General features: G+C 52.3%; 2 protein-coding genes across 8 annotated transcripts in view; both read left to right on the top strand.

Annotated features, from left to right (window-relative positions):
• The first annotated feature begins 34,488 nt into the window (after positions 1-34,488).
• On the top strand, positions 34,489-193,164 carry pacsin3 (protein kinase C and casein kinase substrate in neurons 3). 7 transcript variants are annotated; one of them, XM_087996838.1, is made up of 12 exons: positions 34,489-34,643; positions 113,063-113,104; positions 114,724-114,787; positions 128,694-128,782; positions 138,514-138,670; positions 153,025-153,260; positions 154,052-154,207; positions 159,098-159,273; positions 160,421-160,541; positions 170,959-171,086; positions 173,279-173,439; positions 192,430-193,164. In XM_087996838.1, the coding sequence occupies exons 4-12, from the start codon at positions 128,738-128,740 to the stop codon at positions 192,543-192,545; spliced, it is 1,296 nt and encodes a 431-aa protein (XP_087852964.1). In that variant the 5' UTR covers positions 34,489-34,643; positions 113,063-113,104; positions 114,724-114,787; positions 128,694-128,737; the 3' UTR covers positions 192,546-193,164. The 7 variants fall into 7 exon arrangements, with proteins under 7 accessions (XP_087852964.1, XP_087852965.1, XP_087852962.1 ...); XM_087996839.1 differs by lacking the exon at positions 34,489-34,643 and adding an exon at positions 49,562-49,719 and having other exon boundaries at positions 113,066-113,104; XM_087996836.1 differs by lacking the exon at positions 34,489-34,643 and adding an exon at positions 49,587-49,719.
• A 17,418-nt stretch (positions 193,165-210,582) lies between these two features.
• Positions 210,583-260,729, top strand: part of LOC122558007 (ARF GTPase activating protein 2) — a 63,319-nt gene continuing 13,172 nt past the window's right edge. Inside the window, 12 exon segments of the mRNA XM_087996209.1 lie at positions 210,583-210,670; positions 212,361-212,479; positions 217,999-218,071; positions 232,495-232,626; positions 233,114-233,194; positions 233,277-233,388; positions 236,155-236,211; positions 240,533-240,585; positions 249,959-250,077; positions 251,809-251,940; positions 254,859-254,984; positions 259,118-259,406. Of these exon segments, the coding sequence (XP_087852335.1) occupies positions 210,599-210,670; positions 212,361-212,479; positions 217,999-218,071; positions 232,495-232,626; positions 233,114-233,194; positions 233,277-233,388; positions 236,155-236,211; positions 240,533-240,585; positions 249,959-250,077; positions 251,809-251,940; positions 254,859-254,984; positions 259,118-259,406 (1,365 nt within the window). The 5' untranslated portion in view covers positions 210,583-210,598.

A 260,729-nucleotide genomic window follows, 5' to 3' on the forward strand; every position in this document is an offset into this window, starting at 1 on the left:
TCAGTCTCTCTGTCTCTTATTCATTATTGTTCCCTCAGTCAGTCTCATCAAATCTTGGTGTCTCTGTCTCAATATCTTTCTTTCCTTGTCTTTATCTCTTTGTGTCTTTGCTATTTTCTGTCTTGCTATTGTAAAACGTACTTTTAGTTTTTGGACTTTTGATTCAATAAAGAGAAAAGATAGCGTTTCAAACCAAGAAAACTTCAACAGAAGATGTTGCAGTTTAAAAAAGGTACTGGAACCTTTTTTCCCTCTCTGCCTTCCGCAAGGACCGTTCCCTTCGACAGTCCTTGGTTTGTGCCACTTTCCCCCCCACCCCCGAACCCCCAGGTACCTTCCCCTCCAACCGGAAAAGATGCAAAACCTGCCAGTACACCACCCGCCTCACCTCCATCCACAGCCCCAAACAGTCCTTCCAGGTGAGACAGAGGTTCACTTGCCTCTCTTCCTACCTAGTTTACTGCATCAGGTGCTCCCAATGTAATCTTGTCTACATCGGGGAGACCGAATGTAACATAGGGAACGGCTCACCAAGCATCTCAGCCGGGCCCTCAGGGTCCAACCGAACCTCCCAGTCATTGCCTATTTCAATTCCCCTTCCCACTCCCTTTCTGACATGACCATCCTTGGCCTCCTCCATTGCTAAAATGACCACAGCACAAATTGGAGGAACAGCACCTCATCTTCCACCTGGGTAGCCTACAGCCTAGAGGGCTCAACATTGAGTGCTTCAATTTCAGCCTCCTGCCTGTCTATTTTGGATTCCAGCATTTACAGTTCTTTTTTACTCTGACCAGATATCCGAATCTAATCTCATCCCATTTGCCAGCACTTGGCCCACATCCTCCAAATCCTTCCTATTCATATACCCATCCTAATCCTTGTAATGCTGCAACTGTACTAGCCTCCACCACTTCCTCTGGCAGCTCATTCCATATATGCACCACCCTCTGTGTGAAAAATTTGCCCCTTAGGTCCCTTTTATACCTTTCCCCTCTCATCTGCTTGAATTTGTAAATATAAGTTATAATGCGTTCCAGTGCCTTTTTTTAAACTGCAACATCTTCTGTTGAAGTTTTCTTGGTTTGAAACGCTATCTTTTCTCTTTATTGAATCAAAAGTCCAAAAACTAAAAGTACGTTTTACAATAGCAAGACAGAAAATAGCAAAGACACAAAGAGGTAAAGACAAGGAAAGAAAGATATTGAGACAGAGACACCAAGATTTGATGAGACTGACTGAGGGAACAATAATGAATAAGAGACAGAGAGACTGATAGGAGGGGCTCAAGGCAGTGCAACAAAAAGTGATAGTTGGAGACAGACAAAGGTAAAGAGAGAAACTGAGATAGAGAGGATGAAAGGGGCAGAGAACGATAAGTGAGCAGCATGAGAGTGCAAAAAACATAGGTAAGGATAGTGGGATGGGGGTAAAGAGCGCTTAACAGAGAGGAGGTAAGAAGGATCAAAAGGCAGTCAGGGAGATGGTGAGTTAGAGAAAGAAAGAGTGAGAACCCAAAAAAGTCAGAGCATGAATCAGGAGCAGGAGAAAGCCATTTGTCCCTTCAAACTTGAAGCTCCATTCATGTCTGATCTGGTTATGGACGTAACTCCACTTTGCTATCTCTCCTTCAGAATCTTGACATGATTGTAGATTAAAGATTTGTCTAACTCAGCCTTTGCAGCTCCTTAGGGAAGAAAGTTCTCTTGAGAGGAAGAAATTCTACCCAAATTCATTTTGAATAGAAGACTATTTGTTTAACTGTGCTGTCTCCTTCCAGATCCCCCCCACTGATGATTGTCTCAGCATCTCCTCTCATTGTACTTTTCCTCTCTGACCAGCCCTTCAGAATCTTAATGCTTCAATAAGATTTCCCCTTAATCTTTTAAACTCAAAGGAGTATGTACCCAAACTATTCAACCTCTATTCAAAAGACAAATTATTTCATCCCAGGAATCAAGCTACTGAACATTCTCTGAACTATTTCCAACGCAAGTATACCTCCTCAAGTAAGACCATCAAAACTAATTATTTGATGGATCTGCATACTGCGATTCATGCTGTACTACCCATTCAGTGGTTCTCTTCCCCATTTCTATTATTTCTGCCAACCCCACTTTCTCACAACTTTTACTCAATTTATCAAATTTTGCAAATGCACTTAACCTAGCTACATTCCTTGGCATATTCTTTTATCTCCAATTTGTATCTTTTTATCATCAGCAAATTTGGCTACAATGTTGTCTGTCTCTTCATCTAGGCCATTCATGTGGATCATAAATAGTTGAAGCCCCATAATTAATTGCTGTGGCACTCCAACAGTTCATTTTGGTAACCTAAAAATAATAACGTATATCTCAATTGTTTCCTGTTAATTAGCCGATCCTGTATCAACAATAGTATATCACTTATCCACATCATACACTTTTGTACAGTAACTTCTATACTATAGACAATCAAATGTCTTTTGGAAATCCAAATTCCCCTGTAACCAACCTCTTTATTACATCCTCAGAAAATGCTGCTAAATTTCGCTGCTAAATTGGGCAGCACTATGGCATAGTGGGTGGGCAGCACGGTGGCACAGTGGTTAGCACTGCTGCCTCACAGCGCCAGAGACACGGGTTCAATCCCTGCCTCAGGCGACTGACTGTGTGGAGTTTGCACATTCTCCCCGTGTCTGCGTGGGTTTCCTCCGGGTGCTCCGGTTTCCTCCCACAGTCCAAAAATGTGCAGGTCAGGTGAATTGGCCATGCTAAATTGTCCGTAGTGTTAGGTGAAGGGGTGAAATGTAAGGGAATGGGTCTGGAATAGTTGTGCTTCGGTGGGTCGGTGTAGACTTGTTGGGCCAAAGGGCCTGTTTCCACACTGTAAGCCTAATTCCTACAGAGAGATAGCCAGAAAGCTACTGTCCAGAATCAGTTTTCAGAAGACCAAGTGGTGGTGTCACTGAAGCATGCACCAATATTGAGGTGAGGGAGGATTGGCTGAGTTGTGTGAGCCAAAATGGAGGACAAACAGAGCCCCGTGGAAGGTGTGGGCACCAAATGCCAGTAGCACTGATGTTAGAGTTTTGTGACCCATTTCTAATCAAGATATCTGTGGCATATTTCAGTCTGCAGTTAATTTGTGGGTTCCAGGTGGTAACTGATGCCCTCTTCAATATGGACAGCCAATATATCCACTTTTGCATTGAATGGAAGAGGCAAGGTGAAAGAATCACTGGGTGAAGGATGTTGTTGACTGAACACATGTGGCTGCTGAAGTTGTGACGGTCCAGCCAGGGGAACTCCATGTGACAGGAAGGGATTTCACCCACACAGTGTCATGTGGAGCTCGGAATACTACAAACAGATGCTGAGGTCTTTACGCAACATGTTGCATGCAGCCACAGTGCCTTGTAGCAGCCTCCTGGCTGCTAAAACACAGGTAGATCGCTCACTAGGCCAAATAGCAAGGGATGCTGGGTACATTGGCCAAGTAAAACTCTGAAATCCATACACCTGAAACGGTGCAAACAAAGCAGCCTGGTACTATTGCAATTAGCATAATATAAAAGGCAATAGTTATCCTGGACAGACAAACCCCCAAAAACTTATCTACTAAACGAAGGAGGACACAGAGAGAAAATCACCGAATCCTGTTCCAGAAAGAAACTAACAGTAGCATGCCATCTAAATGATTGACTCTGTTTCAAGTTATTAAGTGCATCTTCCTGATTGGCCAGAACTATAGAAAGTTCCAGAAAACCATCTAAAAGGTATTAAAAACAGGATTCACCTGCAGACCTCGCTCCTGGAATCTTGGAACTGCTCTTGAATCGTCGGAGACGTTCCGAGGACACCAGCAGGGCAGGAGACAGAGGCCAGCTGACCATCCAGAGAGAGAGAGAGGAAGAAGGCAGAAACAGAGCCAGAGACAGAGCAACTGCATAGATTTACAAGAGACTCGGTAAATATTGTAAATGTCAGGGAACAAACAGGATTAGGGATAATATATTTAGTATTAAAGGTTATTGTAACTCTGTTCCTAATAAAATTGGCACTGTTTAACATTGGTACCGGCTTGTGTTCATTTTAATTTGACCTGCTTTGGTATTGTGGGACACCTGGGCAAATTCACTCATAACATTCTGGTCGAAGTTGTTAAGCTTATTTCGCAAGGAACCAGACAACATTTTGGCGTCCCTTGTGCCTATCAGGGTCCTCCGAAATCGAACCCACCAGTCTGGTATCCTAAGAATTCGGGTTGAGCCATTATTAAGAGGGTAAATTGCCCCACATGACAGCCAGGAATCAAGTGAGTAACTGAGGAGAGAGGCAGCCAACCAGACATTGGCCCATCAGCCAGGTGTTCTACAGCGAGCAAAGTACAAGCTGGAAAGAGTGGCAGGGTATAGAGAGATTCTCAGGAAGTCAGCCTGTAGAAACGTTAGAGATATTATGGAGTCCTCAAAAACCAAGGGAGCTTTTACTTTAACTCTCTGTTGTGCCTATGCCAGGAGTGTCTGATGGGGAGATGTATTCTAATTTATTTTCAGGTCCATTGAGTAGAAGAAATTTTCCTCTTGAATCTTAAATCCTTGTTGTCCATGTCCTGGAAGGGTTTGATAGGTATGGAGCTGATGGAATTTGATTTTTAGTTTACTTTGAGTTTGAATGAATAGAGGAAAGTTTACTTGTACTTTGATCCCTTGTTTTCCCTTCCCCAGGAGTGTTTGGTGGGAACAGAGCTGAAGGAAAGTCATCCGTCATATAGAGTCAAAGGAACGTTATTTTAGAGTCAAAACAGTTGAGGAAATTTTACTTTTCTGTTTAAAAGGAGTAGAAACATTGGCTGCTGTTGACACTCCTACATACTCTATCAAAACGAAAGTAGGAGTATACTTCAGAGGGAAATCAGGAGGGCAAAACGGGGACATGAGATAGCTTTGGCAAATAGAGTTAAGGAGAATCCAAAGGGTTTTTACAAATATCTTAAGGACAAAAGGGCAACTATAGAGAGAATAGGGCCCCTCAAAGATCAGCAAGGTGGCCTTTGTGTGGAGCCACAGAAAATGGGGGAGACACTAAATGAATATTTTGCATCAGTATTTACTGTGGAAAAGGATATGGAAGATATAGACTGTAGGGAAATAGATGGTGACATCTTGCAAAATGTCCAGATTACAGAGGAGGAAGTGCTGGATGTCTTGAAACGGTTAAAGGTGGATAAATCCCCAACGCCTGATCAGGTGTATCCCAGAACTCTGTGGGAAGCTAGAGAAGTGATTGCTGGGCCTCTTGCTGAGATATTTGTATCATCGATAGTCACAGGTGAGGTGCCGGAAGACTGGAGGTTGGCTATCGTGGTGCCACTGTTTAAAAAGGGTGGTACAGACAAGCCAGGGAACTATAGACCGGTGAGCCTGACGTCGGTGGTGAGCAAGTTGTTGGAGAGAATCCTGAGGGACAGGATGTACATGTATTTGGAAAGGCAAGGACTGATTCGGGATAGTTAACATGGCTTCGTGCATGGGAAATCATGTCTCACAAACCTGATTGAGTTTTTTGAAGAAGTAACAAAGAAGATTGATGAGGGCAGAGCAGTAGATGTGATCTATATGGATTTCAGTAAGGCGTTCGACAAGGTTCCCCATGGGAGACTGATTAGCAAGGTTAGATCTCATGGAATACAGGGAGAACTCGCCATTTGGATACAGAACTGGCTCAAAGGGAGAAGACAGAGGTTGGTGGTGGAGGGTTGTTTTTCAGACTGGAGGCCTGTGACCAGTGGAGTGCCACAAGGATCGGTGCTGGGTCCTCTACTGTTTGTCATTTACATAAATGATTTGGATGCGAGCATAAGAGGTACAGTTAGTAAGTTTGCAGATGACACCAAAATTGGAGGTGTAGTGCACAGTGAAGATGGTTACCTCAGATTACAACAGGATCTGGACCAGATGGGCCAATGGGCTGAGAAGTGGCAGATGGAGTTTAATTCAGATAAATGTGAGGTGCTGCATTTTGGGAAAGCAAATCTTAGCAGAATTTATACACTTAATGGTAAGGTCCTAGGGAGTGTTGCTGAACAAAGAGACCTTGGAGTGCAGGTTCGTAGCTCCTTGAAAGTGGAGTCGCAGGCAGATAGGATAGTGAATAAGGCGTTTGGTATGCTTTCCTTTATTGGTCAGAGTATTGAGTACAGGAGTTGGGAGGTCATTAGATTAGATTAGATTACTTACAGTGTGGAAACAGGCCCTTCGGCCCAACAAGTCCACACCGACCCGCCGAAGCGTAACCCACCCAGACCCATTCTCCTACATTTACCCCTTCACCTAACACTACAGGCAATTTATCATGGCCAATTCACCTAACCCCTGCACATTTTTGGATTGTGGGAGGAAACCGGAGCACCCGGAGGAAACCCACGCAGACACGGGGAGAATGTGCAAACTCCACACAGAGAGTCGCCTGAGGCGGGAATTGAACCCGGGTCTCTGGCGCTGTGAAGCAGCAGTGCTAACCACTGTGCTACCGTGCCGTCATGTTGCAGCTGTACAGGACATTGGTTAGGCGACTGTTGGAATATTGCGTGCAATTCTGGTCTCCTTCCTATCGGAAAGATGTTGTGAAACTTGAAAAGGTTCAGAAAAGATTTACAAGGATGTTGCCAGGGTTGGAGGATTTGAGCTACAGGGAGAGGCTGAACAGGCTGGGGCTGTTTTCCCTGGAGCATCTGAGGCTGAGGGATGACCTTATAGAGGTTTACAAAATTATGAGGGGCATGGATAGGATAAATAGACAAAGTCTTTTCCCTGGGGTGGGGGAGTCCAGAACTAGAGGGCATAGGTTTAGGGTGAGAGGAGAAAGATATGAAAGAGACCTAAGGGGCAACATTTTCACACAGAGGGTGGTACGTGTATGGAATGAGCTGCCAGACGATGTGGTGGAGGCTGGTACAATTGCAACATTTAAAAGGCATCTGGATGGGTATATGAATAGGAAGGGTTTGGAGTGATATGGGCCGGGTGCTGGCAGGTGGGACTAGACTGGGTTGGGATATCTGGTCGGCATGGACGGGTTGGACCGAAGGGTCTGCTTCCGTGCTGTACATCTCTATGGCTCTATGATTCTATGACTGCTCGGTGTTTTAAAGAGGTTGGGCCAGGGACCCAGGAATAGATGGTAATACACAGGTGTGGGAAACTATACAGTCAGGCTGCAAGAAGGAGTTCAAGACCTATCTTTGGTTAGTGTTCGAAGGAGTCACTGTGCGCTAGTTCTACACATTTAAGACGTTGTGAGGCTGCAACAAGACTTTAGCTGAAGTCTTACCCCAACTACAGCCACTTACCATAACTAAATAACATGGAAGAGAAATCCACAGCAATAGTATGCTTGCTCACAAAGTGGGGCACGTGTCAACTTGTCTGACATGGGAGGACACTCTCAGACAATACCATTTTAAAATAGGTACAGAATTCAGGAGCAGCCCAGCCTGGCCCTGAAATATGGGTAAAAAATATAAGGCAAGAAACATAACAAATTCGGAAAAAAGGCTACTAAAGCAATAACACTAGCATGCAGCCGAGAAGATTCCTACCACTGACAAGCTGAGATTAGATTGCTGTGGGAGCTATTAGAAATCACGACTAATGAATTAATACTGACATGTCTATGTGGGTTTCCTCCGGGTGCTCTGGTTTCCTCCCACAATCCAAAGGTGTGCAGGTCAGGTGAATTGGCCGTGCTAAATTGTCCACAGTGTTTGGTGATGTGTAGTCATGATTTGGAGACACCACTGGGGTGTACAAAGTTAAAAAATCATACAACACCAGGTTATAGTCCAACAGGTTTATTTGGAAGCACTAGCTTTTGGAGCGACGCTCCTTCATCAGGTGGTTGTGAACAGTGCTCCGAAAGCTAGTGCTTCCAAATAAACCTGTTGGATTATAACCTGGTGTTGTATGATTTTTAACAGGGATGTGTAGGGTGAGTGCATTAGTCAGGGGTTAAATGTAGGGGAATGTGTCTGGATGGGTTTCTCTTTGGCAGGTTGGTGTGGACTTGTGGGGCCGAAGGGCCTGTTTCCACACTGTAGGGATTCTATGATTCTATGAACTGGAAAATCTAAAACTTGTAGTTAAAGAGCAGAATACAGGAAAACCTGATCCATATGGGAGAGTTCCAGTTACAATTTGAAAGAGTCCCTTCTAGTGAGAGGAAGGCCACTGGGGACCAAGAGGCAGCCTCAGTGTACATTGACAGGTTGGAACAACAACGTAGGGAGCTCCAAACAGCCGCACAGGTTCTCCAAGGCTGAAGTGGAGAGCAATGCACATCAGGCCCTAATATGGAACATTCAAAGAGCCAGGAACATATACAATCTCTAGCGAACCAGATCACTGTCCAGAATGCAATAATGTGTGCCTTGGGGAGTCTTACCTCCCCAGGAAGCTAACAAGAGCCCCGACACTGACATATCTGCACCTAATCCACCTCTACCCCACAGACGGGAACCCCCTGCTGTATTTCTCCCAGGTGACAGAGCCTTCAACCTTACCCCTGATTTACAGCCGAAACCAAAGCCCATACACGTCAGCGCGGGTCCAGACTTCTTATAGCCCTCCCTCAACCTGGAGGAATGAAGGAAGGGGCAGGAATATACCCAGGAGTCCCAGACAGACTCTCCCTCCATACGCCCATTGTCCACAGAAGAAGGGAACTCCCACAAACCCAATCTGTGCTACTATGGTGGCTGAATTGACCACTTCATCAGGGCTGCCAGGCACCTAAGATTCCAATCAGGCAACGGGGAGTCTGGAAAAAGGGGCCAACTCCCCAGGTCCCATCCTGGCAGCAATAGCTGGAATGAAAACAGGCTGTGGCTTATACATTGAGGATGATGGTGGCAACTCTGTAATGGAAATAGCTTTAAAGTTCCCCAACCACATGAGTGTCCGAGCTGCAATCCACATACAGGGCACATTTAATCTATTGCCCCTTTTTGTTTTCTACAAAAATGGGGGGGGGGGGTGCGTAAGAAAATGTGAGAATTGGACAACTTGACAATTTTAAAATGTTAAGTAGAACAGAATGTCAGATATTAGACAAAGATATTCTCAGAAGTTACCATTGTTCTCTTTTTCGGAAACCCACCAGAACAGCTACCCCAAGAACAGAGATGCAACTTATTGTGCATTACGTATAAATCCTATAATGACTGTATCCAAAAATATAGCATGGGCACAAGGGAAAACAATGTACCAGGATACTTGTGGTATCATCCACCAGATGCCATGGAATGTGTAGACAGGACCTTCTGAATCCACCCTTTGAAACCAGGGTTTTCGGGTGTAAGATTCAGTTCATGGTATACAGGAAACTCAGTTGGAGTTTCCTGTTGTGTTTTATGAATGTGGGGGTCACTGACGACTGGCGGGAAGATGCATGGCAGTGGGATGCCTAGTACATAAATATCTAATCAATACCAATCATAATAGATGTATCAGTTATCGGAGTAATGTCGTTCCCCATTAGAAAGAATATGTTCCCACCTGACTTGCAGAACAATGGGGCAAGGGACAGGGAAATATGAGGGAAAACCCAGACCAGCAGTTAATAGACAGAAGGGAGCTCCCTAATGATCTAACCACAGCATATGGGGTAGGAGTGTCACTAATCAATACCAATTTGGCTAATTTGGATAATAAACTCAGGATCCTGAATCAACAAGTCAAACAAACCTGAGACGTCATGATTTGGAGGAGCCGGTGTTGGACTGGGATGGACAAAGTTAAAAATCACACAATGCCAGGTTATCGTCCAACAGGTTTATTTGGAAGCACTAGCTTTCAGAGCGCTGCTCCTTCATCAGGTGGTTGTAGAGCAGGACCATAAGACACAGACATTTTAGCAAAAGGTGTCATGCAGCTGAAATATAGTAAACAAACTTAAATTAAGTCTTTCACCTTTTAGAGTGGTTTTGTTAGTTTCAGTTCATTAATATGTAAATCCCAGAACTCCTTTCAAGTCACATTCTCAAGCTAACGTCAGGTTTTCTGACAAAATGTGTCATCTCAGCTCAGACATTGCATTAAAGGTGTGAGGTTAAAGTCAGTCTGTCAATCCTGAGTCAGACTGGTTCTATTTCTAAAGTGGAATTTACAGAATCTTACATGGATTGAATGTAAATTATGCATTTTTTGAGCAAAATAAAACATAATTCTGCAAATACAGATTCATCCCATAAATTTATATGTGTGTGCATGCAGGAGAGGTAGAGTGAGTGTGTGCAAATGGGTGTAAGTGCATATAAGACATTGTGTGTGTGAGTGTGATGGGGTATAAGTCTGTGGGGGGGGTGGGGGTGTGCATGTGTGGGTTTGAGTGTGGGGGGTGCATGTGTGTGCATGTGAGAGAGAGCCTGTGTATGAGAGAGAGTCTCTGTGTGTGAGTGTGTGTGTGCGCGTGTGTGTAGTGTAGTGGGGTCACCTGTCATGTGACATGAATCCAAGGTCCCGCTGGAAGCCATCCCCATGGGTACCGAACTTGGCTATCAGTCTCTGCTCAGCCACGTTGCATTGTTGCTTGTCCTGAAGTCTGCTTTGCAGGATGGTCGCCCGTGGGTCCGAGGCCAAGTGTCCCGGACTGCTGAAGTGTTCTCCGTCTGGGAGGGAACACTCCTGCCTGGTGATTATTGTGCAGTGTCTATTCATCCAGTGTAGTGTCGACTCAATCTTGCCAATGTAAAACAAAGAACAAAGAATACTACAGCACAGGAACAGGTCCTTTGACTCTCCAAGCCTGTGCTGATCCAGATCCTCTATCTAAACCTGCTGCCTATTTTCTAGAGATCTGTATCCCTCTGCTCCTCGACCATTCATGCATCTGTCTAGATACGTCCCAAATGACACTATCGTTCCCACCCCTACCACCTCCACTGGCAACGCGTTCCAGACACCCACCACCCTCTGTGTGAAGAACTTTCCACGCAGATCTCCCTTAAACTTTTCCCCTCTCACTTTGAATTTGTGACTCCTAGTAATTGAGCCCTCCACTCTGGGAAAAAGCTTCTTACTATTCATCCTGTCCATATCTCTCATGCTTTTGGAGACCTCAATCAGGTCCTTTCCAATGAAAATAATCCTAATCTACTCAACCTCTCCTCATAGCTAGCACCCTCCATACCAGCAACATCCTGGTGAACCTCCTCTGCACCCTCTCCAAAGCATCCACATCCTTTTGGTAATATGGCAACCGGAAATATACGCAGTATTCCAAATGTGGCCAAACCAGTGTCCTATACAACTATAACATGACCTGCCAACTCTTCTGATGAAGGAAAGCATGCCATATACCTTATTGGCCACACTACTGACCTGCGTTGCCACCTTCAGCGAACAACGGACCTGAACACCCAGATCTCTCTGTACATCAATTTTCCCCAGGATGTTTCTATTTACTATATAGTTCGCTCTTGAATTGGATCTTCCAAAATGCATCACCTCGCATTTGTCCAGATTGAACTCCATCTGCTATTTAGATTAGATTACTTTAGATTACTTTACAGTGTGGAAACAGGCCCTTCGGCCCAACAAGTCCACACCGACCCGCCGAAGCGTAACCCACCCATACCCCTACATTTACCCCTTACCTAACACTACAGGCAATTTAGCAGGGCCAATTCACCTGACCTGCACATCTTTGGACTGTGGGAGGAAACCGGAGCACCCGGAGGAAACCCACGCAGACACGGGGAGAACGTGCAAACTCCACACAGTCAGTCGCCTGAGGCGGGAATTGAACCCGAGTCTCTGGCGCTGCGAGGCAGCAGTGCTAACCACTGTGCCACCGTGCCGCCCAACTCTCCAATCTATCTATATTCTGCTGTATTCTCTGACAGTCACCTTCACTATCCGCTTGTCCACCAATCTTAGTGTCATCTGCAAACTTGTGAATGAGGCAACCTACACCTTCCTCCAAATCATTTATGTATATCACAAACAACAGTGGTGCAAGCATGGATCCCTGTGGAACACCATTGGTCACAGGTCTCCATTTTGAGAAACTCCCTTCCACTACCAGTCTCTGTCTCCTGTTGCCCAAACAGTTCTCTATCCATCTAGCTAGAACGTTATGACATCGAATTATGACATCACTTCCGCCCCCATCGCCACACGGACCGCAGCCACTGCTGACCATACCACCTCCGCGATCGTCGTCCAGACAACCGCCTCCACGATTGCTGGGAAGATGACCACCTCCCCAACCACTGCCACTTGATTCAACGCCTCTGACACAGTCACGATATCTACTCTGCACGTCACTTTCGTCCTTGCAGTTACCACCGCCACAGCCACTTCTGCACCGAAAGACGTCAACGCACCTGGACACGGATGACCACATCGCCTACACCACTGCCGCCACCAATGACGTCACTTGCCGGAAACCAGTCCGTAACGTCACCGCCGTCTCGTGTGACATCACGTCTGCCCCCGTGGACACTGCTGTATGACCCGTTCCCGCCCCCATTGTTCATGTCACTTCCGTTGGTGACATCACTTCTGATCCTATAATCACGCTCACTCAAGTGACCGTCTCCATCCCCACACCCGGCTCCAGCCCCACTCCACATCCTAGCTGCCAGCCCTGCCATGTCTTTACTATTCCCTTAGACCTCCCCCTCACTGAAGATAAACGTTCAGTCCTCAGCAAAGGCCTCACCTTTGTCCCTCTACACTCCTGGATTAATGAGTTCAACACATGCTACGACCTTGAACATTTCTTCCACAGCCTCTGCCTCCGGACCCACTTTTTCAATCAGGACTCCCGCCCACCCAGCGAAGACCCCTTCTCTCGCCTCCAACACACCCCATCCACCTGGATAGCCCGTACTGGCCTGTCACCCACTCTTGATCTCTATATTTCTAACTGCCACCGTGACATCGACTGCCTCAACCTGTCCACCCCCCTCACCTACTCCAAATTCCCACCCTCACAACATGTAGCCCCCCACCCCCTCCGCTCCAACCCTAACCTCACCAACAAACCAGCAGACAAGGAGGGTGCAGTGATAGTTTGGCGCACTGACCTCTACACACACTGAAGCCAGGTGCCAACTCACAGGCACCTCCTCCTACCGCCCCCTCGACCATGACCTCAACTCCCATCACCAAACCATCATCTCCCAGACTATCCACAACCTCATCACCTCTAGGGAATCATCCAACCACAGCCTCCAACCTCATCATCCGTAACCCCGCACTGCCTGATTCTACCTCCTACCCAAGATTCAAACCTGACTTCCCCAGTTGACCCATTGTCTCAGCCTTCCCCTATCCCACTGAACTCATCTCAACCGTCCTGTTCTCCCTTAGTCCAGGAACTCCCCACCTGCGTTCAGGACACCTCCTCCAAGACTTGTGTTTCCCCAGCCCTCAATGCTTCATCTTCACCGTGGACATCCAGTCTCTGTACACATCCATCCGCCATTACAAAGATCTCCAAGCCCTCTGTTTCTTCCTCTCACGCCGTCCCAACCAGTATCCTTCCACCAACACCCTCATCTGCCTGGCTGAACTGGTTCTCACCCTTAACAACCTCTACTTCCAATCCTCCCACTTCCTCCAAACCAAACGTGTAGCCATGGGCACCCGCATGGGACCCAGCTACGCCTGCCTCTTTGTCGGGTATGTGGAACAGTCCATCTTCTGCAGCTACACCGGCACTATCCCCACCTGTTCCTCCGCTACATCAATGACTGTATCAGCGCCACCTCGTGGTCCCACGAGGAGGTTGAACAGATCATCAACTTCACTAGCACCTTCCACCCCGACCTCAAATCCCACCTGGACCATTTCGGACATCTCCCTCTCCTTCCTGGATCTCTCCACTTCCATCTCCCGCGACTGACTAACCACAGAAACCTACTACAATCTCACCGACTCCCACAGCTACCTAGACTACACCTCCTCCCACCTGACCTCCTGTAAAAACGCCATCTCTTACTCCCAATTCCTCCGCCTCCACCGCATCTGTTCCCAGGATGACCAATTCTACCTTAGAAAATCCCAGATGGCCTCCTTTCTCCAAGATCACAATTTCCCTTCCCACGTGGTCCCTCCAGTGCATCTCCTCCACTTCCCGCACCTCCGCCCTCGACTCCCACCCCTCCCAACACAACAAAGGACAGAACCCCAGGTCCTCACCTTCCTCCCCACCAACCTTCGTATACATTGCATCATCCTCTGCCACTTCCGCCACCTACGAAAGGACCCCATCATGAGATATATATTTCTCTCCCCACCCCCATCAGTGTTCCAGACAGACATTCCCTCTGCAACTCCCTCATCGGATCCATGTCCCCCACCAGCCCACACCCCACTCCTGGCACCTTCCCCTGCCACTGCAGGAAGTGCCAAACCTGCGTTCATATCTCGCCCCTCACCTCAGCCCAAGACCCCAAAGGATCCTTCCACATCTGACAGAAATTTTCCTGTAATTCCACCAATGTCATCTACTGTAACCGTTGCACCCGATGTGGTCTCCTCTATATCGGGGAGACAGAACGCCAACTTGCGGATCATTTCAGAGAACATCTCAGGGACACCCGCACCCACCAACCCCAGCACCCTGGGGCTGAACACTTCAACTCCCCCTCCCACTCCACCAAGGACATGCAGGTTCTGGGTCTCCTCCACCACCAAACCATTCCCACCCAACGCCTAGAAGAAGAACGCCTCATCTTCCGCCTTTGGACCCTGCAACCACACAAGATTAATGTGGATTTCACCAATTTCCTCATTTTCCCTCCCCCCACATTCATCTTAGTCCCAAGCCTCCAACTCAGCACGGCCCTCCTGAACTGCCTATCAGTTTTCCCATCTATCTGCTCCACCTTCCTCTCTGACTTATCATCTTCTCCCCCACCTTCATCTACTTTCTCAGCTACCTTTCCCCCAACCCCAACCCCCCTCCCATTTATCTCTCAGCACCCCACCCCGGCCCACAAATCTCATTCCTCATGAAGGGCTGATGAGGAATAATTGATTGTCCTGCTCCTTGGATGCTGCCTGCCTGCTGTGCTTTTCTGGCACCACACTCTTGACATCTAGCTCGTATACCTGGACCCCATGCGACTTCACTTTCTTCATCAGCCTACCATGGGGAACCTTATCAAACGCCTTATTAATGTCCATGTATGTGACAACTACATCCCTTCCCTCATCAATCAACTTTGTCATCTCTTCAAAAAATTCTGTTAAGTTTGTAAGACATGACCTTCCCTGTGCAAAACCATGTTGCCTATCACTGATAAGCCCATTTTCTTCCAAAGGGAATAGATCCTATCGCTCAGTATCTTCTCCAGTAGCTTCCCTACCATTGATGTCAGACTCACCGGTCTAGAATGACCTGGATTATCCCTACTACCCTTCTTAAACAAGGTGCCAAAATTAGTAATTCTCCAGTCCTCTGGGACCTCCCCGTGTTCAAGGATGCTGCAAGGGCCGCAGCTATTTCCTCTCTCGCTTCCCTCAGTAACCTAAGATCGATTCCATCCAGACCTGGGGACGTGTCCACCTTAATGCCTTTTAGAATACCCAGCACTTCCTCCTTTCTTATGCTGACTTAACCTAGGCCAATCAAAGATCTATCCCTCATCTGTCATGTCCCTCTCCTCGGTGAATACCGATGCAAAGTACTCATTAAGAATCTCACTCATTTTCTCTAACTCCATGCGTATCTTTCCTCCTTTGTCCTTGAGTGGGCCAACCCTTTCCTTAGTTAACCACTTGCTCCTTTCTATGAATAAAAGGCTCACTGAGGATATCTCACGACCCCTTTTAGCCCTCTTAATTCCTCTCTTCAGATTGGTCTTACACTCCTGATATTTTCCCAAAGCTTTGTCTGTCATCAGTCACCTAGGCCTTATGTACGCATCCTTTTTCCTCTTAGCTAGTCTCACAATTTCACTTGTCATCCATGGTTCCTAATCTTGCCCTTTCTATCTCTCATTTTCACAGGAACATATCTCTCCTGAACTTTAATCAACCTCTCTTTAAAAGCCTTCCACATATGAAACGTGGATTTACCCTCAAATAGCTGCTCCCAATCCACATTCCTCAGGTCCTGCTGAATTTTGCTATAGTTGGCCTTCCCCCAATTTAGCACTCTTCCTTTAGGACCACTCTCATCTTTGTCCATGAGTATTCTAAAACTTATGGAATTGTGATCACTGTTCCCAAAGTAATCCCCGACTGAAACTTCAACCACCTGGCCGGGCTCATTCCCCAACACCAGGTCCAGTATGGCCCCTTCCTGAGTTGGATGATTTACACACTGCTCCAGAAACCCCTCCTGGATGCTCCTTACAAATTCTGCTCCATCTAAACCTCTAACACTAAGTGAATCCCAGTCAATGTTGGGAAATTTAAAATCTCCCATCACCACCACCTTGTTGCTCCTACATCTTTCCATAACCTGTTTACATATTTGTACCTCTATCTCACACTCGCTGTTGGGGGCCTGTAGTACAGACCCACATTGTTACCAACACCCTTCCTATTTCTGAGTTCTGCCCATATTGCCTCACTGCTCAAGTCTTCCACAGTGCCCTCCTTCAGCACAGCTGTGATATCCTCTCTGACCAGCAATGCAATGCTTCCAACCCTTTTACCTTCCTCACTATCCCGCCTGAAGCATCTATGTCCTGGGATATTTACTTGCCAATCATGCCCTTCCCTCAATCAAGTCTCAGTAATAGTGATAGCATTATACTCCCAGGTAGTAATCCAAGCCCAATTTCATATGCCTTACCTACGACACCTCTTGAATTAAAACTAATGTACCATGCCTAAGCATTGGCGAGACAGAGCAGGCACTCCTACAAACTACATATTACCACACTCAAACTTGGCCGGGCTCCACGTGGTGATGCTGTCTTCTTTTTCCGATGGTCTTGGAGATGTCTTCTGTTTTGGTGGTTATTCTCGAGTTGCTGCTCGAGTTACGCTCATGAGGGTGGTGTCGCAGCAATTCTTATACTCCAACGTCTTCACGCCCTTTTGGGATGGTCTTGTGTACCTTCCAATGGATCAATCAGGTTCGCTGATGGCAAGATGGTCCTTAGGTGTCCATTACTGGAGGTGCCGGGTGCACATAGGTTCCTCCAAATAAGGGTGGGAGGCACCTCTGTGTCTGGTACATACCTCAATCTTTCTGATTGTCCCGAAGGCAACATTCCATTGACCCATTCAAACTCAAATCCAGGTGTGTATTGTCGGGTCTGCAGCTACCAGGTTTGTTTGCAAACTGTCTGTGGGAAGTTGCAGCCTGCCTGGATTCTGCAGCATATTGACTTCGTTTCCCAGCATTCTTTAGTCCTTGTCCAATTTATCAAATTCTTCATAAAATTACCACTTTGAGCAGCCTGTCTGGCCACACCCAACTCCTACACTCAATACTCTGACCAATAAAGGAAAGCATACCAAATGCCTTCTTCACTGTCCTATCTACCTGTGACTCCACTTTCAAGGAGCTATGAACCTGCACTCCAAGGTCTCTTTGTTCAGCAACACTCCTGAGGACCTTACCATTAAGTCTTGCTCTGATTTCGCTTTCACATTTATCTAAATTAAACACCATCTGCCACTCCTCAGCCAATGGCCCATCTGATCAAAATCCTGTTGTACTCTGAGGTAACCTTCTTCACTGTGCACTACACCTTCAATTTTGATGTAATCTGCAAACTTACTAACAAACCTCCTTTATTCACATCCAAATCATTTATATAAACGATGAAAAGTAGCGGACCCAGCACCGATCCTTGTGGCACTCCACTGGTCACAGGCCTCCAGTCTGAAAAACAACCCTCCACCACCACCCTCTGTCTTCTACCTTTGAGCCAATTGAGTATCCAAATGGCTAGTTCTCCCTGTATTTCGTGAGATCTAACCTTTTTTAAATTGTCTTTTTACAAATCTTTTACAGAATATCTATGTACAAAAAAGAATAATATCAAAATACAGAATGATAGAGGGAGTACAACAAAGTCATATCGTGACACTGTTAGTAATGAACTACCTACTATTCTGCCAGAACAAACATATCTACTTAACTTAAACTAAATTACAAACAAATTAAACAACAATGAAATGAAACTGAATTCAGATGAACTTAAATTAAATTATATCACACGACTTTATTCTATTTCACTCATCACACCTCCACTGAGGCTGCCATCCCTGGGAGCACCAGTTATTGTACCCGTATTCTTTTCCCCCAGCCTCCCTCCCCCAGGGCCCCATGGGTGTCCAGACTGATTCTCACGGCTATACCATGGCCCTAATTAATATTAATGAGAAGTCTGCGTCAATATAATTTAGAAAGAGCCGCCATGTCTTGTAAAATTGCTCTGTTTTGTGGTGCACCATATTTGTGAGGTAGTCTTGGGGGAGATCCTCCATCACCAGCCTATGCCACCCCGTAAGACCTGGGACTTTTTCCAATGTCCAGTTCATTAAAATGTTCTTCCTCATACAGTGGGTAAGAATGTGACACGATCATTTCCCATGTTCCCCCAGAGAGGGCAAATTTGGCCACCCCAGAAGAAGAAATACTGGATCCACTTTAACTTCGATCTCCAGGATGTCCTTTAGCTCCCTTACTATAGCACTCCAGTATCTCTGGATCTTACAGCATGACCAGTAGCAGTGTGTAAGAGTGCCTAACCTAATTTAATATTTGAGACACACTGGTGACACTTCTCTCTTGAACTTAGCTAGCCTCTCTGGTGCCACATAAGCCCTGTGTAAAATCTTCAATTGCATGGCCTGCGCTTTGCTACATACTAAAATTTTCCCTACATTTTCCCATGTATCTTCCCATACCTCCTCTCTTAGCTCACAATTCCACATCCTACAGAGTCCCTCCATGTCTCCTAAAGCCTGTCTCTAAATGATACAAAGTACTGACCAAAAGAGTGCCCGCACACCAGAGCACTCTTTTCTCCACGCCTGACTTGTACCACTGAGACATGAGAGTGGTTTTCCTCTGAATATAATCCCTTATCTGAAAGTACCAGAAAAGGTCCCTTTTAGACAATCCATATTTCTGACTTAGCTGGCTAAATGACATCAAGAGCTCCCCATCGAGTAAATCTCCCAGACAGGAGATTCCCTTATTCTCCCAAGACTTAAAGCCGGAGCCCATTGCCCCAGGTTTAAGTCCTTGGGCTCCCACCAACAGGGTAAACAGCGGGGCCTTAGACCAATTGCCCTCATCTTGCTTCATTATCCTCCGGGCTTTCACCATATTTAAAATGTTTGGGCTCTTACACTGCTCGGTCATGGATATCATCTTATCCATAAATAATAGATTAACTAGGGGACATCACTGCGAAGCTTCAACATCAAGCTAAATCTGCACCGAATCCCCCCGTACCTAGTCACTAACATATTTTAACAGGGCGCTTATTTGATATCTCTTCAAGTTCGGAAGATCCACTCCTCCCTCACCCCGCGAAAGCTACAATTTGGTAAATTTAATTAAGGGGGGTGCCTGAGACACCAAATAAAAGATCCTAGCCAACCATCGAGCCTCAGTAATACTCAACTGGGTAGCAACAATGGGAGCATTCTCATGGGGTACAACAGGTGAGGAAGAACATTCAGTTTACTCAGGGCTACTCGGCCTAATCACGATAACGGAAATCCCTCCCACCACTGCGAATCCTGCTTTATCCTCTCCAGTAATTGTACATAGTTAGCTTTATACAGCTGGTGGAAGGCAGGGGTAATAGAAATTCCCACATACAAAAAACCCTTTAGACGACCATCTGAACGAGAACTGCATTCCATCCTTCAGATCAGACACCTCCACTAATCCCCCCCCACGGGCACAGCTTCCGATTTTGTGAAGTTGATCCCATAACCCGAAAAGCTGCCAAATAAATTAATTGTTTGAATCAATTGAGGAACGGACTCCTCTGGATTGGCCAAGAACAAAAGGACTTCATCAGCATATAGAGTGATCCTATGCTCCCCCAATCCCACCTTTGGCGCCACTATTTCAGGATCCCTCCTGATAGCTTTGGTTAACGGCTCAATCGCCAAGGTAAATAACACGGTGAGAGAGGACACCCCTGTCAACTACCTCTCCCAATGTTAAAATTATCTGACTTAGCACCATTTGTGATGACTACTACTTAGAATCATTATACAACACCACCACACATCTGGCAAAGGAACCCCCCCCCACCAGACCAAAGTGCTCGAGGACCCCAAACAGATATGGCCATTCTATCCGATCAAATGCCGTTTCTGCGTCTGGGGAGACCACCAAACCCGGGATCAATCATAACTGCACCATGTTCAGTACCCTCCTGATATTGTTAGAGGAGCTACGGCCCTTCACAAAACCCGTCTGGTTTATTTTTATTATATGGGGCAGGACCTTTTCCAACCTCAGAGCTGGCATCTTGGGTAGAATTTTAAAATCTACATTCAACAGTGAAACGGGTCTGTATGAAGCACATTGTTCGGGCTCTTTCCCGTTCTTTAAAATGAGGGCGATATTAGCCTCCCTAAGAGAGGGTGGCAGACAATCCTGTGCATATGAATACCTGTACATCCCCAGAAGTGGCTCCACCAATACATTTATGAATTTCTTATAGAATTCACTTGGGAATCCATCTGACCCCAGTGCTTTGCAACCCTGGAGATGCTTTATTGCTTCCTGCAGCTCTTGCATCGTCATAGGCGCATTTAACAAGGAAACCTGTTCCGCGTTTATACTGGGGAGGCCCAGGTTCTCAAAAAAGGACTGCATTCTCGCTGTACTGTGTTTACCTCCCTCCGACCAATATAGCTCTGTGAAGTATTCCCTAAATCTAAGATTGATCTTCTTCAACTCACAGCTAACTGTGCCAGCCTTCTCTCTAACAGACATAATAGATTGGAAAGCATTTTTCTTTCTAGCCAGATATCTACGTGGCTTATCTCCAAATTCAAACAATCTTTGTTTCGCAAAGAGACCTTTTGTTTGCCACCTGTGTGTGCAATGAGTTGAGAGCAGCCCGGAGGGCTGTGACCTGCTGCAGCTTGACCAGTGAAGGCCTATTATAATATGTTTCCTCAGCTATCTACAGCCGGGCCTTCAGTATCTGTTGCTGCTCCTCCCTCTGCCTCCTTCTAGTCATTGAATATGAAATAATCAGGCCTCGTAAATATGCTTTAGTGGCCTCCCAAAGTATTGCCCGATTACTGGCCATACCTGAGTTGATATCCCAGAAAGCCCTGAACTCTCTGGTCCATGTGCCATGTGTCCATTCCACCACCCTTGATTTTAACATCTAAATACACTGGCGCATGATCCGAGACAGCTATATTCCCAATTTTGCAATTGTCCAAACAATCCAATGGCATAAAAAAAAAACGCCAATTCGCGTACGGCACTTGTGTGGGTTGGAATAGAGGTAAAGTCTCTTCCATTAGGGTGGAGGTGCCTCCACTCATCCACTAGGCCCAACTCCTCACACATGAACACTAACTGCTTAGACTGTGCGGGTGGCACCCTGTCTACCTCAGGATCGATTAGGCGACTAAAATCCCTCCTATGATTGTGCGGTACACTCCAAGACACATTAATTTAGCGACTACATCAACTAGAAATTTAAAAGGGTGTGCTGGGGGCCAATACACATTCAGGACTCTTTATAGATTACATTACATTACAGTGTGGAAACAGGCCCTTCGGCCCAACAAGTCCCCAATGTTTACCCATTACCTAACACTACGGGCAATTTAGCATGGCCAATTCACCTGACTTGCACTTCTTTTGGATTGTGGGAGGAAACCGGAGCACCCGGAGGAAACCCACGCAGACACGGGGAGAATGTGCAAACTCCACACAGTCAGTCGCCTGAGGCAGGAATTGAACCCGGGTCTCAGGCGCTGTGAGGCAGCAGTGCTAACCACTGGGCCACCATGCCGCCCCAATGGACTCTTCTCCATGTATTAGAGCTTTAGGAATGATGAACCATCCATGTTCACCCTTAATTTGCTCAGTTGCCTGGAATGGGAGGTTCCATCTTACCAGTATACTCTTAGAGCTAAAGGAGGAGAGGAATACCCTGTCATAACCCCCCTGCTTCAGTTTCAGATGCTCCTTATCAGCTAAATGTGTCTCCTGCAGCAGGGCAATGTCCAACCTTTCTTTCCTAAGGCTTGACAGCCCCTTCTTTCTTTTAATGGGGGAATGGCTCCCTTTTACATTCCAGGTGCATCACCTGAACGAATCACTAGCCATGGTCATCCTGGACAGTCCATGGTTTCCCAAGAGGAGGACGTTTATCTGAGGTGTGGCGAGCAACAAAGACATTAAACTCTATAAAGTCTAAAAACTACGCCTAAAAAACCTACTTCAACTCAAAAACTAACCACTATATTTAACTTAAGCAAACTCCCAAATAACTTCCAATTCACTAGAGATCTCTCCCCTTGCCCATAGGGGGCACTCCTCCCAATCCTTGCTACCATCCCAACTCCCTCGAGCTGAGGCCATGCCCTCACCCCAAGCAATTCCAGATGAAGAAAACCTGGGATTTACATTCTGAGAGTTAACAATGGATGCCCATTCCCCCCACCTCCGTCCACACAATAAAACCACAGGTATAGCCACCCCCAATACAAAAACAAAACGACAGCAGTTAAAAGAAAAGCCCCAACTGACTGATATACAAAATAATTCTGGGCTTTACATCAAGGCAGTATGTATAAAGCCAATAACCACAAGAAAGGGGAGAGAGGAGAAAAGAAGGGGCAACAAAATATTTTTTAAAACCCATACCTTTGTCCGTAACGATGCCCCCTCCCCTACTCCCCACCCCAACCCAAGTTCTTTACTTCAGAGAATTCACAAAGTCCTTCGCCTTTTCTGCAGAATCAAAATTATACACCGTATAATTTTGGGGGAACTAGGGGAAGGGGAACTAGGGAGAGAATAGGTCCCCTCAAAGATCAGCAAGGCAGCCTTTGTGTGGAGCTGTAGGAGATTGGGGAGATACTAAACGAGTATTTTACGTCAGTGTTTACTGAGGAGAAGAACATGGAAGATATAGAATGTGGGGAAATAGATGGTGACATCTTGGAAAATGTCCATATTACAGAGGTGTTGGTGCTGGATGTCTTGAAATGCGTAAAAGTGGATAAATGCCCAGGACCAGATCAGGTGTACCCGAGAACTCTGTGGGAAGCTAGGGAAGTGTTTACTGGGCCCGTTGCTGAGATATTTATATAATCGATAGTCTCAGGTGAGGTGCCGGAAGACTGGAGGTTGGCTAATGTGGTGCCACTATTTAAGAAAGGTTGTAAGGAAATGCCAGGCAAAAACAAAAACACAGGTACAGGCGAATGTTGAGAATTTGTGAGTCCATTCAGAATTCCAACAATAGTAAGGTAGAAACTGTTGCGAAACCGGCTGGTGCATGTGTTCAGGTTTCTGTACCTTCTCCCCGATGGACAAGTGATATGGCATCTGACATGGATCTGTTGGTCCAATAGGCAAATTGGAGTGGGTGCATGAGCCTTCTTAGACACAGGGATGATGTTGGCCCTGTTGAAACAGGCAGGGACAGTGGCCTGCTGCGGGGAGGGGTTGAAGATGTGTGAGAAGACCTCTGCCAGTTGATCTGAGCATGCTCTGAGTGCACGGCCTGGTACACCGTCTGGTCCCATCACTTTCCTTGGATTCACACGAAGAAAAACTGATTTGACCTCTGGTGCAGTGACTGTTGGGATAGGTTCGTCAGGACATGTCGGAATAGGTGTTACCTCTCCACCGAAATTCTGCTCAAAGCGAGCATAGAAGACGTTGAGACGATCTGGGCGGGATGTGTCATCGTCTGCTATCTTGCACAGTCTCTTTTTAGAACCTGTGATGTCATTCAGTCCTTACCATCGTCACCAGGTGTGTCTGTCTGGGTCTCTAGTTTGGATCGGTATTGATCCTTGCGTGTCTGAATGGCTCTGTGAAGGTGATACTAGGATTCCTTATAGCTGAATGGGTCTCCTGATCTGAAGGTCTCACACCCAGAATGGGACTATTTGACGCCGCCCTTTTGGTGCCGATCATTTGGCCCCGTCATTTTGGCTCTAAACTGCAGACGCTGGAGATCAGAATCAAGATTAGAGTGGTGCTGGAAAAGCACAGCAGGTCAGGTAGCATCCAAGGAACAGGAAAATCGACGTTTTGGCCAAAAATCCCTTCATCAGGAATAAGGCCTGGCCCTCAGTTGAGGCATAGCTGGCACCACTCCATTCCAGCACCACTCTAATCTTGATTCTGATCTCCAGCGTCTGCAGTTTAGAGCCAAAATGACGGGGCCAAATGATCGGCACCAAAAGGGCGGCTCTAAACTGTTTTGGCGCTCATTATTTTGGCGTTGAGCTGTTTTGGCGCCAATTCAGAATAAAAAAAAACCTTGCAGAGCCCGTAAGAAATTAGTTTTTATTGCATTGTAAGAAATAAATCTAATTCTTTTTTATTCATTATTTTTAACCTATTCATTGTAAAGACGAATTTCTACATTTTGCTACACTTATCAAACACATATAGATAACCATCGTGTGAAAATTTTGGTTTGTCTCTCTTGCTTAGAATGTTTCCAGCCATTGATGGGCTTGTATGGGCTCTACAAGAAAATAGAAAGAAAATTGTATTACAGCTTTCCAATGTGAAGACAGAACAGCTTAAGTATCATCAAGGCAGTAGATGACTATTAACAATTGTTGAATGAGAAAATGATTACAAAACAACATTTAAATCTACAGCGGGTCATTACAGCTTTGACTATCAACTCTTGCTAGTTGAGAAAATTACATCGGGTCATTAGTCATCCTCTCTTCTTTAACCAAACAAGACTTTTTTAATTCTGAATTGGCGCCAAAACAGCTCAGCGCCAAAGTAATGAGCGCCAAAACAGTTTCGTGCCAAAACGGCAGGGCCAAATGATCGGCGCCAAAACATACCCGACCCCTCACACCTGGTTTTTAGCAGGTTCTGTATGTCCTGATTCATCCAGGGTTTCCTGTTGGGGAACACCCGGATTAACTTCCTCGGTTATGCAGTCCTCCAGACACTTGCTGATAAAGTCTGTGACGGTGGTGGTGTACTCGATCAAGGTACCTGCGGACTGTTTGAACATGATCCAATCGGCCTATTCCAGACAGCATTGGAGATGATCCTTTGCATCCTCCGACCTGCACTGTACCTGTATCCGGGAGGGGGGCCTTCTGCTGAACTTTTGCTTGTAAACCGGGAGAAGAAACATGGCATTGTGGTCGGAGTATCCGAAATGAGGACAGGGGATGGAGCGGTAGGCATCTTTCACAGTGGTGAAGCAGTAGTCTAAAATGTTCGGACCCCTGGTGGGGCAGGTACTGTTCTAGTGGTACTTTGGTGACACGTCCACATCCCGCACCTCCGCCCTCCACCCCTCCAACTGTAACAAGGACAGAACGCCCTTGGTGCTCACCTTCCGCCCTACAAACCTTCGCATAAACCAAATCATCCGCCGACATTTCCGCCACCTCCAAACGGACCCCACCACCAGGGATATATTTCCCTCCCCACCCGTTTCCGCCTTCCGCAAAGACCGTTCCCTCCGTGACTACCTGGTCAGGTCTACGCCCCCCCTACAACCCACCCTCCCAACCTGGCACTTTCCCCTGCCACCGCAGGAACTGCAAAACCTGCGCCCACACCTCCTCCCTCACCTCCATCCAAGGCCCTAAAGGAGCCTTCCACATCCATCAAAGTTTTACCTGCACATCTACTAATATCATTTATTGTATCCGTTGCTCCCGATGCAGTCTCCTCTACATTGGGGAGATTGGGTGCCTCCTAACAGAGCGCTTTAGGGAATATTTCCGAGACACCCGCACCAATCAACCACACCGCCCCGTGGCCAACATTTCATCTCCCCCTCCCACTCTACCGAGGACATGGAGATCCTGGGCCTCCTTCACCGCCGCTCCCTCATCACCAGACGCCTGGAGGAAGAACGTCTCATCTTCCGCCTCGGAACACTTCAACCCCAGGGCATCAATGTGGACTTCAACAGCTTCCTCATTTCCCTTCCCCCACCTCATCCTAGTTTCAAACTTCCAGCTCAGCACTGTCCCCATGACTTGTCCGGACTTGTCCGACCTGCCTAGCTCCTTTTCCACCTATCCACTCCACCCTCTCCTCCCTGACCTATCACCTTCATCTCCTCCCCCACTCACCCATTGTACTCTATGCTACTTTCTCCCCACCCCCACCCTCCCCTAGCTTATCTCTCCACGCTTCAGGCTCACTGCCTTTATTCCTGATGAAGGGCTTTTGCCCGAAACGTCAATTTCGCTGCTCGTTGGATGCTGCCTGAATTGCTGTGCTCTTCCAGCACCACTGATCCAGAATCTGGTTTCCAGCATCTGCAGTCATTGTTTTTACCTCCTTGTTTGAAGTCGCCAGTCGCAATAAACAGGGCCTTGGGGTGTTCCATCTCCAGGGTGTTAGGAGTGGAGTACAGCACATCCAGAGCTTCCTCAACCTTTGCTTGTTGCGGTGTGTATACAGCAGTTACTATAGCAGCGGTAAATTCCCGTGGTAGAAGGGGCGGCATTTGATGGTGTGGAGTTCAAGGTTTTGGGGAAGCAATGGCTGCCCAGGTTTGCAGTGTCTGTACACCACAAGTTGTTGATGAGTAAAATTAGGGCGCATGGTATTGGGGGCAAAGTACTAACTTGGATTGAAAGTTGGTTGGCTGATAGGAAACAAAGTGTAGTGATAAACGGCTCCATTTCGGAATGGCAGGCAGTGACCAGTGGGGTACCGCAGGGATCATTGCTGGGACCGCAGCTTTTTACAATATATGTTAATGATATAGAAGACGGTATTAGTAATAACATTAGCAAATTTGCTGATGATACTAAGCTGGGTGGCAGGGTGAAATGTGAGGAGGATGTTAGGAGATTACAGGGTGACCTGGACAGGTTAGGTGAGTGGTCAGAATGCATGGCAGATGCAGTTTAATGTGGATAAATGTATGGTTATCCACTTTGGTGGCAAAAACAGGAAGGCAGATTACTAAGTAAATGGAATCAATTTAGGTAAAGGGGCAGTACAGAGAGATCTGGGTGTTCTTGTACACCAGTCAATGAACACAGGTACAGCAGGTAGTGAAGAAGGCTAATAGTATGCTGGCCTTCATAACAAGAGGGATTGAGTATAGAAGCAAAGAGGTTCTTCTGCAGCTGTACAGGGCCCTGGTGAGACCACACCTCGAGTACTGTGTGCAGTTCTGGTCTCCAAATTTGAGGAAAGACATTCTGGCTATTGAGGGAGTGCAGCGAGGTCAATTCCTGGAATGGCAGGATTACCTTACACTGAAAGAGTGGAGCGACTGGGCTCATATACCCTTGAGTTTAGAAGACTGAGAGGGGATCTGATTGAGATATAAGATTATTAAAGGATGGACACTCTGGAGGCAGGAAACATGTTTCAGCTGATGGGTGAGTGCCGAACCAGAGGACACAGCTTAAAAATACGGGGTAGACCATTTAGGACAGAGATGAGGAGAAACCTCTTCACCCAGAGAGTGGTGGCTGTGTGGAATGCTCTCCCCCAGAGGGCAGTGGAGGCCCAGTCTCTGGATTCATTTAAGAAAGTGTTGGATAGAGCTCTCAAGGATAGTGGAATCAAGGGTTATGGAGATAAGGTAGGAACAGGATACTGATTAAGGATGAGCTGAAAATGTGTTGCTGGAAAAGCGCAGCAGGTCAGGCAGCATCCAAGGAGCAGGAGAATCGACGTTTCGGGCATGAGTGTGAAGGGCTCATGCCCGAAACGTCGATTCTCCTGCTCCTTGGATGCTGCCTGACCTGCTGCGCTTTTCCAGCAACACATTTTCAGCTCTGATCTCCAGCATCTGCAGTCCCCACTTTCTCCTACTGATTAAGGATGATCAACCATGATCATATTGAATGGTGGTGCAGGCTCGAAGGGCAGAATGGCCTACTCCTGCACCTATTGTCTATTGTCTAAAAAGCAAACCCCTCCACTCTTTGTCTTACCCGAGGACACTGTACGATGGGTAGAAAAACCCTCCGCCTGAAGTTCGCAGTCGGGAATGGATGGGTTGAACCAGGTTTCCGTGAAGCAGAGTTCGCAGCAGTCCCACAGTTCACACTGGAAGCTGATCTGTGATCTGAGTTCGTCCATCTTGTTCTCCAGAGATTGTATATTGGCTATGAGTAAGCTAGGAAGGGGGGGGTCTTGAAACCACGTAGTCTCAGTCTTACTAGCAGGCCGGCACACTTACCCGCTTCCTCACAGGTTTCTTACATTTGAGTGGTCCAGTGGTCTGGTGGAGTGGATTGTGACTGTTTCCAGTTAAGTGATCCTTCCTAGGACCTTAGTGTATTTTTGCAGAGGATCTGCTTAGGATTCAGGTCGATAGGATAGTGAAGAAGGCGTTTGGTATACTTTCCTTTATTGGTCAGAGCATTGAGTACAGGAGTTGGGAGGTCATGTTGCGGCTGTACAGGACATTGTTGAGGCCAGTTTTGGAATATTGCATGCGATTCTGGTCTCCTTCCGATCAGAAGGATGTTGTGAAACTTGAAAAGTTTCAGAAAAGATTTACAAGAATGTTGCCAGGATTGGAGGATTTGAGCTATAGGGAGTGGCTGAAATGGCTGTTTTCCCTGGATCGAGGTTTATAAAATCATGAGGGTCATGGATAGGATAAATACACAAGGTCTTTTCCCTGTGGTGGGTGAGTCCAATGCTACAGGGCATAGGTTTAGGGTGAGAGGGGAAAGATATAAAAGGGACCTAAGGGACAATGTTTTCACACAGAGGATGGTGCATGTATGGAATAAGCTGCCAGAGGAAGTGGTGAAGGCTGGTATAATTATAGCATTTAAAAGGCATCTGGGTGGGTATATAAATAGGAAGGGTATAGAGGGATATGGGCCAAGTGCTGGCAAATGGGACTCGATTAGGTTGGGATATCTGGCTGGCATGGACGGTTGGGCCAAAGGATCTGTTTCCGTGCTGTACATGTCTATGACTCTAAGTAGACTTTGATCCGCTGGAAATTTGACGCTGGAGAAATAGCAGTGAGGAACAAGGAACTGGCTGAGGAACTGAACTGACCAGACATAGGTTTATAAAATCATGACTATCCAGGTGCAAGTTCCCTCCATTATTCCTGATCAGCCCTCCCCTCACTCTGGCCATCCTCTTATTCCTCACATCAATGTAGAACACCTTACAGTTTTCCTTAATCCTACCCACGAAAGCTTTTTCATGTCCCCTGCTAGCTCTCCTAAATCCATTCTTCAGTTCCTTCCTGGCTACCTTGTAACCCTCTAGAGCCCTGTCTGATCTTTGCTTCCTTCTTCCTCTTGACTAGATGTTCCACATCCCTTGTAACCCAAGGTTCCTTCCCCCCATCATCCCTTCCTTGCCTCAGAGGGACAAACCTATCCAGCAATATCAGCAAGTGCTCTCTAAACAATCTCCACATTTCTGTCATGCTTTTCCCTGTGACCATCTGCTCCCAGTTTCGGCGTCCCAGTTCCTGCCTAATAGCTTTGCAAATCTCCCTCCCTTAATTAAATACTTTCCCATACCGTCTGCTCCTATCCCTCTCCATGATTATAGTAAAGGTCAGGGAGTTGCGATCACTATCACTGAAATGCTCTCCCACTGAGAGATCTGACACCTGGCATGATTCATTGCCAAGCACCAAATCTAATATGGCCTCCCCTCTAGTCAGCTTATCTACAAACTTTATTGAGTTCTTTGAGATGGTGGCCAAACAGGTGGATGAGGGTAAAGCGGTTGATGTGGTATAAAGGGATTTCAGTAAGGCATTTGATAAGGTTCCCCATGGTAGGCTATTGCACAAAATGCAGAGGCATGGGATTGAGGGTGATTTAATGGTTTGGATCAGAAATTGGCTCGCTGAAAGAAGTCAGAGTATAGTGGGTTTTTTTTTAGATTACTTACAGTGTGGAAACAGGCCCTTCAGCCCAACAGGTCCACACCAATCCTCCAAAGAACAACCCACCCAGACCCATTCCCCTATATTTACCCCTTCACCTAACACCACGGGCAATTTAGCATGACCAATTCACCTAACCTGCACATCTTTAGACTGTGGGAGGAAACCGGAGGAAACCCACACAGACACGGGGAGAATGTGCAAACTCCACACAGACAGTTGCCCGAGGCTGGATTTGAACCCGGGTCTCTGGCGCTGTGAGGCAGCAGTGCTAACCACTGTGCCACCGTGCCACTCATTGATGGGAAATATTCATCCTGGAGTTCAGTTACTCGTGGTGGACCGCAAGGATCTGTTTTAGGGCCACTGCTGTTTGCCATTTTTATAAATGACCTAGATGACAGCATAGAAGGATGGTTTAGTAAATTTGTGGGTGACTCTAAGACCAGTGAAGTTGTGGATAGTGCTGAAGAATGTTGTCGGTTACAGAAGGACATAGATAAGCTGCAGAGCTGGCTGAGAGGTGGCAAATGGAGTTTAATGTGGAAAAGTGTGAGATGATTCACTTTGGAAGGAGCAACAGGAATAAACAGTACTGGGCTAATGGGAAGATTCTTGCTAGATGAGCAGAGAGATCTTAGTGTCCATGTGCATAGATCCCTGAAAGTTGCCACCCAGGTTGAAAGGGTTGTTAAGAAAGCATTTATTGGCAGTGGGATTGAGTTCAGAGCCATGAGGTCATGCTGCAGCTGTACAAAACTCTGGTGCGACTGCACTTGGAGTATTGCGTACAGTTCTGGTCACCACATTATAGGAAGAATGTAGAAGCTTTGGAAAGGGTTTGGAGGAGATTTACTAGGATGTTGCCTGGAATGGAGGGAAGGTCTTATGAGGAAAGTCTGAGGGAAGCTGTTTTCGTTAGAGAGAAGAAGGTTGAGAAGTGACTTAATTGAGACAAATAAAATAATCAGAGGGTTAGATAGGTTGGACAGTGAGAGCCTTTTTCCTCGGATGGTGATGGCTAGCACGAGGGGACATAGCTTTAAATTGTGGGGTGATAGATATAGGACAGATGTCAGAAATATTTTCTTTACTCAGAGAGTAGTAGGGGCATTGAATGCACTGTCTGCAACAGTAGTGGACTCGCTAACTTTAAGGGCATTTAAATGGTCATCGGATAAACATATGGATGAGAATGGAATAGTGTAGGTTAGATAGGCTTCAGGTTGGTTCCACAGGTCGGTGCAACATCAAGGGCTGAAGGGCCTGTACTGCGTTGTAATGTTCTATGTTCTACATATTGCATCAGGAACCCTTCCTGGACACACCTGACAAAATTGCTCCATCCAAACTATTTGAACGAAGGAAGTTCCAATCAATATTAGGGAAGTTAAAGTCACCCATGACAATAATCCTGCAACTTTCCAAAATCTGCTCCTCTGTGTCTCTGTTGCTATTGGGGCCCTCTGTAGAAAACTCCCAATAAAGTGACTGCTCCTTTCCTGTTTCTGACTTCCACCCACACTGACTCTGTAGGCAAACCCTCCTCGATGACCTCCATTTCTGCAGCTGTGATACTATCCCTGATTATCAATGCCTCTCCCCCACCTCTTTTACCTCCCTCACTATTCCTTCTGAAACATCTAAATCCTGGAACATCCAACAACCATTCCTGTCCCTGTGATTTCCAAGTCTCCATAATGGCCACAACATCATAATTCCAAGTGCTGATCCATGCTCTGAGTTTGTCATCCTTATTCCTGATATTTCTTGCATTAAAATAGACTTCAATCTATCACGCTGACTGCACCTTTGCCCTATCAAGGGCCTATCCACCCTCACAGACTGTCTGCACGCTGTATCTGGCTGTTCACTAACTACTGCATTATCTGGTTCCACACCCCTCTGCCCCTCTGCCAGTCTAGTTTAAACCCTCCCAAACAGCAAACCTCCCACCCAGGATATTGATGCCCCTCCAGTTAAGGTGCAACCCATCCTTCTTGTACAGGTCCCACCTTCCCCAGAAGGTATCCCAATGATCCACATAACTGAAGCCCTCCCTCCTACACCAACTCTGCAGCCACGTGTTCATCTGCACTCGCTCTCTATTCCTAGCATTACTAGCCTGTGGCACCTGTAGCAATCCTGAGATTATTACTCTGCTCATCCTGCCTTCTAGCTTCTAACCTTACTCCCAATATTCTCTTTTCAGGTCCTCCTCCCTATCCCACCCTCTGTCGTTGGTACTGATGTGTCCCACGGCCTCTGGCTGCCCTCCCTCCCCCTTAAGAATCCTGTAGACTCAATCCGAGACATTCCTGACCCTGGCACCCGGGAGGCAACACACCATTCAGGAGTCTTGCTCGTGACCCCAGAATCTCCAGTCTGTTCCTCTCACCACTGAATCTCCAATCACTATCGCGCTCCTATTCTCCCCCCATTCCCTTCTGTATCATAGAGCCAGGCTCAGTGCCAGAAACCTGGTCGCTGTTGTTTTCTCCTGATAGGGCTACTGTCTGGACTGCAAGGTGCCGCACAGGAGGCTACTGAGTAACATAAGGGCCCATGGTGTCAGAGGCAAGGTGCTAGCCTGGATAGAAGCCTGGCTGTCTCACAGAAAGCAGAGAGTGGGGATAAAAGGGGTCTTCTCAAGGTGACAAGTGGTGTTCCACAAGGCTCAGTGTTGGGATCACAACTTTTTATTTTATTAAATGACAATCTAGATGAAGGAACTGAGGGCATTTTGGCTAAGTGTGCAGATGACGCAAAGATAGGTAGAGGGGCAGGTAGCATTGAGGAGGAGAGTTGAGGCTGCAGGAGAATTTGGACAGATAAGGAGAGTGGGCAAAGAAGTGGCAGATGGAATACAATGTGGGAAAGTGTGAGGTCCTGCACTTTGGTCGGAAGAATAGAGGCATGGACTATTTTCTAAATGGGAAGAAAATTCAGAAATCTGAAGTAAAAAGAGACTTGAGAATTCTAGTCCATGATTCTCTCGAGGTAAACTTGCAGGTTAAGTCAGTAGGTAGGAAGGCAAATGCAATGATGGCATTTATTTTGCAAGGACTTGAGTATTAAAAATAGAGATGTATTCCTTAGGCTCTTTTAGGCTCTGGTAAGACTATATTTGGAGTATTAGGTGCAGTTTTGGGCCCCATGTCTCAGGAAGGATGTACTGGCCCTGGAGTGTGTTCGGAGGAGATTCAGTAGCATGGTCCCAGGAATGAAAAGTTTAACATATGAGGAACGTTTACTCGATGGCGTTAGAAGGATAAGGGGGGTAATCTCATTGAAATTTACCGAATACTGAATTGCCTGGAGAGATTAGATGTTAGGAAGTTGTTTACAATGGTAGGAGAGACCACGTCCCGAGGGCATAGCCTTAGAATAAAGGAGTTAAGGAGAAACATCTTCAGCTAGAGTGGTGAATCTATGGAATTCATTGCCACAGTCTATTTAAGACTGAGATAGATAGGTTCTTCAGTATCAAAGGGATCAGGGATAACGGGGAATGGGGTTGAGAAATTTATCAGCAATGATTGAATGGCAGAGCAGCCTCGATAGGATGAATAGCCTAATTTCTGTTCCTATGTCTTATGTTGCTCCTGATAAAGTGTGAATTCAGTTGGATATAAAGGCACTCACTCTCTGGGTTTAACGGTGAGAAAGGTTTCAGTGGGACATAGGCATTCACTCTCCGAGTTATACAGCATGAGGGGGTTCAGAAGGGCACAGAGACTCAGCTTCTGGGTTACACCAGTGTGTGTGTTCAACAGAATGATAGACACCCACTCTCTTGATTGTATAGTTTGAAGGATTTCAGTGGGACACAGAGACACTGACTCTCTGTGTTAAACACTGTGAATCAGTTCAATGGGACTCAGGCACTCACTCTCTGGGTTGTCCAGTGTGTAAGTGTTCAGGTGGACTGAGAGACAGTCGCTGCCTGGGTTGTACTGTTTGAAGGGGATCAGTGGGACTCTGTCACCCACCCTCTGGGTTACACGTTGCAGTGAGACTGAGTGACACTGACTCTCTGGGGTTTTGTTTTGTGAGTGGATTCAGTGGAACACACAGATACCGTGTCTGGAATACACAGTGTGATGGCATTCAGTGAGCCACACAGACACTGTCACTTTGGGGTCTACAGTCTAAAGGGACTGACAGACACTTTCCGGGTTTAATAATGTGATTGGGTTCGGGGTGGAGACACTCACTCTCTCGGTCATTCAGTGTCAAGGGGTTCAGCGGTGGAATTGACCTCTGGGTTACAGTGGGACTGCAGGACATTCACTCTCTGTGGTATGTATATAGTTTGAAGGAGGCCAGGGGGCAGCGACGGGCTCTGGGTTTGTCCAGTGCGAACGGGTTTAGTGGGACTGAGAGGCACACCCTCTGAGTTATTAAGTGTTGCTGATCGAGTCCAGTCGCGTCCGACCGGGAGCGCGGCCGCTGTGCTCTCCCATTCACAGTGAGCCTGGAGTGGAGTGGGTCAGGGGCCGGAGTGGAGTGGACTGCACTGTGAACCGGACTGGAGTCGACCTGCCTGGCCTGGACTGGGCTGGGCTGGGCTGAGCTGAGCTGAGCAGAGCTGAAGGCCGGAGCCGGTGAGTGCGCTCCAAGACTGTGAGTTGGGGGCGGCAGGCTGCGGCTGTGTGTGTGTGTGGGGGTGACGGGGCTAGAACGGAGAGTGAGGGCTGGAGGTCTTGGCCGGCGGGAAGGTCAAAGTCTAGAGGTGGGTCACACTGAGGGACTGGGGTAAAAGAGTGGCTTTGTTCGAGGAGCCAGGGGAAAGTGAAGGTGCAACAATGAACATGGTGGGAGGGTGAAGGGCAATCCGGTGTACAGTCAGGGTAAGGAGAAATAGGATGCACAGTGAGGGTGACTGAGGTTGTCAGTTTTGTTTTTAGTCCTTCACGGGATGAGGGCATGGTTGGCTGGGCAGCACTTATTGCCCATCCGTGATTGCCGAGAGAGTCTGTGGGTTTGGAGGCCAGACCAGGTAATGATGGTAGGCCACTTTCCCCAAAGGGCATTAGTGGACCAGATGGGTTTTTCTCACAATCGACAATGGTATCATAGTGGTCATTAGATTCTCAATTCCAGATATTTATGAATTTGAGCCTTTGGTCTTCAGAGCATTTTCTTGTGAGCAACAGAAAGTGACCGGTGAAGGGGAAATGAGGACACACAGTGAAGGTGAGGCTGACTGAGTTTGCACAGAGAGGGGGACTGAGCTCGCCCTAAAATGGTAAATCTTAGCAGAGTTTAAGCACCTTCTCTACCTCTATACTTAGTGTTATCTGCAAACTGTCATTTTCAATGGAATTATATTCTGCCCTTCCTGACATCCTATCAAAGTGAATGACTTCTCATTTTCCCCTTCAGTCATGAATTTTAGTCATCCTCCATTTAGACTTTCGCCCATTAACTTATACTATCCATATCCCGTTGTAGACTTCTTATATCATCTGTAGACCTTGCCTGCCTATGTACACTTATATCATCAACAATTTTAGCTTGAAAACATTTGGTCCCTTTTTCGAAACTGGGAATATAGATTGAAAAAAGACTCACACTGATTTCTGCAATACTGCACTGGTTCCAATTTTGTCGTTCTGAAAATTATCCATTTACCCTGACTCTGATCCTGTAAGTTAGCTAGTTCTCTATTCATGCTGATACATCACCCCCCATGAGTATTACATATTAGCCATTTACCTCGCATCTAATGGAATGCCTTTTGGAAATCCAGATACACAACATCTACAGGTTCCACTTAAACCACCTCACTTATCAAAGAACACTAATAAATTTGTCAAACACTAAATCCCTTTCATAAAACAGTATGGGCCCTGCCTGATTTGAATTAGGATTTTTAAAGTTTACTGGTGCAATCTCCTTCCATGAATTTTAGCACTTTCCTAATGTTGGAGATTTGGCTGACCAATTGACAGTTTTCTGCTTTCTGTCTCATTCCTTTCTTTAATAGGCGTGTCACAGTTCAGGTTTGTCAAACTGTTAGAAGCTGTCTAGAATCTAGGGAATTTCAGAAGGTTCTGACCAATGCATTGTCTATGTCTGCAGCCACTTCTTTTAAGCTATATCTTTTCTTCTCTTATCCTTAAACTATCAAAATGGCGACAAATGAAAGATTTTCATTTTGTTTTATTGTATTTCATTGTATACAGCAAATAAATCATTCATTCATAAGACGTGAGGGTTTTGTGCTTAGGTGCATGAAAAATATGAAACCGGGTAGACTGAAATTGGAGGGTATGGTATTGTGGGGATCACAGAGATCACAGAGAAGTTTTGTTTTAGAAGACCCTCTGAACAGCATCCCAGCCAGAACCTCCCCCCCCCCCCCCCGGCTCGATCCCTGTTACCCTGAATTCCCATGGCTAATTCACCTAACCTAGTTAAAAATCACACAACACCAGGTTATAGTCCAAAAGATTTATTTGGAAGTACTAGCTTTCAGAGCACTTCATCAGGCAGCGAGCCGGGCAGGATTATAAGACACAGAATTTATAGCATAAAATCATAGTGTCATGCAACTGAAACACAATATTGAACAAACCTAGATTGCTGTTAAGTCTTTCATCCTTTAGAATGGGTTGCAGCTTTTGATGCATTAATATGTAAAGTGCAGAACTTCTTTCAAGTCACATCCCTGAGAAAACTTAAAATTTATAAAAAAAAGCGACATCTGTGTTCCAACCTTGATTCTTACTGGTTCTATTTCCAAAGTAGGAATTTGTAAAATGTCATATGTATTGACTGCCTGCAGATTGTGTGTTTTTTGAGCAAAATAGAATGTATCTGCAAATACAATTCTGCAATTTGGGGAAGAAAATAAATTGGGAGACGGAAAGGGCATGTAAGAAAGACACTGTTACCAAATCATGGGAGACTTCAATCTGCCAGTGGGCTAGGAAAGCCAAGTTGGTGGCAGATCCCAGGAAAAGGAATTTGTGGATGAGATGGTCTTTGGTGCAGCTTTGGGTGTAGCCCAGCAGGGAACAGGCCGTTTGATATGTAATGAGGCAGACTTGATTGGGGAGCTTAAGGTAAAGGGACCCCTTGGGGACAATGACTATAATATAATGGAATTCACCCTGCAGTCTGAGATGGAGAAACTGGAATCAGATGTAACATTATTACAATTAAGCAAAGATAACTACTAATCCACATGGGAGGAGCTGGACAGAGCTGGTTGGCAGGGAAGCCAAGCAGGGAAGATGGCAGAGCAGCAATGACAGGAGTTTCTGGGGGACATTGTGGCACATACACAAGGCTGAGAGTTTTGTGGATAGCATGTTAAAAGAGGTGGTCACACTGCAACTCAAGGGACTAGGGGAAAGAAGACAAAGGGAGACCACCAGACAGAGTACGCAGGTTGTGCAGGAGTCCCCTGGGATCCCACTCATGAACCAGTATTCCATTTTGCAAGCTGTAGATTACCCACAGTGTGGAAACAGGCCATTTGGACCGACAAGTCCACACCGACCCTCCAAAGAATAACCCACCCCGACCCATTTCTCGACATTTACCCTTGACTAACACTATGGGCGATTTAGCATGGCCAATTCACCTAACCTGCACACCTTTGTGACTGTGGGAGGAAACCGGAGCACCTGGAGGAAACCCACGCAGACACGGGGAGAATGTGCAAACTCCACACAGTCAGTCGCCCCGAGGCTAGAATTGGACCTGGGTCCCTAGCGCTGTGAGGCAGCAGTGCTAACCACTGAGCCACCGTGATGCGGGTGCTGGTGCTTCAGAGGAATGCTGTCAGAGCCAAGCTTCTGGCACCACAAGCAGCTTGACTGTACGGGGTCGGGGGAGAAGAAAGGAAGAGCAGCATTGATAGAGGATTCTTGGGGAGTAGACAGGTGTTTCTGTGGCAAAGATATGACTTCAGGATACTGTGTTGCTTTCCTGGTGCCAGAGTCCACGGTGTCTCTGAATGGCATCCTGTAAGGGATGGGTGATGAGTGAGAGGTCATGGGGCATGTTGGTGCCAGTGATACGGACAAAGTGAGGAATGAGGTCTTGCATCAAGAATTCAGGGAGTTAGGCAGTCGATTAAAAAGCAGGACCTCAATGGTTGTAATCTCTCTTGTGCTCTCAAGTGCTAAACAGGGAAATAGGACAAATTAATGCTTGGCTTAAGAGTTGGTACAAGCGGGAGGGTTTTAGATGACTTGGGGGAAAGGTGGGATGTGTACAAATGGGATGGTCTGCACCTGAACCACATTGAAGTCAACATCCTTGCCGGTAGGTTTGCTAGTGCTGTTTGGAGGAGTTTAAACCAGTTTGGCTGGGAGATGGGGACCAAGAATATGGATGTAACAGAGACACAATGCTCCAGCAAAGGAAGCAAGTCACAGTGAGTTCAGCTATGTTGAGTGTTGAAAAAGTAAGGCAAGGCTGGATGGTCTTTAATGCTAAGAGTTTAATAGGTAAGCCTGATGAGTTAATGGCGTAGATTGACACATGAAAATATGATATTGTTGCCATCACAGAAACACGGTTGAGGGAGGGGCTGGACTGGTAACTCAACCTTCCGAGGTATAGGATATTTAGGCAAGACAGTGGAGGGGATAGCAAGGATGATGATCAATTACTGCAAGAAGGAGCAATAATATCTTGGAAGGGTCCTCAAACCAGATTTTGTGGGTAGAATTCAGGAATGTTAAGAGGGTAGCTACTTTACTGGGTGTGTATTACAGGCCCCCAAACAGGCAGCAGGAAATACAGGAGCAAAAATGTAACCCTTTCACAGAGCTGTATTAGAGTTATATACAAGGGGATTTCAACTTTCCCAGCATAAATTGGGATAGTCATAGTGTTAAGAGAGGATGGATTTCTTGAAATGTATCCAGGGGAGTTTTTTGTATCAATAAGTTAAAGGGCCAACAAGGGACAGTGCAATGCTGGATCTGGATCGTGGGAAAGAAGCTGGACAAGTGTTCAATGTGGCATTGTGGGAACATCTAGATGGTAGCCACCACAGCATGGTCAAATTTGTTCTGGACAAGGGAAAAGGTGGCCTGCAATAGGTGACTTTGGATGGGGGAAGGCAGATTTTATTAAAATACAAGAGAACCTGGTAGCAGTAGACTCAGAACTTTGTGGGTACGTCTACATTAGAGAGTACAGGTCCAACAAATACCCTTTTAAAGCGAAATGTAGGAACAATAGTTTCAGAGAACCCTAGATGTGCAGGACAATGCCGGACTGGATGAGGAGGAAGAGTGGGGCTTTTAGCAAGTCCAAAGGGAGAATTTCGGCTGCAGCCTTCGAGGAAGTACAGGAAGGAATTAGACAAGCAAAAAGGGGCATGGAAAAGGACTTGCGACCAGGATTAGTGAGAATCCTGAGATGTTTTGTAAATACGTTTTTAAGGAAAGAATAGGACACATTAGGGACCATGGGGGCAACCTGTGTGTGAAGTCACAGGATATTGGAAAGGTGTTGAATGAATATTTCCCTTTGGTCTTCACTCTGGAAAAGGAGAACATCGGTACAGAATTCAGGAAAAGGGACTGTGAGGAACTTGTTCAATTTGACACAGAAAATGGGGAGGTATTGGAGGCTCTGTTGGGTTTAAAAACAGACAAAACCCCTGGCCCAGATGAATTGCATCCCAGACTGCTGTGGGAGGTGAGGCAGGAAATTGTAGGGCCTCTGACAGAAAATGTTAATTCCTCTCTGGCCTAAGTTCCAGAAGACTGGATGACAACTAATGTGATTTCATTTTTTTGAGAGGGGTGGTAGAGATGAACCAGGAAATTACAGACTGGAGAGTCTCACGTCAGTGGTAGGGAAAATAAAGGAGAAAATTCTGAATTAGTAATTAATTACCTACTTGGAAAGGCCTGGGATGATTAGGGATAGTCAGCATGGCTTTGTCAGAGGGAGGTCGTGCCTAACAAATTTGTTAGAATACTTTGAAAATGTGATGAAGTATGTGGATGAGGGAAGTTCATGTTGATGTAATATAAATGGATTTTAACAAAGCTTTTGACAGGGTCCCACATGGGAAGGCGAAAGCACATGGAATTGAGGGAAACATGGCGAGATGGATCAGAAACTGGCTTAGTAATAGGACACAAAGGGTCATGGGAGAAAGGTGTTTGAGTGACTGGAGGCCAGTGTCCAACTGTGTACCACAGGATCAGTTCTGGATCCCTTAATGTTTGTTATATGCATGACTGATATTGATGAAAATGTGGGGGTAATGTGAATCAAATTTGCAGACACTGCCAAGATTGGTAGAGTGGCTCATAGTGAAGAAGGTGGTAGTAGGTTTAAGGAAGATAGAGATGGGTTGGTCAGAAGGGCAGATTATATTTGACCTTGGTAAGTCTCAGGTCTTGCACTTTGGAAGAAGAAACAAGATGAGGGTGTATTTAACGAATGGCAGCTCAGAGGAACAGAGGGATCCTGAGGTAATTATTCACAGATCCCTGAAGTCAGCAGAGCATGTGAATAGTATAATTAAGAAGGCACTTGCTTTCATCAGTCGTGGCATAATGTTGGAGTTGCATCTAACATTGGTCAGACTGCAGTTGGAGTTGTGAGTGCACCTGTACTGGTCACCTTACTACAGGAAGGATGTGACAGTGCTAGCGAGGGTACAGAGGAGGTTCACCAGGATGTTGCCTGGGATGGAGAAATTGAGCTATCAGGAGAGACTAGATAGGCTTAGGGTGTTTTCTTCAGAGCAGAGAAGACCAAGGTTGGACCTGATTTAAGGTGTATAAGACTGAGGGGGGACCTGATTGAGGTATGTAAGACTGAGAGGTATGGATGGGTGAATAGAGAGCAGCTGTTCCCCTTGGTTGAGGGATTAATTATGAGAGGGTTTAGCTGCAAATCTGCAAATTTGATAAGGGGCAGGAGATTCAGAGGGGATTTGGGGAAAAAAAGTTTTCAGTCAGTGGGTGTTGGGAATCTGGAATGCACTGTCTGGGAAGATAGTGGAGGCTGGAAACCTTACAGCCTTAAAAAAAATATCATAGCATTCAAGGATATGGGACAATTACAAGAAATTGGGACTAGCACACTTTTAGTAATAGTTATGTTGGTGCAGACTCGATGGGCCAAAGGGCCAAGTATAAATCTATGTGGATGTCTCTGGCTGGACGAGCATCTTGAAATCCTCTTGGGAAGGTGGTGCTGAGCAGCTTTTTGTTGTGGGGTGTAGGGGCACCCACAATAGTGTGAGGGATGGACTCCTAGAAATTATACCCAGTGATAATGACATTGGAGTCAGGTGGTGTATGATGTGAAAGGGAATTTGCAGATGACGGTGTTCCTTGTGACTGCTGTCTATGCCTTTCCAGTTGGTAGAGGTTGTGGATTTGGGAGGGACTGTCAAATGAACCTTGGTGCACCACTCCTGTGGTACACAGCTTCCCACTGTGCACCGGTGGTTATGGGATTGGACACATAAAATGATGGGTAGGATGTCTGACAAATTTGATTGAGTTCTTTGACAAGGTAATGCTGTGGAGGATGCTGCATATTTGAACTTTGAGAAAGCTTTTGATATTATGTCACATTATTTAGCAAATTGGAAGTGTTTGGGATTGATAGGTATGTGGCAGCATGGATTAGAAGTTGGCTAAAAGGGGTATAAGACCATAAGACATAGGAGCGGAAGTAAGGCCATTCGGTCCATCGAGACCACTCCGCCATTCAATCATGGCTGATGGGCATTTCAACTCCACTTACCCGCGTTCTCCCCGTAGCCCTTAATTCCTTGTGACATCAAGAATTTATCAATCTCTGCCTTGAAGACATTTAACGTCCCGGACTCCACTGCACTCTGCGGCAATGAATTCCACAGGCCCACCACTCTCTGGCTGAAGAAATGTCTCCGCATTTCTGTTCTGAATTTACCCCCTCTAATTCTAAGGCTGTGTCCACGGGTCCTAGTCTCCTCGCCTAATGGAAGCAATTTCCTAGCGTCCACCCTCTCCAAGCCATGTATTATCTTGTAAGTTTCTATTAGATCTCCCCTTAATCTTCTAAACTCCAATGAATACAATCCCAGGATCCTCAGCCGTTCCTCATATGTTAGACCTACCATTCCAGGGATCATCCGTGTGAATCTCCGTTGGACACGTTCCAGTGCCAGTATGTCCTTCCTGAGGTGTGGGGACCAAAACTGGACACAATACTCCAAATGGGGCCTAACCAGAGCTTTATAAAGTCTCAGTAGCACAACGGTGCTTTTATATTCCAACCCTCTTGAGATAAATGACAACATTGCATTCGCTTTCTTAACCACGGATTCAACCTGCATGTTTACCTTTAGAGAATCCTCGACGAGCACTCCCAGATCCCTTTGTACTTTGGCTTTATGAATTTTCTCACCGTTTAGAAAGTAGTCCATGCTTGTATTCTTTTTTCCAAAGTGCAAGACCTCGCATTTGCTCATATTGATCTTCATTTGCCCTTTCGTGGACCACTCTTCCAAACTGTCTAGATCCTTCTGCAGCCTCCCCACTTCCTCATTACGACCTGCCTGTCCACCTAACTTCGTATCATCGGCAAACTTCGCTAGAATGCCCCAGTCCCTTCATCCAGATCATTAATATATAATGTGAACAGCTGCGGCCCCAACACTGAACCCTGTGGAACACCGCTTGTCACTGGCTGCCATTCCAAAAAAGAACCTTTTATCCCAACTCTCTGCCTTCTGTCAGACAGCCAATCCTCAATCCATGCCAGTAGCTCACCTTGAACACCATGGCCCTCACCTTGCTCAGCAGCCTCCTGTGTGGCACCTGATCAAAGGCCTTTTGGAAGTCTGTTTAGACCACATCCACTGGGTTTCCCTGGTCTGGATGGGCATTTCTCAGATTTGACACGTTGAAAATGATGTTCTCCAGGGATGTGTTGTGACCCTTGCTTTTTATGATTTATAAAAATTATTTATATAGTTGTTGAGGGCAAAATCTCTAAATTCATAGATGATACGAAGCTAAGGAGAATAGTGAATTGTGAGGCTAATTGTGACTTCAGAGGGAAGTTGACAAGTTGGCCAAATGTGCTGACACCTGGCAGATGAAATTCAATGCAGAAAAATGTGAGGTACTGCATTTTGGTAGAAGGAACGCAGAGAGACAATATAGGTTTAATGATCCAACTTCGAGGGGAATACAGGAGCAGAGCGACCTTAGGGGTTCATGTACATGATTCTCCAAAGGTGGCCAGTCAAGTTGAAAAAGTTGTTTAAAAGCTCGGCAGAACTGCGGTCGCTGTAAATCAGAGACAAAAAACAGAAGTTGCTGGAAAAGCTCAGCAAGTCTGGCAGCATCTGTGTAGAGAAATCAGAGTTAATGTTTTGGGTCGAGTGACACTTCCTCATAACAGAAAAGGTTATTAAAGCTTATAGAATGCTTGGGTTTAGAAGTTTAAAAGCAGGGAAGTGATGCCAAACCACATTTAGCATTTTATGATAAGACCTGGGTATCTTATTTAAGGAAGGATGTTCAAAGGAGACTTACTATCGTGATACCAGGAATAAGGAATTTTATATACAAGGAAAGATTAGGAAAATTATTCTGTTTCGAGCCGAGAAGATTAAGATGTGACCTTACTGAGGTGTTCAAAATTATGATTGGGTAAAGAAGAATATTTTGTTTCCTACCAGTTGGTATGTCAGTAGTGAAGGATCACAGTTTCAAGATTGTTAGCAAGAGAGCTAGGAATGAGGTACAGAACTGACTCAAAGACACAGGGTGGTGGTGGAGGGTTGTTTTTCAGACTGGAGGCCTGTGACCAGTGGAGTGCCACAAGGATCGGTGCTGGGTCCTCTACTTTTCGTCATTTACATAAATGATTTGGATGTGAGCATAAGAGGTACCGTTAGTAAGTTTGCAGATGACACCAAGATCGGAGATGTAGTGGTCAGTGAAGAAGAGTACAATGGGATCTTAATGGGCAGCACAGTGGTTAGCACTGCTGCCTCACAGCGCCAGAGAGCTGGGTTCAATTCCCGCCTCAGGCAACTGTCTGTGTGGAGTTTGCACATTCTCCCCCTGTCAGCGTGGGTTTCCTCCGGGTGCTCCGGTTTCCTCCCACAGTCCAAAGATGTTGTTGTGGTTCTGTTCACCGAGCTGGGAATTTGAGTTGCAAACGTTTCGTCCCCTGTCTAGGTGACATCCTCAGTGCTTGGGGGCCTCCTTTGAAGCGCTTCTGTGATGTTTCCTCCGGCATTTGTAGTGGTTTGAACTTGCAGGAACCGGAGTTGTTCATATGTGGCGCTTAGGCGATTGGCACAGGATTCCCATTTCCTGGCTTGTCTTAGCGTCTCTCGCCCGTAGGTGTTCAAAGTTTGTGAGAAGATTTGTAGCTCGGGTGCTCGTTGTTGTGGTTCTGATCGCCGAGCTGGGCGAACAGAACCACAACAATGAGCACCCGAGCGACAAATCTTCTCACAAACTTTGAAGTCCAAAGATGTGCAGGTCAGGTGAATTGGCCATGCTAAATTACCCGTAGTGTAAGGGATAAATGTAGGGGAATGGGTCTGGGTGGGTTGCTCTTCGGAGGGTCGGTGTGAACTTGTTTCCACACTGTAAGCAATCTAATCTTAATCAAATAGGCTGAGAAGTGGCAGATGGAGTTTAATTCAGATAGCTCCTTGAAAGTGAAGTCGTAGGTAGATAGGATAGTGAAGAAGGCGTTTGGTATGCTTTCCTTTATTGGTCAGAGGATTGAGTACAAGAGTTGGGAGATCATGTTGCGACTGTACAGGACATGTGGATGAGGGTAGAGCAGTGGATGTAGTGTACATGGATTTTAGTAAGGCATTTGATAAGGTTCCCCATGGTAGGCTTATGCGGAAAGTCAGGAGGCATGGGATAGTGCGAAATTTGGCCAGTTGGATAGAGAACTGGCTAACCGGTCGAAGTCAGAAGTAGATGGTAAATATTCAGCCTGGAGCCCAGTTACAAGTGGAGTTCCACAGGGATCAGTTCTGGGTCCTCTGCTGTTTGTAATTTTTATTAATGACTTGGAAGAGGGAGTCGAAGGGTGGGTCAGTAAATTTGCAGATGATACGAAGATTGGTGGAGTTGTGGATAGTGAGGAGGGCTGTTGTCAGCTGCAAAGGGACTTAGATATGATGCAGAGCTGGGCTGAGGAGTGGCAGATGGAGTTCAACCCTGCCAAGTGTGAGGTTGTCCATTTTGGAAGGACAAATAAGAATGCAGAATACAGGGTTAACGGTAGGGTTCTTAGTAAGGTGGAGGAGCAGAGGGATCTTGAGGTCTATGTTCAGGTGGATAGAGCTTGTAAGAAGGCCTATGGTGTATTAGCGTTCATTAGCAGAGGGATTGAATTCAAGAGTCGTGAGGTGATGTTGCAGCTGTACAGGACCTTGGTAAGGCCACATTTGGAGTACTGTGTGCAGTTCTGGTCGCCTCACTTTAGGAAAGATGTGGAAGCTTTGGAGAGGGTGCAGAGGAGATTTACCAGGATGTTGCCTAGAATGCAGAATAGGTCATACGAGGATAGGTTGAGTGCTAGGCCTTTTCTCATTGGAACGGTGAAGGATGAGGGGTGACTTGATAGAGGTTTATAAGATGATCAGAGGAATAGATAGAGTAGACAGTCAGAAACTTTTTCCCCCGAGTACAACAGAGTGTTACAAGGGGACATAAATTTAAGGTGAAGGGTGGAAGGTATAGGGGGGATGTCAGGGGTAGATTCTTTACCCAGAGAGTGGTGGGGGCATGGAATGCGCTGCCTGTGGGAGTGGCAGAGTCAGAATCATTGGTGACCTTTAAGCGGCAATTGGATAGGTACATGGATGGGTGCTTAAGCTAGGACAAATGTTCGGCACAACATCGTAGGCCGAAGGGCCTGTTCTGTGCTGTATTGTTCTATGTTCTATGTTTATGACATTGGTTAGGCCACTGTTGGAATATTGCATGCAATTCTGGTCTCCTTCAATTCGGAAATATGTTGTAAAACTTGAAAGGGTTCAGAAAAGATTTACAAGGATGTTGCCAGGGTTGGAGGATTTGAGCTGAACAGGGAGAGGCTGAACAGGCTCGGGCAGTTTTCCTTGGAGCGTCGGAGGCTGAAGGGTGACCTTATAGAGGTTTATAAAATCATTAGGGGAATCAATAGGATAAATAGACAAAGTCTTTTCCCTGGGGGTGGGGGAGTCCAGAACTAGAGGGCATAGGTTTAGGGTGGAGGGAATAGATATAAGAGAAACCTAAGGGTGATACACGTATGGAATGAGCTGCCAGAGGAAGTGGTGGAGGCTGGTACAATTGCAGCATTTAAGAGGCATTTGGATGGGTATATGAATAGGAAGGGTTTGGAGGGATATGGGCCGGGTGCTGGCAGGTGGGACTAGATTGGGTTGGGATATCTGGTCGGCATGGACGGGTTGGTCCGAAGGGTTTATTTCCGTGCTGTACATCTCTATGATTCTACTCGGAATTGTTCGGATTTGGAAGGTGCTGGTTGGGAGAGCAGTGGAGGTGTATTCCATAGGTGGTTTGAAAATGGTGAAGTTAGAGAGCTGTGGAGATCGGGCTGCAGAGTGGGTTGCTCTTTCAAGAGCTGGTGCAGGCACGATGTGCCGAATGGTCTCCTTCTGTCCTGTAAAATTCCATAACTGTGTGATACCCACCAAGCGAGCTGCTTTGTTCTGGATGGTGTCAAGGTTTTTGGAGCTGCACTCATCTCGGGGAGTTTTCTCTCACACTCCTGACATGTGCCTTGTAGACGGTGCACAGGCTTTGGGGAGTAAGGAGGTGAGTTACCTGTTGCAGTTACCCAATCTCTGAACTGGTCTTGTAGCCACATGATTAAATGGGTGGTTGTTGGGAGGGGGGGTGTAACTGGCTGGGTTGGATTTGTCTTGTTTTTTTGTGTGCAGGGCATACCTGGACAATTTCCCACATGTTGTAACTGTACTGGAACAGCGAGGGGAGCGATAAGTTCTGGAGCACAAGTCTATTGCTAGAGTGTTGTCGGGGCCCAAACTGTTTGCACTGTCCAGCGCCTGCAAACATTTCTTGATATCACGTACAGCTAATCAAATTGGGCTGAGGTCTGCCATCTGTGACGCTTGTGTCATTGAATGGAGCTGAGATGAATCATCCACTTGGCACTTCTGGCTCAAGATTACTGTGAACGCTTCAGCCTTGTCTTTTTAACTATTTGCTGGGCTCTTCGAATTGAATTGAATTGAATTTATTGTCGTCATGTGTACCGAGGTACAGTGAAAAGCTTTGCCTTGCGAGCAATACAGGGCAGATCACAGGGTTAAATAGCACAGATAAATAAATAATAAGTAACCAGCGGCAAAAACAAAAACACAGGTACAGGCGAATGTTGAGAATTTGTGAGCCCATTCAGTATTCTAACAGCAGTAGGGTAGAAACTGTTGCGAAACCGGCTGGTGCGTGTTCAGGCTTCTGTACCTTCTCCCCGATGGTAGAGGTTGTAGAAAAACATTGCCAGGGTGGGATGGATCTTTGAGAATGCTGGCGGCCTTTCCTTGACAGTGGGCCTGGTAGATGGATTCTATAGATGGGAGGTTGGCCTTTGTGATTGTCTGAGCAGAGTTCACCATTCTCTGTAACCGTCTCCGATCTTGAATGGTACAGTTGCCATACCAGATAGTGATACATTCAGACAGAATGCTCTAGATGGCACACCTATAAAAGTTGGCACAGGTATTCGCCATCATGCCAAATTTCCTCAGCTGCCTGAGGATGAAGAGACGTTGTTGGGCCTTTGTAACCAGTGCGTCCACATGAAGAATCCAAGAAAGCTTGTTGTGGAAGACCACTCCCAGGAGCTTGACATTCTCCACTCGTCCCACCTCTGTGCTGTTAATGTGTTGGGGGAGCATGAGTAACATCCCGGTGAAAGTCAATAATGAGGTCCTTGGTTTTGCCGGCATTGAGAGCTAGGTTGTTCTCAGTGCACCATTTTTCCAGGTCTTCCACCTCCCGTCTGTTTCGTCGCCATCTGAGATTCGATTGACTATGGTGGTGTCAGCAACGAACTTGCAAATGGCATTAGTCTGGTATTTGGAGACACAGTCATGGGTATACAGTGAGTACAGTAGGGGGCTAAGTACACACCCCTGGGGGGCTCCAGTGTTGAGTGTTAGTGAGGATGAAATATTGTCCCCAATCTTCAATGATTGTGGCCTGTGGGTCAGGAAACTGAGGATCCAGTTGCAGAGAGTGGGGCTTAGTCCGAGATCACTAAGCTCAGTAATCAGTCTCGAGGGGATAGGAGTGTTGAAGGCTGAACTGTAGTCAATGAGTAGGATTCTTACATAGCTGTTCTTGGTGTCAAGATGTTCTAGGGAGGAGTGAAGGACAAGTGATATGGCATCTGACGTGGATCTGTTGGTCTGAAAGGCAAATTGGAGTGGGTCAAGAGTACTGGGGAGGCTGGAGTTGATTAATGCCATGATCAGCCTTTCAAAGCACTTCATGACCACCGAAGTTAGGGCCATTGAGACATGCTGCATGAGGCACAGAGATGATGTTGGCCGTCTTGAAACAGGCAGGGACAGTGGCCTGCTGCAAGGAGAGGTTGAAGATGTCCATCATTCATTTTCCGTCATTGAGGATGGGGACATCTGTGGAGCCTCCTCCTCCAGTTTAATTGTCCAGCACCAGTCATGACTGGATGTGGCAGGACTGCAGAGCTTAGATCTGATCTGTTGGTTGTGGGATTGCTTAGCTCTGTCAGTCACTTGCTGTTTATACTGTGTGGCATGTAAGCAGTCCTGTTTGGTGGTTTCTTCAGGTTGACACCTCATTTTTAGGTATGCCTTATGTTGTTTTTGGCGTGCCCTCCTGCATTCTCCATTGAACCAGGGTTGATCTCTGGCTTCATGGTAATGATTGAGTGGTGGATATGCCAAGGCATGGGGGTTGCAGATCGTTTGAAGACCAACCCTGCTGCTGTTAAATTTTTGTCAAGATTATTGTTCCTTCTGTGCTGAACTTGTGCGTGGTCAGTAGAGCTGTCCCAGATCCTATTCCTTTCCTGTGGAAACACAGCAGTCTGGAAGAGTCTGTGGAAACAGAAATAAGGTTACTGTTTAAATTTCAGTACGTCTTTTCTTTGACTTCTGCTGCGCCTCTCTGTCTCTCCCGATGGGCTGCCAAACCTGCTGAGGTTTTACACCACTTCAAGTTAATATTTCAGATCTCCATATCCGCGATATTTTGCTTTCGTTGCATTCCCGTTCTTCCTGCGATGTCAAATGCCCTTGAATAATTGGGACCCCACCATGTCTCTGTATTGCAGACACGTCTCTGTATTGGTTATTATGTCATCCTCGTTGGTTTGTTAGCGTGCTGTCAGTTCATCTGTCGTCTTAGGAGCACGGCATGCCTTCGGATAATGAGCCCTTCAGTTCTGTGTCTTTCCCATTTTTTGCTTTCCCCCCCCCTATACTGACCTTTTCGCCAGTGAATGCTGGTGCGTGCACGCTCTGCCCCTGGCTGTTGTGCTCTGTTAATCATTAGCCATGCTGCTGCCCACTTGTCACATTCCAGCGAGAGCCCGGTTTTAATGTTCTCGCGTTTCGTCAGCACCACCGGCTGCTTTTCTTCCCTGTGACGACTGGATCCTCCCCCACCCCAGACCCCACTCTCCAGGTTTCTTGTGAGTAACTCGCCTTTCCTTGCAGACCTCTGCTGCTTCTCCTGCCTGTCACTCATTGGAGCATGGAGCTTTCCAGTGAGTCGGGCTGAGAGAGAGAGAGAGGGGGCCGGGCTGTGGGGAACAAGTGCTCCTTTATGCGCAGTGCCTCGGGGAAGAGTGTGACAGACAGGCGGCTTTGCAGACTGTTTGTGTGCTGCAGAGTACGCTCGCTGCTTCCTGACGCTGCTCAGCAGAAGGGGCTGCTGCCAGGGTGAGTGGGTCGAGAGGGGTGCCTGGCTGTGTTATCAGGTTGGGGGTGGGGGTGGAAATTGGAGTGGGGGGGGGGGGGGTGGGAACTGGAGTGGGGGGGGGGGTGGGAACTGGAGTGGGGGGGGGGGGGTGGGAACTGGAGTGGGGGGGGGGGGGGTGGGAACTGGAGTTGGGAGGGGGGGGTGGGAACTGGAGTTGGGAGAGTTGCAGCGGTGAAGTAGTGATGGTGTCACCCTGACTGCTGTGACTGCCGGATTACTGAAGGTGCAGGTGCTCAGGAGGCGCAACACGTACAGGTCGAGATTGTTTCCCGGTTCTTTTTGTCACGTTGTACGGAGTGAGATTGCAAATGGTTGTGCGGGGGTTTGTTGGCGGGATGCTGTTTTGGGAATTCTGAGACTCACGCACCTTGACTGGGAACGCTCGTGGTCTGCCCTCTGTGCACATTCCCACATCCTTTCTTCATGTCTTCCTGCCCCTTTGCCTCTCTTATTGGTCTCTGAATCAACCGGGAGATGAGTCACTGTACAGCTGAGCAGCCTGGAAAGGGGACCAGTCTCCTCCACACAGCCACCACATTTACACTCTCCTATTCGCCTCCTCCACACCCTGCACCTCCCATCTCTAATCCTCTTTCCTCCCCAGCTCACGCTTCTGTGATCCTGTTGTGCTGTTGCTCCCCACCCCCTCCCCAGTGTCAGCTGATGGGACCCAGGTAACCCTGAACATCAGTATAGCTGTTGCGAGCTGGGCACAGGGTGACTGAAGCAGTTTGAAAGCTGCAGCTTGGATGCCTGTGTTCATGATGACAGCAGTGCCCACACACTGAATTACAACACAGCGAGGGCTGATTGTACGTGGAAACTGGCTGTGGGAGTGCATGCTTCTGCTCGGTAATTTAGGCCTTGCATTTGAGAGCCGGAGAGATGGGACATGAATAGGGAATTCCGATCTGCAGTACGACAGTCACTGGTCTCCCTGTGGCTTCAATCAGGACAGGATTAATCCTGCCTGTTGTGATTGAGTGTAGAGGAGAGTAGTTCAGTGACTTTTTGTGTTGGTGGGTAGGTCAGTGGGAGTGTTGGGGTGGACCATGCTTGCGCCGGTTGTGTGAATGCATGTGAAAGGGAGTACGTATATGTGCACGTGTGGGTACATGTCCTTGTGTGCAGGACACGAGGTGTGCGTGTGGGAGGGTGTGTGCAAGTGTGTGTAGGACATAAAATGTTTCTGTATGTCCTGGGTTGGCTGGGTATTTACAAACATGGACAGAAAAGGAGGAGTGTGTGTATATATGTGTGGATATGCAGGGCAGGAGGTGTGTTTTTGTATGTACGCAGGGCAGGAGGTGCGTGTGTGTGACTACAGGGCAGGAGGTGCGTGTGTGTGTACGCAGGGCAAAGGGTGTGTGTGTACGCAGGGCAAGGGGTGTGTGTGTGTACGCAGGGCAAGGGGTGTGTGTGTGTACGCAGGGCAAGGGGTGTGTGTGTGTACGCAGGGCAAGGGGTGTGTGTGTGTACGCAGGGCAAGGGGTGTGTGTGTGTACGCAGGGCAAGGGGTGTTTGTGTGTACGCACGCAGGGCAAGGGGTGTTTGTGTGTACGCACGCAGGGCAAGGGGTGTTTGTGTGTACGCACGCAGGGCAAGGGGTGTTTGTGTGTACGCACGCAGGGCAAGGGGTGTTTGTGTGTACGCAGGGCAAGGGGTGTTTGTGTGTACGCAGGGCAAGGGGTGTTTGTGTGTACGCAGGGCAAGGGGTGTGTGTGTGTACGCAGGGCAAGGGGTGTGTGTGTGTACGCAGGGCAAGGGGTGTGTGTGTGTACGCAGGGCAAGGGGTGTGTGTGTGTACGCAGGGCAAGGGGTGTGTGTGTGTACGCAGGGCAAGGGGTGTGTGTGTGTACGCAGGGCAAGGGGTGTGTGTGTGTACGCAGGGCAAGGGGTGTGTGTGTGTACGCAGGGCAAGGGGTGTGTGTGTACGCAGGGCAAGGGGTGTGTGTGTACGCAGGGCAAGGGGTGTGTGTGTACGCACGCAGGGCAAGAGGTGTTTGTGTGTACGCACGCAGGGCAAGGGATGTTTGTGTGTACGCACGCAGGGCAAGGGGTGTTTGTGTGTACGCAGGGCAAGGGGTGTTTGTGTGTACGCAGGGCAAGGGGTGTTTGTGTGTACGCACGCAGGGCAAGGGGTGTTTGTGTGTACGCAGGGCAAGGGGTGTGTGTGTGTACGCAGGGCAAGGGGTGTGTGTGTGTACGCAGGGCAAGGGGTGTGTGTGTGTACGCAGGGCAAGGGGTGTGTGTGTACGCAGGGCAAGGGGTGTGTGTGTACGCACGCAGGGCAAGAGGTGTTTGTGTGTACGCACGCAGGGCAAGGGATGTTTGTGTGTACGCACGCAGGGCAAGGGGTGTTTGTGTGTACGCACGCAGGGCAAGGGGTGTTTGTGTGTACGCAGGGCAAGGGGTGTTTGTGTGTACGCAGGGCAAGGGGTGTTTGTGTGTACGCAGGGCAAGGGGTGTTTGTGTGTACGCACGCAGGGCAAGGGGTGTTTGTGTGTACGCAGGGCAAGGGGTGTTTGTGTGTACGCACGCAGGGCAAGGGGTGTGTGTGTGTACGCAGGGCAAGGGGTGTGTGTGTGTACGCAGGGCAAGGGGTGTGTGTGTGTACGCAGGGCAAGGGGTGTGTGTGTGTACGCAGGGCAAGGGGTGTGTGTGTACGCAGGGCAAGGGGTGTGTGCGTACGCACGCAGGGCAAGAGGTGTTTGTGTGTACGCACGCAGGGCAAGGGATGTTTGTGTGTACGCACGCAGGGCAAGGGGTGTTTGTGTGTACGCAGGGCAAGGGGTGTTTGTGTGTACGCAGGGCAAGGGGTGTTTGTGTGTACGCAGGGCAAGGGGTGTTTGTGTGTACGCAGGGCAAGGGGTGTGTGTGTGTACGCACGCAGGGCAAGGGGTGTTTGTGTGTACGCAGGGCAAGGGGTGTGTGTGTGTACGCAGGGCAAGGGGTGTGTGTGTGTACGCAGGGCAAGGGGTGTGTGTGTGTACGCAGGGCAAGGGGTGTGTGTGTACGCAGGGCAAGGGGTGTGTGTGTACGCACGCAGGGCAAGAGGTGTTTGTGTGTACGCACGCAGGGCAAGGGATGTTTGTGTGTACGCACGCAGGGCAAGGGATGTTTGTGTGTACGCACGCAGGGCAAGGGGTGTTTGTGTGTACGCACGCAGGGCAAGGGGTGTTTGTGTGTACGCAGGGCAAGGGGTGTTTGTGTGTACGCACGCAGGGCAAGGGGTGTTTGTGTGTACGCAGGGCAAGGGGTGTTTGTGTGTACGCACGCAGGGCAAGGGGTGTGTGTGTGTACGCAGGGCAAGGGGTGTGTGTGTGTACGCAGGGCAAGGGGTGTGTGTGTGTACGCAGGGCAAGGGGTGTGTGTGTGTACGCAGGGCAAGGGGTGTGTGTGTGTATGCAGGGCAAGGGGTGTGTGTACGCACGCACGCAGGGCAAGGGGTGTTTGTGTGTACGCACGCAGGGCAAGGGGTGTTTGTGTGTACGCACGCAGGGCAAGGGGTGTTTGTGTGTACGCACGCAGGGCAAGGGGTGTTTGTGTGTACGCACGCAGGGCAAGGGGTGTTTGTGTGTACGCACGCAGGGCAAGGGGTGTTTGTGTGTACGCACGCAGGGCAAGGGGTGTTTGTGTGTACGCAGGGCAAGGGGTGTTTGTGTGTACGCACGCAGGGCAAGGGGTGTTTGTGTGTACGCAGGGCAAGGGGGTGTGTGTGTGTGTGTGTACGCAGGGCAAGGGGTGTGTGTGTGTGTGTGTACGCAGGGCAAGGGGGGGTGTGTGTGTGTGTGTACGCAGGGCAAGGGGTGTGTGTGTGTACGCAGGGCAAGGGGTGTGTGTGTGTACGCAGGGCAAGGGGTGTGTGTGTGTACGCAGGGCAAGGGGTGTGTGTGTGTACGCAGGGCAAGGGGTGTGTGAGTGTACGCAGGGCAAGGGGTGTGTGAGTGTACGCAGGGCAAGGGGTGTGTGTGTGTACGCAGGGCAAGGGGTGTGTGTACGCACGCAGGGCAAGGGGTGTTTGTGTGTACGCACGCAGGGCAAGGGGTGTTTGTGTGTACGCAGGGCAAGGGGTGTTTGTGTGTACGCAGGGCAAGGGATGTGTGTGTACGCAGGGCAAGGGGGGGGGTGTGTACGCAGGGCAGGGGGGGGTGTGTACGCAGGGCAAGGGGTGTGTGTGTGTGTGTGTGTGTATACGCAGGGCAAGGGGGGTGTGTGTGTGTACGCAGGGCAAGGGGTGTGTGTGTGTGTACGCAGGGCAAGGGGTGTGTGTGTGTGTACGCAGGGCAAGGGGTGTGTGTGTGTGTACGCAGGGCAAGGGGTGTGTGTGTGTGTACGCAGGGCAAGGGGTGTGTGTGTGTGTACGCAGGGCAAGGGGTGTGTGTGTGTGTACGCAGGGCAAGGGGTGTGTGTGTGTGTACGCAGGGCAAGGGGTGTGTGTGTGTGTACGCAGGGCAAGGGGTGTGTGTGTGTGTACGCAGGGCAAGGGGTGTGTGTGTGTGTACGCAGGGCAAGGGGTGTGTGTGTGTGTACGCAGGGCAAGGGGTGTGTGTGTGTGTACGCAGGGCAAGGGGTGTGTGTGTGTGTACGCAGGGCAAGGGGTGTGTGTGTGTGTACGCAGGGCAAGGGGTGTGTGTGTGTGTACGCAGGGCAAGGGGTGTGTGTGTGTGTACGCAGGGCAAGGGGTGTGTGTGTGTGTGTACGCAGGGCAAGGGGTGTGTGTGTGTGTACGCAGGGCAAGGGGTGTGTGTGTGTGTACGCAGGGCAAGGGGTGTGTGTGTGTGTACGCAGGGCAAGGGGTGTGTGTGTGTGTGTACGCAGGGCAAGGGGTGTGTGTGTGTGTACGCAGGGCAAGGGGTGTGTGTGTGTGTACGCAGGGCAAGGGGTGTGTGTGTGTGTACGCAGGGCAAGGGGTGTGTGTGTGTGTGTACGCAGGGCAAGGGGTGTGTGTGTGTACGCAGGGCAAGGGGTGTGTGTGTGTACGCAGGGCAAGGGGTGTGTGTGTGTACGCAGGGCAAGGGGTGTGTGTGTGTACGCAGGGCAAGGGGTGTGTGTGTGTACGCAGGGCAAGGGGTGTGTGTGTGTACGCAGGGCAGGAGGGGTGTGTGTGTACGCAGGGCAGGAGGGGTGTGTGTGTACGCAGGGCAGGAGGGGTGTGTGTGTACGCAGGGCAGGAGGGGTGTGTGTGTACGCAGGGCAGGAGGGGTGTGTGTGTACGCAGGGCAAGGGGTGTGTGTGTGTGTACGCAGGGCAAGGGGTGTGTGTGTGTGTACGCAGGGCAAGGGGTGTGTGTGTGTGTACGCAGGGCAAGGGGTGTGTGTGTGTGTACGCAGGGCAAGGGGTGTGTGTGTGTGTACGCAGGGCAAGGGGTGTGTGTGTGTGTGTACGCAGGGCAAGGGGTGTGTGTGTGTGTACGCAGGGCAAGGGGTGTGTGTGTGTGTACGCAGGGCAAGGGGTGTGTGTGTGTGTGTACGCAGGGCAAGGGGTGTGTGTGTGTGTACGCAGGGCAAGGGGTGTGTGTGTGTGTGTACGCAGGGCAAGGGGTGTGTGTGTGTGTACGCAGGGCAAGGGGTGTGTGTGTGTGTACGCAGGGCAAGGGGTGTGTGTGTGTGTACGCAGGGCAAGGGGTGTGTGTGTGTACGCAGGGCAAGGTGTGTGTGTGTGTACGCAGGGCAAGGGGTGTGTGTGTGTACGCAGGGCAAGGGGTGTGTGTGTACGCAGGGCAAGGGGTGTGTGTGTGTACGCAGGGCAAGGGGTGTGTGTGTGTGTACGCAGGGCAAGGGGTGTGTGTGTGTGTACGCAGGGCAAGGGGTGTGTGTGTGTGTACGCAGGGCAAGGGGTGTGTGTGTGTACGCAGGGCAAGGGGTGTATGTGTATGGAGGGCAGGAGGGGGGTATACACAGGGCAGGAGTTGCGTGTATGCAGGGCAGGAGAGGTATGTGTGTGTGTGTGTGTGTGCAAGGCTGGAGGGGGATGTGTGTGTGTGTGAGCGTGCAAGGCTGGAGGGGGATGTGTGTGTGAGCGTGCAGGGCAGGAGGGGTGTGTGTGTGTGTGCAGGGCAGGAGGGGTGTGGGTGTGTGTGTGCAGGGCAGGAGGGGTGTGTGTGTGTGTGCAGGGCAGGAGGGGTGTGTGTGTGTGTGTGTGTGTGTAGGGCAGGAGGGGTGTGTGTGTGTGTGTGCAGGGCAGGAGGGGTGTGTGTGTGTGTGTGCAGGGCAGGAGGGGTGTGTGTGTGTGTGTGCAGGGCAGGAGGGGTGTGTGTGTGTGTGTGCAGGGCAGGAGGGGTGTGTGTGTGTGTGTGCAGGGCAGGAGGGGTGTGTGTGTGTGTGTGCAGGGCAGGAGGGGTGTGTGTGTGTGTGTGCAGGGCAGGAGGGGTGTGGGTGTGTGTGTGCAGGGCAGGAGGGGTGTGGGTGTGTGTGTGCAGGGCAGGAGGGGTGTGGGTGTGTGTGTGCAGGGCAGGAGGGGTGTGGGTGTGTGCAGGGCAGGAGGGGTGTGGGTGTGTGTGTGCAGGGCAGGAGGGGTGTGGGTGTGTGTGTGCAGGGCAGGAGGGGTGTGGGTGTGTGTGTGCAGGGCAGGAGGGGTGTGGGTGTGTGTGTGCAGGGCAGGAGGGGTGTGGGTGTGTGTGTGCAGGGCAGGACGGGTGTGGGTGTGTGTGTGCAGGGCAGGACGGGTGTGGGTGTGTGTGTGCAGGGCAGGACGGGTGTGGGTGTGTGTGTGCAGGGCAGGACGGGTGTGGGTGTGTGTGTGCAGGGCAGGACGGGTGTGGGTGTGTGTGTGCAGGGCAGGACGGGTGTGGGTGTGTGTGTGCAGGGCAGGAGGGGTGTGGGTGTGTGTGTGCAGGGCAGGAGGGGTGTGGGTGTGTGTGTGCAGGGCAGGAGGGGTGTGGGTGTGTGTGTGCAGGGCAGGAGGGGTGTGGGTGTGTGTGCGCAGGGCAGGCGGGGTGTGTGTGTGTGCAGGGCAGGAGGGGTGTGTGTGTGTGCAGGGCAGGAGGGGTGTGTGTGTGTGTGTGCGCAGGGCAGGAAGGTTGTACGTGTGTGTGTGTGCGCAGGGCAGGAGGGGTGCGTGTGGGTGGGTGTGTGTGCGCGCAGGGCAGGAAGGTTGTACGTGTGTGTGTGTGCGCAGGGCAGGAGGGGTGCGTGTGGGTGGGTGTGTGTGCGCGCAGGGCAGGAGGGGTGTGTGTGGGTGTGTGATCGTGCAGGGCAGGGGGGTCGGTGTGTGTGAGCGTGCAGGGGAGGAGGGGGGTGTGCGTGTGTGTGTGAGCGTACAGGGCAGGAGGGGGGTGTGCGTGTGTGTGTGAGCGTGCAGGGCAGGAGGGGGGTGTGCATGTGTGCACGTGCAGGGCAGGAGGGGGATGTGTGTGTATGCAGTGCAGGAGGGGTGTGTGTGTGTGTGTGTGCAGGGCAGGAGGGGTGTGTGTGTGTGTGCAGGGCAGGAGGGGTGTGTGTGTGTGTGCAGGGCAGGAGGGGTGTGTGTGTGTGTGCAGGGCAGGAGGGGTGTGTGTGTGTGTGTGCAGGGCAGGAGGGGTGTGTGTGGGTGTGTGAGCGTGCAGGGCAGGGGGGTCGGTGTGTGGGAGTGTGCGTGTGTGAGTGTACAGGGCAGGAGGGGGGTGTGCGTGTGTGAGTGTACAGGACAGGAGGGGTGTGTGTGTTTGGTCAGGGCAGGAGGGAGTGTGTGTGTGCAGGGCAGGAGGGGTGTGTGTGTGTGTGTGTGTGTGTGCAGGGGAGGAGGGGTGTGTGTGTGTGTGTGTGTGTGCAGGGCAGGAGGGGGGTGTGTGTGTGTGTGTGTGCAGGGCAGGAGGGGTGTGTGTGTGTGTGTGCAGGGCAGGAGGGGTGTGTGTGTGCAGGGCAGGAGGGGTGTGTGTGTGCAGGGCAGGAGGGGGGTGTGCATGTGTGCACGTGCAGGGAAGGAGGGGGATGTGTGTGTGTGTGCAGGGCAGGAGGGGTGTGTGTGTGTGTGTGCAGGGCAGGAGGGGTGTGTGTGTGTGCAGTGCAGGAGGGGTGTGTGTGTGTGTGTGTGCAGGGCAGGAGGGGTGTGTGTGTGTGTGTGTGCAGGGCAGGAGGGGTGTGTGTGTGTGTGTGCAGGGCAGGAGGGGTGTGTGTGTGTGTGTGTGCAGGGCAGGAGGGGTGTGTGTGTGTGTGTGTGCAGGGCAGGAGGGGTGTGTGTGTGTGTGTGTGTGTGCAGGGCAGGAGGGGTGTGTGTGTGTGTGTGTGTGTGCAGGGCAGGAGGGGTGTGTGTGTGTGTGTGTGCAGGGCAGGAGGGGTGTGTGTGTGTGTGTGTGCAGGGCAGGAGGGGTGTGTGTGTGTGTGTGCAGGGCAGGAGGGGTGTGTGTGTGTGTGCAGGGCAGGAGGGGTGTGTGTGTGTGCAGGGCAGGAGGGGTGTGTGTGTGTGTGTGTGTGTGCAGGGCAGGAGGGGTGTGTGTGTGTGTGTGTGTGCAGGGCAGGAGGGTGTGTGTGTTTGTGTGTGTGTGCAGGGCAGGAGGGGTGTGTGTGTGTGAGTGTACAGGACAGGAGGGGTGTGTGTGAGCGTGCAGGGCAGGAGGGGTGTGTGTGAGCGTGCAGGGCAGGAGGGGTGTGTGCGTGTGTGAGTGTACAGGACAGGAGGGGTGTGTGTGAGCGTGCAGGGCAGGAGGGGTGTGTGCGTGTGTGTGTGAGCGTACAGGGCAGGAGGGGGGTGTGCGTGTGTGTGTGTGTGAGCGTGCAGGGCAGGAGGGGGGTGTGCATGTGTGCACGTGCAGGGAAGGAGGGGGATGTGTGTGTGTGTGCAGGGCAGGAGGGGTGTGTGTGTGTGTGTGCAGGGCAGGAGGGGTGTGTGTGTGTGCAGTGCAGGAGGGGTGTGTGTGTGTGTGTGCAGGGCAGGAGGGGTGTGTGTGTGTGTGTGCAGGGCAGGAGGGGTGTGTGTGTGTGTGCAGGGCAGGAGGGGTGTGTGTGTGTGTGTGCAGGGCAGGAGGGGTGTGTGTGTGTGTGTGTGCAGGGCAGGAGGGGTGTGTGTGTGTGTGTGTGTGTGTGTGCAGGGCAGGAGGGGTGTGTGTGTGTGCAGGGCAGGAGGGGGGTGTGTGTGTGTGTGTGCAGGGCAGGAGGGGTGTGTGTGTGTGTGTGTGCAGGGCAGGAGGGGTGTGTGTGTGTGTGTGTGCAGGGCAGGAGGGGTGTGTGTGTGTGTGTGCAGGGCAGGAGTGGTGTGTGTGTGTGTGTGTGCAGGGCAGGAGGGGTGTGTGTGTGTGTGTGTGCAGGGCAGGAGGGGTGTGTGTGTGTGTGTGCAGGGCAGGAGGGGTGTGTGTGTGTGTGTGTGCAGGGCAGGAGGGGTGTGTGTGTGTGTGTGTGTGCAGGGCAGGAGGGGTGTGTGTGTGTGTGTGTGCAGTGCAGGAGGGGTGTGTGTGTGTGTGTGCAGGGCAGGAGGGGTGTGTGTGTGTGTGCGTGCAGGGCAGGTGGGGTGTGTGTGTGCGTGCAGGGCAGGAGGGGTGTGTGTGTGCGTGCAGGGCAGGAGGGGTGTGTGTGTGTGCAGGGCAGGAGGGGTGTGTGTGTGTGTGCAGGGCAGGAGGGGTGTGTGTGTGTGCAGGGCAGGAGGGGTGTGTGTGTGTGTGTGTGTGTGCAGGGCAGGAGGGGTGTGTGTGTGTGTGTGTGTGCAGGGCAGGAGGGTGTGTGTGTTTGTGTGTGTGTGCAGGGCAGGAGGGGTGTGTGTGTGTGAGTGTACAGGACAGGAGGGGTGTGTGTGAGCGTGCAGGGCAGGAGGGGTGTGTGTGAGCGTGCAGGGCAGGAGGGGTGTGTGCGTGTGTGAGTGTACAGGACAGGAGGGGTGTGTGTGAGCGTGCAGGGCAGGAGGGGTGTGTGCGTGTGTGTGTGAGCGTACAGGGCAGGAGGGGGGTGTGCGTGTGTGTGTGTGTGAGCGTGCAGGGCAGGAGGGGGGTGTGCATGTGTGCACGTGCAGGGAAGGAGGGGGATGTGTGTGTGTGTGCAGGGCAGGAGGGGTGTGTGTGTGTGTGTGCAGGGCAGGAGGGGTGTGTGTGTGTGCAGTGCAGGAGGGGTGTGTGTGTGTGTGTGCAGGGCAGGAGGGGTGTGTGTGTGTGTGTGCAGGGCAGGAGGGGTGTGTGTGTGTGTGCAGGGCAGGAGGGGTGTGTGTGTGTGTGTGCAGGGCAGGAGGGGTGTGTGTGTGTGTGTGTGCAGGGCAGGAGGGGTGTGTGTGTGTGTGTGTGTGTGTGTGCAGGGCAGGAGGGGTGTGTGTGTGTGCAGGGCAGGAGGGGTGTGTGTGTGTGTGTGCAGGGCAGGAGGGGTGTGTGTGTGTGTGTGTGCAGGGCAGGAGGGGTGTGTGTGTGTGTGTGTGCAGGGCAGGAGGGGTGTGTGTGTGTGTGTGCAGGGCAGGAGGGGTGTGTGTGTGTGTGTGTGCAGGGCAGGAGGGGTGTGTGTGTGTGTGTGTGCAGGGCAGGAGGGGTGTGTGTGTGTGTGTGTGCAGGGCAGGAGGGGTGTGTGTGTGTGTGTGTGCAGGGCAGGAGGGGTGTGTGTGTGTGTGTGTGCAGGGCAGGAGGGGTGTGTGTGTGTGTGTGTGCAGTGCAGGAGGGGTGTGTGTGTGTGTGTGCAGGGCAGGAGGGGTGTGTGTGTGTGTGCGTGCAGGGCAGGTGGGGTGTGTGTGTGCGTGCAGGGCAGGAGGGGTGTGTGTGTGCGTGCAGGGCAGGAGGGGTGTGTGTGTGTGCAGGGCAGGAGGGGTGTGTGTGTGTGCAGGGCAGGAGGGGTGTGTGTGTGTGTGCAGGGCAGGAGGGGTGTGTGTGTGTGTGCAGGGCAGGAGGGGTGTGTGTGTGTGTGCAGGGCAGGAGGGGTGTGTGTGTGCGTGCAGGGCAGGAGGGGTGTGTGTGTGCGTGCAGGGCAGGAGGGGTGTGTGTGTGTGCAGGGCAGGAGGGGTGTGTGTGTGTGCAGGGCAGGAGGGGTGTGTGTGTGTGTGTGCGTGCAGGGCAGGAGGGGTGTGTGTGTGTGTGTGCAGGGCAGGAGGGGTGTGTGTGTGTGTGTGCAGGGCAGGAGGGGTGTGTGTGTGTGTGTGCAGGGCAGGAGGGGTGTGTGTGTGTGCAGGGCAGGAGGGGTGTGTGTGTGTGCAGGGCAGGAGGGGTGTGTGTGTGTGTGCAGGGCAGGAGGGGTGTGTGTGTGTGCAGGGCAGGAGGGGTGTGTGTGTGTGTGCAGGGCAGGAGGGGTGTGTGTGTGTGTGCAGGGCAGGAGGGGTGTGTGTGTGTGTGCAGGGCAGGAGGGGTGTGTGTGTGTGTGTGCAGGGCAGGAGGGGTGTGTGTGTGTGTGCAGGGCAGGAGGGGTGTGTGTGTGTGTGCAGGGCAGGAGGGGTGTGTGTGTGTGTGCAGGGCAGGAGGGGTGTGTGTGTGTGTGCAGGGCAGGAGGGGTGTGTGTGTGTGCAGGGCAGGAGGGGTGTGTGCGTGTGCAGGGCAGGAGGGGTGTGTGCGTGTGCAGGGCAGGAGGGGTGTGTGCGTGTGCAGGGCAGGAGGGGTGTGTGTGGGTGTGTGAGCGTGCAGGGCAGGGGTGTGTGTGTGTGATCGTGCAGGGGAGGAGGGGGGTGTGCGTGTGTGAGTGTGCAGGGCAGGAGGGGTGTGTGTGTGTGTGTGCAGGGCAGGAGGGGTGTGTGTGTGTGTGTGTGCAGGGCAGGAGGGGTGTGTGTGTGTGTGTGTGCAGGGCAGGAGGGGTGTGTGCGTGTGTGTGCAGGGCAGGAGGGGTGTGTGTGTGTGTGTGCAGGGCAGGAGGGGTGTGTGTGTGCGTGTGCAGGGCAGGAGGGGTGTGTGCGTGTGCAGGGCAGGAGGGGTGTGTGCGTGTGCAGGGCAGGAGGGGTGTGTGTGTGTGTGCAGGGCAGGAGGGGTGTGTGTGGGTGTGTGAGCGTGCAGGGCAGGGGTGTGTGTGTGTGATCGTGCAGGGGAGGAGGGGGGTGTGCGTGTGTGAGTGTGCAGGGTAGGAGGGGTGTGTGTGTGTGTGTGCAGGGCAGGAGGGGTGTGTGTGTGTGCAGGGCAGGAGGGGTGTGTGTGTGTGTGCAGGGCAGGAGGGGTGTGTGTGGGTGTGTGAGCGTGCAGGGCAGGGGTGTGTGTGTGTGATCGTGCAGGGGAGGAGGGGGGTGTGCGTGTGTGAGTGTGCAGGGTAGGAGGGGTGTGTGTGTGTGTGTGCAGGGCAGGAGGGGTGTGTGTGTGTGTGTGTGCAGGGCAGGAGGGGTGTGTGTGTGTGTGTGTGCAGGCCAGGAGGGGTGTGTGTGGGTGTGTGAGCGTGCAGGGCAGGGGTGTGTGTGTGTGTGTGAGCGTGCAGGGGAGGAGGGGGGTGTGCGTGTGTGAGTGTGCAGGGCAGGAGGGGTGTGTGTGTGTGTGTGTAGGGCAGGAGGGGTGTGTGCGTGTGTGTGCAGGGCAGGAGGGGTGTGTGTGTGTGTGTGCAGGGCAGGAGGGGTGTGTGTGTGCGTGTGCAGGGCAGGAGGGGTGTGTGCGTGTGCAGGGCAGGAGTGGTGTGTGCGTGTGCAGGGCAGGAGGGGTGTGTGTGTGTGTGCAGGGCAGGAGGGGTGTGTGTGGGTGTGTGAGCGTGCAGGGCAGGGGTGTGTGTGTGTGATCGTGCAGGGGAGGAGGGGGGTGTGCGTGTGTGAGTGTGCAGGGCAGGAGGGGTGTGTGTGTGTGTGTGCAGGGCAGGAGGGGTGTGTGTGTGTGTGTGTGCAGGGCAGGAGGGGTGTGTGTGTGTGTGTGCAGGGCAGGAGGGGTGTGTGTGTGTGTGTGCAGGGCAGGAGGGGTGTGTGTGTGTGCAGGGCAGGAGGGGTGTGTGTGTGTGTGCAGGGCAGGAGGGGTGTGTGTGTGTGTGTGTGCAGGGCAGGAGGGGTGTGTGTGTGTGTGTGTGTGCAGGGCAGGAGGGGTGTGTGTGTGTGTGTGTGCAGGGCAGGAGGGGTGTGTGTGTGTGTGTGAGCGTGCAGGGGAGGAGGGGGGTGTGCGTGTGTGAGTGTGCAGGGCAGGAGGGGTGTGTGTGTGTGTGCAGGGCAGGAGGGGTGTGTGTGTGTGTGTGCAGGGCAGGAGGGGTGTGTGTGTGTGTGTGTGTGTGCAGGGCAGGAGGGGTGTGTGCGTGTGCAGGGCAGGAGGGGTGTGTGCGTGTGCAGGGCAGGAGGGGTGTGTGCGTGTGCAGGGCAGGAGGGGTGTGTGCGTGTGCAGGGCAGGAGGGGTGTGTGCGTGTGCAGGGCAGGAGGGATGTGTGTGTGTGCAGGGCAGGAGGGGTGTGTGTGTGTGCGCAGGGCAGGAGGGGTGTGTGTGTGTGTGTGCAGGGCAGGAGGGGTGTGTGTGTGTGCAGTGCAGGAGGGGTGTGTGTGTGGGCAGGAGGGGTGTGTGTGTGTGCAGGGCAGGAGGGGGGTGTGTGTGTGTGTGCAGGGCAGGAGGGGTGTGTGTGTGTGTGCAGGGCAGGAGGGGTGTGTGTGTGTGTGCAGGGCAGGAGGGGTGTGTGTGGGTGTGTGAGCGTGCAGGGCAGGGGTGTGTGTGTGTGTGTGTGAGCGTGCAGGGGAGGAGGGGGGTGTGCGTGTGTGAGTGTGCAGGGCAGGAGGGGTGTGTGTGTGTGTGTGCAGGGCAGGAGGGGTGTGTGTGTGTGTGTGTGCAGGGCAGGAGGGGTGTGTGTGTGTGCAGGGCAGGAGGGGTGTGTGTGTGTGCAGGGCAGGAGGGGTGTGTGCGTGTGCAGGGCAGGAGGGGTGTGTGTGTGTGCAGGGCAGGAGGGATGTGTGTGTGTGCAGGGCAGGAGGGGTGTGTGTGTGTGTGTGCAGGGCAGGAGGGGTGTGTGTGTGTGTGCAGGGCAGGAGGGGTGTGTGTGTGTGTGCAGGGCAGGAGGGGTGTGTGTGGGTGTGTGAGCGTGCAGGGCAGGGGTGTGTGTGTGTGATCGTGCAGGGGAGGAGGGTGGTGTGCGTGTGTGAGTGTGCAGGGCAGGAGGGGTGTGTGTGTGTGTGTGCAGGGCAGGAGGGGTGTGTGTGTGTGTGTGTGTGCAGGGCAGGAGGGGTGTGTGTGTGTGTGTGCAGGGCAGGAGGGGTGTGTGCGTGTGTGTGCAGGGCAGGAGGGGTGTGTGTGTGTGTGTGTGCAGGGCAGGAGGGGTGTGTGTGTGTGCAGGGCAGGAGGGGTGTGTGTGTGTGCAGGGCAGGAGGGGTGTGTGTGTGTGCAGGGCAGGAGGGGTGTGTGTGTGTGCAGGGCAGGAGGGATGTGTGTGTGTGCAGGGCAGGAGGGGTGTGTGTGTGTGTGTGCAGGGCAGGAGGGGTGTGTGTGTGTGTGCAGGGCAGGAGGGGTGTGTGTGTGTGCAGGGCAGGAGGGGTGTGTGTGGGTGTGTGAGCGTGCAGGGCAGGGGTGTGTGTGTGTGATCGTGCAGGGGAGGAGGGGGGTGTGCGTGTGTGAGTGTGCAGGGCAGGAGGGGTGTGTGTGTGTGTGTGCAGGGCAGGAGGGGTGTGTGTGTGTGTGTGTGTGCAGGGCAGGAGGGGTGTGTGTGTGTGTGTGCAGGGCAGGAGGGGTGTGTGTGTGTGTGTGCAGGGCAGGAGGGGTGTGTGCGTGTGTGTGCAGGGCAGGAGGGGTGTGTGCGTGTGTGTGCAGGGCAGGAGGGGTGTGTGCGTGTGTGTGCAGGGCAGGAGGGGTGTGTGCGTGTGTGTGCAGGGCAGGAGGGGTGTGTGTGTGTGTGTGCAGGGCAGGAGGGGTGTTGTGTGTGTGCAGGGCAGGAGGGGTGTGTGTGTGTGTGTGCAGGGCAGGAGGGGTGTGTGTGCAGGGCAGGAGGGGTGTGTGTGTGTGTGTGCAGGGCAGGAGGGGTGTGTGTGTGTGTGTGCAGGGCAGGAGGGGTGTGTGTGTGTGTGTGCAGGGCAGGAGGGGTGTGTGTGTGTGTGTGTGCAGGGCAGGAGGGGTGTGTGTGTGTGTGTGTGCAGGGCAGGAGGGGTGTGTGTGTGTGTGTGTGCAGGGCAGGAGGGGTGTGTGTGTGTGTGTGTGCAGGGCAGGAGGGGTGTGTGTGTGTGTGTGTGCAGGGCAGGAGGGGTGTGTGTGTGTGTGTGTGTGCAGGGCAGGAGGGGTGTGTGTGTGTGTGTGTGCAGGGCAGGAGGGGTGTGTGTGTGTGTGTGTGCAGGGCAGGAGGGGTGTGTGTGTGTGTGTGCAGGGCAGGAGGGGTGTGTGTGTGTGTGTGTGCAGGGCAGGAGGGGTGTGTGTGTGTGTGTGTGTGCAGGGCAGGAGGTGTGTGTGTGTGTGTGTGCAGGGCAGGAGGTGTGTGTGCAGGGCAGGAGGTGTGTGTGCAGGGCAGGAGGTGTGTGTGTGTGTGCAGGGCAGGAGGGGTGTGTGTGTGTGTGTGCAGGGCAGGAGGGGTGTGTGTGGGTGTGTGAGCGTGCAGGGCAGGGGTGTGTGTGTGTGCAGGGCAGGAGGGGTGTGTGTGTGTGTGTGCAGGGCAGGAGGGGTGTGTGTGGGTGTGTGAGCGTGCAGGGCAGGGGTGTGTGTGTGTGCAGGGCAGGAGGGGTGTGTGTGTGTGTGTGCAGGGCAGGAGGGGTGTGTGTGTGTGTGCGTGCAGGGGAGGAGGGGGGTGTGCGTGTGTGAGTGTACAGGGCAGGAGGGGGGTGTGCGTGTGTGAGTGTACAGGGCAGGAGGGGTGTGTGTGTGTGTGCAGGGCAGGAGGGGTGTGTGTGTGTGTGTGTGCAGGGCAGGAGGGGTGTGTGTGTGTGTGTGTGCAGGGCAGGAGGGGTGTGTGTGTGTGTGTGTGCAGGGCAGGAGGGGTGTGTGTGTGTGTGTGCAGGGGAGGAGGGGTGTGTGCGTGTGTGTGTGAGCGTACAGGGCAGGAGGGGGGTGTGCGTGTGTGCAGGGCAGGAGGGGGATGTGTGTGTGTGCAGTGCAGGAGGGGTGTGTGTGTGTGCAGTGCAGGAGGGGTGTGTGTGTGCAGGGCAGGAGGGGTGTGTGTGTGTGTGTGCAGGGCAGGAGGGGTGTGTGTGTGTGTGTGTGTGCAGGGCAGGAGGGGTGTTGTGTGTGTGTGTGTGCAGGGCAGGAGGGGTGTGTGTGTGTGTGTGCAGGGCAGGAGGGGTGTGTGTGTGTGTGTGCAGGGCAGGAGGGGTGTGTGTGTGTGTGCAGGGCAGGAGGGGTGTGTGTGGGTGTGTGAGCGTGCAGGGGAGGAGGGGAGTGTGCGTGTGTGAGTGTACAGGGCAGGAGGGGGGTGTGCGTGTGTGAGTGTACAGGGCAGGAGGGGTGTGTGTGTGTGTACAGGGCAGGAGGGGTGTGTGTGTGTGTGCAGGGCAGGAGGGGTGTGTGTGTGTGTGCAGTGCAGGAGGGATGTGTGTGTGTGTGTGTGTGCAGGGCAGGAGGGGTGTGTGTGTGTGTGCAGGGCAGGAGGGGTGTGTGTGTGTGTGTGCAGGGGAGGAGGGGTGTGTGCGTGTGTGTGTGAGCGTACAGGGCAGGAGGGGGTTGTGCGTGTGTGCAGGGCAGGAGGGGGATGTGTGTGTGTGCAGGGCAGGAGGGGGATGTGTGTGTGCAGGGCAGGAGGGGGATGTGTGTGTGTGCAGTGCAGGAGGGGTGTGTGTGTGTGCAGGGCAGGAGGGGTGTGTGTGTGTGCAGGGCAGGAGGGGTGTGTGTGTGTGCAGGGCAGGAGGGGTGTGTGTGTGTGCAGGGCAGGAGGGGTGTGTGTGTGTGTGTGCAGGGCAGGAGGGGTGTGTGTGTGTGTGCAGGGCAGGAGGGGTGTGTGTGGGTGTGTGAGCGTGCAGGGCAGGGGTGTGTGTGTGTGTGTGAGCGTGCAGGGGAGGAGGGGGGTGTGCGTGTGTGAGTGTGCAGGGCAGGAGGGGTGTGTGTGTGTGCAGGGCAGGAGGGGTGTGTGTGTGTGCAGGGCAGGAGGGGTGTGTGCGTGTGTGTGCAGGGCAGGAGGGCTGTGTGTGTGTGCAGGGCAGGAGGGGTGTGTGTGTGTGTGTGCAGGGCAGGAGGGGTGTGTGCGTGTGTGTGCAGGGCAGGAGGGGTGTGTGCGTGTGTGTGCAGGGCAGGACGGGTGTGTGTGTGTGTGTGCAGGGCAGGAGGGGTGTGTGTGTGTGTGTGCAGGGCAGGAGGGGTGTGTGTGTGTGTGTGCAGGGCAGGAGGTGTGTGTGCAGGGCAGGAGGGGTGTGTGTGTGTGTGTGTGCAGGGCAGGAGGGGTGTGTGTGTGTGTGTGTGCAGGGCAGGAGGGGTGTGTGTGTGTGTGCAGGGCAGGAGGGGTGTGTGTGTGTGTGTGCAGGGCAGGAGGTGTGTGTGCAGGGCAGGAGGGGTGTGTGTGTGTGTGTGCAGGGCAGGAGGGGTGTTGTGTGTGTGTGTGTGCAGGGCAGGAGGGGTGTGTGTGTGTGTGTGCAGGGCAGGAGGGGTGTGTGTGTGTGTGTGCAGGGCAGGAGGGGTGTGTATGTGTGCAGGGCAGGAGGGGTGTGTGTGTGTGTGTGCAGGGCAGGAGGGGTGTTGTGTGTGTGTGTGTGCAGGGCAGGAGGGGTGTGTGTGTGTGTGTGCAGGGCAGGAGGGGTGTTGTGTGTGTGTGTGTGTGCAGGGCAGGAGGGGTGTGTGTGTGTGTGTGTGTGCAGGGCAGGAGGGGTGTGTGTGTGTGTGTGCAGGGCAGGAGGGGTGTTGTGTGTGTGTGTGCAGGGCAGGAGGGGTGTGTGTGTGTGTGTGCAGGGCAGGAGGGGTGTTGTGTGTGTGTGTGTGTGCAGGGCAGGAGGGGTGTGTGTGTGTGTGTGCAGGGCAGGAGGGGTGTGTGTGTGTGTGTGCAGGGCAGGAGGGGTGTGTGTGTGTGTGTGTGCAGGGCAGGAGGGGTGTGTGTGTGTGTGCAGGGCAGGAGGGGTGTGTGTGTGTGTGTGCAGGGCAGGAGGGGTGTGTGTGTGTGTGTGCAGGGCAGGAGGGGTGTGTGTGTGTGTGTGCAGGGCAGGAGGGGTGTGTGTGTGTGTGTGCAGGGCAGGAGGGGTGTGTGTGTGTGCAGGGCAGGAGGGGTGTGTGTGTGTGTGTGCAGGGCAGGAGGGGTGTGTGTGTGTGCAGGGCAGGAGGGGTGTGTGTGTGTGTGTGCAGGGCAGGAGGGGTGTGTGTGTGTGTGTGCAGGGCAGGAGGGGTGTGTGTGTGTGTGCAGGGCAGTGTGCAGTGCAGGAGGGATGTGTGTGTGTGTGTGTGTGCAGGGCAGGAGGGGTGTGTGTGTGTGTGTGCAGGGCAGGAGGGGTGTGTGTGTGTGTGCAGGGCAGGAGGTGTGTGTGCAGGGCAGGAGGGGTGTGTGTGTGTGCAGTGCAGGAGGGATGTGTGTGTGTGTGTGTGTGCAGGGCAGGAGGGGTGTGTGTGTGTGTGTGCAGGGCAGGAGGGGTGTGTGTGTGTGTGTGCAGGGCAGGAGGGGTGTGTGTGTGTGTGTGCAGGGCAGGAGGGGTGTGTGTGTGTGTGTGCAGGGCAGGAGGGGTGTGTGTGTGTGTGTGCAGGGCAGGAGGGGTGTGTGTGTGTGTGCAGGGCAGGAGGGGTGTGTGTGTGTGTGTGAGCGTGCAGGGCAGGGGTGTGTGTCTGTGTGTGTGAGCGTGCAGGGGAGGAGGGGGGTGTGCGTGTGTGTGTGTGCAGGGCAGGAGGGGTGTGTGTGTGTGTGCAGGGCAGGAGGGGTGTGTGTGTGTGTGCAGGGCAGGAGGGGTGTGTGTGTGTGCAGGGCAGGAGGGGTGTGTGTGTGTGCAGTGCAGGAGGGATGTGTGTGTGTGTGTGTGTGCAGGGCAGGAGGGATGTGTGTGTGTGTGTGTGTGCAGGGCAGGAGGGGTGTGTGTGTGTGTGTGCAGGGCAGGAGGGGTGTGTGTGTGTGTGTGCAGGGCAGGAGGGGTGTGTGTGTGTGTGCAGGGCAGGAGGGGTGTGTGTGGGTGTGTGAGCGTGCAGGGCAGGGGTGTGTGTGTGTGTGTGAGCGTGCAGGGGAGGAGGGGGGTGTGCGTGTGTGAGTGTGCAGGGCAGGAGGGGTGTGTGCGTGTGCAGGGGAGGAGGGGAGTGTGCGTGTGTGAGTGTACAGGGCAGGAGGGGGGTGTGCGTGTCTGAGTGTACAGGGCAGGAGGGGTGTGTGTGTGTGTGCAGGGCAGGAGGGGTGTGTGTGTGTGTGTGTGTGTGTGTGTGCAGGGCAGGAGGGGTGTGTGTGTGTGTGCAGGGCAGGAGGGGTGTGTGTGGGCGTGCAGGGGAGGAGGGGAGTGTGCGTGTGTGAGTGTACAGGGCAGGAGGGGTGTGTGTGTGTGTGCAGGGCAGGAGGGGTGTGTGTGTGTGCAGTGCAGGAGGGATGTGTGTGTGTGTGTGTGTGCAGGGCAGGAGGGGTGTGTGTGTGTGCAGGGCAGGAGGGGTGTGTGTGTGTGCAGGGCAGGAGGGGTGTGTGTGTGTGTGCAGGGCAGGAGGGGTGTGTGTGTGTGTGTGTGTGCAGGGGAGGAGTGGTGTGTGCGTGTGTGTGTGAGCGTACAGGGCAGGAGGGGGGTGTGCGTGTGTGAGTGTGCAGGGCAGGAGGGGTGTGTGCGTGTGTGTGCAGGGCAGGAGGGGTGTGTGCGTGTGTGTGCAGGGCAGGAGGGGTGTGTGCGTGTGTGTGCAGGGCAGGAGGGGTGTGTGCGTGTGTGTGCAGGGCAGGAGGGGTGTGTGTGTGTGTGTGCAGGGCAGGACGGGTGTGTGTGTGCAGGGCAGGACGGGTGTGTGTGTGCAGGGCAGGAGGGGTGTGTGTGTGTGTGCAGGGCAGGAGGGGTGTGTGTGTGTGCAGTGCAGGAGGGATGTGTGTGTGTGTGTGTGTGTGCAGGGCAGGAGGGGTGTGTGTGTGTGCAGGGCAGGAGGGGTGTGTGTGTGTGCAGGGCAGGAGGGGTGTGTGTGTGTGCAGGGCAGGAGGGGTGTGTGTGTGTGTGTGCAGGGCAGGAGGGGTGTGTGTGTGTGCAGGGCAGGAGGGGTGTGTGTGTGTGCAGGGCAGGAGGGGTGTGTGTGTGTGCAGGGCAGGAGGGGTGTGTGTGTGTGTGTGTGCAGGGCAGGAGGGGTGTGTGTGTGTTTGCAGGGCAGCAGGGGTGTGTGTGGGTGTGTGAGCGTGCAGGGCAGGGGTGTGTGTGTGTGTGTGAGCGTGCAGGGGAGGAGGGGGGTGTGCGTGTGTGAGTGTGCAGGGCAGGAGGTGTGCGTGTGTGAGTGTGCAGGGCAGGAGGGGTGTGTGCGTGTGTGTGCAGGGCAGGAGGGGTGTGTGCGTGTGTGTGCAGGGCAGGAGGGGTGTGTGTGTGTGTGTGCAGGGCAGGACGGGTGTGTGTGTGCAGGGCAGGAGGGGTGTGTGTGTGTGTGTGCAGGGCAGGAGGGGTGTGTGTGTGTGCAGGGCAGGAGGGGTGTGTGTGTGTGTGCAGGGCAGGAGGGGTGTGTGTGTGCAGGGCAGGAGGGGTGTGTGTGTGTGTGTGTGCAGGGCAGGACGGGTGTGTGTGTGCAGGGCAGGAGGGGTGTGTGTGTGTGTGTGCAGGGCAGGAGGGGTGTGTGTGTGTGTGTGTGCAGGGCAGGAGGGGTGTTGTGTGTGTGTGTGTGCAGGGCATGAGGGGTGTGTGTGTGTGTGTGTGCAGGGCAGGAGGGGTGTGTGTGTGTGTGTGCAGGGCAGGAGGGGTGTGTGTGTGTGTGCAGGGCAGGAGGGGTGTGTGTGTGTGTGCAGGGCAGGAGGGGTGTGTGTGGGTGTGCAGGGCAGGAGGGGTGTGTGTGTGTGTGCAGGGCAGGAGGGGTGTGTGTGTGTGTGCAGGGCAGGAGGGGTGTGTGTGTGTGTGTGTGTGTGCAGGGGAGGAGGGGTGTGTGCGTGTGTGTGTGAGCGTACAGGGCAGGAGGGGGGTGTGTGTGTGTGCAGGGCAGGAGGGGGATGTGTGTGTGTGCAGGGCAGGAGGGGTGTGTGTGTGTGCAGGGCAGGAGGGGTGTGTGTGTGTGCAGGGCAGGAGGGGTGTGTGTGTGTGCAGGGCAGGAGGGGTGTGTGTGTGTGCAGGGCAGGAGGGGTGTGTGTGTGTGCAGGGCAGGAGGGGTGTGTGTGTGTGCAGGGCAGGAGGGGTGTGTGTGTGTGCAGGGCAGGAGGGGTGTGTGTGTGTGTGTGCAGGGCAGGAGGGGTGTGTGTGTGTGTGCAGGGCAGGAGGGGTGTGTGTGGGTGTGTGAGCGTGCAGGGGAGGAGGGGGGTGTGCGTGTGTGTGTGCAGGGCAGGAGGGGTGTGTGTGTGTGTGTGCAGGGCAGGAGGGGTGTGTGTGTGTGTGTGTGTGTGCAGGGCAGGAGGGGTGTGTGCGTGTGTGTGCAGGGCAGGAGGGGTGTGTGCGTGTGTGTGCAGGGCAGGAGGGGTGTGTGCGAGTGTGTGCAGGGCAGGAGGGGTGTGTGCGTGTGTGTGCAGGGCAGGAGGGGTGTGTGCGTGTGTGTGCAGGGCAGGAGGGGTGTGTGTGTGTGTGCAGGGCAGGAGGGGTGTGTGTGCAGGGCAGGAGGGGTGTGTGTGCAGGGCAGGAGGGGTGTGTGTGTGTGTGCAGGGCAGGAGGGGTGTGTGTGTGTGCAGGGCAGGACGGGTGTGTGTGTGTGTGTGTGCAGGGCAGGAGGGGTGTGTGTGTGTGTGTGCAGGGCAGGAGGGGTGTGTGTGTGTGTGCAGGGCAGGAGGGGTGTGTGTGCAGGGCAGGAGGGGTGTGTGTGCAGGGCAGGAGGGGTGTGTGTGTGTGTGCAGGGCAGGAGGGGTGTGTGTGTGTGTGTGCAGGGCAGGAGGGGTGTGTGTGTGTGTGTGTGCAGGGCAGGAGGGGTGTGTGTGTGTGTGCAGGGCAGGAGGGGTGTGTGTGTGTGTGCAGGGCAGGAGGGGTGTGTGTGTGTGCAGGGCAGGAGGGGTGTGTGTGTGTGTGTGCAGGGCAGGAGGGGTGTGTGTGGGTGTGTGAGCACGCAGGGCAGGGGTGTGTGTGTGTGTGTGTGAGCGTGCAGGGGAGGAGGGGGGTGTGCGTGTGTGAGCGTGCAGGGGAGGAGGGGGGTGTGCGTGTGTGAGTGTGCAGGGCAGGAGGGGGGTGTGTGTGTGTGTGTGCAGGGCAGGAGGGGTGTGTGTGTGTGCAGGGCAGGAGTGGTGTGTGCGTGTGTGTGCAGGGCAGGAGGGGTGTGTGCGTGTGTGTGCAGGGCAGGAGGGGTGTGTGCGTGTGTGTGCAGGGCAGGACGGGTGTGTGCGTGTGTGTGCAGGGCAGGACGGGTGTGTGTGTGTGTGCAGGGCAGGACAGGTGTGTGTGTGTGCAGGGCAGGAGGGGTGTGTGTGTGTGCAGGGCAGGAGGGGTGTGTGTGTGTGTGTGCAGGGCAGGAGGGGTGTGTGTGTGTGTGTGTGTGCAGGGCAGGAGGGGTGTTGTGTGTGTGTGTGTGTGTGCAGGGCAGGAGGGGTGTGTGTGTGTGCAGGGCAGGAGGGGTGTGTGTGTGTGCAGGGCAGGAGGGGTGTGTGTGTGTGCAGGGCAGGAGGGGTGTGTGTGTGTGCAGGGCAGGAGGGGTGTGTGTGTGCAGGGCAGGAGGGGTGTGTGTGTGTGCAGGGCAGGAGGGGTGTGTGTGTGTGTGTGTGCAGGGCAGGAGGGGTGTGTGTGTGTGTGTGCAGGGCAGGAGGGGTGTGTGTGTGTGTGTGTGCAGGGCAGGAGGGGTGTGTGTGTGTGTGTGTGCAGGGCAGGAGGGGTGTGTGTGTGTGTGTGTGTGCAGGGCAGGAGGGGTGTGTGTGTGTGTGTGTGCAGGGCAGGGGTGTGTGTGTGTGTGTGAGCGTGCAGGGAAGGAGGGGAGTGTGCGTGTGTGAGTGTACAGGGCAGGAGGGGTGTGTGCGTGTGTGAGTGTACAGGGCAGGAGGGGTGTGTGTGTGTGTGCAGGGCAGGAGGGGTGTGTGTGTGTGTGTGTGTGCAGGGCAGGAGGGGTGTGTGTGTGTGTGTGTGTGCAGGGCAGGAGGGGTGTGTGTGTGTGTGTGTGCTGGGCAGGAGGGGTGTGTGTGTGTGTGTGCGCAGGGCAGGAGGGGTGTGTGTGTGTGTGTGTGTGCAGGGCAGGAGGGGTGTGTGTGTGTGTGTGCAGGGCAGGAGGGGTGTGTGTGTGTGTGTGTGCAGGGCAGGAGGGGTGTGTGTGTGTGTGTGTGCTGGGCAGGAGGGGTGTGTGTGTGTGTGTGCAGGGCAGGAGGGGTGTGTGTGTGTGTGTGTGTGCAGGGCAGGAGGGGTGTGTGTGTGTGTGTGTGTGCTGGGCAGGAGGGGTGTGTGTGTGTGTGCAGGGCAGGAGGGGTGTGTGTGTGTGTGTGTGTGTGTGTGTGTGTAGGGCAGGAGGGGTGTGTGTGTGTGTGTGTGCAGGGCAGGAGGGGTGTGTGTGTGTGTGTGTGCAGGGCAGGAGGGGTGTGTGTGTGTGTGTGTGCTGGGCAGGAGGGGTGTGTGTGTGTGTGTGCTGGGCAGGAGGGGTGTGTGTGTGTGTGTGCTGGGCAGGAGGGGTGTGTGTGTGTGTGCTGGGCAGGAGGGGTGTGTGTGTGTGTGTGCTGGGCAGGAGGGGTGTGTGTGTGTGTGTGCTGGGCAGGAGGGGTGTGTGTGTGTGTGTGCTGGGCAGGAGGGGTGTGTGTGTGCTGGGCAGGAGGGGTGTGTGTGTGTGTGTGCTGGGCAGGAGGGGTGTGTGTGTGTGTGTGCTGGGCAGGAGGGGTGTGTGTGTGTGTGTGCTGGGCAGGAGGGGTGTGTGTGTGTGTGTGCTGGGCAGGAGGGGTGTGTGTGTGTGTGTGCTGGGCAGGAGGGGTGTGTGTGTGTGCAGGGCAGGAGGGGTGTGTGTGTGTGCAGGGCAGGAGGGGTGTGTGTGTGTGCAGGGCAGGAGGGGTGTGTGTGTGTGCAGGGCAGGAGGGGTGTGTGTGTGTGTGTGCAGGGCTGGAGGGGTGTGTGCAGGGCAGGAGGTGTGTGTGTGTGTGCAGGGCAGGAGGGGTGTGTGTGTGTGTGTGTGCAGGGCAGGAGGGGTGTGTGTGTGTGTGTGCAGGGCTGGAGGGGTGTGTGTGTGTGTGCAGGGCAGGAGGGGTGTGTGTGGGTGTGTGAGCGTGCAGGGGAGGAGGGGAGTGTGCGTGTGTGAGTGTACAGGGCAGGAGGGGGGTGTGCGTGTGTGAGTGTACAGGGCAGGAGGGGTGTGTGTGTGTGTGCAGTGCAGGAGGGATGTGTGTGTGTGTGTGTGTGCAGGGCAGGAGGGGTGTGTGTGTGTGCAGGGCAGGAGGTGTGTGTGTGTGTGCAGGGCAGGAGGGGTGTGTGTGTGTGCAGGGCAGGAGGGGTATGTGGGTGTGTGTGTGCGCAGGGCAGGAAGGTTGTACGTGTGTGTGTGTGCGCAGGGCAGGAGGGGTGCGTGTGGGTGGGTGTGTGTGCGCGCAGGGCAGGAGGGGTGTGTGTGGGTGTGTGAGCGTGCAGGGCAGGGGGGTCGGTGTGTGTGAGCGTGCAGGGGAGGAGGGGGGTGTGCGTGTGAGAGTGTACAGGGGAGGAGGGGGGTGTGCGTGTGTGAGTGCACAGGACAGGAGGGGTGTATGTGAGCGTGCAGGACAGGAGGGGTGTGTGCGTGTGTGTGTGAGCGTACAGGGCAGGAGGGGGGTGTGCGTGTGTGTGTGAGCGTGCAGGGCAGGAGGGGGGTGTGCATGTGTGCAGGGCAGGAGGGGGATGTGTGTGTGTGCAGTGCAGGAGGGGTGTGTGTGTGTGCAGTGCAGGAGGGGTGTGTGTGTGTGCAGTGCAGGAGGGGTGTGTGTGTGTGTGTGCAGGGCAGGAGGGGTGTGTGTGTGTGTGTGTGCAGGGCAGGAGGGGTGTGTGTGTGTGTGTGCAGGGCAGGAGGGGTGTGTGTGTGTGTGCAGGGCAGGAGGGGTGTGTGTGTGTGTGTGCAGGGCAGGAGGGGTGTGTGTGTGTGTGCAGGGCAGGAGGGGTGTGTGTGTGTGTGCAGGGCAGGAGGGGTGTGTGTGTGTGTGCAGGGCAGGAGGGGGGTGTGTGTGTGTGCAGGGCAGGAGGGGTGTGTGTGTGTGTGCAGGGCAGGAGGGGTGTGTGTGTGTGTGCAGGGCAGGAGGGGTGTGTGTGTGTGTGTGCAGGGCAGGAGGGGTGTGTGTGTGTGTGCAGGGCAGGAGGGGTGTGTGTGTGTGTGCAGGGCAGGAGGGGTGTGTGTGTGTGTGTGCAGGGCAGGAGGGGTGTGTGTGTGTGTGTGTGCAGGGCAGGAGGGGTGTGTGTGTGTGTGCAGGGCAGGAGGGGTGTGTGTGGGTGTGCAGGGCAGGAGGGGTGTGTGTGTGTGTGCAGGGCAGGAGGGGTGTGTGTGGGTGTGCAGGGCAGGAGGGGTGTGTGTGGGTGTGTGAGCGTGCAGGGCAGGGGGGTCGGTGTGCGTGTGTGAGCATGCAGGGCAGGAGGGGGGTGTGCGTGTGTGTGTGAGCGTGCAGGGCAGGAGGGGTGTGTGTGTGTGTGCAGGGCAGGAGGGGTGTGTGTGGGTGTGTGAGCGTGCAGGGCAGGGGTGTGTGTGTGTGTGTGTGAGCGTGCAGGGGAGGAGGGGGGTGTGCGTGTGTGAGTGTGCAGGGCAGGAGGGGTGTGTGTGTGTGTGTGCAGGGCAGGAGGGGTGTGTGTGTGTGTGTGCAGGGCAGGAGGGGTGTGTGTGTGTGTGTGTGCAGGGCAGGAGGGGTGTGTGTGTGTGTGTGTGCAGGGCAGGAGGGGTGTGTGTGTGTGCAGGGCAGGAGGGGTGTGTGTGTGTGTGTGCAGGGCAGGAGGGGTGTGTGTGTGTGTGCAGGGCAGGAGGGGTGTTGTGTGTGTGTGTGTGCAGGGCAGGAGGGGTGTGTGTGGGTGTGTGAGCGTGCAGGGCAGGGGTGTGTGTGTGTGTGTGATCGTGCAGGGGAGGAGGGGGGTGTGCGTGTGTGAGTGTGCAGGGCAGGAGGGGTGTGTGTGTGTGTGTGCAGGGCAGGAGGGGTGTGTGTGTGTGTGTGCAGGGCAGGAGGGGTGTGTGTGTGTGTGCAGGGCAGGAGGGGTGTGTGTGTGTGCAGGGCAGGAGGGGTGTGTGTGTGTGCAGGGCAGGAGGGGTGTGTGTGTGCAGGGCAGGAGGGGTGTGTGTGTGTGTGTGCAGGGCAGGAGGGGTGTGTGTGTGTGTGTGCAGGGCAGGAGGGGTGTGTGTGTGCAGGGCAGGAGGGGTGTGTGTGTGTGTGTGCAGGGCAGGAGGGGTGTGTGTGTGCAGGGCAGGAGGGGTGTGTGTGTGTGTGTGCAGGGCAGGAGGGGTGTTGTGTGTGTGTGTGTGCAGGGCAGGAGGGGTGTGTGTGTGTGTGTGCAGGGCAGGAGGGGTGTGTGTGTGTGTGCAGGGCAGGAGGGGTGTTGTGTGTGTGCAGGGCAGGAGGGGTGTGTGTGTGTGTGTGTGCCGGGCAGGAGGGGTGTGTGTGTGTGTGTGTGTGCAGGGCAGGAGGGGTGTGTGTGTGAGCGTACAGGGCAGGAGGGGGGTGTGTGTGTGTGTGTGCAGGGCAGGAGGGGTGTGTGTGTGTGTGTGCAGGGCAGGAGGGGTGTGTGTGTGTGTGTGTGCAGGGCAGGAGGGGTGTGTGTGTGTGCAGGGCAGGAGGGGTGTGTGTGTGTGCAGGGCAGGAGGGGTGTGTGTGTGTGTGTGCAGGGCAGGAGGGGTGTGTGTGTGTGTGTGTGTGCAGGGCAGGAGGGGTGTGTGTGTGTGTGCAGGGCAGGAGGGGTGTGTGTGTGTGTGTGTGTGCAGGGCAGGAGGGGTGTGTGTGTGTGTGTGCAGGGCAGGAGGGGTGTGTGTGTGTGTGTGCAGGGCAGGAGGGGTGTGTGTGTGTGTGCAGGGCAGGAGGGGTGTGTGTGTGTGCAGGGCAGGAGGGGTGTGTATGTGTGCAGGGCAGGAGGGGTGTGTGTGTGTGCAGGGCAGGAGGGGTGTGTGTGTGTGTGTGCAGGGCAGGAGGGGTGTGTGTGTGTGTGTGCAGGGCAGGAGGGGTGTGTGTGTGCAGGGCAGGAGGGGTGTGTGTGTGTGTGTGCAGGGCAGGAGGGGTGTGTGTGTGCAGGGCAGGAGGGGTGTGTGTGTGTGTGTGCAGGGCAGGAGGGGTGTTGTGTGTGTGTGTGTGCAGGGCAGGAGGGGTGTGTGTGTGTGTGTGCAGGGCAGGAGGGGTGTGTGTGTGTGTGCAGGGCAGGAGGGGTGTTGTGTGTGTGCAGGGCAGGAGGGGTGTGTGTGTGTGTGTGCAGGGCAGGAGGGGTGTGTGTGTGTGTGTGCAGGGCAGGAGGGGTGTGTGTGTGTGTGTGTGCAGGGCAGGAGGGGTGTGTGTGTGTGTGTGTGTGTGCAGGGCAGGAGGGGTGTGTGTGTGTGTGTGTGAGCGTACAGGGCAGGAGGGGGGTGTGTGTGTGTGTGTGCAGGGCAGGAGGGGTGTGTGTGTGTGTGTGCAGGGCAGGAGGGGTGTGTGTGTGTGTGTGTGCAGGGCAGGAGGGGTGTGTGTGTGTGCAGGGCAGGAGGGGTGTGTGTGTGTGCAGGGCAGGAGGGGTGTGTGTGTGTGTGTGCAGGGCAGGAGGGGTGTGTGTGTGTGTGTGTGTGCAGGGCAGGAGGGGTGTGTGTGTGTGCAGGGCAGGAGGGGTGTGTGTGTGTGTGCAGGGCAGGAGGGGTGTGTGTGTGTGTGTGTGTGCAGGGCAGGAGGGGTGTGTGTGTGTGTGTGCAGGGCAGGAGGGGTGTGTGTGTGTGTGTGCAGGGCTGGAGGGGTGTGTGTGTGTGTGTGCAGGGCAGGAGGGGTGTTGTGTGTGTGCAGGGCAGGAGGGGTGTTGTGTGTGTGCAGGGCAGGAGGGGTGTGTGTGTGTGTGTGCAGGGCAGGAGGGGTGTGTGTGTGTGTGTGTGTGCAGGGCAGGAGGGGTGTGTGTGTGCAGGGCAGGAGGGGTGTGTGTGTGTGTGTGCAGGGCAGGAGGGGTGTGTGTGTGTGTGTGTGTGCAGGGCAGGAGGGGTGTGTGTGTGTGTGTGCAGGGCAGGAGGGGTGTGTGTGTGTGTGTGCAGGGCAGGAGGGGTGTGTGTGTGTGTGTGTGCAGGGCAGGAGGGGTGTGTGTGTGTGTGTGCAGGGCAGGAGGTGTGTGTGCAGGGCAGGAGGTGTGTGTGGGTGTGTGAGCGTGCAGGGGAGGAGGGGGGTGTGCGTGTGTGAGTGTACAGGGCAGGAGGGGGGTGTGCGTGTGTGAGTGTACAGGGCAGGAGGGGTGTGTGTGTGTGTGCAGGGCAGGAGGGGTGTGTGTGTGTGTGCAGGGCAGGAGGGGTGTGTGTGTGTGTGCAGGGCAGGAGGGGTGTGTGTGTGTGCAGGGCAGGAGGGGTGTGTGTGTGTGTGTGCAGGGCAGGAGGGGTGTGTGTGTGTGTGTGCAGGGCAGGAGGGGTGTGTGTGTGTGTGCAGGGCAGGAGGGGTGTGTGTGGGTGTGTGAGCGTGCAGGGGAGGAGGGGGGTGTGCGTGTGTGTGTGCAGGGCAGGAGGGGTGTGTGTGTGTGTGTGTGCAGGGCAGGAGGTGTGTGTGCAGGGCAGGAGGGGTGTGTGTGGGTGTGTGAGCGTGCAGGGCAGGAGGGGTGTGTGTGTGTGTGTGTGTGCAGGGCAGGAGGGGTGTGTGCGTGTGTGTGCAGGGCAGGAGGGGTGTGTGTGTGTGTGTGCAGGGCAGGAGGGGTGTGTGTGTGTGTGCAGGGCAGGAGGGGTGTGTGTGCAGGGCAGGAGGGGTGTGTGTGCAGGGCAGGAGGGGTGTGTGTGTGTGTGCAGGGCAGGAGGGGTGTGTGTGTGTGCAGGGCAGGACGGGTGTGTGTGTGTGTGTGTGCAGGGCAGGAGGGGTGTGTGTGTGTGTGTGCAGGGCAGGAGGGGTGTGTGTGTGTGTGCAGGGCAGGAGGGGTGTGTGTGCAGGGCAGGAGGGGTGTGTGTGCAGGGCAGGAGGGGTGTGTGTGCAGGGCAGGAGGGGTGTGTGTGTGTGTGCAGGGCAGGAGGGGTGTGTGTGTGTGTGTGTGCAGGGCAGGAGGGGTGTGTGTGTGTGTGCAGGGCAGGAGGGGTGTGTGTGTGTGCAGGGCAGGAGGGGTGTGTGTGTGTGTGTGCAGGGCAGGAGGGGTGTGTGTGGGTGTGTGAGCGTGCAGGGCAGGGGTGTGTGTGTGTGTGTGTGAGCGTGCAGGGGAGGAGGGGGGTGTGCGTGTGTGAGCGTGCAGGGGAGGAGGGGGGTGTGCGTGTGTGAGTGTGCAGGGCAGGAGGGGTGTGTGTGTGTGTGTGTGCAGGGCAGGAGGGGTGTGTGTGTGTGTGTGTGCAGGGCAGGAGGGGTGTGTGTGTGTGTGCAGGGCAGGAGTGGTGTGTGCGTGTGTGTGCAGGGCAGGAGGGGTGTGAGCGTGTGTGTTGAGGGCAGGAGGGGTGTGTGCGTGTGTGTGCAGGGCAGGAGGGGTGTGTGTGTGTGTGCAGGGCAGGACGGGTGTGTGTGTGTGCAGGGCAGGAGGGGTGTGTGTGTGTGTGTGCAGGGCAGGAGGGGTGTGTGTGTGTGCAGGGCAGGAGGGGTGTGTGTGTGTGTGTGCAGGGCAGGAGGGGTGTGTGTGTGTGTGTGCAGGGCAGGAGGGGTGTGTGTGTGTGTGTGCAGGGCAGGAGGGGTGTGTGTGTGTGTGTGTGCAGGGCAGGAGGGGTGTGTGTGTGTGCAGGGCAGGAGGGGTGTGTGTGTGTGTGTGCAGGGCAGGAGGGGTGTGTGTGTGTGCAGGGCAGGAGGGGTGTGTGTGTGTGTGTGCAGGGCAGGAGGGGTGTGTGTGTGTGTGTGTGCAGGGCAGGAGGGGTGTGTGTGTGTGTGTGTGCAGGGCAGGAGGGGTGTGTGTGTGTGTGCAGGGCAGGAGGGGTGTGTGTGTGTGTGTGCAGGGCAGGAGGGGTGTGTGTGTGTGTGTGCAGGGCAGGAGGGGTGTGTGTGTGTGTGTGTGTGCAGGGCAGGAGGGGTGTGTGTGTGTGTGTGTGTGCTGGGCAGGAGGGGTGTGTGTGTGTGTGTGTGTGCGCAGGGCAGGAGGGGTGTGTGTGTGTGTGTGTGCAGGGCAGGAGGGGTGTGTGTGTGTGTGTGTGCTGGGCAGGAGGGGTGTGTGTGTGTGTGTGCAGGGCAGGAGGGGTGTGTGTGTGTGTGTGTGCTGGGCAGGAGGGGTGTGTGTGTGTGTGTGCAGGGCAGGAGGGGTGTGTGTGTGTGTGTGTGTGCAGGGCAGGAGGGGTGTGTGTGTGTGTGTGTGTGCTGGGCAGGAGGGGTGTGTGTGTGTGTGCAGGGCAGGAGGGGTGTGTGTGTGTGTGTGCAGGGCAGGAGGGGTGTGTGTGTGTGTGTGTGTGCAGGGCAGGAGGGGTGTGTGTGTGTGTGTGTGTGCTGGGCAGGAGGGGTGTGTGTGTGTGTGCAGGGCAGGAGGGGTGTGTGTGTGTGTGTGCAGGGCAGGAGGGGTGTGTGTGTGCTGGGCAGGAGGGGTGTGTGTGTGTGTGTGCTGGGCAGGAGGGGTGTGTGTGTGTGTGTGCTGGGCAGGAGGGGTGTGTGTGTGTGTGTGCTGGGCAGGAGGGTGTGTGTGTGTGTGTGTGTGCAGGGCAGGAGGGGTGTGTGTGTGTGCAGGGCAGGAGGGGTGTGTGTGTGTGCAGGGCAGGAGGGGTGTGTGTGTGTGTGTGTGCAGGGCAGGAGGGGTGTGTGCAGGGCAGGAGGGGTGTGTGTGTGTGCAGGGCAGGAGGGGTGTGTGTGTGTGTGTGTGTGCAGGGCAGGAGGGGTGTGTGTGTGTGTGCAGGGCTGGAGGGGTGTGTGTGTGTGTGCAGGGCAGGAGGGGTGTGTGTGTGTGTGTGCAGGGCAGGAGGGGTGTGTGTGTGTGTGTGTGCAGGGCAGGAGGGGTGTGTGTGTGTGTGTGTGTGCAGGGCAGGAGGGGTGTGTGTGTGTGTGTGTGCAGGGCAGGAGGGGTGTGTGTGTGTGTGTGCAGGGCAGGAGGGGTGTGTGTGTGTGTGTGTGCAGGGCAGGAGGGGTGTGTGTGTGTGTGTGTGCAGGGCAGGAGGGGTGTGTGTGTGTGTGTGTGTGCAGGGCAGGAGGGGTGTGTGTGTGTGTGTGTGCAGGGCAGGAGGGGTGTGTGTGTGTGTGTGTGTGCTGGGCAGGAGGGGTGTGTGTGTGTGTGTGCAGGGCAGGAGGGGTGTGTGTGTGTGTGTGTGCAGGGCAGGAGGGGTGTGTGTGTGTGTGTGTGCAGGGCAGGAGGGGTGTGTGTGTGTGTGTGTGCAGGGCAGGAGGGGTGTGTGTGTGTGTGTGTGTGCAGGGCAGGAGGGGTGTGTGTGTGTGTGTGTGTGCAGGGCAGGAGGGGTGTGTGTGTGTGTGCAGGGCAGGAGGGGTGTGTGTGTGTGTGTGTGTGCAGGGCAGGAGGGGTGTGTGTGTGTGTGTGTGTGTGCAGGGCAGGAGGGGTGTGTGTGTGTGTGTGTGTGCTGGGCAGGAGGGGTGTGTGTGTGTGCGCAGGGCAGGAGGGGTGTGTGTGTGTGTGTGTGCGCAGGGCAGGAGGGGTGTGTGTGTGTGTGTGTGCGCAGGGCAGGAGGGGTGTGTGTGTGTGTGTGTGTGCAGGGCAGGAGGGGTGTGTGTGTGTGTGTGCAGGGCAGGAGGGGTGTGTGTGTGTGTGTGTGTGCAGGGCAGGAGGGGTGTGTGTGTGTGTGTGTGCAGGGCAGGAGGGGTGTGTGTGTGTGTGTGTGTGCAGGGCAGGAGGGGTGTGTGTGTGTGTGTGTGCTGGGCAGGAGGGGTGTGTGTGTGTGTGCAGGGCAGGAGGGGTGTGTGTGTGTGTGTGCAGGGCAGGAGGGGTGTGTGTGTGTGTGTGTGTGTGCAGGGCAGGAGGGGTGTGTGTGTGTGTGTGCAGGGCAGGAGGGGTGTGTGTGTGTGTGTGTGTGTGTGCAGGGCAGGAGGGGTGTGTGTGTGTGTGTGTGCAGGGCAGGAGGGGTGTGTGTGTGTGTGTGTGCTGGGCAGGAGGGGTGTGTGTGTGTGTGTGCTGGGCAGGAGGGGTGTGTGTGTGTGTGTGCTGGGCAGGAGGGGTGTGTGTGTGCTGGGCAGGAGGGGTGTGTGTGTGTGTGTGCTGGGCAGGAGGGGTGTGTGTGTGTGTGTGCTGGGCAGGAGGGGTGTGTGTGTGTGTGTGCAGGGCAGGAGGGGTGTGTGTGTGTGCAGGGCAGGAGGGGTGTGTGTGTGTGTGTGCAGGGCAGGAGGGGTGTGTGTGTGTGTGTGCAGGGCAGGAGGGGTGTGTGTGTGTGCAGGGCAGGAGGGGTGTGTGTGTGTGCAGGGCAGGAGGGGTGTGTGTGTGTGTGTGTGCAGGGCAGGAGGGGTGTGTGTGTGTGCAGGGCAGGAGGGGTGTGTGTGTGTGCAGGGCAGGAGGGGTGTGTGTGTGTGTGTGTGCAGGGCAGGAGGGGTGTGTGTGTGTGTGCAGGGCTGGAGGGGTGTGTGTGTGTGTGCAGGGCAGGAGGGGTGTGTGTGGGTGTGTGAGCGTGCAGGGGAGGAGGGGAGTGTGCGTGTGTGAGTGTACAGGGCAGGAGGGGGGTGTGCGTGTGTGAGTGTACAGGGCAGGAGGGGTGTGTGTGTGTGTGCAGTGCAGGAGGGATGTGTGTGTGTGTGTGTGTGCAGGGCAGGAGGGGTGTGTGTGTGTGCAGGGCAGGAGGGGTGTGTGTGTGTGCAGGGCAGGAGGGGTATGTGGGTGTGTGTGTGCGCAGGGCAGGAAGGTTGTACGTGTGTGTGTGTGCGCAGGGCAGGAGGGGTGCGTGTGGGTGGGTGTGTGTGCGCGCAGGGCAGGAGGGGTGTGTGTGGGTGTGTGAGCGTGCAGGGCAGGGGGGTCGGTGTGTGTGAGCGTGCAGGGGAGGAGGGGGGTGTGCGTGTGAGAGTGTACAGGGGAGGAGGGGGGTGTGCGTGTGTGAGTGCACAGGACAGGAGGGGTGTATGTGAGCGTGCAGGACAGGAGGGGTGTGTGCGTGTGTGTGTGAGCGTACAGGGCAGGAGGGGGGTGTGCGTGTGTGTGTGAGCGTGCAGGGCAGGACTGGGGGTGTGCATGTGTGCAGGGCAGGAGGGGGATGTGTGTGTGTGCAGTGCAGGAGGGGTGTGTGTGTGTGCAGTGCAGGAGGGGTGTGTGTGTGTGCAGTGCAGGAGGGGTGTGTGTGTGTGCAGTGCAGGAGGGGTGTGTGTGTGTGCAGTGCAGGAGGGGTGTGTGTGTGTGCAGTGCAGGAGGGGTGTGTGTGTGTGCAGTGCAGGAGGGGTGTGTGTGTGTGTGTGCAGGGCAGGAGGGGTGTGTGTGTGTGTGTGCAGGGCAGGAGGGGTGTGTGTGTGTGTGTGCAGGGCAGGAGGGGTGTGTGTGTGTGTGCAGGGCAGGAGGGGTGTGTGTGTGTGTGCAGGGCAGGAGGGGTGTGTGTGTGTGTGTGTGTGCAGGGCAGGAGGGGTGTGTGTGTGTGCAGGGCAGGAGGGGTGTGTGTGTGTGTGCAGGGCAGGAGGGGTGTGTGTGTGTGTGTGCAGGGCAGGAGGGGTGTGTGTGTGTGTGTGTGTGTGTGTGCAGGGCAGGAGGGGTGTGTGTGTGTGTGTGCAGGGCAGGAGGGGTGTGTGTGTGTGTGTGCAGGGCAGGAGGGGTGTGTGTGTGTGTGCAGGGCAGGAGGGGTGTGTGTGTGTGTGTGCAGGGCAGGAGGGGTGTGTGTGTGTGTGCAGGGCAGGAGGGGTGTGTGTGTGTGTGTGTGTGTGCAGGGCAGGAGGGGTGTGTGTGTGTGCAGGGCAGGAGGGGTGTGTGTGTGTGTGTGCAGGGCAGGAGGGGTGTGTGTGTGTGTGCAGGGCAGGAGGGGTGTGTGTGTGTGTGCAGGGCAGGAGGGGTGTGTGTGTGTGTGTGTGCAGGGCAGGAGGGGTGTGTGTGTGTGTGCAGGGCAGGAGGGGTGTGTGTGTGTGTGCAGGGCAGGAGGGGTGTGTGTGTGTGTGTGCAGGGCAGGAGGGGTGTGTGTGGGTGTGCAGGGCAGGAGGGGTGTGTGTGGGTGTGTGAGCGTGCAGGGCAGGGGGGTCGGTGTGCGTGTGTGAGTGTACAGGGCATGAGGGGGGTGTGCGTGTGTGAGTGTACAGGACAGGAGGGGTGTGTGTGAGCATGCAGGGCAGGAGGGGGGTGTGTGAGCGTGCAGGGCAGGAGGGGTGTGTGTGTGTGTGCAGGGCAGGAGGGGTGTGTGTGGGTGTGTGAGCGTGCAGGGCAGGGGTGTGTGTGTGTGTGTGAGCGTGCAGGGGAGGAGGGGGGTGTGCGTGTGTGTGTGTGCAGGGCAGGAGGGGTGTGTGTGTGTGTGTGCAGGGCAGGAGGGGTGTGTGTGTGTGTGTGCAGGGCAGGAGGGGTGTGTGTGTGTGTGTGTGCAGGGCAGGAGGGGTGTGTGTGTGTGTGCAGGGCAGGAGGGGTGTGTGTGTGTGTGCAGGGCAGGAGGGGTGTGTGTGTGTGTGCAGGGCAGGAGGGGTGTGTGTGGGTGTGTGAGCGTGCAGGGCAGGGGTGTGTGTGTGTGTGTGATCGTGCAGGGGAGGAGGGGGGTGTGCGTGTGTGAGTGTGCAGGGCAGGAGGGGTGTGTGTGTGTGTGTGTGCAGGGCAGGAGGGGTGTGTGTGTGTGTGTGTGAGCGTACAGGGCAGGAGGGGGGTGTGTGTGTGTGTGTGCAGGGCAGGAGGGGTGTGTGTGTGTGTGTGCAGGGCAGGAGGGGTGTGTGTGTGTGTGCAGGGCAGGAGGGGTGTGTGTGTGTGCAGGGCAGGAGGGGTGTGTGTGTGTGCAGGGCAGGAGGGGTGTGTGTGTGTGCAGGGCAGGAGGGGTGTGTGTGTGTGTGTGCAGGGCAGGAGGGGTGTGTGTGTGTGTGCAGGGCAGGAGGGGTGTTGTGTGTGTGCAGGGCAGGAGGGGTGTTGTGTGTGTGCAGGGCAGGAGGGGTGTTGTGTGTGTGCAGGGCAGGAGGGGTGTTGTGTGTGTGCAGGGCAGGAGGGGTGTGTGTGTGTGTGTGCAGGGCAGGAGGGGTGTGTGTGTGTGCAGGGCAGGAGGGGTGTGTGTGTGTGTGTGCAGGGCAGGAGGGGTGTGTGTGTGTGTGTGTGTGTGCAGGGCAGGAGGGGTGTGTGTGTGTGTGTGCAGGGCAGGAGGTGTGTGTGCAGGGCAGGAGGTGTGTGTGCAGGGCAGGAGGGGTGTGTGTGGGTGTGTCAGCGTGCAGGGGAGGAGGGGGGTGTGCGTGTGTGAGTGTACAGGGCAGGAGGGGGGTGTGCGTGTGTGAGTGTACAGGGCAGGAGGGGTGTGTGTGTGTGTGCAGGGCAGGAGGGGTGTGTGTGTGTGTGTGCAGGGCAGGAGGGGTGTGTGTGTGTGTGTGTGCAGGGCAGGAGGGGTGTGTGTGTGTGTGTGTGCAGGGGAGGAGGGGTGTGTGCGTGTGTGTGTGAGCGTACAGGGCAGGAGGGGGGTGTGCGTGTGTGCAGGGCAGGAGGGGGATGTGTGTGTGTGCAGTGCAGGAGGGGTGTGTGTGTGTGCAGTGCAGGAGGGGTGTGTGTGTGTGCAGGGCAGGAGGGGTGTGTGTGTGTGCAGGGCAGGAGGGGTGTGTGTGTGTGTGTGCAGGGCAGGAGGGGTGTGTGTGTGTGTGCAGGGCAGGAGGGGTGTGTGTGGGTGTGTGAGCGTGCAGGGCAGGGGTGTGTGTGTGTGTGTGAGCGTGCAGGGGAGGAGGGGGGTGTGCGTGTGTGAGTGTGCAGGGCAGGAGGGGTGTGTGTGTGTGTGTGTGTGCAGGGCAGGAGGGGTGTGTGTGTGTGCAGGGCAGGAGGGGTGTGTGTGTGTGTGCAGTGCAGGAGGGGTGTGTGTGTGTGCAGTGCAGGAGGGGTGTGTGTGTGTGCAGGGCAGGAGGGGTGTGTGTGTGTGCAGGGCAGGAGGGGTGTGTGTGTGTGCAGGGCAGGAGGGGTGTGTGTGTGTGCAGGGCAGGAGGGGTGTGTGTGTGTGTGTGCAGGGCAGGAGGGGTGTGTGTGTGTGTGTGCAGGGCAGGAGGGGTGTGTGTGTGTGTGCAGGGCAGGAGGGGTGTGTGTGGGTGTGTGAGCGTGCAGGGCAGGGGTGTGTGTGTGTGTGTGTGAGCGTGCAGGGGAGGAGGGGGGTGTGCGTGTGTGTGCAGGGCAGGAGGGGTGTGTGTGGGTGTGTGAGCGTGCAGGGCAGGGGTGTGTGTGTGTGTGTGTGAGCGTGCAGGGGAGGAGGGGGGTGTGCGTGTGTGAGTGTGCAGGGCAGGAGGGGTGTGTGTGTGTGTGTGCAGGGCAGGAGGGGTGTGTGTGTGTGTGTGTGTGCAGGGCAGGAGGGGTGTGTGTGTGTGCAGGGCAGGAGGGGTGTGTGTGTGTGTGTGTGCAGGGCAGGAGGGGTGTGTGTGTGTGTGTGTGCAGGGCAGGAGGGGTGTGTGTGTGTGTGTGCAGGGCAGGAGGGGTGTGTGTGTGTGCAGGGCAGGAGGGGTGTGTGTGTGTGCAGGGCAGGAGGGGTGTGTGTGTGTGCAGGGCAGGAGGGGTGTGTGTGTGTGCAGGGCAGGAGGGGTGTGTGTGTGTGCAGGGCAGGAGGGGTGTGTGTGTGTGCAGGGCAGGAGGGGTGTGTGTGTGTGTGTGCAGGGCAGGAGGGGTGTGTGCGTGTGTGTGCAGGGCAGGAGGGGTGTGTGCGTGTGTGTGCAGGGCAGGAGGGGTGTGTGCGTGTGTGTGCAGGGCAGGAGGGGTGTGTGCGTGTGTGTGCAGGGCAGGAGGGGTGTGTGCGTGTGTGTGCAGGGCAGGAGGGGTGTGTGTGTGTCTGTGTGCAGGGCAGGAGGGGTGTGTGTGTGTGTGCAGGGCAGGACGGGTGTGTGTGTGCAGGGCAGGAGGGGGGTGTGTGTGTGTGTGTGTGTGCAGGGCAGGAGGGGTGTGTGTGTGTGTGTGCAGGGCAGGAGGGGTGTTGTGTGTGTGTGTGTGCAGGGCAGGAGGGGTGTGTGTGTGTGTGTGCAGGGCAGGAGGGGTGTGTGTGTGTGTGCAGGGCAGGAGAGGTGTGTGTGGGTGTGTGAGCGTGCAGGGGAGGAGGGGAGTGTGCGTGTGTGAGTGTACAGGGCAGGAGGGGAGTGTGCGTGTGTGAGTGTACAGGGCAGGAGGGGGGTGTGCGTGTGTGAGTGTACAGGGCACGAGGGGTGTGTGTGTGTGTACAGGGCAGGAGGGGTGTGTGTGTGTGTGCAGGGCAGGAGGGGTGTGTGTGTGTGTGCAGGGCAGGAGGGGTGTGTGTGTGTGCAGGGCAGGAGGGGTGTGTGTGTGTGTGTGCAGGGGAGGAGGGGTGTGTGCGTGTGTGTGTGAGCGTACAGGGCAGGAGGGGTGTGTGTGTGTGCAGGGCAGGAGGGGTGTGTGTGTGTGTGTGCAGGGGAGGAGGGGTGTGTGCGTGTGTGTGTGAGCGTGCAGGGCAGGAGTGGTGTGTGTGGGTGTGTGAGCGTGCAGGGCAGGGGTGTGTGTGTGTGTGCAGGGCAGGAGGGGTGTGTGTGTGTGTGCAGGGCAGGAGGGGTGTGTGTGGGTGTGTGAGCGTGCAGGGCAGGGGTGTGTGTGTGTGTGTGAGCGTGCAGGGGAGGAGGGGGGTGTGCGTGTGTGAGTGTGCAGGGCAGGAGGGGTGTGTGTGTGTGTGCAGGGCAGGAGGGGTGTGTGTGTGTGTGCAGGGCAGGAGGGGTGTGTGTGGGTGTGTGAGCGTGCAGGGCAGGGGTGTGTGTGTGTGTGTGTGAGCGTGCAGGGGAGGAGGGGGGTGTGCGTGTGTGAGTGTGCAGGGCAGGAGGGGTGTGTGTGTGTGTGTGCAGGGCAGGAGGGGTGTGTGTGTGTGCAGGGCAGGAGGGGTGTGTGTGTGTGCAGGGCAGGAGGGGTGTGTGCGTGTGTGTGCAGGGCAGGAGGGGTGTGTGTGTGTGTGTGTGCAGGGCAGGAGGGGTGTGTGTGTGTGTGCAGGGCAGGACGGGTGTGTGTGTGCAGGGCAGGAGGGGGGTGTGTGTGTGTGTGTGTGTGCAGGGCAGGAGGGGTGTGTGTGTGTGTGTGCAGGGCAGGAGGGGTGTTGTGTGTGTGTGTGTGCAGGGCAGGAGGGGTGTGTGTGTGTGTGTGCAGGGCAGGAGGGGTGTGTGTGTGTGTGCAGGGCAGGAGGGGTGTGTGTGGGTGTGTGCAGGGGAGGAGGGGTGTGTGCGTGTGTGAGTGTACAGGGCAGGAGGGGAGTGTGCGTGTGTGAGTGTACAGGGCAGGAGGGGGGTGTGCGTGTGTGAGTGTACAGGGCACGAGGGGTGTGTGTGTGTGTACAGGGCAGGAGGGGTGTGTGTGTGTGTGCAGGGCAGGAGGGGTGTGTGTGTGTGTGCAGGGCAGGAGGGGTGTGTGTGTGTGCAGGGCAGGAGGGGTGTGTGTGTGTGTGTGCAGGGGAGGAGGGGTGTGTGCGTGTGTGTGTGAGCGTACAGGGCAGGAGGGGTGTGTGTGTGTGCAGGGCAGGAGGGGTGTGTGTGTGTGTGTGCAGGGGAGGAGGGGTGTGTGCGTGTGTGTGTGAGCGTGCAGGGCAGGAGTGGTGTGTGTGGGTGTGTGAGCGTGCAGGGCAGGGGTGTGTGTGTGTGTGCAGGGCAGGAGGGGTGTGTGTGTGTGTGCAGGGCAGGAGGGGTGTGTGTGGGTGTGTGAGCGTGCAGGGCAGGGGTGTGTGTGTGTGTGTGAGCGTGCAGGGGAGGAGGGGGGTGTGCGTGTGTGAGTGTGCAGGGCAGGAGGGGTGTGTGTGTGTGTGCAGGGCAGGAGGGGTGTGTGTGTGTGTGCAGGGCAGGAGGGGTGTGTGTGGGTGTGTGAGCGTGCAGGGCAGGGGTGTGTGTGTGTGTGTGTGAGCGTGCAGGGGAGGAGGGGGGTGTGCGTGTGTGAGTGTGCAGGGCAGGAGGGGTGTGTGTGTGTGTGTGCAGGGCAGGAGGGGTGTGTGTGTGTGCAGGGCAGGAGGGGTGTGTGTGTGTGCAGGGCAGGAGGGGTGTGTGCGTGTGTGTGCAGGGCAGGAGGGGTGTGTGTGTGTGTGTGCAGGGCAGGAGGGGTGTTGTGTGTGTGTGCAGGGCAGGAGGTGTGTGTGTGTGTGCAGGGCAGGAGGGGTGTTGTGTGTGTGTGTGCAGGGCAGGAGGGGTGTGTGTGTGTGTGCAGGGCAGGAGGGGTGTGTGTGTGTGTGTGCAGGGCAGGAGGGGTGTGTGTGTGTGTGTGCAGGGCAGGAGGGGTGTGTGTGTGTGTGTGCAGGGCAGGAGGGGTGTTGTGTGTGTGTGTGCAGGGCAGGAGGGGTGTGTGTGTGTGTGTGCAGGGCAGGAGGGGTGTGTGTGTGTGTGTGCAGGGCAGGAGGGGTGTGTGTGTGTGTGTGCAGGGCAGGAGGGGTGTGTGTGTGTGTGTGCAGGGCAGGAGGGGTGTGTGTGTGTGTGTGCAGGGCAGGAGGGGTGTGTGTGTGTGTGTGCAGGGCAGGAGGGGTGTGTGTGTGTGTGTGCAGGGCAGGAGGGGTGTGTGTGTGTGTGTGCAGGGCAGGAGGGGTGTGTGTGTGTGTGTGCAGGGCAGGAGGGGTGTGTGTGTGTGTGTGCAGGGCAGGAGGGGTGTGTGTGTGTGTGTGCAGGGCAGGAGGGGTGTGTGTGTGTGTGTGCAGGGCAGGAGGGGTGTGTGTGTGTGTGTGCAGGGCAGGAGGGGTGTGTGTGTGTGTGTGCAGGGCAGGAGGGGTGTGTGTGTGTGTGTGCAGGGCAGGAGGGGTGTGTGTGTGTGTGTGCAGGGCAGGAGGGGTGTGTGTGTGTGTGTGCAGGGCAGGAGGGGTGTGTGTGTGTGTGCAGGGCAGGAGGGGTGTGTGTGTGTGTGTGCAGGGCAGGAGGGGTGTGTGTGTGTGTGTGCAGGGCAGGAGGGGTGTTGTGTGTGTGTGTGTGCAGGGCAGGAGGGGTGTTGTGTGTGTGTGTGTGCAGGGCAGGAGGGGTGTGTGTGTGCAGGGCAGGAGGGGTGTGTGTGTGTGTGTGTGTGCAGGGCAGGAGGGGTGTGTGTGTGTGTGTGCAGGGCAGGAGGGGTGTGTGTGTGTGCAGGGCAGGAGGGGTGTGTGTGTGTGTGTGCAGGGCAGGAGGGGTGTGTGTGTGTGTGTGCAGGGCAGGAGGGGTGTGTGTGTGTGTGTGCAGGGCAGGAGGGGTGTGTGTGTGTGCAGGGCAGGAGGGGTGTGTGTGTGTGTGTGCAGGGCAGGAGGGGTGTGTGTGTGTGTGTGCAGGGCAGGAGGGGTGTGTGTGTGTGTGCAGGGCAGGAGGGGTGTGTGTGTGTGCAGGGCAGGAGGGGTGTGTGTGTGTGTGTGCAGGGCAGGAGGTGTGTGTGCAGGGCAGGAGGGGTGTGTGTGTGTGTGTGCAGGGCAGGAGGGGTGTGTGTGGGTGTGTGAGCGTGCAGGGCAGGGGTGTGTGTGTGTGTGTGAGCGTGCAGGGGAGGAGGGGGGTGTGCGTGTGTGAGTGTACAGGGCAGGAGGGGGGTGTGCGTGTGTGAGTGTACAGGGCAGGAGGGGTGTGTGTGTGTGCAGGGCAGGAGGGGTGTGTGTGTGTGTGTGCAGGGCAGGAGGGGTGTGTGTGTGTGTGTGCAGGGCAGGAGGGGTGTGTGTGTGTGTGCAGGGCAGGAGGGGTGTGTGTGTGTGTGCAGGGCAGGAGGGGTGTGTGTGTGTGTGCAGGGCAGGAGGGGTGTGTGTGTGTGTGCAGGGCAGGAGGGGTGTGTGTGTGTGTGCAGGGCAGGAGGGGTGTGTGTGGGCGTGCAGGGGAGGAGGGGAGTGTGCGTGTGTGAGTGTACAGGGCAGGAGGGGGGTGTGCGTGTGTGAGTGTACAGGGCAGGAGGGGTGTGTGTGTGTGTGCAGGGCAGGAGGGGTGTGTGTGTGTGTGTGCAGGGCAGGAGGGGTGTGTGTGTGTGTGTGCAGGGCAGGAGGGGTGTGTGTGTGTGTGTGCAGGGCAGGAGGGGTGTGTGTGTGTGCAGGGCAGGAGGGGTGTGTGTGTGTGTGTGCAGGGCAGGAGGGGTGTGTGTGTGTGTGCAGGACAGGAGGGGTGTGTGTGGGTGTGTGAGCGTGCAGGGCAGGGGTGTGTGTGTGTGTGTGAGCGTGCAGGGGAGGAGGGGGGTGTGCGTGTGTGAGTGTGCAGGGCAGAAGGGGTGTGTGTGTGTGTGCAGGGCAGGAGGGGTGTGTGTGTGTGTGTGCAGGGCAGGAGGGGTGTGTGTGTGTGTGTGCAGGGCAGGAGGGGTGTGTGTGGGTGTGTGAGCGTGCAGGGCAGGGGTGTGTGTGTGTGTGTGAGCGTGCAGGGGAGGAGGGGAGTGTGCGTGTGTGAGTGTACAGGGCAGGAGGGGTGTGTGCGTGTGTGAGTGTACAGGGCAGGAGGGGTGTGTGTGTGTGTGTGTGTGTGCAGGGCAGGAGGGGTGTGTGTGTGTGTGCAGGGCAGGAGGGGTGTGTGTGTGTGTGCAGGGCAGGAGGGGTGTGTGTGGGCGTGCAGGGGAGGAGGGGAGTGTGCGTGTGTGAGTGTACATGGCAGGAGGGGGGTGTGCGTGTGTGAGTGTACAGGGCAGGAGGGGTGTGTGTGTGTGTGCAGGGCAGGAGGGGTGTGTGTGTGTGCAGGGCAGGAGGGGTGTGTGTGTGTGCAGGGCAGGAGGGGTGTGTGTGTGTGTGCAGGGCAGGAGGGGTGTGTGTGTGTGTGTGTGCAGGGGAGGAGGGGTGTGTGCGTGTGTGTGTGAGCGTACAGGGCAGGAGGGGGGTGTGCGTGTGTGCAGGGCAGGAGGGGGATGTGTGTGTGTGCAGTGCAGGAGGGGTGTGTGTGTGTGCAGGGCAGGAGGGGTGTGTGTGTGTGCAGGGCAGGAGGGGTGTGTGTGTGTGTGTGTGCAGGGCAGGAGGGGTGTGTGTGTGTGTGCAGGGCAGCAGGTGTGTGTGTGGGTGTGTGAGCGTGCAGGGCAGGGGTGTGTGTGTGTGTGTGAGCGTGCAGGGGAGGAGGGGGGTGTGCGTGTGTGAGTGTGCAGGGCAGGAGGGGTGTGTGCGTGTGTGTGCAGGGCAGGAGGGGTGTGTGTGTGTGTGTGCAGGGCAGGAGGGGTGTGTGTGTGTGTGTGCAGGGCAGGAGGGGTGTGTGTGGGTGTGTGAGCGTGCAGGGCAGGGGTGTGTGTGTGTGTGTGAGCGTGCAGGGGAGGAGGGGAGTGTGCGTGTGTGAGTGTACAGGGCAGGAGGGGTGTGTGCGTGTGTGAGTGTACAGGGCAGGAGGGGTGTGTGTGTGTGTGCAGGGCAGGAGGGGTGTGTGTGTGTGTGTGTGTGCAGGGCAGGAGGGGTGTGTGTGTGTGTGCAGGGCAGGAGGGGTGTGTGTGTGTGTGCAGGGCAGGAGGGGTGTGTGTGGGCGTGCAGGGGAGGAGGGGAGTGTGCGTGTGTGAGTGTACATGGCAGGAGGGGGGTGTGCGTGTGTGAGTGTACAGGGCAGGAGGGGTGTGTGTGTGTGCAGGGCAGGAGGGGTGTGTGTGTGTGCAGTGCAGGAGGGATGTGTGTGTGTGTGTGTGTGCAGGGCAGGAGGGGTGTGTGTGTGTGTGTGCAGGGCAGGAGGGGTGTGTGTGTGTGTGTGTGCAGGGGAGGAGGGGTGTGTGCGTGTGTGTGTGAGCGTACAGGGCAGGAGGGGGGTGTGTGTGTGTGCAGTGCAGGAGGGGTGTGTGTGTGTGCAGGGCAGGAGGGGGATGTGTGTGTGTGCAGTGCAGGAGGGGTGTGTGTGTGTGCAGGGCAGGAGGGGTGTGTGTGTGTGCAGGGCAGGAGGGGTGTGTGTGTGTGCAGGGCAGGAGGGGTGTGTGTGTGTGCAGGGCAGGAGGGGTGTGTGTGTGTGCAGGGCAGGACGGGTGTGTGTGTGCAGGGCAGGAGGGGTGTGTGTGTGTGCAGGGCAGGAGGGGTGTGTGTGTGTGTGCAGGGCAGGAGGGGTGTGTGCGTGTGTGTGCAGGGCAGGAGGGGTGTGTGTGTGCAGGGCAGGAGGGGTGTGTGTGTGCAGGGCAGGACGGGTGTGTGTGTGTGTGTGCAGGGCAGGAGGGGTGTGTGTGTGTGTGTGCAGGGCAGGAGGGGTGTGTGTGTGTGTGTGCAGGGCAGGAGGGGTGTGTGTGTGTGTGTGTGCAGGGCAGGAGGGGTGTGTGTGTGTGTGCAGGGCAGGAGGGGTGTGTGTGTGTGTGTGCAGGGCAGGAGGGGTGTGTGTGTGTGTGCAGGGCAGGAGGGGTGTGTGTGGGTGTGCAGGGCAGGAGGGGTGTGTGTGGGTGTGTGAGCGTGCAGGGGAGGAGGGGAGTGTGCGTGTGTGCAGGGCAGGAGGGGTGTGTGTGTGTGTGCAGGGCAGGAGGGGTGTGTGTGTGTGTGTGTGCAGGGGAGGAGGGGTGTGTGTGTGTGTGTGCAGGGCAGGAGGGGTGTGTGTGTGTGTGCAGGGCAGGAGGGGTGTGAGTGGGTGTGTGAGCGTGCAGGGCAGGAGGGGGGTGTGCGTGTGTGCAGGGCAGGAGGGGGATGTGTGTGTGTGCAGGGCAGGAGGGGTGTGTGTGTGTGTGTGCAGGGCAGGAGGGGTGTGTGTGTGTGCAGGGCAGGAGGGGTGTGTGTGTGTGTGTGCAGGGCAGGAGGGGTGTGTGTGTGTGTGCAGGGCAGGAGGGGTGTGAGTGGGTGTGTGAGCGTGCAGGGCAGGGGTGTGTGTGTGTGTGTGTGAGCGTGCAGGGGAGGAGGGGGGTGTGCGTGTGTGTGTGCAGGGCAGGAGGGGTGTGTGTGTGTGTGTGGGCAGGAGGGGTGTGTGTGTGTGTGTGCAGGGCAGGAGGGGTGTGTGTGTGTGTGTGTGCAGGGCAGGAGGGGTGTGTGTGTGTGCAGGGCAGGAGGGGTGTGTGTGTGTGCAGGGCAGGAGGGGTGTGTGCGTGTGTGTGCAGGGCAGGAGGGGTGTGTGCGTGTGTGTGCAGGGCAGGAGGGGTGTGTGCGTGTGTGTGCAGGGCAGGAGGGGTGTGTGCGTGTGTGTGCAGGGCAGGAGGGGTGTGTGCGTGTGTGTGCAGGGCAGGAGGGGTGTGTGCGTGTGTGTGCAGGGCAGGAGGGGTGTGTGCGTGTGTGTGCAGGGCAGGAGGGGTGTGTGCGTGTGTGTGCAGGGCAGGACGGGTGTGTGCGTGTGTGTGCAGGGCAGGAGGGGTGTGTGTGTGTGTGTGTGTGCAGGGCAGGAGGGGTGTGTGTGTGTGTGTGTGCAGGGCAGGAGGGGTGTGTGTGTGTGTGTGTGCAGGGCAGGAGGGGTGTGTGTGCAGGGCAGGAGGGGTGTGTGTGTGTGTGCAGGGCAGGAGGGGTGTGTGTGTGTGTGTGTGCAGGGCAGGAGGGGTGTGTGTGTGTGTGCAGGGCAGGAGGGGTGTGTGTGTGTGCAGGGCAGGAGGGGTGTGTGTGTGTGTGTGCAGGGCAGGAGGGGTGTGTGTGGGTGTGTGTGCGTGCAGGGCAGGGGTGTGTGTGTGTGTGTGAGCGTGCAGGGGAGGAGGGGGGTGTGCGTGTGTGAGTGTGCAGGGCAGGAGGGGTGTGTGTGTGTGTGTGCAGGGCAGGAGGGGTGTGTGTGTGTGTGCAGGGCAGGAGGGGTGTGTGTGTGTGCAGGGCAGGAGGGGTGTGTGCGTGTGTGTGCAGGGCAGGAGGGGTGTGTGCGTGTGTGTGCAGGGCAGGAGGGGTGTGTGCGTGTGTGTGCAGGGCAGGACGGGTGTGTGTGTGTGTGTGCAGGGCAGGACGGGTGTGTGTGTGTGTGTGTGCAGGGCAGGAGGGGTGTGTGTGTGTGCAGGGCAGGAGGGGTGTGTGTGTGTGTGTGTGTGCAGGGCAGGAGGGGTGTGTGTGTGTGTGTGTGTCCGGGCAGGAGGGGTGTGTGTGTGTGTGTGTGTGCAGGGCAGGAGGGGTGTGTGTGTGTGTGTGTGCAGGGCAGGAGGGGTGTGTGTGTGTGTGTGTGCAGGGCAGGAGGGGTGTGTGTGTGTGTGCAGGGCAGGAGGGGTGTGTGTGTGTGTGTGCAGGGCAGGAGGGGTGTGTGTGTGTGTGTGTGTGCAGGGCAGGAGGGGTGTGTGTGTGTGTGTGTGTGCAGGGCAGGAGGGGTGTGTGCGTGTGTGCAGGGCAGGAGGGGTGTGTGTGTGTGTGTGTGTGTGCAGGGCAGGAGGGGTGTGTGTGTGTGTGTGTGCAGGGCAGGAGGGGTGTGTGTGTGTGTGCAGGGCAGGAGGGGTGTGTGTGTGTGTGCAGGGCAGGAGGGGTGTGTGTGTGTGTGTGCAGGGCAGGAGGGGTGTGTGTGTGTGTGTGTGCAGGGCAGGAGGGGTGTGTGTGTGTGTGTGTGTGCAGGGCAGGAGGGGTGTGTGTGTGTGTGTGTGTGCAGGGCAGGAGGGGTGTGTGTGTGTGCAGGGCAGGAGGGGTGTGTGTGTGTGCAGGGCAGGAGGGGTGTGTGTGTGTGTGTGTGCAGGGCAGGAGGGGTGTGTGTGTGTGTGTGTGTGCAGGGCAGGAGGGGTGTGTGTGTGTGTGTGTGCAGGGCAGGAGGGGTGTGTGTGTGTGTGTGTGCAGGGCAGGAGGGGTGTGTGTGTGTGTGCAGGGCAGGAGGGGTGTGTGTGTGTGTGTGTGCAGGGCAGGAGGGGTGTGTGTGTGTGTGTGTGCAGGGCAGGAGGGGTGTGTGTGTGTGTGTGTGTGCAGGGCAGGAGGGGTGTGTGCGTGTGTGCAGGGCAGGAGGGGTGTGTGTGTGTGTGTGTGTGTGCAGGGCAGGAGGGGTGTGTGTGTGTGTGTGTGCAGGGCAGGAGGGGTGTGTGTGTGTGTGTGTGCAGGGCAGGAGGGGTGTGTGTGTGTGTGCAGGGCAGGAGGGGTGTGTGTGTGTGTGTGCAGGGCAGGAGGGGTGTGTGTGTGCAGGGCAGGAGGGGTGTGTGTGTGTGTGTGTGCAGGGCAGGAGGGGTGTGTGTGTGTGTGTGTGCTGGGCAGGAGGGGTGTGTGTGTGTGTGTGTGTGTGCGCAGGGCAGGAGGGGTGTGTGTGTGTGTGTGTGCAGGGCAGGAGGGGTGTGTGTGTGTGTGTGTGCAGGGCAGGAGGGGTGTGTGTGTGTGCAGGGCAGGAGGGGTGTGTGTGTGTGTGTGTGCAGGGCAGGAGGGGTGTGTGTGTGTGTGTGTGTGCAGGGCAGGAGGGGTGTGTGTGTGTGTGTGTGTGTGCAGGGCAGGAGGGGTGTGTGTGTGTGTGTGTGTGCAGGGCAGGAGGGGTGTGTGTGTGTGTGTGTGTGCAGGGCAGGAGGGGTGTGTGTGTGTGTGTGTGCAGGGCAGGAGGGGTGTTGTGTGTGTGTGTGTGTGCAGGGCAGGAGGGGTGTGTGTGTGTGCAGGGCAGGAGGGGTGTGTGTGTGTGTGTGTGCAGGGCAGGAGGGGTGTGTGTGTGTGCAGGGCAGGAGGGGTGTGTGTGTGTGTGTGTGCAGGGCAGGAGGGGTGTGTGTGTGTGTGTGTGCAGGGCAGGAGGGGTGTGTGTGTGTGTGTGTGCAGGGCAGGAGGGGTGTGTGTGTGTGTGTGTGCAGGGCAGGAGGGGTGTGTGTGTGTGTGTGTGCAGGGCAGGAGGGGTGTGTGTGTGTGTGTGTGCAGGGCAGGAGGGGTGTGTGTGTGTGTGTGCTGGGCAGGAGGGGTGTGTGTGTGTGTGTGTGTGCGCAGGGCAGGAGGGGTGTGTGTGTGTGTGTGTGCAGGGCAGGAGGGGTGTGTGTGTGTGTGTGCTGGGCAGGAGGGGTGTGTGTGTGTGTGTGTGCAGGGCAGGAGGGGTGTGTGTGTGTGTGTGTGTGTGCTGGGCAGGAGGGGTGTGTGTGTGTGTGTGTGCTGGGCAGGAGGGGTGTGTGTGTGTGTGTGTGCTGGGCAGGAGGGGTGTGTGTGTGTGTGTGTGCAGGGCAGGAGGGGTGTGTGTGTGTGTGTGTGTGTGCAGGGCAGGAGGGGTGTGTGTGTGTGTGTGTGTGCTGGGCAGGAGGGGTGTGTGTGTGTGTGTGTGCAGGGCAGGAGGGGTGTGTGTGTGTGTGTGCTGGGCAGGAGGGGTGTGTGTGTGTGTGTGTGCAGGGCAGGAGGGGTGTGTGTGTGTGTGTGTGCAGGGCAGGAGGGGTGTGTGTGTGTGTGTGTGCAGGGCAGGAGGGGTGTGTGTGTGTGTGTGCTGGGCAGGAGGGGTGTGTGTGTGTGTGTGTGTGCGCAGGGCAGGAGGGGTGTGTGTGTGTGTGTGTGCAGGGCAGGAGGGGTGTGTGTGTGTGTGTGCTGGGCAGGAGGGGTGTGTGTGTGTGTGTGTGCAGGGCAGGAGGGGTGTGTGTGTGTGTGTGTGTGTGCTGGGCAGGAGGGGTGTGTGTGTGTGTGTGTGCTGGGCAGGAGGGGTGTGTGTGTGTGTGTGTGCTGGGCAGGAGGGGTGTGTGTGTGTGTGTGTGCAGGGCAGGAGGGGTGTGTGTGTGTGTGTGTGTGTGCAGGGCAGGAGGGGTGTGTGTGTGTGTGTGTGTGCTGGGCAGGAGGGGTGTGTGTGTGCTGGGCAGGAGGGGTGTGTGTGTGTGTGTGCAGGGCAGGAGGGGTGTGTGTGTGTGTGTGCAGGGCAGGAGGGGTGTGTGTGTGTGTGTGCAGGGCAGGAGGGGTGTGTGTGTGTGTGTGCAGGGCAGGAGGGGTGTGTGTGTGTGTGTGTGCAGGGCAGGAGGGGTGTGTGTGTGTGTGTGTGTGCAGGGCAGGAGGGGTGTGTGTGTGTGTGTGTGCAGGGCAGGAGGGGTGTGTGTGTGTGTGTGTGTGCAGGGCAGGAGGGGTGTGTGTGTGTGTGTGTGTGCTGGGCAGGAGGGGTGTGTGTGTGCTGGGCAGGAGGGGTGTGTGTGTGTGTGTGCAGGGCAGGAGGGGTGTGTGTGTGTGTGTGTGCAGGGCAGGAGGGGTGTGTGTGTGTGTGTGCAGGGCAGGAGGGGTGTGTGTGTGTGTGTGCAGGGCAGGAGGGGTGTGTGTGTGTGCAGGGCAGGAGGGGTGTGTGTGTGTGCAGGGCAGGAGGGGTGTGTGTGTGTGTGTGCAGGGCAGGAGGGGTGTGTGCAGGGCAGGAGGGGTGTGTGTGTGTGCAGGGCAGGAGGGGTGTGTGTGTGTGTGTGTGTGCAGGGCAGGAGGGGTGTGTGTGTGTGTGCAGGGCTGGAGGGGTGTGTGTGTGTGTGCAGGGCAGGAGGGGTGTGTGTGGGTGTGTGAGCGTGCAGGGGAGGAGGGGAGTGTGCGTGTGTGAGTGTACAGGGCAGGAGGGGGGTGTGCGTGTGTGAGTGTACAGGGCAGGAGGGGTGTGTGTGAGTGTATAGGGCAGGAGGGGTGTGTGTGTGTGTGCAGTGCAGGAGGGATGTGTGTGTGTGTGTGTGTGCAGGGCAGGAGGGGTGTGTGTGTGTGTGTGTGCAGGGCAGAAGGGGTGTGTGTGTGTGCAGGGCAGGAGGGGTGTGTGTGTGTGCAGGGCAGGAGGGGTATGTGGGTGTGTGTGTGCGCTGGGCAGGAAGGTTGTACGTGTGTGTGTGTGCGCAGGGCAGGAGGGGTGCGTGTGGGTGGGTGTGTGTGCGCGCAGGGCAGGAGGGGTGTGTGTGGGTGTGTGAGCGTGCAGGGCAGGGGGGTCGGTGTGTGTGAGCGTGCAGGGGAGGAGGGGGGTGTGCGTGTGTGTGTGAGCGTACAGGGCAGGAGGGGGGTGTGCGTGTGTGTGTGAGCGTGCAGGGCAGGAGGGGGGTGTGCATGTGTGCACGTGCAGGGCAGGAGGGGGATGTGTGTGTGTGTGCAGTGCAGGAGGGGTGTGTGTGTGTGCAGTGCAGGAGGGGTGTGTGTGTGTGCAGTGCAGGAGGGGTGTGTGTGTGTGCAGTGCAGGAGGGGTGTGTGTGTGTGTGTGCAGGGCAGGAGGGGTGTGTGTGTGTGTGTGCAGGGCAGGAGGGGTGTGTGTGTGTGTGCAGGGCAGGAGGGGTGTGTGTGTGTGTGCAGGGCAGGAGGGGTGTGTGTGTGTGTGCAGGGCAGGAGGGGTGTGTGTGTGTGTGCAGGGCAGGAGGGGTGTGTGTGTGTGTGCAGGGCAGGAGGGGGGTGTGTGTGTGTGCAGGGCAGGAGGGGGGTGTGTGTGTGTGCAGGGCAGGAGGGGGGTGTGTGTGTGTGCAGGGCAGGAGGGGTGTGTGTGTGTGTGCAGGGCAGGAGGGGTGTGTGTGTGTGTGTAGGGCAGGAGGGGTGTGTGTGTGTGTGCAGGGCAGGAGGGGTGTGTGTGGGTGTGCAGGGCAGGAGGGGTGTGTGTGCGTGTGTGAGTGTACAGGGCAGGAGGGGGGTGTGCGTGTGTGAGTGTACAGGACAGGAGGGGTGTGTGTGAGCATGCAGGGCAGGAGGGGGGTGTGCGTGTGTGTGTGAGCGTGCAGGGCAGGAGGGGTGTGTGTGTGTATGCAGTGCAGGAGGGGTGTGTGTGTGTGTGTGCAGGGCAGGAGGGGTGTGTGTGGGTGTGTGAGCGTGCAGGGCAGGGGTGTGTGTGGGTGTGTGAGCGTGCAGGGCAGGGGGGTCGGTGTGTGGGAGTGTGCGTGTGTGAGTGTACAGGGCAGGAGGGGGGTGTGCGTGTGTGAGTGTGTGTGTGCAGGGCAGGAGGGGTGTGTGTGTGTGTGCAGGGCAGGAGGGGTGTGTGTGTGTGTGTGCAGGGCAGGAGGGGTGTGTGTGTGTGTGTGTGCAGGGCAGGAGGGGTGTGTGTGTGTGTGTGTGCAGGGCAGGAGGGGTGTGTGTGTGCAGGGCAGGAGGGGTGTGTGTGTGTGTGTGTGCAGGGCAGGAGGGGTGTGTGTGTGTGTGTGTGCAGGGCAGGAGGGGTGTGTGTGTGTGTGTGTGCAGGGCAGGAGGGGTGTGTGTGTGTGTGTGTGCAGGGCAGGAGGGGTGTGTGTGCAGGGCAGGAGGGGTGTGTGCACGCGCAGGAAAGGAGGGGAGTGTGTGCGCGCGCTGGGCAATAGGCGGCGTGTGTGCAGAGTATGCAGAATGAGTGTGTGTTTGTGTGTGTTTACGTGCGCGCAGGGCAGGAGGCTCCTATCTGTGGTTGTCGGCCTGGAGGATCCTGTCTGTGGGTTGGTATGTGTGTTTGTGGCCGTCAGGTTACTCATGGGTGTGGGAACCTCCCACTGTTTAACATGTATTGTCCTCCCTTCGCTGATGAGTCTGTACTCCTCTGTGTTGAATAACACTTGCAGGGAATGCTGTGTGTGGCAAGGACAGAAAATGTACTCTGCATTGAGGGTTTCAGTGTCTCCCACCAAGAGTGGTTTGCAAGCAGCAATACTGACGGAGCTGGTTGGGTCCACAAAGATATTGCTGCTGGATTGGGTCTGCAGCAAGGGGTGAGTCAGGCAAGACGCTAAAACAGCATTGACCTCACCCTCCATGACAGATTGAGACTCCACTGCACTTGTGGAGACAAAGTCCCACCTTCCCATTGAGAATGCCCTCCATTGCAATGTGTAGCACTGTCACTGCCCTAAATGGAACAGACATTGAATAGATCTCGCAGTTCAACTCTGGACATTTATTATGGATTCGGAGATGCCGGTGTTGGACTGGGGTGTACAAAGTTACAAATCACACAACACCAGGTTATCGTCCAACAGGTTTAATTGGAAGCACTAGCTTTCGGAGCGTCACTCAACCACCTGATGAAGGAGAGACGCTCCGAAAGCTAGTGCTTCCAATTAAACCTGTTGGACTATAACCTGGTGTTGTGTGATTGTTTTAACTTTGGACATCTATTAGGTTATCAACAGCAGCAGATTCATGCACGATGATAATCTGCAATCCCGTGGTTCACCAGATCCCTCACTCATCCAAGGGGTCAACCCTGGGTTCGATGGAGAGTGAGAGAGTACAAGCCAGGAGCGACAGCTGGAAGTTCAAACAATGAGGTGTCATCCTGGTGAAGTTACCAAACGGGTCTACTTCCACGCCAAACAGCATATGCAGAAAGTGATCGATGAAGCTAACAAATCCCACAACCAACAGATCAGATCTAAGCTCTGCAGTCCTACCACATCCTGCTGTGAATGGTGGTGGACAATTAAACAACTCCACAAATAACCTTTTCATCAATGTCCACCCAGATGTAAACATAGTTCTTAGGATGAAAGCGATCAAAGGGTATGGGGAGACAGTAGGGCTGGGAGTCCACTGGATGATCAGCCGTGATCGCACTGAATGTAGAGCAGCTCAAAGGGCCTATTCCTGCTCCTCCCTTCTATATCAAATCAGTGTTAAAGGTAAGGCTGAAGCATTCAGAGCGAACTTCCGTCAGAAATGCCAAGTGGATTATCTACCTTGGCCTCCTCCAGTGGCCCCCTGGGTCACAGATACCAATCTCCAGCCATGGGATTGAAGAAATGATTAGCGTTCCTGGATACTGTAAAGGCTGTTGCTCCTGGCAACATTCCAGCAATAAAGAACAAAGTACAGCATAGGAACAGACCCTTCGGCCCTCCAAGCCTGTGCTGATCATCATGCCCTAACTAAACTAAAAAGCAAATCTTCTGCCCTCATTCAGTTTGTATCCCTCTATTCCCTCCCTATTCATGTAACCATCCAGGTGCCTCTTAAATGTCGTCAATGTGCCCGTTTCCTCCACCTCTTTAGACAGTGTGTTCCCGGCTCCTATCACTCCCTGTGTGAAAAACTTCCCTCGCACATCTCCCTTAAACTTTCCCCCTCTCACCTTGAACCTGTGTCCCCGTGTAATTGAAACTTCAGCCCTGGGAAAAAGCCTCTGACTGTCCACCCTATCCATGCCTCTTATAATTGTGTAGACCTCTGTCAGGTCTCCTCTCAGCCACCGTCTTTCCAGTGAAAACAACCCTGGTCTGTTTAAGCTTCCCTCAGAGCCAGTGCCCCTGAGACCAGGCAACATCCTCGTGAACCTTCTCTGCATTTTCTCCAAAGCTTCCACTTCTGTCTGGTAGTGTGGTGACCAAAACTACACGCAATACTCCAAATGCAGGCTAACAAGGGTTTTGGTATGGCTGCATCATGGTTTGCCAACACTTGTACACCATGCCCTGGCTGATGAAGGCCAGCATGCCATGTGCCTTCTGAATCACCTTGGCCACCCGTGTTGCCACTTTTAGGGAACTGTGGGTCTGCACACCCAGATCCATCTCTATGTTAATGTTCCTAAGGGTCCTGCCATTTTCAGTATAATTCACACCTAAATTTCATCCTCCAAAATGCATCACCTCACATTTGTCTGGATTAAACTCCATCTGCCGTTTCTGTGCCCAAGTCAGCAATCTATCTTTATCCTATCTGCAACTCCACCAACCTTTGTGTCATCTGCAAACTTACAAATCAGACCACCCGCATTTTCCTTCAGATCACTTATATATACAACAAACAACAGAGGATTGAAGACTGATCCCTGTGGAACACCACTACTTACCAGTCTCCATTCTGTAAAACACCCTTCCACCACCACCCTCTGTCTTCTATGACCAAACCAGCCTAACCTAAATTCTATGTGATTTTAGTACTGAAGATTTGTGTCCAGAATTTGCCGCTCTCCTAGCCAAGCTGTTCCAGTACGGCTACAACACTAGTATCTATCTGGCAATATGGAAAATTGTTCAGGTATGTCCTGACATTAAAAGCAGGACAATTCCAACCCGCCCGATTATCGCCCCATCAGTCTACCCTTGATCATCAGTAAAGTGGTAGAAGGTACTGTCAACAGAACTATCAGGCAGCACTTGCTTAGCAATAACCTGCACAATGAAACCCAGTTTAGGTTCTGCCAGATAGACCCAACCTCGTTATAGCCTTGGTTCAAACACAGACAAAAGAGCTCCATCCAGAGGAGAGATGAGAATGACAGCCCTTGACATCGAGGCTGCATTCAACTGAGTGTGGTATCAAGGAGCCCTAGTAAAACTGAAATAAGTGGATATCAGGAACACAGTGTCCGCTGGATAGAGTCATACCTGGCACGTAGGAAGATGGTTGTTGGAGATCAGTCATCAGCAGCTGTCACTGCAGGAGTTCTCACGGCAGTGTCTGTGGCCCAACCATCTTCAGTCTGAATCACAAAAGGTTAATATGCAGATAAAGCAGTGTTCAGAAAAGCAAATAGGATGTTGTTGCAAAAGGGATAAATATAAGAGTACAGATATTTAGCTGCACCTGTATATGACGAGACCACGTCAGGAGTACTGTATGTAGTTTTGGTCTCCTTGTTTTAGGATGAATATCATACTATTGGAAGCAGTTCAGAGAAAGCTCACTTGACTGATTGATTGGATGAGAGAACTGTCTTATGAGGAAAAGTTGGAAAGATTAGGGTTTAGGAGAATGAGAGGGAATTGTATTCGAGTCACAGAGCATTGGTCTGACTCATCCATGCTGACCAGGTTTCCCAGACTAAACCAACTCCATTTGCCTGTGCTCTGGTCATATTTCTCCAAACCTTTCCTATTCGCGTACTTATCCAAGTGTCTTTTAAATGTTGTAACTGTACCTGCATCTATTACTTCCTTCAGCAGTTCATTCCATACACACACCATCCTTGGGGTGGAAAATGTTGCCTCTCAGATCCCAATAAAATTTTTCTCCTCTCACCTTAAAATTATGCTCTCTAGTTTTGAACTCCCCTACCACAGGGAAAAAGAATCCTGTGCTATTCACTTTATATATGCCCCTCATGATGTTACAAACTGCTAATAGGTCACCCCTCAATTTCCTACACTCCAAGGAAAGAAAATCCCAGTCTATCCCGTCTCTCCTTATAACTCAAACCCTTCAGTCCTGGTGGTATCCTTAAATTTCTTCTGCACCTTTTCCAATTTAATAATGTCCTTCCTATAAAAGGGCAACCAGAGCTGTAGATGGTATTCCAAAAGTGGCCTCACCAAGGCTCTGTACAGCAGCAACGTGACATCCCACCCCCTATACTCAATGTTCTGACAAATGATGGAAGAATGCCAAATGCTGCCTTCACCACCCTGTCTACCTGTAATGCCACTTTCAAGGAGCTATGTACCTAAACCCCTAGGTCTCTATATTTGACAGCACTCCCCAGGGCCCTATAAATCCTGTTGTTCATCTTACCAAAATGCAATACCTCACATTTATCTAAATTAAACTCTGTCTGCCATTCCTGAGCCCATTGGCCCACTTAGATAACCTTCCTCATTGCCCACTATACCACCAATTTTGGTGTCATCTGCAAACTTACTAACCGTGCTTCCTGTCTTCTCATCCAAATTCTTTACATAAATGGAAAACAGCAGTTGACCCAGTATTGATCCTGAAACACCATTGGTCACAGGCCTCCAGTCCAAAAAAAACAACCCTCCACCACCACCTGTATCCTACCATCAAACAAATTTTGTATCTGTTGAAAAAGCTCTCCCTGTATCCCATGTGATCTAACTTAACTGAGCAATCTCCTTTGCGAAACCTTGTCAAAGGCCTTGCTAAAGTCCATGCAGACAACCCCGTCAGCTCTGCGCTCAACTATCTTCTTGGTCATATCTTCAAAACACTCATGTTTGTGAGACATGATCTCCCATGCACAAGAGCCATGTTGATTATCCCTAATCAGTCTCCAAACACACAAATCTGGTCTCTCAGAATGCCCTCCAACAACCTACCGACCACTGATATCAGACTCCTCGGTCGATAGTTCCCAGGCTTTTCGTGCCTTGTGTTAAAGGCACAATATTAGTCACCCTCCAGTCTTCCGGCACCTCACCTTGGCTGTAGGTGATACAAATCCCTGTGTAGTGGCTCCACAATTTCTTACATATCTTCCCACAATGTCCTGGGATACACTTGATCACTGTCCCAGAGAATTATCTACCTGAAGGCATTTTTAAGATCTCGAACATCTCCTGTGTTCAAGACATCAATACTTATTTCCCCAAGTTCCCTAGCTTCCATGTCCTTTTCCACAGTAAATACTGACGCAAAATAGTCGTTTAGCACTTCTCCCATCTCCTTGTTGATCTTCAAAGAGCCCTATTCTCTCCCAGACTGCTCTTTCATCCTTAATGTACTTGTAGAATCTAACTAGATTATCCTTAACCTTGGCAGACAAAGTTATCATATATCCCCTTTTTGTCCTCCTGATTTTAATATTATATATGCCCCTACTCCCTTTGTGCTCTTCAAGAGAGTCATTTGATTCCAGCTGACTATTCCTGACACATGCCTTCTTTTTTTCCTCTTGATCAGACCCTCATCATCTATTGTTCCCTACTCCTACCAGCCTTGCCCTTCTCTCTAACGGAGCATACAGTTTCTGAACTCTCGTTACCGTACTTTTGAAACCATTTGCCAGTCGACCTATGAACAGCCTACCCCAGTCAAGTTTTGAAAGTTTCTGTCTAATCCCTTCAAATTTGGCCTTGCTCCAAATTTAGAACTTTAACTTTTATAAAAGGCCTATCCTTTTCCACAACTATTTTAAAACTAGTAGAATTATGATCATTGGATCCAAGGTGTTCTCCCCGGAAACGCTTCAGTCACTTGCCCTACCTTATTTCCCAAGAGAAGGTCAAGTGTTGCTCCTTCTCTAGTAGGTACATCTCTTTAGTGATAATGAAAATTTTCGTGAATGCGTTTTACAAATTCCTCCCCATTCAAGCCCTTAACACTAAGGTAGTCCCAGTCTATGTTTGGAAAATTAAAGTCCCCTACCATTACAACCCTATTTATTCTTACACATACCTGAGGTCTTATTGTATATTTGCTCCCCGGTTTCCCTCTGACTACTGGTGGAAGTGTATAGTACGATCCCATCAAGGTGATCATCCCCTTCTTATTTCTGAGTTCCACCAGCTTCACTAGATAACCCCCCAAGAAGATACACTTTAAGTACAGTAATGTTTTCCCTAATGTTACGACATGGGGTAAAACCCTCTGCTAATTTAAACCAGCTACACAGAAAAGATTCACCCCGTGCTGTAATCTGTTAAAATTCGAGAGGCAGAGAACTATCCCAAAAGTCACAGTTTAAAGTAAAAATTAACAACTTTATTTTGTTTTAAGTCTAACAGTGTATAATTAACTAACAACTATTTGCAACTCTATTTCCTTTCTCTAAACCTATCTTTTACCTTCCCCTCTACAATACTGGTCCAATTAAAAATCCCGATTATGATTTACAAAAAAACTAATCACATTTTTAAACCAGTCAGCTTTGTCTAGTGTCCTCTGTAGATTTTCCTCTGTTGTCTTCTCCTTAGGGATTCTGTTTCCCAGGTCTTTGAGAGATAAAGGTACCTTTAAGAGAGCAAATCTTGTTGTAAGCAGCCTCTCTCGTTGTTGGTGTTAGCTGCTCTTTGCCACTCTGGGTAACTGTTCAAAATCATCAGATCATTTCATTGGTTTAGTGTTGTCAAAACATTATTTTTTGACATTTGATTGGATTTTGGTAACTTGGGGCATAAGTTAAACTGGCCAAATTCAAATTTGTTTTTGTATCCTGGCAACACAGCTCTTAACTGTTTCAACCAAATGTTACATTGTTACCTTGTTCCAGACTCTCTATGCTTCTCTAAGTCCTTGCTAGCTTTTCAACTCTCTTAAAGATACAATACCCCTACACCTTCATAACACTAATCAAAAACACCATTCCCCCTCCTCTCTCGCCCCCTGCTTTCTATCATTCCTGTGAGATACATACCCCAGATGTTGAGCTGCCAGTCCTGTCCCTGCCTCAGCTATGTTTCTGTAATACCTATGATGTCCCAGTCCCAAGTACCCATCCATACCCTGAGTTCATCTCCCTTACCTGTCAGGCCTCTTGCATCGAAATGAATAGTGCTTCTTGCCTGCTTTGTCTATTTAAATAGCTTCCTTTAATGTCTGAACCAGCCTCAGCTTCCACTCTTTTCTCTCTGTTGCTTAGGGAGAGATCCCAATAACCAAAAATCTGAATCCTTGCCCCCTGCAGCATCTCCTCAACCACTCACTTCTCTGCCTTACACTCCTGTTCCTGCTCTCACTGGCATGTTCGAAACCTCTAACAATCCATTGGGAATGGACAGCAGATGGCAGGACTGGTTAATAGGGCAAGTTAATAAGACATATGGGACACTTGCTTATATCAGTCGAGGCATACATTATTAAGAACAGGAGGTTATGTTACAGTTGTACAGGACTTTGGCTATGCCACAGCTGGAATAGTGTGTGCAGTTCTGGTCACCACACCATAGGAAGATGTGATTTTACTAGAGGTGGTGCAGAGCAAATTCACCAGGACAGTCCTGAGCATTTCAGCTGTGGAGAGAGGCTGGATAAACTGGGGTGGTTTTCTTTGGAGCAGAAAGTGTTAAAGGGGGTATCTGATCGAGGTGTGTAAGTTTGAGGGGCAAGGACAGGGTGAAGAAAAAGCAGCTGTTACACTGAGTTGAAGAGTCAGTAACAAGGGGGCATAATTTTAAGATGGAGGGGATTTGAGGAAAAGCTTCTTTCGCTGAGAGGATGGTAGGGTCTGGAATGTTCCGCATAGGAGGGTGATTAAGGCAGGAAACTTCACAACCTTTTGAAAAGTATTTGGTTGAGCTTTTTGAAATGTCATTATGTTCAGGGCTGTGGGCCAAATGCTAGATTCATATAGATAGGTTGGCACAGACTCAGTCAGCTCAAGGACCTCTTCTGTGCAGTTTGCCTCTAACTCTATGGCTGTGGTGAATTCAGAATAGGTGTTTCCCCTTGTGGGAGAGCCTAGAATCAAGGTACACAGACTAAAAACAAGAAAGAGATTTGGAGATACTATTCTTTTTCTTTTAATGGATCATTAGTCTTTGGAACTCTGTTCGTTCATACCTATTGTTAAAGTTCACTTGAGAATGGAACTTTTTTTAAAAAAAAAAGTTCTGCCATTTACAGATGAAAGAACTGAAACCAACATGGTCACTCTAAAAGTTGAGAGCCTGAACAAACAATCCAGGTCTTTTTCAATATATCCTTTCAGTTACATCACATTGTAAACTTTTGCTTTAAATTCTGTGTCTTATGATCTTATTCTCCACAACCACCTGATGAAGGAGCAGTGCTATGAAAACTAGTGCTTCCAATTAAACCTGTTGGACTATAACCTGGTGTTGTGTAATCATATGTTCAGTTACTCCACTAATGGACCTACCCTCCATCATGATATTGGAAGTGGTGCTGCTGGCTGCACAATGATCAGCTCCATTAGGGACCCCTCAGATACTGAAGCAGTCCATGTGCAAGTGCAGCAAGATCTGGACAATATCCAGGCTTGGGCTGACAAGTGGAAAGTTAACATTCATGCCACGCAAGTGCCAGGCTATGACTGCCTCCAAAAAGGAGACAATTTAACCACCACCCTTTGACTTTCAATGGTGTTACCATCACTAAGTTTCCCACTATCAACATCCTGGGGATTGCCATTGACCAGAAACTCAACTGGACTCGCCATATAAATACTGCAACTACAACAGCAAGTCAGACACTGGGAGTAATCGTGACTAACTCACCTCCTGGCTCCTCAAAGCCTGTCCACCATCGACACGGCACAAATCAGGAGGGTGATGGAATGCTTCCCACTTGCCTGGACGGGTGCAGCTCCAACAACACTCAAAAGGCTCAGCACCATCCAGGACAAAGCAATCGTTTTGATTGGCATCACACCCACTCCCTCCACCACTGACACTCGGTGGCAGCTCAGATGCACCGCAGCAAGTGTTAAACAGCAGTGAAAAAGAAATTGCAAAGCAGCTTCTTTGAATCATAGGTTAGGTAACCCCTCGCCTCTCTCTGTATCCAGCTGATCCCTCCAGGCTGTGAAAATTGCCAGTGGCTGGGAGGCCATAAATCTGCTTTCAGCCCCGACAGAAGCAGCATCACTGTCCTCTGATGATCGTCATTGCTCACTACATTTTCAACTTCTGCATTTTTTGCAAAGTTTGGAATAATCCCTCGTCCTCCTCATTCTGCTGCATTAAAATCTTTCAAAAGCAGCTTAGGGTGTAGAACTGTTTACTGCAGCCTGAAAAGCAGGCTCATCAGTGCTGCTTGTCTGACTGATATTCCTTGATCAGACTTGTATCCACGCTGTCACTCTATCCTTCTCTCTGTCGTTGCCTCAGCTCATTATCTCTCCTCCTTCATGTTACTTGTTTGCCCATTGTCTGGCCATCTCGCCAGTTGCTAGTTTGCAAAAAAGGTACCTGTCCTGGCAGCTGTAGGCTGTCCTGTTGCCCATTCTCTGCCCGTTTGCTAAAAACCCTTTGTCTAAAAGTTTATGGTTAGCCTGCTGTGTGTCTCCTTCCAGCCGCTAGTTTATCTGTTGCTTTTCCATGCTGCGATTTGCAGTTGCGTGTCCATTTTCCCAATGCCTCTTTTCTCTTCTAATTTGTCCCAGCCTCACTGTTGCTGTTTTGAACAAAGAACAAAGAAAAATTACAGCCTGACCCGATCCAAATCAACTGTTTAAACCTGTCGCCCAATTCCTAAGCATCTGTATCCCTCTGCTCCCCACCGACTCATGCATCTGTCCAGATGCACCTTAAATGAATCTACCGTGCCTGCCTCTACCACCTCTGTTGGCAACGCGTTCCAGGCACCTACCACCCTCTGTGTGAAGTACTTTCAGCATGAGTTCTGGGGGCAAAGGGTGTCCAAGGGAGCCCTGAGGTCCGGGAGGGTTTGGGGACCTTGCCCCATGAAACTGAAGGGTCGCTGATTATCTTCCTCACCTCCAGAGAGTTTTGCGAGTCCTGTGTGATTATGGTCACGGTTGGGGTGGTGACAGGTCATTGAGGTCATTTGCAGTGTCAGGGTTACGGGTTAGGATGGGGATGTGGCTCAGCCAGTTTGGACAGGCTCACTCCAGGAGGGCTGGCATCGCGGTGGGGTCAGCGTTATGTAATGGCCGTGGTGAATTCTGGTTAGAGTCGGTGCATGCTGGGCTTAGAGCATTAACACGAGCTGGTCAGTTAGAGCAGGGTGGTAGTAGGGGCAGGATTGGGTCAGGGTAAGGGCAGAGATGCGTGGGTTAGGGTGAGGTGGAGGTAAGGGAGATATCGGGACTAGGGTGGAGTCAGGGCAGTGGACCTGGTTCATGGTTCAGGCTGGTCTCCCCCACCTCCTCCTCCTCCCTCCCCCACCACCCCAGGATTACTAGTTGGTGTTGCCCCCCCTCGGACTCTGTGTTCGCCGGGGCTCGGTGTTACCGCCCCTCGGTGTTTCCCCACCCCCTCGGTGTTCCCCCCCCCCTTCCCACCTTGGTGCTCGGTGTTTAACCCACACACCCCCCACCGGTGCTCAGTGTCCCCCCCCTCCCTTGGTGCTTGCCCCCTGCCCCCTCAGGGTTCAGTTATCCCCCCCAGGGTTAGGGGTCACTGTATCCTGTGCTTGGTGTTCCCCCTTAAACCTTTCACCTATACCTTGAACACGTGACCTCTCGTTATTGAATCTTTCACCCTGGGATAAAGCTTGTCTATACCCTTCATGATTTTGTAAACCTCAACTAGGTCCCCCCTCAATCCCCTTTTTACTAATGAAAATAAACCTACTCAACCTCTCTTCATAGCTAGCACCTTCCATACCAGGCAACATCCTCGTAAACCTGCTCTGCACCCTCTCCAAAGCGTCCACATCCTTTTGGTAATGTGGCGACCAGAACTGGACACAGTATTCTAAATGCGGCCGAGCCAATGTCTTGTACAATTTTAACATGACCTGCCAGCTCTTAAACTCAATCCCCGTCTGATGAAGGCAAGCATACTATATGCCTTCTTGACCACTCCTTCCAATCACACTTGGTGGTTTTCTTCCTATTTTGCTGTTGCTGGATTGCACACCGTCTGGAGATTTGCCTCCATCTCACTGTTGGGGGTTTGCCCCAGTCACACTTGCTTGTTTTCTCCCTGTCTTGCTGCAGGTTTGCACCCGACCCCTCACTGTTGCTGGTTACCATGCCCCCTCCCTGTCTTAGTTATATTTTGCCCCCAGTCTCTGTGTTGCCGATTTGCCCCCAGTCTCTGTGTTGCCGATTTACCCCCAGTCTGTGTGTTGCCGATTTGCCCCCAGTCTGTGTGTTGCCGATTTGCCCCCAGTCTGTGTGTTGCCGATTTGTCCCCAGTCTGTGTGTTGCCGATTTGCCCCCAGTCAGTGTGTTGCCGATTTGCCCCCAGTCAGTGTGTTGCCGATTTACCCCCAGTCAGTGTGTTGCCGATTTACCCCCAGTCTGTGTTGCCGATTTGCCCCCAGTCTGTGTGTTGCCGATTTGCCCCAGTCTGTGTGTTGCCGATTTGCCCCAGTCTGTGTGTTGCCGATTTGCCCCAGTCTGTGTGTTGCCGATTTGCCCCAGTCTGTGTGTTGCCGATTTGCCGCCAGTCTGGGTGTTGCCGATTTATCCCCAGTCTGTGTTGCCGATTTGCCCCAGTCTGTGTGTTGCCGATTTAGCCCCAGTCTGTGTTGCCGATTTGCCCCAGTCTGTGTGTTGCCGATTTAGCCCCAGTCTGTGTGTTGCCGATTTACCCCCAGTCAGTGTGTTGCCGATTTGCCCCCAGTCAGTGTGTTGCCGATTTACCCCCAGTCAGTGTGTTGCCGATTTGCCCCAGTCTGTGTGTTGCCGATTTGCCCCCAGTCTGTGTGTTGCCGATTTGCCCCCAGTCTGTGTGTTGCCGATTTGCCCCAGTCTGTGTGTTGCCGATTTGCCCCCAGTCTGTGTGTTGCCGATTTGCCCCCAGTCTGTGTGTTGCCGATTTGCCCCCAGTCAGTGTGTTGCCGATTTGCCCCCAGTCAGTGTGTTGCCGATTTGCCCCCAGTCAGTGTGTTGCCGATTTGCCCCCAGTCTCTGTGTTGCCGATTTGCCCCCAGTCTGTGTGTTGCCGATTTGCCCCCAGTCTGTGTGTTGCCGATTTGCCCCCAGTCTGTGTGTTGCCGATTTGCCCCCAGTCTGTGTGTTGCCGATTTGCCCCCAGTCTGTGTGTTGCCGATTTGCCCCCAGTCTGTGTGTTGCCGATTTGCCCCCAGTCTGTGTGTTGCCGATTTGCCCCCAGTCTGTGTGTTGCCGATTTGACCCAGTCTCTGTGTTGCCGATTTGCCCCCAGTCTGTGTGTTGCCGATTTGCCCCCAGTCTGTGTGTTGCCGATTTGCCCCCAGTCTGTGTGTTGCCGATTTGCCCCCAGTCTGTGTGTTGCCGATTTGCCCCCAGTCTGTGTGTTGCCGATTTGCCCCCAGTCAGTGTGTTGCCGATTTGCCCCCAGTCAGTGTGTTGCCGATTTGCCCCCAGTCAGTGTGTTGCCGATTTGCCCCCAGTCAGTGTGTTGCCGATTTGCCCCCAGTCTGTGTTTCCGATTTGCCCCCAGTCTCTGTGTTGCCGATTTGCCCCCAGTCTGTGTGTTTCCGATTTGCCCCCAGTCTGTGTGTTGCCGATTTGCCCCCAGTCTGTGTGTTGCCGATTTGCCCCCAGTCTGTGTGTTGCCGATTTGCCCCCAGTCTGTGTGTTGCCGATTTGCCCCCAGTCTGTGTGTTGCCGATTTGCCCCCAGTCTGTGTGTTGCCGATTTGCCCCCAGTCTGTGTGTTGCCGATTTGCCCCCAGTCTGTGTGTTGCCGATTTGCCCCCAGTCTGTGTGTTGCCGATTTGCCCCCAGTCTGTGTGTTGCCGATTTGCCCCCAGTCAGTGTGTTGCCGATTTGCCCCCAGTCAGTGTGTTGCCGATTTGCCCCCAGTCAGTGTGTTGCCGATTTGCCCCCAGTCAGTGTGTTGCCGATTTGCCCCCAGTCAGTGTGTTGCCGATTTGCCCCCAGTCAGTGTGTTGCCGATTTGCCCCCAGTCAGTGTGTTGCCGATTTGCCCCCAGTCAGTGTGTTGCCGATTTGCCCCCAGTCAGTGTGTTGCCGATTTGCCCCCAGTCAGTGTGTTGCCGATTTGCCCCCAGTCAGTGTGTTGCCGATTTGCCCCCAGTCAGTGTGTTGCCGATTTGCCCCCAGTCTGTGTGTTGCCGATTTGCCCCCAGTCTGTGTGTTGCCGATTTGCCCCCAGTCTGTGTGTTGCCGATTTGCCCCCAGTCAGTGTGTTGCCGATTTGCCCCCAGTCTGTGTTGCTGATTTGTCTGTTGCCTCCTTTCCTGTTGTACTGGCACTTTGCCCTTTGGTTGGTGTGCCTGCAGTCTCTGTCTCCCTGTCTATTTGTTTTTTGCCTGTTTTCTGCCTCATCCAGACTGTGGGTTTGCCTGTGATCTCCCTCCTGATTGTTTGCCTGTTGTGTCCATTTCCTGATGTCCTGAGTGTGTTGTCAATGAGCAATGTCCTTTATGCTCTGGGAGTAGGTCTGTCTGTCTCAGTGAGCATGAGCAGCCCGTCTGGTCAATTCTGACCCAACCTGCAAATACATGTGAAGTACCGCTAATGTGTGTCATTGTTAATTCTGACATTGCTGTCTCTTCTTCCAGAAGCTTCCACCCTGTGGATACTCGGACTGCTGTGATCGACAGGTAGGAGTTCCTGGCAGACTTGTCCAACTCCATTCAAGCTCTGATTACTTCATTCTGCTTCTTTGGAATTTTTTGTTCAGGGGTTTGGGGGGAACGTGCTTGGAGTTCTGGGGGCAAAGGGTGTCCAAGGGAGCCCTGAGGTCCGGGAGGGTTTGGGGACCTTGCCCCATGAAACTGAAGGGTCGCTGATTATCTTCCTCACCTCCAGAGAGTTTTGCGAGTCCTGTGGGATTATGGTCACGGTTGGGGTGGTGACAGGTCATTGAGGTCATTTGCAGTGTCAGGGTTACGGGTTAGGATGGGGATGTGGCTCAGCCAGTTTGGACAGGCTCACTCCAGGAGGGCTGGCATCGCGGTGGGGTCAGGGTTATGTAATGGCCGTGGTGAATTCTGGTTAGAGTCGGTGCATGCTGGGCTTAGAGCATTAACACGAGCTGGTCAATTAGAGCAGGGTGGTAGTAGGGGCAGGATTGGGTCAGGGTAAGGGCAGAGATGCGTGGGTTAGGGTGAGGTGGAGGTTAGGGAGATATCGGGACTAGGGTGGAGTCAGGGCAGTGGACCTGGTTCATGGTTCAGGCTGGTCTCCCCCACCTCCTCCTCCTCCCTCCCCCACCACCCCAGGATTACTAGTTGGTGTTGCCCCCCCTCGGACTCTGTGTTCGCCGGGGCTCGGTGTTACCGCCCCTCGGTGTTTCCCCACCCCCTCGGTGTTCCCCCCCCTTCCCACCTTGGTGCTCGGTGTTTAACCCACACACCCCCCCACCGGTGCTCAGTGTCCCCCCCTTCCCTTGGTGCTTGCCCCCTGCCCCCTCAGGGTTCAGTTATCCCCCCCAGGGTTAGGGGTCACTGTATCCTGTGCTTGGTGTTCCCCCAGGGTTAAGGGTCAGTGTGCCCCCCTCCCCCGGGCTCAGGGTTTGATCGGGGTTCAGACCAGGGTCAGGATTTTGCCCAGGGTTGGGGTTCCTGCAGGGTGGGTATATTTCAGAGATATTGGCAGGAGCTGATTTTCGAGTGGGAATCCGCAATCTTGAAGGACATGCTTTTCTCTCTAATTTGGTGTCAGGTTGCTTGGTGCAGGCTAAATCTGTTAAATTATCCTGTAAGTTAGTGGCAGTGCTGGGTCCAGCTGTTCACTGGGTTAGAGTTAAGCAGCTCCAGTATCAGAGTGTTTGTACTGTGAGAATTCGCTGCCTGGTGATGCAGTACGGGGGTCTCCACTACGATCAGCTCCTCGCTGTTCTGCCTGTGGCTGATTGGAGGCAGTTTATTTATACCAGTCTGGTGGTGGTTCCCTTAGGGGAGAAAGTGAGGTCTGCAGTTGCTGGAGATCAGAGCTGAAAATGTGTTGCTGGAAAAGCGCAGCAGGTCAGGCAGCATCCAGGGAACAGGAGAATCGACATTTCGGGCATGAGCCCTTCTTCAGGTGGGGTGGTTCCCTTACCCCACCAACCATCTCTCCCAACTCCCACTCCCACCTCACCCACCACCCCCTGTCATCCCCACCATTCACATCTCTCCCACCATCCCCGCTCCCACCCTCTTCCCATCACTGGCAGCACTCTTTGTCCTATCACAGCCACCTCCCGCTTATCTGGGTGATATGGTCTCTTGTTTTCCAGTGGCTGCTTGTGAAGATTCACCTTTCCTCAGCCTTGGGCTCTCGTTGATTCTGGAGGGTGCACTGTAAGTATCTTGCTTTCCTCCGTTTCTTCACTTTAGGGAGCGCAGGCGTCACCGGGACTCTGGACTCTGGACAGACAGAGGCGGGTGAGGGATGCTGATTGAGGCTGCAGTGATGGACGCATAGAGGAGCTGGTACATTGAGAGGCCGATGAGGGGAGTGCGCGAGGGTTGAGGAGGGGCGATGGTGAGGCAGCAGTATAGCCAGGACTGAAGAACTCAGATGGCTTGTGTTATATTGTGTATTGCAGCCTCGAATGCATGCGTGTGTGTGTGTGTGAGGGAAAGCTTCCTGGCACCTGGCCAGAGCTGCTTTAAAATATCTCACCCTGCCCTTGCCTGGCCTTGTGCCACTCCCAGATGGTATTCTGGGACAAGGCAGCTTTTTGGAAAAAAAAACAAGTGCCCTTCTCCTGCCCAGGGCCCGAGGCCCCGTCTTCCTTGCGGGACAATTCGGAATGCAATGGTGGTGGAGGGGATGTTTTCAGAACAGCTAGGATTCTGAGGGCAGTGTGGTATTCAGATCCAGAGTCCCACAGTCTGTGAAATATCACAGTGTTGCGAGTTAATATGTGTGTGAAAGAACTGCCCTGCCCTGCCCAACCCAACCCACGTGCTCTCTGCTATTGCTGGCCCTGATCGGGTGACAGGGAGGGTTTGAGGCTAGGACTCAAAGGAATGTGCTTTGTGATGTGCACTTGTGATGAACGTCATGCTCATAAAAAGGAGCAGGAGCCTATTAATAAGAATGATTTGGTAGCTTGAGGGGGCTCGTGAGAGGGAGGGAGGGAGGGAGAGAGACGGCGAGACAGTGAATGAGTGAGAGAGAGACGGACTGAATGAGAGTAAGGGAGGGAGAGAGAGAGAGACGGAACGATTGGAAGCAGGCTCCTGTGCAAGACCATTAGCTACGTGACCTGTCCACCTCATTTCTTGTAAGTTTTATTTCTGTTGCCGAATCGCTTTGTTGCTTTGATGGGAGCTGGCTATGAATTTCCCCTCACTAGTACGCGCTCCCCCAGCTCGGAGCTGGCTGAGTTGACGGAAAGGGAATGGATGATAGGCAAGTGACCCACACGTTGCTCCATTCCCTCTGACCCCCCACGCAGGAGGATATAACATTCAGCGCAGAAACTGCCCCAAGACTACACAATGGGGACCTCACTCTGCGTGCTGGTTAGGGATCTGAATGCTCTGACAACACTTAGCCTGGACAGTTTGTGGTACTTGTTAACATGATCAAATGTGGCTCACAAATTCAGAAAATCTTAGTTGCTGCAATAAAGCACATACCCCAAAGAAAAGATTGCTATTAAAAACATCAATAAAAGTTACACGGCACCAGGTTATAGTCCAGCAGGTTTATTTGGGAGTACAAGTTTTTGGAGCACGGCTCCTTTTTCAGGCATTTTATATATAAGGATTAGGACAGAATACGTGACTTTCAAATGTGGAATTAACAGCGTTTTCACAGTATGGTGCAATTTTTCTCTCAAGCTAACCACGTAGCTAGTCACCTGAAGAAGGGGCAGCACTCCGAAAGCCTGTACTTCCAAATAAACCTGCTGGACTATAACCTGGTGTCAGCATTCCTGATGAAGAGATTATAGAGTCATAGAGATGTACAGCACGGAAACAGACCCTTTGCTCCAACCCGTCCATGCCGACCAGACATCCCAACCCAATCTAGTCGCACCTGCCAGCACTGGGCCCATATCCCTTCAAATCCTTCCTATTCATATACCCATCCAGATGCCTTTTAAATGTTGCAATTGTACCAGCCTCCACCACTTCCTCGGGTAGCTCATTCCATAGACATACCACCCTCTGTGTGAAAACGTTGCCCCTTAGATCTCTTTTATATCTTTCCCCTCTCACCCTAAACCTATGCCCTCTAGTTCTGGACTCCCCAGGGAAAGGATTTTGCCTATTTACCCTCTCTATGCCCCTCATAATTTTGTAAACCTCTATAAGGTCACCCCTCAGCCTCCGACGCTTCAGGGAAAACAGCCCCAGCCTATCTAGCCTCTCCCTGTAGCTCAAATCCTCCAACCCTGGCAACATCCTTGTAAATCTTTTCTGAACACTTTCAAGTTTCACAGCATCTTTCCGATAGGAAGGAGACCAGAATTGCACGCAATATTCCAACAGTGGCCTAACCAATGTCCTGTACAGCCGCAACATGACCTCCCAACTCCTGTGCTCAATACTCTGACCGATAAAGGAAAGCATACCAAACGCCTTCTTCACTGTACTATATACCTGCCATTCCACTTTCAAGGAACTATGAACCTGCACTCCAAGGTCTCTTTGTTCAGCAACACTCCCGAGGACCTTACCATTAAGTGTATAAATCCTGCTAAGATTTGCTTTCCCAAAATGCAGCACCTCGCTCGAAACTTTGACTCTCCTGCTCCTCGGATGCTACCTGACCGGCTGCGCTTTTCCAGCACCTCTCTTTGACTCTGACTATAGTTTGATGTCGTGTGATTTTTAACTTTGTCAATGACAGTCCAACACTGGCACACTGACACCATGTCAAAAACATAGTGAGTGCTCAGGTAAAGGGACAAGTCAACAGCTCCAAGCAGCATAACAGGGAGGTGTTAGAGAGAGAGTCGCTTTCTGAGTGGGATGTCAATCTGCAATTGAAATTGCATTTCATCTCACTGAGACACCGCTCCCGTCTGGCTCTGAGTCTCACTGAGACACTGCTCCCATCTCGCTCTGCCTCTCACTGAGACACCGCTCCCATCTCGCTCTGCGTCTCACTCAGACACCGCTCCCATCTTGCTCTGCGTCTCACTCAGACACCGCTCCCGTCTCGCTCTGCGTCTCACTGAGACACCGCTCCCGTCTCGCTCTGCGTCTCACTGAGACACCGCTCCCGTCTCGCTCTGCGTCTCACTGAGACACCGCTCCCGTCTGGCTCTGTGTCTCACTGAGACACCGCTCCCATCTCGCTCTGCGTCTCACTGAGACACCGCTCCCGTCTCGCTCTGCGTCTCACTGAGACACCGCTCCCGTCTCGCTCTGCGTCTCACTGAGACACCGCTCCCGTCTCGCTCTGCGTCTCACTGAGACACCGCTCCCGTCTCGCTCTGCGTCTCACTGAGACACCGCTCCCATCTCGCTCTGCGTCTCACTGAGACACCGCTCCCGTCTCGCTCTGCGTCTCACTGAGACACCGCTCCCGTCTCGCTCTGCGTCTCACTGAGACACCGCTCCCGTCTCGCTCTGCGTCTCACTGAGACACCGCTCCCGTCTCGCTCTGCGTCTCACTGAGACACCGCTCCCGTCTCGCTCTGCGTCTCACTGAGACACCGCTCCCGTCTCGCTCTGCGTCTCACTGAGACACCGCTCCCATCTCGCTCTGCGTCTCACTGAGACACCGCTCCCGTCTCGCTCTGCGTCTCACTGAGACACCGCTCCCGTCTCGCTCTGCGTCTCACTGAGACACCGCTCCCGTCTCGCTCTGCGTCTCACTGAGACACCGCTCCCGTCTCGCTCTGCGTCTCACTGAGACACCGCTCCCATCTCGCTCTGTGTCTCACTGAGACACCACTCCTGTTGTGCTGTCAACTTGGAATCCCTGGCACTGTTTGAACCACTTTTGAGTTGTTGTTAAGCCAGTGTGCTATTTATGTCTGCGATGTATATTCACAGCTGTCCTTCCTGAATTTCTGAAGTGTAGTGAGGCTGTGGTGGTATTCACCTCCGGCTCATGTTTACAGTTTTGGTCTGTTCCTGTGATTGTACTGTGACCGTTCTGACTGGAGAGTCTTGGCGGACACACACACAGATGCTCAGCAGGTCTGGCAACATCCATCCAAGGCCCCAAAGAATGCTTCCACGCATGGCAGAGATTTTTCTGCACATTCAAACACCTCATCTGCTGTGTCTGTTGCTCTCAATGTGTCTCCTCTATATTGTGGAGACAGAACGCCAACTTGTGGAACATTTCAGAGAACATCTCTGGGACACACGCACTAAATAACCCCACCACCCTATGGTGAACACTTCAACTCCCCCTCCCACTCTGCCAAGGACATGCAAGTTCTGGCCCGCCTCCACCGCCAAATCCTAACCACCCAATGCCTGGAGGCAGACCCCCTCATCTTCCTCCTTAGGACCCTCCAACTGCACTGGATTAATGTGGATTTCACCAGTTTCCTCAACTTCCCTTTCCCCGCCCCCCCACACCTCATCCCAGATCCGACCCTCTAACTTGGCACTGCCCTCTTGACCTGTCCCATCTATCAGCTCCACCGTCCCCTCCGACCTATCACCATCATCCCTCACCTGCATCTACCTATCACCTTCCAAGCTACCTTCCCCCACCCCACCAACCAACCCCTCCCCCTACTATTTATCACTTGGCAAACAGACCCCCTTCCAAATCTTGTTGAAGGGCTTATGCTCGAAACGTTGATTCTCCTGCTCCTCGGATGCTGCCTGACTGACTGTGCTTTTCCAGCTGAGCACCTTTCGACCCCCAGCATCAGTTAATATTTAGAGTTGAATGTCCATCTTGGTCAAAATTGAGGAAATGTTCTGGTGTTTGAGTTGACTCAGTCTCAGCGATGAGGGGACAGGCTCTACATTCAGTGCAGCACACTTTTGTTCTCCCTCAGCCCCAGTACGTGTGCATCTATTTGCATTCTGTCAGTATACGTGAGGATCTCTGTGTGATTCCCCCTGGACCTGGATCCAAGCAGGTATGACAATAACAAGCTGGTCCTCCTGATAATAAACAGGTGATGAGAGCCTGCCAAGCCCTGGGCTTTGCGCCAATCAGTTCCTGGCACCAGGTCTAGAGTTCAGCCTAAAAACTACTGGAAACAGGAGGATTACTGTGTGAAGGGACTGAGAGTTCAGGACCAGTTTTCCAAGTGTGAAGGTGTGGGTGAGTAATTTGGTTTTGGATCACATCCGCTCCTGTGGGTTTTCCCCCTTGCTGACAGACAGATATAGTTACCTGAGTTGCGCATTGCAGCCACCTGCTTTCTCTTTTCGGTTCTGCCTGCTCGGTTTGTCTCTTTTGATCTGACAGTCAGTCCCTCTGCTGTTTTCTTTTCCCGTGAGGGTTTCCAGGTCCAGGCTCTGAGTTAAAGCCACTGCAGCCCCACCTTGCAGTAACGTGGTGAGGCAGTCCCTCACCAGCCATGAGCCCCTCTCCCAGTACAACCCAAACTGATGCGTGGATGTAGCAGCCCCATGCCAGTCACTGGGAGAGCACCACAATGAAGACAGCCTTGGCTGGATTGGAGTTCACAGCTGGACTTTACCTGTAGGGGTGTGAGAGAGTGAGGAGAGCCTTCCCCTGACAATCAGATTGTGGATGGTTATATGTATGTCTGGGCATGGTTAAAAACAGGATGGGGATTTTTGCGTCAGGGACAGGGAATTCTTTGCCTTGGGGCCAGGGAATAGAGTCATAGGGTCATACAGGCTCCTCAGCCCAACTTATCCAGGTTTCCTGAACTGAACTTGCCTGCATTTCATCCTTTTCCCACTAAACCTTTCCTGTCCATGCACCTGTCCAAATGTCTCTTAGATGTTGTAACTGTACCAACCTCTACCAGCTACTCTGGCAGCTCATTCCATACATGCACCACCTTTTGTGTGAAAAAGTTGCCCCTCGGGTCCCTTTTAAATCTTCCCTTCTCGCCTTAAACCTATGAGCTCTAGTTTTGGACACCCCTACCCTGGAGAAAAAACTTTTGCTGTTCACCATATCTATGCCCTTCTTGATTTAGAATCACCCCTCAGCCTCCTTTGTTGCAGGGTAAAAAGTCCAGCATATCCCACCTTGCAATCTCAGTAACATCCTTGTAAATCTTTTCTGCACCCTTTCCAGTTTAATAACATCCTTTCTAAAGCAGGGCGACCAGAATTTCATAGAATCCCTACAGTGTGGAAACAGGCCCTTCGGCCCAACAAATCCACGCCGAACCTCCGAAGAGTATCCCACCCAGACCCATTCCCCTACCCTATAACTCTACATTTCCCCTAACTACTGTGTCAAACCTACACATCCCTGAACACTATGGACAATTTAGCACGGCCAATTCACCTAACTGCACATCTTTGGACTGTGGGAGAAAACAGAGCACCCGGAGGAAACCCACACAGACACGGGGAGAATGTGCAAAATCCACACAAGTCAGTTGCTCAAGGCTGCAACTGAACGCAGGTCTCTGGTGCTGTGAGGCAGCAATGCTAACCACTGAACCACTATGCCACCCAGTTGTACACTGTATTCCAAATTTTCCTAACCAGTGTCCTGTGCAGCTGCAACATAATCTCCAAACTCCTACACTTAATGCACTGACCAATAAGGACCAGTGTACCAAACACCTTCTTCACTAACCTGTCTACCTGTGACTCCATTTTGAAGCAAATATGAACCTGCACCCCAAGGTCTTCGTTCAGCAATACTCCCCAGGGCTCTACCATTAATTGTATAAGTCCTGCCCTGATTTTCCTTAGCAAAATACTTCACATTTATCGAAATTAGATATGTTTTGCCACTCCTCGGCCCGTCAGTCCATCTGATCAAGGTCCCATTGCACACTGTCCACTACGCCACACCACCAGTTTTGGTGTCACCTGCAAACTTACTAACCGTTCCTCTTTTATTCACAATCAAATAATTTATATAAGTAAAGAAAAGCGTGGACTGAAAACTGTTCCTTGTGGCACACAACTGGTCGCAGGCCGCCAATCCAAAAGAACAGTGCTCCATCACCACATTCTGTGTCCTACCTTCAAGCCAGTTTTGTATCCAGTTAGCTAGCTCTCTCGGTTCTGTTTCATCTAACCTTGCTTATCAGTCTACCATGCAGAACTTTGTCAAGCACCTTGCTGAAGTCCATATTGACATGTCCACAGCTCTGCCTTCATCAATATTCTTTGTCACTTCTTCAAAAGAATCAAGTTAGTAAAACATGATTTCTCACACACTACAGACCGTTCAACCTGACGTCAGTGGGTAGCTAAGTTGTTGGAGGGGATTCTGAGGGACAGAACTCACATGTATTTCGAAAGGCAAGGACTGATTATAGACAGTCAACTCAGCTTTCTGTTCCTCAGGATCCCCTCCAACAACTGACGTCTGGTTGAACGGTCTATCCTTTTCAGTAACTATTTTAAAACTAATATAATTGTGATCATTAGCATCAAAGTGCTCCCCCACTGACACCTCAGTCACTGGCCCTGCCTTATTTCACAAGAGAAAGCCAGGTTTTGTTCCTTCTCTGATAGGTCCATCCACATACTGATTAAACCATTTTTTTTGTACACACTTAACAAATTCCTCTCCGTCCAACCCCATGAACACTGTGGCAGTCCCAGTCCATATTTAGAAAGTTAAAATCCCCTACCATTAAAACCCTATCATTCTCACAGATAACTGAGATCTTTTGACAAATTTGTTTCTCAATTTCCTGCTGACTGTTGGGGGCCCTATAGTACAATCCCTTTTTTTATTTCTCAGTTCCACTCAAATAACTTCATTGAACAAAGCTCCCAGGAGTATCCTCCCTAATTACAGCTGTAATTTGATCCCTAATCAAAAAAGCCACTCTCCCTCCTTTCTTACCCCACCTCCCGGTCTATCCTTCCTGTGCCAACTATACCCTGGAATATTAAACTGTTAGCCCTGCCCTTCCCTGAACCACACTTCTATAATAGTTGTGATATCCCAGTCCCATTTTCCCGACTATGCCCTGAGTTCATCTGCCTCACTTATCAGCTCTCTTGCATTGAAATAAATGCAGATTAATTTATCAGTCTTTATTCTCCACCTTGCTGTTGCCTGCCTTGACTATGTAACTTGCTCCTCTTTTCAACTGTACCAGCCTCAGACTTGTCTCTTTCGTCACTATGTCTTTGCTCCGCCACCCCCCCCCCCCCCAACTTCCCCACCCGCCACTGACGCACAACCTCCAGGTAAGGCACCCAGAGTATCATATCTCTCCGCTAGGATATTGGCTCCCTTCCAGTTTAGGTTCAAACCATCCTTCTTTTACAGGTCACATCTATAATGCAAATCCCTGCCCCCTGCAACAGCTCCTCAGCCATGCATTCATCTGCTCTATCCTCCTATTTTTACTCTCACCAGCATGTGCCACTGAGAGGAATCCAGATATTATTACCCTACTTTTTAACCTCCTCCCTAATTTCCCTGTTCAGACCCTCCTCCTTTTCTCTTCTTTTGTTTTTGGTGCTAACATGTACAGTGGCCTCCTGTTGATCACTGTCCTCTTTGAGAATTTTCTCCGAGACATCCTTGACCCTGGCACCAGGGAGGCAACACACCATTCTGTTGTCAGACACAGAAGCGTCCGTCTTTGTCCCTGACCAGAGGGTCCTCTCTCTCACAATCGATCGCTTGGAATCTGACATACCCCTCGTTCCAATAGAACCAGTCTTGGTATCAGGAACCTAGCTGTCAATACTACATTCCCCTGAGAATCCATCACCCCTTACATTTTGAAAACAGCGCACTTGTTTGAGGTGGGGATTGCCACAGGAAGCTCCTGCACTACCTGCTCACCTGATCTTTCTGTTGGGGATGGAAAAGGTTTATATTAGGGATGTGGACAGTAACGTGTTTATTTGGAATGAAGGAGGATGTGGGATGTTTATTATTAGAGAATGGGGGGGACATTGATATTCAGGACTGGCAGATTTTATATTTGGAATGTGAGCATTTTTTTACGGAATTACTAACGTGTATGTACATTGGGTTGGGGCCTCTTCATATGAGGGTAGGTTCCTTTTTAATTGCGGACGGGGTTACTTATTTTCAGGTGGGTTGGGGTATCTTTATATTTGTGCACGCTGGAAAATCATTCAGTTGAACGAGGTGGAAGTGGCTGGAATTCCTAAAGTGGGACAGGGCTGTAAATGAGAGCGGTGAGTGAGGTCAAGTAAAGATGTCGGACTCAATTTCATGTTTGCGGGTCTGCTTTGATTGAGGATTGATAGTTAACTTGGAGATTTTTGCATATTTTGAACAATGTTGAGTTTTGAGGTGTCCCCAGGAATAGTGAGGTTTGATTTGTAACATGCGGAAGACATCCTTTTAAGTATGGCTGGAAACTGTCCACAATGTTTCAGCTGATGCCTACCCAGGGATTCATAAAATTCCAGTACAACCCCTTTGCTGTCATGCAAAGTTTTGATTCAAAGATTAATTCGGTTTCTCTGTTGTAAGTCTTGGGCTATTTTCATCACCCGATGAACTGGCCTTGATTGGACATGTGCAGACTGAGACTCTTTTCAGCTGCACTTCCCAAAATGGTGACGGAATACAACGAAACATTTCAATCCTCCCAGAATCACTCACTTTTGAGTTACATTTGATGTAGACTGTCATTTCTTCAAACAGTTTGTTCTAATCAACAGCCTGTACCTGTGTGTTTCAACAGCCCATCGCCCTCCCTCTCTCCCTCTGGAGACAGGTATTCAGGGCAGTGAAGAAGGCTTTTGGCACACTGGCCTTCATCAGACAGGGCAGTGACTATAGAAGTTGGGAAATTATGTTGCAATTATACAGGATGTGGATGAGGCCACACTTGGAGTGTTGTGTTCAGGTTTGGTCACCTTGTTATAGTAACGAAAGTGTTGCTGGAAAAGCACAGCAGGTCAGGCAGCATTCGAGGAGCAGGAGAATCGAAGTTTCAGGCATAAGCCCATCATTCCTGATGATGGGCTTATGGCCGAAAGGTCGATTCTCCTGCTCCTCGGATACTGCCTGACCTGCTGTGCTTTTCCAGCACCACACTCTCAACTCTGATCTCCAGCATTTGCAGTCCTCATCTTGCTATAGGAAGGATGTTATTAAACTGGAAAGGGTGCAGAAGAAATGTACAAGGATCTTCCCAGGATTCTAGGGTCTGAGTCATAGGGAGAGGTCAGACAAGCTAGGACTTCTTTCTTTCGAGTGTAGGAGACTGAGGGGGGATCTTATAGAAGTGTATAAGATCATGAGAGGCATGGATAGGGTGAATGCACTCAGTCTTTTTCCCAGCGTTGGGGAATCGAAGACTAGAGCGCATCAGTTTAAGGTTAGAGGGGAAAGAACAAAAGGGAACCCGAGGGGCAACTTTATTACGCAGAGGGTGGTACGCATATGGAATGAGCTGCCAATGGAATGGTTGAGGTGGGTACATTAACAACATTGAAAACATTTGTACAAATATATGGATAGGCAAGGTGTAGAAGGATATGGGCAAAGTGCAAGGAAATGGGGTTAGCGTGGATGGACGTTTTGGTCGGCATGTACCAGTTTTGGCCGACGGGCCTGTCTCTGTGCTGAATGACTCTATGAATGGTGCTGAGCATTGTGCAATCAACATCAAACATCCAAACTCTGATCTTATGATGGAGGGGATGCCATTTATGAAGCAGCTGAAGATGATTGAGCCTACGATACTACCATGAGGATCACTTGTAAAGATGTCCTGGATCTGAGATGACTAGCCTCCAACAAGTACAGCCATCTTCCTGTATGCCAGGTATGGTCCACCCAGCAGAGAGTTTGCCCCCTGGTACTGATTGATTCCAGTTTTGCTCAGGGTGCTTGATGCCGTTGTGGCCTTGACTTCAAGGCCTGTCACTCTCTCCTGCTTCATCTCTGGAGTTCAGCTGTATTGTCCCTGTTTGAAACAAGGCTGTAATGCGGTCAGGCACTGAGTGGCCCTGGTGGAACCCGCATTGGGCATTGCTGAGCAGGGTGCTGCTTGATAACGTTGTTGCTGAAACCTTCCATCACTTTACTGGTGTTTGGGTGGAGGCTGATGGGGCAGTAATTGGCTGGGTTGGATTTGTCCTGCTGTTTTGTCCAGGACATCCCTAGGCAATTTTCCACATGGTTGGGTCGAGGACAGTGTTCTAGTTGCACTGGAACAGCTTGGCCAGGGAAACGTCTTCAGTATTATTGCTGGAATGTTGTCAGGGCCCCCAGGCTTTGCCGTAACTGGTGCCTTCTTTGATACCACCTGGAGTGAAACAAATCGGCTGAAGGTTGGTTTCTCTGTTGTTGGGGATCATTGGAGGGGGATGAGATGGATCATGCATGGGGCACTTTTGACTGAAGATTGTTGCAAATGCTTTAGCCTTACCATTTGCACTGGTGTGTTAGTCCCTTCCATTATTGAGGATGGGGATATTTATGGAGCCTTCTCCTCCAATGAGCTGTTTAATTGTCCAACACCATTCGCGACTGGATGTGTTAGGATTGCAGAGCTCAGATCTGATCTGTTGGTTTTGGGATCACTTAACTCTGTCTATCACTTGCTGCTTATTCTGTTTGGGATGCAAATTATTCTGTTTGCTATCTTTACCAGGTTGACATCTCATTTTTATGTATATCTTGGCATACTTTTCCTGCACTGTCCATTTAACAAGAAATGATCCCCTGGCTTGATGGTAATGGTTGAGTGGGGCATTGCTGGGCCATGAGATGGAAGATGGTGCTGGAGTACAACTGTAGTGCTGTTGATGACCACACGGGCGCCTCATGGATGCCCAGTCTTGAGTTGCTAGGTCTGTTTGACGTTTGTCTCCTTTAGCGCAGTGGTAGTGCCACACAACATGATGGATGACCTTCTCAGTGAGACTTCATCTCCAGGACTCCGGCGGTCGCTCTTACCAATACTGTCATGGACAGAAGTGAGCACAGCCAGCAGATTAGTAAAAAATGAGGTTAAGTATGTTTTTCCCTCTTACTGGTTCCCTCACCAACTGCCGCAATCCCACTCTGGCCCGGTTAGACTTGACCAGCTGCTGCCAAGCCACTCCTGGTGATGGACGTTGAAATTGCTGACCCAGAGTACATTCTCTGCCCTTGCCACCCCCTCAGTGCTTCTTCCAAATGTTTGTCAAGATGGAGGAGTACTAATTCCTCAGCCAAGGGAGGATGGAATGTTGTCATCTGCAGGAGGTTTCCTTGCTCATGTTTAACCTGAAGCCATGAGACTCCATGGGATCTGGAGTCAATGTTGAGGACTCCCAGGCATCTCCCTCCTGATTGTGGCACAGTGGTCCTGTCCCTATCCCTCCACTGGGAGGCCCAGGTTCGAGTCCCATCTGCTCCAGAGGTGAGTAATAACAATTTAAATAAGAATTTAAAAAAAAATTATATCCCTGCTGGGTCTGTCCTGCCAGTGGGATAGGACATATCCAAGAATGGTAGCCGTAGTGTTTGATGATGCTATGAGTACAACTATATCACGCTGTTTTTCACGAGTCTGTGAGACAGCTTTCCAAATTTTGGCACTAGCCCCCAGATGTTGGAAAGGAGGACTCTGCAGGGTCAACAAAGCTGTTTCTGCCATTGTCTTTTCCGGTTTGAAGGTCAATGCTGGGTGATCTGTCTGGTTTGGTTACTTTGATGAGACCTCTTAGCAATGAATAAAACTGAATGGCTTTCTCGGCCATTTTGGAGGGCAGTTGAGAGTCAACCACATTGTTGTGGGTCTGGAGTTACATATAGGCCAGACCAGGCGAGGATGCAGATTTCCTTCCTTTCTCTCCCTCACTCTTCTCTTCCTCCATTACTCTTTCTCCCTGTCTTCATCTCCCTATCTAACGCTCTCTCTGAGCCTCCCTCTGTCTGACTCCCCTCTCTCTGCCCCAACCCCTTCTCTTTCTGATTCCCACTGACCTCTGACCCGCCTCTCTCTGACCACGTCCTCTCAATGACCACCCCCTCTTTCTGACCACTTCACCTCACCCATTCCCTCTCTCTGCCTTACTATGGGAAGGCTGTAGATGCCAATGTTGAGCAATGAAGGCAATCATGCGAAATGCCTTCTTAACCACCCTATCTATGTGTGACACCAACTGCAAAGAATTATGTACCTGAACCCCGAGGTCTCTGTTCTACAATACTGCACTACCTTTAATTGTATAATTCTTGTCCTTGTTTGTCTTACCAAAATGCAATACCTCGCATTTATCCAAATTAAACTCCAACTACCACTCTTCAGTCCACTGACCTAATTGATCAAGATCTGTTTGTAATCTTACGTAACCTCCTTCACTGTCCACTATGTCACCAATTTTGGTATCATCTGCAAACTAACTAACTGTGCCTTCGACACTCTCGTCTAGATCATTTGTATAAACGTCAAACAAAAGTGGATCCAGCCTGTGAAACACTGCTGGTCAGAGGCCTCCAGTCTGAAAAAACAACATTTCACCATCATCCTGTCTACTGCTGTTTAGCCAATTTTGTAACCAATTGGCAAGTTGAGCCTGAATCCCACGTGATCTAACTTTACTGATGAGTCTACCATGTGGAACCTTGTGAAAGACTTTACTAAAGTCTAAGTAAACAACATCTACTGCTGTGGCCTCATCAACCTTCTTGTTACTTCCTCAAAAAACTCAATCAAGTTTGTGAGACATGATTTCCCACGCACAAAACCATGCTGACTATCCCTAATCATTCCTTGCCTCTCCAAATGCATATAAGTCCTGTCTATCAGAATCACTTCCAACAACTTAGCCACCACCGAAGTCAGACTCTCAGGTCTATAGTCCCAGGCTTCTCCTTAGATCCCTTCTTAAACAACAGCACAACATTAGACATTCTACAGTCATCTAATACCTCAATCGTTGTTATAGATGATACAAATATTTCTACAAGAAGTGCTGAAATTTCTTCCCTAACTTCCCACAACGTTCTGTGATACATTAGATCAGGTCCTGATGTTTTATCCACCTTTATGTTTTCTAAGACCTCCAACACTTCCTGTTCAGTAATGTGAGGAGTTTTCAAAACATCAGTATTTATTTCCCTCTGTTCTTTGGCCCCCGTTTCTTTCTCCACAGTAAAAACTGATGCAAAATATTCATTTAATATTGGTTCCTAATGGAGTCCTTTCTTCCACAGAATAAAAAGCCGCCAAAATTCTGTGCTGCAAGGGAACAGCGGCCATGTCATTGGCAAAGGGCGAAGAAATAGCAAAGAGCTTCTGGGAGGTCAGTCACACACATTCACTTGTCCTTCCCTCCATCTCGCGGCACAGCTCTCTCTCCCCTCCCTCAATCTCTCCCCCTTTGCTCTCTTTCCCTCCCTCTGTGTCTCCACCCCCATTCTCTTGTACTCCCATCTCACTCCCTTCCTCGCTTTCTATCCTCCCCTTTTCTCTCTTTCTCCTGCCTGACAATCTGTCGCCACCGTGGCTCGCTCTCTTTCTCATCAACTTGCTCTTATTCTCTCCCACTGTTCATGTTCTCTGCCCCTCGATCTCGTTCTCTTCCCCACGCTTTCACTCTTCTCTTCCCCCTCTGTCGCGTACTCTCCTCCCCCCCCCCCCCGTCGCGTTCTCTTCCCCCCCCGTCGCGTTCTCTTCCCCCCCCGTCGCGTTCTCTTCCACCCCCCGTCGCGTTCTCTTCCCCCCCCCGGTCGCGTTCTCTTTCCCCCCCCGTCGCGTTCTCTTTCCCCCCCCGTCGCGTTCTCTTTCCCCCCCCGTCGCGTTCTCTTTCCCCCCCCGTCGCGTTCTCTTTCCCCCCCCGTCGCGTTCTCTTTCCCCCCCCCGTCGCGTTCTCTTTCCCCCCCCGTCGCGTTCTCTTTCCCCCCCCGTCGCGTTCTCTTTCCCCCCCCGTCGCGTTCTCTTGCCCCCCCGTCGCGTTCTCTTCCCCCCCCCGTCGCGTTCTCTTCCCCCCCCCCCCGTCGCGTTCTCTTCCCCCCCCCCGTCGCGTTCTCTTCCCCCCCCCGTCGCGTTCTCTTTCCCCCCCCGTCGCGTTCTCTTTCCCCCCCCGTCGCGTTCTCTTTCCCCCCCCCGTCGCGTTCTCTTTCCCCCCCCGTCGCGTTCTCTTTCCCCCCCCGTCGCGTTCTCTTTCCCCCCCCGTCGCGTTCTCTTTCCCCCCCCGTCGCGTTCTCTTTCCCCCCCCGTCGCGTTCTCTTTCCCCCCCCGTCGCGTTCTCTTTCCCCCCCCGTCGCGTTCTCTTTCCCCCCCGTCGCGTTCTCTTCCCCCCCCGTCGCGTTCTCTTCCCCCCCCGTCGCGTTCTCTTCCCCCCCCCCGTCGCGTTCTCTTGCCCCCCCGTCGCGTTCTCTTCCCCCCCCCCCGTCGCGTTCTCTTCCACCCCCCGTCGCGTTCTCTTCCCCCCCCCCCCGTCGCGTTCTCTTCCCCCCCCCCCCGTCGCGTTCTCTTCCCCCCCCGTCGCGTTCTCTTCCCCCCCCGTCGCGTTCTCTTCCCCCCCCGTCGCGTTCTCTTCCCCCCCCGTCGCGTTCTCTTCCCCCCCCGTCGCGTTCTCTTCCCCCCCCGTCGCGTTCTCTTCCCCCCCCCCGTCGCGTTCTCTTCCCCCCCCCGTCGCGTTCTCTTCCCCCCCCCCGTCGCGTTCTCTTCCACCCCCCGTCGCGTTCTCTTCCCCCCCCCCCGTCGCGTTCTCTTCCCCCCCCCCCCGTCGCGTTCTCTTACCCCCCCCCGTCGCGTTCTCTTCCCCCCCCCGTCGCGTTCTCTTCCCCCCCCCGTCGCGTTCTCTTCCACCCCCCGTCGCGTTTTCTTCCCCCCCCGTCGCGTTCTCTTCCCCCTCCCCCCCCCCCCGTCGCGTTCTCTTCCCCCTCCCCCCCCCCCCCGTCGCGTTCTCTTCCCCCCCCCCCCCGTCGCGTTCTCTTCCCCCCCCCGTCGCGTTCTCTTCCCCCCCCCATCGCGTTCTCTTCCCCCCACCCCGTCGCGTTCTCTTCCCCCCCCGTCGCGTTCTCTTCCCCCCCCCGTCGCGTTCTCTTCCCCCCCCCGTCGCGTTCTCTTCCCCCCCCCCGTCGCGTTCTCTTCCACCCCCCGTCGCGTTCTCTTCCACCCCCCGTCGCGTTCTCTTCCCCCTCCCCCCCCCCGTCGGGTTCTTTTCCCCCCCCGTCGCGTTCTCTTCCCCCCCCGTCGCGTTCTCTTCCCCCCCCCGTCGCGTTCTCTTTCCCCCCCCCCGTCGCGTTCTCTTCCCCCCCCCGTCGCGTTCTCTTCCCCCCCCCGTCGCGTTCTCTTCCCCCCCCCGTCGCGTTCTCTTCCCCCCCCCCCCGTCGCGTTCTCTTCCCCCCCCCCCCGTCGCGTTCTCTTCCCCCCCCCCCCGTCGCGTTCTCTTTCCCCCCCCGTCGCGTTCTCTTCCCCCCCCCGTCGCGTTCTCTTCCCCCCCCCCCCGTCGCGTTCTCTTTCCCCCCCGTCGCGTTCTCTTTCCCCCCCCGTCGCGTTCTCTCCCCCCCCCCCGTCGCGTTCTCTTCCCGCCCCCCCCCCCGTCGCGTTCTCTTCCACCCCCCGTCGCGTTCTCTTCCCCCCCCGTCGCGTTCTCTCCCCCCCCCCCCCCCGTCACGTTCTCTTCCCCCCCCCGTCACGTTCTCTTCCCCCCCCCGTCACGTTCTCTTCCCCCCCCCGTCACGTTCTCTTCCCCCCCCCGTCACGTTCTCTCCCCCCCCCCCGTCGCGTTCTCTTCCCCCCCCGTCGCGTTCTCTCCCCCCCCCCCCCCGTCACGTTCTCTTCCCCCCCCGTCGCGTTCTCTTCCCCCCCCGTCGCGTTCTCTCCCCCCCCCCCGTCGCGTTCTCTTCCCCCCCCGTCGCGTTCTCTTCCCCCCCCCGTCGCGTTCTCTTCCCCCCCCCGTCGCGTTCTCTCCCCCCCCCCTCCCCCCCCCGTCGCGTTCTCTTTCCCCCCCCGCCGCGTTCTCTTCCCCCCCCCCGTCGCGTTCTCTTCCCCCCCCCCGTCGCGTTCTCTTCCCCCCCCCGTCGCGTTCTCTTCCCCCCCCCGTCGCGTTCTCTTTCCCCCCCCGTTGCGTTCTCTTTCCCCCCCCCGTCGCGTTCTCTTCCCCCCCCCCGTCGCGTTCTCTTTCCCCCCGTCGCGTTCTCTTCCCCCCCCGTCGCGTTCTCTTCCCCCCCCCCGTCGCGTTCTCTTCCCCCCCCCCCGTCGCGTTCTCTCCCCCCCCCGTCGCGTTCTCTCCCCCCCCCCCGTCGCGTTCTCTTCCCCCCCCGTCGCGTTCTCTTCCCCCCCCGTCGCGTTCTCTTTCCCCCCCCCCGTCGCGTTCTCTTTCCCCCCGTCGCGTTCTCTTCCCCCCCCGTCGCGTTCTCTTCCCCCCCCGTCGCGTTCTCTTCCCCCCCCGTCGCGTTCTCTTTCCCCCCCCGTCGCGTTCTCTTCCCCCCCCGTCGCGTTCTCTTTCCCCCCCGTCGCGTTCTCTTTCCCCCCGTCGCGTTCTCTTTCCCCCCGTCGCGTTCTCTTTCCCCCCGTCGCGTTCTCTTTCCCCCCGTCGCGTTCTCTTTCCCCCCGTCGCGTTCTCTTCCCCCCCCCCCGTCGCGTTCTCTTTCCCCCCGTCGCGTTCTCTTTCCCCCCGTCGCGTTCTCTTCCCCCCCCGTCGCGTTCTCTTCCCCCCCCGTCGCGTTCTCTTCCCCCCCCGTCGCGTTCTCTTTCCCCCCGTCGCGTTCTCTTCCCCCCCCGTCGCGTTCTCTTCCCCCCCCGTCGCGTTCTCTTCCCCCCCCGTCGCGTTCTCTTCCCCCCCCGTCGCGTTCTCTTCCCCCCCCGTCGCGTTCTCTTCCCCCCCCGTCGCGTTCTCTTCCCCCCCCGTCGCGTTCTCTTCCCCCCCCGTCGCGTTCTCTTCCCCCCCCGTCGCGTTCTCTTCCCCCCCCGTCGCGTTCTCTTTCCCCCCGTCGCGTTCTCTTCCCCCCCCGTCGCGTTCTCTTCCCCCCCCGTCGCGTTCTCTTCCCCCCCCCGTCGCGTTCTCTTCCCCCCCGTCGCGTTCTCTTTCCCCCCGTCGCGTTCTCTTTCCCCCCGTCGCGTTCTCTTTCCCCCCGTCGCGATCTCTTCCCCCCCCCGTCGCGTTCTCTTCCCCCCCCCGTCGCGTTCTCTTCCCCCCCCGTCGCGTTCTCTTCCCCCCCCCCGTCGCGTTCTCTTCCCCCCCCGTCGCGTTCTCTTCCCCCCCCGTCGCGTTCTCTTCCCCCCCCGTCGCGTTCTCTTCCACCCCCCGTCGCGTTCTCTTCCCCCTCCCCCCCCCCCGTCGCGTTCTCTTCCCCCTCCCCCCCCCCCCGTCGCGTTCTCTTCCCCCCCCCGTCGCGTTCTCTTCCCCCCCCCCGTCGCGTTCTCTTCCCCCCCCGTCGCGTTCTCTTCCCCCCCCGTCGCGTTCTCTTCCCCCCCCGTCGCGTTCTCTTCCACCCCCCGTCGCGTTCTCTTCCCCCTCCCCCCCCCCCCCGTCGCGTTCTCTTCCCCCCCCCCCCCCCGTCGCGTTCTCTTTCCCCCCCCCGTCGCGTTCTCTTCCCTCCCCCGTCGCGTTCTCTTCCCCCCCCTTCGCGTTCTCTTCCCCCCCCGTCGCGTTCTCTTCCACCCCCCGTCGCGTTCTCTTCCACCCCCCGTCGCGTTCTCTTCCCCCCCCCGTCGCGTTCTCTTCCCCCCCCATCGCGTTCTCTTCCCCCCCCGTCGCGTTCTCTTCCCCCCCGTCGCGTTCTCTTCCCCCCCCCCGTCGCGTTCTCTGCCCCCCCCGTCGCGTTCTCTTCCCCCCCCCGTCGCGTTCTCTTCCCCCCCCGTCACGTTCTCTTCCCCCCCCGTCGCGTTCTCTTCCCCCCCCCCCGTCGCGTTCTCTTCCCCCCCCCGTCACGTTCTCTTCCCCCCCCCCCCCGTCGCGTTCTCTTCCACCCCCCGTCGCGTTCTCTTCCCCCCCCCCCCCCCGTCGCGTTCTCTTCTCCCCCCCCGTCGCGTTCTCTTCCCCCCCCCCCCCCGTCGCGTTCTCTTCTCCCCCCCCGTCGCGTTCTCTTCCCCCACCCGTCGCGTTCTCTTCTCCCCCCCCGTCGCGTTCTCTTCTCCCCCCCCGTCGCGTTCTCTTCTCCCCCCCCGTCGCGTTCTCTTCCCCCCCCCGTCGCGTTCTCTTCCCCCCCCCGTCGCGTTCTCTTCCCCCCCCCGTCGCGTTCTCTTCCCCCCCCCGTCGCGTTCTCTTCCACCCCCCGTCGCGTTCTCTTCCACCCCCCGTCGCGTTCTCTTCCCCCCCCGTCGCGTTCTCTTCCCCCTCCCCCCCCCGTCGCGTTCTCTTCCCACCCCCCCCCGTCGCGTTCTCTTCCCCCCCGTCGCGTTCTCTTCCCCCCCCGTCGCGTTCTCTTCCCCCCCCGTCGCGTTCTCTTCCCCCCCCCGTCGCGTTCTCTTCCCCCCCCCCCGTCGCGTTCTCTTCCCCCCCCCCGTCGCGTTCTCTTCCCCCCCCCCGTCGCGTTCTCTTCCCCCCCCCGTCGCGTTCTCTTCCACCCCCCGTCGCGTTCTCTTCCCCCCCCCCGTCGCGTTCTCTTCCCCCCCGTCGCGTTCTCTTCCCCCCCCGTCGCGTTCTCTTCCCCCCCCGTCGCGTTCTCTTCCCCCCCCGTCGCGTTCTCTTCCCCCCCCCCGTCGCGTTCTCTTCCCCCCCCCCCCCGTCGCGTTCTCTTCCCCCCCCCCCCCGTCGCGTTCTCTTTCCCCCCCCGTCGCGTTCTCTTTCCCCCCCCGTCGCGTTCTCTTTCCCCCCCCGTCGCGTTCTCTTTCCCCCCCCGTCGCGTTCTCTTTCCCCCCCGTCGCGTTCTCTTTCCCCCCCCGTCGCGTTCTCTTTCCCCCCCCCGTCGCGTTCTCTTTCCCCCCCCGTCGCGTTCTCTTTCCCCCCCGTCGCGTTCTCTTTCCCCCCCCGTCGCGTTCTCTTCCCCCCCCCCGTCGCGTTCTCTTCCCCCCCCGTCACGTTCTCTTCCCCCCCCGTCGCGTTCTCTTCCCCCCCCGTCGCGTTCTCTTCCACCCCCCGTCGCGTTCTCTTCCCCCTCCCCCCCCCCCGTCGCGTTCTCTTCCCCCCCCCCCCGTCGCGTTCTCTTTCCCCCCCCGTCGCGTTCTCTTCCCCCCCCGTCGCGTTCTCTTCCCCCCCCCGTCGCGTTCTCTTCCCCCCCCCGTCGCGTTCTCTTCCCCCCCCCATCGCGTTCTCTTCCCCCCCCGTCGCGTTCTCTTCCACCCCCCGTCGCGTTCTCTTCCCCCCCCCGTCGCGTTCTCTTCCCCCCCCGTCGCGTTCTCTTCCCCCCCCCCGTCGCGTTCTCTTCCCCCCCCGTCACGTTCTCTTCCCCCCCCGTCGCGTTCTCTTCCCCCCCCCCGTCGCGTTCTCTTCCCCCCCCCGTCACGTTCTCTTCCCCCCCCCCCGTCGCGTTCTCTTCCACCCCCCGTCGCGTTCTCTTTCCCCCCCCCCGTCGCGTTCTCTTCTCCCCCCCCGTCGCGTTCTCTTCCCCCCCCCGTCGCGTTCTCTTCTCCCCCCCCGTCGCGTTCTCTTCCCCCCCCCCGTCGCGTTCTCTTCCCCCCCCCGTCGCGTTCTCTTCCCCCCCCCGTCGCGTTCTCTTCCACCCCCCGTCGCGTTCTCTTCCACCCCCCGTCGCGTTCTCTTCCCCCCCCCGTCGCGTTCTCTTCCCCCTCCCCCCCCCCCGTCGCGTTCTCTTCCCACCCCCCCCCGTCGCGTTCTCTTCCCACCCCCCCCCGTTCTCTTCCCCCCCCGTCGCGTTCTCTTCCCCCCCCGTCGCGTTCTCTTCCCCCCCCCGTCGCGTTCTCTTCCCCCCCCCCGTCGCGTTCTCTTCCCCCCCCCCGTCGCGTTCTCTTCCCCCCCCCCGTCGCGTTCTCTTCCACCCCCCGTCGCGTTCTCTTCCCCCTCCCCCCCCCGTCGCGTTCTCTTCCCCCTCCCCCCCCCCCGTCGCGTTCTCTTCCCCCCCCGTCGCGTTCTCTTCCCCCCCCGTCGCGTTCTCTTCCCCCCCCGTCGCGTTCTCTTCCCCCCCCGTTGCGTTCTCTTCCCCCCCCCGTCGCGTTCTCTTTCCCCCCCCCGTCGCGTTCTCTTCCCCCCCCCGTCGCGTTCTCTTCCCCCCCCCCGTCGCGTTCTCTTTCCCCCCCCGTCGCGTTCTCTTCCCCCCCCCCGTCGCGTTCTCTTTCCCCCCCCGTCGCGTTCTCTTTCCCCCCCCGTCGCGTTCTCTTTCCCCCTCCGTCGCGTTCTCTTTCCCCCCCGTCGCGTTCTCTTTCCCCCCCCGTCGCGTTCTCTTTCCCCCCCCGTCGCGTTCTCTTTCCCCCCCCCCGTCGCGTTCTCTTTCCCCCCCGTCGCGATCTCTTTCCCCCCCCGTCGCGATCTCTTTCCCCCCCCCGTCGCGTTCTCTTTCCCCCCCCGTCGCGTTCTCTTTCCCCCCCCGTCGCGTTCTCTTTCCCCCCCCGTCGCGTTCTCTTTCCCCCCCCGTCGCGTTCTCTTTCCCCCCCCGTCGCGTTCTCTTTCCCCCCCCGTCGCGTTCTCTTTCCCCCCCCGTCGCGTTCTCTTTCCCCCCCCGTCGCGTTCTCTTTCCCCCCCCGTCGCGTTCTCATTCCCCCCCCCGTCGCGTTCTCATTCCCCCCCCCGTCGCGTTCTCTTCCCCCCCCCCCCGCCGCGTTCTCTTCCCCCCCCCCCGCTGCGTTCTCCTCCCCCCCCGTCGCGTTCTCCTCCCCCCCCCCCCCCGTCGCGTTCTCTTCCCCCCCCCCGTTGCGTTCTCTTCCCCCCCCGTCGCGTTCTCCTCCCCCCCCCCGTCGCGTTCTCTTCCCCCCCCCGTCGCGTTCTCTTCCCCCCCCCCCCGTCGCGTTCTCTTCCCCCCCCCCCGTCGCGTTCTCTTCCCCCCCCCCGTCGCGTTCTCTTCCCCCCCCCCGTCGCGTTCTCTTCCCCCCCGTCGCGTTCTCTTCCCCCCCGTCGCGTTCTCTTCCCCCCTGTCGCGTTCTCTTCCCCCCTGTCGCGTTCTCTTCCCCCCTGTCGCGTTCTCCTCCCCCCCGTCGCGTTCTCCTCCCCCCATCGCGTTCTCCTCCCCCCTGTCGCGTTCTCCTCCCCCCTGTCGCGTTCTCCTCCCCCCTGTCGCGTTCTCCTCCCCCCTGTCGCGTTCTCCTCCCCCGCGTCGCGTTCTCCTCCCCCCTGTCGCGTTCTCCTCCCCCCTGTCGCGTTCTCCTCCCCCCTGTCGCGTTCTCCTCCCCCCTGTCGCGTTCTCCTCCCCCCTGTCGCGTTCTCCTCCCCCGCGTCGCGTTCTCCTCCGCCCCGTCGCGTTCTCCTCCCCCCCGTCGCGTTCTCCCCCCCCCCCCCCCCCCGTCGCGTTCTCCTCCCCCCCCCCCGTCGCGTTCTCTTCCCCACCCCGTCACGTTCTCTCCCCACCCGTTGCGTTAGAACATAGAACAATACAGCACAGAACAGGCCCTTCGGCCCACGATGTTGTGCCGAACATTTGTCCTAGCTTAAGCACCCATCCATGTACCTATCCAATTGCCGCTTAAAGGTCACCAAAGATTCTGACTCTACCACTCCCACAGGCAGTGCATTCCATGCCCCCACCACTCTCTGGGTAAAGAACCCACCCCTGACATCTCCCCTATACCTCCCACCCTTCACCTTAAATTTATGTCCCCTTGTAACACACTGTTGCACCCGGGGAAAAAGTTTTTGACTGTCTACTCTATATATTCCGCTGATCATCTTATAAACCTCTATCAAGTTACCCCTCAGCCTTCACCGCTCCAACGAGAAAAGGCCTAGTACTCTCAACCTATCCTCGTACGACCTATTCTCCATTCCAGGCAACATCCTGGTAAATCTTCTCTGCACCCTCTCCAAAGCTTCCACATCTTTCCTAAAGTGAGGCGACCAGAACTGCACGCAGTACTCCAAATGTGGCCTAACCAAGGTCCTGTACAGCTGCAACATCACCTCACGACTCTTGAATTCAATCCCTCTGCTAATGAACGCTAATACACCATAGGCCTTCTTACAAGTTCTATCCACCTGAGTGGCAACTTTCAAAGATCTATGAACATAGACCCCAAGATCCCTCTGTTCCTCCACCTCACTAAGAACCCTACCGTTAACCCTGTATTCCGCATTCTTATTTGTCCTTCCAAAATGGACAACCTCACACTTGACAGGGTTGAACTCCATCTGCCACTCCTCAGCCCAGCTCTGCATCATATCTAAGTCCCTTTGCAGCCGACAACAGCCCTCCTCTCTATCCACAACTTCTCCTTGCATTCTCTCTGCCGGCTCACCATGCATACCCTTCCCCCATGTCTCGCACGCCCTCTTTCCCCCATATGCCTCACATGTCCTCTCCCCCCTCGTCTCGCACTCCCTCCCTCGCTCCCTCCCTCCCTCGCCTATCACGGCCTCTCTCCCTCACCTCGCACTCCCACTCTCTCTCGCCTATCGCACCCTCTCTCCCTCACCTTGCACTCCCTCTCTCCCTCGCCTATCGTGCCCTCTCTCTCCCTCACCTCGCACTCCCTCTCTCCCTCACCTCTCACTCCATCTCTCCCTTGTCTATTATGCCCTCTCTCTCTCTCTCTCTCACCTTGCACTCCCTCTTTCCCTTGCTTCACGGGCCCTCTCCCCCTCACCTTGCGTGCCCTCCGTCTCCTGTCTCGCTCGCCCTCCCACACTTTCTGCTCCTTCATTGTGCTCCTCTCCCTTCCTCAAACCCCACACCTCCATCATCTGCTCTCCTTTCCCCTGCCGGTATTACCCCCCTCCCCAATATCCCTGTGCACACTGCCCTCTCCCACTGCAGTCACAGAATTCTCACCCCCCCCCCCCCCCCCCCACATTAACCGGAGCCCTGTCTTGCAGCTCTGTGTCTGCCCCCTCTCCATTTTGGCACTGTGTTGTCCCTGCCCCCAGCAGCTGCCCCCTCGGAGGGCAAGGGGTGGGGGGAGGGTATTGGTTCTGTGCACTGTAGTGTGGTTTGTGATGTTCAGTCTCTCTTTGTCTTTCCCCTCACCCGGTGCCAGTAGCCGGGACAGTACAGGACGACGGTCAGACGTTTTGACGATGGGCACCAACTCTGCAATGAGCTGCTCAGCTGCTTCCAGGAGCGTGCACAGATCGAGAAGCAGTATGCCCAGAAGCTGGCTAGCTGGTCCAAGAAGTGGAAGAATGTGGTGGAGAAGGGTAAGAGAGCCCCGCAGGGTGATGGTCAGGGTAAGAGGGGACAGTAGGTGATGGTCGGGGTAAGAGGGGACAGCAGGGTGATGGTCGGGGTAAGAGGGGACAGTAGGTGATGGTCGGGGTAAGAGGGGACAGCAGGGTGATGGTCGGGGTAAGAGGGGACAGTAGGGTGATGGTCGGGGTAAGAGGGGACAGTAGGTGATGGTCGGGGTAAGAGGGGACAGTAGGTGATGGTCGGGGTAAGAGGGGACAGCAGGGTGATGGTCGGGGTAAGAGGGGACAGTAGGTGATGGTCGGGGTAAGAGGGGACAGCAGGGTGATGGTCGGGGTAAGAGGGGACAGTAGGGTGATGGTCGGGGTAAGAGGGGACAGTAGGTGATGGTCGGGGTAAGAGGGGACAGTAGGTGATGGTCGGGGTAAGAGGGGACAGCAGGGTGATGGTCGGGGTAAGAGGGGACAGTAGGTGATGGTCGGGGTAAGAGGGGACAGCAGGTGATGGTCGCGGTAAGAGGGGACAGTAGGTGATGGTCAGGGTAAGAGGGGACAGTAGGTGATGGTCGGGGTAAGAGGGGACAGTAGGTGATGGTCGGGGTAAGAGGGGACAGCAGGGTGATGGTCAGAGTAAGAGGGGACAGTAGGTGATGGTCGGGGTAAGAGGGGACAGTAGGTGATGGTCAGGGTAAGAGGGGACAGTAGGGTGATGGTCGGGGTAAGAGGGGACAGTAGGTGATGGTCAGGGTAAGAGGGGACAGCAGGTGATGGTCGGGGTAAGAGGGGACAGCAGGGTGATGGTCGGGGTAAGAGGGGACAGTAGGGTGATGGTCGGGGTAAGAGGGGTCAGCAGGTGATGGTCGGGGTAAGAGGGTACAGTAGGGTGATGGTCGGGGTAAGAGGGGACAGTAGGGTGATGGTCGGGGTAAGAGGGGTCAGCAGGTGATGGTCGGGGTAAGAGGGGACAGTAGGTGATGGTCGGGGTAAGAGGGGACAGCAGGTGATAGTCGGGGTAAGAGGGGACAGTAGGTGATGGTCGGGGTAAGAGGGGACAGTAGGTGATGGTCGGGGTAAGAGGGGACAGCAGGTGATAGTCGGGGTAAGAGGGGACAGTAGGTGATGGTCGCGGTAAGAGGGGACAGCAGGGTGATGGTCGGGGTAAGAGGGGACAGTAGGTGATGGTCGGGGTAAGAGGGGACAGCAGGGTGATGGTCGGGGTAAGAGGGGACAGTAGGTGATGGTCGGGGTAAGAGGGGACAGTAGGGTGATGGTCGGGGTAAGAGGGTACAGCAGGTGATGGTCGGGATAAGAGGGGACAGTAGGTGATGGTCGGGGTAAGAGGGGACAGCAGGTGATGGTCGGGGTAAGAGGGGACAGCAGGTGATGGTCGGGGTAAAAAGGGGACAGCAGGGTGATGGTCGGGGTAAGAGGGGACAGCAGGTGATGGTCGGGGTAAGAGGGGACAGCAGGTGATGGTCGCGGTAAGAGGGGACAGCAGGGTGATGGTCGGGGTAAGAGGGGACAGCAGGTGATGGTCGGGGTAAGAGGGGACAGCAGGGTAATGGTCGGGGTAAGAGGGGACAGCAGGTGATGGTCGGGGTAAGAGGGGACAGCAGGTGATGGTCGGGGTAAGAGGGGACAGCAGGTGATGGTCAGGGTAAGAGGGGACAGCAGGGTGATGGTCGGGGTAAGAGGGGACAGTAGGTGATGGTGGGGTAAGAGGGGACAGTAGGTGATGGTGGGGGTAAGAGGGGACAGCAGGTGATGGTCGGGGTAAGAGGGGACAGTAGGTGATGGTCGGGGTAAGAGGGGACAGTAGGTGATGGTCGGGGTAAGAGGGGACAGTAGGTGATGGTCGGGGTAAGAGGGGACAGCAGGTGATGGTCGGGGTAAGAGGGGACAGCAGGTGATGGTCAGGGTACGAGGGGACAGTAGGTGATGGTCGGGGTAAGAGGGGACAGTAGGTGATGGTCGGGGTAAGAGGGGACAGCAGGGTGATGGTCGGGGTAAGAGGGGACAGTAGGTGATGGTCGGGGTAAGAGGGGACAGCAGGTGATGGTCGGGGTAAGAGGGGACAGCAGGGTGATGGTCGGGGTAAGAGGGGACAGTAGGTGATGGTCGGGGTAAGAGGGGACAGCAGGGTGATGGTCGGGGTAAGAGGGGACAGTAGGTGATGGTCGGGGTAAGAGGGGACAGCAGGTGATGGTCGGGGTAAGAGGGGACAGCAGGTGATGGTCGGGGTAAGAGGGGACAGCAGGTGATGGTCGGGGTAAGAGGGGACAGTAGGTGATGGTCGGGGTAAGAGGGGACAGTAGGTGATGGTCGGGGTAAGAGGGGACAGCAGGTGATGGTCGGGGTAAGAGGGGACAGTAGGTGATGGTCGGGGTAAGAGGGGACAGTAGGTGATGGTCGGGGTAAGAGGGGACAGCAGGTGATGGTCGGGGTAAGAGGGGACAGTAGGTGATGGTCGGGGTAAGAGGGGACAGCAGGGTGATGGTCGGGGTAAGAGGGGACAGTAGGTGATGGTCGGGGTAAGAGGGGACAGCAGGGTGATGGTCGGGGTAAGAGGGGACAGTAGGTGATGGTCGGGGTAAGAGGGGACAGCAGGGTGATGGTCGGGGTAAGAGGGGACAGTAGGTGATGGTCGGGGTAAGAGGGGACAGTAGGTGATGGTCGGGGTAAGAGGGGACAGTAGGTGATGGTCGGGGTAAGAGGGGACAGCAGGTGATGGTCGGGGTAAGAGGGGACAGCAGGGTGATGGTCGGGGTAAGAGGGGACAGTAGGTGATGGTCGGGGTAAGAGGGGACAGTAGGTGATGGTCGGGGTAAGAGTGGACAGTAGGTGATGGTCGGGGTAAGAGGGGACAGTAGGTGATGGTCGGGGTAAGAGGGGACAGTAGGTGATGGTCGGGGTAAGAGGGGACAGCAGGGTGATGGTCGGGGTAAGAGGGGACAGTAGGTGATGGTCGGGGTAAGAGGGGACAGTAGGTGATGGTCGGGGTAAGAGGGGACAGTAGGTGATGGTCGGGGTAAGAGGGGACAGCAGGTGATGGTCGGGGTAAGAGGGGACAGCAGGTGATGGTCGGGGTAAGAGGGGACAGTAGGTGATGGTCGGGGTAAGAGGGGACAGTAGGTGATGGTCGGGGTAAGAGGGGACAGTAGGTGATGGTCGGGGTAAGAGGGGACAGTAGGTGATGGTCGGGGTAAGAGGGGACAGCAGGTGATGGTCGGGGTAAGAGGGGACAGTAGGTGATGGTCGGGGTAAGAGTGGACAGTAGGTGATGGTCGGGGTAAGAGGGGACAGTAGGTGATGGTCGGGGTAAGAGGGGACAGCAGGGTGATGGTCGGGGTAAGAGGGGACAGTAGGTGATGGTCGGGGTAAGAGGGGACAGCAGGTGATGGTCGCGGTAAGAGGGGACAGCAGGTGATGGTCGGGGTAAGAGGGGACAGCAGGGAGATGGTCGGGGTAAGAGGGGACAGTAGGTGATGGTCGGGGTAAGAGTGGACAGTAGGTGATGGTCGGGGTAAGAGGGGACAGCAGGTGATGGTCGGGGTAAGAGGGGACAGTAGGTGATGGTCGGGGTAAGAGGGGACAGCAGGGAGATGGTCGGGGTAAGAGGGGACAGTAGGTGATGGTCGGGGTAAGAGGGGACAGCAGGGTGATGGTCGGGGTAAGAGGGGACAGTAGGGAGATGGTCGGGGTAAGAGGGGACAGTAGGTGATGGTCGGGGTAAGAGGGGACAGTAGGTGATGGTCGGGGTAAGAGGGGACAGCAGGGAGATGGTCGGGGTAAGAGGGGACAGTAGGTGATGGTCGGGGTAAGAGGGGACAGCAGGGAGATGGTCGGGGTAAGAGGGGACAGTAGGTGATGGTCGGGGTAAGAGGGGACAGTAGGTGATGGTCGGGGTAAGAGGGGACAGCAGGGAGATGGTCGGGGTAAGAGGGGACAGTAGGTGATGGTCGGGGTAAGAGGGGACAGTAGGTGATGGTCGGGGTAAGAGGGGACAGCAGGGAGATGGTCGGGGTAAGAGGGGACAGTAGGTGATGGTCGGGGTAAGAGGGGACAGCAGCTGATGGTCGGGGTAAGAGGGGACAGCAGGTGATGGTCGGGGTAAGAGGGGACAGAAGGTGATGGTCGGGGTAAGAGGGGACAGCAGGGTGATGGTCGGGGTAAGAGGGGACAGTAGGTGATGGTCGGGGTAAGAGGGGACAGTAGGGAGATGGTCGGGGTAAGAGGGGACAGTAGGTGATGGTCGGGGTAAGAGGGGACAGCAGGGTGATGGTCGGGGTAAGAGGGGACAGTAGGTGATGGTCGGGGTAAGAGGGGACAGCAGGGAGATGGTCGGGGTAAGAGGGGACAGCAGGTGATGGTCGGGGTAAGAGGGGACAGCAGGGAGATGGTCGGGGTAAGAGGGGACAGTAGGTGATGGTCGGGGTAAGAGGGTACAGCAGGTGATGGTCAGGGTACGAGGGGACAGTAGGTGATGGTCGGGGTAAGAGGGGACAGTAGGTGATGGTCGGGGTAAGAGGGGACAGTAGGTGATGGTCGGGGTAAGAGGGGACAGTAGGTGATGGTCGGGGTAAGAGGGGACAGCAGGGTGATGGTCGGGGTAAGAGGGGACAGTAGGTGATGGTCAGGGTACGAGGGGACAGTAGGTGATGGTCGGGGTAAGAGGGGACAGTAGGTGATGGTCAGGGTAAGAGGGGACAGCAGGGAGATGGTCGGGGTAAGAGGGGACAGTAGGTGATGGTCGGGGTAAGAGGGGACAGCAGGGAGATGGTCGGGGTAAGAGGGGACAGTAGGTGATGGTCGGGGTAAGAGGGGACAGCAGGGAGATGGTCGGGGTAAGAGGGGACAGTAGGTGATGGTCGGGGTAAGAGGGGACAGTAGGTGATGGTCGGGGTAAGAGGGGACAGTAGGTGATGGTCGGGGTAAGAGGGGACAGTAGGTGATGGTCGGGGTAAGAGGGGACAGTAGGTGATGGTCGGGGTAAGAGGGGACAGCAGGTGATGGTCGGGGTAAGAGGGGACAGTAGGTGATGGTCGGGGTAAGAGGGGACAGTAGGTGATGGTCGGGGTAAGAGGGGACAGCAGGTGATGGTCGGGGTAAGAGGGGACAGTAGGTGATGGTCGGGGTAAGAGGGGACAGCAGGTGATGGTCGGGGTAAGAGGGGACAGTAGGTGATGGTCGGGGTAAGAGGGGACAGTAGGTGATGGTCGGGGTAAGAGGGGACAGCAGGTGATGGTCGGGGTAAGAGGGGACAGTAGGTGATGGTCGGGGTAAGAGGGGACAGTAGGTGATGGTCGGGGTAAGAGGGGACAGCAGGTGATGGTCGGGGTAAGAGGGGACAGCAGGTGATGGTCGGGGTAAGAGGGGACAGTAGGTGATGGTCGGGGTAAGAGGGGACAGTAGGGTGATGGTCGGGGTAAGAGGGGACAGTAGGGTGATGGTCGGGGTAAGAGGGGACAGTAGGTGATGGTCGGGGTAAGAGGGGACAGCAGGGAGATGGTCGGGGTAAGAGGGGACAGTAGGTGATGGTCAGGGTACGAGGGGACAGTAGGTGATGGTCGGGGTAAGAGGGGACAGTAGGTGATGGTCGGGGTAAGAGGGGACAGCAGGGAGATGATCGGGGTAAGAGGGGACAGTAGGTGATGGTCAGGGTACGAGGGGACAGTAGGTGATGGTCGGGGTAAGAGGGGACAGTAGGTGATGGTCAGGGTAAGAGGGGACAGCAGGGAGATGGTCGGGGTAAGAGGGGACAGTAGGTGATGGTCGGGGTAAGAGGGGACAGCAGGGTGATGGTCGGGGTAAGAGGGGACAGTAGGTGATGGTCAGGGTACGAGGGGACAGTAGGTGATGGTCGGGGTAAGAGGGGACAGCAGGGAGATGGTCGGGGTAAGAGGGGACAGTAGGTGATGGTCGGGGTAAGAGGGGACAGCAGGGAGATGGTCGGGGTAAGAGGGGACAGTAGGTGATGGTCAGGGTACGAGGGGACAGTAGGTGATGGTCGGGGTAAGAGGGGACAGTAGGTGATGGTCGGGGTAAGAGGGGACAGCAGGGAGATGGTCGGGGTAAGAGGGGACAGCAGGTGATGGTCGGGGTAAGAGGGGACAGCAGGTGATGGTCGGGGTAAGAGGGGACAGTAGGTGATGGTCGGGGTAAGAGGGGACAGTAGGTGATGGTCGGGGTAAGGGGGGACAGTAGGTGATGGTCGGGGTAAGAGGGGACAGTAGGTGATGGTCGGGGTAAGAGGGGACAGTAGGTGATGGTCGGGGTAAGAGGGGACAGCAGGGTGATGGTCGGGGTAAGAGGGGACAGCAGGTGATGGTCGGGGTAAGAGGGGACAGCAGGGTGATGGTCGGGGTAAGAGGGGACAGTAGGTGATGGTCGGGGTAAGAGGGGACAGCAGGTGATGGTCGGGGTAAGAGGGGACAGTAGGTGATGGTCAGGGTAAGAGGGGACAGTAGGTGATGGTCGGGGTAAGAGGGGACAGTAGGTGATGGTCGGGGTAAGAGGGGACAGCAGGTGATGGTCGGGGTAAGAGGGGACAGTAGGTGATGGTCGGGGTAAGAGGGGACAGTAGGTGATGGTCGGGGTAAGAGGGGACAGTAGGTGATGGTCAGGGTAAGAGGGGACAGTAGGTGATGGTCGGGGTAAGAGGGGACAGTAGGTGATGGTTGGGGTAAGAGGGGACAGCAGGTGATGGTCGGGGTAAGAGGGGACAGTAGGGAGATGGTCGGGGTAAGAGGGGACAGTAGGGAGATGGTCGGGGTAAGAGGGGACAGTAGGTGATGGTCGGGGTAAGAGGGGACAGCAGGGTGATGGTCGGGGTAAGAGGGGACAGTAGGTGATGGTCGGGGTAAGAGGGGACAGTAGGTGATGGTCGGGGTAAGAGGGGACAGCAGGGAGATGGTCGGGGTAAGAGGGGACAGCAGGGTGATGGTCGGGGTAAGAGGGGACAGCAGGTGATGGTCGGGGTATGAGGGGACAGTAGGTGATGGTCGGGGTAAGAGGGGACAGTAGGTGATGGTCGGGGTAAGAGGGGACAGTAGGTGATGGTTGGGGTAAGAGGGGACAGCAGGTGATGGTCGGGGTAAGAGGGGACAGTAGGGAGATGGTCGGGGTAAGAGGGGACAGTAGGTGATGGTCGGGGTAAGAGGGGACAGCAGGGTGATGGTCGGGGTAAGAGGGGACAGTAGGTGATGGTCGGGGTAAGAGGGGACAGCAGGGAGATGGTCGGGGTAAGAGGGGACAGTAGGTGATGGTCGGGGTAAGAGGGTACAGCAGGTGATGGTCAGGGTACGAGGGGACAGTAGGTGATGGTCGGGGTAAGAGGGGACAGTAGGTGATGGTCGGGGTAAGAGGGGACAGTAGGTGATGGTCGGGGTAAGAGGGGACAGTAGGTGATGGTCGGGGTAAGAGGGGACAGCAGGGTGATGGTCGGGGTAAGAGGGGACAGTAGGTGATGGTCAGGGTACGAGGGGACAGTAGGTGATGGTCGGGGTAAGAGGGGACAGTAGGTGATGGTCAGGGTAAGAGGGGACAGCAGGGAGATGGTCGGGGTAAGAGGGGACAGTAGGTGATGGTCGGGGTAAGAGGGGACAGCAGGGTGATGGTCGGGGTAAGAGGGGACAGTAGGTGATGGTCGGGGTAAGAGGGGACAGCAGGGTGATGGTCGGGGTAAGAGGGGACAGTAGGTGATGGTCGGGGTAAGAGGGGACAGTAGGTGATGGTCGGGGTAAGAGGGGACAGCAGGGAGATGGTCGGGGTAAGAGGGGACAGCAGGGTGATGGTCGGGGTAAGAGGGGACAGCAGGTGATGGTCGGGGTATGAGGGGACAGTAGGTGATGGTCGGGGTAAGAGGGGACAGCAGGGTGATGGTCGGGGTAAGAGGGGACAGTAGGTGATGGTCGGGGTAAGAGGGGACAGCAGGTGATGGTCGGGGTAAGAGGGGACAGCAGGGTGATGGTCGGGGTAAGAGGGGACAGTAGGTGATGGTCGGGGTAAGAGGGGACAGTAGGTGATGGTCGGGGTAAGAGGGGACAGTAGGTGATGGTCGGGGTAAGAGGGGACAGCAGGGAGATGGTCGGGGTAAGAGGGGACAGTAGGTGATGGTCGGGGTAAGAGTGGACAGTAGGTGATGGTCGGGGTAAGAGGGGACAGCAGGTGATGGTCGGGGTAAGAGGGGACAGTAGGTGATGGTCGGGGTAAGAGGGGACAGCAGGGAGATGGTCGGGGTAAGAGGGGACAGTAGGTGATGGTCGGGGTAAGAGGGGACAGCAGGGTGATGGTCGGGGTAAGAGGGGACAGTAGGGAGATGGTCGGGGTAAGAGGGGACAGTAGGTGATGGTCGGGGTAAGAGGGGACAGTAGGTGATGGTCGGGGTAAGAGGGGACAGCAGGGAGATGGTCGGGGTAAGAGGGGACAGTAGGTGATGGTCGGGGTAAGAGGGGACAGCAGGGAGATGGTCGGGGTAAGAGGGGACAGTAGGTGATGGTCGGGGTAAGAGGGGACAGTAGGTGATGGTCGGGGTAAGAGGGGACAGCAGGGAGATGGTCGGGGTAAGAGGGGACAGTAGGGAGATGGTCGGGGTAAGAGGGGACAGTAGGTGATGGTCGGGGTAAGAGGGGACAGCAGGGTGATGGTCGGGGTAAGAGGGGACAGCAGGTGATGGTCGGGGTAAGAGGGGACAGTAGGTGATGGTCGGGGTAAGAGGGGACAGCAGGGAGATGGTCGGGGTAAGAGGGGACAGCAGGTGATGGTCGGGGTAAGAGGGGACAGCAGGGAGATGGTCGGGGTAAGAGGGGACAGCAGGTGATGGTCGGGGTAAGAGGGGACAGCAGGGAGATGGTCGGGGTAAGAGGGGACATCAGGGTGATGGTCGGGGTAAGAGGGGACAGTAGGTGATGGTCGGGGTAAGAGGGGACAGTAGGTGATGGTCGGGGTACGAGGGGACAGTAGGTGATGGTCGGGGTAAGAGGGGACAGTAGGTGATGGTCGGGGTAAGAGGGGACAGTAGGTGATGGTCGGGGTAAGAGGGGACAGCAGGGAGATGGTCGGGGTAAGAGGGGACAGTAGGTGATGGTCAGGGTACGAGGGGACAGTAGGTGATGGTCGGGGTAAGAGGGGACAGCAGGGTGATGGTCGGGGTAAGAGGGGACAGCAGGTGATGGTCGGGGTAAGAGGGGACAGCAGGTGATGGTCGGGGTAAGAGGGGACAGCAGGGTGATGGTCGGGGTAAGAGGGGACAGCAGGTGATGGTCGGGGTAAGAGGGGACAGCAGGTGATGGTCGGGGTAAGAGGGGACAGTAGGTGATGGTCGGGGTAAGAGGGGACAGCAGGGTGATGGTCGGGGTAAGAGGGGACAGTAGGTGATGGTCGGGGTAAGAGGGGACAGCAGGTGATGGTCGGGGTAAGAGGGGACAGTAGGTGATGGTCGCGGTAAGAGGGGACAGTAGGTGATGGTCGGGGTAAGAGGGGACAGTAGGTGATGGTCGGGGTAAGAGGGGACAGTAGGTGATGGTCGGGGTAAGAGGGGACAGTAGGGTGATGGTCGGGGTAAGAGGGGACAGCAGCTGATGGTCGGGGTAAGAGGGACAACAGGGTGATGGTCGGGGTAAGAGGGGACAGTAGGCGATGGTCGGGGTAAGAGGGGACAGTAGGTGATGGTCGGGGTAAGAGGGGACAGTAGGTGATGGTGGGGTAAGAGGGGACAGTAGGTGATGGTGGGGGTAAGAGGGGACAGCAGGTGATGGTCGGGGTAAGAGGGGACAGTAGGTGATGGTCGGGGTAAGAGGGGACAGTAGGTGATGGTGGGGGTAAGAGGGGACAGCAGGTGATGGTCGGGGTAAGAGGGGACAGTAGGTGATGGTCGGGGTAAGAGGGGACAGTAGGTGATGGTGGGGTAAGAGGGGACAGTAGGTGATGGTGGGGGTAAGAGGGGACAGCAGGTGATGGTTGGGGTAAGAGGGGACAGTAGGTGATGGTGGGGGTAAGAGGGGACAGTAGGTGATGGTGGGGGTAAGAGGAGACAGCAGGTGATGGTTGGGGTAAGAGGGGACAGTAGGTGATGGTCGGGGTAAGAGGGGACAGTAGGTGATGGTCGGGGTAAGAGGGGACAGTAGGTGATGGTGGGGGTAAGAGGGGACAGTAGGTGATGGTCGGGGTAAGAGGGGACAGCAGGGTGATGGTCGGGGTAAGAGGGGACAGTAGGTGATGGTCAGGGTAAGAGGGGACAGCAGGTGATGGTCAGGGTAAGAGGGGACAGTAGGTGATGGTCAGGGTAAGAGGGGACAGCAGGTGATGGTTGGGGTAAGAGGGGACAGTAGGTGATGGTCGGGGTAAGAGGGGACAGTAGGTGATGGTTGGGGTAAGAGGGGACAGTAGGTGATGGTCAGGGTAAGAGGGGACAGTAGGTGATGGTTGGGGTAAGAGGGGACAGCAGGTGATGGTCGGGGTAAGAGGGGACAGTAGGTGATGGTTGGGGTAAGAGGGGACAGTAGGTGATGGTCAGGGTAAGAGGGGACAGTAGGTGATGGTTGGGGTAAGAGGGGACAGCAGGTGATGGTTGGGGTAAGAGGGGACAGCAGGTGATGGTCGGGGTAAGAGGGGACAGCAGGTGATGGTTGGGGTAAGAGGGGACAGTAGGTGATGGTCAGGGTAAGAGGGGACAGCAGGTGATGGTTGGGGTAAGAGGGGACAGCAGGTGATGGTCGGGGTAAGAGGGGACAGTAGGTGATGGTCTGTCTGTGACAATAATATTGAACAGGGAACTGGACAGAATGTCTTCCTGTTCAGAAAGATTTTTTATAATCTACAAATTCATTCCCCCCTCCAACTGTCCGACTACTGATCCTCAGTACTGACCCTCTGACAGTGCGGCACTCCCTCAGTACTGACCCTCCGACAGTGAGGCACTCCCGCAGTACTGACCCTCCGACAGTGCGGCAATCCCTCAGTACTGACCCTCCGACAGTGTGGCACTCCCTCAGTACTGACCCTCCGACCGTGCGGCACTCCCTCAGTACTGACCCTCCGACCGTGCGGCACTCCCTCAGTACTGACCCTCCGACAGTGCGGCACTCCCTCAGTACTGACCCTCCGACAGTGCGGCACTCCCTCAGTACTGACCCTCTGACAGTGCGGCACTCCCTCAGTACTGACTCTCCGACAGTGCGGCACTCCCTCAGTACTGACCCTCCGACAGTGCGGCACTCCCTCAGTACTGACCCTCCGACAGTGTGGCACTCCCTTAGTACTGACTCTCTGACACTGCGGCACTCCCTCAGCACTGACCCTTCCACAGTGCAGCACTCCCTGTGTACTGACCCTCCGACAGTGCGGCACTCCCTCAGTACTGACCCTCTGACAGTGTGGCACTCCCTCAGTACTGACCCTCTGACAGTGTGGCACTCCCTCAGTACTGACTCTCCGACAGTGCGGCACTCCCTCAGTACTGACCCTCCGACAGTGCGGCACTCCCTCAGTACTGACCCTCCGACAGTGCGGCACTCCCTCAGTACTGACCCTCCGACAGTGTGGCACTCCCTTAGTACTGACTCTCTGACAGTGCGGCACTCTCTCAGTACTGACCCTCTGACACTGCGGCACTCCCTCAGCACTGACCCTTCCACAGTGCAGCACTCCCTCTGTACTGACCCTCTGACAGTGCAGTGCACTCTCAGCACTGACCCTCTGACAGTGTGGCACTCCCTCAGTACTGACTCTCCGACAGTGCGGCACTCCCTCAGTACTGACCCTCCGACAGTGCGGCACTCCCTCAGTACTGACCCTCCGACAGTGCGGCACTCCCTCAGTACTGACCCTCCGACAGTGCGGCACTCCCTCAGTACTGACCCTCCGACAGTGCGGCACTCCCTCAGTACTGACCCTCCGACAGTGCGGCACTCCCTCAGTACTGACCCTCCGACAGTGCGGCACTCCCTCAGTACTGACCCTCCGACAGAGCGGCACTCCCTCAGTACTGACCCTCCGACAGTGCGGCTCTCCCTCAGTACTGACCCTCCGACAGTGCGGCACTCCCTCAGTACTGACCCTCCGACAGTGCGGCACTCCCTCAGTACTGACCCTCCGACAGTGCGGCACTCCCTTAGTACTGACCCTCTGACAGTGCGGCACTCTCTCAATACTGACCCTCCGACAGTGCGGCACTCCCTCAGTACTGACCCTCTGACAGTGCGGCACTCCCTCAGTACTGACCCTCTGACAGTGCGGCACTCCCTCAGTACTGACCCTCCGACAGTGCGGCACTCCCTCAGTACTGACTCTCTGACAGTGCGGCACTCTCTCAGTACTGACCCTCTGACACTGCGGCACTCCCTCAGCACTGACCCTTCCACAGTGCAGCACTCCCTGTGTACTGACCCTCCGACAGTGCGGCACTCCCTCAGTACTGACCCTCTGACAGTGTGGCACTCCCTCAGTACTGACCCTCTGACAGTGTGGCACTCCCTCAGTACTGACTCTCCGACAGTGCGGCACTCCCTCAGTACTGACCCTCCGACAGTGCGGCACTCCCTCAGTACTGACCCTCCGACAGTGCGGCACTCCCTCAGTACTGACCCTCCGACAGTGTGGCACTCCCTTAGTACTGACTCTCTGACAGTGCGGCACTCTCTCAGTACTGACCCTCTGACACTGCGGCACTCCCTCAGCACTGACCCTTCCACAGTGCAGCACTCCCTCTGTACTGACCCTCTGACAGTGCAGTGCACTCTCAGCACTGACCCTCTGACAGTGTGGCACTCCCTCAGTACTGACTCTCCGACAGTGCGGCACTCCCTCAGTACTGACCCTCCGACAGTGCGGCACTCCCTCAGTACTGACCCTCCGACAGTGCGGCACTCCCTCAGTACTGACCCTCCGACAGTGCGGCACTCCCTCAGTACTGACCCTCCGACAGTGCGGCACTCCCTCAGTACTGACCCTCCGACAGTGCGGCACTCCCTCAGTACTGACCCTCCGACAGTGCGGCACTCCCTCAGTACTGACCCTCCGACAGAGCGGCACTCCCTCAGTACTGACCCTCCGACAGTGCGGCTCTCCCTCAGTACTGACCCTCCGACAGTGCGGCACTCCCTCAGTACTGACCCTCCGACAGTGCGGCACTCCCTCAGTACTGACCCTCCGACAGTGCGGCACTCCCTTAGTACTGACCCTCTGACAGTGCGGCACTCTCTCAATACTGACCCTCCGACAGTGCGGCACTCCCTCAGTACTGACCCTCTGACAGTGCGGCACTCCCTCAGTACTGACCCTCTGACAGTGCGGCACTCCCTCAGTACTGACCCTCCGACAGTGCGGCACTCCCTCAGTACTGACTCTCTGACAGTGCGGCACTCTCTCAGTACTGACCCTCTGACACTGCGGCACTCCCTCAGCACTGACCCTTCCACAGTGCAGCACTCCCTCTGTACTGACCCTCTGACAGTGCAGTGCACTCTCAGCACTGACCCTCTGACAGTTCGGCACTCCCTCAGCACTGACCCTTCGACAGTGCAGCACTCCCTCAGTATTGACCCTCTGACAACATGGCACTCGCTCAGCACTGACCCCCTGTCTGTGCGGCATTCCCTCAGTACTCACCCTCTGATAGTGCAGCACACCCTCGGCACTGACCCCCTGTCTGTGTGGCATTCCCTCAGTACTGACCCTCTGACAGTGCAGCCCTCCCTCATTATTGACCATCTGAGTGTGTCGCTTCCTGAGTGTTTCGTGTATAATTTACAATATTTTGGACTAAAATGTGAATGGTTGGTTTTCTGGCTCAGAGGTTTGATGTTCAGAGTGAACTGGGTACTGGGTCACTGTCAGTATCTGTTGAGTTGGATGCTTTGGAGATGGATTGAGCTGTTTACTCTGTCAGTGGCTTTCGAGATGAGTATTAGGGGTGATGGAGGGATTATAGGTGCTGCTACAGGGGAGGAGCTGATGATTGTTCGTGGGGTGGAGTGGTTGCAGGCAGCATCCTTGGGTTTGGATTATGTGTGCACACTGAGTGTGGGTAAATATTTCCATTGATTCATAATCCAATCACGCTAGTTTTCATAAATCACCTCTATGTCTCCCCCTCTTACCACTCACCTCTCTGTCTCCCTGTCTCTCTCTTACCTCTCTTGCTGTATCTTGCACTTTTGCTCACACACTCACCCTCTCATTGTCTCTCTCTAATGCTTTCACTGTCACGCTTTCACTCTTGCGCTTTCACTGTCACTCGCACTCCCTCACTCGCACTCCCTCACTCTTTCACTCAATCATTATCTTTCCCTCAATCATTTGCAATCTCCCCAACCCCAATCCCGCCATCCCACTGACTGCTGTGTTCTGGCCTCCTCCCTCATGCTCAGGAGCACAGTATGGCACTGTAGAGAAAGCCTGGCATGCGTTCATGACAGCAGCGGACAAGCTGAGTGCATTGCACCTGGATGTTCGGACCCAGTTGTCGAAAGTGGACTCGGACCAAGTGAAGCAGTGGCAGAAGGACTCCTTCCACAAACAGCTCATCGGGGGCTTCAAGGAGACGAGAGAGGCCGACGAGGAGTTCCGCAAGGCTCAGAAACCCTGGCTCAAGAAACTGAAGGAGGTGAGCTCACTCTTGACTGGTTCCATGTGCTTCACTGATTCTGGAAGGCGGCGAAGTGATCATACTCCCATTCAATACCTCCACAACCCTGATCAGTACCTCTCATCCTTCACTCCTACTCATTGCCCCCTTCCACCCTCCCATCACTCACACCCCAATTTCCAAACTCACCCTCACACCTGCCATAACCCCCCCCACTGACATGCCCACTCCACACACCCACACTCTGTTGCCCCTGACTCTGTAGCCCCTCACTTTGTCACCCCCCTTGCTCTGTCAGTCCCCGCACTCTGTTACTCTTCCCCCCTTCCCCCGCACACTGTTCCCCTCCGACACTCTCTGTCCCCTGACACTCTGTTCCCCCCCATACTCTGTCCCTCTCCACCCCACACTCTGTCTCCCCCCACCCCAGACTCTGTCTCCCCCACACTCTGACACCCCACACTCTGTTCCTCTCCCCGCACTCTGTTTCCCCCCCCCCCCCCCACACTCTATCCTCTCCCACTCTCTCGCCCACACCCCCACTCTGCCCTCCCCACTCTGTTGCCCCTCTGGGCTGAGGGTGCAGGTGTGGGACAGGCTGAGGGAAAGGGACTCTGCTGTGGGTGATGGGCTGCATATGGATGAGGGGGAACAGGCTGAGCTGTTGCTGAGAGGCTAGGCAATGGCTGAGGAGCTCGTCTGGGCTGTGGGTGAGGGGTTGGGTTGTGGATGAGGTGTTGGTGTGGATCAGTCTGTTGCGGGGTGGTCTCGTTGGCTGCACTGTTTGTGGTGTGTTCACACTGTTCCAGGTGGAGCTGGCCAAGCACAATTACTACAGTGCACGCAAGGAGGAGAGAACGGCACGCACCCGAGAGGCCAATGGCAGAGCTGACCAATCCATGTCCCCCGATCAACTCCACAAGTTGGAGGAGCGTGCAGAAAGGAGCTCACAGGAAGTGGAAAAGGTGAGCAGGAGAGAGGGGGACAGATTGGGGGCAAAGGTAGGTGGGGTAAGGATCACCAGTGAGCAAATAGAGTGCAGGTTGTGAGGGAATAGAGGTGAGTGGTCAGGGAGGAAGATGAGAGGTTGAAAGGTGAGGGATCATAGTGGAGTTAGGTATGGAGACCTGAGGGGTGATGGTGAGTCAGAGGTTGTTAGACGAGAGATCAGAAACATGGCGGGAGGTCAGAGGGGAGGGTTAAGGGTGAGGGTACAGCGGTGATGCACGGTTAAAGGTGGTCAGAGAGCTGAGGTGAAAGGAGGGCTAGGGGTTTGAAGTGAGGGGTTGGCGGGAAAGGTGCAGATGGTAAAAGTCAGGAGCTGGGGGCAGGGAATTGGTGCTAAAGGTGAGCAGTTCATCTCTCACAAATATACAAAATCTATCATTTTCCTGATACTCTCAGCCAAGTTGATAGAAAGCCTGGTGCAGGTGTCTGAACAAGAATGATCATTTATTATAGTCACTAGACTGTAGCTAAACATTATTGAACAGTCAGCACTCAACACAACAAACTGAAAATTCTAATCCCATTATCTACTCTGTCTTACGCAGAAAAGCAGTCATAGGTGGGGGTGGTGTGGTGGGGAGGAAATATACATGGGCAGAGGGCAAACTGGTAAAGTAGTTCTGTAGTCTTTGTCCACAAGATCAGTTGACTTGGTTTCCTCATGATCAGGTTGTTTTACCTCAGGCTTCCTTCTCCAGATGCTTTCACTGATGTGTAAGAGGCACAGCATGCTTGATTAACTTGTCAACAGTCTCTGACCTATCAATTAAAAGTCACAGCTCACAGCAATTGCTGAAGAAAAGATAAATCTGTTTTCTTTGGGTTTAAAGTGGGTTTGACTGCAGAGAACAGAGAGACAGCTCCTGTGCCGGTGGGGATCAAAACATTTCTTATTCCCAGTCTCAAGCTATTACAGCCATGACAACATTTAAAAGGCATCTGGGTGGGTATATGAATAGGCAGGGTTTAGAGAGATATGGGCCAAGTGCTGGCAAATGAGACTAGATTAGGTTGGGATATCTGGTTGGCATGGACAAGTTGGATCGAAGGGTCTGTTTTCATGCTGTACATCTCTCTGACTCTGTTCATTTGCTAAGAACCAATCATATGGTTGTTAGCAGGCAAATGGCTTCTGTCATTGGTCATTGGGCTAATGGCCAGTTATCAATCAAATTCTTGTTAGCAACCAGAGCTTTATTTGAATATAGAACCCTTCGGCTCCATTTGATCTGCAGTCACTTCATTTACTGCTCATCCTAATATCTATTTACAATACTTGTCAGGTCCATGTCTTCAAACCATGTGGCCGTTTCTTTTGTTTCAAAACACTGGGTTCTCATTTCAGTCCGCTATTTTTAAAACCACAAAAAGAGAAAGACCCAGTCTTTACAGGTCAGAGGGAAGATGGTGGACATTATAGGCGAATAGTTAGAGAGGAGGCAGAGGTTAGAGGTGAGATATTATGGGGAGGCAGGGGTTAAAGGTGAGGGGTCATAGGGGAGGTGGGTTAGAATTATAGAGATGTAGAGCATGGAAACAGACCCTTCGGTCCAACTCGTCCATGCCGACCACGTATCCCAACCCAATCTAGTCCCACATGCCAGCACCTGGCCCATATCCCTCCAAATTCTGGATTAGCGGTGCTGGAAGAGCACAGCAGTTCAGGCAGCATCCAAGGAGCTTCGAAATCAAAAGATTTCAAAGCTCCTTGGATGCTGCCTGAACTGCTGTGCTCTTCCAGCACCACTAATCCAGAATCTGGTTTCCAGCATCTGCAGTCATTGTTTTTACCCCATATCCCTCCAAACCCTTCCTATTCATATACCCATCCAAATGCCTCTTAAATGTTGCAATTGTACCAGCCTTCACCACCTCCTCTGGCAGCTCATTCCATGCACGTACCACCCTCTGTGTGAAAAAGTTGCCCCTTAGGTCTCTTTTATATCTTTCCCCTCTCACCCTAAATCTATGCGCACATTCAAGGAGCTATGAACCTGCACTCCAAGGTCTCTTTATTCAGCAACATTCCCTAGGACCTTACCGTTAAGTGTGTAAGTCCTGCTAAGATTTGCTCTTCGAAAATGCAGCACCTTGCATTTATCTGAATTAAACTCCATCTGCCACTTCTCAGCCCATTGGCCCATCTGGTCCAGATCCTGTTGTAATCTGAGGTAACTCTCTTCGCTGTCCACAACACCTTCAATTTTGGTGTCATCTGCAAACTTACTAACTGTACCTCTTATGCTCACATCCAAATCATTTATGTAAATTACAAAAAGTAGTGGACCCAGCACCGATCCTTGTGGCACTCCACTGGTCACAGGCCTCCAGTCTGAAAAACAACCCTCCACCATCACCCTCTGTCTTCTACCTTTGAGCCAGTTCTGTATTCAAATGGCTAGTTCTCCCTGTATTCCATGAGATCTAACCTTACTAATCAGTCTCCCATGGGGAACCTTGTCGAATGCCTTACTGAAGTCCATATAGATCACAGCTACTGCTCTGCCCTCATCAATCCTCTTTGTTACTTCTTCAAAAAACTCAATCAAGTTTGTGAGACATGATTTCCCACGCACAAAGTCATGTTGACTATCCCGAATCAGTCCTTGCCTTTCCAAATACATGTACATCCTGTCCCTCAGGATTCCCTCCAACAACTTGCCCACCACCGAGGTCAGGCTCACCAGTTTATAGTTCCCTGGCTTGTCTTTACCGCCCTTCTTAAACAATAGCACCATGTTTGCCAACCTCCAATCTTCCGGCACCTCACCTGTGACTATCGATGATACACATATCTCAGTAAGAGGCCCAGCAATCACTTCTCCAGCTTCCCACAGATTTCTGGGATACACCTGATCAGGTCCTGGGGATTTATCCACCTTTACCCATTTCAAGACATTCAGCACTTCCTCCTCTGGACATTTTGCAAAATGTCACCATCTATTACCCTATAGTCTATATCTTCCATATCCTTTTCCACAGTTATGTCCTGATGAAAAATATTCATTTAGTATCTCCCCCATTTTCTGCAGCTCCACGCAAAGGCTGCCTTGCTGATCTTTGAGGGGCCCTATTCTCTCCCTAGTTACCCTTTTGTCCTTAATGTATTTGTAAACATCCTTTGGATTCTCCTTAATTCTATTTGCCAAAGCTATCTCATGTCCCCTTTTTGCCCTCCTGATTTCCCTCTTAAGTATACTCCTGCTTCCTTTATACTCTTCTAAGGATTCACTTGATCTATCCTGTCTAGGAAAGACCTTTTAGAAGGGAAATAAGGAGAAACTTCTTCAGCCAGAGAGTGGTGAATCTATGGAATTCACTGCCAAAGAAGGCTGTGGAGGCCAGGTCATTGAATATATTTAAGACAGAGATAGATAGTTTCTTGAGTATCAAAGGGATCAAGGATTATGGGGAGAAAGTGGAAGATTGGGGTTGAGAAACTTATCAGCCATGATTGAATAGCAGAGAGACTTAATGGGCTGAATGGCCTAATTTCTGCCCCTATGTCTTATGGTCTGATAAAACCACATCTGCAGCCTTGTGTGTAATACTTCAGTGAAAGACCACCATGGTAAATTCAAAGAAAAGAACAAATTATGATCCATCAAGCCAGGTTTCTTTCTGGGGTCTGCTCTTTCCCATATTAACATCAGCTGAGATCACAGCACCATTCTAAAGAAAACTCCAGAGATAACTCTGGCTACTCATCTGGAAGGCGAAAGGGCCAGTTTTGATATGCAGATCAAAAGTGCCCTCAATCCTCCATGGCAACCAGTAAATAAACACTCGCCGTCCTTTCTCAGGATATACCTTTCACTATAGCTTTTCCCTGATCCTTCATATCTTAATCCATGTTGGATCATATATCCACTTTTCTGAACTAACTACAAGAGTCTTGTTGAGTCAACCTTATGAAGTCTATTGGATTATAGCAACTATTTATAAGACCCATCAATACTACATAGCTCACTATAGAGATTGTTAGGAGCACAGTAACCCCAGGTCTATATTCTACACACACCTTCTTTACACTAACCAAGTCCTTTTGGCATGATTACAGTGGTAATGCTGACTCCACTCCATCAATTATTAACCCTGTCAGATACATATCCAAAATCCAACACTCCCCAAGTTCCTCAATTATTATAAAGTTCTACTTTTGTTTGTACCTTTACATATACTCCATCTTTGTTAAAAATGTTAACTTTTACAAATTAAGATTATCTGGAGGTTTTTCTGTTCTCGCCAAATGTGTTCCCTGCAGAATAGGAATAATAACTATCTGTTAGGTAGAAGGTAGTTGATTTGAAACAAAAACAGAAGTTGCAGGAAAAGCTCAGCAGTCTGTGAAGAAAAATCAAAGATTACATTCTGGGTCCAGTGACCCTTCAAAACTACCTCAGGTAGTTGATTTGGCCGTCTTCCGGAAGATCTGAGGTCTATAGTTCTCTCGTCAACTGAAGGGTGTTTAACTTCTGGTATTTCTTTTGGAGAGGACTTCAATGTTAGATATCTATTCTTTATTGCTGTCAATGTAGTAGATGCTACAGCAACTGACAGTTTTCTTTGTAGTCTCTGGCATCTTAGCACATTGTTTGTCTTAGTCGAATCTTGCACTGAGTTATGTGCTGTCAGTGGAATTTCTGTCTCATTCAGACATTACTTTGGGTTGAAATAGATAAACTTGTTACTTCCACTTCTTAAATATTTTGGACATTCTCTTTTTGAAATGTGAGGGGTCAGAGGCCCAGCTAAGGTTAAAGGCGATAGGTCGGAGGGGAGACTGGGCAAGGGGACAGAGAGGAGGCATTGCGGCAAGCTGTCATGACACTATTGTTTGCGTTCAGGGCCGAGAGCGTTATGTGAAAGCTTTGGAAGAGCTGAATAAATACAACCCCAAATACATGGAGGACATGGAACAAGTGTTTGATACCTGCCAGGACTTTGAGAGGAAGCGACTCCGATTCTTCAAGGACATCCTGTTGGACTTCCACAAGCACCTCGACCTCTCCAACTGTGACAGGTGAGAGGGTTGAGCATCAGGGCCTTGGGCAAGAGGAAGATTCTACAAGGAGCTGTGAGCTGATCATAGACTGCACATTGTGCTCATGTCATTGGATAACCAGTTAGACGGTGGGTGATCCAATGACAGTGCCAGGAAAGGGACACCAGTTACGTTTGGCGATGACGACGAGACACCAAGGAGCTGCCATCATTCCTGGAGGGTGTCCGAGTGTGCTTGGGCCCAGGGGAAGGGTGTGCCAGTGTATGTCAGTGCACCATTAGGATGGCGCTGAGATGGTTACGGATCAGGCCCGACCTCTCAAAACATTTCTCAGCAGGTAGTCCAGACCGTAACTTTGCTATTTGTTTCAGGTAAGTCTGTAATGGATATTCCCAGAGTGAATTAGTTGAACGGACAGCCAAGTTTTAAGCAAACGGAATTTATTTACAAAATTAAGGAATGAAACACAACGAACAGAAAATAGAGTACCGGATAACTTATTCAAAAACCCGACAGACTATCCCGACTTAATGATGCTGTTCTGAAAATACTTGCAACAATCCCCATAAACAGACCCCTTAGCACACGGAGTAATAATTATACAAAAAGCTTACAGGCCTGAAGTTAGAGAGAGAGAAAGTACCTGGCTGGAATTAGTCCAGCAGCCTTTCTTCACACACATTGCTGCTGAACTGAGTCAAAAACATGAAACAAAATGAAGGCGAGCTACACAGCTAGCTGGCCACTCCCCTTTGATTATAACTTTTTTTAAGACACGAACGCCTTAGGCCGGAGGCATTAGGAGTAAACAAAAAGGGCCCCATTAAATCTTTCAAACCCAGCCTTGTTGAAGCCTGGCCAATTACCCCCTCTCCGGGGGGAAAAAAACTCAAGGGCATGGTAACCTTACAAAAAGACCAACATTGTGACCAGCTCTGATGCTCTGTACATACAGATAATCTGCCTGTGTGACCCACTGGGTTCCTGATTGCCTCAGTTTGAATTCTGACATGGAGGCTTTTGACGGTACCATATTCCTCTCCCATCTGTGCTCTGAAACTGCTTGTTCACACTGTCACTGGGGCCAATGGAGCTGATCTGACATGTGGCTTTTCTCATCCAGGTGGGTTGGGATTTTCATTCTCTCGTGGTTTTTTTTTAACAGTTTCCACACCATTTATCGAGACCTGTACCAGAGCATCACAGCAGCCAATGAGCAGGAAGATTTACGCTGGTGGCAGAACACACACGGGCCTGGAATGGATATGAGCTGGCCACAGTTTGAGGTGAGTGTCTGACCGATGCTGCTGTGGTTGTAGGACTCTGGGAAGAAAGTGGCACCGTGAGATTAGTTTGGGATTGATACAGGGCTATGGGGAGAATGTGGCCATTGGGTTTACTTTGGGATTTACGTAGGACCATGGGAGTTGGTGGGGGCAGGGGGATTAGTTTAGGATTAATTTAGGGCGTTGGCAAAAGAGGGGCCATTGAGATTTTGTTCAGGATTGATGTATTACAATTAGGAAGCAGAACAATGGAATTAGTTCAGGATCAGACAAGGCCATGGGGAGAGTGGGTCAGTAGGGGATTAGTTTGCGATCAACACAGAGCTATTGAGAAGCAGCACAGCGGGACTATTTTGTAAATATGCCATTTGCTGTATGTTAGCTGTGTATGCCTTTTACGAAGGTAACTGAGTCATAGAGTAATACAGCATGGAAACAGGCCCTTTCGCCTAAACTGACCATGCCCACTCAGCTAGATCCAACTGCACGCATTTGGTCCATACCCCTCTAAACCCTTCCCATCCACGTATCTATCCAAATGTCTTTTTAAATGTTGCTATTGTACCTGCCTCAACCACTTTCTCTGGCAGCCCATTCCCTTATACACACCATCTCTTCATGAAGAATCTCCCCCTCAGGTCCTTCTTAAATTTTTCCTCTCTCACCTTAAACCTATGCCCTCTAATTTTCAATTCCCCATCCCTGGGAAAAAGACTACAATGTATTCATCATCTCAATGCCCCTCATGATTTTATACACCTCAATCAGGTCGTCCCTCATTCTCCAAAGTCCCAAGGAATAAAGTCCTATCCTGGCCAACCTCTCCCTGTAACTCAGGCCTACTAGTCCTGGCAACATCCTCGTAAATCTTCTTTTCACTCTTTCCAGTTTACCTCAGATTAGAACGGGATCTGGACCAGATGAGCTAATGGGCTGAGAAGTGGCAGATGGAGTTTAATTCGGATAAATGTGAGATGCTGCATTTTGGGAAAGCAAATCTTAGCAGGACTTATATACTTAATGGTAAGGTCCTAGGGAGTGTTGCTGAACAAAGAGACCTTGGAGTGCAGGTTCATAGCTCCTTGAAAGTGGAGTCACCGGTAGATAGGATAGTGAAGAAGGCATTTGGTATGCTTTCCTTTATTGGTCAGAGTATTGACTATAGGAGTTGGGAGGTCATGGGTTAGGTCACTGTTGGAATATTGCGTGCAATTTTGGTCTCCTTCCTATCGGAAAGATGTTGTGAAACTTGAAAGGGTTCAGAAAAGATTTACAAGAATGTTGCCAGGGTTGGAGGATTTGAGCTGTAGGGAGAGGTTGAATACGCTCGGGCTATTTTCCCTGGTATGTCGGATGCTGAGGGGATAGGATAAATGGACAAAGTCTTTTCCCTGGGGTGGGGGAGTCCAGAATTAGAGGGCATAGATTTAGGGTGAGAGGGGAAAGATATAAAAGAGACATAAGGGGCAAGTTTTTCACGCAGAGGGTGGTATATGTATGGAATGAGCTGCCAGAGGAAGTGGTGGAGGCTGGTACAGTTGCAACATTTAAGAGGCATTTGGATGGGTATATGAATTGGAAGAGTTTGAAGGGTAATGGGCCGGGTGCTGGCAGGTGGGACTAGATTGGGTTGGGATATCTGGTCGGCATGGACGGGTTGGACCAAAGGGTCTGTTTCCGAGCTGTACATCTCTATGACTCTAGTTATTTGTGAGATTCAATTTTTGAACTTAAACTAGTGCCATTTAGTTTTTTGCATATCTGAAGTGGGTTAATGATTACCTTGTACATATTTCTGTACCCATGATTATGACTTTTAAAAAATACAATATGTGGGAAAGATTTCCTGGAGATAATAAGCTTTTGATAACACTGGGAATGTTTGTTAGCAAACAAAGTAAACAATGCAGTATATTAAGCTTTCAGAAAGAAGATTCTGGAATTGTCCTCCTGGGTTGGAATTCAGCTTGGAAAACAGTATTTGGAGCTTCAGTTCGGGCAGTTCTCTCGATGTTTTAGCTGAAATTAGATGTGCGAAGCAGTTGCTCCTGAGAAAGCTTTGTCAAAGGGTCAGTTAGACTCGAAACGTCAGCTCTTTTCTCTCCTTACAGATGCTGCCAGACCTGCTGAGATTGTCCAGCATTTTCTCCTCTGTCTTCTACCTTTGAGTCAGTTCTGTATCCAGGTGGTTAGTTTTCCCTGTATTCCATGTCTCCCATGGGGAACCTTGTTGAACACCTTACTGAAGTCCACATTGAGCATGTTCACCGCTCTGCTGTCATCAACCCTCATTGTTATTTTTTCAGAAAAATCCATCAAGTTTGTGAGACATGATTTCCCACGCACAAAGCCATGATGACGATTCCTAATCGGTCCTTGCCTTTCCAAATACATGTACATCCCGTCCCTCAGGATTCCCTCCAACAACCTGCCCAACCTGTGACATCAGGCTCACCGGTCTATAGTTCCCTGGCTTGTCCTTACCAGCTTTCTGAAATATTGGCACCACGTTTGCCAAACTCCAGTCTTCCAGCACCTCATCTGTGACTATCGATGATACAAATTTCTCAGCAAGAGGCCCAGCAATCACTTCCCTCACTTCCCAGAGAGTTCTAGGGTACACCTGATCTGGTCCTGGGGATTTATCCACTTTTATGCATTTCAAGACATCCAGCACCACCACTTCTGTAATATGGACATTTTTCAAGTTGTCACCATCTATTTCCCCACATTCTGTATAAGACCATAAGACATAAGAGTGGAAGCAAGGCCATTCGGCCCATCGAGTCCATTCGGCCAATCATGGCTGATGGGCGTTTCAATTCCAATTACCGACACTCTCCCCACAGCCCTTAATTCCTTGCGAGATCAAGAATTTATCAATCTTTGCCTTGAAGACACCCAGTGTCCAGGCCTCCAATGTGCTCCATGGCAATGAATTCTACAGGCCCACCAATCTCTAGCTTAAGAAATGTTTCCTCATTTCCATTCTAAATTGACCCCCTCTAATTCTAAGGCTGTGCCCACGGGTCCTAGTCTCCCCACTGAATGGAAACAACTTCCCAGCGTCCACCCCTCCATGTCCTTCTCCACAGAAAACACTGATACAAAATACTCATTTAGTATCTCCCCCATCTCCTGTGGCTCCACACATTGGCTGCCTTGCTGATCTTTGAGGGGCCCTATTCCACCCTAGTTACCGTTTTGTCCTTAATGTATTTGTAAAAACCTTTTGGATTCTCCTTAACCCTATTTGCTAAAGCTATCTCATGTCCCCTTTTTGCCCTCCTGATTTCCATCTTAAGTATACTCCTACTTCCTTTATACTCTTCTAAGGATTTACTCGGTCTCTCCTGTCTATACCTGACATATGCTTCCTCCTTTTATTGACCAAAACCTCAATTTCTCTAGTCATCCAGCATTCCCTATACCTACCAGCCTTTCCTTTCACCCTAACAAGAATATATGTCTCTGGACTCCTGTTATCTCATTTCTGAAGGCTTCCCATTTTCCAGCTGTCCCTTTACCTGCGAACATCTGCCCCCAATCAGCTTTTGAAAGTTCTTGCCTTATACCATCAAAATTAGCCTTCCTTCAATACAGAACTTCAACTTTTAGATCCTTTTCCATCACTATTTTAAAACTAATAGAATTATGGTCGCTGGCCCCAAAATGCTCTCCCACTGAGACCTCAGTCACCTGCCCTGCCTTATTTCCCAAGAGTAGATCAAGTTTTGCACCTTCTCTAGTAGGTACATCTGCATACTGAATCTGAAAGTTTTCTTGTACGCACTTAACAAATTCGTCTCCATCTAAACCCTTAACACTATGGCAGTCCCAGTCTATGTTTGGAAAGTTAAAATCCCTGACCATAACCATCTTATTGTTCTTATGGATAGTTGAGATCTCCTTACAAATTTGTTTCTCAATTTCCCTCTGACTATTAGGGGGTCTATAATACAATCCCAATAAGGTGATCATCCCTTTCTTATTTCTCAGTTCCACCCAAATAACTTCCCTGGATGTATTTCCGGGAATATCCTCACTCAGTACAGCTGTAATGCTATCCCTTATGAAAAACGCCACTTCCCCCCCCCCCCCCCCCCCATCCACCCACCTCCTCTCTTGCCTCCCTTTCTGTCCTTCCTGTAGCATTTGTATCCTGGAACATTAAGCTGCCAGTCCTGCCCATCCCTGAGCCGTGTTTCTGTAATTGCTATGATATCCCAGTCCCATGTTTCTAACCATCTGCCTTTCCTGTTAGGCCTCTTGCATTGAAATAAATGCAGTTTAATTTATCAATCCCATCTTGTTCTCTGCTTTGTTCCTGCCTTCCCTGACTGTTTGACTCATTTTTCCCAACTGTACAAGTCTCAGATTGATCTCTTTCCGCACTATCTCTCTGAGATTCTCCCCCCCCACCCCCCCTCCCCTGCCGCCAGGTGCATTGGTCAGAGGGAAATATAAGATAATAGGGTCTGGGAATGGGTCTGGGTAGGTTACTGTACAGACTGTCAGTGTGAACATGTTGGGCTGAAAGGCCTGTCTCTATTCTGTAGGTATTCTATTCTATTCTACCCTCATTCGCTCATAGCACGGGAATAATCCAGATATTACTACTCTCTCGGACCTCCTTTTTAAATTCCTGCCTAACTTTCTATATTCTCCCTTCAGAATCTCATCCTTTTCTCTCCCTATATCATTGATACCAATGTGTACAATGATCTCCTGCTGGTCCCTCTCCTGTTTGAGAACATTCTGCACCCTCTCTGAGACATCCTTGATTCTGGCACCAGGGAAGCAACACACCATTCTGCTTTTTCGCTGCTGGCCACAGAAACGTCTGTCTGTGCCTCGGACTAGAGAGTCCCCTAACACAATCGATCGCTTGGAACCCGACGTACCCTTCATTGCATTATGGCTAATTCCTATACCAGAAACTTGGCCAAGAGTCCCCAAGAGTCCATCACCCCCAATTTTTTCCAAAACAGCATGCTTACTTGAAATGGGGGTAGCCACAGAAGAATCCTGCACTACCTGCATACCCCTCCTAGCTTTCCTGGAGTTAACCCATCTATCTGACTGTATCTGAGACTTCTTCCCCCCGCTTCCTATAACTGCCATCTATCACCCCCTAGCTCTTGTAAATTCCCCATTGCCTCTATCTGTCTCTCCAACTTATCCTTACAATCTGATAGGATTCGCAACCACAGCACTTGCCGCAGACATAATCCTCAGTGAGGTGCAAACTCTCCCATCTGACAAGAAGAGCAGATTACTAAAGGCCATCTTTGCTCTTTCATAATCTACAGACCCAGGAAATAGCACCATCTTATTGCTCTTAAAAAAAAAACACTACTCCAGGCTAACTTAATACTTATGGTTTATATTTTTAAAATTTAATCAAGAGACATATCTCAAAAAAAAATGACCATGTGATATTAATGTATATCAATCTCTCACCTTTCATCGCTGTAAATAGCTCAGCCCCCAGCACTGCATTCCACCAATTAAACTGCTAACTTGCAGATACCTGTTTATCTTCGAGGAGAAAGTGAGGGCTGCAGATGCTGGAGATCAGAGCTGAAAATGTGTTGCTGGAAAAGCGCAGCAGGTCAGGCATCATCCAAGGAGCAGGAGAATCGACGTTTCGGGCATAAGGAAATGAGGAAAGTATGTCCAGCAGGCTAAGAGGGACTTGGGGGAAAGGGCGTTGGAAATGCGATAGGTGGAAGGAGGTCAAGGTGAGGGTGATAGGCCGGAGTGGGGTGGGGGCGGAGAGGTCAGGCAGAAGATGGCAGGTTAGGAAGGCGGTGCTGAGTTCGAGGGATTTGACAGAGACAAGGTGGGGGGAGGGGAAATGAGGAAACTTTGAAACCTGTTTATCTGTCCTCTCTTCCAGTCTGTTATCCAATCTATTCCTAACACATTATCTCCCACTCTGCAAGCCTATGTACTAACCTTTTGCTACAATCCTGGACCAGCACACCAAATTTAACTTAGTCTAGTTAAGGACCAGTAATCTTAGTTTTTACAATGTGCACAAGGTGAGATCTCGATGATTTTCTAAGGGAGTAAAACCAGTAGATCCCATGTTTTTAAAGTAACTACAACAAACTGTACAGTACAATGTTAGAATAGTACTACAATCGATGATGCTTGTCCAATTTTTTTCTGAAATCCAGAATGATCATAGTAAATATGGGTTATGACTGTGATCATACAGCCCAAGTACGAAGCAGACGGTAGGTAGGATCCAGACTGATCCCAAAGGTTTCTCAGCAATTCCTCCCAGGCATTCATAAATCTCACAAAGGATTATAGATTAGATTAGATTAGATTACTTACAGTGTGGAAACAGGCCCTTCGGCCCAACAAGTCCACACCGCCCCGCCGAAGCGCAACCCACCCATACCCCTACATGTACCCCTTACCTAACACTACGGGCAATTTAGTATGGCCAATTCACCTAACCTGCACATCTTTGGACTGTGGGAGGAAACCGGAGCACCCGGAGGAAACCCATGCAGACACGGGGAGAACGTGCAAACTCCACACAGTCAGTCGCCTGAAGCGGGAATTGATCCCGGGTCTCTGGCGCTGTGAGGCAGCAGTGCTAACCACTGTGCACACCGTGCCGCCCAAAATAGTTCCGAAGGAGAATGTGAGGACTGCAGATGCCGGAGAGTCTGAGTCGAAAGAGGGTGATGCTCGAAAAGCACAGCAGGTCAGGCAGCATCCGAGGGGCAGGAGACTCGAACTTTTGGTCATAAGCCCTTCATCAGGAATGTGGTGGGGGAAGGGGGATGAGAGATGAATAGGAATGGTGACGGTGGGGCTGGGAGAAAGGTAGGTGGGAAGGAGATAAGTGGATACAGGTAGGGTGTAATTGTGATAGGTCAGTGGGGAGTGTGGAGCAGATAGGTGGGTGGGAAGGAAGATGGACAGAACAGGAGGGCGATGCCGAGTTGGAGGGTTGGGTCTGGGATGAAGTGGGGTCAGGGGAGATTAGGAAACTAGTGAAGTTGATGGTAATGCCGTGTGGTTGAAGGGTCCCAAGGCAGAAGATGAGGCATTTTTCCTCCAGTTGATGGGTGGATTTGACAGTGGAGGAGGCCCAGGACTTGTATGTCCTTGGGGGAGTGGGAGGGGGAGTTGAAATGGTTGGTCACAGGGCGGTGGGGTTGTTTGATGCATGTGTCCCAGAGATGTTCCCTGAAACTCTCCGCGAGTTGGTGTCATGTCTCCCAATGTAGAGGAGACCATATTGAGTGCAACAGACACAGTAGATAAGGTGGGTGGATGTACTGGAAAATCACTTTTTTGTCAATCTGACTTTACTTGGTCATGGAGGAGAAAGTGAGGACTGCAGATGCTGGAGATCAGAGCTGAAAATGTGTTGCTGGAAAAGCACAGCAGGTCAGGCAGCATCCAAGGAGAAGGAGAATCGACGTTTCAGGCATGAGCCCTTCTTCAGGAATGAGGAAGGTGTGCCAAGCAGGCTAATATAAAAGGTAGGGAGGAGGGACTTGGGGGAGGGGTGTTGGAAATGTGATAGGTGGAAGGAGGTAAAGGTGAGGGTGATAGGTCAGACTGTGGTGGGGGCGGAGAGGTCAGGAAGAAGATTGTAGGTTAGGAAGGTGGTGCTGAGTTCGAGGGTTGGGACTGAAACAAGGTGGGGGGAGTGGAAATGAGGAAACTGGAGAAATCTGAGTTCATCCCTTGTGGTTGGAGGGTTCCTAGGCGGAAGATGAGGCGCTCTTTCTCCAACCGTCGTGTTGCTAAGGTCTGGCGATGGAGGAGTCCAAGGACCTGCATGTCCTTGGTGGAGTGGGCTACACTGGCACCACCCCCCACCTTTTCCTCCACTACATCGATGACTGTATTAGTGCTGCCTCGTGCTCCCACGAGGAAGTTGAACAGTTCATCCACTTTACCAACACCTTCCACCCCGACCTCAAATTTACCTGGACCGTCTCTCTCCCTTCCCTCCCCTTCCTGGACCTCTCCATTTCTATCTCGGGCGACCGAATCAACACGGACATTTACTATAAACCAACCGACTCCCACAGCTACCTAGACTACACCTCCTCCCACCCTGTCCCCTGTAAAAACGCCATCCCATATTCCCAATTCGTTCATCTCTGCCGCATCTGCTCCCAGGAGGACCAGTTCCAACACCATACAACCCAGATGGCCGCCTCCATCAAAGACTGCAATTTCCCCCCAGACGTGATCAACGATGCCCTCCACCGCATCTTCTCCACTTCCCGCTCCTCCGCCCTTGAGCCCCGCCCCTCCAATCGCCACCAGGACAGAACCCCACTAGTCCTCACCTACTACCCCACCAACCTCCATATACATCGTATCATCCGTCGTCATTTCCGCCACCTCCAAATGGACCCCACCACCAGGTATATATTTCCCTCCCCTCCCCTATCAGCGTTCCGAAAAGACCACTCCCTCGTCAGGTCCACACCCCCAACCACCCAACCTTCACTCCCGGCACCTTCCCCTGCAACCGCAAGAAATGCAAAACTTGCGCCCACACCTCCCCCCCTTACTTCCCTCCAAGGCCCCAAGGGATCCTTCCATATCCGCCACAAATTCACCTGCATCTCCACACACACCATTTACTGCATCCACTGCACCCGGTGTGGCCTCCTCTATATTGGGGAGACAGGCCGCCTACTTGCGGAACGTTTCAGAGAACACCTCTGGGACACCCGGACTAACCAACCCACCCATCCCGTGGCTCAACACTTCAACTCCTCCTCCCACTCCACCAAGGAAATGCAGGTCCTTGGACTCTTCCATCGCCAGACCATGGCAACATGACAGCTGGAGGAAGAGCGCCTCATCTTCCGCCTAGGAACCCTCCAACCACAAGGGATGAACTCAGATTTCTCCAGTTCCTCATTTCCCCTCCCCCCACTTTGTCTCAGTCCCAACCCTTGAACTCAGCGCCACCTTCCTAACCTGCAATCTTCTTCCTGACCTCTCCGCCCCACCCCAACTCTGGCCAATCGCCCTCACCTTTACCTCCTTCCACCTATCTCATTTCCAACGCCCCTCCCCCAAGTCCCTCTTCCCTACCTTTTATCTTAACCTGCTTGGCACACTCTCCTCATTCCTGAAGAAGGGCTCATGCCCGAAACGTCGATTCTCTGCTCCTTGGATGCTGCCTGATCTGCTGCGCTTTTCCAGCAACACATTTTCAGCTTTACTTGATCATGGACTGCCTCAGTGATTGCTGTGTCTTTGTTAATTGGCCTCCTTTCCTGACTGTACACTCCTCTAAGTCTAAAACTACTCTCCAGTACTTGTTCAGCTCTTCACCAATAGCGAGCTCCACTGAGCCAAGCCTGACCATGGTTGTCACCAAAACATTAGTTATGAACAGTTTAGTTATGGGTAGCACAGTGGCTCAGTGGTTAGCACTGCTGACTCACAGCACCAGGGTCCCAGGTTCGATTCCAGCCTCGGGCGACTGTCTGTGTGGAGTTTGCCCATTCACCTCGTGTCTGCATAGGTTTCCTCCGGGTGCTCCGGTTTCCTCCCACAGTCCAAAGATGTGCAGGTCAGGTGAATTGGCCATGCTAAATTGCGCACAGTGTAAGGTGCATTCGTCAGAGGGAAATTGGTCTGGGTGGGTTACTCTTCGGAGGGTCGGTGTGGATTTGTTGGGCTGAAGGGCCTGTTTCCAGACTATAGGGAATCTGATCGAATCAAGCTGTGTTAAACAAATGCTGCTTCTGAGCACCTCAGCCCCGACTCTTTACACTGAGTCTTAATGCACACAGTCGTCTTCAGATCCTATTACAGCTTCCCCAACGCAGACTCCCCACCGTTTCTGCTCTCTCGGACCTCTGAGTTCTGGCTTTCATGCTGATTCCGAGAATTTCACCCCCTGACTTCTGACAGCACTGAACCATCAAATGTCTTTTGACTCCTTGCTGAGTCCTCTCTGTAGAATCTGTGTATAAGAACCTGAGTGATCTTTTGTTAACCTTGTCGTAAGCCCCTCCTCTGTTACTGAGCTGAATTGAATACTTCCAGACTTTTCTCTTGCCCAGACCCCTTGTTGCTGAAGGAATTGATTTGAAGTCTCCGTGTGAGATGTTAGCATGAGGCACACTGCATCATGGGAGAATATTGGTGTCACTGTAGGTGTCTACCACCCTGCTAGCACTGGGAGCTGGAACTGATCTTCAGCAACACATGAGATGCAATTTCTTGTGTTCCTGTTACTTGTATCGTATGAGCATCATGTTCATTGGAAACAGCACGGCTTGCTCCCTGGACCTCCCTGTTGCCCTCTCCATTCTGTTAGCTCTCTCCAACTCTCCCCCTGCCAAACTTGACAACGGTCCCGTAACTGTGACCCTTCACGGTCGTGTGTCTTTGCCATCAATAGGAGTGGGCTCCAGATGCAAGCCGGGCCATCCATCGTAAGGAGAAGAGTAGCCGGGGGGGAGAGGAAGTGACCCTCACCAGCATCATCCCGTCCGCTGAGACTGTGTTGCACTCTTCGCCAGGAGACAGGTACGGAGCCCCGAGTGTGAAACTCCCCCAACACTACTCCCCATTCTCCCTCCCCCACCCCCCCTTTAAAAAGCATCCACAGGCACTGTATTCTGTCAGCCCCTATCCCTGTCTTGGACCCATCCCACTCCTCTCTTGCCATCTCCCTCTTCCCCACTCTCCCCTCACCCCATCATCTTCTCCACTGACCTACTCTGGCCACCACTCGCCCTTTCAGAGTGAGCGAGAAGAGGAGGGAAGAGAGAAAGGGGGGGACACTGGGAGAGAGGGAGAGTGGACAGGGAATGGAGAGCTAGGGGAATGGGATGGGGGGAGAAAGAGGAAGAGATGGAGCATAGAGTAAGAGTGGAGGGGGAGGGATAGAAAGAGAGAGAACATTGGAGAGGGAGAGCAAGGAGGGATGGAGACAGCGTGAGTGAGTGGGTGTGGCTGGAGAGAGAGAGAGAGAGAGAGAGGAATGGAAAGAGAGAGGGGGACAGAGCTATAGATGGGGGAGAGAGAGAGAAACAGAGAGTGAGAGGAGAAGGAAGAGATAGAGAGGGATGGAGAGCGCAAGAAGATTGGGGGACAGAGATGGTATAGGATGCAGGGAGAGGGTTGGATACAGTGGGGGAAGAGCAGACAGAAGGAGAGGGAAGAACAGAGGGTGAGAAAGGGAGGGAGAGTGTGTGGGTGATGGAGAGAGAGGGGAAATGGGGAGAGATATTGAGGAGGGAATCACGAGAGAGGGGAGGGGGACAGAGTGAGAGGGAAGAATGGAGGAAGAGAGGGAGCGTGGAGAGACAGTGGGACAGAGAGATAGGGGAGAATGGGCAGAGAGAAAGACAGGGACAGAGAGAGCAAAAGGGGGACAGTGAGTGAGAGAGAGAGAGAGAGAGAGAGAAGAATGAAGGAGGGGCATAGAGAGAGGAGAAGGGACAGGGTGTATGGGTTGGTGGAGAGAGAAGGGGGATGGAGAGTGGAACTGAGAGAAAGATGGGCAGAGACAGAGAGATTGTTGGGGGAGGGACAAAGAGGCAGACAGAGGAGAGACAAACCCATTCTCTCCCTGTCTTCTCTCTTTCTTTCTCTTTCTCACTCTCTCCCCCCCCCCCCGATCTCCCCGCTCTCTCCCTGTTGTCCCTGTCTCCTCCCCAATCTCTCTCTCTCTCTCTCTCTCTCTCTCTCTCTCTCTCTCTTCCACCCCATCTCCGCTCTCTCTGTCTCCTCTTCCTCCTCCTCTCCTCCCCCGTCTCCCTCCCCCGTCTCCCTCCCCCGTCTCCCTCCCCCGTCTCCCTCCCCCGTCTCCCTCCCCCGTCTCCCTCCCCCGTCTCCCTCCCCCGTCTCCCTCCCCCGTCTCCCTCCCCCGTCTCCCTCCCCCGTCTCCCTCCCCCGTCTCCCTCCCCCGTCTCCCTCCCCCGTCTCCCTCCCCCGTCTCCCTCCCCCGTCTCCCTCCCCCGTCTCCCTCCCCCGTCTCCCTCCCCCGTCTCCCTCCCCCGTCTCCCTCCCCCGTCTCCCTCCCCCGTCTCCCTCCCCCGTCTCCCTCCCCCGTCTCCCTCCCCCGTCTCCCTCCCCCGTCTCCCTCCCCCGTCTCCCTCCCCCGTCTCCCTCCCCCGTCTCCCTCCCCCGTCTCCCTCCCCCGTCTCCCTCCCCCGTCTCCCTCCCCCGTCTCCCTCCCCCGTCTCCCTCCCCCGTCTCCCTCCCCCGTCTCCCTCCCCCGTCTCCCTCCCCCGTCTCCCTCCCCCGTCTCCCTCCCCCGTCTCCCTCCCCCGTCTCCCTCCCCCGTCTCCCTCCCCCGTCTCCCTCCCCCGTCTCCCTCCCCCGTCTCCCTCCCCCGTCTCCCTCCCCCGTCTCCCTCCCCCGTCTCCCTCCCCCTTTCTCTCTCCCCCGTCTCCCTCCCCCTTTCTCTCTCCCGCCTGCTCCCTTTCTCTCTCCCCTGCTCTCTCTCTCTTCCCACACCCCGCCTCCAACTTTTGCCTCCCCGGCCTCCTCCCTCTGCCTCGCTGGCCTCCTACCTCTCTCTCCCCTACCTGCTGCCTTTTTCTCCCTGCTCTCTCTCCATTTCCTCTCCCACTCTCTCTCCCAGTCTACCCTAGTCTCTTCTCTCCCCATCTTCCTTCTATCCCCTGTTTTTCTCTCTCTGCTTCTACCATATACAATATCTACACAATTAAGTATTATATACTCCCACTGATCCGTGTCTTGTCCTACAGTGGAGTTAAAGATTACTCATCCGATTGGTCAGATGACGACAGCCCGAGGAAGTATGTGTCGACTCTGTGCTCGGAGGATGAGGTGAAGGTAGCTGTGGTCCGGGTTCGAGCACTGTATGATTACACAGGGCAGGAGGCTGATGAGCTAAGCTTCTTGGCAGGTATTCACACACTAACACGCATTGGTCTTGTTCCGCAATGCTGCATGGCAAGCTCTAGGTGCTATGCATGTTTCCGTCATGTTCAATCCTGAGGAACCTGCTGTCCCTCCCCCAGCATCATGGGTATCCAAACATCCAGGCAGTAGAGTGTTACAGTCATCCAACTACAATGTCCAAATAGAGAGACTGGCTGGTCCATGCTGTGGTTAGTTTCCATATAGACAGCACGCTGCTCCTCTGTCCTCTTCACCCTCTGCACATAGCACAAAAATGTTGTATTAGTGCACCAGACATCATGGCAACTTATGTGGCGATTGTAGAACATGTGGGGCCCCTTACTGTTTCTCGTATATATTAATGATTTAGACTTAGTGTGAGAGGCATGTTTGGGAAATATGCAAACAATACAAAAATTAGCTGAGCTGTTGATAGTAAAGAGGGTATTATTGATAGTTTGGTTGGGTGGATGGAAAAGTGGCAAATGGGATTCTATCAGAGAAATGTAAGATTATACGTTAACAAAGCATGGGAACATGGAATACCTGGAAGGTATTTGAGGTGGGTGGTGCTGTGAGAGACCGTGGAATCCTTCTCCATAGATCCCTGAAGGTGACGGGACATATGGTGAACGTAGAACAATACAGCGCAGAGCAGGCCCTTCGGCCCTTGATGTTGCGCCGACCCGTGAACTATTCTCAGATCGTCCCCCTACACTATCCCAAAATCATCCATGTGCTTATCTAAGGATTGTCGAAATCTCCCTAATGTGGCTGAGTTGACTACATTAGCAGGTAGTGCATTCCACGCCCTTACCACTCTCTGTGTAAAGAACCTGCCTCTGACATCTGTCTTAAATCTATCACCCCACAATTTGTAATTATGCCACCTCATACAAGCTGATGTCATCATCCGAGGAAAAAGTCTTTCTCTGTCTAGGAGAAAGTGAGGACTGCAGGTGCTGGAAAACGTGTTGCTGGAAAAGCGCAGCAGGTCAGGCAGCATCAAACATTTGATGCTGCTCTTTCTCTGTCTACCCTATCTAATCCTCTCTTGGCCGCCTTCTCTCCAATGAGAAGAGACCCAAGTATCTCAGCCTTTCCTCATAAGACCTTCCCTCCAGACCAGGCAACATCCTGGTAAATCTCCTCTGCACCTTTTCCAATGCTTCCACATCCTTCCTGAAATATGGGGACCAGAACTGTACACAATATTCCAAGTGTAGCTGCATCTGCGTTTTGTATAATTGCAGCATGATATTGCGGTTCCGGAACTCAATCCCTCTACCAATAAAACCTAACACACCGTATGCCTTCTTAACAGCACTATCCACCTGGGTGGCAACTTTCAGGGATCTATGTACATGGACTCCAAGATCCCTCAGCACATCCACACTACCAAGAATCTTTCCATTGACCTAGTACTCTGCCTTCCTGTTATTCTTCCCAAAGTGCATCACCTCACATTTAGCTGCATTGAACTCCATTTGCCACCTCTCAGCCCAATTCTGCAGTTTATCTAAGTCCCCCTGCAACCTGTAACATTCATACAAACTGTCCACCCTCCACTGACTTTAGTGTCCTGTGCAAATTTACTAATCCATCCACCTATGCCTGCGTCTAAGTCATTTATAAAAATGACAAATAGCAGTGGTCCCAAAACAGATCCTTGTGGCACACCACTAGTAACCGGATTCCAGGCTGAATATTTTCCATCAACCACCACTTGCTGCCTTTTTTCAGAAAGGCAGTTTCTAATCCAAACTGCTACATCACCCTCAATCCCATGCCTCTGCATTTTCTCTAACAGCCTACCATGTGGAACTTTATCAAAGGCTTTACTGAAGTCCATGTATACCACGTCAACTGCCCTACCCTCATCTACATGCTTGGTCACCTTCTCAAAAAACTCAGAGGTTTGTGAGACACGTCCTGCTCTGGATGAAACAGTGTTGACTATCTGAAATCAAATTGTTTCTTGCCAGATGATCATAAATCTTATCTCTTATAATCCTTTCCAAAATCTTTCCTACAACAGAAGTAAGGCTCACTGGTCTATAATTACCTGGATAACCTCTACTGCCCTTCTTGAACAAGGGCACAACATTTGCAATCCTCCAGTCCTCGGGTACTAAACCCGTAGACAACAACGACTCAAATATCAAAGCCAGAGGCTCTGCTACCTCCTCCCTAACTTCCCAGAGAATCCTCGGATAAATCCCACCCGGCCCAGGGGACTTGTCTACTTTAACTCATAGAGATGTACAGCACGGAAACAGACCCTTCAGTCCAACCCGTCCATGCCGACCAGATATCCCATCTAAATCTAGTCCCACCTGTCAGCACCTGGCCCATATCCCTCCAAACCCTTCCTATTCATATACCCATCCAAATGCCTTTTAAATGTTGCAATTGTACCAGCCTCCACCACACCCTCTGGCAGCTCATTCCATACACGTACCACCCTCTGCGTGAAAAAGTTGCCCCTTAGGTCTCTTCTATATCTTTCCCTTCTCACCCTAAACCTATGCCCTCTAGTTCTGGACTCCCCGACCCCAGGGAAAAGACTTTGTCTATTTTTCATATCCATGCCCCTCATAATTTTGTAAACCTCTATAAGGTCATTCCTCAGCCTCAGACGCTCCAGGGAAAACAGCCCCAGCCTGTTCAGCCTCTCCCTGTAGCTCAGATCCTCCAACCCTGGCAACATCCTTGTAAATCTTTTCTGAACCCTTTCTAGTTACACAACATCTTTCCGATAGGAAGGAGACCAGAATTGCACGCAATATTACAACAAGTGGCCTGACCAATGTCCTGTACAGCCGCTACATGACCTCCCAACTCCTGTACTCAATACTCTGACCAATCAAGGAAAGCATACCAAATGCCTTCTTCACTATCCTATCTACCTGCAACTCCACTTTCAAGGAGCTATGAACCTGCACTCCAAGGTCTCTTTGTTCAGCAACACTCCCTAGGACCTTACCATTAAGTGTATAAGTCCTGCTAAGATTTGCTTTCCCAAAATGCAGCACCTCGCATTTATCTGAATTAAACTCCATCTGCCACTTCTCAGCCCATTGGCCCATCTGGTCCAGATCCTGTTGTAATCTGAGGTAACCCTCTTCGCTGTCCACTACACCTCCAATTTTGGTGTCATCTGCAAACTTACTAACTGTACCTCTTATGCTCACATCCAAATCATCTCCTCTACAATATTCTCCTTTACCTGAGTGAAAACAAATGAGAAATGTTCGTTTAGCACCTCTCCGATCTCCAAAGGGTCCACACTTAACTTGCCATTTCTGTCTTTGACTGGCCCTAATCCTACCCCAATTATCCCTTTATTTCTCACATACCTATAGAAAGCTTTAGGGTTCTCCTTTATTCTATTTGCCAAAGGCTGCTTGTGTCCTGTCTTTGCTCTTCTTAACTCTCTCTTTAAATCCATCCGAGGTGATCTATAACTCTCCATCGCCTCATCTGAACCATCTTGCCTCATCAACACAAAAGCCTCCTTCTTCTTCATAACAAGAGATGCAATTTCTGTAGTAAACCACGGTTTCCTTACCTTATCACTTCCTCCCTGCCTACCGAGCAAGGACACGTAATATCTGTTCCTTAAACCAACTCCACATTTCGATTGTCTGCATCTCCTGCATTTTACTACCCCATTCTATGCATCCTAATTCTTGCCTGATCGCATTATAATTGCCCTTGCCCCATCAATAACTCTTGATCTGTGGCATGTACCGATCCCTTTCCATTGCTAAACTAAACGTAACTGAATTATGGTCGCTGTCTCCAAAGTGCTCACCTACAACAAAATCAAACACCTAGTCTGGTTCATTACCAAGCACCAGACCCAGTGTGGCCTCCCCTCTTGTCGGCTCTTTGACATACTGTGTCATTGGACACAAACTGATCCATCCGACGTGCTAGAGTTATAGCATTTCCAGTCAATGTTGGAGAAGCTAAAGTCCCCAATAATGACCACCCTGTTCCTTTCACTCCTACCCAGAATAATTTTGCTAATTCTCTCTCCCACCTCCCTGGAACTCTGCAGAGGCCTGTAAGAAGCGTGATCTCTCCTCTCCTGTTTCTAACCTCAGCCCATACTACCTCAGTAGACGAGTCCTCATCAAAAGTTCTCTCAGCCACTGTTGTACTATCCTTGACTAACAAGGCCGCGCCTCGCCCTCTTTTACAGCCTTGCCTGTTTTTAATGAAGGATCTAAATCCTGGAACCTGCAACATCCATTCCTCACCCTGCTCTATCCATGTCTCCGAAGTGGCCACAACATCGAAGTCCCAGGCACCTCTCCATGCTGCAAGCTCACCCACCTTATTTTGGATACTTCTGACGTTGAAGAAAACACACTTCAAACCACTTCACAGTCTGTCAGCACATTCCTGTGACCCTGAAATCCTATCCCTGTCCTTCCTACTCTCATCCTCCTGTGCACTGCAGCTACACCTCCGGTTCCCATCTCCCTGCTGAGCTAGTTTAAACCCACCCGAATAAAGAATGCATTTGGGGTACTTTCCTTCACTGGGCGAGGTATTAAATACAAGGGCAGGAATGCGTTGCTGCTGAAATGATACAAGGCACTGCTCACACCAGAGCTGGAGTTGTGTGTCCAGGCCTGGTCACCAGGTTCCAAGGAGGAGATAATTGGTCTGAGGAGAATAGAGGAGATTTACAAGAACGTTGCCAGGGCTGGAAGTTGCAGCTCTGAGCAAAGATTGGAGCAGCTGGAGTTCTCCTTCGAACAGAGAAGGCTGAGGGCTGACTTCATCGAGATGTACGAAACAGTGAGGGGTTTGGACAGAGTGGGCAGGGGGACCGTATTTCCCCCAGAGGAGAGGTCACTGACCTGAGGGCACTGGTTTAAAGTGAGCTGTTAAAAAGGGGACACAGAGAAAAGCTTCTTCCCTCTGAGGACAGTGTGGGTCTGGAAGTCACTGTCTAGTTTGATGGTTTAGGGGAAATCTCCAACACTTTTAAAAAAGATCCTGGACCTGCGCGTGAGGCACTGTAGGCTGCAAGGCTGAACCAGGAGCTGAGGGAAGATTTAAATGTCTGATTGGATTCTTTCTGTGCTGTAATATTTCTGTGATTCCAGATTAATATATTGGCCTCCCTCATTTCTACTTGTGCTGTGAATGTCAGTGCTCTTGGCTAATCCTGCATGTAGCTCTCACTGCATGTGCCCGGTTAACAAGTGGATGACTCGTGTGTGCCTCTGTTTGTCTGTTAACTGGACAGGAACTGTGCAGAGGTACAGCTGTACCATTGTGTGAGTGTGCCAGGATGGGCCTGTGCCATGATGTGACCATCCTGGCATGTGACTGGACTGCAAGAACTTGGTTAGGGGAGCAGCAGGTTCTGGAGCACAAGCCTTCAGTAATATTGCCGGAATGTTGTCAGGGCCCATAGCCTTTGCAGTATCCAGTGCCTCCAACCATTTCTCGATATCATGTGGAGTGAATCGAATTGGCTGAAGACTGGTATCTCTGATGTCTGGAGGAGACCTGGATGGATCATCCACTCGACACTTCTGACTGTAGATTGCTGAAAATGCTTCAGCCTTTGCTTTTGCACTCTTCCATCATTTGAGGATGGGGATATTTCCAGAGCTGCCACCCCCAGTGACTTGTTTGGCTGTCCAGTACCACCCACTAATGGATGTGGCAGGACTGCAGAGCTTAGAGCTGATCAGTTCAGTTGTGGATCACATTGTTCCATCAAATACTTGCTGCTTATGCTGTTCAGCACACAAGTAGTCCTGTTTGATGGCTTCACCAGGTTGACACCACTCTCTTCACAATGCTTGGTGCTTTCTCCTGCATGCCCTGCATCACTCTCCATTGAACCAGGGTTGATTCCCTTGGCTTGATGGTAACGATTGTGTGCAGTATATGCCAGACCATGAAGCTGCAGGTTGTGATGGAGTACAATTCTACTGTTGATGGCCCAGAGCACAGACCCATCAGAGCTGGTATACAGGATCGGAAAGGGTGGCTCTGGCAAAGCACAGCAGCTCAGGCAGCATCCAAGGAGCAGGAGAGTCGGTGTTTCGGGCATAAGCCTTTCATCAGGAATGTGATAGGGGAAGGTGGCTGAGAGATAAATAGGGGGATGAGGGTGGGGCTGAGGGGGAAGAGAGGTGGGAAGGTGGATGCAGGGGGTGTAACTGTGATAGGTCGGTGGGTAAGTTGAGTGGATAAGTGGAAAGGAAGATAGACAAGTAGGACTGGTCAAGAGGGCAGTGCCGGGTTGGAGGGTTGATCTGGGAAGAGGTGGGGGGAGGGGAAGTTTGGAAACTAGTGAAGTCGATGTTGATGCCGTGTGGTTGAAGGGGCCTAAGTATACAGTCAGCAGGGAGCTGCTCTGGGAGACTTCAACATTGACTCTGGATCTCGTGAAGTCTTGTGGCTTCAGGTCAAACATGGTCAAGAGGATGTGTGGCAGGATAGACTGAGTGGGGAAAGGGGTGTTTAGGGATGTGGGATCTGAGTGGGTGTGTTGAGATGTGAGGGGTAGTGCAGAGGGGATGTGTGTGGTTGTGGGATGTGAACGGGTGGGGGAAATGGGGAAGGATTGTGTGGGGTATGATGGTGTGGGGGCTTATGGGGAGGTTGTGGAATGTCAGGGGACATGGGCAATGAGGGGATGTACGGGAGGTGGGGTGTGTGAGGAGGAGATGGGTGCGGACAGGGGGTTGTTCTCTCCAGTCTCTTATTCGGTTGTCTGTGCTGAGTATCAATCTGTGAGGAACAATTTTCCTTTCAGTTTGTCATCTGCAGTTTCTCTGAATCTGTGTCAAATGCCACAGCTTTATTTCTGTAACGTTTCTGATTTACCTTGCCCTTTTCTGTAATTGTGGAAATTTTCAGTTTAGCTGCTTATCCCTCAGGCAATAGGGATCTATATTGGCCCCTGAGCTACTTTCATTCAATGTTAATGAGGACATTGTATTATCCTCCAGTGTACTGATGATGCAGGGTTAGGTGGGAAAGTAACAAGAATATGTCATGTCAAGCCTACTCTGCCATTTTCGATCACTGCTGACCATCTCCTCAGTGCCAGTCTTCCACAGTATCCTCAGATTCTTTGATATCATTAGTAACTAGAAACTTATCAATCTGTGTCTTGAATTTACTCAATGACTGAGCTTCCACTGCCCTCTGGGTAGGAGGAATTCCAAAGATTCACTCATTCTCAAAGTGAAGAAATTTCTCCCCATCTCAGCCCCACGCTTTATTCTGAGACTGTGTCCCCTGGTTCTCGAATTACTGACCATGGAAAGTATCCTCTCTACATCCACTCTATTATGCCCTGTAATAATTTTGCTTTATAGCAGTGCAATCCTCTTATTCTGTGACCCTGTAATGAATACCGACCCAGATCTATTTCCTCCTTATGAAAAAGGACCAAAGCCGTACACAAGCCACCAGACAAAGGTAGTTCAACTGCAGCAAGGCAGCTTTCCCTCTGAGTTCAAGTCCCCTTGTGATGAAGGCCAACACACAGAAACATTCGACCCCTCAAGCCTGCTCCACCATTCATTATGATCATGGCTAACCATCAAGCTCCATACCCTAATCCTGCCCTCCCACCACGTCCTCGATTTCTTTAGACACAAGAGGTTAACCTTGCAGACTGAGATCAACAGACAATTCTTCACCCAGAGAGTGGTGAGCCAGTGGAATTCACTGTCACAGAAAATGGTTGAAGCCAAACATTGTGTTTTGTAGAAGGCGGTAGATGTAGCTCTTGTGGCTGAAGGGATCAAGGATGTGGTGGGAGGGCAGGGTTAGGTACTTGAGCTTGATGATCAACCATGATCATAAGGAATGGTGAAGCAAGTTCGAGGGGTTGAATCGCCTACTGTTCTGGACTGCCTCATCATTGGGAACATTCTTCCTGCGTTTAAGCTGCCTCTTCCTGTTAGAATTTTATATGTTTCTACGAGCTCCCCCTCATTCTTCCGAACAATCTTAACCGCCTCAACCTCTCCTAATACATCAGTCCTGCCAATTTGGTATATCCTTCACAGTATTCCCTCTATAGCAAGAACATCCTTCCTCAGGTAAGGAGACCAAAACCTTCCACAATATTCCCAGGTGTGGCCTCACCAAGGCCCTGTATAATTGCAGCAAGACAATCTTACCAACAAGTGAGGTCAAGCTAACTGGACTCTAGCTTCCAGCCTTCTTCCCTTTTTTAAATTGGGCTGTTACGTTAGCCATTTTCCAGTTTTGTGGGACCCTCCCTGATTCCGTTGATTCCTGAAAGATCACCACCAATGCCTCCACAATCTCCTCAACTGTCGTCTTCGGAACCCGAGAGTGTAGTCTGCACTGGCTGACTTATCCAACTTCAGACCTGCCAGCTCCCCCAGTATCTTCCCCATAGTGACGGCCACTACATTCACCTCTAACCCCCACCCCACCGCCCCCCCACCTCGAAGTGACCTAGAAGTGAAGGAGCCATTGGGAAGTAGTGACCATAACACAATAAGATTCAATCTGCAATTTGAGGGAGAGGGTACAATCGGAAGTGACAGTACTTCTGTTAAATAAAGGGAACTATGGAGCTATGAGGGAGGAGCTGGCCAAAGTTCAATGGTGCAATACCTTAGCAGGGATGACAGTGGAGGAACAATGGTGGATATTTCTGTGTATAATGCAGAAGATGCAGGATCATGGTGGGCAGCATGGTGGCACAGTGGTTAGCACTGCTGCCTCACAGCGCCTGAGACCCGGGTTCAATTCCTGCCTCAGGCGACTGACTGTGTGGAGTTTGCACGTTCTCCCTGTGTCTGCGTGGGTTTCCTCCGGGTGCTCCGGTTTTCTCTCACAGTCCAAAGATGTGCCGGTCAGGTGAATTGGCCATGCTAAATTGCCTGTAGTGTTAGGTAAGGGGTAAATGTAGGGGTATGGGTGGGTTGCGCTTCGGCGGGTCGGTGTGGACTTGTTGGGCCGAAGGGCCTGTTTCCACACTGTAATGTAATCTAATCTAATCAGTTCATTCCAAAAAGGAAGAAAGATCCTAGGAGGAGGCGGCCGTGGCTGACGAGGGAAGTTCAGAAACATATCAAGTAAAAGAGAAGCATAACATGGCAAAAATAAGTGGTAAAACGGAGGACTGGGAAGTTTTTAAAGAACAACAGAGGATTTCTAAGAAGGAAATACGCAGAGAAAAAATGAGGTATGAAGGTAAACTGGCCTAAAATATAACGGAGGATAATAAAAGCTTTTTTAGGTATGTGAAAGGCAAAAAAATGGTTAAGATTAAAATTAGATTAGATTAGATTAGATTAGATTACTTACAGTGTGGAAACAGGCCCTTCGGCCCAACAAGTCCACACCGCCCCACCGAAGCGCAACCCACCCATACCCCTATATTTACCCCTCACCTAACACTACGGGCAATTTAGCTTGGCCAATTCACCTGACCTGCACATCTTTGGACTGTGGGAGGAAACCGGAGCACCCGGAGGAAACCCACACAGACACGGGGAGAACGTGCAAACTCCACACAGTCAGTCGCCTGAGGCGGGAATTGAACCCGGGTCTCTGGCGCTGTGAGGCAGCAGTGCTAACCACTGTGCCACCGTGCCGCCCATATGTTGGGCCCTTGAAGACTGAAACAGGGGAATATATTACGGGGAACAAAGAAATGGCAGAAGAATTGAATTGGTATTTCAGATCTGTGTTCACTGGGGAAGACACAAGCAATCTCCATGAGGTAACAGTGACTGAAGGACCTGAACTTTAGGGAATTTATATTTGCCAGGAATTGGTGTTGGAGAGACTGTTAGGTCTGAAGGTTGATAAGTCCCCGGGGCCTGATGGTCCACATCCCAGGGTACTGAAGGAGGTGGCTCGAGAAATCGTGGATGCGTCAGTGATTATTTTTCAGAGTTCGATAGATTTGGGATCAGTTCCTGTGGATTGGAGGGTGGCTAATGTTGTACCACTTTTTAAGAAAGGTGGGAGAGAGAAAGCAGGAAATTATAGACTAGTTAGTCTGACTTCAGTGGTGGGAAAGATGCTGGAGTCTATTATAAAGGATGAAATTACGACACATCTGGATAGTAGTAACAGAGTCAGCATGGATTTATGAAGGGGAAATCATGCTTGACTAATCTTCTGGAATTTTTTGAGGATGTAACTCTGAAGATGGACGAGAGAGATCCAGTAGATGTAGTGTACCTAGACTTTCAGAAAGCTTTTGATAAAGTCCCACATAGGAGGTTAGTGAGCAAAATTAGGGTGTATGGTATTGGGGGCAAAGTACTAACTTGGATTGAAAGTTGGTTGGCCGACAGGGAACAATCACTAAAGAGTAGTGATAAATGGCTCCATTTCGGAATGGCAGGCAGTGACCAGTGGAGTACCGCAGGGATCAGTGCTGGGACCGCAGCTTTTTACAATATATGTTAATGATATAGAAGATGGTATTAGTAATAACATTAGCAAGTTTGCTGATGATACTAAGCTGGGTGGCAGGGTGAAATGTGAGGAGGATGTTAGGAGATTACAGGGTGACCTGGACAGGTAAGGTGAGTGGTCAGATGCATGGCAGATGCAGTTTAATGTGGATAAATGTATGGTTATCCACTTTGGTGGCAAGAACAGGAAGGCAGATTACGACCTAAATGGAATCAATTTGGGTAAAGGGGCAGTACAGAGAGATCTGGGTGTTCTTGTACACCAGTCAATGAAGGTAAGCATGCAGGTACAGCAGGTAGTGAAGAAGGCTAATAGCATGCTGGCCTTCATAGCAAGAGGGATTGAGTATAGAAGTAAAGAGGTTCTTCTGCAGCTGTACAGGGCCCTGGTGAGACCACACCTGGAGTACTGTGTGCAGTTCTGGTCTCCAAATTTGAGGAAAGACATTCTGGCTATTGAGGGAGTGCAGCGTAGGTTCACGAGATCAATTCCTGGAATGGCGGGACTACCTTACGCTGAAAGACTGGAGCTACTGGGCTTGTATACCCTTGAGTTTAGAAGACTGAGAGGGGATCTGATTGAGACATATAAGATTATTAAAGGATTGGACACTCTGGAGGCAGGAAACATGTTTCCACTGATGGGTGAGTGCCGAACCAGAGGACACAGCTTAAAAATACGGGGTAGACCATTTAGGACAGAGATGAGGAGAAACTTCTTCACCCAGAGAGTGGTGGCTGTGTGGAATGCTCTGCCCCAGAGGGCAGTGGAGGCCCAGTCTCTGGATTCATTTAAGAAAGAGTTGGATAGAGCTCTCAAGGATTGTGGAATCAAGGGTTATGGAGATAAGGCAGCAACAGGATACTGATTAAGGATGATCAGCCATGATCATATTGAATGGTGGTGCAGGCTCGAAGGGCAGAATGGCCCACTCCTGCACCTTTTGTCTATTGTCTATTTCCCTACACTTGGTCCAGAGCCTGTGCCCTGGCATTTTAAATGTCTGTCCAGATGTTTCTTAAATATTGCAAGAGTTCTTGCCTCTACCACCCTCTCAAGCAGTGCACTCCATATTTCTACCACCCTCTGGGTGAATTTATGTTTTCCTCTGATTTCATTTAAACCATTTACTCCTGACCTTAAGCTGAGTTTTTCTGGTCTTCGACACATCTGCCGTGGAGCAAAGATTCTCACAATCCACTCTGTCTGTGCATCTCGTAATTTTGCATCCCTCAATCAGATCACCCCTCAGCGTCCTGTGCTCCAGGGGAAACAAACCCAACCTATCCAGTCTCTGCTCGTAACTGAGACTTTCCATCCCAGGCAAGATCCTCGTGAAATTCCTCTGCACACTCTCTCGTGCAATCACATCTTCCTGATAATGTGGCGACCAGAACTGCACACAATATTCCATTTGTGGCCTAACCATTGTTTTATCAAGTTATAACAAGACTTCCGTGCTCCCATATTCTACACTACGACTAATGAAGCCAACCATCCTGTGTGCAGCCTTCATCGCCTTGTCCACCTTCAGAGTTTACGCTCCCTTTGTTCCTCAGTCCTCCCTACTCAGCCTATCATTGTCTGTGTAAATCCTTCCTTTATTAGACCTCCCAAAATGCATCACCGCACACTTATCAGGATTAAATTCTACCTGCCATTTACCAGCTGATCAACATCAGACTGTAGCCTGAAACCATCCTCCACACTTCCATCAACACCACCAATTTTCATGTCATCTGTAAACTTGCTAATTATACTTTCTACATTCACATCCACGTAACAAACAGCAAGAGTCCCAGCTCCGAACCCTGTCGTTGGAGAGTGCAACCCTCTACCATCATCTTTTTGCCTTCTATTTTGAAAATGTGAGGACTGCAGATGCTGGAGATCCGCATCCGAGGACCAGGAGAATCGACATTTCAGGCATAAGCCCTTCATTAGGAATGAGGCTTATCGGCCAGAGGTGCTGAGAGATAAATGGGAGGGTGGTGGGGCTCGGGCGAAGGTAGCTGGGAATGTGATAGGTACACGAAGGTGGGGGGGTGGAAGGTGATAGGTCAGAGATGAAGGTGGAGCAGATAGTGGGAAGGAAGATGGACAGCTCAAGAGGGCGGTGTTGAGTTGGAGGCTTGGGACTGGGATAAGGTAGGGGGAGGGGAAGTGAGGAAACTGGTAAAATCCACATTGATCCCGTGTGGTTGCAGGGTCCCAAGACGGAAGATGAGGATTTCTTCCTCCAGGTGTCGGGTGGTTAGTGTTTGGTGATGCTGGATTAGTGGTGCTGGAAGAGCACAGCAGTTCAGGCAGCATCCAAGGAGCTTTGAAATCGACGTTTCGGGCAAAAGCCCATTTATTCCTGATGAAGGGCTTTTGCCCGAAACGTCGATTTCGAAGCTCCTCGGATGCTGCCTGAACTGCTGTGCTCTTCCAGCACCACTGATCCAGAATCTGGTTTCCAGCATCTGCAGTCATTGTTTTTACCTAGGGTTTGGTGGTGGAGGAGGCCCAGGACCTGCATGTCCCTGACGGAGTGGGAGGGGGAGTTGAAGTGTTCAGCCCCGGGGCGGTGGGGTTGGGTTGGTGCTGGTGTCCCAGAGATGTTCTATGAAATGATCTGCAAGTTGGCGCCCTGTCTCCCTGATGTGAAGGAGATCACATCGGGTGGAACGGATACATTTGTGGAGGTACGGGTGAATTTCTATCACATGTGGGAGGATCCTTTGGGACCTTGGTCGGAGGTGAGGGGGAGGTGTGCTGCAGGTTTTTCAATTCCTGCGGTGGTAGAGGAAGGTGCCGGGAGTGGGGTGTGGGCTGGTGGGAGGGTGTTGATTCTCTTGCTCCTCGGCTGCTGCCTGACCTCCTATTTGGAAGCCAATTTTGAATCACGTTTACCTTGGATACAATGGGCTATTACCTTTTGGAGCAGCATTCCATCTGAGACCTTGTCAAAGCCCTTACTGAAGTTCATATAAACCACATCAACTGTACTACCCTCATCAATATATTTAGTCACCTTTACAAAAAAAGCTCAAACAAATTAGTAAGACAAAATTTCCCTCCAACCAATCATGCTGACTATCCCTGCTCAATTCCTGCCTTTCCAAGTGTTGATTAATCCTGTCCTCAAAATGTTTACCAATAATTTATCTATCGCTGACGTCAGACTAACTGTAATTCCTGACCTATCACTGCTGTCCCTCTTGAACAAAGGAACCACATTAACTGTCCTCCAGTCATCTGGCACTTCACCTGTGGCCAGCAAAGTATTCGCCAGGGTCTTAGCAATCTCCTCCCTTGCTTCCTATAACAGCTTCTTGTACGTCTCATTGCGGCCTGGTATTTTATGCAACGTTATGGATCTGACAGTTACTCCTTATTAGTCTTAATATTTTCCAGAACTTCACTATCCTAACTGAAATCCCAGGCTATAATGTGTTTCTTCTCTGTGAATGCAGATGAGAAATATTAATCTGAGATCTCTCCCACATCCTCTGCTCCACGCACATGTTGCCCCTTTGGTCTCCAGTAGTTCCAACACTTTCACTGGTAATCCTCTCACTCTTACAGTCATGGACTTAGGTCAGAAGTCCATGACACCACATTATAGTCCAAAAGGTTTATTTGAAATCACAAGCTGATCATGACTGATTTGGTGACCCATGATCAACTGGGTCTGGGTGGGTTACTCTTCGGAGGGTTGGTGTGGACTTGTTGGGCCAAATGGCTTGTTTCCATACTGTAGGGATTCTATGAAGAAAAAAAACTTTGGAGTGCTGTTCCTTCTTCAGGTGACTTCATCCGACAAAAGAGCAGCGCTCCGAAAGCTTGTGATTTCAAATAAACCTGGATTATAACCTGGTGTTGTATGACTTCTGACCTTGTCCATCCCCAGTCCAAAACCATCACCTCCACATAAAGTCATAAAGTTATACAGCATGGAAGCAGGCTCTTGGCCGAACTTGTCCAGCCTAACCAGGCTTCCTAACCTCAATTAGTCCCATTTGCCTGTGTTTGGCTGAAAAACCTCTAAACCTTTCCTATTCATGTACCTGTCTAAATGCTGTAATTGCACCACCCCCATGACTTCCTCGGGCAGCTCATTCCATACATGCACCACCATCTGTGTGAAAAAGTTGACCCTTTTATATCTTTCCCTCTCCCGTTAAACCTCTGCCCTTCAGTTTTGCACTGTTCTACGCTGGGGAAAAGCTATTCACCTTATCTATACCCCTCACAGATAAACCTCGATAAGGTCACCCTTCAACCTCCAGGGAAAAAATTCCCAGCCTCACTTTACAACTCAAGCCTTCTAGTCTCTGTAACATCCTTGTAAGTGTTTTTTGCGCCCTTTCCAATTAAGTAACATCCTTCCTATAGCAGGGTGACCAGAAATGAATGCAGTACTCCAAATGTGGCCTTATCAATGTCTTGTACGGCTGCAACACAATGTCCCAACTTCTGTATTCAATCACCTTCCCCTTGCCACCGCAGGAACTGTAAAACCTGCGCCCGCACCTCCTCCCTCACCTCGATCCAAGGCCCTAAAGGAGCCTTCCACATCCATCAAAGTTTTACCTGCATATCCACTAATATCATTTATTGTATCCGTTGCTCCCGATGCGGTCTCCTCTACATTGGGGAGACTGGGTGCCTCCTAGCAGAGCGCTTTAGGGAACATCTCTGGGCCACCCGCACCAATCAACCACACCGCCCCATGGCCCAACATTTCAACTCCCCCTGCAACTCTGCCGAGGACATGGAGGTCCTGGGCCTCCTTCACCGCCGCTCCCTCACCACCAGACGCCTGGAGGAAGAACGCCTCATCTTCCACCTCGGAACACTTCAACCGCAGGGCATCAATGTGGACTTCAACAGTTTCCTCATTTCCCCTTCCCCCACCTCATCCTAGTTTCAAACTTCCAGCTCAGCACTGTCCCCATGACTTGTCCTACCTGCCTATGTTCTTTTCCACCTATCCACTCCACCCTCCTCCCTGACCTATCACCTTCATCCCCTCCCCCACTCACCTATTGTACTCTATGCTACTTTCTCCCCACCCCCACCCTCCTCTAGCTTATCTCTCCACTCTTCAGGCTCTCTGCCTTTATTCCTGATGAAGGGCTTTTGCCCGAAACATCGATTTTGCTGCTCCTCGGATGCTGCCTGAACTGCTGTGCTCTTCCAGCACCACGAATCCAAAATCCTGTATTCAATACCTTGTCTACCTGTGATGCTATTTTAAAGGAATTGTGTACCTGCACCCCTGGGACTATGGTTCTGTCTCTCTGACAATGCTCCCCAGGACTTTAACCATTGACCATTCCCTGATTTGTCTTGCCAAAATGCAACATCTCACGTTTATCTAAATTAAACTCTTGTCTGCCATTGCTCAGCCTAGCGTTCCTCAATCTTCCTGGTCACCTCTTCAAAAAACTCAGTCAAATTTGTGAGACAATTTCCCATGCAGAAAGCTTAATCTATTCTTAATCTGTCTTTGTCTTTCCAAGTGCACGTAGATCCTGTCTCTCAGAATTCCCTCCAACAACTTATCCACCACTGACGTTAGGCTCACTGGTTAGTAGTAGGTTTGAGAGTGTGGTGCTTGAAAAGCCGAGGAGCAGGAGAATTGACATTTCGGGCAAAATCCCTTCATCAGGGATGAGGCTGAGAGCCAAGGGGATGGTGAGGAATGAGCGGGGGATGGGGTTGGGGGCAAGGTAGCTGAGAGTGTGATAGGTAGATGGAGATGGGGGTAAAGGTGATAGGTCAGAGAGGAGGGTGGAACGGATAGGTGAGAAGGAAGATTGACAGGTGGGACAGATCACGAGGGCGGTGCCAGGTTGGAAGATTGTAACTGGGATGAGGTAGGAGGAGGGGAAATGAGGAAACAGGCGAATATTGATGTTATGGGATTGGAGAGTCCCGAGGCAGAAGATGAGATGTTCTTTCTCCAGGCGTCGGGTGGTAAGGACTTGGTGATGGAGGAGGCCCAGGACATGCATGTCCTCAATGGAGTGGGAGGGAGAGTTGAAGTGTTCAGCCACGGGGCAGTGGGTTTAGTTGGTATGGGTGTCCTGGACCTTGACTTTTCCTTGCAGCCATCCTTTGCCATCTATTTGGAGGCACAACATTAGCCACCCTCCAATCTTTGGGCACTTCACTCATGGCTGTCGATGATACCAATGTCTCAGTTAGGGGCCCTGCAATTTCCTCCCTAACTTTCCACAATGTCCTGGGATGTGCTTGGATCAGGTCCTGAGGATTTATCTGCCTTTATGCATTTAAGACCTCCAGCACCTCTCCTTCTCCAATACGGATTGTTTTCAAGCTATCACTATTTGTTTCCCAGAGTTTCTTATCTTCCATGTCTTTCTCCACACTAAATACTGAAGAGAAATATTCATTTAGGATCTCACCCAATTCCTGTGGCTCCACACGTAGATGAGCTCGTTGATCTTTAAGAGGCCCTATTCTCTCCCTAGTTGCTCTTTTGACCTTAATATACTTGTAGAATCTCTTTGGATTCTCCTAGTCCCAAATTGTCCCCGTTTTGCACTCCTGACCTCCTCCTCCTACATCCCCTATACTCAAGGCCTTGATCCCAGCTGCCAAACCTGAAATATGCCTCCTTTTTCTTGACCAGAGCCTCAGTATTTCTTTTCAACCATTGTTCCCTACTCCTGCCAGCTTTGTCCTTCTCGCTGAAAGGAACACGCTGTTCCTGAACTCTTGTTATCTCACTTTTGAAATCTCCCCACTTGCCAGATGTCCCGTTACCTGCGAGTAACCTCTCCCTTTGTTTTTGAATGTTCCTGTCTGATACCATCAAAATTGGCCTTGCCCAATTTAGAATTCTAACTTGTGGACCAGACCTATCCCTTTCCATTACTATTTTAAAACTAATAGAATTATGGTTACTGGCCCTAAAACGCTCTTCCACAGACACTTCAACCACTTGCCCTGCCTGGTGTCTCAACTGGAGGTTGGGTTTTTGCCCCTTCTCTACTTGGACCATTTATATACTGATAGAAAATGTTTTCCTGAATTCACTTAACAAATTGCTCCCCATCCAAACCCTTAACACTTTGGCAATTCCAGTCTATGTTTGTAAGGTTAAAATCTCATACTATTACAGCAGTTCTTACAGCTATCTGTGATTTCCCGATTTTGTTCCTCAATTTCCTGCTCACTACTGGGGGGCCGAGAGTATAATCCCATCAATGTGATCAAGCCCTTCTTATTTCTCAGTTCCACCATATAGTCTCACAGGACGATCTCTTAGGAATACCCTTTCTCAGTACTGCGTTGATGTTTCCCCTAATCTAAAAAACCACAAACCCTCCTCTCTTGCCTCCTGTCTATCCTTCTTATAGCATCTGTACTCCAGATTATTGAAATGCCACACCTGTCTTTCCATCAGCTGTGTTTCTGTATTTGTGACAATGTCTCAGTCACATTTTCCATCCATCTGTGAGTTCATCTGCCATACCTTGTCAGGCCTCTTGCACTGAAATAAATGTAGTTTAATTCATTAGTCTTCCCTCGTTCCCTACTGTGCCCTTGCCTGTCTGGTCTATTTAACTTACTATCTTTAACTTCTGCCTGACATTTTCTTTATATCTCACTACTGTTTAGGATCCCACCATATTTTGTATCCGACTCACCATGGATCCCATCTTCTGGACCAACCTATCATGAGAGAGACCAGATGCTTTAGTCAAGTCCATGTAAACATCCTTTCATCTCTGTCACTTGTTTTTAAAAAAACAACTCAATCAAGTTTATGAGATGAAACCTCCCCTGTAGGAAGCCATACTGACTATCCCCAACAATCACATTGTTTTCCAAATGCAGGTGAATCCTTTCCTTGAGAGTCTTCTACAATAATTTCCCTGCAGCTGAAGTAAGGCTCACCAGCCTGTAATTTGCTGGATTATGGATTATCCCTGCTGCCTATTCTCTAGTCCTCTGGGACCTTGCTTGTGGCTGAAGAGGATACAAAGATCTCTGTCAAGGCCTCAGCAATATCCTCCCTTGCCTCCCTCCGTATTGTAGGCTAGATTCCAAAAGGCCCTGAGGATTCATCGACCTTAATGTTTTTTCAATACAGCCAAGACTACCACCTCTTAACATCAACATGACCCTTTCTAAACTTACTAGCATTCATGTATTTCTCCTTGGTGAATACTGTTGCTAAATACTCATTAAGGCACTCCTAAGGTTCCATGAATAAAGTCCCTCCTTTGCCCTTGAATGGACCTATCTTTCCCTAATTACTCTGTTGCTCCTAATATACCTAAGAATTCTCCTTAATCTTGCCTACTTGCCCAAGATACTTTGGTAAGACATCTTGTTAAGCAAAAGGATGAAAGATTATCGGGGATAGGCGGCAATGTGGAGCAAACAGGGCAGCCATGATCTTATTGGATGAGGGAGCAAGCTTGAAGGGCCGAGTGGCCTCATCCTAGGTTGTTCCTCGTCAGCGAAGGTTGTTTTCAATCTCTGTTCTTGTCAACTTTCCCAACAGGTGAAGAGTTAATGAAGATTGGTGAAGAGGATGAGCAGGGCTGGTGTAAGGGTCAACTGGATAATGGACAATTAGGACTCTATCCTGCCAACTACGCAGTCCTCGTGAGCTCCTGACAAACTCTTCACAAGACCACCAGCACTGTGCGGCTCTCAACCCTCGCCTTCTTGCCATTTGCTGCTGCTTTCTCTGTTTAATGCTTTTTCCCCTGCCATAGCCTATTTTCTCCTCTGAATGAAGGATTAGACGGATATGCTACAATAAGAACCTGGGTTTATTAATCACGGGGCTGGCTCATTCGACTTGTATTGTCCTTTGTTCTGTTTTGGTCTTGGCTGACCAGTTGCCTGAGTTAGAGAATAGAAGCTTCTGGAATGGAACTGAGCAGTATTTATCCTCAATGGGTAGTTCAGATTGCACACTCTTCAACTTGTGACTGTGTTTGAGTCTCTGAATAGGTGAAGGAACCTGAAATGGATCTGCTGTCGAGCATCTCAATATCTGAAGGAGTTGCAGGATCTGAGATCTCCATTGACAAGACTGTGTTTTGTCAGTTGCTGGGGATTCAAACACAGTCACGGGACAGGAGATGTTTGGAGATAGATGCAATGAGTATTTTTTGCCAAATGGAAAGCAGGAGACTTTTCAAGCCTGATGTAGGAAGCGGTTGCATTTTAATTAATCTCCAATGTGTCTGGCAGGAGTTGGTGTGAAATAAACAGGTATTGCAGATTGTACATTGACTTGGTTTAATTCATTCTGAGGCCCACAGGTTCTCTCAGTTTTTACTTTCACAGGAGCTTAACCGAGACCATGGATCCAATGGCACTATCAACAACTGAATTTATACATTGAACTCCATGTTGTAACTGTCATCGCGTTTTACAGCAGGGAAAGAGACCTTTCAGTCCAACTCATCCATCCCACCAGATAGCCTAAATTTATCTCGTCCCATTTGCCAGCATTTATCCCATATCCCTCCAAACCCGTCCTATTCATATACCCATCCAGATGCCTTTTAAATGTTGCAATTGTACCAGCCCCCACCACTTCCTCTGGCAGCTCATTCCAAACTGCACCACCCTCTGTGTGAAAATGTTGCCCATTAGGTCTCTTTTATAACTTTCCCCTCTCCCATTAAACCAATGCCCTCTAGTTTTAGACTCCCCTACCTTAGGGAAAAGATCTTGCCTTATCTATGCTCCTCATGTATAAACCTCTGTAAGGTCTCTCCTCAGCCTCCAGGGAAGAAATCCCAGCCTCTCTTTATAGCTCAAACCTTCCAGCCTCAATAACATGGTTGTAAATAGTCCTTATCACCTTTCCAGTTTAATAACATCCTTCCTATGGCAAGGCAACCAAAATTGTATGCAGTACTCTAAATATGGCCTTATTAAAGTGTTATACAGCTGTAACATGATGTCCCAACTCACATATTCAATGCGTTGTCTACCTGTGATACCACTTTCAATGAATTATGTACCTGCACCCCTAGGCCTGTGATTCTATGATTCAGTCTCTTTGTTTGACAATGCTCCCTAGGGCCATGTCATTAAGTATGTAAGTCCTACCCTGGTTTGTCTTAGCAAATGCAACATCTCGCATTTATCTGAATTAAACTGCATCTGCCCCTCCCTGACCTATCTGATCAAGGTGCCATTGTATTCTGAGATAACCATCTTCACTGTCCACTACACCACCAATTTTGGTGTCATCTGCAAACTTACTAACCATTCCTGCTATATTCTCATCTAAATCATTGATATAAATGACAAAAAGCATGGACCCAGCACTGACCCTAACAGCACGCCACTGGTCACAGGCCTACAATCTAAAAACCAACCATCCTGTACCACCCTCTGTCTCCTCCCTTCAAGCAAATTTTGTATCCAAACAGTTAGCTGTCCCTGTATTTTGTGTGAGCTAACTTTGCGAACCAGTCTGCCATTCTGAACCTTGTCAAATGCCTTGCTGAAGTCCATATAGACAACATTCACTCTTCTGCCTTCAACAATCTTGTCACTTGTTAAAAAAAAAACAATCAAGTAAGTGAGGCACAATTTACCACACGTCAGTCCCTATCCTTTCTAAATACACGTCAATCCTGTTTGTTAAAATCCCTTTCTTAAATAATGGCACCACATTAGTTACCTTCCAGTCTTCCAGCACCTCACCCGTGGATATTGATGATGCAAATATGTCAGCAAAGGCCCCAGCAACCACTCCCCCCGCTTCCTACAAAGTTCTCAGATAAACCTGATCAGATCCTGAGGATTTATCCGCCTCTGTGTTTGAACACATCCAGCACCTCCTATTCTGTAATATGGATATCTTTCAAGATGTCATTATTTAATTTTCAAAATTCTCTAGCTTCCTTATCCTTCTCCATGGTAAATATTGACACAAAATACTCGCTTGGTATCTTGCTCATTTCCTGTGGTTCCACGTGTAGACAGCATTGTTGATTTTTAAGGGTAATGATTCTCTCGCTAGTTACTTTTTTGTCCTTTATATATTTGTAAAATCTCTTTCGATTCTCCATCCTGATTTCCCACGAGTATACTCCTCCTGCCTTTATACTCCTTAAGGGATTCACTCTATCCCAGCTGCCTATACTTGAAATGTGCCTCCTTTTTCTTGACCATTTCTCTAGTCATTCAATATTGCCTACACATACCAGCCTTGCCCTTCAGCCTAACAGGAACATACTGTCTCTGGACTCTTATTATCTCATTTTTGAAAGCTTCCCACTTTCTAACTGTCCCTTTATTGCGAATTGCCTCTCCCAGTCAGCTCTTGAGAGTTCTTGCCTAATACCAGCAAAATTGTTCTTACTCCAATTTGGAATTTTAACTTTTGGATTAGATCCAGCCTTTACTATAACTATTTTAAAACGAATTGAATTATGGTCACTTGCCCAAAAGTGCTCCCTCACTGATACCTCAGTCACTTAGCATTATTTCCCAAGAGAAGATCAAGTTTTATTTCTTCTCTAGTACGTACATCCACATCCTGAATAAAAAACAATTTGTGCATATTTAACAAATCCTTCTCTATCCAAGCCCTTAACACTATGGTAGTCCCAGTCTATGTGCTGAAAGTTAAAATCCCCTACCATTACAACTCTATCATTTTCTCACAGATTTCTAAAATCTCCTTACAAATTTGTTTCTCAGTTTCCCGCTGACTATTGGGGGGGCCTATAGTACAATCCCAATAAAGTGATCATCCCTTTCTTATTTCTCAGATTCACTCAAATAACTTCATTGGATGTATTCCCAGGAATATCCTCCCTAAATACAGCTATAATATTATCCCCACCAAAAATGCCACTCCCCCTCCTCTCTTCTCTCTCTATATCTTTCTGGTAGCATCTATATCTTGGAACATGAAGCTGGCCAGTTCTGCCCTTCTCTGAGCTGTGTTTCTGTAATACCAATGATGTCCTCGTCCCATGTTCCAACTGTGCTCTGAGTTCATCTGCCTTAACCTGTCCTCCTTATACAGGTCACTTCCACCCCAGAAGAGATTCCAATGATCCAAAAATGTAAATCCCTGACTCCTGCATCAGCTCCTCAGCTACACATTCATCTGCGCTATCCTCCTGTTCCTACTCTCACTAGCATGTGGCACTGGGAGTAATTCAGATATTAGATTGGTGGAGTTGTGGGTAGTGTAGAAGGCTGTCAATGAATACAGTGGAATATAGATCAGTTGCAGATACGAGTGGAGAAATGAAATCCAGGTAATTGTGAGGTGTTTCACTTTGGGAAATCAGATGTAAAGAAAAGTATAGTTAAGGGCAGGACCCTGAACAGCACTGATATACAGAGAGATCTTGGGGTTCAAATCCATAGCTCCTCGAAAGTGCCCGCATAAGTAGATAGGTTGGTAAAGAAGGCATATGGCATGCATACCTTTTTTGGTTGAGGAATTGAGTACAAAGGTCAGAGTGTCACATTGGAACTTTGTAAGACTTTGATTAGGCCACACTTAGAGTATTGAGTTCAGTTTTGGTCACAGCATTTCAGGAAGGATGTGGAGGCTTTGGAGAGGGTGCAGAATGGGTTTACCAGGTCGCTGCCTGGATTAGAGGGCATGAGCTATAAGAAGCTGTTAGAAAAACTCAGGTTGTTTTCTCTGGAGCGGTGGAGGCTGAGGGAAGGTTTGATAGAAGTCTATAAAATTATGAGATGCACAGATAGGATTGACGGTCAGAATCTTTTTCCCCAGAGTTGAAATATCTAAAACTAGGAGGCATGCATTAAAGGTGAGAGGGGCAAAGTTTAAAGGAGATGTGAGGGGCAAGTTTTATAAACAGAGTGGTAGAAGTCAGAAATGCGCTGCCAGGGGAGGTGTTGGAGGCAGATACGATATGGGCATTTAAAGGACTTTTAGATAATCACGTGACTCTGCAAGGAGTAGAGGAAAATGGGCCAAGCGCAGGCAGGAGGGATTAGTTTAATTTGGCATCATATTAAGCACAACATTGTGGGCCTGAGCTGTCCTGTTCTATGTTCTGCGTTCCTTGAGGACCCTACTTCTTAATCTCCTGCCTAATTCTCTCTTCAGAACATTGTCCATTTCTCTTCCTATATCATTGGTGCCAACATGTAGAATGCTGTCCTGTTAGTCACTCTCCCCTTTGAGAATATTCTGCACCCTCTCTGAGATGCCCTTGACACTGTCACCAGGGAGGCAACGTATCATTCTGATGTCTCGCTGTAGAAATCTGTGTCCCTCAGTCCCTTATCTTCATTGATTGCTTGGAACCTGGCACACCCTTCGTTATAGTAGAGCCAGTAGTACCAGTAACCTAGCTGTCAGTGCTACATTTCTCTGCCAGTCCATCACCCCCTACGTTTTTCACAGCAGCATACTTGCTTGCGATGGGGATAGCCATGGGAGACTCCAGCACTACCTGCTTACCTCTCCTACCTTTCTCAAAGATAACTCATCTACCTGTCTGTATCTGCAGTTTTTCTACTTTCCTGAAACTGCCATCCATTACACTCCCTGGTTCCTGTAAATTCCTCATTGTTTCTAACTGCTGCTGCAATCAATCCATGCGATCTAATAGGATTTGCAACAAAACACACTTCCTGCAGACATGATCATCATTAACATTGAATTTCTCCCTGATCCTCCACATCCAATTGGAAGAGCACATCACTCTACTGAAGGCCATCTCTGCACCTTAATTTACAGACCTAGAAAGTAGTACGGTTTTACTGTTCTGGGGTAATTTAATATCTATGTTCTAAATTTTTAAAAAATTAATCAAGAGACATATCTAAGTGAAATGTAATTTAAAAACTCAACCTACTCGATTATAGATTTGAAAAAGCAATTAAGATTTGTAAGTTATATAAGTCTTAAGAACAAACACTTAGTTGCTTCAGGATCTGCCAAACCTTACATTCCCAGCTGAGTAATTCCGATAGTGAGGTCTTTCCAAGGTCAGCCATGAAATGGAACGCCAGTTTCCAGAGATGCTTGTACTTTCACAGCCAGTTAGCTGGAAAAGTTCACTGTTTTGTTTTTTTTTCTTGACAAACTCTAGTGCCGTTCTCCAACTTCCCGTATGGTGTCTCCCAAAACTCCTGCTCTCTTTCTTCCTCCCAAATAAAGAATAGGTGTTTTTGATTTCTTTTTATTGTTCCAAAATCAAAGAACAAAACTTATAGGAACAGTAATTACTGCTCCAAGAAATCAAGAAAATCAGCTCCAGTGCTGAAAAAAAACACCTCGAAAGAGGAGCACCTCTCTCAGCCACGATTCTCAACTGCCCACCATTTTTCCTGGAGTCTTTGATGGAGACAGTGTTGAGGGACAAATGCTTTCAGTTTGAAATAATACAGGGAGCTTTACTTTCAATTTACTTCCAGTCTGAAAGGGTAGTCATGGCTTTCATTTGTATCTAACTGCATGCTGTCCCTGTCGTGGGAATGTTTGATGGGGACACTGTAGAGAGAACATGATATCTAACCCCATGCTATACTTGGTCTGGGAGTGTTTGATTGGGACAGTGAACAGAGAGCTTTTAATTTCAGTTTATAAAAGTAAAGGTAGCTTTAGAATCTGAAAAGAGACTGTTACACCCATTGAAATCTGTACCACCAAAAATATACGACTACCTACACTAGTCCCAGTTTCCCGGAATCACACTTGATGTTCAAATGTTGCATGTTTTACAAGTGTGGGCTGAATGGGTATAGTCAGACCCTTGTTTGTGATGAACGGCCAAAGGGACGTGCTGTTTGATTTAATCGATAAGGCTGTGGGGCCTACCTCAAAGTAGCACTAAAACCCATAGCCCACCCTATTTGTGCAGCATGAGATCCTGAAATATGGAAGATTCAGCTTAATATTCACCCGTTCCCTGTCACTACTGGTTGTAATGAGCAGCAGTCAGTGAGATTGGGTGAGAAACATTCTACATTCTAGGCGTTGGGAATATGATCAGCCCTAGTCCCAAATAGCAATTGTTCATCTCCTTGAATGCTCAAAATACAACCCTCTCTGTGGCCAATGCTTCCGTAAAGCTCTGTTCTGAGCAGGAGAGGAGAAGGTGGAGGGATTCAGGGCGAGAGCTCTGGAGAGGGTTCAGCTGCCACTGGTGGATGAAGGAAGTGGAGACTCAGGTGACAAACAGGTGGATGAGGGTAAAGAGGTTGATGTGGTGTATATGGATTTCAGTATGGGGTTTGATAAAGTTCCTCATGGTAGGCTATTGCACAAAATACGGAGGCATGGGATTGAGGGTGATTGAGCAGTTGGGATCAGAAATTTGCTAGCTGAAAGAAGATAGAGGGTTGTGGTTGATGGGAGTTCAGATATGAGTGTTGTACCACAAGTGCATTGGTTTTGGGTCCACTGTTGTTTGTCATTTTTATAAATGACCTGGATGGGGGTGTAGAAAGATGGGTTAGTAAATTTACAGATGACAGTAAAGTTGATGGAGTGCTGAAGGATGTTGCAGGTCACAGAGGGACATAGATAAGCTGCAGAGCTGGGCTGAGAGGTGGCAAATGGAGTTTAATGTGGAAAAGTGTGAGGTGATTCACTTTGGAAGGAGTAACAGGAATACAGAGTGCTGGGCTAATGGTAAGATTCTTGGTAATGTGGATTAGCAGAGATCTCAGTGTCCATGTGCACAGATCCCTGTAAGCTGCCACCCAAGTTGATAAGGTTGTTAAGAAGGTGTACGGTGTATTAGCTTTTGTTGGTAGAGGGATTGAGTTTCAGAGCCACTAGATCACGCTGCAGCTGTACAAAACTCTGGTGCAGCTGCACTTGGAGTATTGCATTCAGTCCTGGTCACTGCATTATATGAAGGATGTGGAAGCATTGGAAAGGGTTCAGAGGAGATTTACTAGGATGTTGCCTCTATGGAGGGAAGGTCTTATGAGGAAAGGCTGAGGGTCTTGACGGTGTTTTTGTTAGAGAGAAGAAATTTAAGAGGTGACTTAATTGAGACATACAAGATGATCAGAGGATTAGATAAGATAGATAGTGAGACCTTTTTTCTCAGATGGTGATGGCTAGCATGAGGGGATATAGCTTTAAATTGAGGGTGATTGATATAGGACAGATGTCAGAAGTAGGTTCTTTACTCAGAGTAGTGGGGGCGTGGAACGCACTGCCTGCAACAATAGTAGACTTGCCAACTTTAAGGGCATTTAAATGGTCATAGGATAAATATATGGATGATAATGGAATAGTGTAGGTTAGATGAGCTTCAAATTGGTTTCACAGCTTATGTCTAATTGTACAGAGGGCATTTAAGAGTCAATCACATTGTTAGTGGGTTTGGAGTCACATTTAGGCCAGACCAAGTAAGGATGGCAGATTTCCTTCCCTAAAGGACCTTAATGAACCAGATGGATTTTTCCTGACATTCGACAATGGTTTTGTGGTCATCATTAGACTCCTAATTCCAGATTTTCATTGAATTCAAATTCCACCATCTGTCATGGTGGGTTTTGAACCTGGGTCCCCAGAACATGTTTTTTTCTTATTTATTTATTTTGTGGGATGTGGGCATTGTGGCTGGCCAGCATTTATTGCCCGTTCCCAGTTACCCTTTAGGAGATAGTGGTGGGCTACCTTCTTGAACTGCTGCTGTCCACCTGCTGTAGGTTAGCCCACAGTACCATAAAAGGGAGAGAATTCCAGGATTTTGACCCAATTACAGTGAAGGAACAGTGATATATTTCCATGTCAGGATGGTTCGTTCCCACATATTTGTTGCCCTTGCTCGATGGAAGTGGTTGTGAATTTGGACTGAGGACCTTAGGTGAATGTCTGCAGTGCATCTTGTAAATAGTAGACACTGCTGTTCCTGAGCTTCGGTGGTGGAGGGAGTGGATGCTTGTGGATGTTATACCAATCAAGCAGGCTGCTCTGTCCTGGATGGTGTCAAGCTTCTTGAGTGTTGTTGGAGCTGCACTCATCCAGGCAAGTGGGAAGCATCACACTCCTGACTTGTGCCTTCGATAGTGGACAGGCTGTGTGGAGTCAATTTGCTTGCTGCAATATTCCTAACCTCTAACCCTCTCTTGTAGCCCACTACGTTTATGTGGTAAGTCCACTGATATTCTGATCAGTGATAACTCCCAGGATGTTAATATGTGGGGGGAGGTTTAGTGATAGTAACATCATTGACTGTCAAGGGGCAATGGTTAGATTATCTCTTATTGGTGATGGTCATAGCCCAGCTTTTGTGTGGTATGAGTGTTACTTGCTACTTGTCAGCCCAAGCTTGGATATTGTCCAGATCTTGTTGTATTTGAACATGGACTGCTTCAGTATCTGGGAGTCACAAATTGTGCTGATCATGGTGCAATCATCTACGTCCATCCCCACTTCGGACCTTATGATGGAGGGAAGGTCATTGATGGAGCAGCTAAAGACAATTGGGACTAATACGCTACCCTGAGGCACTCCTGCAGAGATATCCTACAGCTGAGATGAATGACCTCCAATAATAATGACCATCTTCCTATGTGTCAGGTGTAACTCTAACCACTAGAGAATTTGCCCCCTGCTACCCATTGATTCCAGTTTTGCCCGGGCTACTTGATGCCACGCTCGGTCGAATCCAACCTTCATGTCAAGGGCTGCCACGCTCACCTCAGCTGTTCATCACCTTGTCCCTTCTCCCTTTATTGGCCCCACTTTGCAAATCTCTAGCCCAATTCATAGGGATAGGCCACTCAGCCCCTCCAGCTTGCTTTGCCGTTTTAGATCATTGCTGATCACCTCCCTTAATGCCATATTCCTCCATTATCCTGAGCTCCGTAGGATCTAAGAGGAGGCAGTGGCCTAGTGGTATTATCACTGGGCTGTTAATCCAGAGACTAGGGCACCCGGCCTCCAGCTGTCAAACCTGACATCATTTTGGCAATAATACTGAAATTTGTGCTCCAGAACCAGCCCCTCTCCGAGCCATGCTGCTCCAGTACAGTTATAACACTGGCACCGACCTGACAATGTGGAAAATTGGGAGAGAGTGAGGACTGCAGATGCTGGAGGTCAGAGTCAAGAGCATGGTGCTGGAAAAGCACAGCAGGTCAGGCAGCATCCGAGGAGCAGGAGAATGGACATTTCGGGCATAAGCCCTTCATCAGGAATGAGGCTTGTGGGTCAGGGGGTGCTGGGAGATAAATGGGAGGGGAGAGCTGTAGGGAAGGTAGCTGGGAATGCAATAGGTAGATGAAGTTGGGAGGGAAGGTGATAGGTGGGAAAGACGATGGACAGGTCAAGAGGGTGTTGCTGAGTTGGAGGCTTGGGACTGGGATAAGGTGGGTGGCGGAGAAATGAGGAAACTGGTGAGGGGGAAAATTTAAAAGGGACCTAAGGGACAACTTTATCACGCAGAGGGTGGTGCATGTATGGAATGAGCTGCCAGAGGAAGGAGTGGAGGCTGGTATAATTAAAATGTTTAAAAGGTATCTGGATGGTATATGAATGGGAAGGGTTTAGAGGGATATGGGCCAAGTGCTGGCAAATGGGACTAGATTAGATTAGGATATCTGGTCAGCATGGATGAGTTGGACTGAAGGGTCTGTTTCCCTGCTGTACATTCCTGTGACTCCATGATTCTAATACGATCGTAGCTGATCGTCTAGTTCAGTACCCTGTTTCTGCTTTATCCTCATACCCTTTCATCCCTTTAGCCCTAAGAACTATATCCAACTCCTTGAAAGCTTTGGCTTCAAATGCTCTCTGTGGCAGAGCACACAGGCTACCATTTTCTGGGTGTAGAAATTTCTCCTCAGTCCGATATGGCCTACCTTAGGCCGTGTCCCCTGGGTTTGCACTCCCCAGTCATCAGGGATATCCTTCCTGAATTTATCCTGTCTGGTCCTGTTCAAATTTCATTGGTTTCTAGGAGATTCCCCCTCCCATTCTTCTAAATTCCAGTGAATATAATCCTGACCAGTCCAGTCGTTGTTCATACATCAGTCCTGCCATTCTGGGAATCAGTCTGGTAAATGTCCTATATAGCCAGAAAATCCTTCCTCAGATAAGGAAACTTAAAACTGCGCATGGCATAGTTTCGCCAACACAGTTGCTGCTACACATTTCTGCTCCTTACTCCTTCCTATTTGTACTCCTGCATTCCTATTTTTGCTTCAAAAGTGGATATCTCACACTTATCTGCATTATACTTCATCTGCCATATGCTCACTCACACAACTTGTCCAAATCACACTGATGCATTTCATCAACTGCCTCACAGTTCACTCTCCCACCCAGTTTTGTGCCATCTGCAAACTTTGAGATATCACATTTAATTCCCTCATCAAAATCAGTAATATAAATCATGGAAAGCTGGAGTCCTAGCACTAATTCCTGCTGAATGAGGATAGAATTGTAAAGATTGGGTTCCAGACTTCCCCTAAAATGTCCCTGAATATCACTGGTTAGCCAGCCAGGAGCCAGGAGAGAGACAGCAGGCAGAAGCTAAAATGTCTTTGGTTGATCATGCAGGGAATGGAACCTACTGCTTGGATGGATAAGAACAAATTAATGGAGGAGTTAAATGAAGCTAGAACAATTTGCCTAGCTTGTACCAGAGGGAGTATCTGCAGCAACACTTTCACCCTGAACGGCAATGCTGGGGTTTGGAACTTATCAAGCTGAGAAAGTAAACCCTTCGAAGTTAAGAATCAGTTTGGATTGATTTGGGGAGAATTTGATACATGAAGAGTGTGTGCCCATGAAGAGTGTTTTTTCAGTTATAATAAAAAGGGAAGACAGTGTATTCTGTGGTTTCCCACAAAGGTAGTGGTTACTGGGAAATAGGAACAGGAATAGGCCATACCATCCCTCAGGGGAGAAAGTGAGGTCTGCAGATGCTGGAGATCAGAGCTGAAAATGTGTTGCTGGAAAAGCGCAGCAGATCAGGCAGCATCCAGGGAACAGGAGAATCGACGTTTCAGGCATAAGCCCTTCTTCAGGAACCATCCCTCAAGCCTGTTTAATGTGATCATAGCTGATCTGTAGTCACGTACCTGCCTTTGGCCCATATCCCTTAACACCTGTGCTGAATAAAACTTTATCTCTGTCAGATTTAAAATTAACAACCAATCTAGCATCAAGTACTGTTTGTGGAAGGAAGTTCCAATCATCTTCCAAACTTTTATGTGTAGAAATACATCCGAACATCTGTCCCGAACAGTCTGGCCCGAATTCGCAGGCTCTGCCCCCTGTTCGAGAATCTTATACCAGCGGAAATAGTTACCTTTATTTAACCTGCATTTTCCTGTTAATGTCTTGAAGATTTTACTCAGATCACCCCTTATTATTCTAATTCTAGATCATATCGGCCTAATTTGTATAATCTTCCTTCTTTACCTCTAAAAATTAGGTATCATTCTTGCAAACTGACTTTTTTAGATTAGATTAGATTCCCTACAGTGTGGAAACAGGCCCTTCGGCCCAACCAGTCCACACCGACCCTCCGAAGAGTAACCCACCCAGACCCATTTCCCTCTGACTAATGCACCTAGCACTATGGGCAATTTAGCTCAGCCAGTTCACCTGTCCTGCACAGCTTTTAGGCTGTGGGAGGAAACCGGAGCACCCGGAAGAAACCCACACAGACACAGGGAGATCGTGCCAACTCCACGCAGACAGTCACCCAAGGCTAGAATTGAACCTGGGACCCTGGTGCTGTGAGGCAGCAGTGCTAACCACTGAGCCATACTCCCTTCAAAGCAAATGTATCCTTTCCAAAGCGTGGTGCCCAGATCTGCTCATAATAAAGGTAGTTGTGCCTATAACGCCATAAGTACATTCCAGTGAAACCTCACTGAATAGAAAATCGTTTAATACGAGTAAGGGGGCCAATGGAAAAAGTGGGGTTAGGGGCAGACCAACAAAAACTATCACTCACAATCGCTCAGAAATCACTCAAACGTGTAACACAAAAGTAAGGCACAGCTTGAATGAAGGTTGAAATTATATTTATTAATGAAACAAAAGTAAATTTAACACAATACATTAAAAAAAAGTAAGGAAGCTGCTCTCTGTACAGTACCTCTCGCAGAAAGCTGCTCTGTCAGCAGCTGAAATCAGCACATTCACCAAATGGCACCAAAACTGGCGCTGACATGGCGCATGCACAGAATGGCGCAGAGATTTTGGGCGCAGACATTGGCGCACACACGCAGAACAAAGCATGCGAATTGATCCACACTGGAATTGCACTATTGCCAACGGAGGTAAGTGTTCTTGAAAATACCGTTCCCTAATCCTTCCAGCGACGTTATATCCAAATTGTTCTGAAGAAATGTGCACGATGTCAGAACTACCTGTATTCCAAGTAGGGTTTAACCAGGGTTTTGTACAACTGCAGCATAACTTCTGATTCCCTGTACTCCAGTCTACTCGCTATAAAGGCTGGCATTCCATTAATTAACTCATTATTTTCGGAGTTGATAAAGCATGGTGCTGGATAAGGAATAGCAGGTCAGGCAGCATCTGAGGAGCAGGAGACCGTTATCAATTCTGATTTCTCCAGCATCTGCAGTCCTCGTTGTCTTTTAATCTCTCAATTATCTTCTGCACTGGTTTGTAATGTTTTAAAGATCAATACACCTGAACTTTCGCATTTCTTTGGCTATCCAAATGTATTTAACTTCATACCATTGAGAAAGTACCCTGATGTATCCTTCTATTGGTCCAAAATGGAAAACCTCCCACACATAGAGTCATACATAACGGAAACAAACCCTTCAGTCTAACCCTTCCATGTCGACCAGGTTTCCTGAACTGAACTAGTCCCATTTGCCTGCATTTGACCCACATCCCATTAAAGGTTTCCTGTCCATGGACCTGTTCAAACATCTTTTAAATGTTGTAATTGCACTCACCTCTCCTACATCCTCTGCAATTCATTCCATAATCACACCACACTCTGTGCGAAAAAGCCGCCCCTCAGGTCACTCTTTCCCCTCCCCCCTTAAACCTATGCCCTCTAATTTTGGACTCCCCCACCCTGGGGAAAAGACCATGGCAATTCACCTTATCTGTGCCCCTCATGATCTTAAGAACCTTTCTAAGGTCACCCTCCAGCCTCCTATGCTCCATGGGAGCCTACTCACTGTCTCCTTACAACTCAAACCTTTCAGTCTCAGTAACATCCTTGTAAATATTTTTTTAAACACCCTTTCCACTTTAATAACATCCTTCCTGTTGCAAGGCAACCAGCATTGCACATGGTCCTCCAAATGTGGTCTCACTAATGTTTTGTACAGTTGTAAAATGACATTCCAACTCCCAAACTCAGTGCTCGGAACCGAATGAAGGCAAGCACCCGTCTTCACCACCCTGTGACAGCACTTTCAAGGAGCTAAGTACCTGAACTCCTAAATCTATTTGTTTGACAACACTCCCAGGGCCCTACCATTAACTGTGTAAGTCCTGCCCTGGTTTGTCTTACCCCTAAATGCAACACCCCTGCCAAATAACCTTCACTTGTTCTCTATGCCACCAAATTTGATATAATCTGCAAATTTACTTACCTTGCCTCCTATACTCTCATTTATATAAATGATGAACAACATTGGACCCAGCACCAACCTTTGTGGCACACCACTGTTCACAGGCCTCCAGTCTGAATAACAACCTTGATCACCACCCTCTGTCTCCTACCATCAAGCCAATTTTGTATCTAGTTGGCTGCCATGTTACGTAATCTTACCATGCGAAACCTTGTTAAACACCTTGCTAAAGTCCATGTAGACAACGTCTATTTCTCTGCCTTCATCTATCCTCCTGGTGACCCCTTCAAAAAACGTAATCAAATTTGTAAGATACGATTTCCCACACACACAACCATGCTGATTGTTCTTAATCATTCCATTCTTTTCAAAATGTATATAGATTCTGTCTCTCAGAATCCTCTCCAACAACTTACCCATCAATAATGTGGGTTCACCAATCTATACTTCCCTGGCTTTTCCTTGCAGCCCTTCTTAACGACTGGCACAACATTTGCCACCCTCCATCTGCCTCAGCTTTGCCCAGTCACTTAATCTATCAATATCCATTTGTAATTTTATCCTACCCGAAACTTGAAAGGGTCCAGAAAAGATTTGCAAGGATGTTGCCAGGTTTGGAGGGTTTGAGCTATAGGGCAGTTTTCCCTGGAGTGTTGGAAGCTGAGGGGTGACCTTATAGAGGTTTATAAAATCGTGAGGTGCATGGATAGGATAAATAGACAAAGTCTTTTCCCTGGGGTGGGAGAGACCAGAGGGCATCGGTTTAGATTAGATTAGATTACATTACAGTGTGGAAACAGGCCCTTCGGCCCAACAAGTCCACACCAACCCACTGAAGCGTAACCCACCCATACCCCTACATTTACCCCTTACCTAACACTACGGGCAATTTAGCATGGCCAATTCACCTGACCTGCACATCTTTGGACTGTGGGAGGAAACCGGAGCACCCGGAGGAAACCCACGCAGACACGGGGAGAACGTGCAAACTCCACACAGTCAGTCGCCTGAGGCGGGAATTGAACCCGGGTTTCTGGCGCTGTGAGGCAGCAGTGCTGACCACTGTGCCACCGTGCCACCCACTGCATAGGTTTAGGCTGAGAGGTGAAAGCTTTAAAAGGGAGTGAAGGGGCAACAGAGGGTGGCAGAGGAGGAGGTGGAGGCTAGTACAAGTACAACATTTAAAAGGCATCTGAATGGGTATGTGAATAGGAAGGGTTTGGAGGGAAATGGGCTGGGTGCTGGCAGATGGGACTAGATTAGGTTGGGATATCTGGTTGGCATGGACAGGTTGGACTGAAGGGTCTGTTTCCATGCTGTACATCTCTATGACTCTACACTATCTACAATGCCACCTAATTCTGCATCATCAGGATCAGAATTTAGATATGTGACTTTCCATTCTATTATACAAGTTTCTTTATAAATAATTTGAATAATCGAAGTCCTGATACAGATCTTTGTGAGACATCACTGGTCACATCCTGCCAATTTGAGTACCTACCCATTATCCCTATTTTCTGTCACCTGCCACTCAACCAATTTCCCAGCCATGTCAATAGTTTGCCCTCAATTCCATGGGCCTTGAACCTGGCTAGCAGTCTTTTATGTGGGATTTTATTAAATGTCTACTGGAAGTTCATATCAATAACATTCATGGACATTCCCGTGTCCACTATGTTAAGTCATCTCTCCAAAACATTTCATGAGGTTGGTTCAGGCATGACCTACCTGTCATGAATCCATGCTGGCTGTACTCAATCATGCTTTTTTTTTAAACAGTAAATGTCTTACATCATGATTCACATCAAGCCCTGCTTTTCCCAGCATGTTCAGACAAAGTTAAAGTAAATTCATAAACTTCTCCAATTTACTTGATATTCAGACTCAGCTCGGTAGAAAGCATGGCCCAGGTTTCTGAACAAGAATGACAATTTATTACAAGCAAGTAAGATAAATGGTTACAAACTGTCAGCATATAATACAATAAATTAAAACTCTAATACCCCATATAGTCTCCCTGACACACACACAAACATGGATAGAGACAAACTAGGAAAGTAATTCCATAGCATTTGTTCACAAAATGAGTTGGTTGGTTCCTGCTGATAATAAGGATTTTTTCCCCTCAGTCTTCCTCTTCCGAATGCTTCCACAGGTTTGCAAGAGGTCCATTTATGAAGGGTCTCTGACTTATCAATTAGAAGTCACAGCTTACAGCAACTGCTGAAGAAAAGGTAGGGTTTGGGTGGGATGCTCTTCAGAGGACTTGTTGGGCTGAATGGCCTGTTTCCACACTGTAGGGAGTCTATGGAATTAAAGCATCCTTAAATCAGGAAAAAAAAAATTCACTCGTGGGATGTGGGCATCGCTGGCGAGGCCAGCATTTATTGTCCATCTCTAATTGCCTTTGAGAAGCTGGTGATGAGTTGCTATTTGAACCTCTGCAGTCCTTGAGGTGTAGGGACACTCACAATGTTGTAAGGGAGGCAGATCCAGGATTTTGACCCAGTGACACTGAATGAATGGTAATATATTTCCAAGTCAGGATGGTGAGTGACTCAGACAGGAACTTGCAGGTAGTGATCATCCCGTGTGTCTGTTGCTCTTGTCTTTCTAAGTGTTAAAGGCCATGAAAGGTGCTATGAAGGGAACTTTGGTGAGTCAATCTGTGAATGCTCAGCGTGTAGTTAATAAGATTGAGGAGTTACAGGCACAGCATGCCTTGTGGAAATATGCTATTGTGGCTATAACTGAGATTCTCCTCAAGGAAATGCAGGCCAAGTTAAATATTCCTAGATACAAGGTGTACAAGAAAGATAGGAAAAAGATGGCAATATTGATTAAGCAGAGCGTTGCAGTATTGGAGAAAGAGGATTTCCTAAAGCAAAGGAACGAAAAAGTTGCAGTCACATTGGTCAGTGTATTCCATGTACCACCAGCTAGTGGGTGGCACAGTGACTCAGTGGTTAGCACTGTTGCCTCACAGCACCAGGGACCCGGGTTTGATTCCTGCCTCGAGTGACTGTCTGTGTGGAGTTTGCACATTCTCCCCATGTCTGCGCGGGTTTCCTCCGGGTGCTCCGGTTTCCTCCCACAATCCAAAGATGTGTAGGTCATGTGAATTGGCCATGCTAAATTGCCTATAGTGTTGGTGTATTCGTCAAGGGTAAATATAGGATAGGGGAATGGGTCTGGATGGGTTACTCTTCGGAGGGTCGGTATGGACTTGTTGGTCCGAAGGGCCTGTTTCCATACTGTATGGAATCTAATCTAGTGGGAAGATTGTCAAGGAAAAGGAAATTACATGAGGTGCAAGAATTATAGATCATCTATAATGGAGGTTTTTATTTTTATCCAAACATCGATCAGGTTCGCAGTAGTGTAAAGGATAGGGAGATACAATTGTCCTTGTGTTCTACAGCAGTGTGTGTCCAGTCCAACAGAAGGTACTGCTAGACCTAGTTGTTGAGGTGGGCCAAGAAGATCAAAGGACAGTGGCGAAACATTTAAGTAACCTAGGGTGCTGAATCTAGATAAAGGGAACAATGAGATTATGAGGTATGAATTGGCAAACTGAGATTGGGGAAATCTTCCTAGAAGTGGATATGCATTAGTCCACATTTAAACAGCATTAAAATCATTACACATTCTCATCTGTCACAAAACTGAAAGAGGAAAGATGGTGCAAACCATGGCTAACAAACAAAAGTGATGTATTAGATCCAAAGTGGGAATACTTTGAAAGATTAGCAAAGATAAAGTGTCAGAAATCACAGAAATTCCAACAAAGAAAATGCAGAAAAATTGAACACCCATTCCAGTTTTATTTTCACAAACACAGGCACAAATAACCTTCCAGAAATGTTAGGGTTTAGTGAGAGGGTTGAATTGATAACGACCAGTATTGGTAAGAGAATGGTGCTGGGGAAATGAATGGGGTTGAAGTCTGATCATTCATATCCACCCCGCGCAGCCACCAGAGGGCGCCGTCAGCACCAGCACCAACACCGCCCGCCCTCGTCTCCACTGCGCACGCGCGGTCAGCACCAACACCGCCCTCGTCTCCACTGCGCACGCGCCACCCTCCCATCCGGCGGGTTGTGTGTACCCGCCGCTTACCTGCTCCGCCCCCTGTTTCCGCTTCCCGTGTCATGGCGGACGGGCCGGGAAAAGCCGCTATCCAGGCTGTGTTCCGGCGTCTGCGGGCTTCGCAGACCAACAAGGTGGGAGGGGAGAGGAGGAGGAGGGAGCGCCGCGGCGGCATTCTCGACTCTGTTGCCGGACTGAAGCCGCGGTTCCTTGTTGAGTCTCCGGCTTGGTCCGTCTACTGGTGTCCGTTATATGGCACCCCCGTCACCCGCAGTTGGTACAGTCCCACCCCTGGTTCTGCACTGACCCGGGCTGAACCATCACTGACCGCGGAGGGGGGAGTAGAATGGGACCCCCCCTAGTGGTAGAGATGGGTCAGGAGAGGGCGAAAGAAGCCCCGCCCCAGCAGCTGATTGGATGGATCTCCCATAGCCCCGCCCATTGACAAGGGTCCTTAGCCCAGCTGACCTTCCCCTAGCCTCTGGGTCTGACCCCTGCCTGACCCTCCCCTAGCCTCTGAGACTGACCCCTGCCTCTGAGTCTGACCCCTGCCTGACCCTCCCCTAGCCTCTGAGACTGACCCCTGCCTCTGAGTCTGACCCCTGCCTGACCCTGCCCTAGCCTCTGGGTCTGACCCCTGCCTGACCCTCCCCTAGCCTCTGGGTCTGACCCCTGCCTGACCCTCCCCTAGCCTCTTGGGTCTGACCCCTGCCTCTGGGTCTGACCCCTGCCTGGCCCTGCCCTAGCCTCTGAGACTGACCCCTGCCTCTGAGTCTGACCCCTGCCTGACCCTGCCCTAGCCTCTTGGTCTGACCCTGCCCTAGCCTCTGAGTCTGACCCCTGCCTGACCCTCCCCTAGCCTCTTGGTCTGACCCCTGCCTGACCCTGCCCTAGCCTCTTGATCTGACCCTGCCCTAGCCTCTGGGTCTGACCCCTGCCTGACCCTGCCCTAGCCTCTTGGTCTGACCCCTGACTGACCCTGCCCTAGCCTCTTGGTCTGACCCTGCCCTAGCCTCTGGGTCTGACCCCTGCCTGACCCTGCCCTAGCCTCTTGGTCTGACCCCTGACTGACCCTCCCCTAGCCTGAGTCTGACCGCTGCCTGACCCTCCCCTAGCCTCTGGGTCTGACCCCTGCTGACCCTCCACTAGCCTCTGGGTCTGACCCCTGCCTGACCCTCCCCTAGCCTCTTGGTCTGACCCCTGCCTGGCCCTGCCCTAGCCTCTTGGGTCTGACCCCTGCCTGACCCTCCCCTAGCCTCTGGGTCTGACCCCTGCCTGGCCCTGCCCTAGCCTCTTGGTCTGACCTTCCCCTAGCCTCTTGGTCTGACCCCTGCCTGACCCTCCCCTAGGTTCTGAGTCTGATCCCTGCCTGGCCCTGCCCTAGCCTCTGAGTCTGGTGTCTCCCTGGTCTCCTCTAGCCTCTCAGTCAGATCCTCATGGCCCCTCTGTCTGACCTGTTTGATGCCTGTCTGACTCCCACTCACCTCTGTCATGTCTGCCTGACCTCCCTCACTCCCAGCCCCCTTGTCTGACCCCCTCTTCACCCCTCAGTCTGACTCCTCTCACGACCTTACCCCATCTGACCCAGGGCAGACCCTGGCCAACTGCTGACCCATCGGGCCTGACACCAGTCTGATCATTTCCTGATTTCAGCTCTCCTCCATTTGACTGATCCTGGTCTGTCATTCCCCTTCCTTGACTAATCTCCTCTGAGTCTCCTTTTTCCCCTCGGTCTGACCCCTCTGATGTCCAGGGGGGATTTTGAGCTGTCCTCACAATGTATTCTCTCATTCTCCTTGTTGATTTTCTTTGTTCTTTGTGCAGAGCTGCTTTGATTGCAGTGCCAAGAATCCCAGCTGGGCCAGTGTCACCTATGGAATCTTCCTGTGCATTGATTGTTCTGGAATCCATCGCTCACTGGGGGTTCACCTAAGTTTCATCAGGTAGGGGCACAGAATGGTCTTAGAGGGAGTCTCATCAAGGCCAAGAGGCAAATAGAGCCACTGTACAAAGAAAAGTTAGGATTAACAAAATAGGTAAGCCTTAAGGCATTGTACCTTACTGCACAACGTATTCGGAATTACATGTATTAACTAATCGTGCAAATTAGGGAAAATAGATATAATTTCATTGCCATTATAGTTAAAAGGAGATCAAAACAGGGAACTATTTCAGTCAGGCCTTCGATAAGGTTCCATATGGTTGGCTGCTCAGGAAGGTTAGATTGCATGGAATCCAGGGGGAGCTGGCAAATCGGATACACAGTTGGCTTGATGGTAGGAAGCAGAGGGTAATAGTGGGAGAATGCTTGTTGGACTGGAGGCCTGTGACTAGTGGAGTGCCTCAGGGGTTGGTGCTGGGCTCATTGCTGTTTGTTATCTATATCAATGATTTGGATGAGAATGTACAAAGCATGATTAGTAAGTTTGCAGATGACACGAAAATAGGCAGTATCATGGTCAATGAGGAAGGTTATCGGGAGCCGCAGGATGATCTTGATCAGCTGGGGAAGTGGGCTGATAATTGCAAATGGAGTTTACTATAATTGTGTGAGGTCTAGCATTTTGGAAAGTCAAGTCGAGGTAGGAGTTTCATGGTGAATGGCAGGGCCTTAAGAAGTGTGAAGGAACAGAGGGTCCAAGTGTGCATTCTTTGACAGGGTAGACAGGGCAGTGAATAAGGCTTTTGACACACTGGCCTTCATCAATCAGGGCACTGAGTATACATGTTGTGAAGTTATATTGCAGTTGGACAGGACATTGGTGAGGCCGCACTGCGAGTACTGTATTCAGTTTTGGGCACCTTGCTATAGGAATGAAGTCATTAAACAGCAAAGAGTGCAGAGAAAATTTACAAGCACGTTGCCAGGACTCAAGTGTCTGAGTTATAGGGAGAGGTTGGACAAGGTAGGACATTTTTCTTGAGAGCGTAGGAGACTGAGGGGGGATCTTATAGAAGTGTATAAGATCATGAGAGGCATGGATAGGGTGAATGCAATCCATGTTTTTCCAAGGATTGGGGAATAGGGGCCCAGTGGGCATCAGTTTAAGGTTAGAGGGGAAAGAATAAAAGGGAACCTGAGGGGCAACATTTTTTACACAGAGGGTAGTATGCATATAGAATGAGCTGCCACCTCAAATGGTTGAGGCGGGTACATTAACAACACTTAAAAGACATTTGGACAAATACATGGAGAGGAAAGGTTTAGAAGTATATAGGTCTGATGCAGGGAAATGGGGTTAGCGTGGATGGACGTTTTGGTCGCAAGGACCAGTTCGGACCAACGGGCCTATCTCTGTTCTGTAAGACTCTGACTGTAGGTTCGCACTAAAGAATATTTGACCTTTTGGAAAGAGAAGAGGGAAGGTAAATCTGATGTGGAAAGAGGAAGTGAAGACAGTTGTGAGATATCATCTAAGCTTAGATGATGTGTGGAGGTAATTAACATGAAGGAAAAGAAGACGTGGATAGGAGTAGTGTATAAGCCCCCAAACAATAGCTACACCAGGAAAAGGTGCAAATTAATAAATAATAGGAACATGTAAAATAAACAGCAATAACGTTTTGATTTTCATGTTGATTGGGTCAATTGGAAAGGGTAGCTATGGCAATGAATTCATAGAGTGCCTTTGGAATAGTTTCTTAGAGTAGTATGATATGGAGCCAGCCAGGGAACAGGCTAATGGATTTGGTCATCAGTAATGAGGCAGGTTTAGTAAATTACCTCCGAGTAAAAGGTTCCCTAGGAAGTAGTGAGCATAACGTGACAGATTTAATTTTCAGTTTGAGTGTGAGAAACTTGGGTTGGAAACAGATGTATTTAACTCAAATGAAATTAAAACGAAACAAGAGTAGAGTTAGCTAAAGTGGACTGGGCACATAGATGAGCAGGAGTAGCAGATATTTGATGAGGTAATTTATGATTTTCAGCAAAAATATATCCCAGTCAGATGCGAAGATTCTTAGAGAGGGATAAACAAGTCATGGCTAATCAAGGAAGTTAAGGAAAATATCAAGTTAAAAGAAAAAGATAGAAGTCTGTGATAACCCTGAAATTATAGAATCATACAGTACAATAGAGGCCTTTTGGCCCATCAAATCTGTACTACAAAAATATAGGGGGGGATGGGGGGGGCGGTGGGAGTGTGGTGGGGGGTTTGGAGTTCCACAGGGCTCATTACTGGCATAGCAACCATTTACAATATATGGGGTGGCTCAGTGGTTAGCACTGGTCCAGGTTCAATTCTAGCCTCGGGGGTCTGACTGTGTGGAGTTCGCACATCCTCCCCGTGTCTGCGTGGGTTTCCTCCGGGTGCTCCGATTTCCTCCTACAATCCAAAGATGTGCGGGTCAGGTGAATTGGCCATGGGAAAATTGCCCCATAGTGTTAGCTGCATTAGGCAGAGTGAAATGGGTCTGGATGGGTTACTCTTCGGAGGGTCGGTATGGACTTGATGGGCCGAAGGGCCTGTTTCCACACTGGAGGGAATCTAATCTAATCTTCATGGTTTAGAGAAAGGAAGTGAATATACTGTAGCCCGATTTACAGATGACACGAAAAAGGTGGAAAGGCAGTTTGTGAGAGGGGTACAAACAATTTACAGAGAGATATTGAGAGGTTAATAAGTAAGTTGGCAAAATGTTGGCAAATGAACTACAAAGGGGAAAATGTGACATTGTTAATTTGGAAGGAAGAACAAGGTATTATTTAAATAGAGGAAAGCTGCAGCACATAGGGTGTTGGGGGTATTTGTACACAAAACCCAGAAGGTTAACACATTGTTGCAGCAGGTAATCTGGAAGGCTAATGGAATGTAGACCCTTATTTCAAGATGGTTGGAGTATAAGTGTAGCGAGGTCTTATTGCACCTGTACAAAGTGAGACCACGTGAAGTACTGCGAGTAGTTTAGATAGGTGGATTCGTGATCAGTAGGGGAATCGGGGGTTATCGGGAAAAGGCAGGAAAGCAGATGTGAGAGTATCAGATCAGCCATAATCCTGTTGAATCACAGACCAGACGCAAGGAGCTGAATGCCCTGAGCCTATTCCTATTTCTTATGGTCTTATGGAATGGGACCCCTGGGGAATCACAGTGTCTCTGCTAATACCTTTCAACCGAGCAGCGCAGTTTCACGACTGACTGCTAGATTTAATGCTGGATTTAGTGCTGGTGCCAACTCCACATCATTTCAAGCCAATTGAAGTAAACGCATAACCTCAGGCACTAGCGATCATTCTGGCGACCCTCACAAAGTGTGAAATCCCGAGATAGAGCTTTGGTGCGTTAACACTGATCTACGTTTCTTCAGTGCAGTTATCAAAATCATCGAGCCCTGCTTGTATTCAAGTCATTGCCTGTTCCGTGACACAGTCAGCCTGTTGTTCCAGATACACTGTGTCCTTGGCTCTGGCCCCAGACGCAGTGAGCCTGTTTCTGGGCTGTGGCCCCAGACGCAGTGAGCCTGTTCCTGGGCTGTGGCCCCAGACGCAGTGAGCCTGTTCCTGGGCTGCGGGCCCTGATGCAGTGAGCCTGTTCCTGGGCTCTGGCCCCTGATGCAGTGAGCCTGTTGCTGGGCTGTGGCCCCTGATGCAGTGAGCCTGTTGCTGGGCTGTGGCCCCTGATGCAGTGAGCCTGTTGCTGGGCTGTGGCCCCTGATGCAGTGAGCCTGTTGCTGGGCTGTGGCCCCTGATGCACTGAGCCTGTTGCTGGGCTGTGGCCCCTGATGCACTGAGCCTGTTGCTGGGCTGTGGCCCCTGATGCACTGAGCCTGTTGCTGGGCTGTGGCCCCTGATGCACTGAGCCTGTTGCTGGGCTGTGGCCCCTGATGCAGTGAGCCTGTTCCTGGGCTCTGGCCCCTGATGCAGTGAGCCTGTTCCTGGGCTGTGGCCCCGGATGCAGTGAGCCTGTTCCTAGGCTGTGGCCCCTGATGCAGTGAGCCTGTTCCTGGGCTCTGGCCCCTGATGCAGTGAGCATGTTCCTGGGCTGCGGCCCCTGATGCAGTGAGCCTGTTCCTGGGCTCTGGCCCCTGATGCAGTGAGCCTGTTCCTGGGCTCTGGCCCCTGATGCAGTGAGCCTGTTCCTGGGCTCTGGCCCCTGATGCAGTGAGCCTGTTCCTGGGCTGTGGCCCCTGATGTAGTGAGCCTGTTCCTGGGCTGTGCCCCCTGATGCAGTGAGCATGTTCCTGGGCTGTGGCCCCTGATGCAGTGAGCCTGTTCCTGGGCTCTGGCCCCTGATGCAGTTAGCCTGTTACTGGGCTGTGGCCCCTGATGTAGTGAGCTTGTTCCTGGGCTGTGGCCCCTGATGCAGTGAGCATGTTCCTGGGCTCTGGCCCCTGATGCAGTGAGCCTGTTCCTGGGCTGTGGCCCCTGATGCAGTGAGCCTGTTCCTGGGCTGTGGCCCCTGATGCAGTGAGCATGTTCCTGGGCTCTGGCCCCTGATGCAGTGAGCCTGTTCCTGGGCTGCGGCCCCTGATGCAGTGAGCCTGTTCCTGGGCTCTGGCCCCTGATGCAGTGAGCCTGTTCCTGGGCTCTGGCCCCTGATGCAGTGAGCCTGTTCCTGGGCTCTGGCCCCTGATGCAGTGAGCCTGTTCCTGGGCTGTGGCCCCTGATGCAGTGAGCCTGTTCCTGGGCTGCGGCCCCTGATGCAGTGAGCCTGTTCCTGGGCTGCGGCCCCTGATGCAGTGAGCCTGTTCCTGGGCTGCGGCCCCTGATGCAGTGAGCGTGTTCCTTGGCTGCGGCCCCTGATGCAGTGAGCGTGTTCCTGGGCTGTGGCCCCTGATGCAGTGAGCCTGTTCCTGGGCTGCGGGCCCTGATGCAGTGAGCCTGTTCCTGGGCTGCGGCCCCTGATGCACTGAGCCTGTTCCTGGGCTGCTGCCCCTGATGCAGTGAGCCTGTTCCTGGGCTGCGGCCCCTGATGCAGTGAGCGTGTTCCTTGGCTGCGGCCCCTGATGCAGTGAGCGTGTTCCTGGGCTGTGGCCCCTGATGCAGTGAGCCTGTTCCAGGGCTGCAGGCCCTGATGCAGTGAGCCTGTTCCTGGGCTGCGGGCCCTGATGCAGTGAGCCTGTTGCTGGGCTGTGGCCCCTGATGCAGTGAGCCTGTTCCTGGGCTGTGGCCCCTGATGCAGTGAGCCTGTTCCTGGGCTGTGGCCCCTGATGCAGTGAGCCTGTTCCTGGGCTGCGGCCCCTGATGCAGTGAGCCTGTTCCTGGGCTGCGGGCCCTGATGCAGTGAGCCTGTTGCTGGGCTGTGGTCCCTGATGCACTGAGCCTGTTGCTGGGCTGTGGTCCCTGATGCAGCGAGCCTGTTGCTGGGCTGTGGTCCCTGACGCAGCGAGTCTGTTGCTGGGCTGTGGCCCCTGACGCAGCGAGCCTGTTGCTGGGCTGCGGCCCCTGGCGCAGCGAGCCTGTTCTCACCAACATATATTGACCTTGACGTTAATGCTATGTTTTGCTGTATTTCTGCAGATCAACTGAGCTTGACTCGAATTGGAACTGGTTTCAGTTGCGGTGCATGCAATTGGGAGGGAATGCAACTGCGGTGAGTGAGACCCTGACTTCAGGTTTGCCATTCACTTATATGGAAGGGGCTTGTTCTCCAGGACGCTCTGTTTGAATGTACATTCTGGGCACTAATCTGGCAGCCTCCCAGAACAGGCACCGCTGGTGATTGGATGCAGAGTAAAAGTCCCTCTCCTCTTTAAAACTGAAAGTAAAACTCCTTATAACACTGTCCTGAATAACACTTCACAACAGGGATAGTATGGGGGATAGACACAGAATAAAACACTGGAAGAGTTAGTTACAGGAGTGTTTACATCACTAAAAGCAGCCCTTCAGCCTATTGTGCCTGTGCTCGTCATTAAATATCTGTCTATTCCACTCCCATTTTGTGGCACTTGCCCCATTTCCTTGTGACATTTCAAGCGCTTATCTAAATTTTAAATGTCTTAATGGTGCCAAACTCTACCACCCTTTCAGGCAGAGAGTTCTAGAAAGCCATAGTGGCTGGATCTCTGAGCACCTGGCTCTGTGGCTCTGAAGGGAAGGGCGGAAAATAGAAAAGCGCTGGGGGTCAGAGACTCAATAGTGAGAGGAACGGACAGGAGATTCTGTGTTCGCGAACGGGACTCCTGGAAGGTATGCTGCTTCCCAGGTGCCAGGGTTCGGGATGTCTCTGATCGAGTCTACAGGATGCTGAAGGGGGAGAATGACCAGCCAAAAGTCATGATGTACATTGGCACCAATGACATCACTAGGACAAGGGTTGGGGATATATGAAGTGACTTCAGGGAGTTAGGTTGGAAGCTAAAAAGCAGGACGAGCAGAGTAGTAATCTCAGGGCTACTACTAGTGCCACGTGCCAGTGAGGCAAGGAACAGGGAACAAGTGCAACTAAACACATGGCTACTGGGCTGGTGCAGGGGGAAGGTCTTCAGATATGTAGACCATTGGGGTACCTTCTGGGGAAGGTGGGACCTGTGCATGAAGGACGGGCTGCATTTAAACTGGGCGGGAGATTTGCTAGAGCACTTTGGGAGGGTTTAAACTAGTTTGACAGGGGGATGGGAACCAAAGCTACAGATCAGAGGAAAAGGTAGTTTTGAACAAGCAGATATAGAATGCAGAGAGTCTGTCAGGAAAGGTACACAGTTGATAAGGCAAAGAGGTGGGTTAAAGTGTGTCTGCTTCAATACAAGGAATAAGAGTGATGAATTTAGAGCATGGATCAGCACTTGGAACTATGATGTTGTGGCCATAATGGAGACATGGATTTCACAGGGGCAGGAATGGTTGCTGAATGTTACAGGGTTTAGATCTTTTAAAAAATAATAGGGAGGGGGTTAAAAGAGGAGGGAGAGTATCATTGTTAATTAAAGAGTGCATCACAGCTTCAGAAAAGGAGGTTGTTGGAAGGTTTGTCTACTGAGTCAGTATGGGTGGAAGGCAGTAACAGGAAAGGAGCAGTCCCTTTATTGGGGGTTTTCTACAGACCCCCCCCAATAGCAGCAGAGAGATAGAAGAACAGACTGAGCAGCAGATCTTGGAAAGGTGCAGATGTAACAGAGTTATTGTTGTGGAACCTCCTTAGTGCAGATAGTCTGGATGGAGACGATTGTGTCGGGTGTGATCAGGAACGATCCAAAATCAATATGTAGGTAGGCCAATTGGGGGAGGCCATATTGGACTTGGTGCTAGGCAACGAGCCAGGCCAGGTGTCAGATCTCTTGGTGGGAGAGCATTTCTGTGACAGTGACCACAACTGCCTCACCTTTCCCATAGCCATGGAGAGGAACAGGAGCAGACAGTATGGTGAGGTATTTAATAAATTGGGAGCAATTATTCTACAGGAAATGCACAACAGAAATGTGGAGGCTGTTTAAAGAGCACTTGTTGCGAGTGTTGGATAACTTTGTCCCACTGAGACAGGCGAGGAATGGTAAGGTGAAGGAGCCTTGGATGCCGAGAGAAGAGGAGCTTCTCATCAAGAGGAAGAAGGAACTTACTTAAGGTTGAGGAAACAAGGATCTGGCACAGCTTTCGAGGATTACAGGGTAGCTAGGAAAGAACTCAAAAATGGACTTGGGGTGGGGAGGGTGGGGGGGGCCTTGGTGGGAAGGATTAGGGCAAACCCAAAGATGTTCTACACATACATGAGGAATAAGAGAATGATCAGAGAGAGGGTAGGGCCGATCAGGGATAGTGGAGGGACCTTGTGCCTGGAGTCTGAAGAGGTAGGGGAGACCCTAAATGGGATTTGTGCTTCAGTATTCACTAGAGAGAGAAGCCTTGTTGATAGTGAAAACGCTGTGGACCAGGTTAATAGGCTTGAACACAGATTGATATTAAGGAAGGGGATGTGCTGGAAATTCGGGAAGCACCAAGATAGATAAGTTCCCAGGGTCAGACCCGATATATCCAAGGTTACTACAGGAGGCGAGGAATGAGATTGTTGCACCTCTGGCGATGATGATCTTTGTATCTTCACTCTCCACGGGAATAGAACTGGCTGATTAGAGGGAGGGGAATGTTGTTCCTCTGTTCAAGAAAGGGAATAGGGAAAACGCTGGGAATTACAGATCAGTCAGTCTTGCGTTTGTGGCAAACAAGGTACTGAAAAGGATCCTGAGAGATAGGATTTATGACTATTTGGAAAAACATAGTTTGATTAAAGATAGTCAGTATGGCTTTGTGAGAGGCGGGTCTTGCCTCACCAGCCTTACTGAGTTCTTTGAGGATGTGATGAGTCGAGCAGTGGATGTGGTGTATATGGATTTCAGTAAGGCATTTGAGAAGGTTCCCCACAGTAGGCCCATTCAGAAAGTTAGGAGGTTTAGGATGCTGAGAAATTTGCCTGTCTGGATACAGAATTGGCTGGCCAAAAGAAGAAAGTGGTTGGAAAGGATTCCGCCTGGAGGTTGATGACTGGTGGTGTCCTGCAGGGATCTGTTCTTGGGCCTCTGCTCTTTATAGTTTTTATAAATGACTTGGATGAAGAAGTGGAAGGGGGGTGAGTAAGTTTGCCGATGACACAAAGGTTGGTGGTGTTGCAGATAGTGTCGAGGGCTGTTGCAGGCTACAACAAGACTTTGACAGGATGCAGAGTTGGACTGTGAAGTGGCAGTTGGAGTTCAACCTGGATATATGTGAAGTGATTCATTTTGGAAGGTCAAATTTCAATGCAGATTACAGGGTTAAAGACAGGATTCTTGGCAGTGTGGAGGAACAGTGGGATCTTGGGGTCCACATACATTTGCCATCCAAATTGATAGGGTTGCTAAGAAGGCGTGTAGTGTTTTGGCTTTCATTAACAGGGGATTGAGTTTAAGGGCAACGAGGTTTTGCTGCAGCTCTATAAAACCCTGGTTAGACCATACTTTGAATATTGTGTCCAGTTCTGGTCGCTGCATTATAGAAGCTTTAGAGAGGGTGCAGAGGACATTTCCTGAAGAAGGGCTCATGCCCGAAACGTCGATTCTCCTGCTCCTTGGATGCTGCCTGACCTGCTGCGCTTTTCCAGCAACACATTTTCGGCTGCAGAGGAGATTTACCAGGATGCTGCCTGGACTGGAGGGCATATCTTATTAAGAAAGGTTGAGGGAGCTAGGGCATTTCTCATGGGAGAGAAGAAGCAAGAGAGGTGACTCGCTAGAGGTTGTGTAAGGTCATGAGAGGCACAGATGGTGTAGGTAGCCAGAGAAGTTTTCCCAGGGCAGAAATGGCTGCCATGAGGGGTCAGAATTTCAAGATGATTGAAAGAAGGTATCGGGGAGATATCAAAGGTAGGTTCTTTACGCAGAGAGTGGTGGGTGCGTGGAATGCACTGCCAGTGGTGGTGGTAGAGTCAGAGACATTAGGGACATGAAGCGACTGCTGGACAAGCACATGGACGACAGTAAATTGAGGGGTGTGTAGGTTAGATTGACCTTAGATTAAGATAAATGCTCAGCACAACATCATGGGCCTGAACTGTGCTGTACTTTTCTGTGTTCTATATCCTAAATTTCTGGGTTAAAAATGTCTTCCTCAAATCTTTCTACTTAAAAGTAGACTTTCCAGTTTTTGATACCTCTACCAATGCAAAGAGTTTCTCCCTATTATCCTGTTTATGCCCTCCAAACGTTGTACACCTCAATCAGCACCCCACCCCCCCAGCCTTCTAGCTCCCAGGGAAGCTACCCCTGCTGTTCTCGTGACTCTGCATAGCAGATTTACTCCGGTCAAGGCAACATCCTGGGGAATTCTAATCACGTCCTTCTTGTAATGTGGAAACCAGAACTATGGACAGTCCTCCAGGTGTGGCCCAACTAACATTTACAGTTCCATCACAATCTCCCTGCTTTTGTATTCAATATCTGACTAATAAAGACAAATATCCCACAGCCCTTCTTAACCACCTTATCCATCTGCCCTGTTGCTTTCAAGGATCTGTGGATGTGCACACTAAGGTCCCTGTGTATTTCCTAGGTCCTACCATTCAGTGTCTATTCCCTTACCTTGTTAGCCCTCCCAACATGAATCCTTTCAGAAATAAATGTAATTTTCCAAAGCTTTAGCACATGCGACCAGTCCGTCTGTATCATTCTGCAGTCTAAGGCTTTCTACCCTGCTTTCCACACCACTGATTTTTCCGAATTGGGCATATCCAGGAGAGCTACACATAAGCTTGGATAGAGAGTAAAGCTCCCTTAACCCTTTGAAACTGAAAGTAAAGCTACATCTACACTCCCAATCAAATATCCCTAGGACGGGTACAGACCACAGACCGTAAGGAATAGGAGCAGGAGTAGGCCATTCAATCGGATTGTAGCTGATCCGACAATTCTCGTGTCTACTTTCCAGCCCTTTCCTCATAACCGTTCATTGTCCTATTCGTCAAGAATCTATCTGAGCCGTAAATAAACACTCTGCCCCTACAGCTCTTTGTGGAAAATAGTTCCAAAAACTCTCAACCCTCAGAACAAATTCTTCTTCAGTCTTCAATTGGGACCCCTTTATTCTGAGACAATACCATCTGGTTCTGGAACCTCCCATGAGGGGGAGCATCCTCTAAGCATTTACCCTGTCAAGGCCCTTCACAATCTAACAGGTTTCAATGAGATCATCTCTCATTCTTCCAAACTCCAATGAGTTGAGTCCCAACTGGTTTAGCTTTTGCACAGAAGATAATGTATCCTTACCAGGAATCATCCTGGTGAACCTCCTCTGAACGGCATCCAGTTAAATAATACATTTTCTTCAAATATACAGTTTCTTCAAAACTGTGAACAGTGTTCCAGATGTGGCCTCACCAGCACATTGTACTGTTGCAGTAAGACTTCCCTACACTTATAATCCAATAAAAGCCAACATTCCATTAGTCTTCCAGGTTACCTGCTGCAGCTATGTGCTAGCCTTGTGTTTTGTGTACAGGTGCCCCCAAATCCCTTTATGTGCAGCTTTCTACAGCTTTTTCCATTTAAATAATATTGTGTTCTTTTGGTCTGCCTTCTGAACTGAATAGGCTTTTCGCCCATAATACTCCATTTGCCAGCTTTTTGCCTACTTGTATAAACCATCAATACCTCTGTCTGTAAACTGCTCGTATCCCTGCTGCGACCGGACTTTCTGCCTATTTTTATGTTGCCTTGGATCTTCAGATGCAAGCCATCAGGTCCAGAGGACTTTCCTTCCTTTAGCACCATTAGTTTGTTCAATACCAGTTCTCTATTGATGATATATAGTTCCTTCCCCTTATTCTTTAGTTATTTTTTAAGAATCGTGGCACAGGCCATGTGGCTCAACAAGTTACACCGAATCTCTGAAGAACATTCCCCCCCCCGCCCTCTTCCCCCATCCCCCCATCACCCCCTCCCCCTCCCTCCCACCGTCCCCCCCGCCTCACCCCCTGCCCCACCCCCCGCGCCACCCCCCCTCCTCTCCTACACCCCTCTCCTCTCCCCTCCTCCCCTTCCCCTCCTCCCCTCCCCCTCCCCTCCCCTCCCCCTCCTCTCCCCTCCCCTCCCCCTCCTCTCCCCTCCCCCTCCTCTCCCTTCCCCTCCTCTCCCTTCCCCCTCCTCTCCCCTCCCCCTCCTCTCCCTTCCCCCTCCTCTCCCTTCCCCCTCCTCTCCCTTCCCCCTCCTCTCCCTTCCCCCTCCTCTCCCTTCCCCCTCCTCTCCCTTCCCCCTCCTCTCCCTTCCCCCTCCTCTCCCTTCCCCCTCCTCTCCCTTCCCCCTCCTCTCCCTTCCCCCTCCTCTCCCTTCCCCCTCCTCTCCCTTCCCCCTCCTCTCCCTTCCCCCTCCTCTCCCTTCCCCCTCCTCTCCCCTCCCCCTCCTCTCCCCTCCCCCTCCTCTCCCCTCCCCCTCCTCTCCCCTCCCCCTCCTCTCCCCTCCCCCTCCTCTCCCCTCCCCCTCCTCTCCCCTCCCCCTCCTCTCCCCTCCCCCTCCTCTCCCCTCCCCCTCCTCTCCCCTCCCCCTCCTCTCCCCTCCCCCTCCTCTCCCCTCCCCCTCCTCTCCCCTCCCCCTCCTCTCCCCTCCCCCTCCTCTCCCCTCCCCCTCCTCTCCCCTCCCCCTCCTCTCCCCTCCCCCTCCTCTCCCCCCTCCCCCTCCTCTCCCCCCTCCCCCTCCTCTCCCCCCTCCCCCTCCTCTCCCCTCTCCCCCTCCTCTCCCCCCTCCCCCTCCTCTCCCCCCTCCCCCTCCTCTCCCCCCTCTCCCTCCTCTCCCCCCTCTCCCCCCTCCCCCCTCGCCCCTCGCCCCACTCCCCTCTCCCCCCTCCCCCCTCCTCCCCCTCCCCTTTCCCCCCTCCCCTTTCCCCCCTCCCCTTTCCCCCCTCCCCTTTCCCCCTCCCCTTTCCCCCCTCCCCTTTCCCCCCCTCCCCCCTCCCCCCTCCCCTTTCCCCCCTCCCCCCTCCCCCCTCCCCTTTCCCCCCTCCCCCCTCCCCCCTCCCCTTTCCCCCCTCCCCCCTCCCCCCTCCCCCCTCCCCTTTCCCCCCTCCCCTCTCCCCCTCCCCTTTCCCCCCCTCCCCTTTCCCCCCTCCCCTTTCCCCCCCTCCCCTTTCCCCCCTCCCCTTTCCCCCCCTCCCCTTTCCCCCCTCCCCTTTCCCCCCCTCCCCTTTCTCCCCCCTCCCCTTACCCCCCCCTCCCCTTCCCCCCCCTCCCCTCCCCCCCCCTTCTCCCCCCCCCTCCCCCCCCCTTCTCCACCCCTCCTTCCCCCCCCCTCCCCTTCCCCCCCTCCCCCCCTCCCCTTCCCCCCCTCCCCTTCCCCCCCTCCCCTTTCCCCCCCTCCCCTTTCCCCCCCTCCCCTTTCCCCCCCTCCCCTTTCCCCCCCTCCCCTTTCCCCCCTCCCCTTTCCCCCCTCCCCTTTCCCCCCCTCCCCTTTCCCCCCCTCCCCTTTCCCCCCCTCCCCTTTCCCCCCCTCCCCTTTCCCCCCCTCCCCTTTCCCCCCCTCCCCTTTCCCCCCCTCCCCTTTCCCCCCCTCCCCTTTCCCCCCCTCCCCTTCCCCCCCCTCCCCTTTCCCCCCCTCCCCTTTCCCCCCCTCCCCTTTCCCCCCCTCCCCTTTCCCCCCCTCCCCTTTCCCCCCCTCCCCTTTCCCCCCCTCCCCTTTCCCCCCCTCCCCTTTCCCCCCTCCCCTTTCCCCCCCTCCCCTTTCCCCCCCTCCCCTTTCCCCCCTCCCCTTTCCCCCCTCCCTTTCCCCCCTCCCCTCTTCCCCCCTCCCCTCTTCCCCCCTCCCCTCTTCCCCTCTCCCCTCTTCCCCTCTTCCCCTCTTCCCCTCTTCCCCTCTTCCCCCCTCCCCCTCCCCTCTCCCCTCTCCCCTCTCCCCTCTCCCCCCTCCCCCCTCCCCCCTCCCCCCTCCCCCTCCCCCCTCCCCTCTCCCCTCTCCCCCTCCCCTCTCCCCTCTCCCCCCTCCCCTCTCCCCTCTCCCCCCTCCCCCCTCCCCCCTCCCCCCTCCCCTCTCCCCCCTCCCCCCTCCCCTCTCCCCCTCCCCCCCTCCCCCCTCCCCTCTCCCCCCTCCCCTTTCCCCCCTCCCCTTCCCCCCCTCCCCTTTCCCCCCTCCCTTTTCCCCCCTCCCTTTTCCCCCCTCCCTTTTCCCCCCTCCCCTCTTCCCCCCTCCCCTCTTCCCCTCTTCCCCTCTTCCCCTCTTCCCCCCTCCCCCCTCCCTCTCCCCTCTCCCCTCTCCCCTCTCCCCTCTCCCCCTCCCCCCTCCCCCTCCCCCTCCCCCTCCCCCCTCCCCCCTCCCCCCTCCCCCCCTCCCCCCTCCCCTCTCCCCCCCTCCCCTTTCCCCCCTCCCCTTTCCCCCCTCCCCTTTCCCCCCCTCCCCTTTCCCCCCCTCCCCTTTCCCCCCCTCCCCTTTCCCCCCCTCCCCTTTCCCCCCCTCCCCTTTCCCCCCCTCCCCTTTCCCCCCCTCCCCTTTCCCCCCCTCCCCTTTCCCCCCCTCCCCTTTCCCCCCCTCCCCTTTCCCCCCCTCCCCTTTCCCCCCTCCCTTTCCCCCCCTCCCCTTTCCCCCCCTCCCCTTTCCCCCCTCCCCTTTCCCCCCCTCCCCTTTCCCCCCCTCCCCTTTCCCCCCCTCCCCTTTCCCCCCCTCCCCTTTCCCCCCCTCCCCTTTCCCCCCCTCCCCTTTCCCCCCCTCCCCTTTCCCCCCTCCCTTTTCCCCCCTCCCCTCTTCCCCCCTCCCCTCTTCCCCCCTCCCCTCTTCCCCCCTCCCCTCTTCCCCTCTTCCCCTCTTCCCCTCTTCCCCCCTCCCCCTCTTCCCCCCTCTCCCCTCTCCCCCCTCCCCCCCTCCCCCCTCCCCTCTCCCCCCTCCCCCCTCCCCCCTCCCCTCTCCCCCCTCCCCCCTCCCCTCTCCCCCCTCCCCCCCTCCCCCCTCCCCTCTCCCCCCCTCCCCTCTCCCCCCCTCCCCTTTCCCCCCCTCCCCTTTCCCCCCCTCCCTTTTCCCCCCTCCCTTTTCCCCCCTCCCCTCTTCCCCCCTCCCCTCTTCCCCCCTCCCCTCTTCCCCCCTCCCCTCTTCCCCCCTCCCCTCTTCCCCCCTCCCCTCTTCCCTCTTCCCCTCTTCCCCTCTTCCCCTCTTCCCCCCTCCCCCCTCCCCTCTCCCCTCTCCCTCTCCCCTCTCCCCCCTCCCCCCTCCCCCCTCCCCCCTCCCCCCTCCCCCCTCCCCCTCCCCTCTCCCCCCTCCCCCTCCCCTCTCCCCCCCTCCCCCTCCCCTCTCCCCCCCTCCCCTTTCCCCCCTCCCCTTTCCCCCCTCCCCTTTCCCCCCTCCCCTTTCCCCCCCTCCCCTTTCCCCCCTCCCCTTTCCCCCCTCCCCTTTCCCCCCTCCCCTTTCCCCCCCTCCCCTTTCCCCCCCTCCCCTTTCCCCCCCTCCCCTTCCCCCCCCTCCCCTTCCCCCCCTCCCCTTCCCCTCCCTCCCCTTCCCCTCCCTCCCCTTCCCCCCCTCCCCTTCCCCCCCTCCCCTTCCCCCCCTCCCCTTCCCCCCCTCCCCTTTCCCCCCCCCCTTTCCCCCCCTCCCCTTTCCCCCCCTCCCCTTTCCCCCCCTCCCCTTTCCCCCCCTCCCCTTTCCCCCCCTCCCCTTTCCCCCCCTCCCCTTTCCCCCCCTCCCCTTTCCCCCCCTCCCCTTTCCCCCCCTCCCCTTTCCCCCCCTCCCCTTTCCCCCCCTCCCCTTTCCCCCCCTCCCCTTTCCCCCCCTCCCCTTTCCCCCCCTCCCCTTTCCCCCCTCCCCTTTCCCCCCCCTCCCCTTTCCCCCCTCCCCTTTCCCCCCCTCCCCTTTCCCCCCTCCCCTTTCCCCCCTCCCCTTTCCCCCCTCCCCTTTCCCCCCTCCCCTTTCCCCCCTCCCCTTTCCCCCCTCCCCTTTCCCCCCCTCCCCCTTTCCCCCCTCCCCCTTTCCCCCCTCCCCCTTTCCCCCCCTCCCCCTTTCCCCCCCTCCCCCTTTCCCCCCCTCCCCCTTTCCCCCCCTCCCCCTTTCCCCCCTCCCCCTTTCCCCCCCTCCCCCTTTCCCCCCCTCCCCCTTTCCCCCCCTCCCCCTTTCCCCCCCTCCCCCTTTCCCCCCCTCCCCCTTTCCCCCCCTCCCCCTTTCCCCCCCTCCCCCTTTCCCCCCTCCCCCTTTCCCCCCTCCCCCTTTCCCCCCTCCCCCTTTCCCCCCTCCCCCTTTCCCCCCTCCCCCTTTCCCCCCTCCCCCTTTCCCCCCTCCCCCTTTCCCCCCTCCCCTCGATACACCCTCCACAGCCTCAAGGAGGAGAACCCCGCCCCCACTCCAGTGCTCTTGCTTCCACCTTCAGCCGGTCCAGGAGTGACAGAATGAGTCCTAGAACTGCTTGTCCTCCAGCAGCATGTTGTTAAAGGGCAAGTGCCCTAACCTTTACAGTGGCACAGAATGGAACAAACTCTGCACGGACAAACTTGTGATCAGAGGATGGCATCAGGAGGCCATCTGAACACAGGAGGCATATGCCCTGGAAGTGGAAAGGTAGTCAATTCTGGCTGCTCCAACTCCAGGCTTCAAAAAGCTGAAGGCTTCAGGAGCCAGGATGGAGCTTCCTCCAGATATTTACCAAGTTAAAAGACTTGCAGAAGTCCCCTCAACCTATCCATCAACGCTGAGCTCCTCCGGACATTAACATGGCCCCTCCTCTCGAGGGTACATTTGAGAAATGCTCCCAAGGAGAATGACTTTGTCCTCATTGATAGAGCTCAGGAAAGTAGCCACTTCATTGAAGAAGTTTGTCTGCTCAGGTCTCAGCTGAGAATCATTGAATCCGTACAGTCCAGATAGAGGCATTTGGCCCACTGAGTGGCATCAACCCTGTCACCCAGACCAAGGCCCCCTCGCTATCCCTGTAGACTCACGTTTAGCGTGGCCAGTCGACCTAACCTGGACATCTTTGCACTGTGGGAGGAAATCAAAGCACAAGAGAAGTGTCATCCAAGGCGGGATTGGAACCTGGCTCCTTGGCACACTGCTAAGCACTGTGCCATCATGCTGCCTGGTGTGTGTATGTTCATGAAATGAAGGACAGTACTCCCGAACCAAACCATGAGTTGGAGCAGATGTCCTGGGACATGCTTCTTGACCCTCAAGACCTCCAGCTGAAAAGATGGAGCCAACAAGATAGCAGTAGCCTGCCCCTCCGCCCACTGGAATTGGAGACCGGGTGACTGATGTAGTTGCTTCCCTGCTACTCCAGGAGTCATAGAGTCCTATACCTCGGAGACTGGCCATTTGGCCCAAACTGGTCCATGCTGACAAAAATGTCCGTCCATGCTAACCTAATTTCCCTGCACTTGGCTCATATCCTGATAAACCTTTCCTATCTGTGTATTTGTCCAAATGCCTTTTAAATGTTGTTAATGTATCCACCTGAACCAGGTGTCAGCTCATTCCATATGTGTACCACCCTCTGTGTAAAAACACTGCCCCTCAGGTTCCCTTCTATTCTTTCCCCTCTAACCTTAAACTAATGTCCTCTAGTCCTCAATTCCCCAACCCTGGGAAAAAGACTGAGTGCATTCACCCTATCCATGCCTCTTGTGATCTTCTAAACTTCTATAAGGTCCCCAAACGCTATAAAGAAAGAAGTCCTAGCTTGTCTGACCTCTCCCTATAACTCAGTCCCTTGAGTCCTGGCAGCGTCCTTGTGAATTTCTTCTGCACTCTTTCCAGTTTAACAACATCCTTCCTATTGCAAGGTGAGCAAAATCGAACACAGTGCTCCACGTGCGGCCTCACTAAGTGCAACATAACTGTTCAACTTCTATACTCACTGACCTGACTGATGAAGGTCAGTGTGCCAAAAGCTGCCTTCACTGCCCTGTCTACCTGTGTGTCCACTTTAAGGCAACAGTCTACCTGACCTCCAAGGTCCCTCTGTACCACTGCACTTTCCTGATGAAGGGCTCCTGCCCGAAACGTCAATTCTCCTGCTCCTCCGATGGTGCCTGACCTGCTGTGCTTTTCCAGCACCACACTCTCGACTCTACACTCCTTAAGGCCCTGCCATTCACCGTGAAACTCTTTTCCCCCTCCACTTCTATGGATACTGCAGAGGAACCCTTGCCAGTGCCGCCTTGTATTCCTGTCCACTCCTGGGGCTGCTCCAGCTGCCGAGCCGACAGCACCAGTAATGGCATGGAGCCCCACCAACCCAATTCTAACCAGACTCTGTCTTGGCGACCCAGCATGGCCTGTTTTAAAAAAAGAATTGTGGAGATCCTCCGGGGGGGGGGGGAGGGAGGGGGGGTTGAGGGGGACCCTATCCGCGAGCACCATGTCTCCCACCACCTTGTCTAATTTGATGCTCACAAACGATTTTCCCCCGTCCTCCTCCATTTTGCCACCTCCAACCAACCACCTCCTCACATTGAGGGTGGGATGGTGGTCCAAAGTCACTGGTCAGACATAAGCTGCCTTCATCCCAAGTCCAGGGTCGACAGCAGGAGGATCCTCTGCAGGGACTCCTGTATCTTCAACTGAAATGTTGGGTCAGCTGGGCCAGAATCCTGCTCTGTTCCTGGCACTGGGTGACCCTGTGTGTCAGGGAAAAGATCCCCCCCCCTCCACCCCCCAGTCAGGCCAGAGCTGCCCAGCACAAAGGCCTGGGTGGTAGCGAAGAGGCCTGCTCCTTCGACACCACTATGCACTGTACCCTCAGGCTGGTTACCTCCATCACAGTCCCTGGTTGGGTCAGGTTGCTGCCCCTTCCACACCACTCGCCAGGGTCCCCTCAGGCTGGCTCTCCCCACCACAATTCCTGATCAGGTCAGGCTGAACCCCGGATCTCCAAGGTGTGACCTCGGTGGTCACACCCACCTCAGTCTGTGAGGTGCCAAGCCCAGCCTTGGGGGACTCCAGGGGTGGGGCAGAGATGAGATTCCCTGCCCAAGGGAGCAGGGAGAAAGGTATTTGGGATGAGCCACTTCCTCTTCATCGGGGGAGTTAGTTATACTTATTGCCATCTCTCCCAATCCTGTGGAGTGGTGCCTTTTCTTGGAGGGTTGAGGAGTAAGGGCGCTCTCCCATCACTCCAACCTCCTGCTCCTCACCCTCTCTTCCATTCCCGTGCCCCACTGGAATCATGTGAAGTGTTAGGAAACCAGGGTGACTATGGACCACGTGCCTTCTCAACAGGCTCCAGACTGGATTCCAGCCGCCATGGTCTCGTCTGGCTCAATCTCACCTACCCAGTCTGGTGACTATCTTCTTGGACATTTTAGACACATGACAATGGTGGGGGCTCTGACTACCTCTGCTGTGGTTGCTATACATGCTTTGATCACCACCCTATGCTGCTTGTTCACAGAGAGAGAAAGGCAGAGAGTCCGCTGGAGGCACAGAGGCCGTAGAAAGTGCAGATGCCACACACCCCCCCCCCCCAGTAATGGTGTGGCTGGGTCTCATTGCTGATGTAGACGGTGTCTCCTTTCCTCTGAAGGACCACCCCCTTTTCCAAACAGTGTTAAACCCTTTTGACAGCACTGCTTCCCAATCTCCAGGCCTTAGTTTCTCAGGCAGCACTCTCTTCCAGTGCCTTGGCCCTCGGGTCCTTGGTTAATCCCCAATCAAGGCAGCTGGCCGGTGGGATCTTCATGCAACTTCCCAATCCTATATGGATAGTACCTTAAGGTGGAGGTGTACCAAAAGCACGACAAGAGGCCCCAGCTCTACGACTCAGTTGATAGCATTAGCAATAGGTGAGGTTCCAATTAGCAGACCAGCAGCAGAGTAAAGCTCCTGGTACTCTTTTAAACCGAAAGTAAAGCTCCCTTGACACTGTCTATGTCAAACACTCCCAGGAAAGGTACAGCACACGGACAGATACAGAGTAAAACTTGCCCTACTCTCTAAACGTGAAAGTAAAAATTCTTTTGCCCTTTTAAGTTACTCCTTTGACACCTTTTCCATAAAATACTACTGGGATAGCATGTGGTTAGATACAGAGTGAGGTTGCCTCCGCTCTTTTATGCTAAAATTAAATGTAAAGTAAATCACCTACACTTTTAACAGTTTACTCTCTTCAACTGTAAGTAAAGTTGCTTCAACATCAAACAGTCCCAGAACAGGGACGGTGTGGGGTTAGATACTGAATAAAACTCTCTCTACGTTGTCCCCATCAAACAGTCCCAAGACAGGGAGCGCACAGAGTTGGATACAGGGTAAAGCTACCTCTACACTGTCTCTATGAAACAATCCCAAGATGGAGACGGCATGCTGTTAGATAACAGAGTAAAGCTCTCTCTACACTACCCCATCAAACAATCCAAGGACAGGGACAACACAGACTTAGATGCAGAATAAAGCTCTCTCTCTAGACTGTCCTCATCAAACTCACCCAGGTCAGGGATAGTAGGGAGTCAGATACAGAATAAAACTTTGTCGATTTGCACCATTGGGCTTAGCTGTTACATGACAATAGCGTGGAGCAGGTATGATCTGGGAGAGTTGAAACAGCATGATACTGCTTGTGTGTTCCTATGGATAGTGAGAGATTATACTTTTCCCTCAGGCCGCCTTTTTCCGACAGCATGGCTGCATGACGAAGGACACAACTGCCAAGTACAACAGCCGAGCTGCCCAGCTGTACCGTGAGAGGCTCAGGACTGCAGCCGTGGCTGCAGTGGGCCAACATGGCACCCAGGTAGGTCATTCGGTGTGTTCCCTGGCAGCTGTGGACTGGTAGGGTGGGATGTGCACGTTTGAGGGAAGTGTGGCATGGTTCACAGTTCATGGTGGGCCTACCTTTTGGAGGCTGAGTCACTGGGCAACCCTTGTCTTGCTTGTTGGGGTGGCGTTGCCTGTAATAACCAGACCATTGGTCGGGGGATGATGTGTTTACTGTATAGTGGAGGATCATGTTTTGGTGGGGGGGTTGGGGGGGGTATGCAGTGGGGAGGGTTTGGTGTAGGGGAGGGGGTAGTATAGTACTGTGCCCTGCTGTTTTGTCCTCCCGTCTGCTATTCCCTGTCACTCTGCCCTCTGTGTGCCCCCGAGACTTGCTGTGTTTTCACATTGTGCCCTGCTGTTCCCTCTATGTCCTTTCCCGCTGTGCCTTCCTCCCTGTATCCTCCTGCTTGAATCAGAGTGTTTCATGCTGTTTGACTTTGACCCTTAAACTCTCCCACCAGTTGTGGTTAGATGGATGCAACACCTCACCGTGCCTGCCACTGGGGCAATGCGAGAATGATTTCTTCGTCGAGCACACCCACGTAAGTGTCCTCCTGACTGCACCTTTCCGATTCTCTCACGGGGCAACAGTTTCTCACCGTTTGCTTTGTATTCTTCCATCAGGGTTCTGCCGAACAGGAGAGCAGCCAAGAATCGGGGAGTTGCAGACTGGAGCATTTGTCAGAGGAAGTAGAAGCAGTGAAGACGCACAGCGGGAATGGCACTGAGCACTCTGGTAGGTAGAAAAGTACAATCAGAGTATTCAGTCCTTTGGATCAATGGTGGTGCTCAGAAGCACTAATTCATTAATCTCAACATCTTTGCCTTTTCCTGGTAGCCTTTAGTTCATTTTCAGTCAATGATCAAATTCCCTTTTGAATGCCTCAATTGATGTAGAATCAGTTTGGGTGGAGCTGAGAAACAGCAAGGCACAGATATTGGTAAGAGTGCTTTACAGACCATCAAACCATCATGGTAATATAGGCCACACTATAAACCGGGAAGTAAGAGGAGCATGCCATTGTGGAGGAAAACTTCCTGAAACGCCTAACAGATGGTTTCCTAAAGCAATGTGCTGAGGAGCCAGCCAGAGAACAGGCCATTTTAAAATTATTCTGTGTAGTGAGAAATCTAATTAATTATCATGTCATTTTTTTAAAAAAACATTTTGGAGGAGGAGTGACGCCAAATATGATGATGGAATTTTCCATTTAAGTTTTTTTAAAACTATGAAGTTCAATCTCAGACGAGGGTCTTAAATCTAAAGTTAGAAAATTATGAAGATTTAAGGAGCAAGTTGGCTGTAGTGGATTGAGAAAAGTATATTAGAAAGACAATGGTTAACAACATGTACACGTTCCTTGAGGGTATAAAAAACCATTAGGAAACTTGAGTCAACCTTGTCTTACAAAGAAAGTTGAAGACTGTGTTTAATTAGTGCGATGAAAGTTGAAGATTTCATGAGGTTAGGAGGTTTATCAAGTTGCCAGAATTAGTAAACCTGAGAATCCAGCAAAGGAGTACAAGAGATTGATGAAGATGGGGAGAATATCAACGTAAGTGGCAAGAAACATAAAAATGCACTGCAAGTTGTAGACCTTGTGAAAAGGAAAAAATGAGCGAAGGCAGAAGTGGGTCCGTTATAAGCAGACATGGGGGTTATTAGACAATGCAGAGCCTGCTGGATGGTCAGTACTGAGGGAGCGCGGCGCCTGCCGGATGGTCAGTGCCTAGGGAGCGCGGCGCCTGCCGGATGGTCAGTGCCGAGGGAGCGCGGCGCCTGCCGGATGGCCAGTGCCGAGGGAGCGCGGCGCCTGTCGGATGGCCAGTGCCGAGGGAGCGCGGCGCCTGTCGGGTGGCCAGTGCCGAGGGAGCGCGGCGCCTGTCGGGTGGCCAGTGCCGAGGGAGCGCGGCGCCTGTCGGGTGGCCAGTGCCGAGGGAGCGCGGCGCCTGTCGGATGGCCAGTGCCGAGGGAGCGCGGCGCCTGTCGGATGGCCAGTGCCGAGGGAGCGCGGCGCCTGTCGGATGGCCAGTGCCGAGGGAGCGCGGCGCCTGTCGGATGGCCAGTGCCGAGGGAGCGCGGCGCCTGTCGGATGGCCAGTGCCGAGGGAGCGCGGCGCCTGTCGGGTGGCCAGTGCCGAGGGAGCGCGGCGCCTGTCGGGTGGCCAGTGCCGAGGGAGCGCGGCGCCTGTCGGGTGGCCAGTGCCGAGGGAGCGCGGCGCCTGTCGGGTGGCCAGTGCCGAGGGAGCGCGGCGCCTGTCGGGTGGCCAGTGCCGAGGGAGCGCGGCGCCTGTCGGGTGGCCAGTGCCGAGGGAGCGCGGCGCCTGTCGGGTGGCCAGTGCCGAGGGAGCGCGGCGCCTGTCGGGTGGCCAGTGCCGAGGGAGCGCGGCGCCTGTCGGGTGGCCAGTGCCGAGGGAGCGCGGCGCCTGTCGGGTGGCCAGTGCCGAGGGAGCGCGGCGCCTGTCGGGTGGCCAGTGCCGAGGGAGCGCGGCGCCTGTCGGGTGGCCAGTGCCGAGGGAGCGCGGCGCCTGTCGGGTGGCCAGTGCCGAGGGAGCGCGGCGCCTGTCGGGTGGCCAGTGCCGAGGGAGCGCGGCGCCTGTCGGGTGGCCAGTGCCGAGGGAGCGCGGCGCCTGTCGGGTGGCCAGTGCCGAGGGAGCGCGGCGCCTGTCGGGTGGCCAGTGCCGAGGGAGCGCGGCGCCTGTCGGGTGGCCAGTGCCGAGGGAGCGCGGCGCCTGTCGGGTGGCCAGTGCCGAGGGAGCGCGGCGCCTGTCGGGTGGCCAGTGCCGAGGGAGCGCGGCGCCTGTCGGGTGGCCAGTGCCGAGGGAGCGCGGCGCCTGTCGGGTGGCCAGTGCCGAGGGAGCGCGGCGCCTGTCGGGTGGCCAGTGCCGAGGGAGCGCGGCGCCTGTCGGGTGGCCAGTGCTGAGGAGGTGCTGCACTGTCGGAGGGTGCATTACTGGACATGCAGCCTTTCAGTTGAGATTCAAAATCAGCAGCTCTGCTCTGCAAAACAGTGGCACAAGATTTGTAAGTGAAATGGCAGGATGGTTTTCTGGGATTTGTTCTATAGAAAAGTCTCCCCTCAATCATTATCACAAATACAGATTATTGTGCTTCTTGGCACGCCTGTTTGGGAGTTTACTGTGTGCAGTTTGGCAACCGTGATGACTACATTTGCTTCCATTTAAATGGAATTTGTAGACTGTGGAGCCTTTTGGAACCCTGTGCGTTGAAAGGCAGCAGATAAATGTAACTTTGTTCTTTGTCTGAGTAATAGCATTAGCTATTGAGTTGTGAAAAGGCACCCAGAACCCCCCCCATTAAAATTCAGATCTGCTGGCCTGGTGGCCCTCTGGTCTTTATCCAGGTTCGGGGCTTTCAGAGTGTGGCAAAGAGTTACAAGCCTGGGAGAGCAGAGAGCCTGTCGTGAAGGAGGGTTTGGGTCCAGTGGATGTGTGTATATTTTGAATAAACCTTGACCACTGACCTGTGTCCTCTCTTGCAGATTTGGAGCAAGGACCTAGTGTTGAACCCCTCTGTGCTTCACCAAAGACCATATTAGGTAAGAGTGATTGTGTAACCTGGAAGGCACATTGGATGGGACAGGGATGCTAGTGCCCTGTCGACTGGGACTGAGTCAGGGTGTGCTTGAATAGCCTGTGGAACAGGCCTCTCAAATTTGGCACAAGTTCCAAGAGTGCTAACAAAATCTAGTCTCAAGGAATGATAGCACCCTCCAAGCCATGAGGGAACCACCGAGGATTAGGACAGGAAGCACATTGACTGTAGAAGAGTGCAGATTCTGAGAGAATACAAAGTTATTAGAGGATGGAGGCCGGTACAATTGCAATATTTAAGAGGCATTTGGATGGGTATATGAATAGGAAGGGTTTGGAGGGATATGGGCCGGGTGCTGGCAGGTGGGACTAGATTGGGTTGGGATATCTGGTCGACATGGACGGGTTGGATCGAAGGGTCTGTTTCCATGCTGTACATCTCTATGACTCTATGAAAACCCCACATAATTGGGATGACACTAACTTTACCAAGCTGTAAACCAAAGTAGAAAATCATTTCACAGATCCATCAGTGAATCAGAAAGGGAGATTGTGATGGGAATAGGGACATGGAGCAGGACAAGCAGAATAGTCACAGAAGTAACAATGGAGATATAATAGAAACATGATTATTACCATGGTGATAGAGTAGGGAGGTGGGCAAATAGGTCAGTATGTTTGAAATTAAGAAAGGCTGCACTGAATAAACTGAGCAGTCTCCAACAGATAAAAGCCTTGGTCTGAATGAATTGCTTCCACAGATTTTCCACAGATTCCACAGGCACGGTGGCACAGTGGTTAGGGCACGGTGGCACAGTGGTTAGGGCACGGTGGCACAGTGGTTAGGGCACGGTGGCACAGTGGTTAGGGCACGGTGGCACAGTGGTTACGGCACGGTGGCACAGTGGTTTGGCACGGTGGCACAGTGGTTAGCACTGCTGCCTCGCAGCGCCGGAGACCCGGGTTCAATTCCCGCCTCAGGCGACTGACTGTGTGGAGTTTGCACGTTCTCCCCGTGTCTGCGTGGGTTTCCTCCGGGTGCCCCGGTTTCCTCCCACAGTCCAAAGATGTGCAGGTCAGGTGAATTGGCCATGCTAAATTGCCCGTAGTGTTAGGTAAGGGGTAAATGTAGGGGTATGGGTGGGTTGCGCTTCGGCGGGTCGGTGTGGACTTGTTGGGCCGAAGGGCCTGTTTCCACACTGTAATGTAATGTAATCTAATTTTAATATACTTTGGGTGGAGAGTGCAGAGGCATGCCTGTGTGTATTGATTCATTCGTCAGGTGAAGGTGTAGTGCCTGAGGACTAACAAATGGCCTTTATTAATCGCTTTATTAAAGAAGGGGAAAGAAGGTAACTTTTGAGAAGATTTGTAGCTCGGATTGAGGTTCTGGATGTAGGTTTGCTCACTGAGCTGGGAGGTTCATTTCCAGACATTTCATCACCCTGCTAGGTAACATCTTTCGTGGGCTTCAGGCGAAGCAGTGTACATGATTCCTACTTTCTGTTTGTGTTTGTGTTTCTTTGGGTTGGTGATGTTATTTCCTGTGATGGAGTCACTTCCTGTTTCTTTTCTCAGGGGGTGGTAGATGGAGTCTAATTCAATGTGTTTGTTGATAGAGTTCCGGCTGGCTTACCATGCTTCTAGGAATTCTCGTGTGTGTCTCTGTTTGGCTCGTCCTAAGATGGATGTGTTGTCCCAGTCGAACTGGTGTCCTTCCTTATCTGTATATAAGGATACTAGTGAGAGAGGGTCGTGCCTTTTTGTAGCTAGTTGGTATCCATGTATCCTGGTTGCCATCAATGAGGTAAAAGAATGGAATCCTTACTAGAAGGTACAGTTGCTATAGACTTAGCAGACCGAACCATAACATCTCGGGCAAGAGGCAAAGGAGTGTCACAAGGATCGGTGTTGGGTCCTCTACTTTTTGTCATTTACATAAATGATTTGGATGTGAGCATAAGAGGTACAGTTAGTAAGTTTGTAAATGACACCGAAATTGGAGGTGTTGTGGACAGCGAAGAGGGTTACCTCAGATTACAAAAGGATCTGGACCAGATGAGCCAATGGGCAGAGAAGTGGCAGATGGAGTTTAATTCGGATAAATGCGAGGTGCTGCATTTTGGGAAAGCAAATCTTAGCAGGACTTATACATTTAATGGTAAGGTCCTCGGGAGTGTTGCTGAACAAAGAGACCTTGGAGTGCAGGTTCATAGTTCCTTGAAAGTGGAGTTGCAGGTAGATAGGATAGTGAAGAAGGCGTTTGGTATGCTTTCTTTTATTGGTCAGAGTATTGAGTACATGAGTTGGGAGGTCATGTTGCGGCTGTACAGGACATTGGTTAGGCTATTGGTTAGGTAATATTGTGTGCAATTCTGGTCTCCTTCCTTTCGGAAAGATGTTGTGAAACTTGAAAGGGTTCAGAAAGGATTTACAAGGATGTTGCCAGGGTTGGAGGATCTGAGCTATAGGGAGAGGCTGAACAGGCTGGGGCTGTTTTCCCTGGAGCGTCGGAGGCTGAGGGATGACCTTAGAGGTTTACAAAATCATCAGAGGCATGGATAGGATAAATGGACAAAGTCTTTTCCCTGGGGTCGTGGAGTCCAGAACTAGAGGGCATAGGTTTAGGGTGAGAGGGGAAAGATATAGAAGAGATCTAAGGGGCAACCTTTTCACTCAGAGGGTGGTACGGGTATGGAATGAGCTGCCAGAGGAAGTGGTGGAGGCTGGTACAATTGCAACATTTAAGAGGCATCTGGATGGCTATATGAATAGGAAGGGTTTGGAGGGATATGGGCCGGGTGCTGGCAGGTGGGACTAGATTGGGTTGCGATATCTGGTCGGCATAGACGGGTTGGACCAAAGCGTCTGTTTCCATGCTGTACATCTCTATGACTCTGTGTGGAGGCTAGAATGGAGCAGAAATACTGACATATTCTGGTGGCTTTTTCTCTGCCGCCTATGTTTATAAACTGATACTAGTATGGAGAGCTTTGTTGATCAATGAGGCATATGTGGAGATAGTGACGTGCTGGTTTTGTCAAAGTTAATCTTCACTGCCAGCCATTGACGTCATAAAACCATGTACAAATGAAACATAAGATCAACCAGACAGAGTGATGCTCGTCATTTTCCATGCTGAGAAAGATGCTGGGTGCTTGGTTTTGCGAACATTTATCGATTTTTCTGTGGCAATTCGTCAGGCCATTTTAGGAGATAGATAAACTGAACCACATTGGCTATTCTGTTGGGAGCTGCATGGAGGCCAGACTGGGTAAGGACAGCAGATTCCCTTCCCTCAAAGGTATTTATAGAAACCTATCTGGTTCACAAGAGTTGATGATTATCTCATGGTTTCTATTACTGAGGCTAACATTTTATTTCTGGTTTATTAAATCATCGAATTTAAATCCCCCCGTTACCACAAACCTGCCCCCAGACCACTGTCTGGGCCTCTGACCGAAATAGCATGACCCTCTGTTCTAACCGTCACTGTTTTGGCACCCATCTTTCCAAAAAGAATGTTATGGATACACTGAAAAGGCAGAGCTGGGACGTTATCATTGTCAGGAAAGTCTGAGCAGGCTCACACTTTGGAAATGCAGAGCCGAAGGATTGAACTGATCTTCAAGGTTGTCAGCGAACTCAATAGGGAACACCTGGAGAAGGTGACTAAGCAGACTGAAACCAGTACTTTGTAAAGGAAACATAGTCACAAATAAATCCAGGAAAGAGCTCAGAAATATCTTTATCCAAAGTATGGACTCTGCTTGAGAGTGGATATATATATATTTCCTTTGATGTATTGATGGAAAGGTTAGTCATAGAGTTATAGAAATGTACAGCACAGAAACAGACCCTTCGATCGACCATGTCCATGCTGACCAGATATTCTAAATTGATCTAGTCCCATTTGCCAGCACTTATCCCATATCTCTCTAAACCCTTCCTATTCATATACCCAGCCAGATGCCTTTTAAACGTTGTAATTGTACCAGTCAGGCCAGGAAGGAGAAAGCTGAGTTGATAGAGTGCGGTGATGTAAATGGGCAAGGGTTGGTATTAAGGGGAAGCTGTGTACAGCCTCATCACACCCTCAGTGAAGTGGCCTGTGTCACACTCTGACTGTCTTGACTTTCACCCACAAATACATTCTCTTATCTGGTTCACTTTCCGCCTTGGCAGGGACAACAGGGCGAGAGCTGGAGGGGCCTTTGAAGGTGTTGGCTGAAAAGAGGCAGGGTGCATGACCTGGTGGTGGGGTCAGGGGGAGAGTTGACACCCATTGACCTCTAACCGATTTCTTGATTTGTGCGTCTTTTCCAGAGACGAAGCCCAGTTTAATCGGCAAGAAGAAACCAAGCTCCGGCAGGAAGAGGGTAAGTGGATGTAGCTGACAGTCTGATAACTGTGTGTTGCCCGGTTCAGCCTGATTCTGCAATTCGTGCACTGTGTCTGCTGACACCTACCTATGCTCCCCACCATCCCCAACCACAGTATTCAGATCTCTGTACAACATACCGCAGAATGAGTTCATAAGGAGTGACCAAAAGACTGGGTTACGAAGAAAGGTAGTCACTTTGAGGGATAGACTGAGAAAGAGAGACAGACAGATGAAAATAGAATCACACAGCATAGGACCACATATGTCAAGATTAGAGTGGTGCTGGAAAAGCGCAGCAGGTCAGGCAGCATCCGAGGAACAGGAAAATCGACGTTCCGGCAAAATGCCCTTCCGCTTTTGCCTAACACATTGATTCTCCTGCTCCTCGGATGCTGCCTGACATTTGTGCTTTTCCAGCACCACTCTAATCTTGACTCTGATCTCTAGCATCTGCAGTCCTCACTTTCGCCACAGGACCACATATGTCTATTGTGTCTGTACTAACTTTTTGAAAGTGCTTTCTGGTTAATCCCATTTCCCTGTTTTTTTGTTCCTAACCTGGAAAACCCCTCCTTTTCAGATATTTTCCAGTTTTCTTTTGAAACTTGCCACTGGGTACTCAATGTTTTGGGCATAAGCCCTCCTGAAGAAGGGCTTATGCCGGAAACATCGATTCTCCTGCTCCTTGGATGCTGCCTGACCTGCTGCGCTTTTCCAGCAACACATGTTTCAGCTCTGATCTCCAGCATCTGCAGTCCTCACTTCCTCCTACTGGATACTCAATGAGTGGCAAGACATTGGGATGGTCAGAGGGATTTTGAGGTGCTTGACCATTGATCCCTGAAGGTGGCAGTACAGGTAAATCGGGTAGTTAAGAAGGTATAAGAAACGCTTGGCATTATCAGTCGAGGTATAGATTATAAAGGCGAGGAGGTTAAGTTGGAGCAGTATGGAACTGTGGTTAGGCCACAGTTGAAATACCGCATGCAGTTTTGGTCACCATACTGTGGGAAGGATGTGTTTGCACTGGACGAGGTGCAGAGAAGGTTCACCAGGGTGTTGTCTGGGATGGAGCATTTCAGCTAGAAAGTGAATGGTCCCAGGAATTAAAAGCTTAAATGAGGAAAGTTTGAGGACTCTGGGTCTGTAATCGATGGAGTTGAGAAGGATGAGGGGCAATCTCATTGAAACGTACAGAATACTGAATGGCCTGAACAGAGTAGATGTTGGGAAGATGTTTCCATTGATGGGAGAGACGAGAAATCGAGGGCACAGCCTTAGAGTAAAGAGAAGACCTTTTCTATTGGAGATAAGGAGAAACGTATAAAATTATGAAAGGGATAGACAAGATAGAGGCAGGCAAGTGTTTCTGCTGGTGGGTGAGACTAGGACAAGGGGACAAGACCTCAGGATTAGGGGGGGAGTAAATTTAGGACAGAGATGAGGAGGACCTGCTTTTCCAGAGCATAGTGAATCTATGGAATTCTTTGCCCAACGAAGCAGGAGAGGCAGCTTCATTAAATATATTCAAGACACAGTTGGATGGGTTTGTTGCATGGTTGGGGAATTAAGGGTTATGGGGATACTGCAGGTAGGAGGAGCTGAGATGGTGGATAGATCAGCCATGATCTTAATGAATGGTGGAGCAGGCCCGATGGGCCGAATGGCCTACTTCTGCTTCTATTACTGTGAAACTTCAGCCAGAGAGTGGTGAGTCTATGGAATTCATTTTCGAGGCCAGGCCATGGAGTATATTTAAGACTGAGACAGGTAGATTCTTGAGTATCAAGGGGATCTGGGGTTACGGGGAAAAGCGGGAGAATGGGGTTGAGAAACTTATCAACCATGATTGAACGGTGGAGCAGACTCAATGGGCTGAATAGCCCAGGCCAAGCCCCCTTCAGACAGATCAAGAAGATAGCCTAGACCCTCACTCCTATCTTATTGAAAGATGCTACAGGTGCTATGTTTCGGACGTAATTCGATTGGTCACACTACTTGACATTAAGTGAAATGCCCTTTATTCTTGCATCCAGTTAAAAACAGAAAAATTGGTATAACGTTTAACTCTATTGGCAAACTTAACAGAATAGTAGACGACGTAACAACTAAACAGCAACTGTTCCAATATAATAACATCCCATAAACACACCCTTGGCAAAGGCAAATTCAGTAAAACAGATTGTCTGACGTGCCGTACTTCTCCAGTCCAGGAGGAAAGAACACTGAGAGAAAATTCTCACAGAGAGGGAGAACTCCAGCTTTTTGCTGTAGCTGAGAGAGATGTATAAGCTTCCACAGCTAGCTTCAAAACTCCCAACAGCTACTGAAAGTTAAACTAAAACCCTGGTTCTGTGGGAGCCTGACTGCACCTGTTCATGTTGCTTCTATTGTTACAACTTTTAAAACAAATCCCTAGGGTGCCTCAAGCTATTTACCTCCATGGCTTTGAGGAGACAACTTGGTACCCCTGTCTGAAAAAAACTCTTCAAAAATAAACCAGGGCAAAATACACCTCTCAAAGGATTGTCACAAGAGGCTGGATAAGCTTTGGTTGTTTTCTTTGGAGCAGAGAAGGCTGAGGAGGACCAGACTGAGCTGTCCAAGATGGTGAGGGGCACGAATGGGAGTAAGCCCCCTTTTTCACTTGTAAGGAGGTTTCGATGAGACTTGAGGAAAATGTCTTCACCCAGAGAGTGGTGGTGGTCTGGCAAGCTCTGCCTGGGAGTGTAGTAGAAGAGGGAAACCTCACAATTTTAAAATATACATGGATGAGTATGTGAGCACTTGAAATATCATAACATTCAAGGCTATGGATCCCATATTGGAACGTGGGGCTCGTACTATTTCATGTATGTCTGGCAGTACAGCCTTGATCAGTTGAAGCATCTCTTCTGTGATGTATGATTCTATGAATCTGTGTTTGTAACCCCTACTTGACAAAGAACAGTCCAGCACAGGAACAGGTCCTTTGGCCCACCAAGCCATGCAACCACACATGATGCCTTTTGCTTCTGTGAATTCATGTATCTGTTAAGATGCATATTAAAGGTGCTGTTGTGTTTGCCTCTCACATCTCCTCTAACTTCTCCCCTTTTACCTTAAATCTGTATCCCCTAGTAATTGACATTTCTACCCTAATAAGAAGATTCCAACCTATCCATACCCCTCATAATTTTGTGAACCTCTATCAAGTGTCTCTTCAGCCTCTGACATTCAAGTGAAAACAATTGCAGTCTCTTCTCATAGCTAATACCCTGCCAAACTAGGCAACATCTTATTAAACATTTTCTGTACCATCTCCAAAGCCACCACATCCTCCCGGTAATGTGGCAATGGAATTGTGTGCAGAGTTCCTGACTAAAAGTTCTGAGCAGCTGCAATGTGACTTGAAATTGTTATACTCTATGTCCCGACCAATGAAGGCAAGCATGATGATGCCTTCTTGACCACATTATTGACTTGCATTGCCACTTTCGGGGAGCCGTGGACCTGTACACAAACATCCCTCTGTATGTTAGTGCTTCTAAGGGTTGTTTCGTTTACTGTGTTGGATCTTCGTATTTGTCTGGATTAAACTCCACCTGCCATTTCTCCAGCCAAGTCTCCAGCCTATCTGTATCCTGCTGTATCCTCTGGCAATCTTACATTCCACAAACATCCTCAATCTTTGCGTTGTCTCCAAACTTACTAATCTTACATTCTCCTCTGAATCATTTATATATATCACAAACCAGAGGAATCTCAGCCAGCACCGATCCCTGTGGATTGCCATTGCTCACAGATCTCCCGTTAGGAAAAAAGACACCTACCACTACTTTCTGTCTTCTATCTCTAATCCAGTTCTGTATGCAAGTTACCAGCTCACTGCAGATTCCACGTCACTTCACCTTGCCATGAGGGACCCATGTTAACGTCAATGTAGACAACATCCGCTGCCCTGCCTTCATCAATCAACTCTGTTACTACTTTAAAAAATTTCAGTCAGGTTTTTAAGGCAAGACTTCCCCTGCACAAAGCCATGCTGTCCATCTCTAATAATTCCATATTCTCCCCAATGTGAGTAAATCCTATTCCTAATAATCTTCTCCAATAATTTCCCTACCTCTGATGCAAGGCTCAGAGGCCTGTAATTTCATGGATTATCCTGTTGCCTTTCTTAAACAAAGGAACAACTTTGGCTTTCTGGAACCTCTCCTGTGACTAAACAGGAGCAATGAGCTCTGTCAAGGCCCCAGCAATTTCCTCCTTTGCCTCCCTCAGTATTGTGGGTTACATCACATCAATCCTAGGGACTTGTCTTCGTATTTTTCAAAACACCCAACACCACCTATTTTATATTGACATGCCTGAGAATATAAACATATCCTTATTTACACTCACTATCCACCATGCCCTTCTCTTTCATGAATGTCGATGCAAAGTATTAAGAAGAAAAAGTAATACAGCACAGGAACAGGCCCTTCGGCCCTCCAAGCCTATGCTGATCATCATGCCCTCACTAAACTAAGCAACAAACCTTCTGTATTCGGTCTGTATCCCTCTATTCCCTCCCTATTCATGTAACCATCCAGGTGCCTCTTAAACGTTGCCAGGTGCCTGCTTCCACCACCTCCTCTGGCAGTGTGTTCCCGGCTCCTACCACACTCTGCATGAGAAAACTTTGCTCATACATCTCGCTTAAACTTTCCCCCTCTCACCTTGAACCTGTGTCCCTGTGAAACTTCAACCCTGGGAAAAAGCCTCTGACTATCCACCCTATCCATGCGCCTCATAATTTTGTAGACCTCTGTCAGGTCTCCTCTCAGCTACCGTCTTTCCAGTGAAAACAATCCTAGTCTTTTTAACCTTTCCTCAGAGCCAAAGCCCTGGAGGCATTGTGGTGAACTTTCTCTGCACTCTCTCCAAAGCTTCCACTTCCGTCTGGTAGTGTGGTGACCAAAACTGCACACAGTACTCCAAATGCAGCCTAACAAGGGTTTTGTATAGCTGCAACATGATTTGCCAATGTTTGTACTCTCATGCCCTAGCTGATGCCATATGCCCTCTTAATCACCTTGGCCATCTGTGTTGCCACTTTTAGGGAACTGTAGACCTTCACACCCAGATTTGTCTGTTAATGTTCTGCCATTTTCAGTATAATTCACACCTAAATTTGATCCTCCAAAAGGCATCACCTCACATTTGTCTGGATTAAACTCCATCTGCCATTTCTGTGCCTAAATCGCCAATCTATCTATATCCTGTTGTAAAACTTACACGATCGTCGGCACTATCAAGATCTCCACCAATCTTTGTGTCATCTGCAAACTTACTAATCAGACCACCCACATTTTCCTCGAGGTCATTCATATGTATTACAAACAACAGAGGAGCTAAGACTGAACCTGTGTAACCCCAGTAATTACCGGTCTCCATTCTGAAAAACACCCTCTATCTTCTATTTGTTAAGGACCTCATCCACATCCTCCAGCTCCCTGCATAAATTTCTTTGAGTGGGCTTATCCTTTCCCTTATGTATAAAAAGCATTTGGATTTTTCCTTAATCCTGTTGGCCAAAGTCATTTCCGGCTCCTTTTAGTCCTTGTTTAAATTCTATCCTGCCTTCTTTATATTTCTTGAGGGCTCTGTCTTCGGTTTCAGATTCCTGAGTGCTGCCATCTTTATCCTTCACTTTCACAGGAACATGCTAGTCCTGAACCCCAGGCCTTAAACGATTCCCACAGGCCAGTTGTGGATTTACCCTCAGACAGACAACCCCAATCTACGTACCCCAGTTCCTGCTTAATATTCCCTTAGCCTTCCCTCAATTTAGTGCTGCCACACAATGACAACGCCTATCCTTATCCGAAAGTAACCTAAAACGTACAGATGCTCCCCCACATTTGATTACCTGGCCGAGCTCATACCCCAATATCAAGTCTAGCACGGCCCCTTCTCTAGTCTGGATTATTTCAAAGAACCATTCTGGATGCACCTAACAAACTGTCTTCCCATCCAAATCCCTCGCATTAAGGGAGTCCTAGTCAATACAAGGGCAATTAAAATCACCAACCACAACAACCCTGTTGTTTTCACATTTTTCTATAATCTGTCGACATATCTGTTGCTCTATCACCTGCTGGCTGTTGGGAGGCCTGTAGTCCAACACTATCAAAGTGGTTGCACTATTCTTATTCCTGTGCTGTGGCCTACGGCTTCACTGGATGATGCCTCCAAGGTGTCCTGCCTCCGTATAGCTGTGATATTTTGTATCAGTAACGCAAGTCCCCGACCTCATTTACGTCCCTCTCGATCACACCTGAAGCATTAAATCCTGGAATTTGAAGCTGCCAATCATGTCCTCCTTGCAACCTGTAAGAGGTGCAATGCCACAGTTAGATGTATTAATCCAAGCTCTAGGTTCATCTGCTTTATCTTATAAACAAATGCACTTGAGACCGCTAATCCTGCCGTGTCCAGTAGTCCCTCCCTATCTGTTCTTCCTTTTAGCCTTACTGGCTTTTGTTTCTAACTCCTCGGTCATTTCTTTTGCTGACCTGCTGTGTTCATTCCCAACCCTATAGTATGGCAACCAAAACTGCACACAATACTCCAGATGCGGCCGCACCAGAGTCTTATACAACTGCAACATGACCTCAGGGCTCCGGAACTCAATTCCTCGACCAATAAAAGCCAATACGCCATATGCCTTCTTCACCGCACTATTTACCTGGGTGGCAACTTTCAGAGATCTGTGTACATGGACACCGAGATCCCTCTGCTCATCCATACTACCAAGTATCTGACCATTAGCCCAGTACCCCGTCTTTTTGTAATCAATTTCATTTCTTCCTAACAAGGCAACCCCTGTCCATCTGCCTGCCCTTTTGATAGGACATGTATCCTTGAATATTTAGTTACCAGACCAGATCCCCTTGCAGCTAGGTCTCTCTGATCTCAACAACATCATACCTGCCAATTTTCAATCTACGCTGCATGCTCATTTACCTTGTTTCATATACTGTGTGCATTTAAATACAACAGCGTTTCTCTTACCCCCCCCCCCCCCCCGCCCCCAAAATCCACGGAGCAAGTATGTCAAACCTGTTAAACAAGCAAAAGAGCTGAGGCTACTTCAGCACTACCTCCTGGATCCCTCTGTCTGCCTTGTTCATGGGCACACTCTCCTTTGCTGACTATTGACCAAATTTAAGATGTTAGAATATAGAACACAGGAACCATGTCTGTGCTGGCCATAAACTAATCCCAACTGCCTGCACGTGGTCCTTATCCCTCTATTCTTTGCTTGTTCATGCGTCTGTCTGAATGCCTCTTAAACTTTGCTATCATATCTGCTTCTGTCATCTCCCATGGCAGTGTGTTCCAAGCACCTACCACCCTCTGGGTAAGAAATTGTCTCGCACATCTCCTTTAAACTTTCCTCCTCTCACCTTAAACTTACACCCCCGAGTATTTGCCATTTCCACTTTGAGAAAGAGCCTCCAACTATTCTCCTATCCATGCCTTTCATAATTTTGTATACTTCTGCTTGCACCCCAAGCTTACACTGTATATCCACGCTCCTCTTTCGTTCAGCCATTTACAGAATACTTTCCTCTTGCGTTTGACCTCCCAAATATATGACAACAATCCAGATGACTGCTGTTTCTCCACCTAATGTTTCAGCCAGTCTATATTCTGCATCCTTTGATATCCTTCCTCACTATTCACACCTCCACCAATTTTCATGTCATCTCCAAATTTACTAATCAGACCATCGGCATTTTCAACCAAATATTAATACTACAAACAACAGAGATCTCAGCATTGATACTTGTGGAACACCTCTGGTCACAGACCTCTGATCAGAAAAACACCCCTTCAAAACTACCTTCTATCTTTTCTGAGCAAGTCAATTGTTTTATCCAACTTGTCAACAATCGGCACAGTTGCTCAGTGGTGAGCACTGCTGCCTCACAGTGCCAGGGACCCGGGTTTGATTCCAGCCTCTGGCAACTGTCTGTGTGGGTGTCCTCTGGGTGCCCCGGTTTCCTCCCACAGTTTGAAGGTGTGCAGGTTAGGTGAATTGGCCAAGCTAAGTTGCCCATGGTGTAGATTATTAGTTAGGGGTAAATATAGGGTAGGAGGATGGGTCTGGCTGGGTTACTCTTCGGAAGGTTGGTGTGGACTTGTTGGGCCGAAGGGCCTGTTTCCACACTGGAGAGATTCTAAGTCTAACTCGCCATGAATGGCATGTGACTTAATCTTCTGGACCTTGTCAAATATATTAATAGAGACCACTTAGACAACATCCACTGCCCTGCCCTCATCAATCATCTTCATTATTTAGAGTCATACAGTATGGAGACAGACCATTTGATCACCGACCAGACGGCGCAATCTGACCTGGTTCCATTTGGTCCATATCCTTTTAAAGATACACCAAATTAGTAAGACAAGACCTCCTCCGCACAAAGCCATGGTGACGGTCCCCAAAAAGCCCATTCTTCTCTCAATGCTAGTAAATCCTGTCCCTAAAAGCTTCTCCAGTATATTCCCTACTACTGATGTTCAGGTGATGGAGAGAGACTGGATCAGTTAGGATCATATTAGAAGAATGAGGAGGGCATTTCAAAGAAACCTCTGGTATTCTAACAAGACTAGGCAGGGTAAATGCCGGAAGGATATTCCCGAAGACTGGACTCCCCAGTCTAAGGACATGGGGTAAGCCGTTTAGGATTGAGATGAAGAGAAATTTCTTCACCCAGAGAGTGGTGGGTGTGTGAAATTCTCTACCACAGAACGTAGATGAGTCAAAAGCATTGAATGTTTTCAGGAAGAAGTCAGACATAATCCTTAGGGCTAAAGGGAGTAAAGAGGAGAAAGGATACTGAGTTGGATGATCCGCCATGGTCATTTTGAATGGTAGAGCAGACTCAAAGGGTCTATACGTCCTATTTTCTCAGTTTCTAAACCTGACCAATCAAAGTCAACCGGTCGGTTAAATCTGGTTTAGATTTAACTAAAGCTTGACAGTTAACTGTCAGTTACCATCTAACTGATACATTCTCTATTGCAAGACCTCTACCAATTTGTCATTCAATTAGCAATTTTGTCCTGTACAGTACAAATTTTGGCTAAGCTTTACTTTGGTAATTCTTGCGAATTGTTCTGATGAGTGTAAGATGGAAAGCTTCGACCGAATGTGTCTCTTTCTCAGCAATTCTGTTTGCATGTATTCTGTTCCCTAATATCCGAGTTGTTCGTATACACTGAAACGCCGCAGTGGTCCTAGCATAGACGTTGGGGAACAGAGTGGCCCCCCTGCCCTCTGATGAGTTGCGCAGGTCATCACGTTTTGAGCCCATGTTCTGTTCTTGTTCCAGCTGGGTGCCCAGAAGGTCAGCAGTCAGACCTTCAGTGAGATCGAGCGACAGGCTCAGGTGGCGGAGAAAGTTATGGAACAGCAGGCTGCTGAGGCCAGGAAGCAAGCTGAAGTGTCAATGTGAGTATTCCCCAGAGGGGTCCAGACGACAGAGGCACTTATCACAGGTCCTAAAACTGAGCATCGCTGGGATATGAGGATTGGATTTGGGAAGAACCATCACGGACTACAAGGCTGAACTGGAGTGATGTTCTCTTTTTGATGCACTCTCAGATTCCTCCTACCTGACCCAATTTCCTTCACCTCTCCCCACTGAGATAAAAACACAAAGAGCTAGTGATGTACAGCAGGTCTGACAGCATCTTTGGAGAGACAAGCAGCGTGAGAAGATTTGTAGCTCGGGTGCTCGTTGCTGTGGTTCTGTTCACCGAGCTGGAAGTTTTTGTTGCAAACGTTTCGTCCCCTGTCTAGGTGACATAGGGCAAGCCAAACAAAGAACAGCCAGGGAATTCCGAGAAGCATGGCACTCATCCACAAACGCCATCAACAAACACATCGACCTGGACCCAATATACCGGCCACTACAGCGGACAGCTGAAACTGACAACCGGAAGTGGCAGGGACAGGCCACTATAAATGCCGGAGGAAACACCACAGAAGCGCTTCACAGGAGGCTCCCAAGCACTGAGGATGTCGCCTAGACAGGGGACGAAACGTTTGCAACAAAAACTTCCAGCTCGGCGAACAGAACCGCAGCAGACAAGCAGCATTAACACAATCAGACAACCTTAAATTACTGTCCTCTGTTCCCAACTCTGCGGCTGCTGCAAACCAAACGCTTTGACATTGTGATTCCATCTCCCGTTGATGTCTGTTGCAATGAGAACAGCTCAAGCTTCTCTATTCCTTCAGAGAATAGCTGCAGCATAGAAACAACCTGTTGTTTCTGCACTAATCCTCGATTGCGGCGATTCATGTAGTGCTACTCCTGAGTGTTTTCCCATACCTCTGCCAATGTTTCCTTTTCAACTAATGAGCCAATTCCATCTCAAAGGCCTCGAGTGAACCAGTCTCCCCCACACTGTCCGACAGTATGTTCCAGATTCTAGCCACTCACATGAACCTACCTCTACCACACACTTCGTACATTCCTGACCCTAACCGCTCAAGAGAAACATGCCTCCACCACACTCTTAGATAGTCCATTCCAGACCTCAGCTACTTGAGGGAACCAATTCTCATGTCGTCTACAAATGTGCTGATCTGACGTTTTCATCCAAATCATTTGCATATATTGCAAACAACAGAGGTCCGAGCACTGATCCTTGTGGAACACAACTTCCAGTCATAAAAATACCCTGCCACAGGTACCCTCTGTCTTCTATAACCAAGCCAATTTTGGATCTAACTTGCCAACTCACCATGGATCCCATGTAACTCAACCAATGGCAACAGTTTCTGTCTACTCTGTCGAGACCCCTTGTAATTTTAGATCTCTCTCAAATCTCAACTCAACCTTCCCTTCTCTGAGGAAAACTGTCTTAATTTCTCCTTCCTCTATATCTATCTGAAGCTCCCCTTCTCTCCATTACCATTGTAATTAATGTTTTGAGCAGTCTCTCGAAAGGCCTTGACAGCTTCCCTAATGTGGGGTGTGTAGAATCGTACGCGATACCCAGAGACCTCTCCAGTTCTCTTCGTTCCGGTAATGTTTCAGGCTGAGTGCTGTGTAGCCGTGCTCATTTTTGACATCGAGCCACACTGCGGGAAGCTGCTGCCTGACTGTCTGTTGCTGTCCTCCGTTTGTCATCTTTTCTCGCTCCTGAATGTCTTCCTCTCATTCTTTCTCAGTGTCACGTCCATGCGCCTCGCCTACCAAGAGCTGCAGATTGATCGAAAAATGGAAGAGAAGAGGCTGCAGAACCTGGAGGGGCAGAAACGACAGCAGGCGGAGCGACTTGGAATGGGCCTGGGCGGAAGGGGGTATGTGAATAAGCTTGGGAAAGCTTTACTTAGGAAAGGGCGAGGGGGGAAATGGGCCTTCATTAGAGAGTTTGGGAATATGAGTCATTTTGTTGTCTGGGAGACTAGAACAGTAGTATCGTTGAAAAGAGATGTACTGTTATTATCTTGCATCCATCAGAACAGATGCAATATCGTCTGAATTTCATAGGAGCAGCAATTTATACTGCTTGAGAAAAAGGTTGCTGATAGGTGGACTCTAATTGGTCAAGGCATTTCCCCAGAAGTTTACTGGTAAACTGTTGTTCCTTAAACCTCTGTTGAATTTAAAAGGTGCATTGCCTTGGTATGTTTCTTCAGTTAGCAGGTGACAGGGCTCTGTTTGGCATTAAATCTAGCGTACGTACATCAATCACATAAGAAATTCCTCTGGTCTTGTGCGAGTAGTTCTCCTATAACACCATAGTTGTGTTCCTGCATAACCTCATTTAATACAAAATTGTTTAATGTAAATAATGGGGCCGATGGGAAAAGTGGGGTCAGGGCAGAGCAGCTAAAACAAATCACTCACGATCACTCAAATCATCCAGACGCCTAACGCAAAGTATAGGACAGCTGAAGTGCAGGCTGAGATCATACGTATTAACAAAACAAAAGTAAATTTAACACAGTACAGTTAAAAAATGTAAGAAAGCTGCTCCATGTACGGCGCCCCTCGCAGGGAGCTGCTCTGTGTACGGCGCCCCCTCGCAGGGAGCTGCTCCATGTACGGCGCCCCTCGCAGGGAGCTGCTCTGTGTACGGCGCCCCTCGCAGGGAGCTGCTCTGTGTACGGCGCCCCTCGCAGGGAGCTGCTCTGTGTACGGCGCCCCTCGCAGGGAGCTGCTCTGTGTACGGCGCCCCTCGCAGGGAGCTGCTCTGTGTACGGCGCCCCTCGCAGGGAGCTGCTCTGTGTACGGCGCCCCTCGCAGGGAGCTGCTCTGTGTACGGCGCCCCTCGCAGGGAGCTGCTCTGTGTACGGCGCCCCTCGCAGGGAGCTGCTCTGTGTACGGCGCCCCTCGCAGGGAGCTGCTCTGTGTACGGCGCCCCTCGCAGGGAGCTGCTCTGTGTACGGCGCCCCTCGCAGGGAGCTGCTCTGTGTACGGCGCCCCTCGCAGGGAGCTGCTCTGTGTACGGCGCCCCCTCGCAGGGAGCTGCTCTGTGTACGGCGCCCCTCGCAGGGAGCTGCTCTGTGTACGGCGCCCCTCGCAGGGAGCTGCTCTGTGTACGGCGCCCCCTCGCAGGGAGCTGCTCTGTGTACGGCGCCCCCTCGCAGGGAGCTGCTCTGTGTACGGCGCCCCTCGCAGGGAGCTGCTCTGTGTACGGCGCCCCCTCGCAGGGAGCTGCTCTGTGTACGGCGCCCCCTCGCAGGGAGCTGCTCTGTGTACGGCGCCCCTCGCAGGGAGCTGCTCTGTGTACGGCGCCCCTCGCAGGGAGCTGCTCTGTGTACGGCGCCCCTCGCAGGGAGCTGCTCTGTGTACGGCGCCCCCTCGCAGGGAGCTGCTCTGTGTACGGCGCCCCCTCGCAGGGAGCTGCTCTGTGTACGGCGCTCCTCGCAGGGAGCTGCTCTGTGTACGGCGCCCCTCGCAGGGAGCTGCTCTGTGTACGGCGCCCCTCGCAGGGAGCTGCTCTGTGTACGGCGCCCCTCGCAGGGAGCTGCTCTGTGTACGGCGCCCCTCGCAGGGAGCTGCTCTGTGTACGGCGCCCCCTCGCAGGGAGCTGCTCTGTGTACGGCGCCCCCTCGCAGGGAGCTGCTCTGTGTACGGCGCCCCTCGCAGGGAGCTGCTCTGTGTACGGCGCCCCTCGCAGGGAGCTGCTCTGTGTACGGCGCCCCTCGCAGGGAGCTGCTCTGTGTACGGCGCCCCTCGCAGGGAGCTGCTCTGTGTACGGCGCCCCTCGCAGGGAGCTGCTCTGTGTACGGCGCCCCTCGCAGGGAGCTGCTCTGTGTACGGCGCCCCTCGCAGGGAGCTGCTCTGTGTACGGCGCCCCTCGCAGGGAGCTGCTCTGTGTACGGCGCCCCTCGCAGGGAGCTGCTCTGTGTACGGCGCCCCTCGCAGGGAGCTGCTCTGTGTACGGCGCCCCTCGCAGGGAGCTGCTCTGTGTACGGCGCCCCTCGCAGGGAGCTGCTCTGTGTACGGCGCCCCTCGCAGGGAGCTGCTCTGTGTACGGCGCCCCTCGCAGGGAGCTGCTCTGTGTACGGCGCCCCTCGCAGGGAGCTGCTCTGTGTACGGCGCCCCTCGCAGGGAGCTGCTCTGTGTACGGCGCCCCTCGCAGGGAGCTGCTCTGTTGGCAGCTGACATCGGCGCATGTGCAGTACAGCACAAAAGCTGCACTGACACTGCACATGTGCAGAACGGTGCAGGGAATTCAATGTGGGCATCGTGCATGCGCCGAACAAGATAGTATCGTCGGCGTGTGCACAGATCGACATGAAGTCTGGCATCACCGTCACATGTGCGAGCAACGGCAAGAATGTTGTTGCATGCACAGAACAGTGTGGAGATTTTGATGCACAAAGTGTGCCGGCAGATCCCCACTGGAATGGCGCTATCGTCAACGAAGGTAAGCATCCTCCAAAATACTGTTCCCTAATTCTTCAGCAGCGTTATAGCCAAATTGTGCTGCTGAAACATGAATTATCCCAGAACTACCTGTATTGGTAGTCTTCATAATTCTTAGCACATTCAGGGTTTTTCAGTAAGTTCTGTTCAATTACCGAGACATATTTAATGTTCGTCTGTTAGGTTCCATATTTGTGACCATAGTCTGGTTGAGTTCTGTCAGCACTCTGCAGTGGAGAAATGCCTCAGGGGCAGGTTGTCTAGACTTGATATATGTATACATGAAATGATCTGATTTGAATTATTTCAGTGATCAGTGTCTGTTTCCTTCACTTGCCAGCCCAGTATCGCACTCTGTCCTGACTGAGATGCAAACTATTGAACAGGAGAGCCCCGTTTCAGCCAAATCGTCGCGCTCAAAGCTGGACGTGTTGGAGGAAGCTGCGTTTGCCTCTGGACCACCAATGTAGGCCCTGAATAATAATGTTTCAATTTGTTGCAGAGTGTAAATACAGTTACAGTATTGACTGATACAGAAAATACTGTCAGCACAGCACCCACTAAGATCATTGTCCTTCCATCTGCACAGCACCCTGTCATAATACTGTTTCCGACATATGTCATCAGCACAGCACACAGTAATCTGTATTGTTCCATTATATACCATTGGCACAGCACCAGGTCATCTTTACTATTAAGTGAACAGTAGAGTTCAAAAGAAAAGAAGGTATTCTGACCCTCAAAAACACGTGTTAGGTCTGCACTGATGCATGTTCCATTTTCTGCCCTAGCTTTAAAAATGTTTGTTTTGTATTTCATGTAATGTGGGTGCCGCTCGCTGGGCCGGCACTTAACTACCCATCCCAATTGCCCGAAGAACCAAGCTGCTTGCTAAACTATCTCAGAGGACATTGTTGAGAGTCTGGAGCCAAGTGTCAGCCAGATTGGGGAAGGACAGCAGATCGCAAACGATCATTAGTGAACCAGATCGATTTTTACAATGATTGATGGTAGTTACATGGTCACCTTTACTGAGAGACCGGTCTTGTATTCCAGATTCATTCATCAAATTCAAGTTCAAGTACCAGCTATCGTGATTGGTTTGGGGCCCATGTCCCATTAGTATAGCCTGTGGAGGTTTTGTAGATAGTGCAGCAAATGTTTCCTGGAGTAGTATCAAGATCGAAGGATTTCTGTTAACATGAGAAGACAGGAGAGCTGAAGGTTAAGGTGAGGTAGGAATTGTTAAAAATGGTGAATGGCTTCAGAGAGTGAGGAAAGAAGAAACTGGTTTCCATGCAGAAGAGTTGTGAACACGTGGTCATGGATTGCGATCAAACCAGAAGGGCCAGATTTGCTCAGTGAATGGTTTTTCTCTGGGGACGTGGGCAGTGCTGGCTGGGCCAGCATTTATTGGCCATCCCTAGTTCTTAAGCAGGTGATGGGGAGCTGCTGCAGGCTGTGGTTTCAGCGCTTTCAGAGGATATAACAGATTCACTGAGATGTTGGGAGGATCCAGTTATGAGGATAAATGAGCTGATTTCTTTTAAAAGAGGAACAGGTAAAGCAGGAGACCAACTAATTCATTAGAGCCAACTGGAAATGGTTGTACAAAGAAAAAAGATTGCTGTTTCATGCGTCTCTGGTATGTGGTTAAGGTCAATTCTACTCTGAGTGTTAATGTCGTAAATAAATCGGTAAACTAAGTTTAAAAAATGTAAAAGGCAACATAAGTAAGTGAATACGATAATTATTTCAAACAGGCTGGGGTCACTTCTACTGAAGATTAGAAGTATGAGGAGGGATTTAATTGAAACTTATAAAATCCTGAATGGTCTTGACAAGATTGATGTGGAAGGGATGTTTCCCCCTTTGTGGGGGAGTCCAGAGCTAGGATGCATGTAAGACAAAGCATACAATAGGTCGAGGCAGCTACAAACTGCTGAGGCAGTTCAGTACAGAGAAATTCGAAGGAACTTAAACACAGAAATAGGAAGGTTAAAAGGGGCCATGAAATGCCTTTAGCAATAAGGGTCAAAGCGAATCCCAAGGCTTTTTATGCATATATTAGAAGGACGAGGGTAGCAAGGGAAAGAATAGGCCCACTCGAGGGCAAAGGCGGGAGGTTGCTTGTGGAGCCACAGGAAGTGGGAGAGAGTAATGCGTACTTATATCGGTATTCACCAAGGGGAAGGACATGACTGATGTTGAGGTCAGGAATGAGTGTGTGAATACCCTAGAGAATGTCAATATATTGAAGGAGGAAGTTTTGGGTATCCTAAATTGTATTAAGGTAGACAAGTCTCCAGATGGGATCTATCCAGGGTTACTGTGAGAAGCAAGGGAAGTAATAGCTAGGGCATCAGCAGATATCTTCACATCCTGTTTGACCACAGACAAGATTACAGAGGATTGAAGATTAGTCAATGTTGTTCCCTTGTTGAAGAAAGGAAGCGGGGGTATTCCAGGAAATTATAGGCCGGTGAGCCTGATGTCTGTGGTGGGGTAGCTCTTGGAGAAGAAGGGCAAGATGTATGCAAATTTGGAAGAAAATGGATGAGTTAGTTGACAAGGTTTGTGTAAAGACTTGTAGCTCGGGTGTTGGTTGTTGTGGTTGTGGGTATAATTGTCAAGCTGGGAAGTTGATTTGCAGACATTTTGCCCCCTATCTAGGTGGCATCTTCAGTGTTCTGAAGGCTCCTGTGAAGTGCTGCGGGACAGTACATCAGCGCTTCACAAGCGGCTCCAAAGCACTGACGATGTCACCTAGCTAGGAGGCGAAATGACTGCAAATCAACTGCCCAGCTAGTTAGCAATAGGTAGCATGGTTTTGTACAGGGAAGGTCATGTCTTCACCAACCTCATTGAATTCTTTTCAGAAGGTGACAAAGATAATTGATGAAAGGGCAGGACTTTAGGAAGGCATTTGATAAAGTCCCACATGGCAGATTGGTACAGAAACTAAAATCACTTGGGATTCAGGGTGGGCTGACGTGATGGACACAAATCTGGCTTGGTCATGGAAGGCAGAAGGTGGCGGTGGAAGGGTGTTTTACAGAATGGAGGCTGGGTAACTAGTGGTGTTCCACAGGGATCAGTCTTAGGTCCTCTGTTGTTTGTAGCATATATAAATGATCTGGAGGAAAATGTGTGGTCTGATTCGTAAGTTTGCAGATGACACGAAGATTGGTGGAGTTGCTGACAGTGCTGACGATTGTGAAAGGATACAACAGGATGTAGATAGATTGGGGACTTGGGCACAGCAATGGCAGATGGAGTTTAATCCAGACAAATGTGAGGTGATGCATTTTGGAGGATGAAATTTAGGTGTGAATTATACTGAAAATGGCAGAACCCTTAGGAACATTAACATAGAGATGGATCTGGGTGTGCAGGCCCACAGTTCCCTAAAAGTGGCAACACGGGTGGCCAAGGTGATTCAGAAGGCATATGGCATGCTGGCCTTCATCAGCCAGGGCATGGTGTACAAGTGTTGGCAAACCATGATGCAGCCATACCAAAACCCTTGTTAGCCTGCATTTGGAGTATTTTGTGCAGTTTTGGTCACCACACTACCAGACAGAAGTGGAAGCTTTGGAGAGAATGCAGAGAAGGTTCACGAGGATGTTGCCTGGTCTCAGGGACACTGGCTCTGAGGGAAGGTTAAACAGACCAGGGTTGTTTTCACTGGAAAGACGGTGGCTGAGAGGAGACCTGACAGAGGTCTACACAATTGTGAGAGGCATGGATAGGGTGGATAGTCAAAGGCTTTTTCCCAAGGCTGAAGTTTCAATTACACGGGGACACAGGTTCAAGGTGAGAGGGGGAAAGTTTAAGGGAAATGTGCGAGGGAAGTTTTTCACACAGGGAGCGGTAGGAGCCTAGAACACACTGTCTAAAGAGGTGGAGGAAACAGGCACATTGACGACATTTAAGAGGCACCTGGATGGTTACATGAATAGGGAGGGAATTGAGGGGTACGGACTGAATATGGGCAGGTTTTGTTTTTAAGGACGTGATGATTGGCACAGGCTTGGAGGGCCGAAGGGCCTGTTACTGTGTGCATTTCTCTTTGTGTTCTGGAGGGGTGGCATGGTGACTCAGTGGTTAGCACTGCTGCCTCACAACATCAGTGTCCCAGGTTTGATTCCAGCCTCGGGTGATTGTGTGGAGTTTGCACATTCTCCCCGTGTCTGTGTGGGTTTCCTCTGGATGCTCCGGTTTCCTCCCACAGTCCAAAGATGTGCAGGTCAGGTGAATTGACCATGCTAAGTTGCCCATAATGTTAGGTGCATTAGTCAGAGGGAAATGGGTCTGGGTGGGTTACTCTTCGGAGGGTCAGTGTGGACTGGTTGGGCCAAAGGGCCTGTTTCCACACTGTAGAGAATCTAATCTAATCTAATCCTTGGTGATGAGTTGGCTCCAAGGGTAACACGTTCTGTGCACTGAAAGGAAGCCAGTTGGATTTTTATGATAAACAGCCAGCCCAATTTATCCTGACGGGTTTCTGGTCTAGTGGGTTGTCACAGTCTCTGTGTGAGAGGTGGAGTTGATAGATACTGTGAGTTAAGCACGCCCTCCCTCCTGTGTTATCGACAGGTACAGAGATAACCCTTTTGCACTGGGGGATGGCTTTGGCTTACACTGGCAGATGGATGGAGGCCATCGCTTGACACTGGAGAAGGAGCAAGCCAAGGAGGTGGACGTGAGCATCTCCAGTAGGCAGCCAGCAACCGAGAGGTCAGACTTTATCCAGCATGTTGGAGAATTCTGTAACCTTCTACAATCTCTGTGCGCGTGTGTCTGTTATTTCAGTGTCCTGTATAACTGGCTATGCATCCTCTCTGATGTATACAAGGCATTTGATAGCGTCACATGTCAGATTTGTGAATAAGGTGATAGGTCACCATATACAGTGTGAATGCAAAATTGGTTGAGGGGTAGGAAACAGAGGAGTGGTCAATGGTGATTTTTTTAGACTGGAGGATGCCTTATAGTTGAGTTTGCCAGAGGTCACATTTGAGACTATTGTTTTTCCTGATCTGTATGATTGATACAGATTTTGGTGTGCAGGGGAAAGTTACAACATTTACGGATGACATAAAACTGGGAAGTATTGTATATGTGAGGAGGCCAGTGGAGAACATCAGAAACATTGACAAGTTGGTGGAGTGGGCAGATAAATGCTGGGAAAGTGTGAGGTGATAAAAGTCTGACAAAGAACATGGAGAAACCATGCAAAACAGAGGGTGCTATTCTAAAGGGGGCACAGGAGCAGAGAGATTGATGTGAGATCATTTTAAAGGAGGCAAGGTGAGGGAGAGAGCTGTTAATAAAGCCATACAATGCTTGCAGCTTCATTCATTCGTAGACAAGGATGGCTCTCTCCTGCTCTCAGGGCGAGTCCGTCGGTGGTTGTACAGTCTGATACAGCTTCTGCATACTCCATATTTGGGCCAGAAGGTTTTGTGGGAAGAAGTGAATGGGGCATGGAATCTCACCTGGCTTCCGCTTTTTCCCCGATGGCAAGTCTTGAAGTTGCCTTCCTGGACGTTCCTCCCCTGCTTTGGGCGGTCTTGGGCCAGTGATTCCCAGATGTCAGTGGGAACGCTGAACTTCACTTATTGAGGCATTGAAGGTTCCCTCTGTCCAGCTGAGACAACTGGCCGGCCATTTTGGGTCTAGGAATAGAACACCTTGGGGATTCTCGTGTCAGCCATGCGGACGATGTGCCCAACGCATCGCAGCCGGCCAAGGGTGGTCAGTGCCTCGCTGCTAGGGATGTTGGCCTGGTTGAAGATGCTGGTGATGGTGCGTGTGGTTTCCCAGGGGGTTCGCACAGTCTTGTGCAGGCAGTTGGTCACTTCATGAACAGGGACACAGAGTACAAGAGCAGAGAGGTTATGATAGATTTTCTAAGATACTGTTTAGACCTCAGCTGGAGTATTCCAGTTACAGTTCTGGGTGTTACATTATTGATAGGATGAGAAAGTACTGGTGTCGAGTGTGTGGTGCTGGAAATGCAACCGTAGATCAGGCAGCATCCAAGGAGCAGGAGAATCGACGTTTTGGGCATGAGCCCTTCATCAGGAATAATAGCATGATGCTGTGTTCTTCGTGGGTATGTTTATGAGTATGTGTGTATGGGTTTAAACATGCCTGTGGGTGTGTTTTATAGAGCATGCACGTGTCCGCACTCATGAGTATATGT

Source organism: Chiloscyllium plagiosum, unplaced genomic scaffold, assembly GCF_037043375.1.
Source record: "Chiloscyllium plagiosum isolate Xiang-an unplaced genomic scaffold, Cpla_swu_hap1 HiC_scaffold_18, whole genome shotgun sequence".
Lineage (NCBI taxonomy): Eukaryota > Metazoa > Chordata > Chondrichthyes > Orectolobiformes > Hemiscylliidae > Chiloscyllium > Chiloscyllium plagiosum.

Excerpts from the sequence above, each read along its gene's own strand:
- pacsin3 (XM_087996838.1), top strand. The coding sequence starts at position 128,738 with ATGTCATTGGCAAAGGGCGAAGAAATAGCAAAGAGCTTCTGGGAG. Across the intron at positions 138,671-153,024 it reads GAAGAATGTGGTGGAGAAGG|GAGCACAGTATGGCACTGTA; the intron begins GTAAGAGAGCCC and ends CCTCATGCTCAG. Across the intron at positions 154,208-159,097 it reads GCTCACAGGAAGTGGAAAAG|GGCCGAGAGCGTTATGTGAA; the intron begins GTGAGCAGGAGA and ends GTTTGCGTTCAG.